The 283058-nt window shown below is 39.4% G+C and overlaps 25 protein-coding genes and 1 long non-coding RNA gene across 47 annotated transcripts in view; 13 read left to right on the top strand and 13 right to left on the bottom strand.

Annotated features, from left to right (window-relative positions):
• Window positions 1-5992, top strand: part of LOC115726097 (serine/threonine-protein kinase STY46-like) — a 9800-nt gene extending 3808 nt beyond the window's left edge. The window contains exons 6-16 of one of the 3 annotated variants that reach the window (XM_030655819.2): window positions 442-552; window positions 851-901; window positions 1633-1796; window positions 1916-2023; window positions 2401-2474; window positions 2655-2830; window positions 3465-3560; window positions 4303-4383; window positions 4468-4521; window positions 5191-5325; window positions 5813-5992. In XM_030655819.2, coding sequence (XP_030511679.2) covers window positions 442-552; window positions 851-901; window positions 1633-1796; window positions 1916-2023; window positions 2401-2474; window positions 2655-2830; window positions 3465-3560; window positions 4303-4383; window positions 4468-4521; window positions 5191-5325; window positions 5813-5890 — 1128 coding nt within the window. In that variant the 3' untranslated portion in view covers window positions 5891-5992. Of the gene's footprint in view, window positions 1-441; window positions 553-850; window positions 902-1620; window positions 1797-1915; window positions 2024-2400; window positions 2475-2654; window positions 2831-3464; window positions 3561-4302; window positions 4384-4467; window positions 4522-5190; window positions 5326-5812 lie in introns of all 3 variants that reach the window. The other 2 variants (XM_030655818.2, XM_030655817.2) reach the window with 2 other exon arrangements.
• Window positions 5993-12764: 6772 nt separating this feature from the next.
• LOC115726100 (mechanosensitive ion channel protein 6-like) lies at window positions 12765-16664 on the top strand. Its single transcript, XM_030655823.2, has 5 exons — window positions 12765-14797; window positions 14972-15095; window positions 15188-15481; window positions 15582-15784; window positions 16111-16664. Exons 1-5 carry the CDS (start codon window positions 13044-13046, stop codon window positions 16394-16396), a joined length of 2661 nt encoding a protein of 886 aa, XP_030511683.2. The 5' UTR covers window positions 12765-13043; the 3' UTR covers window positions 16397-16664.
• A 4212-nt stretch (window positions 16665-20876) lies between these two features.
• On the top strand, window positions 20877-24943 carry LOC115726101 (pentatricopeptide repeat-containing protein At1g62260, mitochondrial). The gene is given in 5 exon segments (XM_048279343.1): window positions 20877-21060; window positions 21062-23676; window positions 23891-23933; window positions 24102-24459; window positions 24714-24943. Coding segments are annotated over 2 exon segments (2073 nt in total). The 5' UTR covers window positions 20877-20895; the 3' UTR covers window positions 22970-23676; window positions 23891-23933; window positions 24102-24459; window positions 24714-24943.
• Window positions 24944-31248: 6305 nt separating this feature from the next.
• Window positions 31249-35466, top strand: LOC115726102 (DDB1- and CUL4-associated factor 8-like). Its single transcript, XM_030655826.2, has 5 exons — window positions 31249-31650; window positions 32387-32638; window positions 32896-33039; window positions 33640-34341; window positions 35062-35466. The coding sequence occupies exons 1-5, from the start codon at window positions 31510-31512 to the stop codon at window positions 35293-35295; spliced, it is 1473 nt and encodes a 490-aa protein (XP_030511686.1). The 5' UTR covers window positions 31249-31509; the 3' UTR covers window positions 35296-35466.
• A 10470-nt stretch (window positions 35467-45936) lies between these two features.
• LOC115726108 (pentatricopeptide repeat-containing protein At4g35130, chloroplastic) lies at window positions 45937-48732 on the top strand. Its single transcript, XM_030655834.2, has one exon. The coding sequence runs from the start codon at window positions 46128-46130 to the stop codon at window positions 48501-48503; it is 2376 nt and encodes a 791-aa protein (XP_030511694.2). The 5' UTR covers window positions 45937-46127; the 3' UTR covers window positions 48504-48732.
• A 135-nt stretch (window positions 48733-48867) lies between these two features.
• On the top strand, window positions 48868-50791 carry LOC115726109 (serine/threonine protein phosphatase 2A 57 kDa regulatory subunit B' beta isoform-like). The gene is made up of 2 exons (XM_030655835.2): window positions 48868-50333; window positions 50483-50791. The coding sequence occupies exons 1-2, from the start codon at window positions 49284-49286 to the stop codon at window positions 50789-50791; spliced, it is 1359 nt and encodes a 452-aa protein (XP_030511695.2). The 5' UTR covers window positions 48868-49283.
• Window positions 50792-52385: 1594 nt separating this feature from the next.
• On the bottom strand, window positions 52386-55665 carry LOC115726106 (dnaJ homolog subfamily C member 17). 4 transcript variants are annotated; one of them, XR_007198359.1, is made up of 5 exons: window positions 55509-55665; window positions 54394-55061; window positions 54128-54310; window positions 52916-53005; window positions 52386-52830 (listed from the first exon to the last, which is right to left on the bottom strand). XR_007198359.1 is itself a non-coding variant. In XM_048278787.1 (4 exons), the coding sequence occupies exons 2-4, from the start codon at window positions 55051-55053 to the stop codon at window positions 52985-52987; spliced, it is 864 nt and encodes a 287-aa protein (XP_048134744.1). In that variant the 5' UTR covers window positions 55054-55061; window positions 55509-55665; the 3' UTR covers window positions 52386-52984. The 4 variants fall into 4 exon arrangements, 1 of the variants encoding a protein (XP_048134744.1); XR_007198361.1 differs by having other exon boundaries at window positions 52386-52827; XR_007198360.1 differs by having other exon boundaries at window positions 52386-52824.
• A 3396-nt stretch (window positions 55666-59061) lies between these two features.
• On the top strand, window positions 59062-64261 carry LOC115728445 (probable hexosyltransferase MUCI70). The gene is made up of 8 exons (XM_030658776.2): window positions 59062-59441; window positions 59523-59603; window positions 59812-59991; window positions 61125-61196; window positions 61280-61479; window positions 61736-62151; window positions 62750-62934; window positions 63386-64261. Coding segments are annotated over exons 1-8 (1509 nt in total). The 5' UTR covers window positions 59062-59440; the 3' UTR covers window positions 63760-64261.
• A 1155-nt stretch (window positions 64262-65416) lies between these two features.
• LOC115726107 (V-type proton ATPase subunit B 2-like) lies at window positions 65417-71715 on the bottom strand. The gene is made up of 15 exons (XM_030655832.2): window positions 71589-71715; window positions 70876-70940; window positions 70673-70728; window positions 70497-70595; window positions 69700-69759; window positions 68780-68891; window positions 68431-68639; window positions 67758-67886; window positions 67497-67634; window positions 67169-67319; window positions 66997-67079; window positions 66455-66502; window positions 66307-66360; window positions 66134-66217; window positions 65417-66024 (listed from the first exon to the last, which is right to left on the bottom strand). Exons 2-15 carry the CDS (start codon window positions 70931-70933, stop codon window positions 65839-65841), a joined length of 1467 nt encoding a protein of 488 aa, XP_030511692.1. The 5' UTR covers window positions 70934-70940; window positions 71589-71715; the 3' UTR covers window positions 65417-65838.
• Window positions 71716-90639: 18924 nt separating this feature from the next.
• Window positions 90640-94384, top strand: LOC115728062 (protein CHAPERONE-LIKE PROTEIN OF POR1, chloroplastic). Its single transcript, XM_030658387.2, has 3 exons — window positions 90640-91036; window positions 93596-93956; window positions 94059-94384. Exons 1-3 carry the CDS (start codon window positions 90704-90706, stop codon window positions 94232-94234), a joined length of 870 nt encoding a protein of 289 aa, XP_030514247.1. The 5' UTR covers window positions 90640-90703; the 3' UTR covers window positions 94235-94384.
• Window positions 94385-96484: 2100 nt separating this feature from the next.
• LOC115728061 (probable protein phosphatase 2C 60) lies at window positions 96485-100753 on the bottom strand. Of its 3 annotated transcripts, none has more exons than XM_030658384.2 (5): window positions 100358-100753; window positions 99033-99470; window positions 98151-98518; window positions 97375-97611; window positions 96485-96958 (listed from the first exon to the last, which is right to left on the bottom strand). In XM_030658384.2, exons 2-5 carry the CDS (start codon window positions 99349-99351, stop codon window positions 96698-96700), a joined length of 1185 nt encoding a protein of 394 aa, XP_030514244.1. In that variant the 5' UTR covers window positions 99352-99470; window positions 100358-100753; the 3' UTR covers window positions 96485-96697. The 3 variants fall into 3 exon arrangements, with proteins under 3 accessions (XP_030514244.1, XP_030514246.1, XP_030514245.1); XM_030658386.2 differs by having other exon boundaries at window positions 100572-100751; XM_030658385.2 differs by lacking the exon at window positions 100358-100753 and adding an exon at window positions 99867-99999.
• A 15733-nt stretch (window positions 100754-116486) lies between these two features.
• LOC125315093 lies at window positions 116487-137437 on the bottom strand. Its single transcript, XR_007198456.1, has 3 exons — window positions 137425-137437; window positions 132387-132389; window positions 116487-116666 (listed from the first exon to the last, which is right to left on the bottom strand). It is a non-coding gene; the product is annotated as an uncharacterized LOC125315093 (long non-coding RNA).
• LOC115728068 lies at window positions 118401-119284 on the bottom strand. The gene has a single exon (XM_030658396.2). It carries the CDS (start codon window positions 119208-119210, stop codon window positions 118725-118727), a length of 486 nt encoding a protein of 161 aa, XP_030514256.2. The 5' UTR covers window positions 119211-119284; the 3' UTR covers window positions 118401-118724.
• Window positions 125735-129357, bottom strand: LOC115728060 (transcription factor ABORTED MICROSPORES). 6 transcript variants are annotated; one of them, XM_030658382.2, is made up of 9 exons: window positions 129248-129357; window positions 128608-128711; window positions 128330-128503; window positions 128163-128241; window positions 127978-128046; window positions 127263-127850; window positions 126773-127066; window positions 126524-126700; window positions 125735-126121 (listed from the first exon to the last, which is right to left on the bottom strand). In XM_030658382.2, exons 2-9 carry the CDS (start codon window positions 128703-128705, stop codon window positions 125948-125950), a joined length of 1653 nt encoding a protein of 550 aa, XP_030514242.2. In that variant the 5' UTR covers window positions 128706-128711; window positions 129248-129357; the 3' UTR covers window positions 125735-125947. The 6 variants fall into 6 exon arrangements, with proteins under 6 accessions (XP_030514242.2, XP_048135051.1, XP_048135052.1 ...); XM_048279094.1 differs by having other exon boundaries at window positions 129186-129332; XM_048279095.1 differs by having other exon boundaries at window positions 126524-126694; window positions 129186-129320.
• A 24-nt stretch (window positions 137438-137461) lies between the features above and the next one.
• Window positions 137462-140638, top strand: LOC115728063. 2 transcript variants are annotated; one of them, XM_030658389.2, is made up of 4 exons: window positions 137462-137769; window positions 138528-138675; window positions 139357-139670; window positions 139783-140638. In XM_030658389.2, exons 2-4 carry the CDS (start codon window positions 138552-138554, stop codon window positions 140599-140601), a joined length of 1257 nt encoding a protein of 418 aa, XP_030514249.2. In that variant the 5' UTR covers window positions 137462-137769; window positions 138528-138551; the 3' UTR covers window positions 140602-140638. The 2 variants fall into 2 exon arrangements, with proteins under 2 accessions (XP_030514249.2, XP_048135056.1); XM_048279099.1 differs by lacking the exon at window positions 137462-137769 and adding an exon at window positions 137793-137998.
• A 3408-nt stretch (window positions 140639-144046) lies between these two features.
• LOC115728066 lies at window positions 144047-146578 on the top strand. Its single transcript, XM_030658393.2, has 3 exons — window positions 144047-144301; window positions 144388-144573; window positions 144788-146578. The coding sequence occupies exons 1-3, from the start codon at window positions 144125-144127 to the stop codon at window positions 146324-146326; spliced, it is 1902 nt and encodes a 633-aa protein (XP_030514253.2). The 5' UTR covers window positions 144047-144124; the 3' UTR covers window positions 146327-146578.
• Window positions 146579-151890: 5312 nt separating this feature from the next.
• Window positions 151891-153961, bottom strand: LOC115728065 (probable BOI-related E3 ubiquitin-protein ligase 3). The gene is made up of 2 exons (XM_030658392.2): window positions 152930-153961; window positions 151891-152768 (listed from the first exon to the last, which is right to left on the bottom strand). The coding sequence occupies exons 1-2, from the start codon at window positions 153302-153304 to the stop codon at window positions 152214-152216; spliced, it is 930 nt and encodes a 309-aa protein (XP_030514252.1). The 5' UTR covers window positions 153305-153961; the 3' UTR covers window positions 151891-152213.
• A 19457-nt stretch (window positions 153962-173418) lies between these two features.
• Window positions 173419-198058, bottom strand: LOC115728067 (ubiquitin-conjugating enzyme E2 10-like). 2 transcript variants are annotated; one of them, XM_048278572.1, is made up of 6 exons: window positions 198054-198058; window positions 187976-187985; window positions 174261-174365; window positions 174021-174148; window positions 173824-173928; window positions 173419-173737 (listed from the first exon to the last, which is right to left on the bottom strand). In XM_048278572.1, the coding sequence occupies exons 3-6, from the start codon at window positions 174328-174330 to the stop codon at window positions 173594-173596; spliced, it is 447 nt and encodes a 148-aa protein (XP_048134529.1). In that variant the 5' UTR covers window positions 174331-174365; window positions 187976-187985; window positions 198054-198058; the 3' UTR covers window positions 173419-173593. The 2 variants fall into 2 exon arrangements, with proteins under 2 accessions (XP_048134529.1, XP_030514254.2); XM_030658394.2 differs by lacking the exons at window positions 187976-187985; window positions 198054-198058 and having other exon boundaries at window positions 174261-174556.
• Window positions 175570-180034, bottom strand: LOC125312496 (rac-like GTP-binding protein 5). 3 transcript variants are annotated; one of them, XM_048278569.1, is made up of 7 exons: window positions 179837-180034; window positions 178540-178627; window positions 178330-178439; window positions 178157-178220; window positions 176266-176330; window positions 176078-176143; window positions 175570-175980 (listed from the first exon to the last, which is right to left on the bottom strand). In XM_048278569.1, the coding sequence occupies exons 1-7, from the start codon at window positions 179933-179935 to the stop codon at window positions 175876-175878; spliced, it is 597 nt and encodes a 198-aa protein (XP_048134526.1). In that variant the 5' UTR covers window positions 179936-180034; the 3' UTR covers window positions 175570-175875. The 3 variants fall into 3 exon arrangements, 2 of the variants coding, with proteins under 2 accessions (XP_048134526.1, XP_048134527.1); XM_048278570.1 differs by lacking the exon at window positions 179837-180034 and adding an exon at window positions 179043-179830; XR_007198319.1 differs by lacking the exon at window positions 175570-175980 and having other exon boundaries at window positions 176092-176143; window positions 178093-178220; window positions 179837-180032.
• On the top strand, window positions 183989-186055 carry LOC125314972. 5 transcript variants are annotated; one of them, XR_007198317.1, is made up of 5 exons: window positions 183989-184344; window positions 184734-184812; window positions 184900-185176; window positions 185734-185817; window positions 185922-186055. XR_007198317.1 is itself a non-coding variant. In XM_048278567.1 (3 exons), the coding sequence occupies exons 1-3, from the start codon at window positions 183991-183993 to the stop codon at window positions 185079-185081; spliced, it is 615 nt and encodes a 204-aa protein (XP_048134524.1). In that variant the 5' UTR covers window positions 183989-183990; the 3' UTR covers window positions 185082-185249. The 5 variants fall into 5 exon arrangements, 2 of the variants coding, with proteins under 2 accessions (XP_048134524.1, XP_048134525.1); XR_007198318.1 differs by lacking the exons at window positions 185734-185817; window positions 185922-186055 and adding an exon at window positions 185265-185588; XR_007198316.1 differs by lacking the exons at window positions 185734-185817; window positions 185922-186055 and adding an exon at window positions 185257-185588.
• LOC115732949 (rac-like GTP-binding protein 5) lies at window positions 191350-195708 on the bottom strand. The gene is made up of 7 exons (XM_030663632.2): window positions 195525-195708; window positions 194240-194327; window positions 194030-194139; window positions 193857-193920; window positions 192046-192110; window positions 191858-191923; window positions 191350-191760 (listed from the first exon to the last, which is right to left on the bottom strand). Exons 1-7 carry the CDS (start codon window positions 195621-195623, stop codon window positions 191656-191658), a joined length of 597 nt encoding a protein of 198 aa, XP_030519492.2. The 5' UTR covers window positions 195624-195708; the 3' UTR covers window positions 191350-191655.
• Window positions 198059-215146: 17088 nt separating the features above from the next.
• On the bottom strand, window positions 215147-216434 carry LOC115728799 (myb-related protein 308-like). Its single transcript, XM_030659201.2, has 2 exons — window positions 215899-216434; window positions 215147-215730 (listed from the first exon to the last, which is right to left on the bottom strand). Exons 1-2 carry the CDS (start codon window positions 216159-216161, stop codon window positions 215235-215237), a joined length of 759 nt encoding a protein of 252 aa, XP_030515061.2. The 5' UTR covers window positions 216162-216434; the 3' UTR covers window positions 215147-215234.
• An 8539-nt stretch (window positions 216435-224973) lies between these two features.
• Window positions 224974-230136, bottom strand: LOC115728796 (beta-galactosidase 13-like). The gene is given in 20 exon segments (XM_030659196.2): window positions 224974-225463; window positions 225882-226227; window positions 226315-226460; window positions 226555-226659; window positions 226782-226889; window positions 226972-227081; window positions 227177-227286; window positions 227420-227598; window positions 227745-227912; window positions 227989-228107; window positions 228198-228282; window positions 228379-228484; window positions 228572-228666; window positions 228788-228847; window positions 228849-228932; window positions 229039-229131; window positions 229212-229278; window positions 229358-229470; window positions 229566-229661; window positions 229761-230136. Coding segments are annotated over 20 exon segments (2496 nt in total). The 5' UTR covers window positions 229950-230136; the 3' UTR covers window positions 224974-225346.
• An 8362-nt stretch (window positions 230137-238498) lies between these two features.
• On the top strand, window positions 238499-241535 carry LOC115728798 (dirigent protein 17-like). 2 transcript variants are annotated; one of them, XM_030659199.2, is made up of 2 exons: window positions 238499-238642; window positions 240737-241535. In XM_030659199.2, the coding sequence occupies exon 2, from the start codon at window positions 240758-240760 to the stop codon at window positions 241226-241228; it is 471 nt and encodes a 156-aa protein (XP_030515059.1). In that variant the 5' UTR covers window positions 238499-238642; window positions 240737-240757; the 3' UTR covers window positions 241229-241535. The 2 variants fall into 2 exon arrangements, with proteins under 2 accessions (XP_030515059.1, XP_030515058.1); XM_030659198.2 differs by having other exon boundaries at window positions 240729-241535.
• Window positions 241536-242636: 1101 nt separating this feature from the next.
• On the top strand, window positions 242637-245012 carry LOC115728797 (protein ALUMINUM SENSITIVE 3-like). The gene is made up of 3 exons (XM_030659197.2): window positions 242637-243189; window positions 244052-244297; window positions 244558-245012. The coding sequence occupies exons 1-3, from the start codon at window positions 242956-242958 to the stop codon at window positions 244870-244872; spliced, it is 795 nt and encodes a 264-aa protein (XP_030515057.2). The 5' UTR covers window positions 242637-242955; the 3' UTR covers window positions 244873-245012.
• A 14480-nt stretch (window positions 245013-259492) lies between these two features.
• On the bottom strand, window positions 259493-260841 carry LOC125315079. Its single transcript, XM_048279049.1, has 4 exons — window positions 260445-260841; window positions 259979-260057; window positions 259615-259891; window positions 259493-259534 (listed from the first exon to the last, which is right to left on the bottom strand). Exons 1-3 carry the CDS (start codon window positions 260688-260690, stop codon window positions 259710-259712), a joined length of 507 nt encoding a protein of 168 aa, XP_048135006.1. The 5' UTR covers window positions 260691-260841; the 3' UTR covers window positions 259493-259534; window positions 259615-259709.
• Between the last annotated feature and the right edge of the window lie 22217 nt (window positions 260842-283058).

Raw genomic sequence — 283058 nt, 5'->3', positions numbered from 1 at the left:
AAGAGTTCCCAGTTTACGTAACAAAACATCCACTAAGATGTGGCCACCTGTTACCATCACCCAATTGAATGACTGCAGTCTGTCTTTAGACCTGATAATCCTTCAAAGCATAAAACAATGCCCTGCAAAATTCTAATGTGTCTGCATATCTCTCTTACCGAAAAGTATTGGCATCACAGAGAGGAGGTTATACTATTGATACATTGCCAATGGGAACAAACAACGCTGTCCAATTGCAACTCTTTCCTCTTAGCATTCAACTCTTCTAATTTCTCAGTAGTTGAATCCTTGATTACTGGGTAAGAAGTGAAAATCTGAGTGAATTTTAACACAATAGCGCCTAGATTTGATTGGTGGTTGTGCATGGGCATGCTACATCTCTTTCCTAATTACTTAGAAGATCAACGATTTCCTCATGTCATTTTTTGTACAAATTTGCAGCTGACTTCATTGCTTGCTGATGTGGGTCTCAATATCCAAGAAGCACACGTGTTTTCTACAATAGACGGTTACTCTTTAGATGTCTTTGTGGTTGATGGCTGGCCTTATGAGGTATTCTTTCTTGCTTTAACTGAATCTGCTGGGATAACTCATCAAACATTGTATTACACTCATTATTCCTACTGATCGCATGGTTCTGTCAATGTATTACATTATTCCCCGACATTGAATCTTTTTCTTTCTTCTCTTAAATGCTTAAAAATAAATTAACAAGCTGTGAGAAGCTAAAATTAAGTTTTGCATGATGTCATGTCCTGGCTCTGGTTTCCTTCCATTTTTCTTCTTACTCTCAAGGATGTAGTAGTATAGGGGGCAGTTGCACTGAAGCCATTGCTTGTGAAAATTTCAGGAAACAGAGCAGCTCAGAATTGCTTTGGAGAAGGAGGCTTTGAAGTGTGAGGTACTTAGCCTGTAATATTCCACCGACATAAGTAAATGATTGTCAAATCTGTTAAGCACATTGCTCAATTTCCTTTTGGTGTTTTTACTTATTGATAACTGCTAGCAAAATCTGAAATAGTCAAAAGAAAAGTCAACCCAGTAGGCCAGGGTTTTAACTTTTAAGAATAAGAATTTGAATGTCCATAAGTTTCCTCAATTTGTCTTCTGCCCTTTGTACTTCACAGTGAATAGACCACTGGTATGAAATAAGAATGTCTCCCTGGTTGGATAGTCCTTGAATCTGACAGTTTTCTTTTCCCTTTTTCTAACGTGCAAACGTCAAGTGAAATGGACGGAAATTAGGCCTCAAATTACAATTCATTGTTTTTGCTATATCGGCATGTAATAGATCCATCCAGGCGCCAGGTAATAACTATGGCTTGAAGTAGTATCAAAAATCTTCTTCATTCTATGAAGATCTCTCTTTTCTATCCAAGGAAACGATCTCTAGAATCTGCACCGTGTTAAAACATTTGTGTGTGCATACTGTAAATATTGCGGCTCTGGTGGTCTCAAAGGTCTTTCTAATCTTTAAACCCCTAACTCTTTGTTCCATTGGAAGGGGCCATTTATTTTGTTATTTTCATTTCACCCTTTCCAAGGAAGGAACTTTATATAGTATTATTGTCAATGTTTCATGTTGTTGTGTCATTTGCTAAGCTGATGGTTCTTTGACAGAAGCATGCTCAGACAAAATCTCATGCATCATCTCATTCAAGCAATGTGGAGCAAACAGGAATAAAGACGGAGCACGATCACTTGTCAATTCCGAATGATGGAATCGACGTTTGGGAGATTGGTTTAAATAATTTGAAGTTTGAGAAAAAGGTTGCATCAGGATCTTATGGTGACTTGTAAGTCTTTTGTGCCTTTGAATTTTGCTATATATATCAATGCTGCTGGAGTTTCCTTTATTGGTTTTTATTTTTCAGTTACAAGTTCGCTGGAGTTTCCTTAATTATTTCTTTTGCAGGTACAAAGGCACGTACTGCAGCCAGGATGTGGCCATTAAGGTCCTCAAACCTGAGCGTCTAAATGAAGAGTTGCAAAGCGAGTTTGCACAGGAAGTTTTTATTATGAGGTCTGTCAAATTTTTTTTTGTTTTCCAAACTGCATTTGGATCACTAATGGAAGCTCCGCAGTGGATTAATCACACATCCATTCACATTTTGCAAAGCCAATAACTAAACCACAATTTCACTTCTATAACAACCCAATCTACATTGAAACTATTTAACGTGAAGGGATTCGATTTTTTTTATGTCCTTTGGTTTTCTGTAATTATCACACCTCCCCCCCTTCCTCCCCCCCCCAAAAAAAAGAAAAGAAAAGAAAAAAGACAGAAAACCAACAGTGGAAAGAGAAAAAGGTCATCGTCATGCATTTGGGCAGAGAGGAGGCATGGAGAGTGGACCACTGCCTCCTTTCCCTTTGTGACAAAGCTCTGATGAAATGCAGGAAAGTTCGACACAAGAATGTTGTACAATTTATTGGAGCATGTACCAAGCCGCCAAACTTATATATTGTGACAGGTAAATTTGTTGAATTGGTCATAGACATATGAACATACTTTTTTTGTGGTAGATTTATTACACGACACTTTGTTTTGTTACTCGTGAATTTGTAGTGATTTTGTTTTGTTTATTAAAAAAGAATTTGATGCCCAGTTGTCCTCCAGATTTTTACTTGCTCCTCTTTTGTTCTTTCACCAGAATTCATGTCAGGTGGAAGTGTGTATGACTATCTGCATAAGCAGAAAGGTGTCTTTAAGCTTCCTATGTTGCTTAAAGTAGCTATTGATGTCGCAAAAGGAATGCATTACTTGCATCAGAATAACATTATTCACAGAGATTTAAAGGCTGCCAATCTTTTGATGGATGAGAATGAAGTAAGTTTCTTTTTTCCCTAAAATTCTGAGGAGTACCTTCATCTATATATGTTTTGATGACTGGAATATCTACAACTAATTTAAACATAGGTGATATCAAACATCATGATAGACTTTCTTCATTTATTCTGTAAATTTCGCGTGGGGACTTTCAACAATTGTTTTAATTAGTTTTCTAATTTCACCTCAACTTCTTGTTTGGCTAGCATATTCAGTTGCATTATTCTGTGTTCCAATCTGCTTCATCGTAAGATAAGCACGGGCTTGCATTAGCAGTTTGAGAGACACTTCTGATTTCCTGACATGGTACTCTTGTATGAAATAAATTCCAGTGAGCACTTACTTCACTTACGTTAGATAATGTGTGAGGATAGCACTATGGAAAGCATGTTTTTAGATGAAAATTAGGAATTAAACTTCTGCCTTCTGACTAAAAAGTAGGACAGGAAATACTGCTCTCCTTTTGTTGAAGCCTTGTAGGTTGCCAGGATACTTGGTTTAGGGATAGGAGAGGCTTGACGGCACTTATTTAAGCTCTGTTATGTATCATTTACTTGCTCTTTGGAAAAATCACCTTCAATCTATGGGAATATATCTTTGCCATCATGAAACTTATATTGCCTTTGTCTTGCAGGTTGTTAAGGTAGCGGATTTTGGTGTTGCCAGAGTGAAAGCTCAATCAGGAGTTATGACTGCTGAAACTGGAACATATAGATGGATGGCCCCAGAGGTACTTCCATTCTGATAACTTAAGTTCTCTTCATCATTAATCTTTTTACATGAATGGGCGCAATATCTAGGTATTCTACCGAGGCTGATAGCTGCCACTACTTGGCCTCTTCCATACGTCAGAATCAATCCATGGCCCTTTTTATCTAGTAAACAACCTTGTGATTAATCGTCTTAACAAGCAGCATCACATTACCATGACATTATAATTACATTTAAATGGTGGAAATTCACTTAAATTTATATATGTTTTCTTGGAAGTCTTGACGTGTATTATTTGAGAGACATTTACGTTTGTCTGTGCCGTAAGCCCCACGGACCTGCCATCAAGAGATCTCTTGATTTCATCTAAGGGAAATCAAATTATGAACTAGAAAGAAGATAAGATCCTAGGATTTAATTATAGGTCACACCCAAATCTAGTTCTAGTCTTTCACTAGCTGGATTGTTGTATTACTGAGAATGGTTGATTTGTACACACAGTTTCTTGTTGGAATGTGCAGTGGATTGATCTTCCTTTCTTGTTCCTAATATTAGCGCCAGTCTCTACCAACCTAAATAGAGTTACAAGGCATACAAGAAGTACCCAACCATGAAAATCTGCTATTTTCCTCTGCCTCTTAAATCTCATTTTTCTGTGTTAATGTTACTGTATTTTCTCTTTATTCAGTGTCAACAATGCTGTCTTATAATTTGAGTTAACACCATCGCATTCTCCTCATACAATTTATTTTCCATTTAAGGTCATTGAACACAAGCCATATGATCACAAGGCCGATGTTTTTAGTTTTGCTATTGTATTATGGGAGTTACTAACTGGAAAGGTAAATTTCTGACACAAACAATTATTTACTGTACATTCTTCTTCTTTATTTCCTTAGTCATGCAGTTTATGTCTGGCTCCTCAGCTACCATACGAGTACTTGACTCCATTACAAGCAGCTGTTGGAGTGGTTCAGAAGGTATGTATAAAGTTTCTAGTATTGACAGTCCTATGGCCTATGCTTCTATTCAGCCGTATATCCAACAAGATTGGATAAAAAAAAACTTTGAACCTTAAATCTCGAATGTTAGATTTAGCCCTTCCACAAGAAATTTTCGTTTCTTGCTCTTTGCTGTAATTATCTGAATGGAATCCACTGGTGGCCGTCATACATATTTATCTCAAACCTTAGTAAGAAATGTCATGCATCTGGGAAAGTTGCAACTTTGCTGTCCTGTCGATCTTTTTGTTGTTGGAAACAACAAAAGTCCTGATCGTGTTTTCTTACTCTTTTCTAGTTGTCTTTAAGCCATGGTGTTTTTTTGTGAGAGAAAGGTCGTACATCAATGCAACTTCAAAAATAAAAAAGGGTGAACTAAATTTCTGCGTTTATCAACTAAACTTCAATTCATTGCAAAACTGATGGATCACCCTGACAAAATGAAAACCTATCAATTGAGACCGACTTGACGACTTTTTGTTCCTTAACCCCAAAAGAAAGCCGAAAGAAGACCTGTCGAGAATTTCATCAAATCCCGAACAAGTCAAATGGTGCTATCGACCTCGCTTTTTTAAATGAGCTTGTAGAAATGGGATATTGTAAAAATTCTAGAATACAAGAGATCGTGTTAATTCGGCATTGTTTCAGGGACTCCGGCCTACCATACCGAAACACACTCACCCAAAGCTTGGTGAGCTACTGCAGAGTTGCTGGCAGGTGGATGCACAGATGAGACCCGACTTTGTTGATATAATCACAATCCTGCAGCAAATGTCCAAGGAGGTGAGTCGTCATTGCGCGTGTGACTCCATTCCATGTCCTTGAAAGTCTTCTCATAGACTGAACTATTTGAAGTAACTCAGGTCGTTCCGTCCTTTTGAGTCTCATAGTGCGATTGGAATAAAAAAGACCCTTTTTAATAGGAAGTTCTGTTCGGTGAAGAATTTGACAATTTTGTTTCTCCTAGCCCTCTCTTTGTACTTACGCTGGTCATCCTCCTCCTCCCCTCTCCCCCCCGGGATAGGATTTCTCTGCCCTTATGGAAAATGAGGCAAAAGGGACTGTTTCTGGTGCCGTCTCTCGGACTGCCGATTAATATTCGGTTTCAATAGCAAAACTGGGTTCTTTACAGTGCTTTCCGCTGTCGAGTATTGTAGATTTGCCATTTTTCTTCTTTGGTTTTGATTTGCTTTCTTTACTAGACTCAGCTCCTTGAGTGCCGGTTCAACTTCACGTCAGCTTGATTTTTGAGATGTTGCATATGAAACAGGTTGCGGAAGAGGGGGACGATCGGCGCAAGGAGAAGCCCGGTAAATTCCTGTCTGTCCTCTGGAGAGGACATCATTGAATCGCAGGAGCAAATGCTCACCACTGTCAACTAGGCTTTTTATTTTCTTCTGCATATAAGATCTGTACAGTTCCAGTAAGCTGAAAGGAACACGCGGTACATCAATGCAAATTTTATTTATTCTTAATTTTTTTTTCTCTTTTTCTTTCTTTACTTTTTCTTTACTTTGGCTGACTGGCGAGGTCACCAGGCCATGTTAGCAAATTTCCGTAAGAAATTTAAGATTGAATTGCCAAAATTTCCCATTTTATGTCTTCCGTCGGACATGTGTTTGTAGGTGATTGTTGCGGAGTACCCCTTGTGTAGCGCACCATGAAACTCTTTCTTTCCCCGAATTCCTTGGACGACTGCTTAATTGCTTTTGGTCCTCCGCGAAATCTGTCACTTTTGCTCCTCCAAAGCTTGAAACTCGACGTTGATGGCAACTAACCAATCATGGAGAGAGTGTGACAGAGAAAGCTTTAACTCTTCTGCGGCTAGTAGATTTAAGAAACCAAACGAATCAAAATAAACTCCCCGTCTCTAGGACAGTCGTCTAGAAGAAGGTAAAACAAAAGACACTCGTCGGAAAAAAAAAAAAAAAGATTATTATAAGGTTTGGGGAAAATTTATGAAAATTATTAAGTTATGAAGAAGGATCCCCGCCAAAATGCGATGGATCATAGTACGTCTTGACATCATAAAGCAAATCGAAGCACTCTTTTAACCGCATAACCTTCAAAGCTCATGTTGGCTCTAAGGTGAATGAGAGAATTAACACATGTATGTCACTACAAAATAGACAAAATGGTAAAAAAAAAATTAATGATTTGTTTTTCTTTGTAAATCTCTCATAGATTGTAAACCTAAAGCTCCATTTATTCCACGAAAAATATTACAAAACTAGAAAATATTTTCTAAGAAAAAAGTAATATTTTTTCGGTATTTGACTGACATCTATAAAAGACCTAAACAATAGTTTTAGTCATTTGGAAAGAGAAATATAATTAGATCTTTCTAAATAGACATACAATATTCAAGCGCTAGTAACTTGGGCATAAACAATCTAGGTCCCTTGAAGCCAGGCCCAATGCCCAGGTGTTAGTACCCCCATGACCAAGGTCAGAATTGGGACTAGAACCTTGGTGCCCATGCTCAAGACCTTGTTGTCCGTGCCTGGGACCCTGATGCTCATGTGGGGCAGATCATCGAGGTGCCTAGGCATGGGTTTCAGGGTCTCAAGCCTAGGCATCCATGGACCTATAGGCTTGGGCATGAAAGATTCGGGCCACGAGCATTGGGATCTCAAGCCCAGTCCCCGAGGACCCAAGCACAAGCAATAGGGTCTCGAGCTTGGCCTCAATGGACTAGTATTAGGGTTCTGGGGTCTCAAGCCAAGGTGTGGGGATCCAAGGCACAAGCACTGAGATCTCGGGTCTAGCCTTTGTGGACCTGAGCTTGGTCTAAATGGATTAGGGCCTAGATGCTAGGGATCCTAGCACGGGCACTAGGGTCTTGGGCCCAGCCTCTTAGGCTAGGGCACCGGGGAGTTGAGCAAGGGTATTGAGGTCCTAAGCCTAGTCTCTATGTATTTGGGCTCTAGAGTTGAGGGCTCAGCCATGGGAGCCAATGTGCCGAGCCTAAACATTAGGGTTTTGGGCTCGGCCCTTTTTGGATTTGGGCTTGGCCTCGATGGACCTAGCGGGCTCGGGCCAAGCCTCTGACTCGAGTCTGCTGCCAAGGGTTCAAAAATAAGCATTGGGTTGTTGTGCCCAAATACAAAGTTTCCGGTCTAAGCATTAATATCTAATCATATTTTGAAAAACAATTTTTGACTTTTTCTAAAAGAAAAATAATTTTCCAGAATTTAAGTGCTAGGTTTCCCATTGACTGGAAAACCATGTTTTTTTTTATTTACTATTTTTTTTTAAGGGATTCAAATATAAAAAAAAATGTGAAGGATATTTTTTGTGAAATAAAGAAACGAAACCTAAATAAACATATTCTCTTTGCCCAGGTATCTACGTACACGTAATGTGCCTATTCTTCTGGTTATCATCCAACATAGCTCAGCTACGTGGACCTAACAACATTTCGACACTTACAACATCGAGGGCAGAGTTACTAACTACACCCGAAGGAGGAGGAGGAGGAGGAGCAAACACATGGGGGGAAAGGGAAAGTGAAGGAACGTCAAGTAGATAACAATGGTGTCCACAAACCAGTAGCGATAAGACAGTTGAAAGTGATGGAGCGATGGTCAAAGGGCACACGTGTCCAAACTAGGGTTTTGGTTGACCCCAGCATCTTACGCCACGAAACGCCAACATCGACCGTCTAATATAGTTATATTTACATCGAGCAGTCTATGTCCGAAAGCCACCAATTATAATACAGACAAATTGGGATAACAACTCATCGGACATTCCCCCTTTTGTCCTCGTCTGTCCCCCCCTCTCCCTCTGTGTCTTTCTATCGATTACCGACAAATGTCCATGCCTTCGTCAGCCTCCGGTGCTCCCAAGTCCACTGCGGCCGCCAACTTCAACGTAAGGATTTTTGTTGCGTACCCAAAGAGAAGATGCGAACCTAAGTAAGTTCAGGTCTCGTCCGGACTTCTCGATCTTTTCAAATCCAATAGAGGATATTTTCTGCCTATAGAAAAGAAGAAAAAACATGTTTGGTGATTAGAGGACTAGTGGTGATGAGTGCCGACATGGCGTCTCCTTCATCTGGCTACTGCTAGGCAGGCTCTTGTAACAGCAACTCACGTCCGAAATGAGTCAATAGAACTTCAGCTCCTACATTGGAAGTTTGTGCTTTGCACGTAAGGATTTTTGTTGCGTGCCTAAAAGAAGATGAACAAGCTATCAACATAAGAAGAGCGCGTGCGATCTATGTTTTGGTGAAATGAATTTGAATCGCTGCACAATATGAAAAAAAATAAATGTTTATTAGCGGTAGGTACGTATTACACTTTGTTTCTATGATATCAAGAGATTTATTGTGTAGGTAAGTCGGGTTAGACAACTGATACACACAAGTTTGAGCAACTATGATCATGCATAATACGATCTTGCGTAAAATACTTTTCGACGCGGTGTACCCGATAAAAGTATTTTGGATCGTGCATATTTTTATACTACTAAAAGGAAACATGGTCTCGTTTAAGGGTGGTATTCCCGAGTGAGCCGGTTCCTACCTTGAAACTAAGGATTGGATCCATAAAGTAGAAACTGAGAACCGGCCCACTGGTTCCTGGATCAACCCAGGACCTACCCGAAACGGCCGAGAGTGTTCCCTCTCTGCATTAACCTAAACCATTGTCTACTTCCAATTAACTAAGTATGCCCCCTAAACGCATGAAGCATATCACGGAAGGAATCAGAGGCGTCTATCCTATTGACCCCGAACATAAATCTTACTACAATATGATTTACCAACAATTCAACTCGTCCAAGAACGTAGGCGATATTGATCAGCTAAGCCTACATGGCTATGGCTTGTAGTTGGAAAAGTTGTCAAAACAGTCCTAAACCTTACACGCATTTACCTATTCAATGCTAAATCTTTTAAGTTTACCGATTCAGTCTCAAACCTTTTCACTTTTGGCCGATACAGTCCTATTGGCCGGAAATTGTTGACGTGGATGCCGGCCGTCCTACGTGGCACTAGCGATGCTAACATGGACAATATATTTTAATAATTTTATTGAAAAATTTTGGAGATTTTTATTTTTCTTCCTTTTCTTTTTTGTTCTTTCCTGGGTTAGAGGGTTGGAGGCCGGTGCCGGCGGATTAGGGCGGTTCGGGTGGGGGGGGGGGTTTGGGGGGGTTTGTGGCTTTCTAACCCATAAAAGAAAAGAAAAAAAAAAGGAAGAAAAATAAAAATAAAAATAGATTTTTTATCTTTTAAAATTTTTGAAATATTATTAAAAATACTAGCAAGCCGCGTGTCACATAGCGATTCGATCAATAGGAATGGCAAGATGAAGTTAGAATTGACAAATTAAAAGGTTTAGCAATGGCAAATGTGAAAGTTTATATTTGATAATTTTCCCATTGTTCAAATGGAGTCCTACAATTTGTACCATAGCTTTCCATAGGTTGGAGGTTTCTTTACGGCCAATGGAAAAATGAGAAGAGAATTAGGGAAGGGCACTCTAGTTAGGGTTTTGAAACATTCTCTCTTTATATATATATATAAAAGTTCGTTTCTAGGTGAAAGATATTTCGTCGCGCACTTTTCTGGCGAAATAAGTCCATACCTGAAATTAGACCAATACTCACAGGTTCTAAGTTTTAAGAATCGGGAACCGGACCGGTCGGGTCTAATTTTTTCGCTCACCTCTAGTCCTGTCGGTTGTGGGAATCATCTTTATCTTCTAGGACTTTCCTGCATTTCTTTTCCTTCAACATTAGCCTTCCATCTTTCTTCCTCTACTACAATTTCGAGTTAAGTATAGGAATGGAGGCGGGGAAGGGTTTTGGGATGGCGGGGACGGATTTTTAGGAAAATCTCTGGGAGTCAGTCGGTGTTCGGGATCGGGTAGGATGTCTAGGAAGAACCCTTTCGGGGTGGCAGTAGAAGTTCATGATCAGTGTACATTCAGAATGTATTTCAATGTCAAACTAAACGGCGTCGTTTAAGCAGATTGGTTTACGGTGATCTTTTCTTGGTTGTTCATCGAATTCGCAAAGAAAGAAGAAGTGATGTCGAGCTTTTTAACTGAGTGAGAGTAGCTTATTAAATCCCAACTAACTGTTCATTACACTAATAGAGTTTATAATGATGTACTTACTCAATAATATGAGGAATATAAAAAGAACATGTGATAGCTTAGTAGTTATATATATAGAAATCAAGGTATTGGGTTTTCAAACTGTGAATTTCCAAACTAAATACAACTTAGTTCCTCGAATCCGCAATCTTTTTGCGACCCATTAGAGTTTTGATGGAGTACGCAAGGGTGAGCATCGATCTAGGATTGGATTGGGAACCAACTGGCTCTGGTTGGTTCTTGCGGAAATTGATCCGGTTCTTGGTTTAAAAAAATGGCAATAACCAATCTGGTTTTCAATTCCTTGCATGAAACGTGACCAAACTGGACTAATTGTCGAAGCTATTGTTGCAAAGGAAGGTGCAAGAGGGGGGGGGGGAGGGGCTCAACTAGCTAGAGCCTTGAATGGCGAGGCTAGACCTAGAGAAACTCCTGGATATACCATGCACCTATTAAAATGGGTCATAAACCAATTTCTTAATCTATATTTGATTAGCCGAGTTATTATAAGTTTTGTTATGATTAGTAAATGAGTTTTGAATGGCAATGCCAAAAAATATATGAGTGTTATTGAGTTCACAGTTCACCCAAATACAACTTACCTTTGTGACTCTTTCTTCATGCTTTATGAAAAAATAATGGATTCTTCGGACTGTTCAAAGTTCGGATAAGTCTTGTTGGGCCTGCAAGATAGACCGACTTACTCTTATCGAAAATATCAAGACGGCTTCTTCTTTTTTCTGTATTTATTAATCTCGTAAATTTCATCGATTAGTAATTGGAATAAATCTTTCTTTGGTTGCACTTGGCATTGTTATTTTTTACGTAATTAATACTTTTCATGCAATCTGTGGTCAATATAAATCATCTTTTTCACTATATTACATTTCATTCAAGTGAAATCTTAATTCCTCCATTTTTTTTCCTTGCTGGTTCACTTTTAAGTTCTAACTTTCTCTTATTTTTCATTGTGAAGGTATAAAAAATTCTTTGCAATGTTGAAAGCCAATTCTTCTTCAAGCATCTTATAGTCTAAAAAGCGATTTTATCCAAATAACATACACACATAAAAAGCTTAAAATAGGTTACTTTTTTCGGTCAGATAAATAGATTACTTAAGTAGGTACGGATTTTCATAGGCTGGATTAAATATGAAAATATTTTAGTAAGCAGGTGGGGTCGGATATGAGATACTAAATTTGTAATGTATATAAATGGGTCAATTTGGGTCAAAACGGATTAAATTAATCGGTTTGGATCAGATTATTACGACCCAACTCCAATCCGACCCGACCCACTCATTTGACCGTCATAATTTGCCATCGCGTGCTCTCTCTCTCTCTCCTGCATGATCTCTGTCTCTAACGTTTGTGTTGTGTTCCCGAACGGTGATGGCAATGGCATTAAGCATTCGCACATCACATGGAGAAGAGAGAGCGCCCAGCCCTAGCAAGCAGCAGCCAGAGTTTATTTATTTATTTATTTTAATTTCTTTGTTAATTTTTCTCTCTTTGCATCCTTCTTTCATATTCTTTTGCCTGAGTAACGAAAGCTATTCATAACTCAAAAAGTACCGAGAGTCCAATAGGCTGCATAACTTATCCAAGCTTTTAGAAAAGCATACATCCATGATAAAATCCAAAACCAAAACGCCCTGCCGGTCCAGGTCCATAGCAATTGTGAACCGATCCGGACCAATCGGATCCGATCCGATTTGATTTCAAGATCAACATGATTGGTTCCTAATTCCACGAATTAAGAGCCGGCCTCGATTGATCGGGCTTCGGAGTTCTAGGATGGGAACCGACCAATTCGGAAATCGAACCTCGCCCTTAGGACAAGGTAGCCGACTATACCTTCCCCATCCCAAATTTTTTTTTTAATTTTTAAAACTCAACTCGCTCCAATACCAATAGGGCAAATAGAAAGATGACAGAAGTGAGCAGAGTGGCAGTCCTGTAATAATATGCAAGGAGGAGGGCATTTACGAAACCCCGCCATGCAAATAAAGGAAAGCGAATTTCAACACAATCCCCGTCTCCGCTTCTTCATCCTTCGTTGCCTTTTTTCCGGAGGCGTCCCTTCCTTAGTCCTCCTCCCCTCGGCTCTCGCCATAATCCCTGTTTCGGCGCCACATGGGCTTTCTCTCTCCCCAACCACTCTCTCTCTCTCTTCTTTCTCTCTCTCCCCCGCTATATTTAATGGTCTCCTCCTTCGAAGCTCAACCTACACTGTACACGCGTCTCCCAGAAACCCCATATTCTACCAATCTTTTCCCAGATACGACGCACCAAATCGCCGAATTCCTTTGTTTTCTTTCATGGGTCTCTCTGTTTTTTAGCTTTTCTTTAATGGGTGTCTTTGACTAATCAGCTGGAACCCACCTCACTGACCATGGAGTCGCTGCGCAAGTCCTTTAAATCCTACGGCTCCAACAAGCTCGCGCGAGGCCTCTCTTCTTCTCCTTCTTCCTCCTTCTCTCGCGGACCCGCTGATTCCCACGAAGACCGCGTGCCCATCCTCGGCGAACGAACGGCCGCCTCCGACCTCGAGCTCGGCCTCGGCGGTTCGAAGGGTGACGAGAGTGACTGTTCGAGAATGCTGAGGGAACCCAGCATTGAGTTCTGGAAGGGGAACGAGGCGGAGGGTCCCGGCCGCCGCTCGCCGCAGCAGCAGGGGTCGGAGGACCCGCCGTCGCGGCTGATCGGGCGGTTCCTCCACGAGCAGCGGGCCTCCGGCGACGTGCTGCTGGACATGGACCTGGAGATGGAGGAGCTGCGCCGCGGCGGCGGCAACCGGGGAGACTTGCCTCCGGTCGCCGACTCGCCGCAGCCCCCAAGGCAGAGCCAGGACGGCCCGAGAGTGTCCTTCCAGCAGCACGTCTCGACAGGGGCTGGGCCAGGTACGCCGCAGAGGCGGCACAGGGGCTCGCCGAGCCACGGCAACAGGGAAGACGAGGTTGTGAAATGCACGTCGAGCGCGTCTTTCGAGCGGAAATCAAGCCTGCTCCGCGCGAAAACCACCCGGTCAAGGCTGATGGACCCGCCGGAGGTGCCCGACCGCAGATCGGGCGGCCGGGTTCCACGGTCGGGCCAACTGCGGTCCGGAATGTTGGGGAGGGCAGGGGATGAGGAGGAGGACGACCTGTTCTTGGAAGAAGACCTGCCGGAGGAGTTCAAGAAGGCCCAGTTCGGTGTCCTGACTCTGTTACAGTGGGTGAGTTTGGTCTTGATCATTGGTGCGCTAGTTTGTACTCTTGCAATTCCTTTATTGAAGCGTAGAGATTTGTGGAAGCTCAAACTGTGGAAGTGGGATGCCATGGTCTTGGTCTTGATTTGTGGGAGGTTGGTCTCTGGATGGATGATTCGATTAGTCGTGTTCTTCATCGAGCAGAACTTTCTGCTGCGAAAACGGGTTTTGTATTTCGTCTACGGCCTTCGAAAGGCGGTACAGAACTGCCTGTGGTTGGGGCTGGTCTTGATTGCTTGGCATGCTCTGTTCGACAAGAAGGTCGAGAGGGAGACGAACAGCCACAACTTGAAGTATGTCACCAAGGTGCTGGTCTGCTTCTTGGTGGGGACTCTGCTGTGGTTGGTCAAGACGCTGATCATCAAGGTGCTGGCGTCGTCGTTCCACGTGAGCACCTATTTCGACCGGATCCAAGAGTCCCTGTTCAATCAGTACGTGATCGAGACATTGTCGGGTCTGCCGGTAATTGAAATTCAGAGGACGGAGGAAGAGGAGCAGAGCATTGTGGCCGAGCTTCAGACTTTACAGAAAGCGGGCGCGAAAGTGCCCCCGGATCTAAGGGCAGCGGCGCTTCCAACAAAAAGTGGGACGGCAGTCGGGAGCGGAGGGCTTCAGACTAGTCCCCAGGTGAAGAACATCAAGCTCTCTCGAGGACTGTCGGGAAAGAGCGAGGGAGGGATCACAATAGATCACTTGCACAAGCTGAATCCCAAGAACGTGTCCGCCTGGAATATGAAAAGATTGATTAATACCGTGCGGCACGGATTTCACTCGACTTTGGATGAACGGATACAGGATTCAACTCATGAGGATGAGTCGGCAACAATGATCAGGAGTGAAAACGAAGCCAAAGCTGCGGCTAGGAAGATCTTTCGCAATGTGGCGAAGCATAATTCAAAGTAAGAGCATAGTCCTTCACTTGGATCTTTTGAGTTTGTGACATAATCCTTGGATGAGGCAATTGCTTCCCCGTTGGATCTCTTTCCGATTAGCTGGCACACTACATTCGGTCAGTATTATCCGGTTTTATGATGGAGAGTGTCCAATTCAGGTTATGATTTTCTTGTTGCTAGGTTTATCTACTTGGAAGATCTGATGCGGTTCATGAGGGACGATGAAGCCTTGAAGACGATGAGTCTCTTTGAAGGAGCCGATGAATCCAAGAAAATCAGCAAGTCGTGCCTGAAGAACTGGCTGGTGAGTGGAATTCTGTCAAGTTGGGTCCTTGGACATGCTTGTTTAAACTTTTCCAGTCTGCAATGCCAATCAAATTGACCAAATTGTTTTAGGTCAATGCTTTCAGAGAGAGGAGAGCCCTCGCCTTGACCCTAAACGACACGAAAACTGCGGTCAACAAGCTGCATCGGGTGGTCAATGTCATAGTCGGAATCGTCATATTGATCATCTGGCTTCTCATCCTGGGGATAGCAACAACCAAGTTCCTGCTCTTTCTCAGTTCGCAGCTCGTCCTCGTTGCATTTGTTTTCGGGAACACCTGCAAGACTGTATTCGAGGCGATCATCTTCTTGTTCGTGATGCACCCCTATGATGTGGGCGATAGGTGTGAGATCGATGGAGTCCAGGTAGATACCGACATCACATGTCGGCCGTCTTTTCTCTGCTCTATCTGCTTTCGTTTGTACCTACTTCATGGCTCACTCATATGCTGCATCATCCTATTAGATGGTTGTGGAAGAGATGAACATCTTGACGACCGTGTTTCTGAGGTATGACAATCAAAAGATCATATACCCAAACAGCACTCTTTCTACGAAGGCCATCGGCAACTATTACCGGAGCCCTGACATGGGAGACGCGGTCGAATTCTGTGTGCACATATCTACTCCTGCAGAGAAGATTGCTGCCATGAAGCACAAGATAACCAGGCAAGTGAAAACATCTCGATACATTCTGCAGTTTCTCGAATTTTGTTAAGCTTTCTGTGTCTGTTGATGCATCTTTTCCAAGGAATGATTGCTGCCGTAGATGACTATCCGGCAAAGCAGAGAACTGTAATGTCTCTCTAATCAATCTGCGATAAGAACTAGGATTAATCGCAGGTTCGGGTTTTAGAGAATAGGTAGATAACCATGTTAAAATTCGGGGCTTGCTCCCTTGATTATCGCCAGTCTGTTTCTGTTCTCTCTGCATCGACAAATCGATAAAGCAAGAAATAATCTGGAATGCTTCTTTTTTGTTCTACCGATTGCAGTTACATCGACGGCAAGAAAGAGCACTGGTATTCCACGCCTATGATCATCATGAAGGATATCGAAGAGCTGAACAAGGTGAGGATCGCCGTGTGGCTGTGCCACAAGATGAACCACCAGAACATGGGGGAGAAGTTCGCGAGGCGAGCCCTCTTGATCGAGGAGATGGTCAAGATGTTCCGAGAGCTCGACATCCAATACCGCTTGCTACCGCTCGACATCAATGTCCGGGCAATGCCTGCTCAGAGCTCTGCGCGGGTTCCTCCTGGATGGGCAAATGGTGCCTGAGTCTCTCAAACCCTTCGGACAAAGAGCTGCATTCACCCACAGAAGATTGGCAGCTCGTGTTCCACGGCAGCAGTGCAATGCGGACCGTATAGCGGACTCTGGCAAACCACTACTCCTTCGACTCTGAGGTTTTCCTAGCTCATTGGACATATTAATTCCAGTACAGCGAAAATTTGGTTTCTCCGGTTTTTTCCCGGCACCCTTAGGCTCTCTTCCGGGGATTTCGGAACTCTTTTCTTATCTTAATCTGAGGCAAACTTGTCATTAGAGAATGGGTCCTGTCCTATAGAAGGTACTTACAACATGTTATACCCAAGAGAGAGTTCTCAGAACGTAGTTCATATATCTGTCGGTAGTCTTACTGTTACTTTTCAGCTATCCTAGTTTTAAACTGTGCCCCACTCTAGCACATTTATCCCGGCCTTCTCTCTCCTGCTCCCCACCACCGCCAACCTCGAATCCGGTCCAGATCGAGGTTGGACCGGTCGCACTTACGGGAGACCTACGTGGCTGCGGCCAGCCCCGTGAGATTGAGCCGGCGGCTCCCGCGAGGTCAAGATCGCTCCCGTGAGTCCGTGGTCATTGGCGGTGAGGGGAAGAGGAGATGCAAATTGTACGTCCTAAAACGAACTTTGTAATTTGCTGGCAACATCCTGATGGCCTACTTATTGTGGAAAAAGAAGCGAGAAAGGAAAAATGAATTATGAGTCGTTAGAAAGGAGGATAAAGCGAATTATCCAGTCAGTCCTCCATTTTTTTCAAATGAACAATTTGAAAATCTATTGATTCTAACAACTCGTTGCAGAATTGATCGTTCGGACCTTTCAATTCGTAGATATGAATCTCAAACATTCACGAAACTTACAAAGAAAAAAGGAAGTGCGTTAGACCAAAAAGGAAGAAACTTGAATAAAAAGAGAAGTAACATGAACAAAACGAAACGAAGTGACTTAGACAAAGTAGAAACTGCGGCAGTTAAGAAGTTGCATCTTTCCAAATAGGAACTGGCCAATCTATAAATATACCATGAAGTTACAAAAGTTGTACCTGTGAACCAATCACTTGAGGCGAAATAGGCACAAGGAAAGAGCAATAGACTAGACCAACCTACAAAAACGAAACGGTCTTCAGTCCTAATCTATTGTACGGTGTTAATTCAATTTTAAATTTTTAAATTTTGTCAATTTAACTCCAAATCTTTACGTCAAATTTCAATGTAGTCATTTTGATCAATTTATATTTGTGTAAATTGACTGTGGTTATATTGTATAGAGATCATTAATAGAATATCGATCATTGTAACAGAGGATGATACTTTAATTTCCTCGTAACTTAAAATAGCTCGCAACTAAAAAAGTATAACTTGGCCATGATACTTATAAACAAGTTGTTGTATATCGCACTAAGGGCCCGTTTGCTTCGCGAAAAATTCATATTTTGTAAATATTTTTCTAACAATTATTGTTTGTATCTCTTACAAATGAACGAAAAATATTATCATCGTTCGCGAACACAATTAGAGACAATCACGTATCACCTACATAAATTATTACTCAGTTCACAGACTAATTATTTGAAGTATTACATAGAGCAAACTAGGGTCGTTACTAATCAATATGATTAACAATAATTATCTCTCTTTCTTACCGATCATTTCAATTCAAGGGGAACGATCGAATGCCATAATTAGGCCTGTTTATTTTGCGAAAAAAATTCCAAAAAAAATCATTGCTTGTATAATCAGCCAATAAATAATGTTTTCATTATCGACAACAATTTATGTCTAAACAATTTCGTGAACAATGAAAATATTTTTCTTTTATTTATTTTCGTAAATAATTTAAGCTATCGTTTTCTTTTTGTAAATTATGTTTTAAATCATTTATTTTTTTGCAAAAAAAAAAACGCAACCTTAGCTCTTAATCCGCTAAGGGAATTGGCATCGGATGAAAAGATTTAATCTGTGTGCATTTTAGGTTTTGGTATGGATGACCATGGTTTATATGGTACATTTTATTTAGCCAAGTCAGAGCATTGCATGTGAGGTTCAGAGGATCTTATACATTATATGAAATCTGACGAGATAGATACCTCTAACAAATACATATTGGAAATCTTATTAAAACCGTGTGTAGAATTTCTAAGGATATAGATTTGATCTATATACAGAAAAAAAAATCTGATTGTTATTACGCCAAGGAAAAATTACCCAATTATTTCTGTACCTATACAGATGTCAATTTAATATTAAACTTTTTAAATTTTGCTAATTTGGACCTAACCCTTCATGCAAGATTTCAGTATGGTCCTTCTTGCCAATTTTTGGCGAAAATTGTTAACACATGACTAGATTTTCAACCAAAATTGGCCACTAAAACTATATTGGAATTTCACGCAAAGATTTAGGACTAAATTGGAGAAATTATAAAATTTATGATTAAATTAGCATCCATAAATTGAGGGCTGAATGGACAATTTCCCTATTACACTTATATTTTCGCTTCAATGAAGCCTTAGGGCCAATAATGAAAATTAAACATTTAGAGGGGTGGGTGGCCGAACTCGACTCTCATTAAGTAGTTCTTATAGATCAAAATTAGAAGTTTGTCTGATGTACTGTGGTGATCTACAAAGTGAGGATTTCAAGAATGGAATCGACCGGAGTGGAAGGTTGAGGAGATCATTCAAAGGAAATGAATGTGCCAAAGAGTGAGCCTACGTAGAACAAGGAAAACTATCTAATTAGTCCTAAACCTATTTTACATATCTCAAATTCAGTCATAAACATTTCAATTTTGTCAAATTAAGTTGTAGACATTTGTGCGAAATTCCAATGTAGTCATTATGATCAATTTTTTGCAGGAAATTGTTGACGGCAATGACAAGACCACCATCTCGACAATTTCAAGCAAAAATTGATTGGAATGACTATATTGAAATTTCGGGCAAAATGTCTAGAACTTAATTTGGCAAAATTGAGGTTTGTGACTAAGTTGGTTACAATAGGTTTGAGATTGATTCAACAAATTCTCCATCCTAATGTTAAAAAATGCAGGACATAATTTAGGACCACAAAGACAATTCAAAAGAAAGCTAACCACCACCAAATTGATCTCGTGCAATCGACCCATAACTCCTGATAAATTACCAAATAGGAATTTTGGAACTGTTAGAGATATCATTAGGTGTCATAATCTTTCTTGATTGATTCTAATTGATCGTATTTGATATTGTAATATTTTCACCTGGACGTTTTTAATTGCTCTATTTTTTTTTTTCGAGAACGGACGGATCTTTCATTAATACACATTCAAACAATTACGAATTAAAGCTTTGAATGCAATGACATATCTAACTATAAATTTGTTATATTACCTATTTCCTTTATAAACTTTTTCTTCACATTCGAAATTGTCCATGAAGAAGAAGAAAAACAAAGAAGAGAAAAAGCGAAGAATAAGAAGAAGCGTTCCGTCCGTCGTGTTAATTTCTTTCTTTTAGTCATTGTCTAATTCCCAAACCAATGTTTTATACGAAATTAGAATAAGGAGCTTTGATTTCGAATGGAATGAGCATTCCGTTAGATAATTATGTTATATTTTAATTACTACTCAATAAAATAGGTTACTATAGTCGGTATAGGATTATATTCAACAAGAACATTAGATTGAATAGTTGACATTTTTTAAATTCCTTATTCCTTATACTGTCATATATTTATGTTAGCACAGTGTCTTGTAACCAAAGGTATTAGGAGGACAAGTCGTTTACAAGACATTGTGCAAAGCACGTGTCCTAATAGGAAGCCAAAGCTTCTCCTCTATGACTGTAGGCGCCGGAGGCTACTGTCTACGGGAGGCTACTATACGCTACATTCCTTAGCTAGATACCCCTAAGTTCTCTCTTAATATTTTTTACCTTTCTACCCAGCGGTGGGCAGTCGAAGCCGACCTAAAGGCTACATTCCTTAGCCAGATACCCCTAAGTTCTCTCTTAATATTTTTTTTCCCCCTGGATAGAAGAAATACGAAGAGAACTTAGGGGGAGGTCCATCCACCGTACTAGAGAGTTATTTCCATTGTCTCCCCTTGACCCTTTTAAGGACCTGCTTAGGTCCATCGATCATACCTTGTGACTTTGATGATAATAACAAAATAATAATAACAAAAATAGCAACAATAATAACAATTAGGGGTGTGCAAAAGGAATCACCCGAATAAAGAATTGCTTGGACTTGATCGAATCGACAGGTTTTGGGCGGTTCCCATATGGTGCTGATTCGGTTCTCAATTCCCTGATTCCAAGGATGGAACTGCCCTCTGGACCCAACCGATTACTCTCTTTTTTTTTCTTTAATGTTTTTAATAATTGATTAATATTTTTTGATAAATTATAGAGACGAACAAAATAATAATCTAAGTTTTATATATATATATGACCAAAACGGAGAATATCTCCGTCACATTCCACTCGCCAGTTGAGCTGACTCTTGGTTGCAGATGACCAGCACAAGCTCGACTTTGTCGTCTTGCTTCGACAGCAGATATGAGAATCTGTTGGAGGAAGCTCAGCGTCTTGCACAGACCCACGTTCTCGCCGTGGAGACGGCCTCGGCATCGACTCCATCGTCTCCAGTTTGCGACCCACCAATTCCCAACCGGAGACTCGCGACAAGCTCGCGGCTTTGCCTCGGCGAGGGAAGGCAATGCTTCTCCTCGCACCCCGGATTTGTTCGCACTGAACAAGCAGATCTCGCATCTCGTCAGAGCGGGCCGTCTCGGCGAAGCCAGAGCGGTTTTCGACAGTGCCGAGTGCCGGAACACCGTGACGTGGAACGCCATGATCACGGGCTACGTGAAGAGTGGGGAGATGACGAAGGCGCGGGGGCTGTTCGACGGAATGCCCGAGAGAGACGTCACGTCGTGGAATTTGATGGTTTCGGGTTACGTCTCGTGTCGCGGGACTGGGTTCATTGAGGAAGGGAGAAAGCTGTTTGAGCAAATGCCCGAGAGAGATTGCATTTCGTGGAACACGATGATTAGTGGGTACGCGAAGGCTGGGAGGATGGATGAGGCGTTGTGGCTATTTAACTGTATGCCTGAGAGAAATGTTATTTCTTGGAATGCGATGGTAACTGGGTTTCTGAGGAACGGTAATGTGGAACGTGCAGTTGAGTTTTTCAAGGAGATGCCTGAGCGGGATTCAGCTTCTCTAAGTGGCCTTGTGGCGGGTCTTATTCATATTGATAAACTAGATGAAGCTGCTAGCATATTTCTTGAACTAGGGAATCCGTATGGTGGGGAAGATATAGTCAATGCTTATAACACGCTGATTGCTGGGTTCGGCCAAAGAGGACGCATTGAAGATGCTCGTTATCTTTTTGACCTGATCCCATTTAGTAATGATGGAAGGAAGGGTGGTGCTGGGGAGTTTGTGAGAAATGTGGTATCATGGAATACCATGATCATGTCCTACGTTAAAGTAGGAAATACTATTGCTGCTAGGGAACTCTTTGATCAAATGAAAGAACGTGATACGTTTTCTTGGAATACCATGATTAGTGGTTACGTACACATGTCTAACATGGAAGAGGCGTCCAAACTTTTTCAAGATATGCCTACCCGTGATACTTTTACATGGAATACGATGATCTCAGGATACGCCGAAACTGGAAACCTTGAACTTGCGAGGGATTTATTTGAGAAGATGCCTCAAAAGAACTTGGTCACTTGGAATTCTGTGATAGCAGGATATGAGAAAAATGAGGAATATAAAGGAGCGCTTGGACTCTTCATTCAGATGCTGACCAATGGGGAGAAACCAGATCGACATACTTTATCTTCCATTCTAGCCGTAGCCACTGGTCTTGTTGATCTTTCCCTAGGTTTGCAGATCCACCAGCTGCTCACCAAAATAGCTAACCCAGATGTGCCTCTAAACAATTCCCTCATCACTATGTACTCAAGATGTGGGGCAATTGCCGAGGCTCAGACTATCTTTGACGAGGTGAAGTTACGGAAGAATGTGATCACTTGGAATGCGATGATTGGAGGATACGCATCTCATGGGTTTGCTGCAGAGGCTCTTGAACTTTTTAAGTTGATGAAGAGATTTGAAGTTAGGCCTACTTATATAACCTTTATTTCTGTTATGAGTGCTTGTGCTCATGTTGGGTTAGTAGAAGAAGGCCGGAGGCATTTTCTGTCGATGGTTACGGAATATGGTATAGCACCAATGGTTGAACACTTTGCATCACTTGTGGACATATTGGGCCGGCATGGGCTGCTTAGCGAGGCCTTCAATATAATAAAGGGCATGCCAATGAAGCCAGATAAGGCTGTTTGGGGTGCTTTACTTGGTGCTTGTAGGGTGCATGACAATGTAGAGTTGGCTCAAGTCGCAGCTGAAGCATTGATGCTACTTGAGCCAGAAAGCTCAGCACCATACATCTTGCTATACAACATGTATGCAGATGCCGGACGCTGGGATGATGCAAACAAAGTGCGAATGATAATGGAGAGCAATGCTATTAAGAAGCATAAGGGGTATAGTCGAGTGGAATCCCCGCAATAGCTGTTGTTTTGTATACTGACCTTCGGTTTACTCCCTGCATCGACCTTCTTTTGCTTATGAAGTCAGGAGGAGTTAGATAGCTAATAGATCTACTTGTCCTATACAACAGGGTGAAAGAAACTAGAAAACTGGAGGATAGACCTCTCATCTAGTTGATTTAATTGTGATCCTGTAGAGAGGATGATGACTCTCGTTTGCATGGTGAAGCATTTGCTAACATCCCAAAAGAATGAGGGAATAAAAGTTTGGAAAGTGAGAACTAGATTTAGAGGAGTCACTTTCAACAGATTTTTCTATTGCCCAGATCTTGCGATTCTCGGCTCTGTCATAGTAAGATGGGGAAAACTCTATAGGTAGCTATAATACCTAAGTTTCTGGCCTATTACAAATGAAACTCGATGACTCCAACAATTTATCCGTATGATCGAATAGGAGCAGAATTCAATCTAGACTTTTAATTGGCATGCTCAACTTTCCTATGAAGCATACATGCTAATGCATTACCGCTTCGTCAAATTGAACGCATGAAGAGCAATGACATGTTCTGCGTGGGATGTTTACCTGCATGGTCCATGTACGTTGGCCAACATGGCCTTTACTCAAGATCCATTGACAAGAGGAGATGATACATGCTGGTGCCAGGAAAAGCCTTGGTATTCTGCAACTAGATAGCTTGGCAAGCGCACAGATATTTAACGCTTTAACAGGTAACCTGATTTTGGCTACTTTACTCTACATTACTGCATCATCTGGAAAGATGTGTCCTCTTATTGAGCTCTGGAAGGTCATCTATTGATTTCTTTGTATTGGCAGTAGAGATCGTATATTGGCTCTCTTTACCGTTCACTTTTTCCCACGGGCATTCTCTCTATTCTTGGGAACTTGTCTCTTGAAATTTACTCTGTGATGTTTCTCTTTCAGCAACTTCAGTGAAGAAAGGAGGAAGAGGAAGAACAAGAAAAAGGTTAGCAATTTTGTTAAGGCCGTAAGGCGACTTATATTGTTTTGAGGCCTAAAGCAGTTTATTCACTTATTCACTCAAGGATTCGAGGGGCTTCTACTTGCATGCTTGGGCTTTGACTTATAAACTGCGGTTGGACTATGGTTTGCTTTATAGCAATAACATCTTCAGGGTCTCTATTTATTTCCATAAATTCCAAATGAAATTTGATGAATCAACAGTAATGGCAATGGTCACTGGTAGGTTGACGGGTGACAATGAGTCGCTAATTACTACCATCGATTGAAACAGCAATGACGAGTGACTGACTACTGATTGTAGCAATCACAGACACCCGGGGCAACCAGTGACTAATGATGGGTGATGACAGTTACTGGGGACCAGAGGCGTTGGCGGCTAGCAATTGGCAGCATTGATTGGTGGCTTGCCAACCCGGACAACCAGTCAGTAATGGGGTGGTTGATGGAAGGTTTTGAGATGGAATGATAAGTTCGGCGAGGTTCAAGAAAGGACTTTTGCTTTTCAAATGGTAAGCCGTTTACCAGAATTTAACTATTCATCTTCCATTTTCCACTGACCATGATAAGAAATTGTCGTATCCTCTATTGAGAGGAACTTTCCGTTGTGTAGAAGGGTATTGTATTTCGTCTACGGTCTGAGGGAAGTGGTACAGAATTTTTTGTGGTCAAGGCTTGTTTGAATTGCTTGGCATGCTTGGTTTAATAAGGAAGTAGAGGTAAGAGCTTGAAGTATGTTACTGGAAGTTTGGGTGTTTTTTGGCAGGGACTTTGTTGTGGTTGATCAAGATGCTGATAATCAAGGTGCTAGCATTGTCATTCCACGAGGGCACCTATTTCTTCAGGATTCAGTAATCATTGTTTAACCAATATGTGATTGTGACGTTATCGGGTTGAACTTCCATGGAAATACTGAGGACAGAGGGAGGGGAGGATATAATTGTAGCTAAGCTTCAAAAATTGGAGGACGCAAGCGGAACCGTTCTGTCAAATCTTGGGGTACGTTTGCAAAGAGTGATGAGGGGGATAACAGTAGATCGCTTGCACAAGCTGAACACTAAGAATGTGGCAATGCCTGCCTGGAATATGAAAAGATTAATCAGCATTGTGCAAGCATGGATTTGATTCGATATTGGACAAGCGGAATCAAGATTCTAAGCAAGAATGAGTCGAACACCATGATCGGGAGTGAAACCCAAACCAGAACTGCAGTTTCCTGGAAATGAGGCTAAGCATGGTCCAAAGCAAGGTAGATTTCTTTTCATTTTCTTCGATGCATCTGTTGAGTTTCAGTGAATCTGCAATTGTTAAGTTTGGGCATGTTTGATAGCCCGATTTTGGAAATTCGGTACTTAATGAGATTAACCTTGTTTGATAGCATTGACTTAAAAGACCAATTAAGTCAACAATTCAATTGATCCGCTAAGAAAAGATGTACTTAATTCAATCAAACATAAAAAAAAATGTAAAAATTTCAGATAAGGGCCTGAAGTGCTATTATTTTCTCAAATAAGGACTTGAAGTGATATTATTTTAAATAAGAGTCCAAAATGTCCTTATTATCTCAAACAAGGGACTTAAGTAGCCATGACTATTTCAAATAAGAGCCTAATCTCGGACCAAATATTCCAACCGATCAAGGGCATTTTCGTCAAAATAAAAATTTAATCGAATTTTTAGTTAAATTAAATTTAAAAAAATAAAAATAAAAGACCCACATTGAGGACCTTGCCAGCCTTTGCTGTTGCCCCATTGGCGGTGGGGCGGCGACTGCAGCCCTCCCTCCTGCTTGTGTTTGCTATCATTTTTTTTTTTGTTCACTTTTAGTTTTTTATTTTTTTAAAAGGAAAAAATAAAGAAAAAATTAAAACCGATGAGTCGAGGCTTTTTTGAGACCGATAAGGCCATTTCGGGTTTTTATTTGAAATAATGTTTATTTCAAGTCATTATTTAAAATAGAGGATATTTTATGCCCTTATTTGAAATAAGGTCAACGTTAGACCCTTATTTGAAAAAAAGAAGCCACTTTGGGCCTTTTTTTCAAAATTTTCCCTAAAAATAATTTATAGCAATTAAAAGCTATCAGTCAAGATCGTTACCTTGTCTTGTATGAAACCTTGCCAACAATTCGGCAAATTTCAGTGGATTAGGAGGCTTACAAATATAGACTTAAGACTTTGGAAGAGTATTTGAAAGAGCAAAAACAGAGAGCTCATGCTTTTTATAGTTGACTAGTGATAAAACCAATGGAGAATTGCACGTGATTTTTTCAGCCTTTGTTTTTCCTAAGATTAATAAATTAGTATCATGAATAACCTTTCAATAAGTTTCCAAAATAATATAGATGAGCGCATGATTCGCATTTTTTTTCCTTCTGTTTTTGTCCAAAAAATATTTGGTATTTTGCAATAATCGATCATTTTTAAATATTGCCGAGATGAGTGGATATGCATTGAGCATATTGTCTTCTAATCTTTCGAAACAAAAAGTACGCAAATGCATAAGGCATCTTTAAAAAAAATTCGAGACATCACTTGTTTAAATTGATAATTAAGGGAACTGAATGTTGCTAATGACTCACTTTTCTTGAGATATATGACCATTATCTTGTATTATAATTTTGGAAATTTATAGATGACTTGACAGACATCGCCAGATTAAGATAGGATTGTTGAAAACAATTTGGGGCACGAATCCCAGTTACTATGAAACTCACTTTATTCATATCACATCAAGAAATCGACACTAAGTGCACATTAGATAAAAGTTAAACTAAATATAAGTAGATAAACATTTGTTCCACAAGCACGATTAATGCAAACTCAAATATGCTAATATCATGTCGAGGTCAAGTTGTATTCTCATATAGTGTACCTCAAATATAATTTCTCGGGTTAATGAATGTCATGTGCATGAAAATTTATAATCCTTGGACGTATCCGTACGATGAGGAAAGGAGTATGGAAAAAAGGATTGTTAAAAATAGTTTGATTGTTGAAATGAGAAAAAAATGGCACAAATGGTCAATGAACTTTGGCTGAACATGTAATGTGATCCATGAACTTTTAATTTATTCACTATGGTCATTGAACTTTTGGTACATACTCAATTTAGTCACTTCACTTTATGAAAGTGTACAATGTTGTCCCTCAACTTGAATTGATGAAAGGACAATATTGAACATTTTTATATAGTTCACGGTTTAAATTATATATGTACCAAAAGTCCAATGATTACATTAAATATATTATATATTCCGGGACTACATTGCACATTGGATTAAAATTTGGGGACTGTTTGTGTTTTTTTTTTTTTTTTGGTAAGTTAAGTATGTATAACTTTTCAAAGCACTAGGTAACAAGAGTAGCCGAACACAAAAACCTTGACCCAATTAGGACACAAGAATTGTCCTAGGGGGTCAAATGTTAGCGGCGCAAAAGACATGGGCAAGAGGGAAGATCCCGGAGGCCAACAAGCGGCCTAACCATGTGGTGCTAACAAGAAGACCGCTAACCAAAAGCACCGTCGAAGAGTCTACAAACTATACGGCAAACCCAAAAAGGGTAAATCGCTAAACGACCTAAGGCAGCCTCAAAGAGGCGGGGAGAGACCCCAACTACTTTGTAACCGACGATTCCAAGGGTATCGTTGATTTCCAAGAGAAAGGCTTTGTCCTTGACCACCTTAATGAGGTGTTTAATCATTTCCGGTACAAAAGGGCCTTCTCAAATAAGATGTCATTCCGCTTGGTCCATATAAGGTGACAAAGCGCACCATGGGAGAATCGGCAAGTCGGGAGAAAAGACCGGCCACCTATGTACGTCATGGCCCAACGGATGTGTTCTTGCCAAGGACGGTTCCTCCATGTTAACGACATTTGGCTGCCCAAAACAAGGCCAAGCTACGTAGAGCACCCAAAGAATAGATGATCCACGGAATCCGGTCTCCTTCGCGAAGGCACAAGTCCCATCGTGATCCCGCGGTTTTGGATTAGTAAAGTCGGTAGGTATGCGGTTGAGAGTGACTAACCACATGAGAAAGGCGTGACGCGAGTAATGTCCGGTCCCACACAAAGAGTGCCAAGGAGCCCTTTGGACTGATGAAGTCCCAGGACGCCACCAGAAAGTACCGACGGGTGGGCTTGCCGGTGAGTATGTCATCTCCATTGTCATTGAAAGAAGGTGCCGCTCCGCCCACCCCAAAATGGTATTCGTGAGTCCACGGTGGCCAATCCGAGTCATAAAAGGAGCGCCTGTGGCTTCATGCGGTATCCTGGAACGGTAGATATCCCTACTAGAAAAGAGCCTGAAGAGGGGGCCTTTGTCGTGCCACCAATCGTACCAGAAAGCCGTCGTACGTCCATTTCTTAACTTCCATCGGAATTGTGAAGAGAAATCCACGCGGAGGTCGAGTATCTTCTTCCATGTCCATGATGGGGACTGTTTGTGTTACTATCCATTGAAATAAAGAATGGGATTAGTGAAGATGAGTGTACCATTGAAATGTTATATCCTTCTTCATGTGAGGTTAAATTTTTGTCTACCTACCAATTTTAGTGTATTGAGATTTGCACGACAAAGTCTCGGAAAAAGTTCTGACTGAATGGCGATCGAAAGCTTGTTCGACGAAATTGTAGAACTCGATAGGGATGCGAAAAAGGAACTGCTCAGATTTGACGAACCAACTGATTCTAGACGGTTTTCGAGGGCACCAATCCAGTTCCCAATTCCATAAAATTGGAATGGGTGAATTTCGAGTATACATGGATGTTGAGTCAATCTGTTGACTTGTTGATCATGAAAAGTTGCATATCCTTTTAAGATAGTTTGTGGCCACCGGTTCCTTTGATCCACCCAAAACCGGATTGGACCGGTCGGTTTGGTCCAGTTCCAAGACTAGATAGGCCAATTTTGGGTTCTAAAACTTAAAAACTAGCCTCTCCGGTCCGATTCCTAGGGTGAGAATCGGCTCACCCAGGAGCCGCTCACTCTTGGAACTCGATGCATAAAGGAAACAAAGGCTCGAGTCTCCAAGGTCTACAGTGACCATGGTTCTCGAGTTCGATGCCCATGGTGAGCGAAATCATAAAAGAGAAAAGAGAAGCTTATAAACTAATCGAGAAGGTACAAATCACCAGGGATGACTTTGAACGAGTTCTTTTAACTTTATGACGATTTCGATATATGAATCTTTCGTTCGTTCATTTTCTAACTTCCATGTACTTTAAAAAACATTCAATAGATGTACCAGGCAACAAGGAAGAAAGAAAAATCAATCAGCGTCCTAAAATGTGGTTAATTACGCCTCGCATGACATAACTATCTATCCACAACATATAATTCGCCATTTGTCACCACTCAATTACATGCTTTGATAATTGGGATATCGACATGTTAGTTGATATATTTTTTTAATTTGGTCAATATTGTTTGTGTAATATACAAATGGAAATGTGGTTAATGTGATAATTTTTACCCTTGGGCCAAATACACAAATGAAAATGTTGACGTGGACTATCGCATTAGTACCATGTCACTACTAATGAGATAAATTAGATGCAACCGATTTTTTTTTTTTTTTTGGCTACGGTGGCACTAGGCTAAGTAGCATCGACACCAACATGCGTCATGCGACACGACACGCCGACACTTCATTTCTCAAAAAATAAATAATTTTGAGACATTAGGATATGTCATATATTAAATGTACATTTTTATATACAAAATAAATTATCATGTATATATAAAAATATGGAGTTATTCTTCTTCTTCGACCCCTAATTTATTGAAAGTATTTAAAATTGACCATAAACGTGTCGAAATGATATGTTGAGATGCTAGATTCGAGTGTCGCTGACGTGTCTAAAGCGTTGATCACATGTCGATTGTATGTCGATGAATGTCGGACATGACACAAAGGCTCCCTAAGAGTGTCGATGCTTTATAGGCAGTTGTCATTGACCACACGCTGAGGTGGAGCGCCTCTAGCTTGAGAATGCGCAACCGGATGGACCACTAACCTTTTTTTTTTTTTCCTTTTCGGATAACGACTCTAATTATACCAAAAAAGAAATTAAAATAAGGTCGACGTGATAGGTTTGTAAAGGTTATTTAAATGAGACATGTTCCAAAATTAACAAACGCGATTGCCTAGAGTTACCACGACCCCACCGCCCCACGCGGCCGCCGCAAGCAGTAAGGGCCGCTAGTATGGGTAAAAAAATCACATAAAAGCTACGCCAACATTTTACGAGGAAAAGAATTAATTTTTACTTTTAACGGAGAGACTAATTTGAATGAAACAAAAAAAAAAATTAATTGAGAAGTCACATGGATAAAAAAATAACGTCTCGAGAAAATTTATATGTGCCCTCCTCGTATTTTTTTTCACGTGTAATTAAAGAAAATGGGAAAATGGTTTAATCATGAAAATAAAGATCTCAATAGTTTAATTGAAGGAAAGAAAAAATCCAAGTCATTCTTTATTCATGAAATTTAGGGGTAAGCAAATTGAATCGAATCGGCTTCGGTCCTTGAGAGGGGCGGTCCGATCCGGTCCCAAAATATATATACACACACATAATTAGAAATTTCAATTAGAAATTTCTTAAGAATTAGTTAACCTAATTTTCCTATCTTCTGCTCGACACTCACTCCTCTCACGGTCCCACCTCTCGCTCGTTGGCATCATCGCTCTTCTCGCGTCTCGTAGCCACTAGTGAGACCCATTGCAACCACTAGTGTCGTTAACTTGCCGCTCCTCCGGCCGCTTTCTCTTCTTGTCTCCATTCTCGCTCGATCACTTCGATTTCGGGTAAAAACGCCAAGTGATCAATCCCTCTACTTTGATTATCCTTTCTTTCCCGCAATATCTATGTTCTGAGTTTTCAGTGATTACGTGTGGCGACTTCTGGATGCTTGATTCTTTCTAACTCGAGGAGAATGACACATGATCACAATCCTATTTCAGTTGTTTTAAGTGTTTTTCTTATTAATTTAGTCTTTTCTCATTATTTTAGAATTATGAGTACTCATGTGATGATTGTAGAATGATCATATATATGTTTCATTAGATGATTAAGATTGGAAGTTATTAATTTAGATTTAAGAGTTGTATTTCTATAAGCAGCTGATGTTAGCTGTCTCACATGATCGAACCGAGATCAAACTGGACCACCAACCTCGATTTAATCTGGTGCCGTCCGATCTTCGATCCTGAAAATTTGGAGACCGGGACGACCGGTCTAGTCTCCAGTGCCATGCACACCCCTTGTCGTGTACCGGTTACATCACTCCCCTCAGATCCCAGCAACTTCACATTCTCCGAAGATACCAGAAATTCCAGAGAGAGAGAGAGAGAGAAGGATGGTAGAAGGAGGACGAAGGTGCTCGAGACCCGGATCGAAGACCTGAAGGGCGACCCTCGATGCTTCCTGGAATCGGATGCTCTTGTCTTTTCCCGCAGGAATCGGCTCGCGGTGACCCTCCTCGCTTCTCCTGTGGAGTCGCGGAATCGCCATCGGTGCTTCAATCTGCTTTAGACCGAGTTCCTCTTTTTCCGAAATGGAATCGATCGGGGAGATGGATGTGAATAAGCGGCGAAGGGTGAGCCGTGGCCAGGACAGACCGGCGGCCGGTGTTTGGCTCCGCGAGATCGGCGAGCTCAGTAACAGGAACTTTTCGTACCGGCACAGGGCTTCGGAGGTCCGATCATTGATGATGCGATCTAGTTTTGCCTCTCTCTTTTCGTTCTTGTTCTTGCCAGTTCGATTGAGCCCTTTTTTGGGTTTTGTTGCTGTAGTTAGATTGCCTTTCTGAATGCTCTTGTTTTTTATTGTCGCGACGAGGGTTGGATTGACTCGTTTAATCGGATCGTTCTTTCAAGAGATTGGAGATGCTGCTGCTGGACAGTGTTGTTTTCAGAGTCAGTGTTGTCAGTTCCCTTTGACATGCTGTGTTAAGCGCTCGGAACGAGCTTGATTAAGCGCACAGACAAGATGTTCACTTCCTCCTGGTTGTCATTATAGGCTTCTTGTTGTGTGGCTGTGCGTGTGCTCTTGTTCTCTAAGAGCCTAAATTTTGAGAGTTAAACTGAAATCTGGGAAATTTATTCGTTAGTCCGTAGATTCTATAGGCAGATGGGCAAATAGGCGAAAGACCAGAACGAAAGCTGGTAAGATTTGATTAGGACGTTCAATTTTTACTAAGATATTCATTTCTTAGAGGATTCAGCTATAGTAAGGTTATTCATATTCCTCAAAGTTTGATGGAAGGGGAAGACTTTGTGCAATAGACGAGCATCTGCATAAGAGGGAGACTCCTGCTCTTTTAACCCTTCATCACCAACCCCACTCACGATAAGCTGAGCCTTTGCTGTTGTGTTAATTTTTATTACGGTGATGAAAAGTTGATTCACTTTTCTTGTTTCTTTATATTTCAGGATCTTGTGTTGCGGTTCCAGATCTACAGGAATCTAAAACATCATAGGGGTTGTGTGAATACCATCAGCTTTAACTCAAGTGGTGACATCCTGGTCTCTGGTTCTGATGACAGACTGGTTACATTGTGGGACTGGGAAACTGGAAATGTTGAGCTTGCATTTCATTCTGGTCATCAGAACAATGTTTTCAATGCAAAGATCATGCCTTACACAGATGATCGAAGTATTGTCACTTGTGCTGCAGATGGACAGGTATGGTTCTCTTGGGATGCAAAGCATCCTTTGCGACGACCAGTGCAATATCCCCTTCTAAATTCTTTTATGTTAGTGGTTGGTAAAAGCAGCGGTGTTTTTTGTGATTTGCACTAATCTTTTAGGCATAAGGTGCCGAGGTTTATTAATTTGCCTCGTGTTTGACACTCTTTTTACATGTTTTAGCAATATGAGTTGGGTTGGGGATAGTTGCGTTATGGGCAATTCTTCTGATTCAACACCTCAATTGAATTTAGGTGAGACATGCTCAACTTCCAGAGAGTGGACCTGTCAAGACGTCTTTGTTGGCCAAACATCAGGGTAGAGCCCATAGATTGGCTATTGAGCCGGGAAGTCCCCATGTATTTTACTCGTGTGGGGAAGATGGGTTGGTTCAACATGTAAGTTTCCTATCCAGAAATCACATTTTGTGGTGTGTTATTTTTCTAATTTCTGATGAGATAAAATCTACTCTCTTGAAGGAGCGGCGATGCATGTTGACAACTATACGTTTTGAAATATTCATGAAGAAAAAATCTTGATTATGCTTTATGAAATATGTGTTTTGGAGAAGGTAAAAATACAAATACAAAGCTGTTAACACGCATGAGGTGCCATCGAACCATTTAATGATCATTCTCAGGCATCTCAAAGATATCTCACCATATTTTCATGGATTTATTTGTTTCCATTTTTGTTGCACTTCACGACATTCAGACAAGTAGTAATGTCAAATTATAAATGGTGTCAATTACAATACTCAAATTGAACATAGGATGTTATTCATACCTTTCCAATGGTTATGCACAGATTTATTTGTTTCCATTTTTGTTGCACTTCACGAAATTCGGACATGTAGGCACGTGTCAAATTATAAATGTTCGCAATTACAATACTCAAATTGATCATAGGATGCTATTTATATCTTTCCAATGGTTATGCAGAAGCATAATCCAATTGACCTGTCAGTTATGTGACATTGCCATTTTCTTCTTTTCCAGTTTGATCTTAGGACTAAGAGTGTCACAGAACTTTTTACTTGCCATCCACTTGATAGGGGAAGTTACATGCCGGTCATTCAGTTAAATGCTATTGCAATTGATCCAAGGAATCCAAATCTCTTTGCAGTTGCTGGGTCAGATGAGTTAACCCGACTTTATGATATCCGTAAACATAAGTGGGATGGATCTACGGACTTTGGCCAACCTGCCAATTACTTCTGTCCTCCACATTTGGTTGGTGATGAACAAGTTGGAATAACCGGCTTAGCCTTCTCTGATCAGAGTGAGCTTCTGGTCTCTTACAATGATGAATTTATATACCTCTTCACTCAAGACATGGGATTAGGTCCTGATGCAGTTACAAGTGAGGCGGTAGCATCTTTATCCAATACAGATCTTAGGGAAAAAGTTAATCCCCAAGTTTATAAAGGGCACAGGAACTGTGAGACTGTTAAAGGTGTGAATTTCTTTGGTCCTAAATGTGAATATGTGGCAAGCGGGTCTGACTGTGGGAGGATATTCATTTGGAAGAAACAGGGTGGAGAGCTCATTCGTGTCATGGAAGCAGATGAGGATGTGGTAAACTGTGTAGAACCTCATCCTCATGAAGTAGTATTGGCGAGCAGTGGACTTGAAGATGATGTTAAGATATGGACGCCAAAGGCTATTGAAAAAGCTACACTACCCACCAATATCCAACGGGTATGGCTCATCCTCAGAAATTTTTTTCATAGCCTATCAGGGACGACATTGGTGATATTAATATCTTGCTGCCTTTTTTACTTTAGGGAACTTGAAGTCAATTTCAAAATGTAGTATGCTTGATGATATTCTCATAATACTTTGCTTCATTAATATAGACAATGGGGCCAGAAAATTGCAGATCATTTCTCACATGTTGGCACATGTGTACAAGAAACTCTGTGTCATGAAACCTCAAAGTGTTTGCAGTGTTTTTATTAGAGGACGGGGAATCATTATGTGTGATTTCCCGATCAGTTCAGATATCTGCAAGAAATGAGGCTTGGTTGCTTGACTGTGCACCTATTTCTTTTTCTCTTTGCTCTCCTTGCCTTTTCCTCTCCCTTTTCCACCTTCCCATTCCTCTTCTGATTTTTATTTTGAACATGGAAAATGTTATTGACTAAATTTTGCTGCTCCCTTGTGGGGATAGGAACCGTTATGTAATTGCTCCTGCTATCCTCCCTATGCATCCGTGGGTGTGTATGTGCAGGGTTTACCGCCCTTACAATTATTGTTCAAGGGGCAGATATTGTGAAGATATGTGTGGAGCTTGTTAGGACAAATTTTTGCAAATTGATATTTTATTGGCGATCATAGTGATCCTGGCTACTTAATTTATTTGGTCAGTACAATGGTTCTGAAGATTAATGTTAGGGTCTCGCTGCTTTGTTTCTTCAGACGAGGCCGAAGTCTAGGGGCTGGATGTACAGAATATCTTCTCCCCAGGACCTGCTTTTGCGATTGTTTTCCATGGAAAGGCGAAGAACAGATTCGGGAGATAATAGAGATGACTCCTCTAGCTCCGCAACTGGTCGGGATCTCATGGAGTTTATTTTTACATTTAATGGAAACAATCCCAGTTCTTCAGATGACGGGGGCGATGCATCTGGTCCTGAAGACTTCTTTAGTTGAGCTCCTTGGATCGGCTGTCTTGCCTGTTGGGTGAACTCCCTAGTAGCTGTACATACTTGTCCAAACGAAACTGCTTTGGCTTATCTCCTGTAAAAATTCACCATAGACCTGGTACTTGATGAGGGATGACTTTCTGTGATTGTGCAATGAATAATTTATTAAGTGTGGTTAGATTTGGATCTGATGCATGGATGATGGTATTAGAGATGATAAAGCCGTGTCCTTGTGAGGAACGGAATTGCGGGTAAATGTTGTTCTCAGTTGTCGGGGTCGGGGGCGAGAGGGATAACATATCAGTGGAAGACATTCTCTTGTTCAACAGGATAATACACTTCAAGGACACTTGGTCCTAAATCTGCGAGGTCTTTCCACAGCCAACAGAATGGTCCAATGGTCCTAATGTCATAGCATACCTGGATCGAAGTGTCGATCTTCAACCACTGTTGGGGTGGTCGGGACTGATACGACGGCTTCGGCAATGCGGGTCTTTTCCTGCGGGGCTGAGGGTGAGAGGCATGCTATGGACAAGTTTCTTGTGCCCCATGTCCAAGACATGGATGGAGTGGAAAGTATCTTCACCTGGACTATGTCAAAACGTTATAGATGGATACTGGAGCATGTTCTTTCTCAAAATAAACTGGACGGAGCGGGAAGGGCGCAGAGGTGCACGTGCTTTTTCAAATTGTTGACTTTCCCTGAACTTTTCTCCTTTTGTGCAATTGCGTCGCGAATCTATGCACTTTTTTTTTGTTTTTTGAATTGGTCCTCCCATGAAAATTATGAACGAAAGTGCCGATACAGCTATCAACTCCACGCAATTGGGTGAACCCGGCTCGCCTAACCTTGGCAGCAGTCGGCAAGGGCTTGTCAATGGCGAGAAAATTACCCAAAAAAGTGATAAACCTACGCTTGTGCCAATTCAGTGTTTTAGTTGAGCCAATTTTAATTTCAAATTTTTTGACAATTTACCAATTCGGTCATAAACTTTTCAATTGTACTTATTTAGTCCTATATCTTTTGAGAAATTGGCAATTCGGTCATAAAATTTTTAATGAATTATCAATGTAGTCCTTTTGACTAATTTTGGTCGGAAGTCGCTCACGTAGCGATTGTACGTGGATAATTTTTGTTTGACTTTTTTGGAGAAAAAAGAAAAGAAAAACGTACAAATTAGTAAAAATTAAATAAAAATTTCAAAATTTTTTAAAAAATTATGCATGTCATGACTAGCCATGCCATGGCGCCGATTGGACTCATATGTTAGCAATTTACTGCCAAAATTAGCCGAAAGAATTATATTGGTAATTCATTAACAAAGTTTAGGACTAAATTGACACAATTGAAATGTTTAGGATTGAATTGTCAAAATTTTTAATACTAAATTAGATAAATTAAACATTTATGACTGAATTGGTATAAATGCAATAAATTTAAGATTTTTTTTTGTTAATATTCTTCGGTAATGACATCCCTCACCGACTCATTGTGACAACACTACCGCCCCAAGCTACCTTGCCCTTCCTCTTTTTTTTTTAATTTTTTTTTCTATTTTGTAGTTTGGTTTTTTAAAGTTTTTCAATATCTTATCCGGTCAACACATTAATACTACATCTGAGAACCAATTTTCTTAGTCACCACTAACATGAATGTGTCTATCCCATCACCATTTTCAAGTTCAGGGACAATATTTTTCATATACCTTTTGTACTAAATGAAATAAGTATTAAAAGTTCATAAACCATATCGAGCAAATTAAAAGTTCATTGACGATATTACTCATAGTAAGACATGGTCACGGGCCGTGAATCGGCGGTTCCGGTTCGTGGCCATGCTTGAATCGAAACCGGCCTTTCAAGGGGTGGTCCCGATTCCGGTTTGGAACCTCCTATTTCGGACCGGTTCGACCCAATTTTGGGCCATTTGGGGGGGGGGAAAAGAGCCGTTGGCTCTTTTTCCCCTTTGTTTTTTTTTTTTGGCGAGCAATTTCGGGCTGGTTTCGAATTTTTTTAAACCGTAATCAACCGTTACGGTCAACAGGCCGATTCCTGTTATTCCACGGGCCGGTTCCGGGCCCAAACCAACCCATGGCCATGTCTACTCATAGTACTAAAGTTCATGTACCACATTAAATAAATTAAAACTTTTTGGATAGCATTTCACAAGGACAAATATGTAATTATCCCAACAGGATTCCATTGCACAAAAGAAATTCTAGGACATGATTGAATAGTTTGAAAATGTTTAGGGAGTTGTGCGCCTTAATTCGAAGAAGGGATATGTTCACTATAAGTAGTAAAACTTGCCATGAAAGTACAATAGAGTCCTAAAACTTGCAAAAGGTGCAATCAAGTCCTAAAACTTGTCAAATTAGTACAATCGAGTCATTCCATTAACTTCGTCAAATTTGGCTAACAAAAAATACTGACATTGTTTTTGTTTTAATATTTTATCTGTCATACATTGCGATGATGTTACTAAAACGATGTTGTTTTAGTCCAAATATGATATTTAATATAATTTTTATGTTGATTTTTCTCTTGGTTCCAATGTGAGCTAATAGGCCCTCATCTCTCGGTGGCGAGCTCATCGAAAACAGGCGGGAGGGTGTATTATTATTATTATTATTTCTTTTGACATTTAACTTTTTTAATTCGTGAAAAAATTGAAAAAGGAAGAAAAGACAAAAATAAAAATAAAAAAAAATGACAAAATTGCCATTAAGGCCCTAGTTTGAAATAAGTTATGCACTCCATGCCCTTATTTGAAATAAGATTCACTTCGGGCCCTTATTTGAGAAAACGAGAGCACTTTCGGGCCTTTATTTGAAAATTTCCCCATCTTTTTTATTATGAACGATGCATGTGAGTCTAAATATGATTTACTTTATTTCTTTTTATTTTTTTCTTGATGACTACTTACACAATTTAAATGGACCACACTTTTTTTTTTGGGTCGAAAAATGGACCATAATTCAGCACTTTGTTTTCGCATGAATATTGGATTTTGTGGTTGAGATTTTAATCCCCATGACTTTTTTTATGTATAGCTACATTTGTGTTTTTGAAATTGTTTGAATAGGAGCATTTGCGAACATTTGTCGAATTGGTGATTAAGGTTTTTCTGGCGACGGATTTGCTAAGGAAACTCGGATGACATATTAAAATATGAGTAATGTCGCATGTACCAAGAAATTTTTAAAACTTCCTATTAAATCATACGCAAATTTGATTAGCGGCGCTCGAGCATGCCAATCACTGAGTGCCACGTGCATGCTCCATGGGCTTGGCTGGGATAATTGGTGTTTGATTATTTAAGTGATGAGCTGTAATTAACCCTTAAGCCACGATTACGTTTTTGGCACGATTCTTTCTTCCTTTTTCGTTTCGCTTGATTGAATTGTCCCATTCATGCCTAGATTGAAGCATTTTAACATCAAAGTGTCAGAGGGGGCTTGTAAATTGTGAGGAAATTGCAACATCCAGCTATAAAACTTGCGGTGCGAAATTGAATTCAGTTCTAATTTTTTTTTTTTTTGGATGATGCTTTTTTCACTCCCATTGCGGCTAAAACGCTCCCCCCTAGCACAATGTTTTGACAATTTTGACCTTTGTGGTCCCACATTTTTTGGAAGCATTCTTCCTTTTCTTTTTTCGTTTCTCTTTTTTATGCCACTTTCTTCTTATAATTTATTTTTATGCTCTCTCTTTCTAAGAACACTTTGCTCATGTCAATAATAGACAAGCTTTTGGCACCCCAACATTCATCACTGAATTTGACAAAAGAAAAAGAAAAATGTCCGTCACCAGCACAAAAGAAAAGTCTGTCACCGGCACTAGCAATTGACGTAGTTGAAGCCCAAATTTGTATAAACCTATTCCTTACCCAATTAGTCCTCTTTTATATCCACTTCTTCAATTCAAAACTATTGTAAGTGAAAAAACCCATCTCATAGCTCTTCATTCTTCACCCTCATTTCATCACTTTCGCTCCTTGTTATTCATTTTCCCATTTTGCATTGAACACTTTGATTGATCAACTATGAAGATAAGAAGAACCCCCGTTGAAGATTCAAATCTAGAAGCTGAACCTCTCGCCCAAATCCTCATCAAGTTTATCAGCAATGTCTGCTTCTCCACCTTAATCTTCTTGGTCCTTATTGTCACTGTCATTTTTTATTCACCATCACCTACCTGCCTCCATATCCATGGCTGAAATTTGCCCCCTACTCTTACTAAGTTGTCTACACAAACCAAGAGTGCCACATTCAAGAACGACAATCCTCTAGATTGGTGAAGATTTGGCCCTCCTCGCTCTCGCGGTGTCTCTTTCTTCCGTGCCGATCTCGGTTGCCGAGATACCATCGCAAGCTATTGAGAGGGCTGAAGAGGTGATTGTGAACTCAACCCTCATGTCCAAGCCCTTAGGCAACGAGGAGGCTCCGTTGTTTGTTAATTGCTCAAATCTCTATGCCTTTGTCGCCATTAAGAAGTTCCATACAATAGCCTTTAGGTAAATTATGTTCTTGGGTATCGAATTTCAGTTAAGGATTCAAAATCAATGCCTGTGACGTGGCCTAGATGACAAGTGAGAGAGGTGACCACAAAGGAGAGTCTTCTTCCTCTTCTTCTTTTTTTCCACAGAACTAGTAAGGCTTGAATAATTGTCGGATTAAGAGAGATAGAGAGAAGTAAAAAGAAAGGAGGAAAATGGGATCCACGTGAAAAAAAAAAAAGTGAGATCATAACCAAACAAAATGGATGCATAAAAAAAGATGGGACCCACAAGGGTCAATATTGTCAAAATACTTTAAATGGGAGTGTTTTAGCTAAAGTAAGAGTGGAAAAAGCACCACCCTTTTCTTCAATTAAACTAGTATAATCCTAAAACCATGAGTGAAAATACAGTTAAGTCCCCCGCTCAAATCTTGCCGGAAATTGCCGACCATCCTATGTTGCGATCTAACGTGGACTATAATTTACCTGAGAGAGCGCTGTTTTCCTTAATTTTCTAAATTTTCTGATTTCTTTTCCGGTTGAATTTTTTTTTTTTTTTTTTTTGTCGAACGGTTGATTTTCATATAGTGGAAGGACAATGACAGATGAGGACGTTCGCTTCATCGCCAAGCAGCGGTGCGGGGAAGAGAAGCAACCTTCACCCCTTTTTTCTCAAACTAAAAACCATATCTCTCTCTCTCTCTTCATGGAATCGAAAAGCCAATCGTAGAAGCCAAAATTGCCGCAGAATTTCCCCATCGCCGGCCTTGACAATAGACAGGCCGGATATAGCCGAGACGGCTCGCTGGCCATCTATATCTAAGCTTGACGGTGAGCCGTTGAACCTCCAGGTATGGAGGCTCGGCGAGCTTCACAGCCATGGACGAGGAATGGCTGAGCTCGCTGAGATTTAAAAGCTCGACCCATGGCGGTCTAGCTTGCACTGTCGCCGTGGGCTGTCTTCCGGGAAGAGCCGTCAAATGTAGGAAACAAATCACTACGTTAAAAATTTCAGAAGAAACTGAGTGATAGGATTTAATTCCATTGTCGCTTAAAGGTTTTAAGACCACATTTGTTGAATCGAAAGGTTGAGTACTGAGTTTAAATCCGTATAATATAGGGAAAAACGACACAAATAGTCTTTGAACTTTGGTTCAATATGCAATATGGTCCATGAATTTTTAATTTATTCTATATAGTCTGAAACTTTAGCCCAATATGCAATATCGTCCATAAAATACCGGTCAATCTAGTCTTTGGACTTCGACCAAAAAAAAAAAATTCTAGTCTTTGGACTATATAAGTGTTCAATATTGTACTGAACTTGAATTAATGGAAGGATCACATTGAACATTTGCATATAGTTCAGGGACTAACTTGAAAAGTCTAAGAACCACATTGAATAAATTAAAAATTCATGAACCATATTGCACATTGGGTTAAAGTTGATGAACTACATTGAAATGGGATTCCTCAAAAAATGTGGAATTGATTTTACTTGAAAATTGCTAGTATTAAGATTCCAATTCCCCAAACCTAACAACACGAAACTATCAAAAACTCAACTCAATCACCGTCATCGCCACCAAAGCCGCCGATTGCCGCCGCCCATTATCGTCATTGGCCGATCGGCACACTAGTGAGAATTTTCCATTTTCCTAAGGTCAAAACTTTTCGCAATCTAAGTAACTAAAAGGAACTTTGGGGTGGAATCCTCGAAGCCAAATGATGCCTAAGTTCAATCATTTCCACCGCATGATGGTAAAAACTTTGCAGTGTATCAATTACGAGTACAGAACAAAGAGATTTTCAAGGCACAAATAAGTCGAGGAGGGGATTGGGCATGTATTGAAACTTCTAAGTGGCTAGGGTTTTCAAAAAGTTACCAAATCAATCTTGAACGTTTTGCATGATGGCCAATTCATTCCGAACTTCTTTTTAATTTATTTTATTAATGCAGCCCTAAACTTTTGTGTAAAATTTTGATGTAGTTCTTATCACCAATTGCCACCATGAATTGCTAATGCCACGTCTATTTGTCATCGGCCATCCGACTTAGCACGTTGACGTGGACAATTTTACTTGAAACGACGTGATAAGTGCGTCATCATGTGAGTGAATTCTAGCGACAATTGGCTGGAAGGACTATATTGAAATTTTGCTAAAATGTTTAAGACTACATTGAAAAAATCGGATAGTTCAAGATTGAATTGACGTTTGTACAATAAATATAGAACTAAATTAGTAATTTTATCCTCGGGTTTTCTTAAGAACTCTAGAATTTTCTTAAAAGACGATATGGAGATCATATTATTGTATTCTAGGGAACTCCTTTTGTTTTGTTTTGTTTTTTGTTTTGGTCGGATAGGGAACTCCTGTTATTGATGGGCATTGAAAGTAAATAGTAAAATGAGATTTCCGTTGTTAGATTAAGATGAGATATAATTAAAGGAGGTCCTAATTTATATTGTAAACAGAAAATTCCCATTCAGTTCTTATAATTTGAACCAATATGAAAATTTAATTAGCATAATGTGAAAATTTACATTGACAGTTACATACATCATTATATAATTACCTTTGGGCAGAAAACATGATATGCGATTGTATACTCTTCTACATTATAACGATCATGAGAACTTATTTTAATCTTCGTTAATCACCGCCTTTGGGTGCATGAAAAAACTTAGATTAGACAATTCTCAACCATATGCTATGCATGTAACCCTCTATGAAAGAATACGCAATTACCTCCTTTGGGAGTATGACTACGTAATTAAAACAAGAGACAAACCATTACTTTATAAACCATTATTATTAAATCCAATCAGGAGTGCCACTTTGGTGGCTACAACGTAATTGAATTTTTTGAAATTGGGATATAAACGTTATATTTCATATTTACCATATACATGTAATTTTGGAAATTAGGGGCAATTATCCACAAAAATTACATGCATTGTTAATTTACATTAATACACTCAACAATACATGTTAAACCATATTCATGTAATTGATAGTTATGCGTCACATATTTGTATGTGATACTTACATGTGAGCTTGTACCTATATTTCATGAAACCATAGAGAAATACACAGAAATATGCCAAAAAAATACCCCAAACAATCCACGTATTTGGGGTTTCGTTGGTATTTTTCATCCACAAATGCATCAAACATATAAAATAAATATACCACATTGTAGAGCATGAGCATACAAGCACATCAATACATGGAATTCCCCGATCGGACATCCCACGCTCCCTCATGCGCCACCTAAGTCCTCGGCACGTGAGGCATACGCATTGACATCCGCGGCGCACGTTTTCAGCCCTTAGCCGGTTCTTCAAATCGGTCCAACCGGTATTCTCCAGTCCAACCGCTCCCCTTGACCGAACCAGCCAACTAGGACATGCAATCCACTCTGACCGATCATTGGCTCGAGTCAATAGTCAACCCAGGTCGGGTCGGGTCGGGGTCACGGGTTAGGTCTGATCACTAGGTCGGGTCGGATCTACCCCGAACTAAGATAACGCCATGTTGATGTCAGCCCCGCACGTGCCGAGCACGTGTAGGCCCGAGTCTAGCTCATGGGGTGTTGTTGGCGCATGGCCTCCGCGCTCCCGATAGGCAGCGATGCGTGGCTGTGCGTAGCGGCGAGTCCGGTGTCCTCCAATGGTGATCTTCACATGGTTTTGCTCGTCTCGACAAGCACTTTCCGAATATATAATTATTTTTTTTCAATTTTGCCAAAAATAAATTTTTGAAAAACACTCAAAACATGATTCGAGATCTAATATGTATAGGCTATAATACGACATATAAGTTGCGATTAATATCCTTATGCAGCACCCTAAGATCATCACGTACGGATATGTGAATCATAGTTTCATAAAATAGAAGAATTGACGCACCTTGTTTAAGATCCATTTTTCTTAATGCGGAATTGCGACGGTCTGATGCTCAAGAGTTTCTCCTCTATGAACCCCTTAAACATTGGCTTCAATGAGAATGAGACAGCCTCTCACGTATTGCTTTTAACGACTCCTTGTATGAGATTATGTGAAATTAGGATTCGGAGGAGGGATTTGAGCTTTATTAATAGAGATTTTAACCTATCTACTCATTATGGATAAGGCTTATCTCAACCCATATTATCCATCTCCATATCCAACTAGGATTATGAAACCTTTTTATATTTCTTTGTTAGACCAATAATTAATTACAATAACAATTAATAAAGCCCACACAAAATGTATTCTAACAGACTCCCTAAAAAGAACTAAAAGGAGAGAATTACTAAACCCAATTGCGGTTTAAAACCCGACACAAAATCCTAACTCCTCTCATCGATTTTTTCCCGGGAGTGAGAAGTGAGAGAATTATTTTTGTTTTTGCCAATACCACCAGGTAAGTCCCCCAAGACGTGGTCGTTGGGACTCGAACTTGGGACCTTCATCAATTTAACCGTCTAAGGTCTAGACGTCTTACCAACTTGTCCGACGCCTCATTAACTACAAAGAAGTATTTGTAAGTCGTGTGAACCTACAATTATACATATACCTACTTCTTATTTTGAAAGGATTTTAGATGAAACCAACCAAAAGTCCTAATCCTATTCTCAAGTATAACATCAAAAGCAAAGATGGTTGTAGACCGTTAAGCGAAGGAAAAAAAAAATGCTAGTTCTTCGGGATAAACCAAATGGCTTTTTGGGGGAACAGCGGAGTCACGTGAGAGGGCCAAATTACGAAACTGCGAGAGTAACAGGCGAAAGGGCAGAGTGGGCATGACCATGACCATGAGTAGATGGTATGTTTAGTTTGTTTCTTGTTTTTTTTTTTTTTTCTTTTAAAGGTGTGTTAATTATGTACTTAGATTTTCAGTATAATTACTGGAATAATCAGGAAAAAAAACACAAAGGTTTCTAAATTGAGAATGTGCACAAGGAAAGGGGGAGAAATGAGCAAGTTGTGGTCTCCAAGGGTGAGGCGCGGTACTCGCCGCACAGTCGCGGGGAAACATCGAAACCCCATACGACGAGCCGTCGGGCGTGCTCTACCCCCCGGCAAGGAGGAGGAACCCGGAAGTCCCAGAGGAACATGTTCGCCATCGTCTCTTCGGAGCGGCTGGGAATCGATATAGTAGCCGATTGGAAATGGGAAGCACGGATCAGGTCGAGCTAGTGAGAGGAGTTTGAGAATTCCGAGGAGGCTAAACAAAAAGGCAAAGTACAAAAATGCCCTTGAAGCCAGATATTCTTTGAGATTACATAGCCACTTTAACGCCTCTATTTCTATTTTTGGCTAGTGTTCATCATATCATGCTTCTTGCACGATTGGTGTTCATGGACATTAATCCCTTTCAAGGAGCAGTATGACTGACGACTATAACATGACGGAGCGAGAATCTTCTGCAGCGCGTCCACCGCAAAAAGAGATGGTCCGTGGAAAGACGGAAAGAATCGAGCCGCCGACCAAAGCTCACAGTCTCACGTGGCGCAATCTCATCGATGCGTCACCAGCCAATCGGATCACCGGCGATGCCCCCACCATGGGCACGTTAGCAGACAGTTATTACCGCATTGCATTTGTATGGAAAAATTACAAATAATAATATGAAATACTTTTATTTTCTTAAATAAAAATATGAAATAAACATTATTTCAAATAAGATTTGAAAACCCGAAGCAAGTCTAAAGGGTGTATGGCTTCAAGAACATTTTTGTCATTTGATTTTTTTGTCTTTTTTTTTTCCTTTTTCTTTTTTAATTAAAAAAATACAGGCGAGAGGCCCTCTACCTAAGGCCGATGGGGTTGCCGTCGACCATGCGAACCAGAGGCTAAGGCTAGCAGGCCCTCGACACAATCGGGAAAAGACTACTACCTTTTATTACGCCATTGTTAGGTGGAAGGGAGAAGATATTTAAAGAATCTACGTCAGTATTTTTTGTTAGTCAAATTAGGCAAAATTAATGAGAAGGATTAGATCATATCAATTTAATAAATTTTACGATTCAATTATACTTTTTATAAATTTTAAGATTTAATTATATTTTCATAATAAATTTTAAGACTTTCGACCAAAACCAAAAGCAGCTATCGAGCGTACGGATAAATACCCCGACTGGTTCTGTGAATGTAAATCGAAAAGACGAGATTCGTTTCAAATTCTAGATGTAAGTGAAACTCGGCGGCTTACACGCATTCTCGCTCGCGCTAAGTCCGGAGTCTCACCGGCGAAGTGAGATCTGGACTGAGCTTCAGTTTGATTTCTCCGGCCGCCGCCCCGTCGTTGTCGGCGCATCCCATGAACGTTTGACGTTCTACAAGTCCGAGCATGGCTTCAGCGCTCGCTCACTACCCCCATTTCTGTAACTCCGCCGCACCCAGTGGCCACCCCATCGCCAAGCCGAGGATCTCCAAGCCCGCAAACCCGAACGGGAACAAACCCACCAAGTTGGTAAGGCAAAGTAAAGCTGATCATCTCACGCTCAACAGAGCTCTTTCTTCTTTTGTGGATTCTGGGAGGTTGGAACATGCGGTCCACCTGTTTGAGAATATGCCCCGCTCGGATGCTTACGCTTGGAATGTGCTCATTAGGGGCTTTGTCAATAACGGGTTGTTTCGAGAAGCGATTGAGCTTTACTATAGGATGGCGCGTGAAGGGATTGGAGCCGATAACTACACCTTCCCTTTCGTGGTCAAGGCGTGTGGAGGGTTGTTATCTTTGATGGAGGGGGAGAAAGTTCACGCAAAGTTGTTCAAAGTTGGACTGGATTTAGATTTGTATGTCGGTAATTCGCTCATATCCATGTATGCAGAGAATTTCCGTGCTGACTTAGCTGAAAAGGTGTTTGGAGAAATGCGTGCGAGGGATGTGGTTTCATGGAACTCCATGATTAGCGGGTTCCTTTTAGTGGGCGATGGCTGGAGCTCTTTGGCTCTTTTGCAAGAAATGCAAGTATTTGGCATGAGACCTGATAGATACAGCTTGATCAGCTCGCTTGGTGCCGCTTCTCTCACGTGTTATTTGCAAGGCGGGAGAGAGATTCATTGCTGGGCGATTCGGAGTGGACTTGAGTCAGACTTAATGGTTGAGACGTGTCTTGTTAATATGTACTGCAAATGTGGTAAAGTAGACTATGCTGAGAGATTGTTCAACAGTGTTTCTAAGGAGAACATTGTGACTTGGAATGCAATGATAGATGGCTATGCTTCGAATGCTCTTCCTTCAGAGTCATTGGCTTGCATGAAGAGTATGCAGGACGATTATAATTTGAATCCGGATTGTATCACTTTGATTAACATGCTACCAGCATGTGCACAATTAGGATCCCTCCAGGTATTGAAATCTGTCCATGGACACTCCATCAGAAAAGGTTTTTTGCCAAATATGGTCTTGGAAACTACTCTTATTAATATGTATGGAGCCAGCGGAGGGTTGAAGGGGGCTAAGTATTTGTTTGGTAAAATGGCTGAAAAGAGTCTGATCTCGTGGAATGCGATAATTGCTGCCCATGTGCAGAACGGGCAGAATGAAGCAGCCTTAGTACTCTTTCAAAAGCTTTGGTGTGAGCGTTTGGAACCGGATGCAATTACAATTGCAAGTATTTTGCCTGCCTTTGCTGAAGTAGCATTACTGAGAGAGGGAAGGCAGATTCATGGATATGTTTCAAAATTGGGTCTTGGTTCAAATACCTACATCTCAAACTCAATTATATATATGTATGCAAAATGTGGAGATCTGGGGACTGCTCAACAGATTTTTGACGAAATGTTGATTAAGGATGTGGTTTCATGGAATGTTATTATTATGGCTCATGCAATACATGGATGTGGAGGTAAATCCATTGCACTGTTTAAGGAGATGAAAAAATATGGTGTTGAACCCAATGCCAGCACATTCTTTTCCTTGTTAATGTCGTGCAGCATTTCTGGCTTGGTTGATGAGGGGTGGGGATACTTCAATCAAATGAGAGGGAGCTATAATATTGATCCTGGAATAGAACACTATGGATGTGTGCTCGATCTGATTGGTCGCACCGGCAACCTTGACCATGCCAAAGAGTTTGTCAAACAAATGCCTTTGGTCCCCAGTGCTAGAATATGGGGATCACTGCTGACTGCTAGTAGAAAGCACGGAAACATCGAAATGGCTGAATATGCTGCTAAGCACATCTTATCACTAGAACATGATAATACAGGGTGTTGTATATTACTGTCCAATATGTATGCAGAAGCCGGGCGCTGGGAAGATTTCGAAGGCATCAAATCACTCATGAGAAAAGAGGGGCTCACAAAGACAGTTGGTTATAGTATGATGGAGAGTGGAGGTAAAATCCACAGCTTCACCAATCAAGATAAATGCTGTCAACATGCAAGCACGATCTATGGTGTATTGGACATTATAAGCAAGCGGATTGGGGTAAATATTCATCTCACAAGAGTCACTAGATTCAGACCACTTGATCTGGCAAACGAAAGAGCAAAATCTGCCGCTGCTCACAGTGTAAGGCTGGCTATATCTTTTGGCTTGATTTCTACAGCGATAGGGAACCCGGTTCTTATCAGACAAAATACTAGAATTTGTGAAGATTGCCATTCTGCTGTGAAGAAAATATCAGATTTGAGTGATAGAGAGATAATAGTTGTGGATGCCAAGGTTGTTCACCACTTCAGAGACGGATGCTGCTCTTGCAGTGACTACTGGTGACAAAGTATTATGAAACACAAATAGGAGAAATTGCAGAAACAATTGCCTAGCATGGTTGTCTGAGGGAATAATACGAAAGCGATCATTCCGAAGCATATACACATCAATAGGTAAACAAGTACATACAAACTTTGTGGAATCTGTATACTATGTGTGTATCATATGACACAAAATCGATAATTTTGATACAACTGCTCAACATATTTATTCAGCAGACCAGATTCCGTCACCTTTGTTTTACAGTGTTTAATTAGTTCTCAAGCAAATACGGAAAAAGGGAAGGGAGCTTCAATTGAATCTTCAAAATCACCTCATAAACCTTCCAAAACTGTTGGATTGGAGAGGCACATGCGTGATGTACCAAAACGGATTTGGGGGAAGATTTGTCCTCTTGATAGCATCTTATCAAATACCAGCCAAACTCCTCATTATTATCAACTTTATAGTATCCAAGAATTCCACGTGGCATGCACCCACATGAGGGGCAACCAACATAGTTAGCATTGTTCATATCAAACCTCCCTTTCAGAGAACAAAGAATGAGAAAATGCCACCCTCAATCATCGGAAAACTCTCCTAGTCTATAGAAAATATCGCTGTCTCTCTGTCCTTTTGTTTCACATCCAAATGGGGAAAGATTAAATGGGAATGATCAAAACAGAGCAACCCCCTTCCGCCCATCGAAGCAAAACTGCAGTCCAATGCTCTCAAACTCCATAATCCCAAAGAGTAGATTCATTCACTGAAGAGAAGTAGGCATTGCGGGAGAGAGAGAGAGAGATGGGTGTTGATAGATACGTCACCCCAATAATCTCTCCAAGGAAGAGATCCCCGTCTCTGCAGTTTCTGTTCGATCACGACATACGGAGCCCGTCGAGCAGCAATAGCCCATCCGGGAGCATCAACTGGAGGCAGCACTCTGTGGAAGAAGAGATGCTCTCACTGATATCATATTGTTCCTTTATCTTCACTTTCTCTGACCCTGTAGAGTCTCCTAGACAGCAAGACCAGAAGAGGTTTAAGCTCAACCAACTCCTCTACCTGGTGAAGACCTCGAAGAAGCCATTGGACTGCGAAGTATTGGTGTCCCTGATGTCTATGATCTCGGCCAACCTCTTCCGACCGCTCCCTCCACCTTCCCACCTCTCGTTCACATCGGACTTGCCCGATGACGAGGGCTTCATGGCGACCGCTTCGCCAGTGTGGATTCACCTCCAGGTCGTGTACGACATTCTTCTCCGGCTCATCACAACCACGGAACCCAAGAGGCTGCAAGACCACGTTAGCCACCCTTTCCTTCTGAACCTTCTCGTGCTCTTTCAGTCCGAGGATCCCCGAGAGCGCGAGAGCCTCAAGAATGTGTACCACATGATATACAGGAGATTTACCTTCCACCGTTCTATCATGAGGAAATCGATGAACGACGTGCTGCTGAGCTATATTTTCGAGACAGAGAGGCACTGTGGCATCGGCGAGCTGCTCGAGATTTACGGGAGCATCATAAATGGGTTCACGGTCCCTCTCAAGGAAGAGCACAAGCTGTTCCTGATCAGAGTGCTAATTCCCATGCACAAGCCAAAGGGCATGCTGATGTACCACAGGCAACTGAGCTATTGCGTGTCTCAGTTTGTGCAGAAGGAGCCTGTGCTTGGAGGGATTGTTGTGAGGGGGATTCTGAGGTATTGGCCCGTCACTAACTCTCAGAAGGTGGTCTTGCTCATTGGAGAACTGGAGGAGCTTGTGGAGAATATTGACCCTGACCAGTACAGGAAGTTGGCTCTGCCCTTGTCCACACATATAACAAGGTGCTTGAATAGTTTAAACTCTCAGGTAAAATAAACAGCTTCAAATCTCGCACTTCTGTTTTAATCAGGAGTCAAATGATGAGCACCTCTCAATACGACATCATCCATTCTTTAAACACCACCGCTTTATCTGAGGTTCACTGACCTTAAATTTTGTCATTCATGTATGTTTAGGTTGCGGAGCGGGCACTTTACGTGTGGAACAATGAACAATTTGTGAAGATGATATTGCTGGCACTGGATGAAGTCTTCCCTGTTGTGGTAGAAGGCATGGAGAAGAATATGAAGAGGCATTGGAGCAGCAGCATACGACAACTCACGGAGAACGTCAAGGAAATGTTGGAAGAGATGGATCCGATACTGTACTACAAGTGCATCCTGGAGATGGAACGCCGAGAATCCACAGCCCGCAAGGAGGGAGTTAGGAGGAAGGAGAAATGGGAGAGAATAGAATCAATAGCAGCAAAGAATCACTTCCTGTGAACCCCCTTAACTTCGACTATGAACATTTATTTACACTGAAGACAAGACAGGACAATATCTGGCTTTAAGTTATTAAAGGATATCATTTAGCAACACTGTAAGCAACATGATCAGGCGTTTCGCTGAAGCTGCAGTTTGTTTGACTAGGCATCAAATTGCCCATCGACCAGTTAAGACCTCAATAGGAAAATCCATCTCTCCAGCTGCCACTCCCCATTATCGTAATTTTACTTCTTATTTTTTTGCATCGTTCTTCATCTCTTCACACCAACGAACTTCTGAGGATCCGTCTCTGCAGGCAATACCACCCCCTAGAAGTATCTTGCATCCCCCCAATACTCCAGTTTCCGCATCAAAAGTAACTACATCCAACCATGCGTGGAGATAAATCTAACAAATGCTCTTGCTGATACCCTTTCTTGAATTTGTCTACAACAAAGCATGTAAAACTACACAGCACACTACTTTCTTAGGCACCTTAGCTGATTGTGGCAATGAACCTTGACTCTACTAATTTGCTGTCATTGAGTGACTGATCAAGATTATAAAGAATGAAATTTAAAGGACAGGCAGAATGATCCAAAAATACAGTCTCGCGTGTGACAATTGAGAGGTAAATCCCCCGAAACAAACTAAGTTTTTACCTCGGCTAGTGAAGATGGTATTGCTGGCTTTGGATGAATTTTTCCACATAGAAGTTGAAGGCATGGAAAAGAATCTAAAGATGCAATGGAGCAACACCATGTGGCAACACAGAAAATGTTATGTCGGAACTGTACTAGAACTGTATTCTGGAGACGGCATGCAGAGAATCCACAGCTGACAAAGAGGAAGTCCACAGGAAGGAGATGTGGGAGACAATGGCATTAACAGCAACAAAGGATTAACTTTCATCGAGACTGTAACTTCAGGGATGTACATTTGTTTCATGACGAGAAGGCCAACAAACAATGTCAAAGTTATATCAGATACTATTTAGAAACAATAGAAGTAGAACACTTAGGTTCTGTTTGATAACCTGATCAAGTGTTGAGAACTGCGAATTCACTTAATGTGGTGAGGGAGGGATTACTTGATTCATTCACTAGCAAAAATAATTTATAGCAACTAAAGTATTGCCAACTATATTTCTAAAACCTACCAAGAAAGGTCATTCTTCTGTCTTTGGTAAGAAATTAATAACATCTGGCTATCACTGTTCAGTTATAGTCAAACAACTTTTCGATTCACATTTCAGTAAATAGGATTATCAGCACTAAAAGTTCACTATTTAATACCTTACCAAAAAAAAAAAAAGTTCACTATTTAATATTTCAGCACTAACTTTTCAGTTTTATTTGTATTAATTTGACCCTTAACATTTCACTATTCCAGTTTCCTTTACTAGCAAAGCAATTTATTCCTAGTAATTAACAATTGCAAAATCATCTTTTCTGTAGAGTTTTGGACATAATAGCCCATATATCTCCATGCTACAGAACTTCTGCCAAAGATCCCTCTGTGCTGCCAATACTACTACCAGTATCTTGCATCCTCCCATACTCCAAGACGTATCAGCATTGAATTTAATACAATGTAATAATGCGCATGGGGGTCAGTAAATGTGAAGTTTTCTTACATCACCATATTGTGAATTTGTCTTCTACAGAGTATGTGATCTCGCATATCACACTACTGGCTTAGAAAGCCAGCTGATTCCAGCACCAGTCCTCGACTCTACTAAATTACAATCACCAAGCAATTGCACAGTATGAGAAGAAGTTTCTAAAATTGCGGTCCAGTATGACAATTGCCAGGTATTATCCCTAATGAAAGTAACATATCGGGTTACCTCAGCACTTATGAGCAATGGGTTCTGACTGTTTTTTGGCAATAGAATAAACATTGTCCAGAAATGCCAATCGCAGCCTTGAGGTCCCACCAGTATCAAATGCACTATCAAGTATTGAAGATGGCACTCCATCAACATGAAATTTGATGTCAGTTGCTACAATCAAAGTATGCTCATCATATGCTCTAACCATCCCAAGCCACCGCTACTTTAACCGATCAGCAGAAAGAGAGAAAAATGAGAAATGATGAAGACTGATTGCTGATGTATCTACCTAAGAAGTGACACCTTACCCTTAGATGATAGACAGAGGATTCAGAAGCGACACTGTACATACTGTACTCCTCAGATGCTTTTCCCCATCACTTTTGCCTTGCTGCAGCCTGCACAGGATCTCAGAGTTAACACATGTAGAAATATGGAAAAGACAAGGAGACTAAAAGAAGAAAACAGCACTAGTGTAGTATCAGGTAAAACAATTCCATAACCACAGAGAAAAGGAAGACCAAAACGTTGACAACTAATGGCCAGATTGCTGCAGGGCAAACCGTGTAACCATCAAAGAATGCCTTCTCCCCACGCTATACATTGATGAGACTATGATCAGATCCATGATAGAATAGCAACTGTGAACGATAAATCATCCAGTGAGAGGAACTTCTTTTACCAGCTTACTGGTATACCCCCAGCCAAAGGGCAGGGAAATGAAAAGCTGTAGCAACATCTTATATAAGGCAAGTTAAGACTTTTCCAAACCTTGGATAGCTAAAACTTTGGATTGCACTTTTTGGTGGCTTTTCTGTCTCCAAAAGGAACATCAATTATTAATATGGAAATGGTTACTAAATGATGATTTTAGAGCTATAAAACCTGATAATGCCAATTTCTTCTCATTTTGCTGAGTTCGCATAGTTAGCAAAGGATTAGCTTTACTATTCCATGTCTATGGGCATTCCTTTCATTTTGTTGTCAACCTTCTCTCACCCATCATCTTTCTTTAAAGTCACAATTAACAATTTATAATAATATTTTCCCAATAGGTCTCCAAAATTTCCCTCACTCGAGTCTTTATGTACAGCAACTGAAAGCAATAAGCCAATTCCACACATGTTACCTAAAACATTCCCAAATCGGTGTTTTGTGTATTAATTCTCAAAGTTAGAGATTCCAAATCTATCCTTGCATTTGTCACTCCCTACTTAAGGCTGACTATGAATGTTGTGAAGTATGTTTGAAAATTTAGTAAATTGAGTAGTGAGAAAATCATACTGTGCCAATAGACACAGCTAGACATATTCGAAAAAAGACCAAGAAGAAAAAGCCCTTTTTGAATGGCTTAGACACTAAAAGTGAACATGCTTTTCTACAGACTCGTGCTAAGTCGACGCTATTTCTTTCCCCTCAAAATTTTTGTCTTCTTCATCATATTAAAGTCGAGTCTACATAGTGAAGAAGATAGAAAAGAATGCATTTCTCTGAAAAGCAAGAAAAGGTAAGGTCCTTGCCTTTTGGAGCTTCTTCATCACAGAGTCCTCAAAATCTTGATAGCCAGCCCCTACAAGATCATTGCGGAGATCTTTCTCCACAGGCTTGTTGACACTTGGGAAATCTGTCGCTACAACTGGCTGAAGGGGGACGACCAACAAAGGATTAGAAAGATCTCCACACACAGTTCTTGTGGCAGCAACCTAGAAAAATTGACATTCATGGTAAGGGTGTTGCCTAAATTGCCAAGTAGCATAAAATGAAGGTAGAGGGTAAAAAGACATACAGCAGCATCTTTAGATGCCATTACTACGAGTGCAGATCTTTTCTTCCTAGTGACGACATCTTCAACCACACCAAACACCGAAAACAACTCCTTCAACCTCTCTACAGTATAGTCAGGGCCACTCATCTCCCAGGAAACTTTGAGAACCTTCTCCTTGTCCAGACCAACCCCACCACTGCTCTTCCTATCCTTTCCCTCACTAGCAGCCTGTCCCTTCGAGGAAGCTGGAGGAGGCCCTTTATTCGCATGCATAGCCCGAATCCTTTCTATCTCTTCTCTAAGCTTCCTAAGGATCCTCTCCTCTTCATTTTTCGCTTTTGCAGCAGAGTCAGGAGCAAAAGCCGCTCGCTCTCTTTCTTCAAGATCCGAGACCATTCTCCTCCGCTTTGAATCTTGCTGTGACCGGCGAAGGAGCTGCTCGCGCTTGACCCTCAGAAGATCATCGAACAGCTTCCGGGCTTTCTCATCCTTCAGAATCTCGTAGGACGTTTTAAGCTTCTGGAAATTCGAGTGCGCATTCGGATCATCCAGCCTCTTGTCCGGATGCAGCTCCAAAGCTTTAGCCCTGTAGGCCTTCGAGATCTCCTTCTCGGAGAGCTGGGCGCCTTCTTCCCCAGAAGGCAACCCCAGAACACTGTAATGATCCACATCAACGTCCATATTTCTGCCTGCCATAGAATAAACAGCTCACTGAGGAGCCAACAAAAGAAAAAGCCAAAACTTCCGATACACAAACCCACGACACGCGAAACGAGCAGGCTGTGCTGGATCACTCAAAACCAGCAATAAGCAGAACAGATTGCAATCGGCAGTAGCAATATCCACATGCTCAACTAAAACCACTTGCTGCCCACCCAAGAAACATAAACCCTAAACGCACTGGGGGCAGCAATGGACTGATAATTCTTGAGAATACCGCGTCAACACACGAATTGAAGATCCTAAGACTGAGAGAAACTGAAAACAAGAAAGAAAATTCAAGCTCAATTGCGTACTCGACATCTAAACGAACCCTCGCTCAGGCGCTCGTGGTGGCTTAGGCGCCCCTATGGCCTCTACCTCATGGGCGCAAAGAGAGAGAGAGAGAGAGAGAGAGAGCCAGAGGAGAGCCTTACCTCGATGGCGCGAGACGGCGGCGGCGTCGCAGTGAAGAAGACGCAGCGCGGAGGCGACGACGCTGGCGGTGATACGCCTGTGACGTGCTAATAAATTTATGTGACGAACTCGATTTTCACTCTATTGTGGTCAAAAATCAATATGTATAATTCAAGATGGAAAACATATGTTATAACTAAAAATCAAACATTAAAATGGGGTTAATTGACCGCAAAAACTCCATCCCCTCTCCCAATTGAGCCTATTAACGACTTAGGAAAATGACTCGAGCACGATAATACCAAATTATCATACCTGATTAAAAAATATAATCACTCTAAACATTGCGTCGAAAATGGGCCATCATCTAATATCGATGTAAGTTTCAAGAGGGGTCAATCAAAACTTCGCACCCCACTAATTAATTAAGATGGATTGAGAAAGAACAAAAGAGAATATTTAAATTTTTTTGAAAATATTTGTATTGAAAAAATAGCAAAACGAACAACACCTCAATTTGAAAATTATCGAAATATGCAATAAATTATTTAGCTAAAAATAAATTAACTTAATTGACCCGGCATAATCCCGTGTGATTGCAAGTTCGCATAATGTGCAAAATCAAATGTTGTAGCAGAAGAAGAGAGGTTCCAAAGAATGTATATGATTCCGATTTTTAATTCCCTTGATATACACGTAGAATACAAGTCCGATTACAAAGAGTGTATATGGTCCCGGTCATTAATTTGTTGAATATGCCCATAGAATACAAATCCGATTCAATCATTTTCGAACAAATTAAAGAAAACGCTAGCATTTTGATATGAAAATCGAGAGCGTGTTGCTTTCTCCTTTTGGTGTAAAATTATTTTCTCTCAAATTGCGAAGAAAATTAAAATTAAAAATAAAAATGGCAGTCACATCTAACAATAAATTCTTCATTTCTTTTCTTTTCTTTTTTTCCTTTTCAATAAGAAGGTGTGATATTAGGATTTCAATTGTGCAAATTGTCTCTCCTCCACCTCTCATTTTCTTCTTTCCTCCTTCACTCCTCCAAAAATATCTTGCGAAATTTAGCTTTTCTTGCTTGCTTTTTTTTTCGATGATTTTTTTCTTTTCGTTATTTTAAAGTTACTCCGTCACATAAAGTAAATCGAGAAATGTGCTCGTTAGTTGATTCGTCTATGAGAGTGAAATCGAGAGCCTAATATGTTTTCAAAATGTACGATTGAAAATACATCGGTCGATTAAATGACGGTTTCCATTAAATACGAAAATCGAATATTTTGTTTCATTGTAAGTAGTAATAAAAAAAAAATCCGTCGATTAAAGCGTGAGTTGGAAATAAAATTAGTCGATAGAAAAATTTAACACAACCAAAATTAAAGAATCAATTTAATTATTCTTCATGAGTTAATTAATTTTAAAGAGTCTGATCGAATTTTAGCAATTTTCTTCTTCTCCAAATTCGTCTAGAATGGAGTCTAGTCGTAGAATTGCCTGAAAAAACCCGACAACTGGCTTGATTGAGCTGGTCTGTGGATAGAATTGGTCGTGCCAATTTAGAACGATAAATTGAGCTGAACAAAAGCTCATGTTGATTGGTTTTGACCTACGTATCATCGATACGACACGTGACACGACATAATACCCAAACATGTGATTTCTCAAAAAATAAAAAATTTCGATATATTGGGACACGTTACATATTAAATATATAAAAATATCAATGATGGGTTTTTTCTTTTTCTATTAGGGATTCATAATTAGTATTTTTTTTAAAGTTGTGTATATTAATTTTGGATTGGCTAGATATATGATCAAGTACATATATTTGATAAATTTTTATTTTGACCCTTAATTTATTCAAAATGCTCAACATTTACCTCGTGTGTTGAAATGGCGTGTCGGGATGATGGACTCATGTGTCGTTAGCGTGTCCGGAGCGTTGACCCCATGTCGAAGAGTATTTGACACGATACGTAAGCCTCTTTTGAGTGTCGATGCTACATAAGTTTTGACTCTTGAGTTCTCTTCGCGCGTAGCTAACTTGAAATCAGATTGGGCCGGACTAATTAACCCGATTTCCTTTCCCTAACCTGGACCGTTGCTCACCGGAGCCAAGCACCGTCGCTTAGGCTGCGTATGGTAACGCTCCCGAACAAGTATTTTCCGTTCCCAAAGTGTTCCCGGAGCACTTTGGGAATAAAAACATGTATAGTAAAAAAATGTTCCCAAAGTATTTCGAAACACTTTTGAGAAACAAAAACATTTTTGGAGCGAAAATAAGAAACAAAAATAAACTTGCTTATGTATTCCTAGAACACTTTTTAGAAGCACATTTGAAACATTTTTTTTAGAAATAATTAGGAACAATTTTGTTTTTGAACACACTATCTTCTCTTTTATTCTTGCAAGATGTTAATACCCGATTTTTAATCATTTTATTTTAAAAAATTAATAAAAAATGCCAAAAGGATTCATAAAATTATAAAATCAATCTTGGAAGCTTTGGTCAAGCCTTAAGAACCAATTTTGAACAAAAAATATTTTTCATAATTTTTGACATTTTTCGGATTTATTTTAATTATAAAAATAGCCGAAAATCAGGGAAAAATAGTATTCGTGGTCAGAAAATGCGCAAAAATAGTCCATATTTTTATTTTAATTCCCTTTTCATTTTGGCCTTTTTAAAGTTTTAAAAATTCAGTTTGGGACCACATGCCTTTTCATTGAATATAATCCTAAATTGACTAAAAAATTTCATTTTAAATCATTTTAGCCAAAATTTTGTACTTTTAGAGTCATGAAATGAGACTTTGATACCTTGCATCTCATTTTAGACTTCATGTTTGGAAAAATTGCACAATTGGACTAAAAGGACCTAAATACACAAATATTTTTCATTTTAATCCACGGTTTCACTCAAAGTGCAATTAATATTTTTTTAGGGGACCTTGTTTAAAGGTAATCATATTTTTAACTACTTGGGAACATTTACGTGTGACTCATAATTGTAATTTTTCGAATCTATAGAAAACATATTTGATGTTCTTGTTGTCTAATTCCAATTCGTCTTCTCTTTCAATTTTTTTTTTTTTTATAGTTGATCTTGTCCATTTTGTAATTTGATAAATGGTGCATAAATTACTTATACATATATTGGTCTAATTTGATTTAGTGAATTGAACAAATGAGATTTAATTTGATTTAATAAGTTAAAAAGTTAATGACATCTTAATTTTAATATATATATATATATATATATATATATATATATATATAGTCCCCTTAATTAAATGAAAATATTAGGAATTATTTTTTTGCATTTACCAAACGTGTTTCTTTGTTTATTCATTTTGGGAATAGAAACTTTATACAGTTTCTAAACGTATTTTTGTTCTTTTTTTTGTTCCAAGAATATAATTTTTTATAGTTACCAAACACATTTTTGTTCCAAATAATTATTGCTGAGCATAGATAAAGAAGAAGTGTTTCTGTTCTAAAAGTTATTTCGGGAACAGAAATGTTTCCATTCGCGGCCTTAAAGGAAAGTTTATCCTCCTCTACTCCACTGAGTTCGGATTCGCCAAACCTGAGTAGTGGACCGAGTTGATTCATTCTCAATTTCATTCGCAATCGCACTCCCGCAAGTTTGCTTCTTCTCCTCCGAGTTCACATTGTACTCCTTCCTATCTCTCTCTCTCTCTCTCTCTCTCTCTCTCTCGCCTTCTTCAGCAGATTCGCCACCGTGTTTGTCCTCAATCTCTGAGTATATCGCGCGGATCCGAACCTTCCCGGATCGCCCATCGCTGTTGCCTCACCACACCGATCGATTTCGCGCTTTTGTCTCCCCGGATCGAAACTCGGGGCGGAGCGAAGGTTCGGAGCCGTTCCTGGTTGTTCGCTTGGAAATGGCAGCTGTTTCTTGAGATATCTGAGTTCCATAACGAGTGAGTGGGGTTTTCCTCGTGATTTGTTCTGTTTAATTTGGAGTGTTCGAGTTAATGAGAAGTTCGAGTTTGTGAAATCAGTGGAGACAGAGAGTCTGCGATCCGTTTCCTTGCGAGCGAATCGTCGAGGCGACCGCGGGAATCAGAACTCCTCGGCTAAAGGTAAGCACGAATTGCTACCCTCTGTTTGGCACTTTTTTAGTTTAACGAATGTAGTGTCTCTGAAGAGATTATCGGATGAGATGAAGTTTATATTAGTTTCGAAGTGGAGAAAGTTTCTGGCAGTTTGAGAAATTTTATGCTTTTGCTTGATGAAGGGGCATGTTTAATGAGAAGAATTCGTACAAGTTGTGATTTTGTTGAATTGCAGATGCTGAAGGAGATTTTTATTCTCCGGGGAGATTGGCACACGAGTATCCAGTGAAGGTCATGTTCAGGATGGGCTTTGTTCGGCTAGTTCTCGTCGCGGGCATCATCTGGATGTTGCTCATTCTCAGTGTGTTGCTATTTCATGTATGGTCTTGTCAATCTTCAGTTACTTTCTTATCAGGTACTTCTGCAAGACCTCTTGTTGTTGTCATCGGATGCTTTTAGTATTCCTTTGTGTGCCACATTTTCGAATATGACATCGTACGCTGAGCAGGGAATTTGGAGATATCTCTCTTTTGTCATCCAAAATTACATTTTGGAAATACACATAGCTTATAGAAATTATTGGATTTCACAACTGAAGCTTGTTTATATCTGTCCTCTATTGGTTTTGGGCCTTCCTTTGATCTCTAGTTTGCTGTTGCTCTATGGAGGCAGAAAACTTACTTTTTTCCAATATTCCACTCATGCACTGACATTATGATGTAGGACGACGAGTCCCACAACAAAAAAGAAATGTTTACATGTCACACCTAAAGCTTCCTAATCATCATACCAAAGGGTTTTTTAAGCATCACCTGAGAGAAGAATTGCATTTCACAAAGCCAAAGCAAAGAACTGCCCAATTTAAATAATCATCAACTCTATTGAAAAGAAAGAATTACAATGACATTTATACTCTCTACATTATAATCCTAGTTGAAAAAGGATTCCTCTAAATGAGAAAAATAATATAGAATAGGGACACATAACATCCTACTTAACCTAAAAAGGGAACTTAATAAATCCTATTAAGAATCAAATCACAAAAGACATAAGACTGCTGATTTGTCTGTGATAGGAATCCTAATCCCCTAGGACTCTTATTTGATTTCTGAAGTCCATCTTCATCAAAACTTGGTAGAAACGTCAATATCCGAACAAATATCATCTGCAAGATTTTGTTGGCTGCATGACATCACCACTAAGAATTTGGGCTGTTTCCTCATAATTTGTCCTCGCTTTATCACAAATTGATTTTTCAAGCACCTGTTACTTCTTTTATGCTTTTAAGAAATAGGCACATCATTTGATTTATCTAATTAGGATAGTTAGACATTAGCTAAAGCCAATAGGTTTGCCTGTCTGATTGGTCTTGCTGATGGCAACATCAGGCTGCACAGTGTAATTGCATGAGTTCTAGTTGGATAAACTTGACATATTAGAGTTGTAATCAGATAACCATGCAGTTGATTTGTATACGTTGCTGTTCACCAGCATGAACACTTTTTTCATATGAGGTTTCTAATGACAAGTGAGCTGTTTGACATGCAGCTATTTGCAATCGAGAGAGCAGGGTATTTCTCATGTTAGACACGATGGGCCTGGTACCAAAACCACAGCATCGTAAGATAGCATAAATACTTTCAAATGGAAGAATTTGTCTCTACTTAGGCTCCAAGTTTAACATCATTGGGCTTATTAATCAGGATGTCCAATACCCGTTGCCAACGATCCCAATAAAGTTGCTATACCAAGTGGAAGAACGCCAGACAAAATTGTTGCGAATTTGCACTATGTTATGGACGATGAACAAATTAACAATGCATCAAAGTCACCTCCACTTTTTGGAGGACGTGAAACTTGGTCACAGAGAGAAGAAAGCTTTAAGCTCAATCCAACAATGAAGGTAAAATTTCTAAATCTTTTAATTAGTTTTAAGTGGCAGAAAGTGTTTATTCTTGCACATTCAACCCATTCGGGTTGAGAATGACATATTTGGTTGGGACATAATTTCTCTATTGCATAGTATCTTCCATTTGCATATTTCTTTATAAATTAGATGCTGTTTGGACTTTCTCCTCCCTCTTTCCACAGTCCGTTGTTGTCCTTTATGCAGTTTAGACCATGACCTTATTGTGGTCTCCACATTGTGTGCCCTTTAGGTGCATTGTGGATTTATCCGTAATGGTGGTGCTGAGATGGATCCTGTTGACATCAAATATGTGAAGAAGTGCAGATTTGTGGTTGCATCTGGCATTTTTGATGGATATGATACACCACACCAGCCGTCAAATATAAGTCACCGGTCGAAGAAGCTCTTTTGTTTTCTAATGGTGGTGGATAAGCAATCTCTTTCTTTCATCAAGAGCAATGTTACTGTAAGGAAGGATGATGAGGGGGGGCAATGGGTGGGAATTTGGCGTCTCGTGCTTTTGAAAAATTCACCCTATGATGAACCCAGAAGAAATGGAAAGGTTCCAAAGATTTTGACCCACAGATTGTTCCCTCAAACGCAGTACAGCATCTGGATTGATGGTAAAATGGAGCTGATAGTTGATCCGTTGCTAATGCTTGAAAGGTATTATTCTTATCTATGTGTTCTGATTTAAGTTGAGAAGAAAAATATGTTTGGATTATACATTAGGATCTGTTGATGAGGACAATAATGCTGACTAGTGCCCTGTTAAGCATACCTGATATGGAATAGTTCAATTTCCGAAGCATTGATTACAAAGTCAATGCATTAGAAATTGTAAAGTTCCCTGTTTAGCAAGTGCTTGTGGAGTTATCATTGACAATTTTTTTATGTGTTTACTCATAAGTGCTCATTTCATGGCCTTAATCAAGTACTCATGAACCCTCAGTTTAATTGCTTTCCATTTTGTCTTCAGCAACCGTACATTCTTTCTATTTTGCCATCTTCAAATCTTCCTTATTAAAGTGGTAATAATAGGCCTCTAATGAATTGTTTGATTGAGAGAAAGAACTCAAAAAAACGTGGTTCTCTACTGGGGAAGACTAGGTGGACATTTAGGATCATTAATGGGATGGACCTGAGTAACCATTACCTGAGCTATAATAACGCCTTACTGTAATAGTTTTTGGAAACAGATGTGCTTTTTTGGCCAATCTATGGGGTGTTGTTCTTGAGTGTTGGAACTGCATTTTATTTGCAGATATTTATGGAGGGGCAAGAATACCTTTGCAATTGCCCAGCACAAGCATTCTCGCAGCATATACGAGGAGGCTGATGCAAATAAGCGCAGGAAGCGATATGCTCGGCCTCTTATTGATCTTCATATGAAAATTTATAAATATGAGGGGATGCAACCATGGACTCCTGAAAAGGGGAACCCAAGTGGTAAGAAGTAAATTGGAGTCGTTATTTCACTACACAATTGTCTCTTGTTTCTTCATTAATTTGACATGTTAGATTTTGTGTTCCTGCAATAAAATGATTCCTGAAATAAAACTGATTTAGCTCATTCTTTGGGCAAGGTAAAATTGATGAATTGCGGTAGTGGTGGTGTCTTTTTATCTTTTTATTTGACAGATTATCATTTGTCAATACATAAACTTTGCTTTTACTTTACTGCAAAAAGGAGATGGCTGGGGTAATCCCTTTATTTTGGAAGAGTTTAGGAAGTGAAACTGTTGAAATGCTCTTCGAAGGGTATGTTATTAAAGAAACTGCCAAGAGTCAATAGGACAGATAGGACTTTATGAAAGAAATCCTTGTTCTTTTAATGAATGACACTCCATTTTATTCTCTCTTCTGCAATTACATCTTCATACTTGGTATTTTAATGCAGATGTTCCCGAGGGAGCCATTATCATCCGCGAGCATACTGCAATCAACAACTTGTTTTCCTGCTTGTGGTTCAATGAAGTCGATCTATTCACACCTAGAGACCAACTCAGTTTTGGGTATGTCGTCTACAGAATGGGAGGCGCTTTCAAGTTCTTCATGTTTCCAAATTGTGAGTACAACTCGATATTTGTGCTACATCCACACACTCGGGAACATTCTTCTAAGATTGAATGGGTGAAAAACATGAGCGAGTTTGAGGGAAAAGGTAGCATTTTGAAAGAGAGTCGGGGAGGCTTAGGCCTGTGGACGCCTTATCCAGGGAACTTGGATGAAGTTGTACTACCTCCCGTTGCCAGAACTTCAAAAGCAGGCTGACACTCTTAACGCATCCATTTGGCTTGTTTGCATACTTTTTGTTCCAAGTAAACCCTCTATGGATTACACTTTGGGTACACCACATCCTAATTTGGAGAAGACTTGGGGCCATGGGAAGGAATTGTAAATCATTTGAAGGAGATACAGGAGAATTGCTAGGCCTGCTGAGAGCAGAGCATTTTGAGGATGCCCAGATACTGGTATATCCACGCCCAACTAAATTGCGGAGAGGGACAAGCAAAACCTCGCGGCTAGTATGCACGTGAGATTTGGTTTTAGTTGAAGGGGCTATACATACTGCTTACACAAAATGCTCTTTTTCAGCTGGTGTTGATGTTTTTAATATTCGCCAAAGGCGAATCAATGGTAAAGTTTTGCCATTGCAAATGCGATGAATGTCCTTAGTGTCGGTAATGCTTAAATTTTTTTATGTAACTTTTCCATACATTGGAGAGTAATTGGGTCATTTTACTCCCATTATGCTTCTAAAGGAATTTCCTTTGACGGACACTTTTCTTCATGGGAATTTTCTGCACTGCTCTGCAACTTCATTTTGAGCTTCTGTAACTATTATGTCAAGGTGGTATCCTCGACCTTTTTTTTTTTTTTGGGTATCCTCGACTTCACCGGGCCCAAAGCACACTGTAGTGAAGCAAACCCAGAAAACCATGGGTGACTCCTTAATTTGAAACTGCGTGGACAGTTGCATCAAACTCTCATTCCTCCGTTTGGGTTCATGTAGGCCGGGAGAACCGATGAACATTTTCACCCAGATGACAAATCATGCCTTTGATAGTTGCGACGCTGGAGAACTAAGAGCTTTGCTAATAGAAAAGGATAGTCAATGATAACTCGTTCTCGGGACTGAAGTTGATATGGGAACCAAAGAAAATTGCTATTGTAACACCCTCTATTTTCGAAAAAGCGAGTTTACTTCCCGTCGAAATGACTAAAATTACTTTCCCTCGTGAAAAAGCTCCAAAAAAACCCTAATCTTGAATCGTCCCCACACAGCTCACCTAAAACCAGTGCTTTAAATACCAGGCGGCACTACCGATTTAATCGGTTATGAATATATCCACCTGATCCCTGGTACGATTCGATCAGGGACTGTTCTGGTCTCTGATCCGATTCAATTAGGATTCGAGAACCTGATACCCTCCAACCTTGACGAGGTAGAACTTGGTGTCCACAGCCTCACTCCGAGGTTACATGCCATAGGCTATATACCAGGTCAAGGCCATCAAAGCGCAGTGAGGCACTGTTGAGAGATCGAGAGAGAGAGAGTCTTGGAAAGTATGTTGGTGGATGGGAGAAAATGGATAGGTATATTTTTGGAACGAAAAATCAACTGTCATAAATAAAAGAACAATTTTGCTAAAGTGAAGGTGCTGCAAATTTGTAAATTCCAAAGTAAAGATACCTAAGTGATCATGAAGTGCAAACTCATATATGTATTTTGTATTTGCCTTGTACCCTAGTGTTCCGCAACAATCTCACAAACACATTCATGACGACATCATGACAATGTCACACAGGTATTGACGATTCACGCACTTCAAGTCCTGCAAACTTATTTGATGCCCTCAATAAATCTCATCAACAGATCGGTTGATACCAGAAACGGCTCTACTAAAAACATGCAACAAGAGCATTTCTACAAATGTAGACCAGGGTCTTCCCAGTTGGATAAGGAATAATCCATTTAAATAGACAAAAATAACACCCCAAGAAGTTCTGAATACAAAGATAAGCAATGGCATAAGAAAAAAGAATGTTACATGCAGAAAGCAACTTGAAGTTCCAGAAGCCCTCATTGTTCCTAAGAAATCTTGGCTCGAACCAGAAGCTGACCCAAACCACAGGAGTGACATAAGTTACCAGGAGCATTACGTTGTCTATGCAGCTATTGCGGAAAATTACAAGTCTGATTTGCGGATCAACTATTTTGAATAGAGCTTTTATTCTATCATAAAGGAGAGAAGCAACCTGGGAAGGAAGGCTCATCAATAAACAAATCCTCAAGCTCCAATACAGATAATAATGCTGGATATCTTCAACATGAGCTGTTTTCCATCATCAATGGGCTGCATCTCGGCTATAGAACTGATCAAGCGTCTTTGCTGGTATACGGTGAAGAAGTTCACGTGGAAATATGCGAAGCAGCGTCCACGCAAGATCTAAGGACTGGAAGATTGTACGGGTGTCATATGCTCCTTGAGCAACAAATTTCCTCTCAAATTTGTCAAGAAACTCCAAATATAACTGTTTCATTCAAAATAAATCCCAGTTAATCGTTCCAGCCACTAAAGTCAGGGATAATGAATTCATCAAAGAAGCTAGTACAATCGTAATAGACGAGTGAAATAGAGACCAAGTCCTCCGAAGAAAGTGCTTCCTCTCCCACAACAGCTTTCATTGCCTGGACATCCTTTCCAATAGCATAATTTGCATATAGCTGAAAAGGTTAAAGTCAACAGGTTAAGACAGCTTTATATTGAACAAAGAAAGAGCAAGGTGAACCAGTTATAACCACGTAACCAGTACCTGGTTGGACACATCAGCATGATCCCGGCGAGTCATCCCTTCACCTATGGCACTCTACGGTATAGTCAAGCAGCAATGAGCAAACTTCCGGAGAACTATAAAGCAATATAAATGATGGAGATCACTGCAAATTGGATCTATATCTTACCTTCATCAATCGTGATAGGGATGGAAGGACATTAATTGGCGGGTAAATCTGTTAAATTGAAACCAAATGAAACAATACTTAGTCTCAGAATAGAAACAGAATTTCTCTGGAGCAGAGAGTAGCAAGAAAGATGACATAGTTCACTAAAAGTATCTCTATCGCAGGTGATGCTCTCAAGCTGCATGACGACCCAATCAAAATTCATTAAGGGTGAAACTATCTCAACCACCAGATGCACTGAAGAAAGACGGCATTAAACCAGATATTTAACCTCACAAACACTAAAAATACTGTGTGATATTGGAGTATCATTGGGTCAATCATTTTGGTGCAGAAGTATTCATCAATAAGAAGTACAATGATCCTTCAGGGAAAAACCAGTCCCCTTTCTTTTGAATCCCTACCCGTGGCTTCACACTCCAGAGATCAACTAATCAAATGTTAATTTACGTGGGTTGTGTTATAGGCTAACTAGATTTAGTCTAATCCACAGAAACTAAAATGCTTATTGAGTCTCTTGATGAACCCGAAGCTCTTTTTACCTGCCGATTTTGCAGCTGCCTGTCAATGTATATCTGGCCCTCAGTAATATAACCCGTTAGATCTGGAGTAGGATGTGTAATATCTGTTCCAAACAATTCAAGTTCAGGCATAAATTTTCTATATGAGCAGAAGGGATTAGTAGACATGGACAGAGTCCTCAAAATGCATTACCATCATTAGGCATAGTCAAAATGGGAATTTGTGTAATTGAGCCTTTCCGTCCTTCAATTCGTCCAGCTCTCTCATAGATGGTAGCCAGATCTGTATACATATACCCAGGATAACCACGCCTTCCAGGCACTTCTTCACGGGCAGCAGATACCTGCAGAACAACAAGAAGTCTACCTTAATATTTCCGCTAGTACTAATAAAAAGAGTCAAGGTCCAATACGATCAAGCTTGGGTATCAAGAAAGAAAAAGAACTGATAGTGATGGTGAAAGACGTATCACAGATATTATTATTCCAAATTAATACTGGGCAAGGAGGCTCTGTATCACCTCACGAAGAGCATCAGCATACGAACTCATATCCGTAAGAATGACGAGGACATGTTTCCCACATTCATACGCCAGATATTCTGCCGTTGTAAGGGCAATCCGGGGAGTAATGATTCGTTCTATTGTTGGGTCATTGGCCTGAAAAGGTACAAATAAAAGTAGAGCAAGGACATTATGCCACGTAAATCTATCTAGATGACATTATCTGATAGCAACATAATACAGATCCATCATGTGTGCTTCTGTGACTGGATAATTTACCAGATTGAGAAACAAAATGACTCTCTCCATTGATCCATTTTCTTCAAAATCCCGTTTGAAGAATTGAGCTGTCTCCATGTTCACTCCCATTGCTGCAAAGACAATGGCAAAATTGTCTTCTTCCACATCCTGTAATGCCAGGAACACGTGCTCTGAAGAACCCCGTCAAAACACACTTTGACTCCCAAAAAAAAAACTTGTCGTGCCATTGTGAACAGTCCCTTTGAATTTCACATGTGCATGCTTGTAATGCCTCTATGTACCAGAAAAAAGTTCAGAAACACAACATGCAAAATGCGAGTTTGATTACCATATACAAGGGAAAAAATTCCTGAACTAAGACATAATATATCTAGCATTAAGAATTGAGCCCAACTCAACAACAAAGATTTTTGACCAGAAAAAAAAAAAAAACAAAAACCTCGCTAAAACTTTTCAACTTCTATGTGATCAACCATGCAATCCTTTTCTTTCAGTACCAAAGAACTCATGTGACTAAACACTTAATCAATTTCTCATTTTTGCCTAGTTAAGAACCATCAAACTTAGTGTTTTCCTTAAAGCATGTTTGATATAAACACAAAACTTTAGCTTTTGCTATTAAACCTGCTAACCCTTCGGAGGCATACTCATTTCAATTGCAAGTGAAAACAGACAAAAAAGCCTACCATACCTCCATGAGATTATTAGACTTCTCCAACAGCTTTACCAAACCAGCTTGACGGCAAATCTGAGCAGCTATTTCATTATGTGGAAGACCAGCAGCAGAAAAAAGAGGAATCTTTTGTCCTCTGGCAATTGAATTCATAACATCTATAGTAGAAATTCCTGTTTGTATCATCTCTTCAGGATAAGTTCTTTCACTAGGATTGATAGAACTACCTGAAATAACATACAAACAATTCATGAACAATATGATGGTTGGAACATGTAGCTTAATATGCTTTTCCCACTGCATGCCAAGAAATAGGATTTGAATTTCTATAGACTCAAATTACTCAAGAAACACAAACCCATCTTACCAGAGATGTCCAAGTAAGCTTCAGGCAAAATAGGAGGACCATTGTCTATAGGCTTGCCAGAGCCATTAAATATGCGCCCAAGCATATCCAGCGAAACAGGTGTTTTCAAGACCTAAAAGATCAGCAGGTCAGACGCTGAGGTAAATTAAGAAAACAGTGAATTCCATTGATGCTCCAATGGAAATGCTGGACAGGAAGTTTGAGAAATATTACAGCCACAATGCACATACGTCACATAACACTCTCCACAAACATCCATATACATAGATATGATAAGTAATGAAAAACTTGAACATACTCTGGCTGCTGGGCACTAACAATTCATTTCGTCTGTCTAATTCAAGTGAAAATGGCAGCTCAACTATAACATAGCAGTCTGTCTTCTTTCATGACACAGATTCATCAGAAAACAAAAGGTTCACAGATGACCAAAAGCAGTGGTGGTGTTCTATTAAGGACAAGAACATGCTCTGAGCTCTAGCTATACAATCAAGTGCAGAAAATGATACTAAAGAGGATGCTATTATCTTCTTCTTTTTTTCTGCTAAAGAGGATGCAACTATTCTCAAGAGAAATGTAAAATGAAAAACAGCTGTTTAAAGTGCTAGTAATTCCCCATGTTTGATTAGGTTCTCTTCTAGTTAAAATCACATACTTTATGACATGATGCTTTGCCTTAGCATCAGTGTGGCATTTCAACCCAGGACAAATGCTCTCATCAAAACAGTAACCATATTTATACCCCTAATCAAAGTCCTAATCCTGTTGTATAGCATAAACCTATGGAAATATTCACCAAGTAATTAATATAATGTTATCACAGAAAACAATCAACATAGGCTTGTCATATATTGAACTTTTTTTTGGTCCAGCATTTATTAAACTTAACTATCAACTAAATAACATCATATGACCATCACCTCTCCTGTAAATTGCACGGTTGTAAATTTGTTGTCGATGCCAGATGTACCTTCAAATACCTGACCATGCACACAAGAAACACAGTAGCACACCGCATTAATTTTTCCGCCCTAGAATACACCAGTACGAAAAGGAATTGGCCAAGTTTTATATTAAATTTATACACCAACAATCAACAAATAAGAATTAGATCCAGTGCAGCTTTTCATCAACAAACATACGCACAGATGTATAGGTGTATGGATATATTGACAAATATGTACATACATATACATGTATGTGTGCGCCTTTACAAGAGCCATTGTGGAAGGCGGTAATTAATGGGTGTCATTGGAAAGTTTACCTATGCTATATTTACAAATGTAAAGGCTCAAAGCAATCCATTCGATTAATTTCACAGCAGCAATACCATGGCACAGCCATCCTCAAGTTTCACAGTGATAACTGCTGCTTAACAAATATCTAAATGGCACTTAGGTTTATGGACCAAATATGATAAGCAAAAATAAAAAGTCGCCAGTTGCTTTATCAGTTTCTCAGATGCAAAATATGAAATATAGTGAAAAACTTGCAAGGTATTAGAAAATTAAACAGTAAAGTATAACCAGAAATGCAATTCTATCACAACTGTAACTGACAAAACATGATTGACAAGGATGTAAGTTACCAGTTGCTTCAACCATATCTTAGATACAAAAGGACTCTGTTGATACATATGTATACGAAAGAAGACAAGGCCTTGCAATGTAAACCAACTATCAAAACAAATATTGAAGCACTCAAGAACAAAAATTACCTGAACAACAGCTCTTTCACCATCAACTTCTAAGACTTGTCCTCGTCGCATTGATCCATTACCTAGCCGAATATTAACAATTTCTTGGTACTTGGGGCCCTACGCAGTTAATTAGCAAGGCTGAATACAACAAGTGCAAAGAGAGAGAAGGTGACAAAGAGGGAGCTATGACCAACCTTGACTTTCTCTAGGATAACAAGAGGCCCAGCTACTCCAGAAACTGTCCTATACTCTGCAATACATCAGAACAGATGCTAAACCATGTCAAGAAAAGAACACTCCAATTTCACTTAACTGAGCATTCCTATGAAAATATGAAGGCATTACATTTTGTATTTATAAACATTTAATTTCAGAATGAGAATTTTCAATAGCTTACCCATGCCAACCTCCAGGGTTCCCTCTTCCATATCATGGCTGTTTTCTGCCGTTACCATATTGAAACTTCAAATACACAACACATCAAACAATTCAGAATAGATAGATGGCAATACCAATGGCCAGCAACAAAGAAATGAAAGCAATCCCATCAAGCAGAAAACATCAAGATATATCCATTCAAATTATGCAAAAATCATTGTTCCCTCAAAATGAATGCTTCTCCGATACAAAGCTGAATTAAGTATGCCTGAATTGAACGCTACTAACACCAAATCGACGGACCTTTACAATGGCATTGGACCGATGGGTACTACAGAATTCCTCATACAAACACAACCCTTGAAAAATCAGTATCCTTCATCCATCTCTACCCTCCAATCAATACGCCGCAACAAAAAAAAAAACCCAAAAAGGGACCCTAAAAATCAGAAATTCATCGACGCAGGAACAAACAAAATCGGATGGGGCATCATCCGCTTCATTCCAGGGGCAAACGAAAACCCTCCTCGACCATTCAATTCCAAATCTCAAACCGTGACGAGAGACCCAGAAACGAAGATCACCACGAATCAGCGAAGATCACTCATGATCATCGCCCTCAATTGCGGCGGACCCCATCCTCATAGCTCAGCAAAACCGAGACGAAACGGAGATAGAAGCACACCCAATTGGCTAAGAAATCGAGGGCAGATCTCGTGGAGGAACGTTTACCTTGATTTGATCTTGGAGCGCAGAGCAGAGCGTCACAGAGGAAGAAGATGGGGGGCAACAGAGACAAGGAATGAGACTGAGATCTGCTGGACTTTTGAAAAATAAATAATTGCAAATTGAGGGTCGAGAGATATATATATAAATAAATATTTATATTTTACTTTTTTTTTTTCGATTGGAATGTAAGTAATAATAAGTGGTAATAATTGTAATAGTCCAAAAATCTTGGGGCCGCCTATGGCATCTTCTCACATGGCTATGGACCATGGTTACTTTATTTTTGTTTGTCATATTCTAAATTAACTTTTGAATTATCGTGAAAATATCAAGATTAATTTATGGAATTCAGATATTAAGTGATCTGTACATATTTATTCAATGTTGGCTCATTGAGTAATGTGTTAGAGATGCAGCTTTGCACGTCGTTAGGAAAGAATGAAGAAATTGGAAAAGTTGAGGGTAGATGAAAATGAAGATTAATAAATTTCCATCGTGTTCTCCCTCGATAACATTAATGAAGGAAATGAATGGAAATGAATCGAATGAAGGTGAGAAACGCGGTACAATCGGAAACCATAGAATCATGATAACTTTTTCAGAAGAGTGCATCTATTAAGGGTAATTTCTCCATCTCGAAATAATCGGGAAAAAGATTTGTCGGCCCAAAAGAAAATCTTCTCTCCATTTTTGTGTTTATGAATTGTAAGAAAAACATGTCCACGTTTTCAGTGTGATTAATTTCCTATCTCTATTCTTTTAAATGCGTTTTTCATACTCATAGAAGGCATCCCGTAATTAAAATGACCGAACTACCATTTTAAGCCTTCTCTTTTATTGTTGACGAGTTGAATGTTCAGTGCGGTGCATGACCGTGCGGGCACCATTTTGAAACTTCCCTCTAAGGACAGGATGGGTACATTGTCCTACCCTAATTCATCAAATACGCGGGTTGGATTGAGGTTGGATTTGGTCGAAAATGGTCCGATTCAAATTACTACATGTTACCATATTGACCATTTTGATGCAATTTTATTCTAGCAACATATACTCGATCCGATCTAAACTAAACCCATACCCGACCCGACATATATTATTACAACACATCTATAATTAATCCAATTTATGAAAATTTTGGTCCATCCATTTAACGCACTCTAAGCTTTTCATGTGAATGTGTTATCTGAATAAAATTTTTATAGCAAATTAAAAAATAAAAATACAGAAATTTAAAAATGCACATAAATAAAATAAAAATAAAAATAAAAAACCCCCATATTGAAAAAACTACAAAACAAATGTGTGAATGTATTGTAAATTATGGATGCACACTTTATTGATCAAACAAGATTTAGTCATTTTCCAATGATTTGCGTCAAATTTCACGGCCTAAATATCCCTTCAAAATCCCAACCACCATCACGAGGGCGCTCTCACTCTATAACACACACGCAGAAACAGCTCACAAGCTTAGCGAATCCCATGCAAGAAAAAACATGCTCTATTTCTGTTAAAACATCAAAACAAACACTTGGTGTGCACGCGTAGAGAGCCGAATGTATGCTAAGAAAGAACACGGAGCAGCCCTCGCGCATCGCCGTCGCAGACACCGAGTCTGGTGACCCGACGGGAGCAGAGCACAGCGAATATAGAAGCACAGGGTAAATGATCCGTCCTAGTACGTGATGGTGTCGAGCTCTTGACTAACGCCACAACAAGAGTCGAAACAAAACAAAAACCGGATCATCCGTACACAAAAGAAAATGGCTAGACAAGATGTGAGCAAAGCCTGGGATTTGGGGATGCCCTGTAACTGCTCGAGTTCCAGGCTTTGTGGAGGACGAAACGAAAGCCTCTCGCGAGCAAGACCGTCGTATTTAGCCTTGACAATTAAATTGTTTTGGTCAAACACACGATTAGGTTCAGGGTCCTCAACACCAAGATCGTACGGTGACAGGTTGAACATGCTTCTAAATCTATATCTAGATCAAGAGAGTTGAAAGACCAAAGAAACTGTCTCTAAGGAATTCCCATATCTTTATTTAGGTGGGAGATAAGAGCTCACATGTCTCGATCTAGATAGGGAGGTGAGAGCTTCCAAAATTCAAACAAGTCATATAATCGCTTCTAGTGCGGTTATGAACTCAATCGTATTCCTCCTTGATCTTGTCGAACTTCTTGGTTTGGATGATCTAAAGCAGTGGGTTGATTCCTACAATGGAAGAGGAAGACACGCCTAGTGAGCAAAGAAGAAAACACTTGTGAAAATTCATTTTGACCTAGCAGCCTATCTGAAACCATATTTGTTTCCGACCCACTTTCACATGGCCTTTCAAATGTTTAACAACTCACATATAACTCGATTTTAAAAATGTGAATAAAAAATTTAGTTAAAGACCTATATCGACATCTCTGTTTTGCCCCCACATAATACTTGGGGTTTTTGATAGATGGACTTATCAAAAAAGTGGATTGGGTTGGGCTTGAGTGATTAGAAAAGGGGTCCAGCTCAAATTGATCAATCTAATTTCTATTGAACCATTTTCATATAATACAATTGAACTGACTCATACCCGACCTTATACCAAACCTGAGCAGGGATTGGCATTCAGATTTGAGGTCGACCTTGAACCTGCAAGCAAATGTCAGTCTGGATGGTGTTGAGGTGGAGCTGCACGGCAAAGCTTCGCTTAGATTTGGGGTTTGATCTCGAAGCCGTAGCAGAGCTCGTGGTCATGGTTGCAAACTTCAAGCCCAAGTGGCATGGCTACTGTGAGCTTCAAGCTCAAACGGCCATGGCCGCGAGCCCCGACACCAAATCTACTGGAATTGTATGAGTTGGGTCATTTGAGCTTCGGTAGATTTTCGTTTACCGAGTTTAGTTTCAGACTAAGGCATTTGTATATTTTATTTATGATATCACGTATCACTTGCAAATAGTGCGTCTGTTTATTTAATCAAGAATTCATGCGGTTTGACTGTTGGCCATTTGCCGAGAAATTCATCCAAGTGAAGAAGAAGAAGAAGATGATACTATAGAAGAAGACGACGATGGGATGACAGGGAAGATGACGACGGGAAAGAGACGAGGATCAACGAGAAGAAACAGGGTTAATACCATAACAAAATCTTAAATTTGTTCAACAAAAAAAAAAAAAAAAAAACGGAGATAAAAACTTCAAACTGGTATACTCGTCAACTATCAAGTGCCGATAACTCTATATAAATAGAGTTATTTTATCTATTTTGGGCAACAAATAATGTGATATCTGTGAGAAAATATTTGGATTTTCTTTATTTATTCAATTTTTTTTTTTTTGGTTTGTGCAGGATAATGATACATGGAGAAGATAAGAAAAAAAAGAAGGAAAATCAAGATGCCACTAGCAGAATTGTTAGAAGATAAAAACCACAAATCATTAGATGATTGCCTTATTTTTAGAAGTTCTTAATGTTATCCTTAGAGATTTAGTTATGTTTAGGATATCTTAATGTTATCTTTAGGGATTTATTTTATTCTTGAGTCTTAAATGTTATTCTTAAAAGAGGATAACATAAAAAGCATGAGAGACGTTTAGATTTTTTACTTTTGCATTGTTCTTTCATTGTATTGAGAGTTTTTCAAGTATTTTGAAGAGAAGACAAAGTGGTGACAGAATTCTTGTTCTTTAATTTAAGATGTTTGATTTAATTTATATTTTTGTTTCTTTTTCTATTGTGTTCTAATTTTCTTTCGTTAGGGCTACAATCTAGCCCGACCATGATGATATGAATTTCACGATGTTTATATTTTGCAAGTGATTTCGTTCATGTGAGTTATCTATTATCGTGTTTAATGTTTTTAAATGACTGGCCATCATTTGAATGATCCGATGTGCATCTTTGAGACTAAAAAGTGATACTATGTAATTGCTCCTTATAATATATAACCATGAATTATAATGTGGATAAAAATATACCACGTTATTTGTGTAGCTTTCGATGATAAGGTGATCCAAAAGATTCATTGTAAATCGAAAATATTCATAGATTTTAATGTAATTATAGTTATTTAAATTCACATAGAGCTATGGTAGATTCATAAATTGAGTAGGTTTATTATACCTAGAGATAGGATAGTAAATAGTAGAGGAAATTTCGCTATCACATGTTAGATATCGTTCTTGTATGAATAAAGATATGAAATTCATGTTTAGTGGTTATGATGAAATCGGATGCTCTAATGTATTTATTTGATTGATTTACCGCATCTAGTTTTGAACTTTCGTCTTTAAGATTGTCAAGATCATTTTATTCTCAATTCTATTTTTACTTGTTAGATAAATTTTAGAATTAGTCCATTTTTAGTGTTTAATTAGTTTATTAATCATCAATCTCTATGGGACGATATCTTTTCTCATCATTGTATTACTTGTTGGACACGTTCATTGACATGTATACTTGCATTGAGAGCTATACGAACAAGTTTTTGGCGTCGTTGCCGGTGATTGATTGTTTAATACTAATCACTATTGATACTTGGATAATTCTAAGTTTAATCTAGCTTTTTTTTCTTTCTCTCTAGAGTGTAAATTGGTGTATGATAAGTAGCCAACAAGGGAAACTTGTTGAGTTTGATACAGAAACCGAATGCATATTCAAAAGGCGACTAAGAGAACAAAGAAATTACATTGAAAAGATGGGAGATGCTGAAGATCAACATAGACTTTTGAGATATTATGCTGTGCCAACAGTTCAGGGCATTACATCAAGTATCAAGAGACCTGCAATTCAAACAAACAAGTTTGAGATCAAGCCATCACTCATTTAGATGCTTCAATAATCAGTGCAATTTAGTGGGTTGTCAAGTGGTGATCCAAATGCTCATATCGGTATTTTTCTTGAAATCTATGACACAATTAAATATAATGGAGTTACAAATGCTATTAGATTAAGATTATTTCCATTTTCCCTTAGAGACAAAGTTAAGGGTTTGCTCTCTTCTCTTCTTGCGGGATGAGTCACTACATAGAATGATATGGCCCAAAAATTTCTTAGTAAGTTCTTTCTACTTGCAAAGTCTACAAAAATGCGTAACGATATTACTAATTTTATATAGATGGATAATGAATCATTATATGAGGGAAGATTCAAGGAGTTTCTTAGAAGATGCCCACATTATGGACTCCTCATATGAATGCAGCTACAAACTTTTAATAATGGGTCCAGCGCAAATATTCGTTTTGTGATTGATGCAATTGCGGGAGGAATTCTAAATAATAAAACACCGGAAGAAGCCTACAACCTGTTAGAGGAAATGGCATATGATGGTTATTAGTGGCCTACTGAGAGGCTACTTGTGCGAAAATCTAGAGAAGTTCATGAAGTGGATGCTCTCACTGCAATTGCTACATAACTTGAAGTACTTAACAAAAAGATATATAACATGATTGTTTCTCATGTAAATTTAGAATATGACATACGATTTTTGTGGTGGAGGACATGTTAGCACAAAGTGTCGGGTAAGTAACACTTTTACACAACCTATTGAAAATGATAACTTTGTTGGGAATTTTGACAGATTGCAGAATAATCCCTATTCCAACACACAATCCAGGATGGCGCAATCATCCAAATTTTTCATAGAGTAATCAAAATGTGACGAAACCGCCATTGAGATTTAAATAATCAGAAGAGACAAAGTCTAATTTGGAAGATATAGTCACTAAACTTGCTAGCACCACTCATGACTTCATTAGGAGGATAGATGTGAGATTTTAGAACCAAGAGGCTTCAATCAGAAATCTAGAGATGCAAGTGGGTCAAATTAGCAAACATGATGTTAAGAAGACGATAGGGCTCTTTGCCTAGCAACACAGAGAAAAATTCAATTGAAGATGCAAAAGCTATAATCCTAAGAAGTGATAAACAAGTGGGAGAAGAGGATGCCAACCAAGAGATTTACAAAAACAAAGAAGAGGAAGTCAATAAGAAACCAAAGGAGGCAAGCAAGAGTAAATTTTTTCCAAATAATTCAAAGCCATATGTGCCGTCAATTCCATTCCCTCAATGACTTCAGCATCACAAAATAGATAAGCAATTCTCTAAATTTTTTGATGTATTTAAAAAATTATATATTATTATTCCTTTTATAGATGCCTTAGCACAAATGCCTATATGCAAAATTTTTGAAGGAGATTTTGGCAAACAAAAAGAAGTTAGAGGATTATGAAACTGTGAAATTGAATGAAGAGTGCTCAGCCACACTACAAAATAAATTACTTCCGAAATTAAAAGATCCAAGGAGTATTATAATTCCTTGCACTATTGGTGATTCTTACTTTGAAAAGGTAGTGTGTGATTTAGGTGCAAGCATTAATTTGATGCCTTTTTAAGTTTTCAAGAAATTAGGATTGGGTGAAGTAAAAGCAACCAAAATGTTGCTTCAACTGGTTGATCAATTAAATATCCAAGAGGTATTGTGAAAGATGTATTGGTAAAGGTTGACAAGTTTATCTTTCCAACAGATTTCATAGTTCTTGACATGGAGCAAGATTTTGAGGTATCACTTATCTTAGGTCGATCTTTTCTAGTAACAGGAAGAGCTTGTATTGATGTACAACAAGGAAAGTCGATTGCTAGAGTTCAAGATGATGTTGCTACCTTTAATATTTTTAAAGCCATGAAATATCCCTTTGTTGATAATTTTTGTTTTAGAGTTGAGACCGTTGACAAGTTGGTGAATAATGTTTTTCAAGAAAATATTTTTAAAGGCCCACTTGAAGAGTGTCTGGTTCAACGAAGGGACAAAGAAATTGAGAATGAGGAGATAAAGGAGTACACAAATTTCATGGAGCCAAATTCACCATATTCAAGGCAAAAACCAACAAAATTGGAGGAGTTGGGACAACACACAACAAATCCTAAAAAATCAATTGAAGAACCTCCGATTCTTGAACTCAAATCCTTAATTTTTCATTTAAAATATGCTTATTTAGATGGAGTTTCTTCTTTATTGGTTATTATATCTTCTTCTTTGACATATTTGATGGAGGAGAAACCGCTTAGAGTACTAAGGAGCATAATGATGCAATTGGGTGAAAAATAGCCGACATTATGGGAATCAGCTCTTCTCTTTGCATGCACAAAATTTTGATGGAGGTACAATACAAACCTACTATACAACTTTAGAGTCATTTGAACCCAAAAATGCAAGTAGTGAAAACTAAGGTAATTAAGTTACTTGATGCTGGGATCATCTATCCTATCTCCCATAGTTCTAAGCCCATTGCAAGTGGTGCCAAAGAAAGGAGGTATGACTATTTAAAAAAAGGAAAAAAAAAAACTACAAATACCCAATTATTTTTACCACAAAAACCCCAACACAGACAAATTTATCCCAAACATTTTTACCACCAAAAACCCTAAACGATATTGACAATACCCAAACTAATCTTTGACCACAAATATCCCAAACGACACAGGACAAATTCACCCCCGTTAAATTGATTTAATATCAGAAACATCTCAAATATAAACCGATAAACAAAGGCAAAACCCCATATGGTATACCCCAACTATAACATGTCACTAAATCAATAATTGATAGTTAAATTTAATGAAAATAACAGGGTAAATTGCACGCGATTTTGTGGCAAAAAAATTTGGGAAATTTGTCACAAGTTACCTTGGGGTTTTCCATGGTATTAACCCTTAAAAAATGACAACAATGAATTGATTCCAACTAGGACAGTTATTGGGTGGCGTGTGTGTATGGATTATAGAAAATTAAATGATGTTATTAGAAAAGATCACTTTCCTTTACCATGTATTAATAAGATGTTAGGAAAGACTTGCGGGGCATGGGTTTTATTGTTTTCTTGATGGATATTCAAGGTATAATCAGATTTCTATTGAATCGGAAGATCAAGAGAAAACTACTTTCACTTGTCCTTATGGTACATTAGCTTTTAAAAGAATGCCCTTTGGTCTTTGTAATGCTACTTTTCAAAGATGCAAGATGGCCATTTTTTTTATATGGTTGAAAAATAAATTGAGATTTTCATGGATGATTTTTCTGTTTCTTGCTCATCATTGATTCTTGTTTAAATAATTTGTCTTTGGTCTAACAAAAATATGAGGAGACTAACCTTGTTTTGAATTGGAAATAGTGTCATTTTATGGCACAGGAATGAATAGTGCTTGGGCATAAAATCTTTACAAATGAAATAGAAGTTGACCATGCCAAAGTAGAGGTCATTGCAAAATTGCCTCCACCAACATTTGTGAAATTTGTTAGAGGGTCTTTGGGGCATGCGGGATTCCGTAGGCGATTTATAAAAGATTTTCCAAAAATTGCTAAACCCCTTTCTAATCTTTTGATAAAAGATGCTCCATTTAATTTTTCTGATGAATGTGTGAGGCTTTTAGAACGTTAAAGGAAAAGTTAGTGTTAGCACCAATCATGGCAGCACTAGAATGGGACTTACCTTTTGAGTTGATGTGTGATACTAGTTATTCTGTAGTGAGAGCTGTTTTGGGACAAAGGAAGAATGGAGTTTTTCCAACCATTTAGTATGCCAATTGAACCTTATCAAGTGCACAATTGAATTATTCAACAACAAAAAAGCAACTTTTGGTAGTAGTTTTTGCTTTTGATAAATTTTGTTCTTATTTAATTAGCTCAAAAGTTATGATTTATTTTGACCACTTTGCTCTTAAGTATTTTCTAGAAAAGAAAGAATCAAAACCTCAATTAATTAGGTGGATTCTATTATCGTAAGAATTTGATTTGAAAATCAAAGATAAGAAGGGGACCGAAAATCTAGTTGCAGATCACTTATCCAGAATCCCAAATTTAAAAGAAAAAGTAGGCACAATTCCGGAAGAGTTCCCTCATGAGAAATTTTTTTCTATCAAATCCACAAATATTCCTTGATACGCTGACTTTGTGAATTATTTGGTAAGTAATGTTCTTTCTCCCGAATTGTCATATCAACATAAAGGAAAAAAAATCTTTTCTGATGTTAAAAATTATTTTTGGAAAGAGCCTTTTTTGTTTAAATTATGTGCTGGCCATATCATAAGGATATGTGTTCCAAACAAAGAAAGGGCAAACATTTTACAACATTGTCTTCACGGAGAGATAGGTGGTCATTTTGGTGCCACAAAAACTATAGCTAAGTTTTCCAGATTGGATTTTATTTGCCTACACTTTTTAAAGATGCATACTCCTATGTTGCTCCATGTGATCGGTATCAGAGAACGAGAAATATTTTTGGGAAAAATGAGATGCCTTTAAACAACATTATTGTGCGTGAATTATTTGATGTTTAGGGTATTGATTTCATAGGACCTTTTGCACCTTCTTATGAAAATTTGTACATTTTAGTGGCTGTGGAGTATGTACCTAAGTGGGAAAAGATGTAGCATTGCCAACAAATGATGCTAAGGTTGTGATTAAATTCTTGAAGAAAAATATTTTTACTTGATTTGGTACACCTTGAGCAATCATAAGTGATAGGGGGATGCATCTTTGCAACAAATAGTTTGAAGCACTTTTAAGTAAGCATGTCGTCTCCCATAAGGTTGCAACATCTTATCATCCTCGGACTAGTGGTCAAGTAGAGGTTTCAAACAGGAAAATTAAGAGAATTCTAGAAAAAAACAGCGAATGCCTCTAGGAAAGATTAGTTAATGAAACTTGATGTTGCACTTTGGGCCTATAGGATAGCTTTCAAAACCCCAATTGTGATGTCTCCCTTTAGGCTAGTATTTGGGAAAGCTTGTCATTTATCAGTGGAATTAGAGTATAGAGCATATTGGGCTTTAAAATTTCTAAATTTTGACATGCAGTCCACAGGGGATAGGAAGATTGTTGCAACAAAATGAATTGGAGGAATTTCGCAATGAGGCTTAGGAAAATGCTAAGATGTACAAGGAGCGTACAAAAGATGGCATGATATTTAGAAGAGTGTTCAAATTGGACAAAAAGTTTTACTTTATAACTCTCGTCTTAAACTTTTTCTAGGAAAGTTATGATTCCGATGGTCCGGTCCTTTCACATTCACATAGGTATTTTCATATGGAACAGTTGAAGTTGCCGATGACACCAATGACACATTTAAGATAAGCGATCAACATTTGAAGCCCTACTTTGAATGTGGATAAAACAAGCAAAAAAGACCACCATTGAACTTCATCCTACAAAATAGTGACATTTGAGATAGTTTGGCTGAAAACTATAAAGCAAACGCTTCTTAGGAGGCAACCCAAACATTTTCATTATGTTTCTTTAAGATTAATTTTTCTCTTTTTTATCTTGGTCAGTTTTCTTTCTTGAGGGATCAACTTGTTGGAGTTTTCTTAATCAAGGCCATCCATGGACACACCCTAAAACAAGGAGAGTTTTATTGTTCATGTTCTTCTTTTGTTTTTCTACGATTGAGGACAATGCTCCATTCAAATTTGGGAGGAGACAAATTTTTTGTTAAATCAAATTTGAATTTTTTTTTTTGTCATGGTTGCATGCCTTGTGTGAATTTTGCGATTCTTAGGAAAATTTAAATTTTGTTCAAACTATGTGAGTTAATTTTGATTTTGATTATGTTGATCCACTTACTGAGCACTAAAAGTCCTTAACTTTTGAGTTGTATGTGCATTCAAAGAACATTCATGTGAAGTGTGTGATTTTATTAGATCTTACCCAAATCTTAGAATTTGTTTGATTTTCTTTTGAGATGAAATGCTAGGCTACATCTAACTGAGAAAATGATTTAGGCAATTTTTTGGACCGATTGAGCCTTTCAAGCTAACCCTATTTATTTATCTCTAGTCACCTTGTTGAGCCTTAATTCTTATCAAATTTTTCATTAACCCCGACATGATTTTAGCTCAGTTTTCACCAAATTATAACATCATCCCACGCCCATGAACATGTTGATTTTTAGGATAAAAGTTTATTTGAGCATAATTGCAAGATAGGAGGAAGGGTGGAGCATGAAAAAAAAATTTGATTGCTATGGTTGTTTTGGAATGCATCATTAAAAAAAATTGCTTTTATAGTTTCCTATCCAACTTTCAATTGAATGAGCCTTTTAATGCTCAATGGGTTGGGAATGTTCATGTTATAGCAAGAGAGGCTTAGGGAGGAACTCCGTCATAAAGCAATGAAAAAAAAAAAAGATGATGATAATTGGTAGTAGAAAGACTATGTTCAAGTAGTGAAATTGGGGATAGTGGCATGAGCTCTCATTATATCCTAGAAATCAATGTGTTGACGGGTGATTTGAGCTCAAATTTACCTTTATCTCACCGTTAGTCCAACCTTACATTACAACCTGAGAAAGTACTAGTGATTTTTGGTTGGATGATTAGTTTACATTAGTGGAGAGAGGAATCAAAAGAAAACTTATGAGATTTGGTCATACTATAGAGAGTTTTTGAGAAGTTGCATACCAATGTGAATTTATCTGGATTGCATATAATATGAAAAGATGGGGACACACACTTGGATCACATAATTATAATTAGTCTTAACTTATATTCAATATTTATATGAAATTGTGTTTTTTTTAATTGTGAATTTAAACAATTATGGAAAATGTCATGGAAGAATTTGATATGTGTTATCTATTGCTTTTGCTCGAGGACTAGCAAAATGTTAAGTTTTGGGGTTTGATAACTCTATTTAAATAGAGTTATTTTATCTCTTTTGGACAATAAATAATGTGATATTTGTGAGAAAATATTGAGATTTCCTTTTATTTATTCAAAATTTCCTTCTTTGTGCAAAATAATGATACATGGAGAAGATAAGGAAAAAAAAAAGGAAATCAATATGCCACCAGCAGAATCGTTAGAAGATAGAGACCAAATCATTAGAAGATTGCATTGGTTTTAGGAGCTCTTAATGTTATCATTAAATATTTAGTTGTGTTTAGGATATCTTAATGTTATATTTAGGGATTTATTTTATTCTTGATTCTTGAATGTTATTTTAAAAAGAGGAAAACATAAAGAGCTTGGGAGGTGTCTAAGTTTTTACTTTCACATCGTTCTTTCATTGTTCTGGGAGTTTTTCAAGTATTTTGAAGACCAGATAAAGTGGTGATAGAATTCTTATTCTTTGATTCAAAATGTTTGATTTAATTTATATTTTTGTTTCTTCTTCTATTATGTTCTAATTTTCTTTTATTAGGGCTACCATGTAGCCTAATTATGATGATATGAATTTAATGATGTTTATGTTTTGCAAGTAATTTCGTTCAAGTGAGTTATATATTATTGTGCTAAATGCTTTTAAGTGATCGACCACCATTTGAATGATCTAATGTGTATGTTTGAGATTGAGAAGTGATAATATGCAATTATTCCTTATAATATATTTGACACCTAAATTTTGACAATTAACATTTAAAAATTAGACTAATCTAAAAAAGATATTATCAGACCATAAATTTGGTTGACTTAACATGGGCAAATTTTTAGCAATTCATGGACATATGTGCCGAAAATTTAAAACTATTTAGCTTATATTTTAGAAAAAGCTTTATTTAAAATGCCAATTATTTGGAAAAGCCTAATTAACCACATGACATGAAAAATTCCCTATATGCTAGGCCAAAATTTTCAGCTCATTCAAGGATCAATTTTCAATTACACCCTTCGGACTAATTCAGCCGGGTTTATTTTCAAAATAAATACTTTTGCCCTTTATCTTAAATTAAAAAAGGTTACAAGAATGCAGATGGAGAGATTGACTTCTGCGGGGAAAAGTCCAAGAGGGAAGGGGTTGAATTTTTCTTTCTCTTAAACAAGAAGAATAATTACTATGCCTTCTCTCTTTTCTTCGGATCTATTTTTTTCCATTATAGAAACGAAATACCACCACGTTTGTTCAACTGGTGATGTAAATTCATGGAGGTGTTGCCGGGTCCAAATGTGTGTTTGGCAACCTTATGTCGGCATCTAGTCACATAAACAATAATTAAGTCAAGCCCATAAAAAACTACGGTTTTTTTTTTCCTTATCCAATATGTTGCAAGAAAGCCAACGAACACCAGGTGCGAGATGAAGAGACTGTCAAAATCCATACAATCTATTCCCGCACCGAGCCCGGCTTTCACGTGGATTCATGGGTGTTGTGAACACCCAAGTGCTCCCTTGTCCTCACCATATTTTTCAATATTCGTCCACCTCATCGCAATCATTAGGCGACCACCAAGACCTTGTGAGCGGCCCCCAACAGCACCACCAAATCAGCCCCGAGGTCTCAATCGGTCATCCAGCCCGCGCAACCTAGTAGTCTTGTTCGACCAAAATGACGCGGTTGCTGTTCAATTCGTTTATCTGCTGTCCAGCCTTTGTTTGAGGGTCAACCAGCCTTTGTTTTACTATTATTCAAGTTCTAATCTTGTGTCAACTTGTCTTAGATCATCAAGAGTGCATTCTGGGAGCAAAAGGTGCTAACTTTGGATTCTTGAGGCAGCGCAAGTGCAGAATTTTAGCTTGAAAAGGTAAGATTTTTAACTTTGATTGCAAGTCCATGCTTTTGATTGGAAATTTAAGTATGTTATTGCATCTCAATGAACATAAAGTTGCAATGAAAACAAAAATTTAAGCTTTCATCCAACTTTCTTAAGCTCAAAATGAGCTCTTATGCAAATTTGATTTGTTTAATAATCCACTTATTGATGAATTCAAGGAACCCTATGAGTGCTCTTGAGAATTATTGAATTTGCTTGGAAAATTAACTTTCTCAAAGTCATGATCAAATTGGATAGATTTGAAAGATGAGAATTTGGATCAATTTTCAATATACACCTCTCTTGGCCGAAATTTCATGTCATGGATGACATTGTTCTGATTTTATCTCAATTGGTTGAGTGATGTTATCCCATTGGTTGTTCAATCTTATCTCATGGATGGATAATGATCAAATAAACTTATCAATCTAAGAATTTAATGGATAACATTTTTCTCGATAGTTATCTCACATTCATTCTATTGGTTATATTGCCTATCTTTATGGGTGCTCATGACGCTTGTGTTTAATGGATGTATTTGTTTTTTTTTTTTCCAACATTACTATAATGTGATGGTTGAGATGTTATTTGATCTTATCCGTAAATTTTTGCATTGATTAGAATAATATTCGTTTAGGATAATTATCCCATTTTATGAAATTATCTGAAATTAAATTTCAAATCCCAAAGATAATTTCTCAAATTAAAAGTGGATCAATTTTTGATAGGATGTGGACCCAATGCCATATTTGGCCCCCTCGTATTTTCAAAATATAAAAAATTACTCATTTTATTTTATTTTATGCTTGTTTGTTTTGATTTGTTACAAAATTCTTTAAACAAACAGCCACCCTTAAAAAAAATCACAGCTTGTTATGAATGAGAAAATTTTTTTTTTTAATTTTTTTTTTTTTTATTTTTTTTTTTTTCGGGGGTGGGGGGAAAAATCTCTCTACCCAAATCTTTGGGAATGAGAGGATTTTCAAAAATAAAGGTATATTATGGGCATTTTTGTATTTTTGTTCAGATTTCTTTTTAATGTTTTCTTTTATCACATTACAAAAAAAAAATAATCCTCCGGGCACATAAATATGGCCTCAGTCACATTTTCCAATTAATCATCAAATCAAGCTAATTTTCAATACGTACCCCGACCCATTTTTTTTTATTTAAAATAAAATAGTTCTCCCTCTATTTTATTAAGGTTTCAATCAACCTTCCGTAAATGGTTAGTGGCGGCTCCATTGAATATTTTTATAAGGATTTGGTAGATGGAATTAGGTTGGTTGATTCAATGACAAACCGTTAGCCAATTAGGCAAATATGACCGTGAATTATAATGTAGATAGAAATGTACCATGTTATTTTTGTGAATTTTGGTGATAAGTGTTCCAAAAGAATTAGTGTAAACCGAGAATATCCGTAGATTTTAATGTACTTTTGTTTATTTAAATTCACATAGAGATATAGTGGATTGATAAACCGAGTACGTTTACTATATCTAGAGATAGGATAGTAAATAGCAAAGGAAATTCCGCTATCACATGTTTGATATCGTTTTTGTATGAATAAAGATATGAAATTCATGTTCGGTAGTTATGGTGAATCGGATGCTCTAACGTATTTATTTAATTGATTTACAACATCTAATTTCAAACTTTTGCCTTTAAGATTGTCAATTTTATTTTATTCTCAATTTCTATTTTAACTTGTTAGATAAATTTTAGAATTAGTCCATTTTTAGTATTTAATTAGTTTATTAATCATCGATCTCTGGGGGATGATATCTTTTCTCATTATTATATTATTTGTTCAATACATTCATTGACACGTATACTTGCGTTGAGAACTATACGAACACGTGCCATCCAACTCAACAATTCAATAGTAAAACTTAATGAAAAATAACGGAAGGTATATTTATCACACATGTCACCTGTTTGACATTTTTGGAGGTCAACAATTAGTTTTGGGTAAATTCGTCGTATGTGTTCCAGTTTAAAATTTGTCATGATATTAACCCGAAAAAATAAGAAGAAGTTTTATCCCATTTTCTTTTTTAGGAAAAAAAGAATCCAAGTGATGAAGATGGTGATGGGAAATGGGGGAGGATAATGGGGAGAAGAAATAGATTTTTTTTTTCCTTTTCTTTAAGATATTTTAAAGAGATGGAGATGATGCTGGGAAAGAAGCAACACGAATTTTTTTAAAGAAGATGATGATGGATTAAATATGAGCATGTCCTTAAAAGGCTCAAGGAAAGATAGGGGAAGGAAACTCCCCGGTCTGGTGGAAGGATCTTCCTCTAAATTTTCTCTGTGTTCCCTCTCTCCATGGAAGAAAAATAAATGGAGGGAACCTGAGGGCCTTTGGCTGAGGAAGGTAAAACCCAAGTCAACTTTAGTTGGTGACTGTAGGATAAGTAGGTATAATAGCCTACCGTGCCTTGAGTCAAAAGGGAAGCTTCGGCTTCATGCTAGGTGAACTTGTGCTTTGCACAGTGTTTGATAACGCGACTTGTTCATCTAATACCTCTAGTTATTAGACACCGTGCAAACGGAGGTAAAAACCTTAAACGTCAACTACCACGTATCATCCAATTCAATAATTTGATAATAAAATTTAATGAAAACTAATGGAAGGTAAATTTATCATAAATATATATGTTTGAGGTTTTTGGCGATCAACAATTAGTTTTGAATAAATTCATCATATTATACCAATTTAAAATTTTTTGTGGTATTAACTTAAAAAAATAAGAAGAAGTTTTATCCCATTTTCCTATTTTTATTTTTTATTTTAAAAAAAATACAAGTGATTAAGATGGTGATGGGAAAGGAAGGAGGATATTGCGGAGAATAAATAGATTTTTTTTTGTCCTTTTCTTTAAAATATTTTAAAGAGATGGAGATGATGATGGGAAAGAGGCAACGAAATATGGTAAAGAGATGAATGAAATAAGGCAAAGAAAAAGAAATTTTTTTTTCTTTTTGCTTTTCAAATATTTAAGATTTTTTATGTTGCACTTGGTGGGCACCACATCAATGCCACAAATTTTAAAAAAAAAAGCTATATCAAAATTTTTTGTTAGCCAAATTGACGGGGTTGAAGTTATGATTTGAATACATCAATTTGATAAATTGTTGGATTTAATTACACTTTTTAAAAGTTGTATGGCTTAATTTAACTTTCACGACAATTTTTGAAGTTGTTGATGTCCTTATAACAAAAATGAACTAGTAAGAAAGAGAAAGTTAGATAATTTTTCAGGAATAGGCAGACTTCATGTTTCGAAAAGACAAAAAAGGAAAGGAAAGATGATCAAATGCCAGTTAGTGACGGGTTTTTTTTTTTTCCCAAAACCGTGCAATCATGAAGTGCTCCCAAACAGCTATCGAACAGTGAACCTATTGAAGTTTAATGCTGTTCCGAAACACAAATTATATCAAAGTTACTTTGCAATGGACTTTGTAAACCCTGATCATCAAACACTCATCCTCAAGCACTTCCATATGGTTCTATGGATAAAATTCATTCAATTTGCGAAAAAAGAAGAAGATAAATTACATGTGATACGTAGTCATTGTTAGCGTGTGGTTCATACCTTCATCGACAGGAAAGCACGATGGTCGCAAGGTAGTACCCCCAAACCACCAGAGGGCATTTATAGTTTGAGCCCTTATTTTTTCATTAATAGTTTGGGTTTGGGCCCATAAATAGTTAATGCTATATGTTATTTATTTACTTTTTTGTAATTTAGGAATATAACGAGGGGTGCGAGGTATTAATTATAGTGGGATCATCTGCTGGACATAATCCTAATTTAAGAGTGAATAAGAAGAAACCTTATCTCTTAATTTTTTTTCCTCGCTTTTACGCTTTACTTCATTTGTGATTTGTGTGCCGCATTCTGACAGTCATCACTCCCCCCATTGACCAATTCCATCCACTGTTGGGGGAGCTAAGAGTCCAACTTAATTGTACTGAATTCACAAGAAATTGGAAAGACAAGCTTCTTAGCTAAGCATGTACAATCGAGCACAAGACACAAAATCTAAAATGTCATGAACTAATGGACCCATCCTCTCTGCAATTTCTCTGGTCAACGGTTGAAATCGAAACTCCATGTTCGATTACTCATATAATATTACCCTTTGTTGGGATTATGCTCCTTTTCCCTTTTTCATTTTTAAATGCATGTACTTCAAGTAGTATGGCTTAACTGCTTTTGAACGTGTAACATAAAAGTTATTTAATTGATGCATCAAGATAGTGCTTGGCATCAAGCTCGAGTCACTCTCATTTGCCATTAACATTATTATGTGCCGCAAGAATGTGTCAAAAGTGTCATTTGTCTCATTGATAACCATTGACTTTTTTTTTTTGGTCGTTTCTAATGTGTAACCCTCCTAATAATCTTTCTCTCACTTTGATTCTATACTACAAATAAATGCTCGATGTAAGTTTTTAAAAGAAGGGTGAATCATTTCTCTTTCTAGATTAGGATTCGCATAGTTATAAAATAATAATATTACATTAGAGTAAAGTTATTGATGCTATCATTAATTCATTACGATGTCACATACATCGCATGCATTAAAAACTAGTATACTAGGATTTATGGATTTATAGTTGATGTTGATTCATCCTATTTCTATTGTAAATTACGAATAAACATATATGTATTCACTAAGGAATTACAAGGATCATATGCTAGTCGTGCACAAACTCTAAGTTTGATGATTTGAAAGACTCGTCGTGAAGGGAAAGAATCCAATCTAGAACGTGGCCAACTCCGTCGAGATTGGCGTTGGCGTGGCACTCTTGGGGGAAACCGACGGTGCATGGTGTTGACCACCGAAGCTAACAAGGTGACTGAGAGTGCCACGACGGCGATTATGTCCAATGCCAACCTCGATGGCGCGATCTCCCACCTAAGCCACACCTCTTTCCCCTCTTTTCCCTTTTCGCATTGTAGATATCCTTTCGAATCGAAGCGTGTCCTTAAAAGGTGCAACGGAAAGCTGAAAGTTGGGCTTCGAAAGATTTTCTGGTATTTCCCTCCTACTGGGGAAAGAAAAATATAATTTGCTAGGAATTGAGGGGGGCTTGAAAGCCGGCCTATAAAATAAGGCTCGAGATTTGTAGTTCGCTCCGTTCGGAGACAAGAGGAACCGGCCTCAAGTTGCAATGAATCCTCTATGTCCTTTGTCCTTTTATCTCCAATATTTATTTCAAAAAACTGTAAACTAAGAGCAACCAAAATGATAAAAATAAAAAAAAATTGAAAAATGCAACCAATTGCCAAAATCAGCAAATCCCGACCACAAAAAAATCGAAACCGCCCCCATAAAAATCTGCCACGCCTCGCACCAGTCAATCTCTCTCTCTCTCTCTCTTCCAAATCCATATCCACCCTCGATCATGACTTCTGGTCCCAAAGTTTCCGCCAATCCGACGGTCCTCGCTCCGCGCCGCTCCGCACCGTACACCCCACCCTCACCCGATCACTCCCACCTCCCATTTCTATTACACACAACACAAAAACAAGACGACCCTTCCACTTCACTCGAACCAAAAGGCTCCAGACGCGAAGGAATCAAATCCAAGAAAATGGCTGCCACCACTCTCTCCGTCCGGCCGAACCGGCTCTCCCCCGGTTCGCCGCTCCCCAAGACTCCGGTCCACCTCCCCCACGCCCTGAGACCGGCCGGCGGCCGCGCCGAGGCGTGGAGGGGCGTCGGGTCCCCCCCGCCGCAGCGGAGGACCGGGGGCCTGCTGGCGCAGGCCGGCTCGCGGGCCGACGACTCGGCGCCGTTCGAGATGTCCGTGGAGAACGCGCTGAAGCTGCTCGGCGTGCCGGACACGGCTTCGTTCGACGAGATTCTCCGGGCCAAGAACTCGATCGTCGCCTCGTGTAAGGACGACAAGGAGGCCGTCGCGCAGGTGAGAGTGTTTGCTCGCGCTCGCGCTCTTTATGCTTCTTTCTGTTTCATTCGATGCGTGTTGAGGTAGAATACTGGAACTCTACGTAGGAATGTGTTATGACCGTGATTCTCTCTTTCTTTATCTTTTCTTGGAACTATTTGGTTCTGGAAATGGATTTTCTGCTAATCTCAAAGCTGGTAGGGCATGATTGTTGAGTTTGATGAACATGGAGGATGGAGCTTTTCATAAAATTACTGCCTGTTGGGGAAATGTCTCTTTGAATATGTTGAGTCCATAGTTCGGCGGAGGCAAGACTTGGCTCTTTAGTAATTTTTGTGGCGAAAATGCCCATTCGGTTGTTTTCGCTGCGAAGTATATGGATTGAGTGATTTGCACTCTCTAATTCATCAGAAAGGTTTTCCCTGTATGATTCAGTAGATGAATATGGTGTTTCTTGTGAGTTTTTTTCCAATTATGATGTGAATACCAGTGTTCAAACCTTTGATTTCGTGATAAATGAATTTGTCTGACAAGGTAGAAAACAGCAAAAGTGCTTGACTGAAGTGAGGGGTAACTACTCATCTGGGAGTGGGAGGTGCATAAAAATTGTATCACGAGCGGTATTTTTTCCTTTACAGGCAATTGTGAGGATTATTTTAGTGCGACTTCTTTCGCTCAAATGAACAAATAGAAACGAGTTTGGACAGGCGATATATGTGCTCTGTTGCCACATGTGATTGCTTCAGATGTTTGATGGGTGTGGGGTGAGATGATAGTCTATTCATTCCTACTTGTCTACTACTGTGAGGTCTTTTTTTTTTCCTTCTTTCTTTTAAGGTCGTTCTTTTTCAGACACAGACACTTTTGAGAAAGCATTGGGAGGCATAGTTTCTCTGTGGTTTCATTTTTAGTGCAGTGCCCTGATATAGGGCCTTCGTATGCACGTTTCTGGTGCTCGTTCTCTTTCCTTCACTTTCGAATTTGTTGCATTTGCTGCCACCTTTTTTTTTTATCCTCCTGGTCTATGGATGATTAGAGGAGAATGTGGATGTGAAGATTTTTATTCCTGTCCCAAATGGAGGGAAAAATGCAGTAGTCATTGTGTGCTTTACCACCTTATATATGGCCTTCTGCTTCTTTGTATGGGCCTTCATTGTGTGCTTACCACCTTGTATTATATAGAGCATTATATTAGTGATGCATGCATTTTGTCTAAGGTTTTCGCTTTCTCTATAGTATGGATGTATGATATCCATATATTTGGGTGTACACTGGTGTGCATGTTGTAATAGAGATTTTCATATTCCTGGATACACAATTCTTGCCTACATAAGCTGGGGATTTGCCTCAAAATTGGTTTGTCTAGTGGCATGCCCTGACAATCGCAAAAAATAGCTGGGATTGCCTTGTGATATTATATTTGGTAGAGCATTTGCTAGTAATACTTTTAAATTTGCGGTCAATGTTGTTCTTCAGTTTAATTTCTATGATAAAACTACTAAAAGATCTTTTACTTTTTCATGTTAGATGTTACCCCATGAGCGGCCCCAAGCAAATGCTTCATAGTGAAATTCAACCCTAATTATGAATTAAATAAGCTTGTCCCTTGCATACTAGTTTCTGAATAAGTGGTTTATGTCTTTCTGATCTCGTGACACAACCATGATGTCAGCGACTATGTTTATCACAACTGAAAATATTTGTATAATGCAAGAGGACTTCGGCTTGATTGTGTTGCTTGTCCAGTTGTCCTTTTTAATGATGTAAGAAAGCAGATATTGAATTTAATAAGTGACTTAAAAAGATAAAATCTATTTTCTAAGAATATTTCAGGAAACAAAAGGTTACAACTTTGAAGAAAAGAATGTAGTTCTGGATGAATATCATTCCCCAAGTGTTAAAATTTAGGAATGTATCTTAATCTATCTGTTTTTGTTGGGGTGCATTTGTTTTGCGGAAATTGAATGATTTGAAATATATTTTCAAAATAATTGCTTATATCGCTTTACAAAAAAGAACAAACGGAAATTTTTTTTTTACCAAAATATTTAGACAAATTGTTGTCAATAATGGAAATATTATTTATTGACTAATTATTTTAAGCGACATGAGTGATCATTTTTATGAAAACATTTCCAAATCATATATTTTCCGTTAAACAAATGGAGCCTTATTATTCAGAAATTTGCTTGGCCCTGTGATAAGTGATGATACATTATTTTCATATAATCGGTGATAACCCAAAGTCTCAACCTTTTGATGGATCTTAAACATGATGTTGAAACCACACATAGCTGTGTTTGGTTTGTTCTTTTGGAAATTGTGCTAACCCAGAAAAACTTATGCCTAGTTCAAGGTTTGCATGTTATGTTGTAGAGTATGGTCTGTTATTCTGATTGGCTTTCTCCGTGTTGGTTAATATTCAGATGATCTCATCAAATGTGTCCCAATCAACTGATTTCCTCTTCTAGCTAATGTACTTGTTGGATATTTCATCGTTGCAAGTATTGAAAAAGATTAGATGGTGGCTATAGGCAGGTAATTGATAGACATTTTCTGCGGATAAACTTTTTATAGGTAGAGGCTGCATATGATATGTTGCTCATGCGAAGTTTGACTCAGCGGAGAGCTGGAAAAGTTGTGAGCAGTAGCATTCGCTATGCTGATGTTAAACCAATCGGTACTCCTACCATGGGTTCAATGCCTCAATGGTTGCAAACTACTGTCAAGAATTCGATCTTGTCCGTTGAAGCACCGTCAACTCGAGACTTGGGCCTACAAGTTGGTGTATATGGTGCATTGATTGTTTTAACCTATGTCAATGGAGCTTCCACACTGTCTGTAGCACCTTATGCGGGGGCTGATGTTCCTGGTTTGATCCTTGCATCTAGCTTTGGAGCTTCCCTGTACTTTATGACCAAAAAGAATGTCAAGCTAGGTAGGATTTTCTCTTAGAGATATAGCCCCTCTGTTAATAGGATCCAACCCCATGTCATTCATGCCAAGCAAACGATTTCACTGGCCTTGTGTGCTTTTGCAGGTAAGGCCACTATAATAACCATAGGAGGGCTTGTGGCTGGAGCTGTCGTGGGTTCAGCAGTAGAGAGCTGGTTACAGGTGGACATTGTCCCTTTTCTTGGAATACATTCTCCTGCTGCTGTAATTAGCGAATTCATCCTGTTTTCTCAGCTCTTTGCTTCCTTGTATCTTAGGTAGGGTTGGGAGATGATTGCTGCATTAAGTCGAACCCGCAACCTGTAACTATTCATTGCATGATCATGCCTGAGCTCCTATAGGATGCATTTCATTGCACATTGTACAAAATCCACTATACAAAGAAGTGAAGCTTGAATTGCTTTTGCATTTTGTTCAGCAACGTAACAGACATCTACTACTAAAGACATTGTTACCTCTTAGCAATTTTACCCATTGTGTTTGAGAGCTTTTCCTTCATAAGCTTTAGCAAAGTTGTTCCTGTTTATTTTAAGCCTTGAGAAGTTCTTAGAACAGGAGCATCTTGAATTGTGTTGAATCGGAAACTTTCAGTAATGTTTTGCCACAAAGCTCATGCTATGATTTGACTATCTGCGCATTCATAACTCTCGCATGTTGTCTCACAGTAAAATCATACTGCGGGTATGATTATGTACTTTCTCCACACAAACTTGCTGCTTTGGAGGAAGTTGTTTGTCAATCTGTAATGAGAAATTGATAGAATGCTTTTGAGCGTTTCCTTCCAGGTTTAGGCCTTCTCTACCAAATTAAGACTTACGTCTAAATTCTTCAGTTGGATGCAGTCAAATGCATTTATCGGTCTTGCTCGGGAGTACTTTTGTTCCCTCTCCCTTGGGACCTAACTCCTCTCTCTGTGTCTATAAATATGAAACGCTTTTATGTACCAATAACCAAGGTGATTTTGGGCATCTTAGATACGTTCACTATTCAACAGCCTTTCTTCGGCGAGCATGGCGTCATCTTGAGTTTCAAGCGTTGGTCATGCTTGTTGATCTAGGTCTACTAGTTGCTTAGGCCGGACAACCGGCGTTTTGCTCATGATTACCGTTGTCTTCATGGTCATGCAAGGAGAAATCCATTTTTGGATCCATGTCAAACCGATGGACTGATGATTTTCATGACGAGTCTTGCCCGATTTAATAGATACGATGGTGTTTGAACCAATTAAATATTGGGTATCGAGGAATTGCTCTCGCAGAAAGTGAATCTTGCGTTGGACCTGCTACCAATTTGACGGCAACACCATTACGATTCTTGAGGCCACAGCGTGTTTAGCGATACCAAAAGATTTCTCGAGAAATATCTCCCTTTCGTGATAGAAGAGTCGAACTCTTACAAGATAATAACAAAGGCATACTGGAAGAGGCAGTTCACAGTGTGACTTTGATGCTCTGTACTGGCATAGAATAAGGAATGGGATGAGTACTGCGTTTCCTATGTTCCAGCATGTAAAAAAGAACATCAACGATGTTTGATTCAAGGCAATAGATACCGAAATTTCAAGCGTTTTTCTTGGTCCCAGGTTCGAGTCTCCATATGGCCCTTTGGTTTTAGAAAAATTCTTGGTTTGTCTGCAGTATCGATTGGGCTTGTGCCAGACGTAGGATCCAGCCAGCTCAATTCCCACTAGCATTACAATGGGAGCGATGGTGACGGCCTATCTCCAACGCGAGAATTAGCTATGTCTCAAATCAAATATTCCTATGGCGATTATGAAACTCCTGTTGTAATACAAAGAAGGCGGTCCCTGAAGCTTCTCACTCCATTAGACCATAATCCTATTTGTATCTCGACCCCTATTTCCCTCCACCCCAAAAGGAGGCCATAACACTACCCTCCATAAGTGTCTGAGTTGGAATTTTGGAATGATTTTATTGATCATTCGCGAGACCCACCAGATTCAAACTGTCCAAACCAACATAGAATACGTAGACCCTATACATGGAGGAACATACATCTGATCACCTCCACTAGCCAGCCGACACACTTCATTGTCCCATTAGCAAGCAAAAGTGCTGTGCTGCGTCTGAATCAAATCCGGCCAATTCAGTCCAGGGTGGCCTAAGCCATCATTGACCCATCAGTTGGCCTGATGCACCAGTGCCAGCTAGGCTCTGCACAAGCAGGCACTACCCAATGGCTGGCCACAATCAATGAGGGAGGCTATCTGATCTTTGTCTTTCACTCTAAAAGATAGACTGGTTTCAATCACTTCCCATCTTGGACATTGCTCTGCCCCAATAGCAAACTGATGGTGCAGACTTTCCCCACAAGAACCAGAAACTCCCTCCGTTGAAAATGTTAAAACCACCAAATGGGTACCACAAACTTAGACATTTCTTGCTTTACATAAGTAACTAGATATGGTAAATCATTTTCCCGGAGAAAAAAATTGCAAATGTACAAAGCTAAAAAGCGCACGAGAGCGAAAAAGAAAAAGGAAGTGCATAGAGAGCAACTGTCCTAATACTAAATTAACGTAGGAAACTTTTGGTCAACAGTTCCGTTCCTTTTTTTTTTTTTCCCATCAACCCAGAAGCTAAAAGCATCGGTTCTACGTTAAAAGACGTCGCTGTGTACACTAAAGAATTCGATGGCCCGCCCCCTCTTACTAAAGGAAGCTGCCCGGTATCCTATTCACATGTGTGAAAAATTGCAGCATCTTCAAGTGGCACCATTCGCGGAGTAAGGAGCCAATGTGTTGGGGCGCAAGTTGATTCCACCCGCTTTGATGGATATGTTGGGGGGTTTTGTCAAGCTTGCCCTGCTCACGAGGTTGGAGTCGAGAAACACAACGATCACCGTGATGTCATCATGGAAATGGCGACGGACACCACGGTCAATCTTTTTCAAGTCCGAGTACCTCATCTCTCTCTTCTTCGCCGCTTCTTGCAGAGCAGCTTTAACAAGCCTCCTAGCAATGCCCTGCCAAAGAGAGATCTGTTAGATTTTGTCTTTTTGAGTAAATGAGAGACACTACTTGTTAACTTGGTTTCCAATAGACTTAGGTAGCACTTAAGCAGCAAGGAGCAAGGACGGTCTTGGTTGAATAGTTTGTTCGTCTGTCAATTCTTTTCTTCTAATTCCTGGGAAAAAAACTTCCACAAGAAGCAATGAACTATTAAGTGCAAAATCTTCTCAGTGGCCACAACACAAGTGCAGATGGGCTTAAAGTGAAGGCAACTGAGAAAACTTCCATCATGTCAATTGTAAGATTAGCAGCATTCAGATAAACTTTCTTTGAACAGCAGGACCGAAATTAAACTTATGTCCCACAAAGTTCACGCGCAGCCTCCTCTGTGCATTCCCAAATGGTATTTATGATTATCAGATATACGTACATTGCGAGGATGATTCTGAACAATATCAACTGCTTCCTGGTTGCCAATGTGCTCCCATAGTCCATCAGATGCAAAAATAATGAATCGATCATGTGGTTGCAATTGGTGCACTGAAATTGATGGTTCTGCACTCAATATTGGTCTCCTGAAAGGTTCACGAAGGCGAAACTTTGCATATAAAGGCTCTCTGTTAAATTCAGCCTTCTTCAAGTACACATCACCAATAGATCGTGAGACCTGCAAAAACAAGCAGCAGGGCAGTTAAGTCAAAGTTTCAGATCCAGCACATTACTTATTTTTATGGCAGCAAACACAGCATAAAGAGGATTATAGTGAACATGTGTTTGTAGTAGATGTGCTTCATATTTATGGCCAGGATGGGTTTACCGAGGCACCTCACTTCTAAGCCTGTCAGGCTGGCAATTGTAATCCAAGATTGGACTTGGTGCCATCTCAATACTTATAGAAGTCCTTTAAAATTTGAGCAGGAACAATTAAATTAGAAAGTTCAAACCAGAAAACATCTACAACTAATTGAGCTAAAAAGCTAGACAATCAAGCAAAGCCCTTACACCATATACTTCATTTACTTTATAAAGCCATTTCAAAATGTGTACAATCAATTAAACTTTTGGAGAAGTGATGAAGAGCAAGATCCTGGCAACTTAAAGGAAAAAGGACATCATGCGATCGGTCAGGTCGAATGGCAAAGCAAGAAATCTCGAGGATCTAAGAAAATAATTGCATCCATTATGTTCCATGCCGTAAAAAGTTACCTGAATTATGCCCTTAACACGCCATACGTTATGCTTTAAAACAACGATCTGTGGGTCATCAGGGTGCATCGAACGGAGTTCCTGTCTTATGGACTCTATACTAGCATTATGCTCTGTTGACAGCTGGATGGCTAAAACCTCCGCGGTGGCCTTGACAGCTCTCCCGAGAACAGCTCGTGAATCACCAAGGTTTGCAATGTAAAGTGTTCCGGCAGAAATTATACCAGCAAGGCAGCAAGATCCAACTGCAGCAATCTGAGGTTTTGTTGGCCATAATTTGGTGACAATAGAAAGAAAACCCTCTTCAGTGGCTTGGTACGCCTTCCGTACCACGTCAACGGATAATGATTGATGCTCTGATATAGACACTGAAAATTGCATCAACAGACAAATCAGTGCCCAGTGCTGGAAGGTCAATATGAAACATGCAGGGAATCGCATGTTGCATTTACTCAGGCGGCCCTTAGGGACATATTAATTTATCAATGGGAACATAAAGATTGCATGAAACACTAATCTGAATTTTTTATGTTGAGTGAACTAGACCATTTTTTTTTTTTTTTTGCTGCCAGATTTACAAGTATGAAATTCGAAAGATTTTACTCAGCATGTGAATGCACCAACATGAGCCGAAGGGCAAAGAAGCTCTTGGCAGCAGATGCAAATGGCTGAACAAAGCATTTAACGAACTATGTCATGCCCGATTTCTGTCATTTAGGTCAGGCATAGGAATTCTCTACTCTTGACAGGCAACTGCTGGGTAAACAACAACAGAGAACGATCAAGCTATCGGCTTTTCTAAGCTCAGTAGTGTCCACATTGGAGAAATGAACTGCTAGACGAGACATCAAATGAAAAGTACAGTAGAGTTGAAGGACATACACTTGAGGTGTTGAAAGAGGTTATCAACAACATAGCGTGACGTCTCGGGGCCGCCGTGTCCATCATATATACCGACAAAAGTACCATAAGGTCCGGACTCATGCAAGTTCAGACACCCCGACTCAATCTGGCTATGATCCTCTATCAAAGCATTGGCCTGGACAACAGCCATTGAGAACTCACCAACTAGGTGTTGCCCCAAGTCCTTGTACCACAAGAGCCCATCTTGGCGGCCTCCAGAGTCTGAACCAGTATGAACATATCGGTCTGACCTCGGCCGGAAACAGGACCTCAGAAAGTTCATCAACCCAGATAACATCCCTCATCTCACCCAACAACCTCCCCAGATTCGGCACATCTAGCAAGACTAGTTTCTCACTCTTTAAGCATCAAAGGTTCCTCTTATTTCCAAGTTCTGATCACGTCAATGAATTCACGCTGCAAGAGTGACATATCAACCATGTCATCATAGTCATAAAACAAAACGGAAAATACCAACGACATACCTCAGCTTTCGTTGTACCTCTACTCTTGAAAATACCATATAAATACCTGACTTTTCAGTTGTAGAGAAAATAGTGATATGCTTAGAGGTATGTGAATGATATTTTGCATAAATAGGGGTAGGTCCTTGAATCAAAAGTGAGGAATGTCAATGATACTTCCCCCCAAGCAAAAGATTAGTGATTACCAAATGAGAAACAACCAAAGATAAACAGGTGAAATCAAATTGAACAGATTTATCACAGACCCTCTTTTGACTCGGTACTCTTAAAACTCACAAAGCCATAATCTACTGGAGCTCAAAGAAACTTAGAAGATTCCACAACCCACCTCAATACAGGGCATATAGACTGCAAGTACACAAAGAAGTCAGCAATGCAATCAAACTCCTAGGTCATTAAATTTCAGCTCGAGACGTCGAAGAAAGGTCCAAGATTGGACTTTTTGCTTCAGCTGCTGATTAAGCGAACATAGAACAGATCACTACCAGCAATACACGCCTCATTTTCTCTGTTAAAGATGAAAGCGTGACAACATAGGATGAAAACAAAAAAGAGATCAGATTTCGACAAAAAAAAGAAATGCAGAAGTCAAAGTCGCATTTTCTAACGGGGAAGAGTTTGGTCAGCCTCTGGGAAATCCAGAAGGTCATGACTCTTTACATAGAAAGAAGTAAAACAAGAACACCCACGGATTCAGAAATCTCCAAGATTGACTATTGATCATTATCACCCTTCCCAACTTCCCAGTTTTCCACGCAGAGCCAACAAAAGAAGGCAGAACGATGAAAACAAGAAAGAAAGGGCAAAAAGCACACCTACCCAGAATTCATCGGTCCATCAAAAGCCACTCGAGTGAACGAAAACGAAAGAGGAGATCATGGGGAGGCTAGATCTTGTAGATCCATCGAAACAAGAGAGAGGAAATGAATATGGTTTCTTGGTATTCGCTCCTCCAAAGAGAGAGAGAGAGACACAGACAGACAGAGAGTTTAGTGAGGAAAAGTATAAAAAGAAGGGAAAGAAGAGAACCCACTTTCTGTGCTCTGAGTCTGAGAATACGAGCAACGAAGCCCACAATAGAATTCAGGAAGACAGGAGAATGGAGAGGCAAGTAAGTAGAAAAGACAGCAAAGCAGAGGTCAAGCTATGGGATGGGCTCCACGCCAACTATGGTGGTGGAGGAGGAGGAGAGAGAAACTGCGGATAGATAGAGTCAATGATGTTATCCGGACTTCACTCAATACTGTAGAGATGGAGAAATGTTTTGGCCTCCCATTGATGTTACTAATGTCAAAAAGTTTGAAGGGGTATCGTATTCGTCTTCTTGGGGGAGATGTATATATAGGCAGAGTTCAAGAAAAGGACTTTAGAATTTATCATGAATTCCATGGTTTTCTAGTAAATCTATGTACATCGTCTCATCATATTAACGTGAGCCAATACGTAGGCGGATAACTAGAATCAACTAGAATATTAAAATTGTCTATAACGTAATAAAATAAATGATAAGATGTGATAGGAGATGATGAAATGAAAAATCTCTTTTTGCATTCTCATTTATCTATCATTTATTCGGTAAGCCACCGTATATGATATAGACAATTTTTTTTTTCAAATAAAAGAATCACAAGTATATAAAAAGTATTGGAAAAAGTTTTGGAAAAGAAAACTAAATCGGATCTTGTCATCGCTTTAGCATAATATTACGATTGTCGAAACAGTGATTACTCATAATTCGAGAAAAACCGTTTATTGATAGTTGCGAATGTTTCTTAATTACTTGCTTAATACGTGTCATGAGTAGGAGAGAATGATGAGGTGAAATTAATAATATCCTTCCAACGTTTTTACCTTCTTGTCATTTGTGTGGAAACTACCAAATATAAAATTGGACATAGACATAATTGATTAAATAGACAATTCAAAAATAAGAGAAATACAGTAGGATAGGAACAAAATTAAATAAAAGTAAATCCAAGAAACTTAGAACAGCTACGTAACCTTCATAACAAGCAAACAACATCCATTTTCTTACGACAACTATTGTGGTGGTAATCGACACAAATCTAAGTTAAGCCACCACAAATAAGAGAGGAGCGAGCGACAATGTTGATGGTCATTGCTTCTTAAAGCTCCGACCATCGTGAGGTGGTCGAGCCGCCCAGCCTAGCCTAGCCCAGCCTAGAGAGAGAGAGAGAGAGAGAGAGGGAGAGAGAGAGAGAGAGAGAGGGTGATGTTACATTGACCACTGTCGTGGAATGGCGGCCTGCCGATGCTCACGAAGGTGGCGAGCTACTGTGTTGCAGACCACTGGTGTGGAAGTAGGCTTACCTCTTGGTCACCAGATGGCCAGCACCTCTCTCTCTTCATTTCGACTCTACTATCCGATGAATCCTGCATATGGAAGTTGAATCTCCCTCATTAGAGAACTCATCATACTTCCAAAAAACTGCAATTCGAGCCTGAGCTTGCTTCAAATCGAGCTTCGGTCGAGCTTCGACCAAAACTAGTTTTCGAAAACCATGCCAAACTGAGCCTAGTCTCAGTTTGAACAGCTCGTAATCTCTTAGAGTTAGATGAATACTGCCTTCGATTGCATCTGACAAGGTTACAAACTATGTAAGATCTTGCTTATAGCCCACACTGTGAACCTACAAAAACTCTCCAACCAAAAAAAAAAAAAGCTGCAAAAACTCAACTTTTAGTAAACCTTGACCTAAAAATTCAACTATGTGGGACACCAGACAGGACATGAACTGATTCAATTGGTTTTAGAATGTCTTTGAACGTCAATCTCAAGGTGGTAGTATAAGAGGAAGTAGAGTTGTGGAATAAGATCAAATGAATCACCTGGGTTTACAAGAAATGCTGAGAAGCTTTGAGTAGGCAATGAACGGCAGAAGATCAAACTATATATTTAGTAGATTTGTGGGAAGGATACGTTAGAAGAGGGTGAGTATCACCAGATTTCAGAGGATCAAGATCAGGGTATAAGTCCTGAAGGATTAGCAAAGGATGGAAGTGTTTGGACAGACTAATAGAACAATTCTCGAATCATATGTTTCGAGTTAAATAAATTGAAGCGACACATAAATTACTAGCAAAGGAGGCAAAACCGCGGTGCATTGAGCAAAGCATGACTTCATTATGATGATGCCCGAGTGTTATGCAAGATATTCATTAAAAGCCAAACGATAATGTGTTGCATGCATGGTCTAAACATGATTTCTAAATATAGTCACGCAATGCTAACTAAATTCTCTTCTTCTTTTTCTGGATTTTTCTTGTCTAAAAAGTGACATGAATTAGTTTAAATAACATGATTATGCGAGTTCTAATCTAACATGCATGGATGAACGAACAAGAAATCTAAGTGATATGTAGACTATATTATGATGGAAGTAGATGCAACCTATATGCAATTCTAATGACATGAAACATGTTCAATTATGAACTAACCTTGTTGTTTGAACCATATGAGATTATTTTTGTGTTTTCTTTTTATAAATAAAAGAATAAATTAAGACACCTAATATCAACTAAGTGACTTTATTAAAAGATGATGACCTAATTTGAATTAAAAAACAGTTTATATTAAGTGCTTATCTAAATTAAGTAATTTCCTAATTACTTCCATGATTGCCAAAATATGAAGTTCTACATTACGAAACACATATGAAAATGACCTAAAATGTGCTATATACATGAATAGTCGATAAAAGCGCAAACTCATGTTGTATCAGCGAACAACTTCAAGAATTATTACTATGCTTCAATGCTCATGGAAATTGTGCAATGTCATTCAAGAATCATCAGTATCTATGAAATATATGCATTTCTAGTTTACCAAATTTAATATAGTATGCAACTATCTTAAATGCAATGCAATCTTTTTTTTTTTCGTACTTTCATAAAAGGAACATTTCCTAAATTAATGACGTAAGCCCACATAACTAAATATTCACCACATCCAGAATAGAAAACATATTTAGCATACGCCTCAAATCTCAAAACAAATCAAAGTTATATTCCGTAGTAATACCAATTAGGCAATTGAGTATTCGAACCGAATATAAAAGAAGTTACCTAAACTGATTATCGACTCGAACTAGATGGGCGCTGAGGGGTGCCACTGGCACCAAGTGATGTTGGTGGGACTGATCGCGGCTGCTTCTCGGTGATGGTCGCTTAGCGATGAGGACCTCAACGGGAGAACCTGCAAGGAAAGAAGTTCGAGCGTGGCGGCGAGGATCGGCAGGGGGCTGGACTGAAGCGCCGCAGGAGAGTTGCCGGTGGGAGCGCCGGAGTTGCCTGGGAGATTTGGACGTCCAGGAGCTTGGGGGATCTCGTTCGGTGCTCGCGAGTCCCAAGTGCTCTTGGAATTTGCTTGACCGAGCCTTTCTCTTTCTCAAGCTTTGACCACGCAAAGAAAGAGCAAAAATCACAGCTTCCACTTCCACGATTCTTTCACAACTTCCTTCGTACTCGAACGGTGAAGAACCTCAGTTGTGAGCAACCTCCTTTTGTATTGAAAGAACAATGTTTTTTTTTATAGGCAAATGGACTAGGGTTTCCTCTTGCAAGAATGAAATATCTCAGTTTCCTAAATTGAACTATGGAGATTATGTGATATATTCGAAACGGTATAAAAAGGGCATTTCTCTTTTTTACTTTCCCCATGACCAAAATTTTCATCGATGCTGACTTTATTAATTCGAAACTTGGTCAAGAATGCAATCTTCCTTAATTTAGCAACCCTCATGTGCTCCTCACATGTCCAATTCGGCTATGAGATATATTCAATGGATTGGCTGAATTTTGTGCTCTCGCGGGCTTAACCTAATTAAGCTCAGAGTCTCTCCACTTAAGTCAGTCCGATTATAATGCAACTTATGTGGGCTTATTACCACTAAATGCTCCTAATATCTAAATGCGATTAATGATAACTTTGTTGAGGGTCGAGGTCGAACCCTTAATTTCCTATGCAATAAAAGGCTATGTGGGCTGTCAAAATTTAGGTATCAACATAGCATTCATGATTCGTTTTGGACAAAGAGACCAATGATAAAGATGAGCATTGGTGATTCAAGTTGAGACATATTGATGCGAAAAGAAACCTGAATTAAGGGGAGCAGATTTAACATTGATTAGAGACAAAGACCATGGATGAGGATCGAGTTAGAGATTCAAGTTGAGAAGAATGTATGAGATGTGTTAAAAAAGTCCCACATCGAAGAATTGTTATGTTGTGAAGTAGCTAATATATCCAAATTGGCATACAACTCATTCACTTAAGCTTTTGAGTAAAGGCGAGTCCAACTAGATACTTTAGTGGGCCCGGGCTTGATCTCTCCAATATAATGACATGGTGAATTCAAATTCCTACATGATGGGAAAATGATATGGCAGGACAGTGACATAATGTAGAAATGACATGGTATGACAATAAGCACATGCAAATGACATGACAAATTCAAACTCAAAAGATGGCAAGAAAAATGACATGAAGACACGAGCAATATGACTTGGCGAGTTCAAATTCGAATATGACGGGTAAAATGAAATGGCATGACAATCACACATGCAACATGGTATGACAATAAGCACATGCAAATGACATGACAAACTCAAAAGATGGCAATGAAGACACGTGCAATATGACTAGATGAGTTCAAATTCAAACATGACGGGTAAAATGAAATGACGTGACAATCGGACATGCAACATGGTATGACAAATTGAAAAATAAAAACTTAACGAGAAAATACAAGAAAAAATGATGGGACAAATTCAAACTCAAAAGATGGCAATGAAGACACGTGCAATATGACTTGGTGAGTTCAAATTCGAACATGACGGGTAAAATGAAATGACATGACAATCGGACATGCAACATGGTATGACAAATTGAAAAATAAAAACTTAACGAGAAAATACAGGAAAAAATGATGGGTAACAGTTTCCAAACGGTAGTTTAAGTGCCAAAACTCCTAAAAAATATTCATTTAAGTGACACTAACCACTTGTGTTGCTTATTAAATAGGGTTAATACCACGAAAAATCTCAAATTGGTACACTTGTGATAAATTTGACTCAAACCATTTTTTTAACCACGAAAAAATACAAACCGATACACCTATGACAAATTTAACCTAAACTGGTATATCCGTGACAAATTTACCTTTCGTTAGTTTTCATTAAATCTAACCGTTAAAGTGCTAAGTTGTATGACACGTGGCAATTGACGGGTGTACCAGCTTGGGGTTTTTACTCTATGTTTGTTACAGATGTATTAGCTTAGAATTTCCATGGTATTAACCTAATTTAACCGAGGGTAAATTTGTCACAGGCGTACCAATTTGAAATTTTTTGTGGTAAAAAAAAATTAGTTTAGGCAAAATTTATCACAATATACCGATTTAGGATTTTTTATGGTCAAAAAAATAATTTGGGGTAAATTTATCACAATTATACCAGTTTGGGGTTTTTCGTGATTAAAAAAATAATTTAGGGGTAAATTGTTCATAGGTGTACCAGTTTGAGATTTTTCATGATATTAATCCTATTAAACTATTAAATAAGATGTTCGGCAACATGAATTTGCTCTGTTGCTTTATTGTAGGTCTTGGTAGGAAATTTTCGTATGTGTGGATATTCTGATGATGGTATCTCCGTTTCTACAGAGGAACAAATTTGCAAAATCACAGGATACATACATATGTATATGTATATGTATATGTATATGTATATGTATATGTACACACGACAAGATTTGCAATGTTAGTACTGACCATAATTGACTGTTTTATTAGATCTGTGAAGGAAATGAGCGAGGCGTGACAAGAACAACGTCTAGATTTTCTTGCTGTAAAGAGCAGAAGCCCGGTCTACTCTGTGAGTTTTATCAACTTCTGCCGCCAAATGGGACGAGGAGTACGATGAAGAAGCGATGTTGCAACTGAAGTCATCTGACAACGATAGCTCGTTGTCTTACGGGATAAGAAATATGAAGTTCTTTTAATTCTATTGATGCATATATTATTAGTATTGAATTAATATGTATTACGGGATCGTCATGTAAATTTTTTGTATGGGTACCACGATTGTAATTAATCACAATTAGGGTTAAGCCACCATAAATAATGTGTCACTAGTCTATCTCCGACTCAGAAAATTACTATGACATCAGAGTAGGTTGCCCTATTAAAAATTCTTTAAAGTCCAGTTATATACCTCCCTTATATATATATATATTTCCATGCTTAGTCTTAAGCTGGAGTCTTTGACCTATGCATGAAAGGGGGTGTCAGAATGTTTAAATATGAAACCACTCATTCATCTAATGATTTAATATATATATTTATAAAATAATTGATAGTGATCCGACAAAGTTTCGCACTCAATACAAGCAACATTAGGTCACATATATTGACCTCAAACTACGGTGGAAAGACACCCAACATCATGAATCTAGATAGAACGACAATTATACATTGGATATACAAAATTTCGAACATCCGTGAGATTCGATAAATCAAGTAAGTTAACCATCAAGTTGGCAACATATCTATCTACTCGAATATCGATTAGAAGATGCAACTTTTTCGCAGCGACTACGGTTAAGGAAAATAGTGGTTTAGATTTGGCGCGGGGTTTGTCATACACATAATCGCTACAACACCTCACATTTGTCTCGAGGAAGTTACCTCGTCTAGTTTTGACGGAACCATAGTTATACCTAAGGAACCCTAATGCCGCGCGTGTAGGGATTGAATGAACTGTTGTACTCAGCTTATACGAATGTCCACGCACGTTGTTTCATTTCACAAAAACCTTTTCATTAGCAAGAAGGAAAAGAAGCCGAGTACGTACTTGATGAAATTGTCGATCATTTCTAAATATACTATACGTATGTCAATTCAGTCTTGAACTTTTCAATTTTGCAAAATTTAGTCCGTAACCTTTATGTGAAATTCCAATGCAGTCATTCCGGCCAATTTTCACAAGAGTTTGCTAACATGGCGGTATGTCACATGGGACGACCAACAATAACTAGACTACCACATCAGCAATTTTCTAACAAAAACTATCCGAAAGGATAACATTTGAATTTCATGCAAAGATTTAGGTTTAAATTAACAAAATCGAAAAGTTTAGGATGGGATTGATGTCCGTACAATGATTTTACGATTGCTTTGGTGGTTTTTGCGCATATACGTAGATGGCATGAGCTCTCCTCGTTCTTATCATGTGCCCATCCTAGTGATCTACAAATCTAAGATTAGCCAAAAATAATGAGATCGTCCTCGTGTGTTTGGACCTTTTTGAGATGTTGCCGACCCTATTGTTTTACCTAATACACGCGCTCATAATTAGGTCAACTAGGACAAAAATGAAATGACCATGTCTTTCTCACATATGAAATTATGAACTGTCATTGTGATCTTATTTATTGATTTTTTAATGAAAAAAAAAAAGCATTTATGGAACTCACTTGTTTTGGAGACCGGCAAAGATGCCGAAAAGAATATTTAAAAAAATATATGATGCAATTAAACTCCTGTTAAATTTCGACCAAAAAAAAAAACATGCACGCCTGACCAGATCTTACTTGACGGGAACAAACCCTCAAATGTTATTATTGCAGCAACTTATTTTCTTTCACTCCAAGTTCCATGTTGTTTCGACCCACAAAAAAAAAAAAAAGTTCCATGTTAAATAGGCAAATACTTCACTAATCTCGTGGGAAGAAAAGAGTCAAAATTCGGATAGATTGCTCAAAATAGAGGACATCTATAATTAATATGATGTGTGAACCTGATCAGTGTGGTCAAACTAAATCAAACAACCCACGGGTAACAAAAGTCCCAAGTAACATGAGATTAAAGAGAAACCAAAAATTCCCTTCACTATAAGTAGCTATAGGGTCTGTTTGATAACGCTCATGTTTCTCTAATTCATGTTCTTTTGTTTTCGGGAACAGAAAAAGGACAGAAACCTTTTTGATAACGTTAGTTACATTTTCTTTTTCCAAGAACATATTGGTAATCGGGGAACATATTTGGAACAGAAAACAGGAAACAAAAAAGAATCTACTTCTTTGTTTTCGAGAACGAAAGTAGAAAAAGTCATTTCTACTCAGAAATTATTCTCAAAAATAGAATTGTTATCAATCAGGCCCTTATCTACCATACATCATGTAGAATTCTACTTCTTTGTTTTGGAGAACGGAAGTAGAAAAAATCATTCACGTTCAGCAATTATTCTTAAAAAAAGATTGTTACCAAACAGACCCTTGTTTGCCGTACGTTTCATGCTTTATATGTCCACGTGGGTCACTGGCCACATCCCATCGTTTTGGCTATTTCCTATTGAAAAGCTGCCAATGAACCCACTTTGTCCTCTCCAATCAATGGGTGGGATCCAAGCTCCGTCCAAGACGTACCTGAAGAACAAACTAAGTTTATGCATTTCACGACGGTCCGATCAATTATGGTTTCGAAACGCACGATTGGTTGAAGCTTGGCCCTTTGTATCCCTATCGATTTTCTCGTCAGACAGCCTCTCGAGCACATTCATTTTTCGAAACTTTCTATAAACTACAGTGTCGTATTATTTTATAGGATTCTATTATTTCGAAAGAGGCGATCGATAAGACATGGATGAATTCATGATTGAAATGTCCCTTTACCTAAGTATTTTCAAGAGATCTCTGAGTTCTAAGATTGGTATGCCCCACTTGTTAGTTGGGCTTTGGATGGACGTTCCCAAAGTGCCGTGCGAAACCCCACGTGAACAGAGAGAATATGGCTTGAAACCCACTGGCACTTGCACTGTGGAATGTGGATAATGGAACCCTACATTTAAATGAGAGAACAAGAACAGCTTGCAAGTGTTGAGGTTTGACTCAATCCTCGAACATCGTCAACTTGATCACCGCTCGACACCAACTTGTTATGCTTCAAGAAGCGCGATTGTTGATTCGGGTGGCGGCAAAGGCAGTCACTTTAGGGTCGGTTCTTGGATTATTGTCCAAATCATTATTAGGTTGCGAAGAGACACTGAGCTAACTCGATTTGATGAGACCGATTAGAATCTCAAGAGACTCGAATTCTTAATACTCTGCCAAAAAACACACACAAAAAAAATATTAATAATAACGTAAAGTCAGCTATCACATTCCATTCCATAATTGCATGGGAAAGCATGTGATCAAATCATTAGGACTCTCTCCTTTTCGAATACGCATTTTAGGGATGAGCAACACGTATCGATCCAATCGGGAACCGCTCGGACTGGTTCGGTCCAATTCCCCGGGGGCGCCGGTCCGGTTCTTGGTTCCACGAAGTGAAACCAGACCGCCCGGCTGGATCTCTCTTTTTTTTTTTTTAAATGTAAACCTAATAATCTAATTTGCTCAAGCCTCATGCATGCCTCCTCTTTCAGTCTTTCCTGTTCGTTCCATGAGTCACGCTCCCGCCTCCTCTTTCCGTCTCCTCTAATCAGCAAACCCTAATCACCTATCACCTCTCGCTCAAAGCTCTGCCTCGCGCCTCTCGCTCGACACTCCCGTGCTTGAGAGCTGGGTCCAAAGTGGCAACAAGGTCCGAGACCCTCTCTCTCTCTCTCTCTCTCTCGCAAGCATCACCATTGGCAGTGGAGGGAAAGAGCTCCAAGAGAAGCTAGAATCTTTCTAATCACCATTAGTTTTCTGTGCCCTTTTTGGTTTTGGGGCTTCCGGGCAGCTCAGAAACCAAGAGACGAAAAACCAACAAGGTCTCGGGGATGATTGTTGTGAAATATAATATGTTTAACATATACGAAGAACATGAATTATCGTGAATTCATTGGTTTTTGGTTCTTGAATAGGATTGGAAACCGATCACTCCTAATGCATTTGTAATTCTCAAATGAATGTATGAGGATACCCGCATTTCAATCTATTGCTTAAATGACTTGTGTAAGATATCAAAATTCTTTGGTAATATATCAAATATTCTTTTCCATGTTGTTGTAGTAAATGACAAACACTTTGACGACCTACTATTGACGTGCTGATGTGACAAAGCTAATGTTATTACTTCTACTGTACCGCGACCATGCCTTGAGACATGTCATGATTCAATGCTAGATAAATTTGCCTTGATTTGGATTGGGGGAGACTCCGAACGAGGACGACAACCTTTTGAAGGTAAATTACAAATATCGTGTCCTTATCAATCCGATATGCTTAATCTCTCTCAACCACCATGGCTTTGATAAGATAATGCTTTCAAATATCTTGGAATGGAACCCCAGGACCATCATCCCAGATTGTACCATGGAAACCATTGAACTTAGACTCGATTTAACATTTGGAGAAGCACAAGTCAGTTGTACGATCCCCACTGCATTCAATTCAGGACAACGAAATGGTAATGATCATGAATTATTTGTACCCGTCAAGTGCACGATCGTACACCAATAATTCTACAAAATGATTAGATAGAAAGAGAGGCCAAAAGGGTTTTCTTTGGCAAGGCCAAAAATCAAAGGTCTTGGGAATTTCTGCATAGTTAGTATCCTCGATTATAAACAAGTTAACCTATGTTATCCTCGAATCATGTAACAAATCAAGACATTGGTTGGACCCGATATGTGCTATTTAGATGAGAATGATTCAGGTTTATTTAATTTATGTAGTCAACTTGTTTGAAAGCCCACTTATGATTTGCCATATCACTTAGTAAATCGATTTTTCAAATCAATCTTAGGAAAAATTGTCCAAAAAGTCTTAAAGTTATTGTACGGTGATTAATTCAATCATAAACCCTTCGATTGCTCCAATTTAGTTGTAAAATTTTTGACGACTTACCAATTTAGTTATAAACCTTTCAAATTGTGTCAATTTAATTATAAACCTTTTGACGTTTATTCAATATAGTTTTAATCTTTTTTTTACAATTTGTAAATGTCGTCCTTTATAGGTTTATGACTAAATTAACAAAACCTTAAAAGGTTTTGCACTAAATTGGTATAATTGAAAAGTTTAGGACTAAATTGGTAAATCGTCAAAAGGTTTACGACTAAATTGACACAATTAAAAAGTAAAGTATAATAAATTTAAGAATTTTTAAATAATTATCTCCGATATCTAACGTCACGTGCTACAACATAGAGAATCCAACTTAATGTGAAAAACACAAAGACCCTCTTATGTTGAGAGGTGTGCCTTTGATGGAGAGAGTGCACATCATTTCGGGTGAGGTGAGCGGTCGAATTCTATTGACGTAAAGCATCGCAATGAATTTGAATCTCAGATTCGATAAGGACGTGCCACGATGCAATGAACCCAAGGGCGGGTCCTCTTCATATCACAGCTGTATTTGGCAAAAACAAAGGCATTAGGTTCCTCCTAAATTCATTTGTTTGGTAAATTAGGGAAGGAAGAAGGAAGAGGCAGTGAAAATGCATGTATGGGACGAATGGCTTAGAATCGTTAGATGCTGGTGAGGGAACTCGTGGAGACGTGGAGCTTTGAGAGGGACCACTATCAATTGATCTAAAAGTTTAAAGGCGGAGTTTAATATCTAAAAAGAGATATGTTCATTAGAGGTCCTAAAATTTATTACAAAAGTGTAATTCAGTCCTAACACTTGATAAAAATATAGTTGAGTCATAAAACTTGTTAGAATGGTGCAATCGAGTCCTTCGGTTAACTCCGTTCAATTTGGTTAACAAAAAAGGCCGACGTGTCTTTTTTAATATTTTCTCTCTCCTACGTGGCGATAACATGGCTAAAATGATGTCGTTTTGATCCAAATCTAATTTTTAATATAATTCTTATTTGAATTGATGCAAAAAATAAGTTAACTTATTTTTTTTTTTAAAAAAAAATAGAAGCAGAACTTGCCGCGGCCCCTCGTACTAAGTGTGAACATATCTAATAGGAGAGTCTAGTGAACATATTCCTATTTAAATATTTATATCACTCTCCATCGCCCTTATTATGATTTTTTTGCATAGTACTAAATGTTGACATATCTAATAGGAGAGACAAATAGACCTATGAAGATTTGAACTAAAGACCTGTTGCTTTGATTTCATGTAAGATTTTGTAGGGATCCACTTGCTAATTTGTCTGAAAATTTAAGCTTCTAGATGAAGGCATTGCTTAATATTCAAATACTCGCGCATGAACTCCAATACCCGTTTAGGACGATCTCCGGAGTGTAAATAGAAAGAATTCAGAGGTAGAAGACGCGCTCAAACTACGCCAAAACTCTGTCAAAATATGCCTCCGAAGCATATTCCCTTCGGAGAAATGTGTTCCAATTTTGGGTTTTTTTAGCTTTAGAGTTAAGCTTGTAATCCGTGACGAGTGTCGTGCATATCATTGAGTGTTCTGCTTAACGTTTCCATCCGGGTCGTCGATGTGTTTGTTGCTTTCCAACTATTTCAATTGCGGCATTGTTCATTTCCTAGGTACTTTCTTGCGGTGTGTACTTTGATACCCCTTCAATTTCGTCTTTCCTAGTTGAAGCAAACGCTAAATTATTTTACGAAACGAATTCAAATATAAATCACCAGCAAATCAGGAAGATCAGGTGGTAAAATTGTGACAAATAACCCTCAAACTTATGAAGGGCTCATCACAAATATTTTTACATAAGGAAAATGTCAAATTAAGGCTCCGTTTGTTTTGCGAAAAACAAATGGTTTTCCTAAAAAATATTTTTTGGACAAATGATAGCTCACATCACTTAGAATAAATAATCAATAAAAAATATCTATATTGTTTGTCAACAACAAATGCAAACATTTTGCGTTCATTCATTTTCATAAGCAATACAAACCATTATTTTTCTAGAAATATTTTTCAAATCATTAATTTTCCATAAAGCAAATCGAGCCTAAAAGAGGAAATAGAAAGAGGGTGAGCAACAAAAACCAGCAACGGCAATGCCAGCTGCCACATGTGAGATACTGGATCGTCGTCCCCCCAGTGTTGTTGCTTACTGCGGGAAGGAAGGAAAAACAGGATCACCAAACCTATCAATTGATTTACTTAACCCACATATGTATCCTAATTTTCCTTTATACAACGTGAAATTGAACCACCATTTTTCCATAGTACTTTCTTGACCGATGGTATTTATTAAGAGTCAATGAACCGGCCAATTAATAAGCTTACTCGTTCATAACCTTATGGTCTCATTTTTCTTAAAATAAGCCTTATTTTTCCATAAATATGGACTGGACGAGAATAAAGAGGCCAATCAGTACCTAACTAAAGTTTAAGCTGTCGCCAAAGGTCAGGGGGGTTAACCACTAACTTAAGAGAGAAAAAGTTAGGGGGGGTTAAAGCCTCCTCCTTTCGCTTACCTGTTGGAATGACATTGGACGTGATGTTTCGTGCAAGACCCTCAAGTCTAAAAGCCAATTTATTAAAATGGCATAATCCTCTGATTAGTACCTAATTAAAGTGAAACTGCCTTTTGAAAAAATCATTAAGAAAACAAAAAAAAAAAAAAAAGTTAGTGGTTAAGCCTTCCTCGCTTGCTTGCTTGTGGGAATGACGTTGGGCGAATGTTTCGTTCAAGACAATGGAGGCCTACAAGTCAAATTTTGTATAATAGCATGATGAAGTGAGGGTCCGTCCGTATTCTATGTGGAATCTCTTTGGATAGTTTTAGGTCAATTTCACATCAATTCGACCATTGGTTCTCCATACATTACATGTGTCAATTGCTCTTTCGTCCAAATTTTGTGTACTAATCCATTGTCTTTCATCTTTAATCTCTCCATTCTATTATCTTGTATTTTACTAGTAACAATTAACTTTATGTCTAGTATTTTTTTAGGTCATTGTAACAAAGGCAAATCTTAGATTATTAGTTCTTTTATTGAAACCGACTTTTAGTAAGGTAAATAAAGACAAATGAAGTACCGTGCTGATCTGACAAGTTGGATTAGACGTATGATATAAACTTAGGGAAGTGGTCCGAATGCGACATTTTTTGCTCTCAGTGATATAAGGGATAGAACCCGTGCGGACGAACTTTTGTAAATCTAACATACAATGACATCGCTTGTTGTTTTATTTCAATTTGACTCTGGGTTGTGTGGATCACTCTTACTAATCGACACAATTAGTGCTCCTATTTAGTCATCCTATTATTCTATTTGATCCCTGAATTTGCTTCGAGCTATGTCCAATTTGTTGTCCTTCAATTAAATCCGTCGATTTTGGCTTGATCTTCAATGTCATATGATGGAGAAGCTAACTCCTTACTCATTTCGAAAAGCATTTGGCGAATCTAATAAATTGCATGGCTCTTCAACTCGGAAGGAAAAAAAAAAAAAAAAACAACTGTCCTTTACAAAATGGATAAAGAGTTATATGCACCTTTAAATATAGCATGCATCCGATTTAGTTCAAAAAATTGACACCCACTCTCACAAAATGTTCTCGTGACAACATCTATTGGAATACTAGACATCTTGTGGGGGACCAAAGATATTAAAATCGCACGAACGTCCAAAGAACCTTTCACTTGTTAACAATAAGAATTGTTGAATACTATTGTCCCTACAAACATTTAATTACCTTTATATATAGGACTTACATATATTACATATAGTGGAATACAAGCACATTTGATTGGTCAGAATTAGCAGTGTCAAAATCGATGGAACATCGAACCGAACCGCTAACCGAACCGACCTGGAAATTTCGTGCATTTTAGTTCGGTTCGATTTTCAGTTCAACTAATTCAAAAATAACCGTTCTTTTTTTTTAGTTCGGTTGGGTTACCAAATCACAGTGAAAACCTCCAAAATAATCATCTGTTTTATTCTTTATTCTTCTTTTTCTTCCTTTTCTTTTTTGGGGCAAAGGGCCAGCGAGGCCACTGGCCACTGGTTAAGGGCGAGGTCATAAGTTCGGTCCTCAATTTAAAAAAAAAAAATTCAAAAAGAAAAAAAATCGAAACCGGATTTCGATTCATTGAACCTTGAAAAAACACAATGAACCTTTGACACTCTTAAATAGTTGTTCCCAGATCCCCATCTCTCCTCCTTAAAAAAAATAGAAGAAGGATAAATGCTTCTCTTTTTGTTAAATTAAATAATGCATCATCTCTAAGTTGAAGATAAGACCAACCAAAGTCATATAATCCCCTATCCATTAAAGAAAAATAAAGGTAGATAGGATATGCGACATATTAGGGTTCCCAGGATTCCCGTCCGTCGTCTTGACCACTTATGGAAGTGCTAAAGTAATTTTTTTTTTTTTGTAAAGTTTGGTGATGGACATTAGTGGATAAATTAGATGTCGGATCATTTGTTCAATCGGGACAAGATCACAAGAATCATGTATGTGTCTACACAAACTCAGGAGAATCGATGGAGATGAGTATCATCAAAGGCTTGTTTGATAAAACTGACTAATAAGATTCTAATTCAAGTACCGAATTTCAAGTGTTGATTATCTTAAATTCTTGAAACTAAAAGAACAGAAGGTCGTTTGATAACATCTGAACATTATTAATTTGTACGGAGCATAGAAAAATGATTGTCATTGGTGCGTTTTTAACAGGTACATTTAGCAATACTATAGTTGTCATCAATTGTTTTTATACAGAATCAAGTGAGCAAATCCTCCCATACTTACCGCATCGAGTGAATTCTTAACTTAAGTGAATCTTTTAAGTCAATGGCCATCAGGGTTTCCAAGCGACCTTACTTTCGGTTATCAAAGAAGCCCTAAGTTTGAGTGAGCGTAACGGAATTATCGCTTGCTGAATCTACTGGTTACCAATTATAGAAAGCTATGTAAACTAGTTCATAGGTGTCGTCACTCCAAGCACGAGCTCAAAACAAGTTTCATGTTCTTCTTTAATAAAAGGGCATTATCGTCGAGGTTTTAGACAGTGATGTTCAAAGATGGATGTAGACGCAAAAGCATCCTTGTTGGGAAACATATGGCCGCCTGCTGCGTACAAGAAGAGGAGTCCACAAAGTCCATACAGCTTATCAAAAGAGAGTTTGCTCCTTGTAAGGTCTCACGTCCAGCAAGAATCAGTTCATTCTTTGAACGTCTCCCTGTTGTAATTTATTCTGCTACATTCAAGTTGATGAACTGTTTCTTAGAAGAGAGAGACCAGGCTGCAGATATATAAGGCTGCGTAATCGTAGAACCAAGATGGCCGTTGCCTCGAGAATTGACCACATCCATCCACAGAGGTGGTTTATCCAGTTTCTGAATATCAACCGGTAGTTGGGCCCCGACCGCCAAAATATAGCCCTTAACCATGTACTTATCGAGGGTTGAGACTGATTAGTTAGCCAGGCTGAGCAGTAAAGAAGAACAGAGACAGCAGAAAATCAGCTGAGACAAAATTCCAACGACAGAGAAACCCAGTGTAGTTAGTTAGATATCCTACGGGACTGTCCCTTGGCCGAAGCAGGGTATGTAACTAGTGACTGTGTCTACAAGGAGGAGGTGGTTTGCCATATTATCTTACAAGATCCGGTAGAGCAGAGCAACGGTAAAAGAGAAACTTTTCCAAGAGAGAACTTTACCACCTGGTAAGTGAACCATTCGAAAAGGCTTATGTTGACTGAGGGATAGCTCGGCCAGAGCCAAACGGGAGATGATGGGATGTGCAGATATGCACAGCAAGGTATATACAAGATCAGAAGGATAGGCATACCCTAGAGATGTACTCTCCGGATGAATAAAAGCAGACTCCCAATTGTTTCGGCAAGGTTGCTACCATACAAGGAACAAAGGCAACAATGCACAAAGCACTGCCGTGTCAATTTGTTACGAGGAAAAGCAAATCAGAGGGAGAGGTCCATCGACCCTAACCCACCATTCTCAGAAGCAAAGAGAGGATGAACAACATATGGAGCAGAAAACGGCGGCAACAAAGGACTGTGGATTGAATGATGAGTAAATAGAAGCAAAATTCATCAAATAAATATGCTGGCAATAAATGCAAGCTGACGAGAGAATAACTGGACATGATGTCAACTCTGCATGAATCATGACCCCAAATATGAATTCAATCACCAGAAGAGATTCAATCTCACGGCACGAATTATTTTAATTGACTCTTTAGTAAGGGACCAAGGTACCCTTAAGGTCAAACTCAATGCTTGAAAAAAATTGTCCAGTCAAATGGTATGCCGGAAGGCAATCCCTCTCTGTTCTGACTGCCGTCAAAGGCTGAGATGAGATTTCTCCCAAAAATAGGGTTTCATGTCAACAAGTTAACATCAACAATTATCGATGACATCCTCAACTAAATTTATCTTAAGCTTTCTTTAATTTTTTACCATCACGAAGCACCAACAGCAACCATTTGCCCCAGCTTGGTAGTCTGACCCAAAATTCGCCGGGTTCCAAGGTGTAGAGCTTTGTTGAACCACAATTTAGCAGGGCCTAACCTAAAATGCGATTCTTGTATAGAAATGAACCTTTTGTCAAGCACACTTGGAGAGAGCGAGCTTCTCTTTCATATTCTCCTCTCTGCGTGCCGACCTTTCCAAGTCAAAACAGAACAAGAGCATATGACTCCAAAGGCACCTAGTGAGATGCAAATGACTAAGCTCAAAGTGTTCTATACCCTCAACATTCCATATCCAAAGCCACTTCTCCAACTCGTAGGGCTCTCCTTTCCCATTGTCTAGAGAATCTAAGATCGAATCGATTCGATTCATCTCTCTAAGCTTCAGTAACTTGTTAGATCCATTCAGAGCATGAAAGACTCAATCACCATCCAACAACACGCCATTCACCACAACTATATACAAAGCATCAGATATGGATTTCAGTGATTATGAACCTCAGAAATTTTTAACTGGGACTCAGTCAAAATGATAACGGCAAGAACAGAACCCGCCTTCCCGATCTATTCCAAAGACCCGGCACTTGAAAGCTACATTACTAGCTAGACTGATTAATAACATCCATTCAAACAATGGAGGCGTCCAATTCATCCCGAACACAAAAAGATTCAACTGTTTAACCGGGCACAACTCTTCCGGCTAGTAGTCTCCACAATATTGAGTTTTTATTATTCAGTCACGCGTCTCTTTTAATAACTCACAAATACATCTCTCCCTTCCCTCTCTTCTCCTAGCTGGCCAACACATTCCATCATCAACCATAAACTTAAAATGCCACAAGCATAAAACTCTATCTTACATTGCCCTTGATGATCTTCCTCCTGGCCAAAAACTTCGCCACCGGAGGCGTGAGCATGATGGTGACCGGAGCCCGGATGGGGAACAGCGCCTTGTTGCACAGAATGGCCAAGGTCAGGGCACCGCCGGTGGAGGCGGCGAGCTCGGCCGCCCGCTTACGCTTCGCCGCCGCCTCCTCCCCGACGTTCCCCGTCCGCTGCTGATCGTCGTACTTGGCCGAGCCCTCTTCAGCCGCATATTCATCGCCCGATGCCGAAGAAGACGACGACGGCGACGACGACGACGACGATGAAGGTTTCTCTTCGGTGGAGACGCCGGGCAAGTGGAGCTTGGCGAAGAGGGCATCGACGTCGGCGTTGTTCTTGATGGCGATGTAGAGGCCGGTGATGGAGACGGCGGAGACGGAGCAGTGGACGCCGAGCGCCACTTTGCCGTACTTCTTGAGGAGCTCCTTGAATCTGCCGCTCAACGAAGCCATCGATTGAGACGGACAGAGAAAGATACGGCTTGTCAGAGAGAGAGAGAGAGAGAGAGAGAGAGAGAGAGGGAGATGGGTTTTGGGTTTTTGGGGGTTAGGGTTTTGGACTTTTGATTTCTATGAGGAGGGATCGCACATGTGAGCTGCATACGTCGTCGTCTCAAGTAGATGAAACTCGTAGTTATTATTATTATTTTTTTTTTTGAAAAAATTCACAGTTTTGATAAGCTTCGCTTACGGCGCCAATCATAACTATTCTATTTTTGGGAATAATTTCGGGTAAGAAATAGATTTTTCTATTTTTATTTCCTGACGATTGAGCAAAGAGATACGTTTGATAACGGAAAAAAGCTTCTATTTCCCAAATAAAAATTCATTTGACAACAACATAAAATTTCTAAGGTAATTGACGGATGGCCGATAGGGCCCGACAATCGGCAATAGACAAACGGACGGATGGTGGTTAGGGATTGACGACGAGAAGAGTTTTTTTTATTTCTGTGTTTGTTCCAAATCTGTTTATGGGCTAAAGATTTGTCTTGGAACTAAAAAAAATGAAATTGCGTTACTAAACGTACTTCTATTCCAAACATGTTCCTAAGAATAGAAGAATGGGACAATAAAATGCTTATCATTCGCGCCCTTAAATGTCGAACATAATGAAGACTGATAATTCAATTGATGATTGGTTGATCTAAGGTATGAAAATAGAGATAAGAGGAAACACTAGGGAAAAGCATCCATAACAAGCATGGCACCCTTTTTACTTACCAATCTCTCTTGTCCTAATAAAAAAATGGCTTTAAGTCTTCACGATTCCACAGTCTTCTAAACAAGCACTATTTCAACCTCGCTCACCAGTAGTGTAAAAGCGTTCTGCGTAGAATTCTCAATAATTGGACATTCAATCAAAGCGCTTTGCTCAATCTAGCTTGATTGTTAGCAAATGATATCTTTCCGATACCGGATATTTAAATGGTTTTGAAATATTCGAAGCTATTGTTTTGTAACGGTTGGTAACGATTTTGACCCCATCAATTTTGTGATTTTTTTTTGATGACCCCATCAATTTTGTGATTTTTTTTTTTATGTGATGCAAGAACTCATGAAGGAAAAGCAGCTCTCTTTTATTTACCTTTTGTTACTCCAATCATAATTCGAAAACGTACCAAATCAAGAAAATTCTCTACTTCCATTCCATTACTTTGTCAGGTTATACATGTAATTTAGTTGTTTATGTTTTCTCTATTGCTATTTGGAGTAAAGAGGAAGATTTGTTGAATCCTGGGAGGATAGTCGCTAGAGGCTATTGCACCGAGTTTTATACTCCGAGAGAAAGAATGATCCTTAAAACGGTGCTTGCACGCCTCAGTTAGTTGGTCCTCTCTCTCTCTCTCTCTCTCTCTCCTTTCAAGAGGCACACTAGAGATTGGAAGGGTCCCTCTCATAAACTATGGCAAAGACGACGGCAACCTCGTCGTGATCGTCTATGCTGTCAATCAAAATCGGGTATGCACATCTCCTCTTCCTCATCGCAAGCTATAATAGAAAAACAAAAGAGACCTTTTTCCTGTGGCCATAAGGTGCTCCAATTTGCGGAAAACTACGTGGTCTTCTTTGAGAAAAAAATATAGTAAGAAAGTTAATGTACAGTCGGATTCGATGTAATCTGATTAGTTGATGATCGAGACGTACTTGTTTGGGGAAGTTCAAGTATAGTTCTTGTGCAAATTGTGTGGACGTGATGCTACGCTGGTAGATTGCTTACTAAGAAATTCCTGCTCTTGGCTTGTAAGAGTTTTTGTTGTCTAAGCTGGTTTTTAATCTCTTTTACATTACCTGTAGAGCGATACACATCCTGTGGGGTCGACTGATGAATACCACAATTGTCGTCATGAAATGCATTTTGTTTAATTGTATACTGTTCAAGATGCATGTTTTTAGCAAAGATCGAGCATTATAGTGGATTATGCTAGTATGACCATGTAAAGGTATCACGGTGGAATATCAAACATAAAATTTGAAGTGGGTCCCATCATGACTTCTATATATATATTTTTTTATCATTCATAACACTTGCGGTTGATATTCCACCATTATACTATTACACCATCGTTAGTTTCTCAAATTCATTATAGTTTATGTCCCTTATATGTGAGCCCCTGGTGACTAGCACATTGTACGTGGTGGGTTGCAGGCATCATTTTTTTTTTTTTTTTTTTTTAATGTCCATTCGGAACTTGTGTTCTGAACCCAACATTTTTCGTCTTTTGTTACTAGTTATATGGTGCAATAGGAAAACAATATCAATTTATCAATCGTGACAAATATCGTAGTGATTGAGCTGGCAATGGAATTATAGTAAATTATACGCATATTTTATGCGAATTAAAATTCATGAGAAACATTGAATCGGGAAAGGTGAAGCGAAAAGCAGATGAAAATTTCATCCGGAGGAATGTACATTCTGGTCGCGGTAAAATTTTTGGTGACTCCGGTTGGCTAGCTAATATAATTTGTTTTTACTTTTTCAAGATGATGGTGACTTTTCTATACTCCATTGGAATATCGATATCTTGTGTGGAGCGTTTGACCGCAATCCAAGATCGTGGAATTTCACATGCATTCTTTAGGGTTTTGTAGCATCGAGTTGTTTTTCACAAGTTGAAATAAGTCATGGGTATTGGTAACATGAGTTTCATTTGGTGGGAAAATTGCTGTTTGATCTATAATTTTTTCAAGAGAAAATTTAATATGGTACATTCTCATTGTGATACATGGTGGTGCATTAAACTGCATCCATTCAATGTCTCTGCAAATCTGTTACTTTGATAGCTTAAAAATTTTCTAGGGCGTGACAATGACTTAATGTTTACTCAAGAGCTCATGAAAAAATATGGACATTTTGATGTCACATCTATAAATTCTCTTTATGATGCTAGTATCGAATTAGCCCAAAATAAATGAGATGGTGTAGCTCGATTTAGTTTATTAGGATTCTGATGCATTTAATGAACTACACTCAACTTGATATAGCTTATGCTGTGGGTATACTAAGTATATATATACAAAATCTCAATCATGGTTATCGGACTACCTTGAGCAAAGTACTGGAATATCTTAAAGGAACCACAAAAATTGGCATCTTTATATGGTGGATTTCTCACTATATTAAAAAGTACGATGATGCTAATTAAATCTCAAATTTATATGAGATAAAATCCACTATTGGATATGTGTTCGCTCTTGGTGGAGGTGCTGTAACTTGAAAATCAGCCAAACAAGAATTATGAGGGAAATGACAAACCTACTAAACCAAAAGTCAACTTGGTTGAAGCAAATGACTCTGATGACGTAAGTCATATGGTCATTTCCCAAGTCAACATCATGGTCAAATGTGAAAGAATGGGTGGTAGACTCGGGTGCTTCTAGGATATATGTGCAAACAAAATGCCTTTTCCTCCTACATTCAAGTAAGGGAAAGAGGAGATAATTCATCTTGATAATTCTAAAACTACTTAAGTTCTTGGGAAAGAGAATGAAACCGACACATTATGTATCTATACATTATGATTGCCAAGCGGCTATAGCAATTGCAAATAATAAAATCTTCATCGGTAAAAACAAACTCATCCAGTTGAGATTTGATATGGTAAAGCAGCTGCTTACAAGTGGAACTATGTCCATTGATTGTGAGAAGTTTGACTTTGGCCGATCTTCTAATAAACCTTTAAAAGAAAATTAATTAATGCCACATCAAGGGGAATAGTTGAGAAAAACCAACAATGATGGCAACCTAACCTATGTGATTAGCGATCCCATGAACTAAATTCATATGGAAAATAGAATATGACTTGTTGATCTGGTGGTTAAGAAAAGCCCAGAGGATGCGGCTATGTCTAACTAGTACCCGGAATAGGCCAAGCATCATTAAATATTATTTTTCCACTTAAGGTGAGAGTAGTGCATGACTGCAATGAAAGAGAAGTTGAGGTAAGTGCTTAATGAATTCCATATCCATTATTGGTGGTGTATTAAACTACAATATATACTTGATGAAATGACCTATGTAAGTGCGAAATGTGGCTGCTTCTATGAGATTTTGGCAAAATCTCTAGAGCAATTATGAATAAACTAAGGAAGCACATGACCTATTTATGTGAAACCGTTTTGAACAACAAAACTTTATGGGGATGTAATGTGATAGGTGAAATCCTAATTCACAAAAGAAATTCTTGGTTTATAGAAGTTTCAAATTTCAGCAATGATTTTGTGAATTACATTTAATTTTTTTTCTATGTCTAATTCATAGCCCCAATCAGTTTCGATGCATTGCATTCAATTGAGTGTATCCCAGCATTTATCTTTCCTTTCTTTTCAAAACCTTTTGAAATCTGTGAGGATCATTAGATATTTCTGTGATTTTATGACTGCCATCAGTTTGTAATAGTCTTATAATTATTTGACCCCTATCAATTTTAACGGTTTTGACCGTCATCAATTTGTCTCGATTTTTTATTTGATGCAAGATTTGATGAAGGAAAAACGGCCCTCTTTTCCATTCACCTTTTGTTGCTCCGTACATAAATAAAGGACTATATATCAAAACAAGAAAATTCTTTCCTCCCCTGTCATTTCTTTCTTTGCTGGGTTGTACTTATAATTTGATTGTTTATGTCGCCTCTATTATTCTGTGTGGAGTAAAGAGGAACTGTTGTGTCCTTGGAGGATATCAGCTAGAGGCTATCGCGTCGAATTTTATACTTTGAAGGGTAGAATCATCCTTGAAGATGGTGCTTGCACGTCTCAGATAGTTAATCTTATTTGTTAGCATCCCCCAGGGATGATTGATTAGGTAAAGGAAAATATGAGGCGACCCCATCAAAGAGAACTTTCAAGGGTACATCCACAAAGCGTTGGTTCCGTTCCTTTACATTACTTTTATTGCCCGTCGAGCGTCAAGTTTTGTATTAGATCCAGAAGCATATGGGCTATCACCCCTGCAAGCATCAGAAACTACCGGGAAATCGGTATCATGATGGTGCTACAAGATGGCGGTTTATCGTATAGAAGAATAGATCCGCGGACCTATTGATTGACCATAGATGCGAACCGATCGACCGCTATCTAAAAGAAGAGTTGTAGTTCTTCTATCGAAAAAGGGCAAAGGGGTAGGTAGATCATTCGAGCGGAGGTACTACCTAGACATGTTGGAAGCATAGGCATTGATGCAGGAGCAAGCAGCATTCGAGTGAAGCAGAGTGGCTAGTTGTTAGTCGCCTCCACTATCGAGTAAGGTTTGGTTGGGACCAAGCTGTGGAAAGTGGACAAAAATCCCGTCTCCCGTAGATAAATAGGAAATTACTGACGGTCTTTGTTAATTTGTGGTGTTGATGTTTCACTAGACTCTATTTGGATTTAACTTCTGTCGTGAGACTAAGCAGACTTTTATTGTCCAATTTAGACCAAACAATATTTTGTGGAATGTTTTGATTAGTCAGCGTGCTCAACAGTAGTTATGGTCCATTAATTAGATTGCGGGGCAGAAAATTCTCAAAGAAAATCTTAACTACTTTTTGCTAGTTGCATTTTTTGATTTTGAAATAATATAAGCATGTTGTATTCTCTTGACGAATATATTGTTAATAATAATCAAGCTAGGACCAAAAAACGATGGATACAATTGAGTTATTTAAGACAAATATGCTAAAGATAGTTCTTTTTTTCTTTTTCAACATGACAATCTAGGGAATCCATCAATACCTTAATCGTTATGAAACGGATTATTCACATAAAATGTTTCCCTAAAGTAATACTTACCTTACTTAAAAGGTCTAGTTCTTTCAAAAACGGATTATTCACATAAAATGTTTCCCTAAAGTTCGTTGCTAATGTGCTATGGAGATATGTTCGTCGCAAAGTTATAATTTGCAACGGCCAAAGTCATCGCAACATTCGTCGCCACATTGTTTGTCGCTAATTTGCTAACGCCAAATTCGCGCTATATTAGTGACGAAAAATTATTTCGTCGCTAATGTGCCACGGAAATGTTCCGTGCAAAAATTTGTGCCGATTGCAGAACCTATTAAGCAAATTAGCACGATTTCGCAAATTAGCGAATGATAAAATTGTCGTCGCTAAATTTGCTTCGCGACGAATATTTTGTCGTCGCCAATTTAATCGCAAAATCGTTTAGCGATGAATTTTTCCGAAATATTCGTCGCAAATTTCGTGGCTAAATGCTTGTTTTTTTGTAGTGTTACCTATCCTGGATCCTGATCACCTCTAACAACGAGCACCGCCCTTTCACTTAAGTGGCTCCGTTTTCAGTAGGAGTTTGGAATAAAGAAGAAGGCTCTAATTGGCCGGCAATATCACTTCTTTGTGTCACTGTCGTGTTATGTAATCGGAAGCTATTCGTGTAGTAAGGATCCTCTTTAAAAGAGTAATTACGCGGAAAAGCTATACGCGTGAACGGTCATTTCTTGTGATGAAAACATAGTTAGCGCGTTAGCTGCTATGGATTCTGAAATTTTATCAAGTCTAAAATAAGATCAAACCCAAAATGAACCAAAGAGTGAAATATATTGCCATGAGACTAGTAGTACTATTATTTTTCACCAACAAGCCTGGTGAAAGCCAACAACTGTGAGGAGAGAAGCAGCTTTCTCACTTGAACAACCTGTAAAGTAGAGATTTTTTTTTCATCAGACGCTGGGAAGGCAGTGATAGCGGAATCAGAAGAGATGGTTGTGCAGGAGGTGGTAATGATGCTGATGACCATGGCAATTCCCAGCGCTGCCAGTCTCTGCCGCTTTGCTCGGCCATGGCCACCCGCCAGCAGGATTCCTAGTCAGCTCCAGCAGAGAGTCCTTCAGGAGATCGGCTTGCACCAGCTCGCTGTCCTTCTTCTGCAAATTCAATTCACAGAAAAGAGCCGATTTTTCAAGCTAAATCATACCGTAAAAGAATGATCTGTATGTGATAAACAAATCCGGGAACACTATAGTTGTCCTGTCTGGCGGAGTAATGCACTGCATTTATGAAATTCAACCTGCTACAAATGATGTGGTTCCTGAATGCTGTTAGATTAAGAAATACCCCGAAATGCATCACCGTGGTCTATACGGGAAATTCACTAATTGATCCACAAGTTTTTTTTTTTTTTTTGGTCGAAGATCCACAAGTTCAATGTAGAGTTTCTGAATAAAGAGGGTGTTAGTATAGTTCATCTGATGTTGTTACTTTTCCTCTCATTCTGTATGACAAGAGTTCCTAGTATTTACTATGCTAGACATGGCTTTAGACAGTACCTCAACTGTGAAAACGTTGGAGACAAGGCTTAGGAATCTGGTCACATTTGCATTGGTCACTTCGAGGCCTATGGAGTCCAAAGCCTCCATCAATCTCATAAAACCGCCAGGACGGTGCTCCCCAAACACCTTGATGAAGAACTCGTTCTCGTCCATCTGCCGAACTTCCACCTGCGGCTGTGTGTTTGCAGTTTTAGCATTTTGCTGAAGCAGTTGAAAAGGATCAGGAGGGACTATCTAATGGAGTACCTCCATGCGTTGTTGCTTGTCATATGCAGTCTCTGACTCGCGGTTTCTCTTCGTGGATCCATCTCCTTGAGTATTTCCCGGCAGCTGATAAGTAAATGCCGCTTTCTCTGATGCTGACAGGAGCCCAATGTCAAAAACCTCAGGTTGGCCAATGGGGAAGTTGCTGCTGCTGCCGGAATTCCTGGGGTCTTCCACATCCGATTGCTCTTCGAGCTCGTCTTGGAGTTCCTTAGCTTGCTTCTGCAGCTCCATTATGTATTCGATTGCATCCCCAAGAATCGAAGCTCTGTCAAGCTGTTTTGTCATGAGGAAGCGGCCAAATTGCGCAATTTAGAGGCAAAAATTCTGTGAAATCAGATCAAATAGAGTCTGATTGCAGTTTGGATATTCCTAATGTCTTGAACACTTTTAGCCCATCAATCATCTAGAGTCTCAACTAAAAAATTGTAAGTTCCCTGTATATAAGCATGCTGAGAAATTCAACTATTACCTTGGAAATTTTTGGGACTAATGAGCGAAGATTATAGAGGCGGTCATTGAGCTTCTTCCTCCTCCTCCTCTCTGCTTGAAGGTTCTTCGAGTGAGGCTGCTTTCCGTTCTTCTCATCATCATCCTCGTTCTGATCGCTGCAATCAGATGTTGACTTCGTCGCGCCATTCTCCGGTTTGAGGAGTTCCTCATCATTCCCTTGCCACTCCGTGTTCACTTGTTCTGTAGGGTCCACATTCAGTTGTTCCGCTCCATCCGTCTCTTGAAATCCGTCTCCTACTGACAGCTTGTTGGAAGGATCCATTTCCTCGTTAGCTACGAAAGTGTCATACGATCCTCCGATGGTCGCCTCATACAGGCGGATTCCATCACCGGAAACATCGTGCAGGTTCAGATTTTCAGGCAGTTGCGCCGGCGAATTGGTGTGGTCATTTGGGTCGAGTAGCTGTGGCCCGGAGTGCAGATCATTCAAAGCATTTGGTATTATCGAGAAATTTGTCTCCATACAGACTGAGGACAAGGAATCGGCCTCAAAAGGAATGGAGAACTGGGATGTGATAAAGCCTATGATTTGTTGATCTTCTGGTACCTAAAGCGACAGAAATGCATGAGGCGGCATTTCTGCGAGAGACAATAAAACTCTGACAAGTTGATCAAGCGAAAGATCTGTCGATCTTCCCACTAACAAGAACCGCTGTTACATTCGAATCACGTACTTGTTTAGTGACGAAAAGCTCGATCAAACCTCCAGGGAACGGTATCAGGACCTTGGTCCCGATTGTGTCCTGTGAAAGGACAGAAATTTCTTTCATCCCCTCCTCGACGAGGCATCAATGTTCAAAAAATAAGCGAGATAAATAGACACAATGCTGTCTGATGGACATATCAGTTGTTAACTCACTTCTTCTGCTTTCGAGTCGGAGCTGCTGGTGAAGTTAAGCCACCTTGGCTGGTATGACATGAAGGCATCCGCATAAATCCTGCTGACAAGAACTCTGTATTTTATCGCATGGGAAACAGAAACTCCAGTTCATCAAAAAACGGAAGGAAATGGTGAGTTGAAAGTACCCGGACTCCAGGGGCACGGAAGAGGGCATCTGAGCAAGGAGTTCACAAGCTTTGGTTCTTCTTGGATGCTGAAACACGACATCCCTACACAGATATACTGGAAAACCGAACTCTTCACCTCCGGTTTCACTGTGTTCAGCTCCGGCGCAGCAACAGTCAATCCACTCTATCAGTCTATAACAAGTACCAAGATCATATTTTCACCGGAAAAAGATGGAGAACATATGAGTGAGGAGAGAGAGAGAGAGAGAGAGAGAGAGATCTAGGAATTTCTAAACCTTTGATCTTCACTCAATTTCCAGAGAACACAGAAGTCCCATCCGGTCGAGCCCACGAGGGGCCGAAGTCTTTCCATCAGATTCTGGACAATAATCATATTCACCTGCAAATTTATCAGATCAGTTCGATTCAAGAGTTCACAAGAAAGTGATGAACTACAGACAATCCTAGTGCTCAAGGACTAGGAATTTAAACAGGGCAAGGTTCAAGTTTGTCAGACCACAATCTTTGACATCAGACACACTGATTAGAGCCAGAACTAGAGAGCTGCAATGAAAAACCATGACAGAATTGATGGGCACCTGCAAAATCTCAGCGACTACCTGTTTTGGCTAAGCGTTCTCAGTGAAGAGTCAGGACTAAAGAAATTGAAACAGAGCAGAACAGATAAAGAACAAAAGGGCAAGACATTGACATAAGAAATCTAGGTGATAGCAATGGCTAACTGCATCATTCCAACACACCCACCTCATTGCATCACCAAACAGATTGACCCGCGAAAAAAAAAAAAGAAAAGGGGAACCGCAAACATACAAGGAAGAAAGAAACTGAAGAATCTCTATGGCTAAATCTGTACTTCTTGATTCATGAAGAAAGATGAGGAGGAGGGACAGGAATCATCAACTCCTCATGCTTCACCTCTCAGATGTTCTTGAAGAGCTTGATGTCTGTTAGAAACACAGTAGGTGACATGCGATGCTTGCATGGGATTAAACAAGGGAAACCTCCAATTAAAGGGGAAGGGATAGCATCTTTCAGATATTAATTAATTATGTGAAACTGATGTGATGATGCAGGAGCATATCGCATGACCTAAGATGGCGTGCCCAAAAGAGCCTAACTACCTTGGCAAGTCTTTTGATCCGTCCTGCAAGATGATGATCGCAACTCGTGTCCCAACTACTCTACAACCATAACCCCAAGGATTCACATACATCAGCATTTTGCTTTCTTTTCTTTTTTTTTCTTTCGTGATTTCTGTCGATTAACTGCACAATTTGAGAGGACAAAAAAAAAAAAAGAAAATGCATGACCGGTTCGCCCACCAGTTCAACTGGTTGACCCATGAACCGCCTGCCTCTGCCGGTTCTTTGAGCGGACAGGGTTTAAAGACATATGTTTAACCACATGTCTCATACAACTCTTTTGACAGAAACACAAGATCTGAGCAGCCGAGATAACTTCATGGATAAAAATTGTTGCTTCTTGCGGGCTGATTATTTTCGTTCTGTCTGACTCTGGTGATCGACAGTTCAGTGCGCTTCAAAGTCGGAGGTGGTTCGACCATAGAGGCGACCGAAAGATAGAAGAACAGTTTTGAAGTGCCCCAATATGTTCTGACGATGAAGATTAGCACGGTTGATGGTTGGAAATCCGGTTGGGTTTTGGAGGAAACGAGGGACTAGATTGAAGAAAATAAATTTTTTGAGTGCTAAAACTAAAAAGGATATGAATAACGAGAAGCTAGTATTTGACGGCTTGCTTGGTTGCAAGAATGGAATAAGACTCCAAGGCAATGTCTATTACGTTTAATAATATTGTAATTACTATAACGTTTGTTAGGTTTAAGTAATGTAATACCTATTATACCATTTGTTTTCATGAATGGCATATGTAATAATGTGGGTATAGATTCAGGATTTCATAAAATACCCTCAAAAGCAGAATTAGAGTGAATATAACAATTATTACTTAAAGGGTTAATACCACATAAAACCCCAAACTAGTATATCTATAACAAGTTTACGTCAAACTAAATTTTTTTTTTTGGTAAGGTACATCAAACTAATTTTGTAACCACATAAAACCCTAAATTGATACACTTGTGATAAATTTATCCCAAACTAATTTTTTGATCATAAAAAACTCTAAATTGGTGTACCTATAACGAATTTATTCTCCGTTAGTATCTGTTAAATTGGATTAAAATAACGAAAAATCTCAAATCGATACACATGTGACAAACGAGGGGTAAAAAACCCAAGCCGGTACACCTATCAACCGTCATATATCATCTAACTCAACAATTTGATGGTAAAATTTAACGAAAACTAACGAGGGTAAGTTTATGTGTACCCGTTTGGAGTTTTTGATGGTAAAAAAAATTAATTTGGAGTAAATTTGTCACAAGTATATCAGCTTGAGATTTTTTGTGGTATTAACCCTTACGTAAATAGTGAACCATCAATTCATAAGCTTAATATCCCATCTTTAGTAGAAGATTATATCAAATCATTTTGCTTAAATTAGTTGCACCTAAACGTTGGCTATTCACTGAGTTCTGAACTAATAAGATCTTACGTGGCGTTTTCATATTTTTGAGGACTTGTTCCAATTTATTTTCTAGGAATTGTACTTGTTCAAGATGATTCCATATGATAGTGTAAATGTCTTAAGTACATGTATAACTTGCATTACTAGGAAAATGTTGTCAACATAGCTAAAGAACCACCATGTATTACTATTTCGCAATCAAATTATTTTAGGGATAATAGCACAAATGGTCCATAACTTTGATCTTAATGAGCAATATCGTCCCTAAACTTTTAATTTGTGCAATGTGGACACTGAATTTTCACCCAATGTGCAATGTCGTTCTTAGGCTTTTACATTGTTTAATGTGATCCTTTAACTATTGGTAAATGTTGAATATAGTCCATAGGTTATACGAAAATGTTCAAAAGTTTAGGACTACATTAAATATTAGATCAAAATTCATAAGCACATTGAACAAATTAAAAGTTCAGGGACGACAATTCAAAACAGATGATACGTCGACATTTCACCAAACGTTTCTGCATCTTGGGCCAATCTTTTTCTTCCGAAAGATACTTGAAACTGAAAAAAGGGATCAAGTCTGTGACATCCCTTGTCCCACATCGCTTAGGAGGGGAGTCCCGAGTTAGTTTATATGGCAATAGGTCCCCTTAGACTTGCAAGACGCGTTTTATGAGGACTGTATGGGTGGCTCTCGGAGAAACAAAACCGTGAGGACTTTGTGTACAAAGTGGACAATATCTTGCAAGTGGTGGGCCTAGGCCTTTACGGTTGGTATCAGAGCCGACTTCCGACAGCATGTGTGGGCTGCAGTGGGCACTCGCTAGTGCCGCAGAGGGCACACCGGGGACGTTGTGCCACTAAGAGGGGGATTATGTGACATCTCTTGTCCCACATCGCTTAGATGAGGGCTGTAGGGCGTCCTCTGGGCCTCGCTAGTTTCTGAGATGGCAATGGGTTCTCTTAGACTTGCAAGACTTGTTTTATGAGGGTCCTGGCACTCGCTATGGGCGAGGACATACGGGACGTTGAAAAGACAAAACCCAAGTTAGATGAGGGTGTATGGCGGTCTGAGAAACAAACGGACAATATCTTGCAAGTGGTGGGCCCAGACCGTTACAAAGTCCACTATGAAATGGGCTCATTTCCATAAAAGTGATAAAGGAAAAAAACCAAACTAAATGTCAATATAGAATTTACCTTGTCAATTGTGGAAAACAATTGCATAAGATAATGTTAGAGGATTATTCAAGGTATACCAGTTATAGAATGAGCGTTATTATTAGCACTTCTCATGTTACATGTATCAATCATGTCCGTTCATATGAAAGGTGAGAACTTACATGATTTCAACACGTAGCACAGCCGTGAAGGATACTCTACTAAGCTTTCTTATTATATAGGTTGATGGTCTGAAAAAAGAGCAACAAAAGCAAACGCGTCTCCTTGTTCAGCATGTTTGCGTACATAAAACACACACATATCATCAATATGTCATCACTTCCTCATCATACTCAATGTTGGGAGGTTCTGATGATTGGGAGAAGAGTGTCTAAAAAGCCTTAAACCTATTGCGTTAGTATCAATTTTGTCCTAAATTTTTTTGCATTGGTACCAAATGAGTCTATCTTGTCAATTTTAGCCCAAAATCGCCGATGTAGATGCCGACTGTCCTATGTGACTAGACCGAAGCTTATGTGGATAATTTTTAATTATATTTAAATTTATTAATAATTACTTTTGGTTCTTTTCTATTCTTTTTTTCCTTTTCTAGGCTTTACTTCTTCTTCTTCTTTTATTGGCCAAGCAAGGGCCACTAATTGACCCTCACCAGCCACATGTGAGGGGCCAGCGACCATTGCATGCCATGGGCAAGGCCGTTGTGGCCCTCGCCCTCTTTGGACGAGATCGCAACACCCTCGGCGACCACTAGGGTGAGGGCTCGCAAGGCCTCTCGCCCAAAACTAGCAAGGGTTGCAACGACCTAGCCTAGATCCGAGCCAAGTGAGGCATGGCGCTCGACTAGTCCGGATGAGGCCATGATGCCTAGATTGAGGGCGAGGGCTTTGCGGCCCTAGCCTCAATCAAGCGGGGACCGAGAAACCCTCGCCCGTGGCTAGCGAGGGAAGGTCGGTAGCCCTTGCCGGATAATACCAAAAAAAAAAAAAAAAATCTATAAAAGAAAAAATGTAAAAATAAAATAAAATAATATTAAAAATGTCAACGCTTGCACCAATGGTGCCACGTAGGACAACGGGAGTCCTCGTTAGTGATTTCTAGTCAAAATTGGCCGGATGGATTGCATTGGTCAAATTAAAAGATTTAAAACTGAATTACTATCAATATAATGGATTCATGACTTTTTTGGTATTTTTCCAGATGATTGGTTTATTGGAGTGTACAAAACAAAATTTAATTGGCTGAAACTATCAACGTCCATGTCCCAACCTTGTTAATTTTCCCATGCCTTGATCCTAGTTATGCTACTTCATACGAAGAAATGGGGCCCTTTAAAGCCTTTTCTATCAGTAGGAGTGGGCAACGGCAAGCAATTCAGTCAGTCTTTGGAGTTGAGAAACTTTGGCTTGTGATGGGAATCTGAGAACCATCAACCAAACTCTAAATCACCTTGCTTCTCAAAGTTGATTTGCCAGAAAGATTGGAGCATTTATGGCCAAATAGCCTCCTCAATGTACTACAACTAGCAGTATGCAACTCCTTATTGTCAAGGTCAAGAGGGAGTTCAAATCAAAACATGTCAATATATCCAATTGAATCCACATTCACTCAGAAGCTTAAGCCATTGAGTTATGAACTAACTAGGATATATTAACTGCTCAAGACCACATTAATTCTCCGATATGGAATTTCTCTAACACAACTCATATATATATCTCAATAATGTAGTTGGTCGATAAGGGTGACTAGAAGCCATTTTGAGTTCAACAACGGTAGTCCTGTCATAGCTCATCCGATGTTTGCATATGATCTCCTTCTGTTTGCTAAAGCATCCGTTGAGCAAATGCAAGTTATTACAAAGTGCCTATGATCATTCGGCGATGCTTCGAATGTAAGTGCCACCGAATCTAAAGTTTTTGGTTCTAAAAACGTCCCTCGCCACAAAATTCTCCATATTAGTTCTTCTAGACGTTTCCTCCTACAAGTAATCTTGGCAAGTATTTAGGAGTGCCTATGCTCCCTGACCGAGTTACTCTTAGAACTTACCAACCTATTGTTGATGAAGTGCTTGGTAAAATTAAGTAGATGGAAGGCTGAAAATTTGTCTCTTGCAGGGAGGCTAACTTTGGTTTAATCTGTTGCTATGAATTTTTCTTTATATGTGATGCAATGGGCGAAGTTGCCTGCTGTAACTTGTGAAGCAATTGAATGTGATTCTTCAAATTTTTTTTTTTTTTTTTTTGGGGGGTGATGTTCAATTGTTCATGGCAAAAAGAAAATTCACTTAGCAGGGATGGACCGCGAAGGATCAGAAGTTTCCTGTGGCTGGTTTCACACTATCAACAACTTACTAATCACTAAAGATTTTGCCTACAGGTTGAAGGGGTCATTTCTTTACTCTTGATTTGCCCAAGTGCTTCGTTAGCAAACCTGTCTGCTGCAATAGTCCTGGTAAAAGAATATGACTGTCCACTAGTATTTGGTGTAACCTGTTGGCATTTGTGGATCAAAGTAAATCCAGTAGAACTTTTCTTTTGCAGGTGCACCTGTGAATCTGATCTTAGGATATGGGGAATGATATTCTTCATGCTAAAAGAGTAGAAAATAGATTGTTTGCCGATAGGGAGAAAATAGATAAGTCTGTGGGTTGGACCGCCTCCTTCTAGTTTTGTCAAACTTAATTTCGACAGGGCCTCTAAAGGCAACTAGAGTCTAGCTTCAGTAAGTGGACTTACTCGTGATGACTCGGGTAATTGGCTTGTTGAATTCATGCAAATACTGGGAGTGTGTTCTTCTTGATCGAAAATACTGAGAGTGTGTTCTTCACTTAAAGTAGAATGTGAGGCATTTTATTGGGCCTTGAATTGGTAATCTCTTTGAGCATTACCAAATTTATTATGGAGGTGAGGCTCGAAAGCATCCATTTCTCTACTTCGAAAATCAACTCCATCGCTTCATTTTAATGACATACTCATTTCTCAAATTGAAAATATGCTCAAGTTTTTGTCAATAAGTCAAGATTCTCCATATTTTTAGGGAGGGAAGTGCATGTGTAGATTGGCTAGCAAATTGGGTTATGCAGCCCAACAGTATGCTCGTTATAATTTTTGTCATTAGACAAGCCACCAATAGATTTGCTTCCTTTGTTGTTAGGGGATCATATTGGATCTTGTTTTATTAGGAGATTAGCGATGTAATTTTCGAGATCTTCCCCTTTACATACTAAAAAACGAACGAACTATTTGGTGCAATTCACAAGTTTTCATAATTATGCTATTACCTAGATTTTATAATACCCTTTCATTTCAATCCTCTTCTTAAATTGACAAAAAAAAAATATATCATCTCTTTTAATTACTTGTTTACCGTTTTTATCTTTATAGTTGTTACAATAATTTCATTTAAGTAAATTTTGACTTTTGATCTCTATAATAATAAATGTAGAATCTATAAATTACCATAATTTCCAGATTTTCTTCTAAAAGCACTTATACATACAATAGAAATATCAACCCGCTACAACCCTAAATGAGATTCTATTTTACTATTATAGAGACTATAAGCTAAAATTTATTAAGTGGAGCTATCGTAATGTTAATAAAGAGCAAAAGGGAGATAGCCTATTTTTTGTCCTTGATTTGAGAACATGATTAAAATGAAAAGATATTCTAAAATATGGATAATAATGTAATTATAAAAATTTGTGAGTAGTATTAAAGGACTGATTTGACTTTGTTGGAAAGTCAAGGAATTATGTTGAATAAGTTAAAAGTTTAGGGACTATGTTAAATATTTAGAAATAGTTCAAATACCACATTGAATGAATTAAATGTTCGGGGATGACATTGCACATTTGATCAATGTTTTAGGGATAATTAGTGTCGTTTCCCAAAAAGAAGCACAAAGTTAAATGGAAAACTGAAAACATGCACTATGCCACATATGAACATCACAAAAAACGTTTCAATATTGAAAGTGGAATTTTAACACTACGAGTTGCACTACAATCCATGACTCATACTTAATTTGAAGCTAAATCTATGACATAAGCTAGGTATACCGTCAGTATTGAACTTCTCTTCTCGCGCATCCGGTGAGGTTGTGATGACAGACACATTCGATAGATAGTCGGCACCATAAAACGAACATTCGAGCGGCGATTGTGGTAGGTGGCCTCTTTGTCCAAACCCTCATCGACTAGCGATACAATCAAAGGTTTCTTAAATTTCTTTTCGTAAATATTGGTAATTTCTCAAACATGACTCTTTTTGAATGATAAACTGTTTATTGTGCAAAGTCCACCAGCTTCCAAATGCCTTTAAAGCACATTTAACTAATAGTAGGACCACCGACCACCCCCAATCGCATTTAAAACCGTTAAGTAAGATGATGGAGATTGCTTCCTCTCTTTCTCAGTTCATGGCATATTGAGACCCGTTCCCCCGATTCGGTAGCAACCGTAGCATCAACATCAATCCCCAGAAGCCGCATCACTTGCTAAGCGGGTCCAAATCAAACATCATCGAGATGGAATATTGGGGTCTCCAAAATCGATATTTATATGAGTTGACGATGAAATCCGATGATTTGCGATTAATAAAGCGGCACAAAACGGGAATTCATATTGAACACTAAACAAACAACATCGGTCACCTGGTGCCAACTAGTCCTAAATATGTTGCATGTATACCAATTAAACCTTAAACTTTTTCATTTTTTTTTTCAATTTAGTCCTACAAGTTTTCTTTCTTTCTTTTTTTTGGGTCGGAAAGTCCTACAAGTTTTTTGGCCGAAAGTCCTACAAGTTTTCACTTTTCTAATTTAGGCCTAAAATTTTTCTTGCTTGTTTCCATCGGCAATTGGTCCATAGGACGGTCATGGATATAGACGTCATAGGAAAGAAGAATTCCTAAAAAAAAGGACGAGGTTCCGAGACCCCCCATTTTAAAAAAAAAACAAACCCTTTTTGGGGGGCTTTTTACCCCCGATTTTATTTGGCCATGTTTACATGGATAACTAGATTGCTATGTTAGTGATCTTTAGTGAAAATCCATTAGAACAAAGATATTGAAATTTCACGTAAATGTTTGTGATCAAATCAATTAAAAAAAAATGAACTTCTAACCTCTTCACTTCAATGTTTTTTTTTTTTCCCCTCGTGTAATCAAAGCCAAAACTTGTGCGGGTCCCAAAGATTTTAGGGACAAATGATAAATTGAGATATTGATGTCACATCACAGTCGACCTACTTTTCTCATATTTGGATTCATATTAACAGAAAATTTATGACACGCGGCAGCGGATGGTCCCCACTTCCAAGCCGCCAGAGGCAAACCATACGTACTTCCAAAGAGCGAGACAAAGGGAGGGAGAGGCGGTCTTTTTCCGGTTCGTGTGAGAAACGCGAGAATCTGTGGTTTGCGAAATTTCCCTCGAAGTCAGAGGAAAAATTCTTCCGCCACTCCCTCGCGCGTTTACATGAAGATGACGACGGTGATAGTGATGACGGTGATGGGTTTGACGAACCGACGGTCTTTTAATTCCGGTCAAATCGTGGAACTCGCGACAGCGACGGGTGGAATTTAAACGCCCGGAGAAAAAAGGGGAAAACCATGTTCATACTAGTTCACGAACCCAGAAGAAGAACAGAGAGCTGGAGTCGGAGCTCTCCTCTCGTTCTCGTGCTTTTCCCTCTTCTCTTATCGGTAAGGGGTTTCCGTTCTTCAGGCGCCATCTTTGCTCCTTTTTCGTTACTTCGATGCTTATCGTCGATTAGTGTCCTTCCTTTCTTCTGGGTATGTCGTGGTTTTGTTGCTGTCTTGTCTGATGCTCTTGTTATTGGTTCTTTCCCCGTTTGTTCGTGAAGTTCGTGAACAGAACAGCGGGGGTCAGAATCCGGAGGGAGTGATTGTGTTGGTTTTGTTCGGAATTTCGGTTCGTACCATCGTTATCCACACTCTGGATGCTCTGTGCCCCCGTGTCATGACAGATAGCAGCAAAAGCTTTTTCAAAGGACTGTTCTGTACTTTTTGTGCACCGAAGGAACGGTTTTCACCTTAATTTCTGGAAAAGTTTTACGCCAATTTAGAGAGAGGGGAAAGAGAGAGAGAGAGCCCTTGATAGTTGATACTAGTCTTTCCACCATAGATGGGCATGAAGTTCAATTCTTGCAGTTTCTAAAATGAAAAACTGAGCTTCTCAACGGGCCAATTTGCAGAGGCCTATGGAAAATTTGATGATTAATATAGCCAGTGACGCCTTTTTTTTAGTTGTTGTTAATTTGTTGATTTTGGAAGCATTTTAAGCTGTTACTAAAACCCGTGGCCTGCTTTCGTCGATTGCTGGAAGGACCTGTTGTGCGAACTGTGAATTCCTAGATATGCTGCTGCTGAAGGCGCATCCGTTTCTTTTCGTTCCCGTGATTACGTCGCATCTGTTTGATCGAGTGTTTGTGTATGCGCAGCGGCAAAGTGCCATCTGAGAATAGATGGCTGAGAGGGAAAGAGTTCACCCAGATTGCGTAAACGCGGCAAATCCTTTCCATAGATGTGTGGAAGATTGCTACATAAAGATCGCAACATCAAAGGCCCACAAGAGCAAAAGTTTTTCAGGTGCTTTCTCAAACCATAGGTCCTCTTTTGATTCTCGATTGTTGTCGCGGTGTCATTCTCTTTGTTAGTATGTATTGTACTCTAAAGATGCAAAGACATGGTTGTTTCATTGCCCGTCCTGCCCCGAAACAGACGGAAGAAGGGGAGGTGGGCGGATCTTTTCTTTGGTCAGAGACGAGTGACCTTTCAGGTCGATTCGAGTTGTAAAACTTAGGTCCATTGGCCAAGTTTTAATCTAGGAAGAGAATTTTGATTTGCATCTGTTGCATTCTAACTAGTAGACTTTCGGACTGCAGACATGCTGCGTTATTTTGAAGCTCAGTGATTATCGATGTGCATACTTTGTATTCAATATTCGGAGTAAATTCACAATGTTACTCGGCTGCCGGTTTGTCGCTAGGATTTATCTTCCGCAGACGGAAATGGAGTACCGGAGTTGGAAGTCGCTATCAATTAACCATGCTGAACTTGCTATGTCTTTTGTTTTGCATTTGATGCTCTCAATGGATATCTAGAAAGTGCATTGCATATTAGTCATCATCAAAGGAGAGTGAAGCAACCTTCATTCTCAATAAAGTTGCAGGAAAAGTTCCCCCGCTTTGGCCGGTCTAGGAACTGCTGCAACTACAGAGCATCCGAGTGATTGATTGAACGAAAGATTTGGTCCTTAATCTGTTGCAGGATACAATACCGGAACTGATGGTTACAACCAGAGTCCGGGAAGGAGAACGACTAGGGGGTCAAGTTTTAACAAGAAGCCAGTGGATGCGCTCAAGAAAGCAACCATCCGTTCTGCCCCCGTAGCCGGTGCTCGGTCACCTCCTTCGAAATTAACTTCTCCAAAAACTGAATCGGAGAGCACAAATCCTGAATCGTTATCCTGGCCTTTCTCTGGAGAAATTCATTTCGAGGACTTCTCTTTCAACAAGGGGCAACTTGGGACCTCTCGTTTCACTACAACTTCAGGAAATGCCACACCAGCTCTTGGTCTCTCTGTAAGTAGTCAGTCTCTCTCTCTCCATCTCTCTCTCTGAAGGATTATAGGGTATATGTGGTATGTAGACGTTGATTGCACATGGAATAACGTACGCAATACGATACATACAGCCAGATCGTCCCGTTAAAGCTTCGAGTTCAAGTGTTACTCCAATTACATCATCGAAACTGCCAAAAGAGACGGAGAGCAATCAGGGTCACATGCCTCCTGAGGTAGTCTCATCCATTCCCGTCAATGGTGGGGAAGAAGGCACTCAACACGTAGGATTGCATGACCATTCTCTGAGCTCCGGCGTTTCTCACCTGGACCGTCCATCTGAAGCCAGCTGTGAGGAGGGGGAGGAGGTCCAGTCAGTTGCATTGGATTCCAGAGTTTCCGTCGGGAAGTACTACGTCAAAGAGAGCGTCTCCTCTACTTTGCGGGCCATTTTCGAAAAGTATGGGGATATAGCTGAGAGTTGCCGCATGGAATCAATCGCCATGCGTTCTTATTGCCTCGAGTGCGTCTGCCTGGTGGTTCACGATCTCCGGTCCTCCTCAACCACTCAGCTGACGGAGTCTAAACTCCAAGAAATGTCGGCAGTTCTCAAGGACTTGGAGTCCTCGCGAATTAAGGTCGATTGGCTGTGCCAGGTGCTCGAAAGGCTTTCGAAATCTGAGGAGCTCATCGCTCAGCGCGACGCCATCAAGGTAGAGAAGTCCAAATGCGATCGCGTTCTCGAGGCCACAAAGCTAAAACTAGAACACCATCTGGAGGATTTGGCGAAGAAAGAACGGGCGGTTGCGGACGCAAAGGCTCGGGTGGCCGAAACCGAAGATCGCCTACGTCAGATCGAGCTGGACTCTTCCAAGTTGGGGGAGTCCATCGCGTCCCTGCAGTCCCATATCGAAAGTCATCGCTTGAGCAGCTTGTTAGATGAACTGGTGTGATGGAAACAGAGCATGAGATTTGTGTGTGTCATTGTAGAAACAGAGATTTCAGTAAAAACAGGTGACCATAATATGCTCGGTTGGCCGAGAACACAATAAACACTCAGAGTTAGCGGTTCGGAATCGAGATCGAAACATGTTTTGCACTTGCAATTATAATGATGTCCAAAGTACAAAAAGCCACGACGCGGAAAGCAAAGCAGAGCTCTGCAAAAGGAGCAAACTTTGCAAGAAGCTGAGGAAGGACAGAGGTTTGTCCCACATAGAAGGTGGACGCGCTCTTTCCTCGTTTCTTAATCGGAGTTCGGGAAAGGCTGTGGTACGGGGGTGTGGGGAAGTGGTGTCGCACGTGCTCGTATTAAACCCTAAACCGCCCTCGTTCGGGTTGATCAGTGAGAGGGGTCTTTGTCCGGTGTTTCCCCCTTGTGGATCCTTGAAAAATAGAAACGATCGATGCACACGCACGTGCGATTTGCCCCTCGGGAGGTTCGCAGGTGGTGCTGCCGGCGACCTTTGACGGCGTTTGCGGCGCTTGTTCTCCTCGCCTCCCGGCCACCCCCTCCCTTTTTTTTTTTTTTTCCTTTTGTCTGCATTTTTCTAAAATTCCTAAAAGAAACTAGTCTGTGGAGTTTTCTAAATGGACATATGCAATGAGGAGTTTTAAATAAATGATTGTGTTGGTTAATTTGAGTTGATTTGCTATCTATTTAATGAACCTATTTTCTTATGTAGAAATCTAATCTGCTTGTGATTGATACATTATTTCGATAGCAAATTCTCTAGCTTTTTTTTTTTTTCTCAATGATGACTTTTAAACAATGATCGCGTTTGTAAATTTGAGGTGTTACATAATGTATTTAACGCACCCACTTTCTTATTTCGTAGAATTTTGATTTTTTGTGATTGTTGATCTTCAATTTCTTCGTAGTCAAAATTTTGGGCATATGCAGTGGTGAGTTTTAAATAAATGATATTAATGTATACTTAGAAATAATATATATATATACACACACACACTCTTATGTGTCATGCTGTTTCTAGATTTGTAAAGTACTTTCGTCATCGATTGATTTTACTTTCCGTTTTCGTCATCGATTGATTCTACTTTCCGTCGTATGTACCGTTTGCTTTCTAATCTTTAACCAATGGCCACCGATATCATTTATGATTTCTCGAACAATGTGATATCTCACATCGGGTAAATCCATTTAAATGGAACCAAATTAGTCTTTAAGGAGATTCGGGTGAGATCCATCCGTACATCCAACTTTCTATTCACTCGTGAGATCCGGACGGAGCCCCGGGATGTTCTTAATAACCAACGAATGGCAAGTGCTTTTCCTTGTGTGGATCATATGAGTCCTTTCTTTATTGTACTTCTACTTATTATACTGTATTGAATTCTATTTTATCTATATAAAAAAAAAGGAATTGGCTCGGTTGGTATTTGAAGTAACAATTTTGATTCGCCCATGGCAAAAGCATTGGAAGGTTGCGTGGATCAGAAATTGTACGCGAAATCTCACGATTTCCGAATGCAAATTTCATATCATTTTATCATCTAATCAACCCCGGACGATTTAGAAATTTTCAACACGTAAGGTTTCCCCTCTTGTCATCGACCTTGTTTGTCGAGAGACGACAACTTTGTTATGATAACTTATCTCCATAGGGCTTTTCTTGTTGAGTTAATGATACATTCATGAGCACTTTAAGGTATTTAGAAATGTAGAAACTGATCGTGTTAATGTCCAAACCAAAACTTTTTTTGTCTGAAAATCAAATTCATTGGGTTGGTTTCATATATTCCTGCGACTGCGTTTATGTTCTGGCGATTTGGTTTTTAATATATTATGCGGCCAATTAGATTACGGCGTATCGAAACTAAATCCAATGGATAAAGTTATCGTGGTAGATGAAGAGAGGCGATCAACGGAGAGAGAGAGAGAGATAGAGAAGAGAAAATATTTTTTGTTCTTCCCATTGTGTCCACGAAAAGATAAATAGTTTCTCCTTATGTTTTGCCGTTTATTTATGGAAGAATTACTAAAAAAAAAAGTTCTAAACCTATTGCAATTGTACCAATTCAGTCCTAAATTTTTTTTTGGTCAATTCAGTTCTAAATCTTTTGTATTTGTGCCAATTCGGTGCATTTTGCCAATTTTGGCAGGGAATTGCTAACGTATCGCGGCTAGTGCTAACGTGACGCGGCCAAAGCTAATGTGGCCAATTTATAATAATATTTTAATATTTTACCTATTTTTATGTATTTTTTTTCTTTTGGTTGAAGGAAGAAGGAATGAGAGAAAGAAAACGAAAAAAAGAGGAAAAATACACGAAAATTATACAATTATAGAAATATTGAAATATTATTAAAAACTATCAATACCAGAGTCCGCCACGTCACGTCGGTAATTTTCGATTAAAATTGACCGGATGAACTGAATTGGCACAAATGTATAAGATTTATGACTATAGATTTAGGATTTTTTTTGGCCTAAATAGACCGATCTTGAATTTTTAAGGGCCGCTTTGTGCCTTGGTCCTATATATGAAAATTGAAAAAAAAAAAAAAGGCTCGTACCAAACTTAATCATCTCGGTATGGGGCCGGTTGGAGATAAATCCCCCAATTTAAAACATACGTAATATTCTAAAACTTTAATTACGAATTATAAAGAAGTCATTTTCCCTTATTTTAAAGGTGTTTTTTTTACATTGAATGAAAAATATTTCTCTTGACTAACCTATTTTCCACGCACCAAACGTCAAAAAATTTGCAAGACATTTTCTTGAAAGTGATTTTTCGCTAAATAAATAGAGCTTGTACCACGTATTTTCCTGACTCCTCGTTGTACGATTAGTGATTCTTAGTTTTTATGGCTTACAGAGGCCCGCATATGATTCAAGATTTATCGTTAAATATTTTCTCTTTTTTAATATGCACTTCTTTCCCATGACTTTGAGCCAATGAATTTTAACCCTAGGCATCTCATGCCGGTAGGTCGGACCGGTCCATAATTGAGAACGCAACCGGAACAAAAAAATTCGATGGTCTGGCTGAGCCTAACTCGGGCCAAAAAATCGAGGCCGATCCGATCGAGCCGGTCCTGGCCTTCAAACTCATTAGGACTTCTTCTTCATCTCTACGACCATATCTACATACCGGTATATCGATTAAAGCCAAAGGAAACCCTAACAATCGGGTGAGTCCCGCTAGAGGCTCCCTCCCCCGGGTTCTCTCCCTTTTGATTTCAAGTAGTTTTAAAGCCCTAAGCAAACCGAAATCTTAGCGGAGGAAAGCGATCAGGTCCCCCTCAAAAGGAGGATACGACATCGTTTCAATTCGAAGAAAACAAACTTCGATCGAGTCCCAATCGTAATCCGAGGGCAATCTCTCTACTTCCCAAGGTAATCGCAACATCATACACGCGCGCGCGCGCGCGCTAATGTATATAATAAGCCCTTCCTCTTCAAACGTACCTTAAACCCTAGCTCAGCTCCTGCGAATCTTTTGATCAACCATGGCTCAAACCAGGGATTCGTTTCTTGAGCTACGGGTGCTCCTCCTCTGGCTGGAGAGGGCCGCGTTTCTCGAGGCCTACATGTTGTCGGCGATGTTCCCGATGTTGGGATTCATGCTCTCGCTCGCCTTCCAAGTCCTGTATTGGGTGCGCTCGGTCATCCAATCGGATAATCCGGTGAGCGGCAGTTCTAGGGTTCTTTGAATTATGCGCGGCCTCTGGTTTGCGACGCTAACGCGAGAGTGCGCGCCGCCTTGTTGCAGCGATCGGAGAGGGATTCGTGGGTTCTCTTTATCCCGGAGCACGTCGCGGCGGTCCTTCTCGAGGCCTACTCGATATTTGGCCGGCCGCCATGTCTCGCCACAATGGCCCTCCTCCTTTTCGGGGGTTCCAGCATGGTTCGCCTGTCGCTGGCGTGGTGGGCCAAGCATCCTGGAGAGGTTGCTAAAGTGAGCTCTCTCTCTCTCTCTTCAATATAGTCGATGGATCGCCAAGTTAGGTCTCCTTGCATGTACGATGTTGCCTTACATATCGTAAAAGAGCGAAACCCTAACACCTGAGCTTCCGAATTCTAGGATTTTGTTAATCGTTTATTGTCCAAAAGTCGTAGCCTGTTTATTTTGATTTGGCATAAACCTCACTTTTGATTGTTCGGGAGAAAAGGTTTGGGCGACAATATTTGATGAGGGAACCAAGAAGACTAGGGAAGGAAACAGCGTCGCTATGCCTCCTCCTGTGCAGTCTCCTTCTGGAGTTTCGACCAAAAACAAGAAAAAGCCAGTGGTGTCTAAAGTTGAGCAAGAGGCGGCTCGATGGGAGAGCCCCGAGAAGGAGACTGCGGTGGTAGCCGAGACAAACCCGACGCCAGCAAAAGCCGCCGCGGGCCTCGAAGAGAAGACTTCTGAGGTACGTGCTGTTGATAAGTTGGATGAGACTGCGAAGCCCGCCGCGGGTTGTTGTGAAGACATTGATGAGAATGCGCTGAATGCTCTGCAAGCGACCTGCGGAAGTGGGGAGCCGCCGCTTGGTCAGCCACAAGATATCACCCCGGGCGATGATTCGTGCCCTTCGCAGGAACCGACTTACAAGTGTGTGCCACCCGCAGCACCAGGGGCCGGAATGTACGGCTGTTTACAAGGTGGGATCGGAGAGTACTGGGGCGGCTGGGGAGGAGGATACTACGCGAGCCCTTGGGCAAGTGAAAGGGAGTATCTCCTCGAGGAGCTGGACAAGGCCAATGCCGCTGCCAATGACTATTACCAGGTCGCGGCTCAGTACAGCATCGACGTCCACCAGCTGACCATGGAGAACCACCAGCTTTTCTCGAAACTCGAGGACCTGACTGCCCGCCACGACATTGACCGGGAAGAGCAGGTGCTGCTTCGCGAGAGCTTCAAAGCCCTCTGTGACCGCGCTTCCTACCTGGATGAGAAGACGCGCGACGAGGTCTCATGCGCGGAGTACTACAAGGAGTGCTGCCTCGAGTACAGCGAGGGTAAGGGCCTCCTCCAGGAGGAGAATGCTTGGCTCCAGGCCGAGGTGGAGGATTTGAGGAAGTGGCTCGACAAGTCCAAGTGCGAGCTCCAGGCCCTGGAGAACGCTCAGCCTGGGCCCGAGACGGGGGAGCTGAGGAAGCAGCTAGACGAGTCCGAGTGCAAGCGCCAGGTCCTGGAGGAGGAGAACGCTCAGCTTGGGGCCGAGATGGAGGAGCTGAGGAAGCACCTAGATGAGTCCGAGTGCAAGCGCGAGGACCTGGAGGAGGAGAACGCCCAGTTTGTGGCCGAGTCAGAGAACCTGAGGAAGTATCTAGACAAGTGTGAGTGCAAGCGTGAGGCCCTAGAGGAGGTGAATGCTCAGCTTACGGCCGAGACAGAGGAGCTGTGGAAGCTCCTAGTTGAGTACGAGGGCGAGCACAAGGACCCGAAGGAGGAGAATGCTCAGCTTGTGGATAAGACGGAGGGGCTGAGGAATTACCTAGACAATTCCGAGCGGAAGCGTGTGGCCCTAGAGAAGGCGAAGGCTCAGCTTAGGGCCGAGACGGAGGAGCTGATGAAGCGGCTAGAAGAGTCCGAACGCAAGCGCCAGGCCCTGGAGGAAGAGAAGGCAGGCCTCGATACCAACCTGAGCGGCGCGATTGCCCTGTGCGAGGTCTATTGCTTTGTGCTCAAGTACCTTTCACTTTTCAATGGAGTCAATAGCTAGATTTCTCACTAAGTGACTCTGGATTATATTCAGGTTTTCTTTGGTCTTCCTCGAGAGATCTCTCCTAGTCCTTGTTTATGAATGCCTTGTCCTTAGTTATTTGATGAACTTGCTTCTTATCTTGGTTCTTGGCATTGCTTCTGCTAGCTTGGTGTGTATTTATGTCTTGCTCGCAATCTACTTGCCTAGGAACCCCCCTGGAAAAGCCAATGACAGATCAATGGCGTGACACTAGTCGTGGTCCTTAAAACATGTTCAAGTTAGAACTTAAGTCGCTCATTCTTAACATGCTGCAATCACAGTGGACACAGTCCGAGGTCGAGCAATTCTTATGGTTGGCTAATATCCTACTAATTGATGAGATCGAAAACTCGCTAGTGTTTCCCTTTCGACACTCTCATCTCTCCCATCCTTGGCTTCTGATGAAACTGCAACACCTACCTGACATGGAGGTAATCAAGACTAGTTTTCGGAGCATGGGATCGATCAGATTGCTTGGGCCTGGTCGCTGCTCGGTCTTACTCTACAAGCGCCACTGGCAGGGATAATAACTACCATGCATAGAGAAATCAGAAAAATCATTGGAAAGAATCAACAAGAAATAACGGACACTTTTGTGCCTAATCACCCAAGTCCATGCGCAACCCCTCTTTTGTGTACATAGAATTCGTTAGAGTCGAGCTTGTTGCATCGAACTTTTCAAGACTCTTATATCAACGTATGCAATCAGGCAATCTGCTGGATAATCATCTCTCATCTTGCTCTAATCCTATTCTTAATGACGTCCAATCGTCGAAAAACGAAAACGATCGCTGGGTTGCTGCTACTGATACCGGAAGAGTTGATACCAACCAAAATTAAGCGATCCACCAGAGGATAAGGCAATGGCTTCCACTCCCACACATAACCCAGAAGTGCTTGCTCCATGTTTGAAGCTCCATACAGCAGGACCTGTAAGTCTCAAATGCACCATCTTGTTCTGTGAAGACATTTGATAAAACTTACTAGGTGGCAACCCGCCCGCTGGCGGCGACAAACGAAACCAATAACGTTCTTTGTTGGAAAACATTTTTCCTAAAAATGATTGCTTGTATATGTTGAAATAATTAGTCGGTGGGAATTGTTTTCATTAACGACAATATTTTTAAACATTTTCGTGGGAGATAATGATATTAATCACTCATTCATTTTCGCAAGTAATACAAGCAATCGTTTTTATGAAAATAATTTTTAAATTATTTATTTTTTTATGAAACAAACGCCCTCGGAGCTCTTACGGGTTTTGGGCCTCGTGGCAATTGACCCAGAAGGCAAATGGACTCTTTGGGGTTGAAATTTGGGTTGGTATACGTTATTTTGGGCCGTTTGATTCCTCGGAATAGGATGAGGTATTCTACAAAATTGGGCCTCCAAAACTAGCGCAAGGGTTTTCTGATTTTACATTCATGTGTGAATATAATGAATTCACTCATCAATTATGCTTTTCATAAGATGAGTTTGAATTATTTTCTTACAACCAATGCAATTGCTAGCAAAAGTAAGTGGCATTTAAATTTTAATTACGGTACAACCAAAGGTAGAACTACTACCGATAAAGTATCGCCACAAATGACAAGGGAGTTTGCTTCTTTTAAGTCTTGGGTTCAAACCTTATTGAGAGCAAGTCGAGGCGCAACATTCTGTATGTATCAAAACTATGTGGGAGATGCATCCTTAAAATCGTCCAAAGTGAACCAGATTAGGTGCACAAAAGTTGGTTCGAGTACCACCCAACCCCTATTACAAAAAAACAAGTTCATTTTCCCCTTATTATAGTTTTTTACACATAAACATATTCTTCGTTTTTAGGTTGATTTATGATAGAAGATCAATGGAGAAACACTCGATCTTTTATTTGGCGAGCATATAAATATAAATTGGTACTATAAATACTTAAAATATAATACAAGAAAATTCAGAGTTCCTCCTTTTGTTTTGGGATATAGCACAAATGGCCTCCGAATTGTAGCCTAATGTGTGATACTATCTCTAAAATTCTAATTTGTGTAATGTGGTTCCTAAAATCTAGCCCTATGTGTAATGTCGTCTTTATATTTTAAATTTATTTAATGTGACCTATAAACTATTGGTAGATGTTTGATATAGTCATTAGCCTATAAGAAAATGTTTAGAAGTCCAATGACCATATTAAATATTAGACTAAACTTTAAAGACTACGTTGAACAAATTAAAAGTACAAAAAGTCATTGTACATTGGACCACATTGAGCAAATCAAAAGTTTAGAGATAATATTACATATTCGACTAAAGTTCAAGGACCTTGTGTGTTATTTTATCCATTACATCTTAATCTTTTTTTATTCCCAAACTTACCCTTCAATACAAAAGGTTGCAACCTTTGGTCGTACGGTCTTTGATGTCAATAACTCTTCAATCTTTCGATAAAAACCATTTTTTTGGTGTTTATTTGTGTGGAAAATAATTGTTCTTTGGTTGGAGTGTTGTAAATAAGTTTTCAATATGACCGTATTTTTGTTGGAAATGTAGAACAACGTGAGCGTTAATGGAGTATATTCTAGGGATGGTAGAAAAGATTTACGACGTAAAAAAAACATATAAGAAACATCCAAAAGTAAAAAAAAAAAAATTGATGAGAGATAGGAAACGGTTATAAATTGCAGAAGTAGTTTGTCATTAAATTAGACTAACCCTAATTCTCATAAGTCTTATATAACATGAGATGCACGTTTTCATTTATAGCTCTTAGCCTCCTTAAGTGTGATTCCTTCATGATATAAGTTAATCAAAACTTAAAACCTCCGTTAGGATTTTGTTACCTCTTGTCAAACTGGATGTGCATTCAATTGCAATAATTAGATGAGGCTGTTGAATCCCGACACCAATTTTTAACAAATACATGTCACGGATCCGATTAGATCTCCGTTGGGTCAAAGAGTTCTTCCTCACGTAGTCACACGTGATGCTAATTAGTCAAATTGAATCATGCGACCCTATCCCTTGTTTTAATTTTCCGCCTAGAGAACAGGTTCCTTGTCATTATAATCCACCATTCGAGCCCCAAAAATCGTATAACTTGACAAAATTGAGAAGTTGAGAAATGAAATCGAACATGTATCAAGTTCCATGGTCCCAAAGGGCGGTCGCCCGATTCCCATTCCGTGGAACTCACCCTTAGTGGACAGTTCCCGGTTCCAGGGTGGGGACCGCCTACTCCGAAATCGATCGTCCCTAATTTTCATTGTGTCCCTTCAAATGTCGATTGGATATTATCTCTTACCTCTTCTAGTGAGAGGGGGTCAAGTTGTGGATTGCCTTGCTCAAAATGGTAAAATATAAATCAAAATCATAACCATAAACGTGCATTATTTCCACTGACGCAGACAATAATTAAAGCTAGCTTGTTTCAATCGACTCACAGCCGATTCAACCCAGAACTGTGTTACTTCCCGTCATGTGAACATGCATGCAGGTTTGGCGGTATAAACAACGAAATTGATTAGATGCTTCTTGCTCGTAAAAACGGCGGCCGACTACAATAATTTAAACCCTAAATGGGTAGATAATTCTCTCAGAAACCTACCAAAGCATAGAATTATCCTTCCAAGAAAATTCGACTCGGACTATCAAGCACGCAACTAGTTATTCCAGACTTTTGCGTTATCGATTGAGCAACGGTTGCATGAACCGAGCATATATCGAGCCCGGCGGATCTCGATTGTTCAGACGACGCGCATGCCACGTGGGACCCACCTGATTCAACAGCCGAGACCCGTCGAGCTTTTTGCGCTCGCCCGGGGGTATGTAATAATGCGCTCTCTTTCCCATTGAGACACATTTCACGTGTGCGGCTCTTGGATTCGATGATTCATCTCTTATGGCACATTCCTTTTATTCCATTTCATTCCATTCCATTCCCGCGCACGCTATCAGAATAATTGAATAAAAAGAAAAGGCAAGCAAAACGCATAAAATAAAATGTCCAATTTCGAACTCTTTTTTCCTTTCGTCGCGTGCGAGATACCTTCAGAAAAATCAGGATCAGCTGGTGGAGCACATTCCCCACGAGGAACAGTGATCGTTATTCTCCCCAACACAACGAAGGGCGGTTTTCGTGGCTTTCTATGGTGTTTTCTTTGGAGCATTCGGACATTTGATTGAGTATTGAATATTGATGTCGCTGTACATGACAAGTTGACACATGAATGCATCTTTCTAGCACGATCGTAATGCCTATGATGGGGGGTATCTACTATCTACAGATATTTAAGTGCTTCGAATATGCGTCGCGAAAATATCTTATCAAGCTACCTAATAACTTTTTCGGATTCTCGGATTCTCGCAGTTTCGTGTATTATCTCTTCTCCAATCGCACACATCATGTATCCCTATCTACAAATTGGAGCTATCGAAACTTTCACAAATTTGAAGTTATTAATCGAAGGATTGGGATTCTCCAAATTGGTAAATTTGACAATCTATGAAATCCACCATTAAATACTTGTACATATCTCTTACTCTCTCGGATTCCGCCACCGCCACTGCCACTGCCACCATCCTCGTGTTGAGTCGCCAACACCATTACATTCCCACTAGCCATCTCAACAAGGGCTCCGTAGTCGGTCCAGGTTCCATAAGCAACTTAAAACTTACTCCCGAAACTAGTTCTCCAATTTTTGGAACTTAAAACCTATCGTCCATATTTTGAAACCTACCTAGTCACAGGTTCCAAGATTGGTTTCGGGTTTTACCCGGGTTCCACTTATATTCTTAATTGAACTATTGTAACAAAATATCGGTTCTAATGACCATCATTTGCTACTATAATCCATTGACCACAACTCATATTTAGACATAAGAAAATAATGAAGTAAAAATCTCAATCATGATTATTGCCGGAAATGGAAACTTAGACGCGATGGAGTACCATAGGATCGCGCGAAAACATAAAACAAGAAAAACACAAAAATTTATTCCAGGTTTTCGGAACGTACCTATCAGAACCGATTTTCTAATTTTTGGAATCTAAAACTTACCATGCACATCCTAAAACTTAGAATCGAGAACAGGACCGTTCTCGATTCTACCACGAAACCATGCTTAGCCCTAATCTCAACTTGGCTACCCTCCCCTCGAAGCCATCCTTGTGGTCTGCAGCTCTAACTTCATTGCCGATTTTGTTAACGAACTCAACAAGGCTCGCATAGGTTGCTGCCACCGTGAGCTGCGACCCAGCCTTTGGAAACCCCACGTCTCGGGTATCACCCGAGGCCGGCAACCACCGATATGGGCTAACGAACTTACATGGACGTCGCGACCCGAGGTTTCTGCCACACCTCCGCCACTCCGTCGTGCTATCAAAACCTTCACCTCTATGCGAGTCTTGGGACCTCTATGCGAAAAACAAACTAGGCATCGAAATTGCACAAACAACAACACTACTCAAACTCTTGCTACCGAAAGACACCGCAAACAATCACCTCCTATCGTAAAAGCCTTGCCCTTTAACTTGTCAAAAGAGGCAACGTCAACAAATAACCACTGGATTTTCAATAATCTGTCAGTGTTGTAATATTAATTTTATACTGTCAATCAGTTCAATAAAAGTCCTACGACCCCAATTCGAAAAAGACATTGCCTTGGAACTACCTAAGTAAAAATCAGACTCGTTTGAAAAGAACAAGGAAAAAATTTTAGATTGCCCAATGGAGAAAATGATCAATGTGTCACCATCCATCTTTCAAAAGAGCTCCGGCTCCACCATCTTCACAAATGTAAACTCAACCTAGCTCTCTAGAATTCACCAAGACATAAGATGAAAAGCTAAAATAAATTAACGAATAATATAGCCCAGAAAAATAAAGAAATCCTAGAAAAACAAAACCACCTCGCTAGCTTTCTTCACCATTCTGCAGACAGGACAGGAACCCAGAAGAGGCTCACACGCCGGGCAGCATCCGACGTGCCTGCAAGGCATGAACAACACCGACGACTCTCTCGCGTTACAGCACCGGCAAATTCCGGCGCCCTTCTCGCCAGTTCCCGATTTACCGCTCTCTCCGTTTGGATTCGCGTTTGCCATCGCCGCGCCTCGACGGCGTGACTCCACATCGTCTTCTCCTGCATTTCCATTGCTGTTGCAGGAGCTCGAGCTACTGCAACAGGGGCTGTCCTTCAGCTGCTCGAGCGTGTTGCTAAGCGATGCAACCATGGCCTCATTCTCTCGGGCCACCCTTTGCCACTCCCGGCCCTCCGCCTCCAGCTTCCTCAGGAGCTCCTCCAGCTCCGCGGTTTTTCTTGCCGCTTGGGCGATCTCTTCATCCTTTTGCATTAACAAGATCTGCACTCTCGATTCGATCTTCCTCATCATCGACTCGGCTTGCCGCTTGCTCTGTTCGTGCACCAGCCACCTCAACCTCTCGTTCTGTAATTGCCAAACATTAATAAAATTAAAATTGAACGGCATGAAATGCTTCATGAAATGCTCTGTCCACGTGCATAACAGTTAAACGACAAAAGCAGGTTCAGGGGCGCAAATCTATAAGAAATCTTATGGTGCCTTGTCGGGTTGCGTTTGTGGCTCACCTGTAGTCTAAGGAGGTGGTCGATTTCTTGGCCGTGCGGATCGAGTTGGAAAGGGAGGCTCTGGTAATAAGAATAAGAAGAAGCAGCAGCAGCAGCAATTGGGGCTGCACCGTCTTCAGCAGTAATCACAAGCGAGGCGTTGTCAAAACACCAGTTTCCATGGTTCCTCTGGTCATGATTCTGCAGCTGCTGCTGCTGCTGCAAGAACAGCTCCAATTGCAATTGCTGTTGCTCTCTCTGTTTCATCCCAGAAAAGCCATTGTCGTGTCCACAACCACTGCGGTCGGCGGCAACGGCATAACCTTGAGAAGAGCCCCACGTTGGCAACCCGACGCCAACGTTATTCCCAGGATACAACTGCGCTTGAATGGCCATTTCTCTCCCCTTCTGTAACACACAACCACACCAATCAAACCAATACCCACTTCCCCAAAAGCCTTTTTTCAGCCGATTTCGCTTCAAACCCAGAAGAGCTTTCGCCTCGGTCTCCTTCAACAGAGCTTTTCAAATTTCAAGAACTCTCTGTTTCTCCTCCTCCTCCTGCTCTGTTGGGTTTGTGCTGGGATTTGAGGGGGGCATATGAAGAAGCCAAGGATGTATGGAACGTTATATAAAGAGAGAGTAAAGGCTCGGAAGAGGAGGACTTGGGTTCCAATTAATCGACTCGGATCGAATTAATCAAAAGCAGGGGAGGGGTTCCCTAGTAACTGAAAAACTTGGGAAAAGGGTGCTCGGATCTCTCTCTCTCTCTCTCTCTCCCCCTCTATCTCTCTGGCACGATCTATTAATAACGATGGCTTGGCTTGAACGAGCGTTAAAGATAGATGGGAGGGAAGAGTCTTTGGGACGCGGTAAGCAGCAACGTACACATGCAGATTTTGTGACTGAACTATCGGGTCAGAGGTTTTCTGTTCACCAGAGAGAGAGAGAGAGAGACAGAGACTGACAGAGCTTTTCTTGATTAGGTTTGTTTATTCATATGACATGGCAGAGGAGAAAAGCAGGGGAATTCAATTCCAAGTGGGGGTGCGAGAGACGCTCGAAGGTTGAGATTTATCAGCCTGTGAATGAGTCAGATTTCATATTTTAAGCAAAGAGGGGAGATTTTGTCAGTTTCTTCTTTTAAGGGTAAGGCTGAAAATTAGGGCGGGCAACTTCTGAGCTTTCTTTTTCACGGATTCTCCCTGTTTTTTTGGCAGGACAAAATTAGGAGATTTTATTTCTTTCTTCTTAGATGGTGGTGAAGTACTAGGGCTGGGTCCGTGGCTATCCACTTGGTAGATTATTGAAGCTAATTTAGGTCAAGCAACTCCCCAATAGAGAGATATAAAATTGAGGTAATATAGTGTAAAATCTCGAGGCGATTCCAGGGTTTCCAGGGGAACCGTCTAGTTGAAAATGCAACATGTCTCGGCCGTTCCATAGATCTCGGACCGGACGGTTGCGGAGTTTTGCTTTTCGATCCAACGGTGAAAAGAATTCCTCGAAGGGATCATAAGCTCACCCAAAACGTAAATCGATATTTTGATAGTGTAGATCGTAATATTCTTGGACACCCTTGAAAAGGTAATTCTCTTTCGGAGACTTGGTCAAATGAGCAAAAGCTTTGTTACACTTATTACCCTACTAGAAAAATTTATATAGTTACGATCACACCCTTGATTTCGAAATTCTATGGCTTGTAGGTTGCAATTAATGTTACCATCCTACTATCGTTCTCGGCAGATACGCGTGCAATTTAGGTATATCTAGCAATAGTTAAGATCTATGTCTAATGGGTCTAAAATCCGGAGACTTTGATCGGAGCACAATCTCGAGTTTCCGAAAAAAAAAAAATTAAAGAAAGAAGAAGAATCGATATCTTTGATGCGAAGTAATTTCTAGGAAATAGGAAAGGGCATTTAATCACGAAAGATGACAATTATTCGGGGTTAAATAAAAGTCAAAGTACGAGTTCCGCAAAACAAAGGCGAAAGTCAAAAGTACCAGTAGGAATAATTCCAATTAAAAGCCAAAGTCAAAGCGGGAGTCCGGCGAAATTACGATTCAATATATTTTGAAACTAGAGATGTTCAAGAATGTAATTTGAAGGATGATTTTTTTATTTCTCGGTGAATTCTGCCAACTCTTCAGGATAAACTTATAATTGAAGAATCATGGATGGTGGCATTTCCTAAAAGGTAAAAAAATCATTTAGTTAAATAACTTTTAATGAGTCCTAAAATTCGTTTGGTAATGTAATTTTTGGAGCAAGCATCAATTTGGTTACGCAACTTCATTTTTCTACTTTTGAAGCATTTTTTTTTTAAATTCTAGAAGTAATTTTGGAGCCACTTGAAGAAGTAAAAAAAAATATTTCTCTTCAAAAGTGGAAAAATCAACTTCTGCTTAGAAGTAAGAGTAGAAAAATCAATTTCTGATTAGAAATTGATTTTCATAGCATAAATGTTGTTATGCGCGCCATAAATGATCGTGTTTCGGTATTTGGGAAAAGTATCCAATGCGCATCGAAATTTCCAAAGTTGCTTTCGAAACCCTAATGTTTCTATTAATCGTCGGGTGATTGAATTTAATAGATCACCGGAAAATCCACCATTATGGCAATCAATATATCACGTATAATAGAACGGATTAAGAATATATTCAATACATAACGATCCCGAAATTCTAAGTCAAGACCGTGAAAGTCTCTCCGAGGTTCTTTCTCTTCTTTTGACTCGTTTTTCTTGTTTAATTTCTGTGTTCTAGATTGCTGTAACGTCGCACGCAACCAATTTAGAGAGCCCTACTCGTCAAATACGATCTTCGGATCAATTTGGTCCTCCTAAAGACCCCTCGGTTTAAGGAATTTGATCCGGTCATTAAGGTTGAAGAGCATTATATATTTTAGACATGCATATTTGATTGAAATTTGATTGCATCCATCCTAAAAGAATTCATTCCCATTGAGGAAACGAAAAAAAACTCGTGTTGGACCGTCTCATTAATTCTAAAATAACAGTTCCTGTTAAACTATAGCTACGTTAATGTGTTCCGCTTTTCTAGTTTGAAATTGATTGGTGTCTGAGGCTCTTTGAGCATCCGATTGATCCCCATCAAGTTTGAAAGTCGTCCCGTCCTACATAAATTCAATCTTAAATCTTTTAATTGGATCAATTTAATCACAAACCTTTTGCATCAATACCAATTCATTCATCCGGCCAATTTTCATTGGAAATCGCTGATATGAACGCCGACCATTCTTTAGGGCATGATCGTCGTTGAAATGAAAAAAATTAATAATTTTTTAATTATTATTCAAATTATTTTATGATTTTTTTTTTCATTGTGGCGGGTAAGGGTCATAGCACTCGCCTAAGCCACAAGGCAACCCCTCGCCAGATGTGCCTGGCTACGCAGGTAGCCCTCACTAGGTAGAGAGGGTCGAGCCCTTGCTAGATTCGGTGAGGGTTCCACCCTCGCAGCATGGGCAACTGCCACAATGACAAAAGAAAAAAACAAAAGAAAGAAAAAATTATTTAAAGAATATAAAATTTATCCACATCAAATGCCGGTCATGCAATGTAAGACAATGAGCGTCAATGTTTATGATTTCTAATCAAAATTTGTCAAAATGAAATGAATTGGCACCAATGAAAAAAGTTTAAAACTAAATTGGTCTAATTAAAACGCTTAGGACTAAATTGGTACTGGTAAAATAGGTTTAGGGTTTTTTCGGTAATTTTCCCCTAGTTTGTACTTATATCACGACAATAACAACAACCAAATTAATAATCTAAAACGTTTGCATGAATAAATTAAATGAGAGTAAGCCACGTGGAGCAAGGAGTATCATATGATAAATCAAGTTCATGCGTGCCGTACCAAGTCCAAAATTGACAATTATTTAAAATTGGCCTTCAAATGTGGGTGCCTTAGCGTGATGAATTGACATATGATGACTCGACTGCTTCTAGCCATGTGATCCAATTAATAAATTCAAAGACGATATTTTCTTTTCTTTTCTTGTTTTTTTTTTTATGATGCTTGAGGCGGGATTTGTGGGTCCTTGAGAGATATTATTCGAAGCAGCTTTCTCATGCATGCAATCGAAGTCGTCAAGATTGAATTTTTCTTTCCTACGGCAACAATGCGTTAAATTTTGAAATCCTCGACAGTAGGGTCCGTCTTTCCGGGAGGGGAAGCCTTCCTTGACCTAATTTTCGTGGACAGAGATTAATTAGAGCAGCCATAGAAAGACTGAAGAGGCCATTAGGGTTCCTTTTCCATGGGGTCAGGAGGAAGGGGTAGGCATGCATGCTCGAGGGGAGCCTCTCTAGGGACGGATCATAAGATTCGGTTCGACCCCGGAGCTGACCGGAATTAAGCACAATCAGTTGATGGAGGAGAATTGGTTCTGGTTCCGACTTCTAGAAGCTGGGGATCGACCTAGAGCTAGTTTGATTCTAGGTTCCAACTTCGAGCGCCGGATTCGATTTTAAAGCTCCTTTCTCGAAGAAATGGTTTTGGATTGTTCCCAAAGTACATCTAATTGGAATTTTTGCCAAAGATATAGTCACATCATTTTGCCAATACCTAAAGGTGGCAAAGTCCGTTTCGGACGTAAAATTCAATGTTTTAGTCACATTTCTGATTTTTTTATGCATAAATTTAGTCGATTTAGACCCAATTTGCTTTTGATGATTTACTTCTTGTTCGTTTCTAAAGAATTAGGCCAGGTTTAATTACTTCAACAACTCAAACCTCCGAATCCAAATAACATAAAATAAAGGGTTGGCTCTTAGATAGAACCTAACATAAACCGATCCAGTTCTCGATCGTAAACTCTCTCCTAAGCAAATCTTTTCTAAGTTTTGCGCTCTAATTTTCAAACCCTAAAGTGATCCGTCTAGTGACCATGGACACACACATTCACTTCTTGTTAATTTCAAAACCTTTTTGTAGCAAGTCATTGCTAGACAACAAATTATAAAAGCGCATTCTTTCTCATTTTTACGTGAATACAAAACATGAATAGGGAATGCATGCGGCGGGACGAACGATAGGATTAGGCTCATCAGCACAGACGGGTCGTTTCTAAACTTTGCCTAACTTAAAAACTTGCCCTTCAAGAACGTAAGCCTCCCATTGTCTCCAATGTCTATCTTCTAACTTTGAATAATCATCCTAGTTAGTACAAGGTCACATCAGAAGTCATTACAAGGATCTACGTAAATCCCCAAATATGTCAAAACAAATCTCGGTGGGACAAGTGCACGTAGCTCCATGAGACGCATCAAACCTAAACTAAGAAAAGTGGGAAGCTGCCCACCAAAGACGACACCGAGAAAATGAAGAAAAACAAAGAAAGAAAGAAAAGATTGGAATTAGACATTAAATTCTGTGATTTTCAATGTGATGTGATGTGATGTGAATCTTGACACACCTTGGCTAAATGGTCGACAAATCCCGGTGCTAGGGTTTGAGGGCAGGACCCAATTTGGACGGTAAGCAATGGATGGATCTGGAATCACGGAGGAGAATTTGTCCAGTGTCGGCCGGATTCGGAGATCCACTTCCACAACAACTAAAGTCCACCCAAAAAGGATTAAGAAGGAAGAAAAAGGGGTTATTAATAAGGGGGAAAGAGGTGATGTTCTAATTTTTCACATTGAGAGCATGTGAAAAGGATCTTCACATGGTTGAAAGAGACAAATTTTGACCCTGTAGATGCCTAATTTGGTCATCTTTATGTTAATGCAAAGTAAGCACATTATTTCTTACTATAGGTTCTCAAGATTAATTACTAAGAAGTGTCATTACTTAGGGGTCGTGCTTGGTTCGGAAGTTAATCATGTCCGCGTAGGATGTCCCTGAGATCTTTTTGACTTGATGAGCTCGGATCGAGCTCGTTAGGAATGACTTGGCCTACCACTGACCTTTTCTATTCGGCTTTGTGTCTGTCTATGTCCTCCGGACTGTGGTAACTCGTCATTGGTGTCCTCATGACACGTCGTAAGCCATCATTGGCCCGCATCCTCTCAACACTGGACAACTTGGTCACTATTCATACCCCTAAACCAGGGTTGCCACATGGTATGATCCTATTCGTTAATCGTCCTAGTCCTCATACTATAAGTACCCCATTAGTTCATTCATTTGAAGTACTTTTGGGCACATGTGCTTCCACAATTCGGATCTTCGATGTGTTTTAATTTCGGGATTTTGGCCGTCAAACCATTAAAACTCTCCACGACTGAATCTCGACATTTGGGTTTAAAAGAATTGCCGCTCCTTCTCTCATAGCATTTGGGCTCCTTCTCGCTTCTAGTGTTGCTTCGGCACGAAGCCAACGTTTTTGCGAAGTAAAGAGACTTGGGAGAAAAAAAGCTACTCGCAATCTCTTGACTACAATCTCAATCTCTATCCATTTCCTCTATTATTGATGAATTGTCATCACATCCTTATCGAATCGGAGAAACAACTTAATGATCCACGTCTTTCCAAAAGCAAAGTCATCTCTCCAAATTCATGTAACCAACAATCTCAACCACTATCGTTCAGTTTCAAGCCAATTCCCTCGTCATCATCAATGCATTTACGCCTATTTCCACCAATGCTATCTCCACTACTGATGAATTGCCATCGCTTTCGCCACTTTGATAGCTACTTGGTTGCGACCTCCAACATTATTCCACAACGCAAAGTGAGCACAACCAATCCGCATCTTATGTAGTCCCTTCTATTTTCAAGTTAATAGTTTATCAACCTAGAAACATCTTTCTAAATATACCAGAAGCCATTGTTTTAAAAGTAGTTTTCTATGAAATTCACACAGCAAACGCATGTTAATAGCTACTTAATTGCCACCTCTTCCGACGACCAACAAAAAAAAAAAATTTGCCACCTCCGACATTGCTCCACATTGCAAAGTTAACACAACCATCCACCTCTTTGGTAGTCACTTTCATCCTAAGTTAACACTCTATCCATCTAGAAATTTCTTCGACAGAATCTTTTCAAAATATATGACTAGTGCAAGTTGATGTCAGATTATACCCTTCTTGAAATTAAGTGTCAATTGGTGTTTAACGCCACGATTTTCAACGGGTTGGGACTCTACAAATTTAGGGCCGTAAATTTCAAAAGGAGTATCATCACATACAATAGCGAGATGTACCCTCATAATTTCTAGTTTCTCTTTTGTCTCTTCCTTTCATTTTCATTACATCATGATCTTTTTCTTCGTCTTGGTCTCTATATTAATTGTGCAAACATCAATTTGTTGCCCTACCATAGTGCAACCTGGACAAACTACAGCCACCACTAATGTCCTTCTCTATCTGAGATTACAAGTCAAAGCCCACTGTCGCTAATATGCGCTAACGGACATCGGAGGTTTACCACTTCCGATTCGAGGTCGCCATTGATTTATGATCTCGAAATTAAATGAAAGAACATGCCCACGGGATTTGGACATAGGAGTGGGGAGTTAGGAAAATGTAAATTTTTTCCTTTTTTTTTATGTTGGGTAAATATGGAAAATTAATTATGTTGCGTGCTTATGTTTTTCTTTTCAAAAGTGGTAAACTTACACCTTAATTTATGAGTCTGCCAATCCTTTGTGGACATCCTATCATAAAAATGTTATTATACTTATTCATTGCCCACTGAATACAATTGGTGTTATAGAACAATCAATGCAGCGTTACCCTTAGCCTATTGATGAGATATAAAGTCAATAGAAATCCATTTTAATGACGCTGCTTGTTGTCGAAACTTTGTGAAACATACAATGCCGTCTCTCAACTTTTTAATAGCTATTTAAGTACCACCTTCAACATCGCTCTACAATGTACAGTTAGCACAACCATCCACCTTTTTAGAAGTCCCTTCCGTCCTAAGTTAACACTCTATCAATCTGGAAACTTCTCCGACAAGATCTTTGCAAAATATATATATGACTGTTGCGAGTTGACATCAGTTTGTACCCTTTTTTGAAATTAACGTTGTCAATTGGGGTATAACGCCATGATTTCCGATCAGTTGGTACTCTATAAATTTAGGGTCGTAATTTCAAAAGCAGGATCATTACATGCACAATAGTGAGATCTACCCTCATAATTTTTCATTTCTCTTTTTATCTCTTCCTTTCGTTTTCATTACGTCGTGATCTTTTTCTTCTTCTTGTTTCCCTATATTAATTGTGCGAAACATCATTTTGCCGCCCCCCCACCATAGTGCAACCCCCCGTCGTGGACAAACTACAGCCACCACTCATGCCCTTCTCTCTCTCTCTCTCTCTCTGAGATTACAAATCGAGGCCCACTACCGCTAATATGCGCTGACGGACATTGGAGGTTCACCACTTCCGATTTGAGGTTGCCATTGACTTATGATCTCGAAATTAAATGAAAGAAAATGCCCAACATTGAGGAGAAGGGACCGATGTGATAAAGTAGAGTGTTGAAGTTGTTGTCCCATATCGCTTGATAATAGCTCTGATATGCTCTTTATATTTATGTGGTCTTCCTCCACTCATCAGTTTAAGTTTTTGGGTTAGACTTTTTAACTTGGTATTAGAACTAGTGTTATCCCTTTCTCGATTGTGCCCCCATCCCTCATTAGTCAAATTCCACATGCTGCTCATAATTCGGCTTGCACGTGAGAGGGAATTTTGAAGTTATTATCCTATATCGCTTGATAATGGGTCCGATATGCTCTTTATATTTATGGGGTCTCCCTCCACCTATCGCCTTAAACCTTTGGGTGGGTGGAAGACGAGGTAATTGATAACAATTGTGGCGTGTGCTCGGGATTTGGATATAGGAGTGGGGGAGCTAGGAAAATGGACATTTTTCCTTTTTATGTTGATTAAATATGGATAATTCATTAAATTGCGTGCTTAAGTTTTTGTCATCAAAGGTGGTAAATTTACACCTTAATTTATGAGTCTACCAATCCTTTGCGGACATACTATTAGAAAAAAAGGTCGTTTATTGTGATTATTCAGTGCCCATTGGACACAATTTGTGCTATAGTACAACCAATACAGCCTTAGCCGATTGAGGAGACATAAATTCAGAGGAAATCAATTTTAACCACACTACTTGTTCTCGAAATTTTGTCGGACATGTAATTCCCTCAACTTTTTGTTGGTGCAATTACCATATGCAATTATCCATAACATGAGTTTAGATGCCTACTTGAACTAGTTGAAAGTTCCTGGACCATATTGCACATCCTACAAAAATTCTATGGGAAAAGTGTAAAAAAAGTCATAATATGTTGCATGAGTGCCAATTCAGTTTTAAAATTTTCAATTGTATCATTTTAGTCTTAAACTTTTTGCATTTGTGTCAATTGAGTCCATCCGGCCAATTTCTATCGAAAATTGTTAACGTGAATGCCGTTCATCCTATGTGGTATGGGCGGCGTTAACGTGGGCATTTTTTTTATTTTTATAATTTCTATTTTTTTTTTTTTTTTATTTTTTTTATTGAGGGCCGACGAGGCTTGCCGATGACTAGGTGAGGGCTCATGCGCCCTCGCTATGGTCTGCAAGGGTTGCGACGCCCTCGCTTGGGGCTGGCGAGGCCGCGATGACCCGATCCGGCAAGGGCATGTGGCCCTCAATATTGAAAAGAAAAGATTAAAAAAGTTCGCGTCGGCGATGACCGTGTCTTGTAGGGCGGTCGGCTTCTACATCAGTGATTTCAAGCTAAAATGGATTGGATGGACTCAATTGGCACAAATGCAAATAGTTTAAGACTAAATCGGCACAATTGAAAGGTTCATGACCGAAGTGGCACTAAAATGTAATAGGTTTATGACTTTACTTTTAAAACTTTTCTCGAAATTCGATCACTACTATTGTTGTCATCCCCTATTAAGTTGAAATGGGTTCCAGAGGACAATGTTTATGATAATGATACGTTGACGCAAAATAAAATAAAAAAAGTAACGATGACATGTATTTGAATAAAGGAAAAAAAAAGAAGAAAAAACAAAATTTTCTCGCATTGGCACTGGAAAAGAAGCAAAGGGAGGAAAGAGACTTTTGGGGGGGAGAGAGGTGGCCCATGTGATGCCCACACAGGCAAGGCATGAAGACCTCAAGACAAGAGTCTGTCCTTTTCCGCTTGGGACGGTTCTAACATCTGCCCGAGGAAGAGGAATGGGCGTGTCTGTGTTTGGTGCTTTCCATGTGAACACAACCCCATAACCCGCACAAAATCAACATCCAACATCCAACACCAACGCCAACGCCTCTCTGCTCTGTCCACATTGACTAGAAGCTAAAGAAGCCCTCTAGGTGGTGGGGCCTATTATTGAAGTCTTCGATGGACAGCACCAAGAATCCGATACACCATTTTCCCATATCCGATCTGATTCATATTCCTAAAGTACTTCCATGTTTAATCCAATTTAGGAAAACTCGTACTCAAACTGAGATAAGAGTGCGGACCGAGTGAGTGCGGGATCGAGAAAGGTCGAGAGAGAATAAAGAGAGAGTCACAGAGATGGGTTATGTCTAAGTAAGTTGTAAATTCAAATATTACTCATTTAACAATCATATTATGTTTTAACTCATTTATTGAATATAATTAATCCATTTAACATCCTATTTGATCAAAACAGAAAAAAAAAATATAGATTTATGACCTATTTTGACGGGCGTAATTTTAACCACCACTTGTTTTTGTTCTTTAGCTTCCTGGCTAGGAAAGTGGATGTGGACGCAGCTTCTGAGATCTCTCGCTTCCCAACAGTGCAGTTTAGTGTTGGGTTGTGCGGCATTTGCATGCACATGGCTTGCTCGGATTCTTCACCACCCTCGCCCTATGGGCTAGAGCTATTCGACCAATTGGGGTGTTACAGTTTTCAATACGTTTGTGCCCTGTGTTGCCCCAGTGCTTTTGGCCTCTTCAATCCAATTGAATAGTCTCGGTTGAGGGGAGTTGGCTGCTGCTCTGCTCGCGTCCCTCGAATCGAAGTTGAAGTTATGAGGCCCGGGATCAAATTATTGTGCTCCATCCCACGAGGACATAAGGGGTGCACTCCCCAACACACCCGTATCTGAATATCTGAGAAATGCCATGACTAATCATAATGTTGATAAATGATACAAATGGTCTCTGAATTTTGGCTATACGCACAACATGGTCCCTGAACTTCAAAATTTATTCTATGTGCCCTTGAGACCCGATGCGCAATATCGTCCCTGAACTTTTAATTTACTCAATATGGCTCCCTGGACTTTGGTAAATATCTAGTTTGGTCCCTAGACTGTATCAAGATATTCAATATTGTCTTTTCGTTAGTAGGGTAGGTACATATGCTGTGTCTTTATACCAGATATCATGGTAATGGCACAATCATCTTTCCAAGGGAAGTGAAAAAAAAAGTAGGGTTGTGCTCAAAGATTCTGCCGTGAGCAATGCTTCAGGGTCGGCTTGAAGATAGAGACGAGACGTGAATAATAATCTAATCCTCTCCAGAGTCCCACTGCTTCAAGATGTCTGACCTAGTGACCCACCAATAGATAGATAGGAGGAGGAGGAGGAGGAGGAGTCCTGGCGTTGTGATGTGCGTGACAGAGACTTCAATGGACCGTTTCAATGCCCTACATAATGGAGCCACAGCTGAAAAAAAAGAGAGAGAAAAGAATCCAGGAAAGATGCCCAAAAGAAAAGGCCAAAGAGAAGAAAGAAAGGGGGAAAGAAAGAGGACAGATCCCCCATTTTACATTCATCTCGGGGACTGTCTGATTGAGTTAATGAAAAGGAAAAGTCGTACGTGGGACTTCATGTTCGTTCACAAGACTTTCTGTTAGTTGCCTTCTCTTGTCCCTTGTTTTGTCCTTGCTTGGCGAAGCAAAGCCTCCTTATCTGCTCGTTCTGATTGATTGATCTGGACCTTGTTCGTCGTTGCAGAGTGATGAAAATACACCGAGATTCGTTGATCAACTGTTTCAAAAGCTTAAACTGATAAGCGAAAGTGTTGTTTAATATTTTAAGGGTTCTAACACTCCCTGTCATGAGTAGGCTAGACTCCGGTCTAAACCTAGCGTGAAAATATGCAATTAGGGAAGGTAAATAGGAGCCTGAAAATGTTCGAACTCTGGAGCTCCTACGTTGGTATCGTGCGAAATTTTGTGGGAACTACCATTAAATGTTCTAAAAGCTTAAATTGATAGACGAATGCGTGATTTGTATTTTAGAAATTCGAATGGTACAAAAGACATCACGATTCAATCTTTCATGGGAGAGACCGGTCACATGGCGATCGTGTAGACGTGCATGCGCGTTCGTGAAAATCCATAAAGTGGAAGGTTCATGGGATGGCGACCCACCTCCCACCGAACATTACTGGTTTGTCCCCTATACTATCAGTCCCTTCATAGTATTGAAGTTTTATAAACGGACCGTCAGCATGATTGGTGGCTGGATCGGATGTACGTGCCAAATCTGTGGATTAAATATGATTTTTTTGTCATCACATTGGCACATACATTTACTCAACATCTTTCTAAATCTGAGTATTTGGACTAGAATAAAAAAAAAAAAAAAAACAGAGACAATTTTAGGGCTTTGCTAGCACAGCGGTCTTTGGGCGACTATGAGAGTAACAATATGTTGCAGACCACAAATTTTTAAAAGATTATAAGATCCTACAATAATTTCTAATTATTTGCTTTCTTTTTTTTGTGATCCCAGAATATGAGGTTAATCTCAAAATAGATTAAGAACATTGACATAATCATTTTACGAAACTTTATTGTTGATCGGAATTAGTTTAGAGGTATGGCTTGATGTACTCAAGAGGTTAGGAAAATCTTTGTATGCATCCAAACCATGTGAGCTAATTCCATCTCAGCCATTGAACAGTGTGGGCGCATGTCGGATCCACGTGATTCGAAGGTTGAGATGAAGTGGGTTCACACGGGTCGGGTGTATGCAAAAAGGAAGAAGTAAAAATGGTAGTATTTCTGTTATATCTAGTTTAATAGTGTATGGGGTATTCTTTGTAATTAATTTAAACTTGTTCCTAATGTGATTCCGGCAAACCAAAAAAGGACATAGTCTCGCAATTACTTTGACCAAAGTCATGTGGAGCGTGTCGATGTTTGGTGTGATCTTCAACATTAATCTCCTCATAAATAACAACAAAAAACGAAAAAAAGAGAAAGATATAAGAAAAAATCTTTGGGGGGCTTCCGGGGCAATTACTTACTTTGACTTGGGTGCATGGCATGCGTGGTCTGCTTTTCCACCAGGAGTCCTACGTGGGTGAGTCATGTTATCTTCTTTACAGAAACGTCGCCGACGAGCGTTACCTTTTTTTTTTCTTTGTCTTGTCCGGATTATATTTCGAATAAAAAGATCCTTTTGACTTGCTCTTCCTGCCCCGAAGCTCACTCCCAAATGCAATAGCACAGGAAAAAATTTGTGTTCATTCAAGTTTTGAGCACGAGTGATGTCCATAACTTACCATGATCGAATACATTGCATGGTTGAAATAAGTTCCGTTAATCGCGGACGATCCCCGGTGGTTTTGTTTGCTTACCCCTCGAAAGGAACGTGATTAAGAAACTCTTGTCTAGATCTGATGTCCCAGGCCCAAATGCAATCATGATGGTCGCTCTCGTGGGACTAATAGGTCGCGTGGGACTAATAGGTAGTGCCAACGTAAGACTTGTATGACCAACTATCGTGACAGATTCCGTTCAGTACACCCAACCCTTATAAGAAATTCCCAAATAGCAAAGGAGAATTTCGTATTCGATTAGACTTGTTAAACATGTGGGTTGGATCATAAATGATCCGATTTAAATAGATCTATTTAACCCGTTTATAATCCATTTATTGTAATGCAAATCTAGGGCGCTCACGACAACACTTCTACTCTAAAAATTAACTTTTGGTCAGAATTTAATTTTTCTACTTTTGCTTATGAGCGAAGAAATTACCAAAAAAGTCCTAAACATATTACAATTGTGTCAATTCAATCATAAATTTTTTTTGCAATTATGCCATTTCAGTCCATCTAGCAAATTTTGACCTACCGACGCTACGTGGACGCCGATTGGCTTGCAACTGAATATTTTAATATATATTTATTTTATTTTTATAAATTTTTCATTTTTTCTTTTTTTTCTCTTTTTATTTTAATCCTCCACTTCCCTATCCTCCCATCCCCTCCCCACCTCCAGCCGGTTGCCATAGTCCGATGATCGGCCGGAGGGGCGGCAGGAGAGGCCGACTCGCCCTTGCCACGGTGGGGGTCGAGCCTCACCATCGTTGAGCGAGGCGGTGATGACGAGGTTGAGCCCCGCCACGGCCGGGCGAGGTTCGACCCTAGCCGGCGTCCACGTCAGCACCGGCCGGCTAAAATTCGTCGGATAAACTAAATTGACACAATTACAAAAGGTTTAGGACTAAATCGGCAAAAAAAAAAAAAAGATTTAGGACTGAATTGCCATAATTGCATAGGTTTGGGACTTTTTTGGTAATTTTCCCGTCTCTAAGTAGAAATTGATGTTTCTACTTCTTAAAAAAAAAAAAACTCCACAAATAGAAAAATGAAATTGTGTAATCAAACAGATTTCTGCTTTAAAAGTTGTATTATCAAACGGATTTCTGCTCGAGAAGCTCTCTTGGAGCAAAATTCTACTCCAAATTGTTGTTATGCATGCCCTTAGTTACTCATACTAGCCTGGCCCATACCCAAACCATTCCAAATCTGATTCTTATTCTTAAAACACTTCCAATCAATCAAATTTAGGAAAACTCATACTCAAACCGAGGTGAGTGAGTGTGAGATTGAGTGAATGGGAGAGAGAATGAAGAAATGGTCATAGAAGTGGATTGGGTCCAAATAAGATGTAAACGAATTTATAACCCATTTAACAGTAGCACTCACATTATATTTAAATTCATTTATGATCCATTTATTAAATATAAGTTACTCATGTAACAACTTAACCCGTCATATATAGATTAAGATATGGGTTTGTGACCCATTTTGATATGTCTATATTCGATAGACATGCAAAAGTAATTTTGACAAATAATATTCGGATGTGGTGATAAGCAATTCCCCTTTTCCCAAACCCCAGCTAAGACACGCCAGTCTCCCATTGCATTAAAAAACACGTCGTGGTTTGAATTTTCGTGGGAGACTCTCTGCAGACGTTCGTGCATGCGTCGATTCGATGCAGTGCATGTGTTCCGATGGTGTCTTTGTCTGGTGTTGGTGAGTGATTAAAGTTGACATGGACATGCATTGCTCAATATTTTCCGAGAAATTTAAGGCTTTTGAAAGCTGATCGTCCCAGGATTTTGCACGTGAATGCGTGACTGTACGTATGTAATTAAAGACAATCTAGATTGACAGAGGCGAGACATACCACGAAATTCATGCTGATGCCGACGAAGGAAAATGAAATTTTGCATTGCAGTCCCTAGACTTTGACCTAGTACATAATGTAGTCCTTCAATTTTTTTCCTTTTATTCAACGTGGTCTCTGAACTTTAGTTCAATGTGCAATGTCGTCCATGAACTCTTAAATTGTTCAATATGGTGTTGGATTTTTGGTAAATATTCAATTTAATCCATGGACTATACGAAAATGTTCAATGTCGTCCTTGAATTTGAATTGATGGAAAGACGACATTGAACATTTTCAAATAGTTCATGGATTAAACTAAACATGTATCAAAAGTTCAGGGAGGACCACATTGAACAAATTAAAAGTTTAGAGACCACGTTACATGTTGGGCCAAAGATCGGAGACCATTTATGTCATTGTTTCTTTTCTTTTCGCCAAGGGGATTTATATATGTTAAATAAGACCAAATTACATGGCAATGGATGAGACGAAGGGTTTCAAATCACTTCCATTTGCTTCCTCTGATCGGCTATTCTAAGTTCCAACTTAGACTTTTACCTTCCGAAATTCAAAAATAATGAACCCCAAAGAAATTTCTAAGTCTCGAAAAGTTAGGAAAAAGTTATACGCGATTCTATAAGTTAAATATTCGAATGTTTGAAGAAAATTTCAAGTGTCTCGGAGTAAGTAAAAGTCAAAGTGCGAGTTGCGCTAGGCACACGCTAAGTCTAAAGTTGAACGCGAAAGTCGACTCTTCGCGGTGACCCAAGTTCCAATTGGACTTAGCAGGGCTTAGGCCAAGAGTCAAGTCCCATAAATTTAATGCCAAAAGCGTAGAAGAATGAAAGGTAATGCCGCCAAAGTCTTGAAAGAATCGTGTGCTATGCCTACTATGAGCATTTTGCACGGCTACAAGAGAGGAGTAACCCCACCTACAAGGCAAGTCATGGACACTTGTGAACAGAGACCACTAATTCTACTCTTCATTGCCTCCCTCCTCCTCCTTCCTCCGCACGCATTCTCTAACTTAAGCATCAACTTAAGCATCAATAGGTTCCCTAGGGCTTACGCATCATGGGGATGCCTAGAGAACAAGACCAACTTCTTTGATTTTTGCCCTGCGGGTTTCCAAGAGTTTGACCGGCCGACGGCATCCGAACTATGAGTCCGACCTGCCTCGGATTTGTGCATCGCCAGTCTTTTCATGCCAATCAATCAAAATCAAGATCGTATTGAAAGTTAGTGCGATAAAAATTTTGTCAGGGAAATATCAAAAAAGTGCTAAACCTATTGCACTTGTGTTAATTCAAGTCCCAAGCCTTTCAATTTGGCTCATATAGTCCAAATCTTTTTGACGATTCGCCAATTTAGTTATTTCGATCAATTTTAGTTAGAAATCGCTGATCCGGTAATCTAATCAGCACCGATTTTTTTTATGCGACTCGACTGGCACCGACATGAACAATTTTTTATAATTTTTTGAAGTTTTTTTTATTTCTTTGATCTTTTCTTTACTTTTCTTTTCTTTTCTTTTCTTTTTTAATTTCTTCCTTTCTACAACCCTAGGCCGACAAGGTTGCGGGCCGACCCTTCTTGGCCACAAGCGAGAGCAATTGACCTCATCGACCCAAGGTTGTAAAAAAATAAAAATAAAAAAATATATAAACAAAATCTGGAAAATTAAAAAACTTAAAAAATTGCAAAAATTTTCCATGTCGGCGATGAGAATCCTATGTGCATTGCCACGAAAGACAATGAGAGCCGACTAGATCGCCACGTCGGCGATTTCCAGCTAAAATTTGCTAAAAAGATCAAATTAGCAAATCATCAAAAGATTTATAGTTGAATTGATACAAATGCAATAAATTTATGACTTTTTTGGTAATTGTCTTTAGCGACCAAACAAATTTCATGAGAAGGCAATATCTGGCCGCTAGTTTTGGCGACCAAAGTTTTTGTCGACAGATGTTGGTTGTAATAGTCTGGTCACGAAAACTTCTAGCGACTGTATATCGTCGTCAAAGCTGAGTTTGTCGTCATCATTGACTATGGGGCCAGATTGTGAAGATCCGTAATTGAATGATTTAGCTAAACATCATCTCAATCAAGCATCGTTACGTTAGGATAGGAAATATTTCGAGGCTACTAGTGACTAATATGTTGAGAAATTATATTAGATTTTGAAGTTTGACAAAAATGCTTTAATATCTTGAAAAGACTTTGTGTTGTACTTTAATAACATCTTCTTAATAAAACCCTTGATTATCTGCTAAGTGTTATATATTGACAGAAGCAGATCTTGTGGACATAAGCAGACTCTATTATTCATTCATAAATAGGATATATTCTAATCTTCATGCGATCCTCAAAGTTGTTATAATCTTAATCATCATCTCTCACTAATATCTCACGATCCGGTTGATATTCTTTTCCTAAGTTATATTGATTGACAAGGAATCTTTATTGATTGGGACCACCCTAAAGATAATTTCCTTTATTAGAGACTTGATTTATGGATTCAAGAATTTGATTGTATGAGCAAGCAAATCCTTTGAAATCTCTGATTTTTCAACCTCAACAGCTATGTAATCTTTTTCATCAATTTGCAAACGGCTAGTTTGGAGATTGATACTGTGGTGATTCTATCCAACGGGAAGCTTGGATATTGAGGAGTTTATAAGGAGCACAAGGTGCTGTAGAGTGAGAGAGATCAAGAGTTCATCATCCATATTTCGAGAAAAACACACGAAATTCTATATTATCTTCCTTGAACTGAACATTGTAATTCTTCGAAAGGTATTGTGCAATGTTAAAAAGTATGTAGAGTGAGAAAGCTTTAGGTAGAAGCAGCACTCACTTTTGTATTGAAGTGCTTGACTATAAGCTACCAAATTTTATTGTAATCTCTCATTTGATTACTTAGTGAAATTTAGCCAATAGGATATTAATGTCGGAGAGTGGACGTGGGCTTAGCAAAAGCCGAACCACTATAAACTATTGTGCATTGCTCTTTATTTTCTTATTCGCATTTGGTTACGATCTGATAGAAGCATTGCATAGTTTTGTTCTTTATATCTGCTCCTATCAAACTTGAAATTTTTATTCCGCATTATTTTACCAAGTTTGATCATAGTAACCTATTCATCCCCTCTAGGTAATAGTGTTAGCAAACAACATAATATTCATTGAGAAGATTTTCATAAATCAAATAAGCCACCCTAAATAATTTCCAACCATGAACAATGAAAATGCCCATAAGATCCGAAAATGAAATAAAATTGTAACCCAATAAAAAATTTTCGTACATCATTAGCAAGATGATCTTGCATTTCTTGTGTACTTCTTCTAGGGGTGATGGTTCGGTCCGGTTCCAGGGGCATCCGTTTTGTTCCCGATTCCATAAATTCGGAACCGGTAATTGTCGGTCCAATCCCCGATTACCCACCGGACCGGACCAATTTTTTTCTTTTTAATTTATTTCTTGAAATCTTTAAAGAAACCATTTAAACTCTTAATTATTAGGGGTTGTTTAAAATGTGAATGTGTTTTAAGCGCATGCAACCGATTCCATTGGACGGCCCTGAAACCGATCCCTCCAATCCTGTTCTTGGTTAGGTGGAACCGAATCGGATCGGGAACCGAACAACTCTAACTTGTTCTTTTGGTTCGAGGATGAAAATGGGGTTAATAGATAGATCCCATTTTACTTGCCTTTTTTAGCCAACTTAGTTGCCTATTTTCATTTAGTAAATTTTGATGTTTTTAGTAAATAGAGAGTGTATTTTAGCATTATTACGTGTGGCAATACAGACCAATTTTTTTTTTTTTTTTTTTTGTTATTTTATAAGAGTGGTTGTGCGGCTTGTGTCCATTGCCTCATTTTATTTTATTTATGGCAGAAAAAGAAAAACCAAAAACGCGTGTATAATATACGGAGGGGAAAAGTGTCAAAAGAGTCCTAAACCTATTACATTGGAGTGAATTCGATCATAAACTTTTTATTGATGCCGATTTAGTCATAAACATTTTGTATTTGTATTAATTGAGTCTATCCAGCCAATTTTGGTCGAAAATCGCAGACATGGATGCCAATCATTCTATGTGGCACGGCCGATGTTGACGTGGACTTTTTTTTTTTTTCATATTTTGAAATTTTTTTATTTCCTTTATGTTCTTTTTTTATTGAGTGCCGGCGAGGGTGGCGACGTCCTCGCCATCTTTCAATAATAAAAAATGTACAAAAAAGAAAAATAAGAAAAAGGGAAAAAAATTAAAAATATAAAAGAAAATAAAAAAATAATAAATTCACATCGGCGCTAGTGCCACGTAAGACAACCGGCATCCATGTCAGCGATTTCCTATCAAAATTGATCGGATGGACTCAATTGGTACAAATGCAAAAGGTTTAAAACGGAACCGACACTAATAAAAAGTTTAGGGTTGAATTGACACCAATGCAATATGTTTAGGACTTTGTTGACACTTTTTCCATATATGAGCGAATTGTCGAATTTGGTATCCACTCTTTGAATGACCAATATAGCCCTTCCCCCACTACGAAATTCCATGATTTACCCATGTAGTAAATGTTCAAGCAAATTGAGAGAAAGTATATTCCGCGCGAGAAAATTTTCATCTTTTTTTGTCTCAAACCTCCAGTTAATGATATCTTATTTTTATAGCTACTTTCTTGACCATGTGCAACTCCACTTAAGGCATTTCGGCTAAAAAGGAAACCAAAAACATAGAAATTAGACAATAGCATTATCTTTTCTTTTATCCTCATCGGATTTTTTTTTTTTTGTCTATTTTAGATGATGAGGGTATCTTAATTTTTACTTATACTTAAATCCCTTCCATTTTCGGAAAGGATCATGTAAAATTTGTGAGTTCATAATTAACCGCTCTAAAAGTTTAAGTGTGATTTCTTAGCTATAACGTAATTGATTCGAACAAGTCCTTTCTACATCTAGTTGTCGATGAAGACTTTTGCAAGCCAACAATGTTTTCGATGAATTTCACTTAGATGGTCATAATAATGTTTTGATAAGGTGATTAATAGCTCTTGAACATATAGTATAAGATAGTACACTGCATACAGAGAGTAGAGATAATGTGTTCGAAATTGAAAAGCCCCCGCACCAAATTTTATTTCAGAGATTTCACAAATGACAATCATACATTTCTGGACAACATAGTTTCTTTGGGTGAAGGGTGGGGATGAATTGAATCTGTTGCAGCATAACAAACGTGATGGGATTTTAGTTTAAATCTCGGAGTACGTTTTGGCTTCAACCCATGGCATATTTATGGGTCCAACTGCGAGCCGCCGAGTCGTACTTAAATTTATCGGTCTTGCACATGTGGGCGATCTCCGGGACGAGCGGGTCGTCGGGGTTTGGGTCCGTGAGCAACGAGCATATGGATAACAGTACCTGCGAGAATCACTTGTATATCGATCCGAATTGGCAAGGAATCAGATAGGTTGAGGACAAATTCTTCAACTGGGTATTGGATATACCTTGGAGATTGTAAGGGCAGGACTCCACTGTTCCTTAAGGATGTCCAAGCATATATTCCCATTGCTATTGATGTTTGGGTGGAACACCTTGGTCTTGAAAGCAACCTGCAAAGTTTCCCCCAAAAGTTAATTATAGAATTTCTTGGGCTTGAATTGAAAAGTACCCTACAAAAGAAGAATTGGCCTGATATTTGAACCTTTGGAGGTTTGAAAGGATAATCAGGTGGGAAATGGATGGTCACAAGGAAGACTCCACCAGCATAAGGGCTATCATTTGGGCCAATGATGGTTGCTTGCCAATGAAACATGTCCTCACCCAATGGACCTGAAATACACATCTCAAGCACTGACATAATTTTCCTCTTTTTGTGGAGAGAAATTAAATATGGTTTTGAGCATAGACCCCATTTTAATCAAGGCCCTGAATGTTCCAGTACCTGCACTGCAGGAAGATGGGGGGTCTCTTTGCAAGTCCTTGAGCTCCTTCAGAATCCTTTTGGATGCCATTGAAGCAAATATGTTACAAGGTGAAGAAGAAGAAGCGAACTGAAGGGGAACAGGTTGTGATGGGTCAATGATATGCAGCTCTATACAGTATACACAGCCAAATGGGAAGGTGGTGGTGGTGTTTATAATGAGGAATTTGAGGTGGTGGTGAGGAAGAAGAGGGGAAGCTTGGCTGAATGATTCCTTTTGAAAGGAAGATGGTGGGGAAAGAATCAAGTTCTTGCAGAAAAGAAGATGGGGGCAGGAATCATCTATTTAAAATCTGATGAACATGATAGACATGGCCTAATTTTATCAGCAATAAAATCAGGATTTAACGTTACCGCCAAACGAGAATGCAATCTTGTAATGACGCCATTCCGACATACACAAGCGTGTCCTTACGCACGTGCACGGACGGGGAGAGAGTGCCTAGCTATTACCACAAATTGAATCGGATCGATTCGTCACCTGATTGCATCCCTACTTCCCACATGGCCAAGGTAATTTGAACTTTGTTATTTATTTATTTTTATTTTTTTTTTGTGAAAAGAAGGAACCGAGGAAAAAGGTAGGATAGCTCCAGCCAAAACAAGAAAAGAACAAAGAAAAGAGGAGGAAATGCCTCGAGTAGTAAAATATTCATTGATTCCATTCACAAATGCAAGAGTTGCTTCTTTAGATAACCCCCGAGGCACAACCCACCAATTGTCACAAACTGATTGTGCAAGCCATCTTTATAGGGGGGCTCAAGACTTAATCCCTTGACCCTCAAGGAAAAGGCAATTCGCGTTAAGCTGAAGCTCTCGAGAATCTCGGGACTACTCTGATCTGTTGTTGAAGATTAAAAGGCAAATGTTGATTCTGACATCTCAAAGATAGACCTCACATTGTGCACCTTTATATCTGTCCCCATCACAATACATTCTCTTTGCACTTAATGGCCTTCCAATTCTGTGTGCCTCTTCTTTCTGTGCAATTCAAACACCTTATTTGAATGCCCCAAGTTTCATAATCACAGTCACCAAAGTATGTCTCACCCGGCAAGTTGCGTTTTAAAAAGGTAGGTCGGGATTGGCAACTCGACAGCATGAGACAGAAAAGGTCCAAGACACGGCCCCTTAGAGATGATGGAAAGGTAGGTCCTGATGTTATAGAGAGAGAGAGAGAGAGAGAGAGAGAGAGAGAGAGATCAACTTGGAAAACAGAATCAGAGGGGCATCCATGTCTACAACACTACAACTGCATCAACATGAACACCCAAGAAAAACACTTGGACAATGCATGGTAGTGGTAAAAATGCGACTTTTCAACCGAAAGAAAAATAATACAACTCTCTAGAGCTTTTATGAAATTTTCTGCTAGTTACCTGCATCTAAAGTAAGTCCTTCATGATGATATTAGACCACAGACGAGGTGCAGCAAGCAGAACTGCAATGCTCTGTCGACATCTCCTAGGCTGTCAGTTAGGACTATTAACATCACTTGTTTAATCCTTGTTTTGCAGTAGTTAATTACTTCTCCATACCAGAAAGGATTTCTTTCTTCTTGCTATTCTCGTCGTGCTCATACTATAGAGCATGCCTTTTGGGCCTTTCTCTTCTTCCTTCGCTTCTGTTTAGGCGGCTGCAGGACCACCTTAATGGCAGCATCGAAGACAGCTTTGACGTTCTGCGATCCCAAATTAACAAACTTCAAGTAAGGAAATGACAGATCATTCAATCCAACATGTAAATAGTAAATGTGAGTGGAATTGGATGATAAGAACCTGCTGCGTTTTTGAACTGCATTCTATGTAAGCAGCAGCCCCTATCAGTTTCTTTAGTTCCTCCCCCTGCAAAACAGAAAGAATTTAAATGTTTTAGGGAAGCTCATTCGAAAATAAGTCAAAAAGATGTCGATAACAACCAATAAATAATTAAAGCTGAAACTATCTAAAGGAAGCATAAGGGGTACCTGGGCTGTGGTAATGGGGACGGCGCCAGGGTGTTCTAAGAAGAACTGCTTATCATCTCGTAGATCTGTAAGGAATAATATATGTCATGAAAATGAACAAAAAATGGTTGCTTGGGATAGCATAACAAGACTGCAGTGTCATTTTATAGGGGATATCAGTGCTGATTAGTGAAATCAGGTACCGTCTCATAAAGGCTAACAAGATCACACAAAAAGTACTGTTGCTTCCCAGTTATCCACACAAAGTATTGTGCAGGAAGCTACGCATGGATGACAAACCACTTTACAAGTAAACCTTTCGTCAACAACAAATAGAAACCAGCAATCACGTTATTAAGATAGAGATCTGACATGAACCCATGCGCTAAATCACACTCAAAGCACACTGTGATTTCAATTACTACCCTGGGATTCCCATGAACATGTATGCCGACCAAGCAAGTTACTTGGACGGGATACTGTCCCTGAGTTTACCAAACAAGGTGGCTCTAACCTGGGAGCATTCTTGGTATATATTTGAGGAAAAAAAGAAAGAAAGGAAGGGGTGCAAGAGCAACTAAAATCAAAGTATAAAAAGCCACACTAAATAGAAACTTCGAAACAAATTATCTTTGATGAAATACCCAAAAAAATAGTGGCCAAAAATATAAAGAACTAGAAAGCTAGAGAATTGATTCGAAGGACCATAAATACTTTCAGATATAGGATATCCACAATGTATGGAAACACAAGCAGTTGTACTTAATTTCAACGTAGCTTCAGAAAGTAGATTTTCGCAGCTACATAAAAGACCTGCTGTAACTGATACCGTACCTGTTTTAATTTTTTTTTTTATTTAGAAGATAAAAGGTGTTTTGCTGGTAAGAAACCAAACATTAGGTTCAGTGCTATCACTATTTTCAAGTTCCAGGACTGCAATGTATTCTTCTTGCAACTATTCTGATTCTCTCCTGCAAACATCCCCTCCTTACATTTACATGTATTCATCTGATATAAGTTATTTTCTTTAGTTGCCCAACTTAATCAGTATCAACATGTCATACATAAACACACTCGTTAGCACTGCGCTATATGTAAGGAATAGGATCACAAGGGAAACTTACACCCGGAAAACTTTTGCTTCACAAATTTTCTATTACAAGCAAGGTTCTAAATTGATTTTAATCTCTAAACTGCCATGGCTATGAGAGAGAGAGAGAGAGAGAGAGAGAGAGTTGTTTTGAAACCCAAATGGTTTAAGAACCAAGCAAGTGTTGGTCTGCAGTTCAACTGATCCTACCAGTTAAGCTTTTTGGTCCAATTACAGTGACTAATTCAATTAAGTATGTTATGTATACAAAAGAATGCACCTTGAGACACAAGTTCAGAAATATCTCATAACTTTTCAAAATTTTAAAAGAAAAGACAAAGGAAATAAGCACATCATCGCTGCCCAGATCAGATGGCTAGGCAGCACCCCTTTGAACCTTGAGGTCGCTTATTCGAGACTCATCACCAGTGACTAAATCCTTTTCATAAACATATGAAGCCTACAGATGGAAGAAAATACATTTAACTGGTCCATACGGCCAAAATTGATTCTAAGAAAACAGGACCGAGTCCAGTTCGCCCTGGTTTAATCAGTTGAACGGGCAGAGTGGTCCACCAAAGACGTGCAGGCCATACTCATTTTAAGATCAATATCATGTTGCAAATCACATGAGAACAGATAATGCCATTCGATGATTAAATACATAACTAATGGGCAAGCAAAACTACCATCTCAAAAAATGTACCATATGGCATTGAGAAAGATGCCAAGAATTGAAGTAAATCATATTATTCTACCGACAAGGGTATGGTATCTGCTACTAAGTAATAGGAGAATGAAGGGAAAGCCATAGACTCTAACCAAGCTTCGTCCCGACAAGAATAACCGGAACACCAGGTGCAAAATGACGCAGCTCAGGAATCCACTGAACATTGAAGGGAAAAAAAACATAAGATCAACAAATGTTGTCTGATCATGCAGGCGAAGAGAGAATACAGAAGTCGAGAAAAGAACTTAAGATGCGCAAGACTTACCCTTTTGGCAACATTTTCATAGCTAGCCTTGCTTATGAGAGAGAACGCAAGCAGGAAGACATCTGCTCCGGGATAACTTAAAGGTCTCAACCTATTGTAATCTTCCTGGCCTGTGGCATTAGAAATTGGCATCCCGCTCAGAACAGGAAGAAACGGATCTCAGCAAAAACATAGTGAAGGAATTGTCATCATCAGAGACTGAGGACAAACCAGCAGTGTCCCACAACCCCAGATTAACAGTGCTTCCGTCAACAACCACGTTTGCACTAAAATTGTCAAATACAGTTGGCACATAATCCTGTTACAGAGTAAAATAACATGAGAATCCAAACATAGCTCTTAAATTCAACAAGGCGCAGATCAATAATCACCATACATATGATCAAATGGTGAATTCATAACTAAACTTAGTTTGGAGTACAACATCCAGCATTCAGTTCTTCAAGTGTATCGCATGCCCTAGCTAGAGAAAACACCCTATATACACGCAACAAAGCATGACGCATACAGCCCATAGTAAGTGCTCTAATGTAACTCGTTGAATTGTCCCCAGCAGAAACATAGCTTACCTTCACAATATAAATGCATCTTACAGTTTGACAACTTGGTTCATTAAGTCACTAGTGATTTGTGCGGACGAAGAGATTAATCTTTCTCCCACAGTAAACAATCCAGCAAATAATCTGCCTGATCCACCGTACAATGTCAGATACCTTCAAACCACCAGTATTCATCGAATAACACCTCCCACTACAGAGAACCAAGGACACTGATATCGCTTTGCAAAGTGGACAATTAGTGAGAGTATTTCAAATTTCACCCAAAAACAAACTCATCAAGAGCCAAACACTGAGAAGTTTTGCAGAAATCCTCATGTCTTCATAAAAAGATTTCCCAAATCAACTCCGATTTCAGAGTCCATCCTACAAACAGTAAGACTTAAAGAGTCATTACCATTTGATCTCCACATGAGGCTTTGTGTGAAAATGAACCCATTAGCTATGGCCATAGCAACCGTGTTACTTGCATAATTTAGTCCAAGAAGATAACTAAAAACAGAGACGTCACAAGCATAATTTCGAAAACAAAATTCCTATGTAACAAAAGCAGCAAACTCCTCCAATGCACACAGGTTAGCACAAACCTACAAAAACATTACCAAAATCCAATGCTCGCTTTCTTTCTTCTCATTTTGTCACCAAGAAATAGTAGAGATTGGAGGCAAGAAACAAACACTAATCCCTAAAATCAACAACCTAAAGAGACCCGACAAATTATCAGTTTCAAATCCCTCTTGTAAACCCAAAATTCGAACTACTTCACCCCCCTTCCGCAGCACCCGAATAAGAGAATTTCAAAGACGATGCAGCCACCAAATTACACTGATTGAACCCACAAAAGGAATTAAGTCCAATTGCTGCAAGCAAGGATAAAACCATTAATGCGATGAAAGGGAAAACCAAGAAGAAGCCAAAAAAGCTCAAGTCTTGAGTGAATTTTCGCTTACAGCAGGGAAGGTGTTGCTGGTGTAGGAGATGAGCATGCAAGTCTTGCCTACATCTCCGTCGCCGACCGTGACGCATTTTATGAACCTCGGCGCGCTCATTCTTACCCAAGTCGACCCACTTTCAGACAGGACAGGCTTGTTTCACTCCGAATTTTTCAGAGATTTTCTTTGGGAGGGGAGAGAGAGAGAGAGAGAGAGAGAGACGCACGCACACACACCGGGGAGTGAGGAGAGACTCCTGTTTGCCAAGCAATGTTAGGGAATCCGGTTCCGATATGGATAGCTCAATAATACTTTTCTCTCCCTTGACCCATTTTAATTTTAGTTTCAATTTTGCTTGTCGAATTTCGTTTTCCTGTCCAATTTGGGCAAAGAGGTTGGTTACGAATTAATTAAGAGTTTTAAAGAAACGTTAATCAAGATTCGTTGGAATGCCCCCACGAGTATTTGACTATCTATAAATTGTGAATATCATAACTAGATATGTCAATACGAATTACAAACTCATTTGTTTTAACTCGCTTTTAGTGGGCTAGATTGTAAATGGATCACTGATAATTTTATAGGCCCCTATTTACCTCCTCAATTGCATATTTCTACACTTTAGGCTAAGACCAAAGTCTCACCTACGCGGGAGGGGACAATTATATCAAAGCAGAAGGTCCCGAGTTCAAATATCCACGTCCCTATTTGCCTCCCAAATTGCATGTTTCAAAGCTCTAGGCTAAGGCCAAAGTCCAGCCTACGCATGAGGGGAGTGTCATAATATATAAATGATAATAAACCACGCCTTTCGTCTAATAATTTAACCTTTTAAAAAGGTTAAAAATGGTTCCACAAAATCTCACATGATATCGGAGTAGAATGTTCAAAGTTCAAATCTTCCGGGCCCCTATTTGCTTTCCCAATTGCTTAGCTACATGCTTTAGACGAAGGCCAGAGTCTAGTTTACGCGTAAGGGGAACGTTAAGAGTATGTAAATAGTAATAAATCATGTCTTCATTTAACATCTTAACCTTTTAGAACAGTCGGCGGTGGCCGTACAAAATTTCACAAGGTATGGACCCACATAATGGCACCTCATCAATGTGTCAAACTTGCAATACTATACCGTAAAGGCCGAAGAAGACGTCATGTTTTTACGGTGCTGATCTTATGCGTCATCACATGTTGGATAAGCAATAATAGCTTTTCCAATCATGCTAGCAGCTGCATCCATTTCACCCTACCGGAGAAAAGAAGAGGAGAAGGCGGAGAAGAAAGAAGAAGAAAGTCAGAAGTAGCTTGAGCAAACTTAGTCGTGCAATGATGGTTTTAGATTGAGAGAGAAGCGATGATTTAGAGGAATCAGGCAACTTTCGACGGACTTCGCTGTAAGCCTCGTGGACTGGGCTTATTCTTGAGCTTTGTATGGACTTCGGTTCTCGTAATTTCGCTGATTACTCTTCTTTTTTTTAAATTGATTCTTTATTTTTTATTTTTCACTTTTGGAAAAAAAAATCACAAAATATTTCAAACTATGTCCACTACGACGCATTTACCTTTAACTTTTTTTTTTGCGACATCAAAATCTCAAGTTATGCCCATTGTCATGCATTTACCATGAATTTTTTCTTGTGGCATAAAAAACTATGAACTTGTACCTATGTGACACGTTTACTCTCCATCAATATTCCTTCAAATGATTTTTCAACGTCGTTCTTATTTCACTTAAGTTATGTGAGTGCTATGTCAACATCATTTGCTTTTCGACGTACATGTAGGTAGGGTTTTAGCTATTTTCATTGACGAAATTTTGATAGTTTGAGATTTTTAATGTCATAAAAAAGTTTATAGTAAATATGTTACAATGAGAATAATTTCATGTTTTTAATGGCAATTGGCCATATAATGAGAAAAAGCCACGCAAAACCTAAGAAAATGCCGTTGTTGGCCCCTCGGTGAGAGCCGCGAAGCCCTTGCCAACTAGGGTGAGGGTTGGCCCTTACCAGATCAGGCAAGGTGAGGACTTCATGACGACCTTGCTTTTGGTCGGTGAGAAGAGCCAAGTGCACCCCAACCACTGGCAACTGCCGTAGAGGGAAATACAAGAAAGAACAAAGAAAAAGAAGGAAAAGGAATAGATAAATAAATAATTCAAAAATCTATACTAAAGCAAGAATTGTCTATATCAATGCTGGTCATGCATTCAAATTGATCGGCATCCATATCAGCAATTTTTTGTCAAAACTAGACGGAATGACTACATTAGCAAATCATTAAAAGTTTAGGGTTGAATTGATATCATGGAAAAATTTAAACCTGAATTAATAGCGTATAATAGCTTTGGGGTTTTCTAAACAATTTTTCCGTACAAATCTAACCAGACAAATAAGCTTTTTTTCTTGTCATTACCTGGTTTTCTTCCAATATTTCTACTATGCGATGCATGATATGTTTCATTTAATTATATCATCATTAGGTTATACCTTAATTAGTTATTAACTGTTGATTATGTTATTACCCGACTGAAATACATCACGACGAAATGACCTACAGTCAAGGAGTGAGTTGATCTCTTGATTTAGATTTGAGAAAAATCGCATCTTGTCTTTGCCCTGTTGCTCTTTTTTGTCCTCCTCCGTTATTCTTAGGAATGCTATTCGGGCTATAAGAAAAACAAATCATCGAAGAATGAGATAAACAGAACATGAAGAATAAATCGAACAGAACATTGACTTTTACGCTGTTCGGTTGGTAAGATCTACTTTACGGGCAAAAGAGCATGAGATACCACTTAAGAAGCACCAACACTTGACCGACATGTGATCAATAGGTATCAGACCTTGGAAACGTGGTTAGCGATCCGGACACGCCAGTGATACATGAGCTCAATATCCCAACATACCATTTCGACACGCATAGAGTCAATTTTAATCATTTACAATAAATTAGGGTCCAAATGTAAATCTATCCAAAGTTTGTATACTTAAGTTATATATCCTGCCACCCTAAAATTACTATGCCTAGCAAGCAAAAAAAAAAAAAAAACTAATGATTTCCTAATAGAAGAAGAAAAAGAAACTTATTGCGATATTTTTGAGAAACTCACATAATAATTTATCATGTATATAAAAAATGGCGAATGACACCTTAAGTGCCAAAATTTATGTAAAAGCGTCCACTTTAGTGCCAAAATTTGTTCCTAGCTCACTTAAGTGCCAATCAAAGAAAAAACGATTACTTAAGTGTCAACGGAGAGATCATGGCCAAAAATATACTTGGTATTTACATTTAGAACATTTTAGTGTCACATTATTTATAATTCAAAAATACGTCCATGTGGCAATTTTATTTGAACAATTAGTCCACGTGGCAATTTTATTGAAAAATTTAGTCGATACTTTAAAAAAGTTACCTACCTACGCATGGCGTAGTTGGTTGAGCTTGAACCCTTCTTTCCCATAAAATGTTGAGGTTCAAATCTCCTGGCGTTCCTCGATTTAAGTGGGGCCCGCGGTGGGTTCTGGGCAATCTCCCTTCGTATAGTCACTACTTCTATTGGCTCGGTAGAGGCCGATGGATCTTGGATATGAAAAAAAAAGTTTTAAAAGTTTTAAAAAAAATATCGCTGCCCACGAATTTTTATAATCATATAATTTTTTATATTTTCATATTTTTATATTTTATTTGCTTGAATTTTTTTGCTTATTTTTTTATTTTTTAACTTTTAGATTTTTTTATTTTTATTAACCGGAATCCTCCAATGAGCCATGTAAATGACACGTAAGATTTTCGACAAAGTTCACCGGAGTTGGCACTTCTAATGTCCTTCATCATATGAAAATATACATTAAACATACAACATGTCCCAATGTCCTTCCTATTTTTTGAGAAATAACGTGTCGACTTGTAGTATCATGCCCAAAGTCGGTATTAGTGATACTTACTATATCACTATAAATCGAGCTATACAACAATGATTACAATCTCATTCAAGTCACAAATAATATCTCAATTTTACAGCGAAAAAAGAAAACAGTTCACAAATTATACCACAAAATTTATTACCTTGAACACCAAAAGCTCTTCTTGGAAATTTGGCTCCAACATTGCATGTCTTTTTTCCAACAACCTACTTAAATTAGAAAATCAATCAAACTAAACCTATGTGGATGAGGTTTCGGGCCGACAAGGAGACCACATTGAATTCGATCCTCTTTCGTTTTTGCGACCCAAAAAAAAAAAAAAAAAAGGTCCTCTGGTTGAAAAACTTCGGCAATATGTCGACGTCGATGAATTTGTGCCTAGGCACGATCGACATGGCGGCTCGCCGGCCACAACGGAAAACCAAGACGGCGTCGAAGACCGAACAGAGCAGCAACAGTTCCAGTTTCGCTGGCTTCGGTCGCGAGAAGAAAGAGCCTCTGTGGCGGTGCGTGGAGAATTGCGGCGCGTGCTGCAAGTTGGACAAGGGTCCATCCTTCGCCACTCCCGAAGAGATCTTCGATAACCCTGGTGACGTCGAGGTCTGGTTTTCAAATCGTGATTGGTTTTGTTCTCTTTTGCATCACCCCATCCACACCAGCTGTTTGATGAAATGATTCAGAGGAGTAGTAACGTGAAGGTAGATTTATCAGGTGAAAATTTAAACCTCCTCCAGTGAGTTGGCTTGATACTCTGTGTGTTCTGTTCAACAGGGTGCAACTTTTTGCCCGAAAAATTTTAAGTAGTCAGATAAAAACGGGAACTTGTTCGATATTCTGGCATTACAAAGAAGAACCTCATTTGGTGCATGACGTTGTGTCTTCGCCTCTACAGCATCGCACAGCTTTTTTTATGTGCAACTGCGACATGCATCGTTAAGCTCACTATGACAATGTTTGCGCGACTTCTCATTTTATCATTGCAATTCCAGCTTTACAGAAGCATGATAGGTCCGGATGGATGGTGTGTACACTTTGAGAAAAGCACACGGAAATGCTCTATTTATCCAGGTAACTGCTCCTTTCACAACGGCAGTAAAATGGGACAGATAGTGGGTGGAGTGGTTCTGGTGTGAAACTCTTAACTTGATTTTGCAGACCGTCCCTATTTCTGTCGTGTCGAGGCGGATGTCTTCAAGTCATTATACGGAATTGATAAGAAGAAGTTCAATAAGGAGGCATGTGGTTGCTGTAGAGACACCATCAAAGCAATATATGGTTCGAACTCAAAAGAGTTGCACAATTTTAATCATGCCATTAGAAGCTCCGATCCCGACTAGGAAAATGAACCTGGATTGCTCGGCTTTGGATGCTTAAGGCCATCTGTTTCTAAAAGGAGCTGGTGTTCTAGTACAATCTAGAATTATTCCACCAGGTATTGAAGTGGTGCTAGCTTATTATGTTCATGATCGGCATTCTTTTCAAGCTGACAATAATTGAGAGGAAATTCATTAGTCTTGCAGGTGGGGGGAGTTTTGCCAGTATCCTATATGAATGATCAATTCTGCAAGGACTACGCGGGTTGGGGTGGGGGGCATCGTCGGGTAATCAGTCCAAGAATGCCTCTCTGTCTCTCTGTCTCTCTCTCATGAATCTTCATGCACAATTAAATCTGCACTGATTTGTCTTGGATTTGTTTCTAGTGTACTTTTTACCAATGCGTAGTTAAGATGGCGCTGTAGGTCCTACTATACTAGGTTTACCTTTGCAATGTTGCTCTGTTTGTGGAATATCATCTGTAATTCCCTACAAATTCGGGTGGCTAATCATCTAGTTCTCCTGGTGCATCCTGTGGCCATTCTTGTCCTCTGTAAATTCAGGGCAGATTATGAAGGAGATTGAATCATCTTTCATTAAGGTGGACTTGCAGATGCCTTTACATGTTGTCTTGTGATTCTCTGTGGACTTAATCCTCCCAAACCACAATGGCAGATAGAGGAGTTGGCACTGTCCTCATGGGAGTCGTTTGGCATAGTGCCGGTGGTCTCCATAGGTTTCACGCAGCTGCCTTACGAAGTGAGAGGTCCTAGGTTCAGCCCCACATTTTCCATTCTTTGGTGTCATATTTGAGAGCCAGATTAACTTGAGTGAATCTGTAATTATATGCTGTGGACAGACAGGGGACACCGGGAGAGTTCACAGTTGGTGACTGGTGCCAAACATTCTAATGATAACTCTTTTTTTGTAAAAGGAAAATGCAGAGGTCCCTGGAAGTGTAGACGTCTTGCCTCTGGAGTTTAATGAAGGTTTGAAGCATCACTTTCAGATGAAGTAGGCGCATAATCAAACTCTGATAAGTCTGCACCTACACCCTGTTTGACATTGCTTTTGTCAAGCCGGTGTGGTTTGAAGTGTGTAAGGCTAGGGCGGGCAAAGCATGATGAAGAGAGAAAGAGAGAGAGATAGGAGAGAGAATAATGTGACTATTTCTATGATGAGGTCAAAGTCAAATAGAATGAACACTTGTTAAAACCTTAATAGTGTGTTCATGGAAGTTGAGGAGGAGTGATCTTAAGCTTACATTACTTTTTACTATTAAAACGGGCAACGCGAGGATGCAATTTAGAAATTACGACATCCTAGCATGCATTTCTATACGAACTTCAAACCAATAGAGTCGAGACTTACATTGAAAGTGAGTTTCTCGATATCTACAGACAGAAGAACATGCAAAATAAGAGAAACGGGAGAAGCGCATTCAATTTCAGAAAATTTAAGAGCAAGAGATCAAGGAACAAACTCACCCCCTACTCATTGCTGCCAAGGTTCTATGTAGACATTTCGGGCCGCCCCAAGGTAACGTGACGCCCTTCGAGCCGAGACTTGGTCTTTTTAGGCCAGTATCTCCTCCGTCCGATGTCAATTCGCATGATTTTTGTAGATTGTTGTGCGTCGAAATCCTTCGACGGAGCTTTGCTGGTTATGGGTTCTAGACCCAAATTGACTATGGCCCAAAGAGGGTTACTTACGCGAGAATCTTTTATCGAACTTAATCCTTTCGTTTTTCGAAAAGGAGTTACGGGTCGATTTTGGACAGAGAGTGTCAAATGCGGTAGATTTACACGAAAGGGCGCGTTACAAATAGACTTTCGACAACTTCGACGGCCCAATAGGTGTAATAGTAGCAGTATAAAACAAGTCTCGACACGATCCTGGAATTAAATCGACGGGGTCGGGAGATGATATAGGACACAATGCTGGAATTCAATCAACAGCACTGGATGGGGGATTGTAGGACACAATACCGGAATTGAATCGACGATCTTGGACAAGATGGGTGAAGGGTGCAACACCGGAATTTAATCAACGGTGCTGAACCTAATGAGTAGACGCCGGAATCTAATCGACGACACCTAACTCTGGATATGATACTCGCCGGAATTGAATCGACGACGGGAATCTAAAAACTACTGCTAGGCTAGGCTAAAGGCTAAAGGCTAAGAGCTTAGTTGAAAATGCAAGTGTTTTGGATTTGTTGTGTGTGTATCTTGCTCTTGCGAGGTATTTATAGGCAAGCTCTTTGGTAACCGTTGAGCGGTTTCTTCCTTTGGCCCCACGCTCCGCTCTTTTCCATAAGCCACGTGGATGACGGTTTCCCAGTCTTCGCACATTTTCTTTTTTACCTCGTGGGGATTACCGCCAACCGCCTCGATCGTGGCCTCTCTCCGCGCGCTTTTTCTTGCTTTAGAAGGAAGTGGTGCCAGAGTATACCCCGACACGTGACACCTTTCTGATTGGTACGTACCTTGCTTCGGTGTTCCTTCCTGTAGCTGATTATCGCTTCCTCACGTGCTCGTCACGAGTCTTTCTTGGATTATTTTAAGTGTCAACAGCCTTGGGGATGCTCGCGCATAAGATTTCCAAACGAGCCCAATATTGTCCAAGTGAAATTGCGAAATACCGGATCCAAGGTGTCAATCCATATTGGAACCTAAAGCTTAGTCTATAAAGCGGGCATAGTTGCCGTGACTTACCAATTTTCAAAATCATTATATACCATACGTATATTTGTGGAAAGTGATTCCAAGACCTCTAGGTACAATTTTGGGTTCTGGGATCATCCTTTCGGATATTGGATGGTTTGTTGCATGGAGTAAACGAAAGGGGAAGAGCTGTTATTCTCATAATTATGGATTACATCAATGTATATAGTGAGTATTAGGACTCACTAATAATGAAGAAGACTAAACTACCCTTGCTAATAATAAGCCCAATTAATGTTTGAATACTCCCCCTCAAGTTGGAGTATAAATATCAAAGAGTCCCAACTTGTTACATAAAGTAGTCACTCTACTACCCCAAAATGATTTAGTGAAAAGATCAGCAAGTTGGTCTTCGGTCCACGTGTATTGAAGTGTTATTTCCTTGTTGTGAATTTTTTCTCACACAAAATGGCAATCTACTTCAATATGTTACCTGTGCTCATGTAAAATTGGATTTAAAGCAATATGCATAGTAGACTGGTTATAACAACATAGGACTGAGGGAGTTAAAGATGAGATGCTGAGTTCAAATAACGGCATTCCCAACCAAAACAACTCACTAATCACATGAGCTAGCAGCTTTTATGTGTATCGGTTACATGTGTATGTCTATAATAATTGGCATTGGATCTTGTACTCGATTGGGACACAACCCGTTGCTACTTACTTTTTCAACTCACGGGATTACCTCCCAAGAACACACAACAACTAAAAGTCGATCTCCTATCGATAGGACACCAAGCCCAATCAGCATCAGAGTAGCCGATGATACTAATATGTCCATGGTTCTTGAACAGAAGTCTTTTACCCAGTGCTCCCTTCAAGTACTTAATAATACATAGCGCTGCCTCCCAATGTATAGTGCGAGAAGCACTCATAAACTTACCAACCGTGCTAACGATAAAGGAAATATCCGGTCGATTAATAGTTAAATAGTTGAGATTACCCCACTAGCCTCTGGTACTTGCTCAGATAATGAAGTAAGTCGCCATGTTCAACATCAAGCTTCACATTAGGATCTATTGAACTCGTCGACGATTTCACTCCAATAAAACCAACCTCACTAAGAATATCCATAATATATTTTTGCTATGATAATGAGATACCATCACATGAATAGGCCACCTTAATACCTAAGAAATACCGCAAGCAACCCATATCTTTTGTGCTAAACTCTATTTGTAAAAATTATTTCAAATTTATGCCCACAGATAATATTGTCTACATATACAACCAGGAGCACACACTCTCCGGGAGAAGTGGAGCTAAACACGGAATAGTCAACGATATAACACCGCAAATCAAACCGAATAACCGCATCACCGAAATGCCAAACCAGGCACGAGGAGACTGTTTCAACCCATATAATGCCTCACTCATGCAACAAGCACCAATAGGCTCCCCCTGAGCAACAAACCCCGGGGGTTGCTCTATATATACCTCCTCCGCCAAGTCGCCATGAAAAAATGTATTCTTGATATCAAGCCGATGGAGTGTCCAACCATATCGAACAACAGGAGATATGAAAAAATGAACGAAAGGTATCTTTACGATAGGAGAGAATGTATCATCACAATCAACTCCATAGGTATGGGTTTAACCTTTGACAACTAGACGCTCAATAGAGCCATCTAGTTGACACTTCACAATGAAAACCTAATGGCACCCCACGCCTTATTTGCCATCGGTAACAAAGGTAAGTTGGCATGTCCCGTTATCCCGTAGTGCCCGCATTTCATCCTCTATAGCTCGCCACCAACTTGGATGGGCAAGAGCCGAAGCAACAAATGAGGAATATATAGGAGAAAGACAATCGTAGGATAAAACCCGAGAAAGAGGGTGACGAGTATGTGTATAATAAGACAAACCAGAATATGGTGCAAATCAAGAATTGGGTTGACCGACACAAGAACGCGTACCTTTGTGCAATGCAATGGGAATATCGATAGGAGGATCGAGCTTAGAGGAAACCGGCGAATCGTAGGCCTGGATATTAATTGGTGGAGAATCATACATGTCTAATGGGGGCGGCGACTATACTACCTCATGTTGAACAGAATGGCACCATTGATAGGTCCGGTCAAAGAACCGAAAATCGGGCAATGGCTCGAGCACACCCGTCAAAGGGACACGCGGTAGTAGAGCCATGGCCGAGGACAAAGTATCTTTGAAAGGAGTCGCCGGTTGGGCGGTAGAAGAGTAATATGACCGGTCCTTGAAAAAGGTCACATCCGTCGAGACATATCACCGTCAATTAACTGGACTATAACATTTATACCCTTTTTGAGTTCGAGAGTACCCAAGAAAACATACTTGTCGCCCCGTGAATCGAGCTTATAATTACAAGGAGAAAGACGACGCACAAAACAAACACATCCAAATACACAAAGTAGTAAAAAAAAAAAAAAAAGTGGACTCGTAGGATGGAGAATAGAGAAAGATATGCCCCCACAAAGCACAGAGGATGGGAGGCAATTTACGAGAGAGCATGCTATAATAATAGCATGTAGACATGGTAGGTTCGGCCAAACCGCCGGTTCCGATTCGGCCGAACCAAATGCTCCAGCTTCGATTCGGGCCTGGCGGTTCCGGGCCGGTTCCGTTTTCGGTTCGGAACCGCCGGTTCTGGGCCGGTTCCGTTTTCGGTTGGGAACCGCCGGTTCTCGAGTCGAACGATTCTTTTCCCCCAGGGCCTCCCCTTTTTTTTTAAATGGATTGGAACCTTGGGCCCGGTCTATGGGCCGATTTTGCGCCCGGTTCTAGGCCCACGGTTCCATTTGGCCATGTCTAATAGCATGCCCCTAGAACATTTTGGGAATGTTCATACGAGAAAGTAGATAATGAGCAATATCCAAGAGACGGCAATTTTTTCGTTTCGTCACCCATTCTGCTGGGGGTATTGGAGTAAGAGGTCTGATGCAGAATCTCATGAGATAGAAAGAATTAGGGGTGAGCATCGGTCAAGTGGGTAGGTCCAGACCTAGACCCTAAAATCGACCCTATTATAACCGGTGCTCTGTTTTTGGAACCTAGAACCGATCTTGTTTATCTTGGAACCTATTTTGAAACCGACTTTGTTATCAAGGAAAAGGCAATTCGCGTTAAGCTGAAGCTCTTGAGAATCTTGGGACCACTCTGATCTGTTGTTGAAGATTAAAAGGCAAATGTTGATTCTGACATCTCAAAGATAGACCTCACATTGTGCACCTTTATATCTGTCCCCATCACAATACATTCTCTTTGCACTTAATGGCCTTCCAATTCTGTGTGCCTCTTCTTTCTGTGCAATTCAAACACCTTATTTGAATGCCCCAAGTTTCATAATCACAGTCACCAAAGTATGTCTCACCCGGCAAGTTGCGTTTTAAAAAGGTAGGTCGGGATTGGCAACTCGACAGCATGAGACAGAAAAGGTCCAAGACACGGCCCCTTAGAGATGATGGAAAGGTAGGTCCTGATGTTATAGAGAGAGAGAGAGAGAGAGAGAGAGAGAGAGATCAACTTGGAAAACAGAATCAGAGGGGCATCCATGTCTACAACACTACAACTGCATCAACATGAACACCCAAGAAAAACACTTGGACAATGCATGGTAGTGGTAAAAATGCGACTTTTCAACCGAAAGAAAAATAATACAACTCTCTAGAGCTTTTATGAAATTTTCTGCTAGTTACCTGCATCTAAAGTAAGCCCTTCATGATGATATTAGACCACAGACGAGGTGCAGCAAGCAGAACTGCAATGCTCTGTCGACATCTCCTAGGCTGTCAGTTAGGACTATTAACATCACTTGTTTAATCCTTGTTTTGCAGTAGTTAATTACTTCTCCATACCAGAAAGGATTTCTTTCTTCTTGCTATTCTCGTCGTGCTCATAATATAGAGCATGCCTTTTGGGCCTTTCTCTTCTTCCTTCGCTTCTGTTTAGGCGGCTGCAGGACCACCTTAACGGCAGCATCGAAGACAGCTTTCACGTTCTGCGATCCCAAATTAACAAACTTCAAGTAAGGAAATGACAGATCATTCAATCCAACATGTAAATAGTAAATGTGAGTGGAATTGGATGATAAGAACCTGCTGCGTTTTTGAACTGCATTCTATGTAAGCAGCAGCCCCTATCAGTTTCTTTAGTTCCTCCCCCTGCAAAACAGAAAGAATTTAAATGTTTTAGGGAAGCTCATTCGAAAATAAGTCAAAAAGATGTCGATAACAACCAATAAATAATTAAAGCTGAAACTATCTAAAGGAAGCATAAGGGGTACCTGGGCTGTGGTAATGGGGACGGCGCCAGGGTGGTCTAAGAAGAACTGCTTATCATCTCGTAGATCTGTAAGGAATAATATATGTCATGAAAATGAACAAAAAATGGTTGCTTGGGATAGCATAACAAGACTGCAGTGTCATTTTATAGGGGATATCAGTGCTGATCAGTGAAATCAGGTACCGTCTCATAAAGGCTAACAAGATCACACAAAAAGTACTGTTGCTTCCCAGTTATCCACACAGTATTGTGCAGGAAGCTACGCATGGATGACAAACCACTTTACAAGTAAACCTTTCGTCAACAACAAATAGAAACCAGCAATCACGTTATTAAGATAGAGATCTGACATGAACCCATGTGCTAAATCACACTCAAAGCACACTGTGATTTCAATTACTACCCTGGGATTCCCATGAACATGTATGCCGACCAAGCAAGTTACTTGGACGGGATACTGTCCCTGAGTTTACCAAACAAGGTGGCTCTAACCTGGGAGCATTCTTGGTATATATTTGAGGAAAAAAAGAAAGAAAGGAAGGGGTGCAAGAGCAACTAAAATCAAAGTATAAAAAGCCACACTAAATAGAAACTTCGAAACAAATTATCTTTGATGATATACCCAAAAAAATAGTGGCCAAAAATATAAATAACTAGAAAGCTAGAGAATTGATTCGAAGGACCATAAATACTTTCAGATATAGGATATCCACAATGTATGGAAGCACAAGCAGTTGTACTTAATTTCAACGTAGCTTCAGAAAGTAGATTTTCGCAGCTACATAAAAGACCTGTTGTAACTGATACCGTACCTGTTTTAATTTTTTTTATTTATTTAGAAGATAAAAGGTGTTTTGCTGGTAAGAAACCAAACATTAGGTTCAGTGCTATCAATATTTTCAAGTTCCAGGACTGCAATGTATTCTTCTTGCAACTATTCTGATTCTCTCCTCCGAACATCCCCTCCTTACAATTACATGTATTCATCTGACATAAGTTATTTTCTTTAGTTGCCCAACTTAATCAGTATCGACATGTCATACATAAACACACTCGTTAGCACTGCGCTATATGTAAGGAATAGGATCACAAGGGAAACTTACACCCGGAAAACTTTTGCTTCACAAATTTTCTATTACAAGCAAGGTTCTAAATTGATTTTAATCTCTAAACTGCCATGGCTATGAGAGAGAGAGAGAGAGAGAGAGAGAGAGAGAGAGTTGTTTTGAAACCCAAATGGTTTAAGAACCAAGCAAGTGTTGGTCTGCAGTTCAACTGATCCTACCAGTTAAGCTTTTTGGTCCAATTACAGTGACTAATTCAATTAAGTATGTTATGTATACAAAAGAATGCACCTTGAGACACAAGTTCAGAAATATCTCATAACTTTTCAAAATTTTAAAAGAAAAGACAAAGGAAATAAGCACATCATCGCTGCCCAGATCGGATGGCTAGGCAGCACCCCTTTGAACCTTGAGGTCGCTTATTCGAGACTCATCACCAGTGACTAAATCCTTTTCACCAGTTCGCCCTGATTTAATCAGTTGAACGGGCAGAGTGGTCCACCAAAGACGTGCAGGCCATACTCATTTTAAGATCAATATCAAGTCGCAAATCACATGAGAACAGATAATGCCATTCGATGATTAAATACATAACTAATGGGCAAGCAAAACTACCATCTCAAAAAATGTACCATATGGCATTGAGAAAGATGCCAAGAATTGAAGTAAATCATATTATTCTACCGACAAGGGTATGGTATCTGCTACTAAGTAATAGGAGAATGAAGGGAAAGCCATAGGCTATAACCAAGCTTCGTCCCGACAAGAATAACTGGAACACCAGGTGCATAATGACGCAGCTCAGGAATCCACTGAACATTGAAGGGAAAAAAAACATAAGATCAACAAATGTTGTCTGATCATGCAGGCGAAGAGAGAATACAGAAGTCGAGAAAAGAACTTAAGATGCGCAAGACTTACCCTTTTGGCAACATTTTCATAGCTAGCCTTGCTTATGAGAGAGAACGCAAGCAGGAAGACATCTGCTCCGCAATAACTTAAAGGTCTCAACCTATTGTAATCTTCCTGGCCTGTGGCATTAGAAATTGGCATCCCGCTCAGAACAGGAAGAAACGGATCTCAGCAAAAACATAGTGAAGGAATTGTCATCATCAGAGACTGAGGACAAACCAGCAGTGTCCCACAACCCCAGATTAACAGTGCTTCCGTCAACAACCACGTTTGCACTAAAATTGTCAAATACAGTTGGCACATAATCCTGTTACAGAGTAAAATAACATGAGAATCCAAACATAGCTCTTAAATTCAACAAGGCGCAGATCAATAATCACCATACATATGATCAAATGGTGAATTCATAACTAAGCTTAGTTTGGAGTACAACATCCAGCATTCAGTTCTTCAAGTGTATCGCATGCCCTAGCTAGAGAAAACACCCTATATACACGCAACAAAGCATGACGCATACAGCCCATAGTAAGTGCTCTAATGTAACTCGTTGAATTGTCCCCAGCAGAAACATAGCTTACCTTCACAATATAAATGCATCTTACAGTTTGACAACTTGGTTCATTAAGTCACTAGTGATTTGTGCAGACGAAGAGATTAATCTTTCTCCCACAGTAAACAATCCAGCAAATAATCTGCCTGATCCACCGTACCTTCAAACCACCAGTATTCATCGAATAACACCTCCCACTACAGAGAACCAAGGACACTGATATCGCTTTGCAAAGTGGACAATTAGTGAGAGTATTTCAAATTTCACCCAAAAACAAACTCATCAAGAGCCAAACACTGAGAAGTTTTGCAGAAATCCTCATGTCTTCATAAAAAGATTTCCCAAATCAACTCTGATTTCAGAGTCCATCCTACAAACAGTAAGACTTAAAGAGTCATTACCATTTGATCTCCACATGAGGCTTTGTGTGAAAATGAACCCATTAGCTATGGCCATAGCAACCGTGTTACTTGCATAATTTAGTCCAAAAAGATAACTAAAAACAGAGACGTCACAAGCATAATTTCGAAAACAAAATTCCTATGTAACAAAAGCAGCAAACTCCTCCAATGCACACAGGTTAGCACAAACCTACAAAAACATTACCAAAATCCAATGCTCGCTTTCTTTCTTCTCATTTTGTCACCAAGAAATAGTAGAGATTGGAGGCAAGAAACAAACACTAATCCCTAAAATCAACAACCTAAAGAGACCCGACAAATTATCAGTTTCAAATCCCTCTTGTAAACCCAAAATTCGAACTACTTCACCCCCCTTCCGCAGCACCCGAATAAGAGAATTTCAAAGACGATGCAGCCACCAAATTACACTGATTGAACCCACAAAAGGAATTAAGTCCAATTGCTGCAAGCAAGGATAAAACCATTAATGCGATGAAAGGGAAAACCAAGAAGAAGCCAAAAAAGCTCAAGTCTTGAGTGAATTTTCGCTTACAGCAGGGAAGGTGTTGCTGGTGTAGGAGATGAGCATGCAAGTCTTGCCTACAGCTCCGTCGCCGACCGTGACGCATTTTATGAACCTCGGCGCGCTCATTCTTACCCAAGTCGACCCACTTTCAGACAGGACAGGCTTGTTTTACTCCGAATTTTTCAGAGATTTTCTTTGGGAGGGGAGAGAGAGAGAGGGAGAGAGACGCACGCGCACACACCGGGGAGTGAGGAGAGACTCCTGTTTGCCAGATATGGGTAGCTCAATAATACTTTTCTCTCCCTTGACCCATTTTAATTTTCGTTTCAATTTTGCTCGTCGAATTTCATTTTCCTGTCCAATTTGGGCAAAGAGGTTGGTTACGAATATCTGTTGACAAGTGAGTCCGTCTCAAATCGAAAATGATTGCTAATGGTGTGACCGAGTGTTGGAGTGAAGGAAATCGGTAAATAGAGGAAGCTGAATAAGTATAAAAGAATACAGAAACAAAATTGTCAAAGGAAGAGGACGCCATCTAACCGTCAAAGGAGCAAGGGTTGAAACTATCATCACTCGCTGGACAAAAGGATATCCGGAGTACCAATATTTATGTACGGCACTCACTTTGGTATCAATATTTTTTTGGATAATTTAAGTGTCAAATCAAAAGAAAAGCGATCACTTTTAGTGGTTCCAGCCAAAATATATACATGACATTTTTATTTAAAACGGTTTAGTGCCATGTCATTTATAAGTTCATGTGGCAATTATTTTCTTAAAAAATCAATCCACGTGGAAATTTTATTTTAAAATATCCATGTGGCAATTTTTATTAAAAATTCAGTCTTAAAATTAAAAATAAGTAAAAATAAAAAAAAAAAATTAAAAAAGGTAAAGGCTCAACATGATAGCGGCGAGGGCTTGCACAACCCTCGCCGCCGCCGCCCCATCGTTGTTGGTGATGGCCGGTGATGGGTGGGGGCCGGTTGGCCTGTAGGCCGGGGGTCGCCCGCCAACCGCCGGCGAGGCCTAGTAAACGCATGCCCGGGCATGGCCGCGAGGCCACCACTAGTGGGGTTCGGGTGAGGGTCGCCGGCCTGTGGCCAGGTGGGCGAGGGCCGTGACCCTCCTCCCGAATCTAGACGAGGGCCTATTGTCCCTTGCTAGCGGTCCGCGAGGCAAGCTCCAACCCGCCGGCCAACCAGCCCCCACCCATCGCTAGCCATTTCGGGCGGCGTCGATGGCTATGCGAGCCATTGCTGTTGCCGACTTTGCTTTATTTTTTTTTTTTTACTTTTTTTTTAGTTATTTAGCTTAATTTCTAATTTTCTTACTTTTTCAGAACAAATTAGTGAGTAAATTTTGATGTTTTTGCATATAAAAGTGATGGAGGTGGCATTATCATTTTTCATATACAAATGCTGAAGCCCTAATGCTTTTTTAGCCATTTTAAATTATTTGTATTTGTATTTTTTTAATTTTTTGACTTATTTTTAATTTTTTTAAATATTAGGTGCATTTTTTTTAAAATTTTTGGCCTTTTTATTGCTGATTGGGATCTTGCGATGAGTCAGTAAACGCCACGTAAGATATTCGGCTACGCTCACCGTAGTTGGCACTCAAATAATTGTTTTTCAAAAAATGGTACTTAAGTGATTAAAAAAAAGTATTGACACCAAATAAACATCGTACATAAATATTGACACTTCAAATGAACTTTTTCCATCACTTGTTGGGATAAACAAGACTCTTCGCTAGTGGAGTGGGTCTCGGATGCAGTTGTGGAAGATGGCAACCATCGAAGAAAAGAAGGCCGTGCGGTTGTAGCAGAGTCAATAATTTCGAAATTAACTGTTTGTAGATAAGTAGTGCCAGATCACGAAGGCCAGGCGTAGCTTGTGTAGCTTTCTTTATAACTACTTTTAACTTTTTAAATTGTAATATGTGCAAAGAACGGTCAATATGGGTCAATGACTCATTTTCTGAGTCATATTTTGTGAAAATGGATTGTAAGTTTTTAAAGGCCCCATGAAAATGAAAATGGGTCCAAAAAGTTCAAATTGAATCAGATGCATAAAAAATGAGTCATAGAATTAAACTCATTTTCAACCCATTTTCGATCCATTAAATCAACGGTTGGGTTGAACTTGGCTTGTGGATCTCAAGTGTATTAGTTCTTCCACTAGATTGATATTGAAAGAAAGTGTTTTAGTAGTATCATTTTTTTAACATATTATTATAAGCAAGTAGGTATCCTATGATTTAGTTAAATATAGAAGTGTTTAATTAAATATTGATCGGGACAGGTATGGATTGAGTCGGGTATGAATTGAGTCGGATATAGATAGTTAGATTTGTATTTCATGAAAATGGGTCAAAACGGATTAAATAGATTAATATGGGTTGGATAGATCCAATCCAAATCCGATCCGACCCACCCACTTTACATCTTTATCGCCAATCAATTGAAGAAGACCGATCAGTCGTTCGATTTTACTTTCAGTTTATTTCTTACGGTTTATTGCCGAGCTTACTGAATTTATGCTTGCGGAAAACAGAAGCTAACTCCTAAATCCAAAAAAATCAGATTTTGTGGGAAATTTTGGAGCAAATCAAGCCTTTAATTTTTCTCGTCATTTGCATTTCTTGTCTAAGAATCAGCAAAAAGATCCTTTGCGACCTTTCTCGGCTCGTATCCAAATCGATTTGTATCTCAAAAGGTATTTTGTCGTCCTTTTTCGACAAAGCACATTCGTTATAAGGAGATCCAAGCGAGAGTGCAAAACTTGAGCTTGTTGAGGAGATAACCCACCTTCGATCAAAAGCTTAAGTCGTTAATTTAGCCGGCCGGGGAGACGTCCGAGACAATAGTGGTAAATTATCGGTCTGGATGTCAATCTACACGTTTGTTGCGTGATGGTTTGGTTTATCATATATCTCTTTTGGTCCTTTTCGCTTTGGTAGTGGTACGGCGGTGTATGTGAGTTTCGAATGGACAGAGGCTGAAAAGGGTGGTTATGAACCTAGCGGTCGGCCGGCAGCGACCTCCAACGATGGTGCCGGTTCCGTGATGGCTGGACGCACTTGTGGTTATCCCCGGGCAGCGACCTACGAAAGAATGGATACAGGGTTTTAGGCTTAGTATATTCACAATGGAAGCTGGGCATGGGTTTGGTTGTGGCTTTAGTTGAAGTTAGGGGCGTTTTTAATTAAAGTGGGCTTGATGTAATGGTCCAGATTGTGTTCTTGGCCCGACCCGAAGACCTGATAGTCCACAGCAGTCCACATTCGGACTGGGCCCGGGTCTGGGTTTTCAGAATTATAAAATGTTACACATATTATTAAGGTACAAAATTATTAAAAATAACAATAAAAAAAAATGAAGAAGTTGCCCTTTTGGTTAACCAATTGTTTGGTTGGTTTCCTAAGGCAGCAGCCTAATTGCATAACTTAGTTAATCTTCCACGTGCTTGATTAGATGAATGTTAGGCCCGATTGCATGATTCGGTGAGTAGATTAGGAGGGTGATTAGGACTTAAATTAGAGGTTGTCGACGTTAGCCTACTGCTTTGTGGGGTTTACAATCATTAATCTTGATCGATAAACTCCTAATTTGATTAGGAGGTGGCTTGGGATGATCGTAATGCATGAATAATCAAAAACCAATCCCGAAGCTACAATTCTTAATAAACCTCGATTGCTTGATATTGATTGTTGCATGTGGTGAATGGAATTTAATGCTCGAGGAGGAGATGGCCGAGAGCTTGAAGACTGATGACCGGAGATCCCGACGTCCACGGCAATCCCCAGTTTAGTTATCTTAGTTAGGTTAGTTTGTAGTAACTCTAGGACCCAACTAGTTTGGGTTCTAAAATAATAAAATCAAGTAGATTTAGAGTCACCTTCTAATAAATGGTTAGATCATTCTAGAATAATTTCACCACCACAATTGGTAGATTTAGAATCACCTTAAACAGGTTTAGTCTCTAATCTCAAGCTTATGAGAATCATGCCCCATGGGCTCAATAACAAGGCCTCGTAATATTCTTTGCCCGACTTGTATCGGGTTTTTCGTTTCCATACTTAGATAGATGCTTTCAATCACTTTGTGTTACATCCCCACTTGGCATTGCAATACATCAAAGTGTTAAATTTTATTTTTTTAGATTAAGATCAGGACTAGTACCTTAATGAGACAAACCCACTAAAGTTTCCCTTGTCATTCAAAAAACATAGGAAATGTGGAGATAGTACAACCCCTCGGTTAGCACAAATTTCCTTAGCTCTATCCAAGTATGCCAAATAGTTCAAAACAAAACCCACGAAGAAGGCACTCCACATCGACGGTTTGAAGACAGATTTCACCTATTGGATAGAACCTTATAACTAATTTTGGCATATTCTAAGTCCAAGCCGAGCTTAAACATGGCCACATCCGTGGACCTCATCAGAGCGCCAACCCCATCTGCACCTTCAACCAGTCCACAAGGGTTCTCTATCATAGATAAAGCAAAATCACCCTTCCATCCAGATCTTTCAAGGGCCAACTTGCACCTCGTCTTAGTAGTTACGACAATTATTGGCTTTTTATGCTTTGCCTCGCCATAAGCGCACCGTCCACATTCGCATGGTCATTGCCATAACCACTCTTACCCAAAAAAAAATACGAGAGGCTTGTCAAATGTAATTTCTCTATTGACAACATGTGAATTTAATTTTGGGCGACATATCTGATACGACTACTTACGTTGTGCTATAATATATATATATATTCTTGTCATTCCATTGAGCTTATTATCACTCACTCTGAAGTAACATAGGCGACCAAATATTCTCAAACAAAATAGTCTGCAACATTATTTTATCACTCTCTTTTGGGAGTTTGACATCTGATCCTGATTGATGAAGATATATCTATCTAGTAACTTGTCATACCAAGCACATTCAACAAAAATCTCCTAATCATACCAGTACTATAGATCACTTTATGGATCCTAGGTGCCCAAACACAATGACCTTTTGGGGTCCATCACCTTCCCAAACAAAAGACCCGACCTAACTCCCTTACGCATCCATTCATGGTATTTAAGGCCACACAAATATTTTATCTTCCATTTATGTTATTTTCCTTAAGTACTCGAATTCATCACATTCGCAAATGAAAACTTCCATTTGCTATTGCTTTGTAAAAAGCATTTGACACTAGCGGCATACCTTCGATAGTATCTTTAACTCAGATAAATTCAATTTTGAGAGTATCGGTTGTGCATAACACGAGAAGAGTGGATCGCTTGGAAGTCGCGATATTTTCTTAAATGAAAGCTTCTAACAACATTTTTTTTTTCTTTTAAGTTTTTGGCATGCGCCTAATGTTCACGAAGCTTCTCGCTAAATACAGACCGTTCTGGATTTTTTTTTCTTTTGGGTCGAAAGATACTTATATTTTACTGATCATGGAGGACGAAAAGTACAAGATAGATGGGCCTCCGAAGAAAGCAAAACCCGAAGTAAAAAAGGAGGAGAGGAGGTCCAGCTACTGGGCAAGTGTTGCCGTCTATAGGCTTGACGTATCCATATCCAATGGGCTACTCGGTTTGTGTCTCTAGAACAGTAGTTGAACGAAGCCGTGAACCCGACTCGGTTCAGAATATATTGAACGAAGCTACGGACCGCTCTAGATTAATGTATGCATATATTGAAATTATTAGGTTTCTTTTATTTCACAAAAAAATAAACTATTTGGAAAATATTATCCGTTGATTCAGTGATCATTTCTAATTTTTTTATTTATAAAAATTACGTGATCATTAAAGAAGGAAGTCTTTTGCTTCCAAAGATGCCCTTACAATCATTCGTTCGGTTAATCTAGATAGAAAAAATGTTTGAATTAAATTGTGTGCAAACTGACAAACCCTTTTGGACCTCCATCTCTGAATTTCCCCATCCTCCCAATTTTTGTCATTTTCTTTTTGGTCATGCTTATCCTCCCTCCCTCGGCATTATTGAGCCAACAAATCTCACCAAACTCTCGTTTAGCTTTTCCCTACCATCCACGCTTTTGCTATCTTACGCACCAGGCGCATTGCCTGTCGACTAGGTAAGATAAGGAAGAAATGTCACTTTTTACCTAACCACTGCTCATGAGAGGCATCGGCCGCACTTTTGTTAGATTCCTAGTCAATTAGGGCCCGCATAATAACGATTTTAATTCTTTGATTATGTTCTCAAAAATAAGAAAAGGATGAGAATCGTGTTTAATAATATAAATTATTTTGATTTTAATTCTGTTCCCGAAAACAGTTTTGGAATAAAAACAAGAACATAAAAAAGTTGGTTCTGAAAAAAGAATCGTTTTTGAGAATCACAAAATAGAATGAAGTTTCACATCTCTCGCTTTTCCCTTTCAGTTCTTTCATCACTTTTCATTCGACCTAAAACATAATGAGATCTCATTTTCAAAGAAAAATATATAAGATAATAAAAAATAAATAAAAATTCTAAAAAATTCTAAAAAAATTCAAACAAATCAGAAATTTTTTAGAAAATCACTAAATATAGAAGAAGCTTAGATTATGCTAGTTTGAACTTATTTTCATTTATTTGGGTCTAGAATTCATAGATTTTATTATTTTTTAGGAAAATCATAAGCCCCTTTGAAATTAAACCCGAACCACATTTCTCTAAGTCCTTAGGGCTTCATTACGGTTCATCAATGTCATGATTTCTTGATTGCGTACTTGATTTCATTGGTTGTGATTTGCCTAGGTTTAAGTACTTTAGACTTATTTTAGTTTTAGAAAATTTGGAAAAAGACAAAACCAACCTGCATGAACACTTAATATTGACTTACCTCATAGGTTTAAAAATGAATTAAAAATTTGCATGAAAACACTCAATTTTGGTGTCAAAAGTACGTCGGTGGAAACACCGATGTAACACGATCATGGACCCTAGATTTCTTTGGTTGCGTAGAATCGAACGGTTTCTCCCGATCGTTTAATAAGGTTCATGATCTACGTTCCTCAAAAACCGGTGGCGACTCCATTTGCATTTATACATACACATGCCATCGATCACACTAAGATTGAATTTGATATTCCCTCGTTGCGAATTGGTATAGGCCTATGAGGGCCCGAGCTAATATGAAATCCTACACTAACCCAACCAAATCGCAACGAAGGAGTAGCACGAAAAAATATTATATGCAATATGTTATGTAAGAGAATCAATATGAATTAATGTTCAATTAATTCGAAATGTAGGATGAAATTTCACAAACTAACTACGTAATTATTATACTCAAATGACAAAAATTTGGAAGAGAAATTATTTTCGAGAACAAAATTTTGTATATTTACCAAATGCGTTTGCGTTCCAGGAATAAAAACTTTGTGCGCTTATTAAACACATTCCGATTCTCTAAAACTTATTCAAAAAACAAAATCAGAAAAAAAAAATTCTAATCAGAATCACTTTTTCAAATCAGAATCGTTGCCATGCGGGCACTTATAATTCAGGGAAATCTATGAAACTTGTGTTGAAAAATATTGTTGGGAGCGAGATGAAATGGAATCAAATTTTGAGGCGTAATAATATTTTCTTTAAGGATTTTTTTACTCCACAACATTGCTAATCATTATCGACTTATATCCTTTAGGATGCAATAAAGTCTCCGTAGGAATAGCAGATAGTAATTCCGATATCTCTTCAAGATCTTTCAAGGGAAATAATTGGAGAAAAAGATTGTGTTTCTTTAAGAAAAACAAAATTGAATGTTCCGAGAAATTCAAGTTATGGAAATGAGCAGAATTGCTCAATATATAATAGTCAAAAGAAGACAACTTTTCATGTCTCAAAAATTGTAGTTTGGACATAACTATTCGTTTCTAGAGGACAGTTAATTTCGGACACACTTCTTCGTGTCCGAATAATAGTTAATTCGAACACAATTATTCGTTGTCCAAATTTTCGGACACAAGTCTTCATTGTCCGAAAACTATCTCGTTTGAAAATTGCAACTCTTGGACATAAATAATTAGTTAAAATTCTAGAATAAAATTAATAAAAACATAACTGCAACTCCTACGTGAACAGTCACACTATTGCAGTGATATCAACCTTCGTCTTCTCTTGGTTGACACGATCTTGAGCCACTTCTCCATCTCCATTGCAAGTTTCAAATGGTAATTTTCCCTCAAGATTGTTGAACATGAGTTTAGGATTTGATGAAGAGACTCAATTTGTCCTCAATTCATTAATTTGGGCCGAATATGAGTCAGGCGAGGTCATTTCGGTCAAATAATGCTTAGCTAATTTTGCCGACGAGCCACATCAGATTATTAATACACATAATTATGGGTGACGCACCTAGTGGGCTCATTTTTCGGATAATATCCCTTGGGACCAAGTGAATCTATACATATAAATGTACGCCTTCGTATGTATATGCACATATGTGGAAAGAGACATTTGAATTTTAGAAAAATTTGGTGAGGACATTAAATGATGTTGGGAAGGTAGGGGGATTCTTGGATACAGTGAGGAGGATTGGAGGATAATGTAGGGAAGGCCCTAGTAGATTGAGTTCCTACCAAAGTTTTGGGGAAAGGGACATGATGTAGTTGTCATTGTCGCGACACAATGACCTTTAGGGATCCATCACCATCTCAAACAAACACCCCCCACCTAACTCTCTGGGGCATGCTTGCATGTTATTTATGGCCACACAAATATCTTATCTTCTGTTTTGTTATGTTTTATTTTTTTTTTCCTTTCCTTTCTTTTCAAAGTGCTATTAACGAGAGCCCACGAGTCACTTGATAAATATTATTTTACCAACATGATTATAATTCGGTGCACTGAGCGTGTGAAAAAAAATCATCATGCAAAAGGATTAAGGTGCCGCCATGATTGCTAGCATAAATATATTGTTTTGGCAAATGAATTCATCCCATTAATGCATGAAAAATTCCATTTCATGATTGCTAGCGTAAAATATATTTTAAATCGCATGGTATTCGATTTCCCTAATATGATTGTGCATAACAAGAGAAAAGTTTGTACTCTTGGAAGTTGCCAAAATTTCTTTATATTATTGTTTTTAACAAACTTCATAACTTTTTGTATGCTAATCCTACAAAAATTCATTCGGTTAATCTAAATAGACAAAATGTTTGATGTGAGTTGTGTGCAAAATAACAAACCCTTTTGGACCTCCATCTCTGAATTTGCCCATCCTCCCAATTTTTGTCATTTCCTTTTGGTCATGCTTATCCTCCCTCCCTCGGCATTATTGAGCCAACAAATCTCACCAAACTCTCTTTAGCTTTTTCCTACCATCCACACTTTTGCTATCTTGCGCACCGTGCGCATTGCGTGTCGAGTAGGGAAGATAAGGAAGAAATGTCACTTTTTACCTGACCAGTGCTCATGACAGTCATTGGCCACCCTTCCTTTCGATTCCTAGTCAATTACAGTTCACGGGTATCTACATTATTCGAATCCAAGATTGCCGGTTTCTAGAAGGATTACCAACAATATATAACCAATCAATCTTGATTTCTCTTTTTTGGTATAAACCTGTGATTTCAATGAAAAGAGATACAGCAATTTCGAAAGCTAAAGACTTGTAAAAGAGAACTGGAGTTCACATGTTCGAATCTCCTCACAAATTACGTCAAACTGTTTCGGGATTTGAGTATACATCTTGTATTCGAAAAGATGTAATCATCCTTTCTTTGACAAGTTTCGATGTATCTCATTAAACGCTCGAAAGCCCGTTGGTCAAACCTCTTCCGTCCATCAGTTTTGCCTCTGTGATTTTTGGATCATGAAATAGGAATTCTTCCACTCTTTGTTTGTTAGAGAATTGGGAATGAAAAGAAAAATTGGGGAAACGCTCATGAATGAACACCGTCCTTGAAACTTTAAGTTCCCTCTATAGTAAATTTTGCAATCACAAGAAGATAAAACAATAATTTTTCAACTTCTTCCAATGATCTTTCGAAGAAGAAAAGAATATAAAATAGTAAGATATTATTAAAAATTATTTACGTTAGTGCCGGCCGATAAAGTGAATTGAATTAGCACAATTGCAAAAATGTGTAGAACTTAAAGGTAAAAAAAAATTTAGGACTAAATTAACACAATTGCAATAAATTAAGGATTTTTTTGATAATTTTCTCGATACATGAGTATTATGAAACTTCAATTTCTGGCGGTTGATAAAATAGTGCACATCTTCGTAATAACATCATAATATTAAGCAATAGCATACTACTACTATGGTCTAGAGCACGAAAAAAAGGGGTATAGTTGTACTGAAAGAAAAAGTAGAAGGATTTATAAAACGCCGTGTAATAATAGAATATCGGATACTGCATGAGCAATTTAGCTTTTAACTAGTAACTAAAAGTCAACGTAAAACTATGAATAATATCAAAAAAGATGTACGATAATTGGCCTTAAGTAGGACACAAAGTTATACAATTTAGCAAGATATCATGTAACGTCAAAAAAATAAAAAGCATGGGAAAATTTTCCCTTATGTACGATCGAATGTCCTATGACTTGGTAAAACATCGTATAATATCGAGAAAAAAAAGCACAGGGTGAACGTCTTACGACTTGGGAAGCACCCTCGCCGACGGCCTTGGCACGATCCTAGGCTGCCGATCTTTGTCACAACCCTTATCGGAAAAAGTGGGGGGTGGCGGCCCTACCCTCCTTTCGGTATAGCTACCTCCTTAATTTTTTTTTTTAAAGAAAATTCATTTGTTTCATGAAAAATAAATAATTTAAAAAATATTTTCCTAAAAAAATAATTTCTTCAATCACTTACGAAAATAAATTTGAAGAATTTTTTTTTTGAACGTTCACGAAATTACTTAGACCTAAATTATTATTAACAATAACAATATATTTTATCAACTGATTATTTTAAAAGCTGTAAGCAATTATATATATTTTTAAAAATTGTTTATTTTATCGCGAAATCAACGGATCGTGAGTTTTTGTTTGTGGTTATTTTCAAAATAAAACGGTTCATGCGGCAAGAAAGGGGAAATCAATCAACGTGGAGATTCATGGGGGGTTGGTAGGTATGACTGACTGACTGAAGTGACTGATGCTTATTATTAACATATTCAAAGGCTGCAGCTTTTTTTTTTTTTTTTTTGTGGGCCCTTTTTTCTTGCACGAACCGGGACGATTGATTGATGACGTTGATGCGGGGCCCGCGGCCGCAATTGATCGCGTGGGGTGGGGCGGGGTGGGCCCGGTGGGGGCAACTATTTGCCGTGGGGTCCACTGACCTTTTTTTCCTCTTTTTGCTTCCCGACGTCGGCCCCGAATTCGCAATTACGAGCCGCTAATCGTATTTCTCCTAATCATCTCGTAACAAAAGAAAGTTATTTCACAAGTTAGTTAATATTATCTATGCTTTTGGACTCCGTTTATTTCGCGAAATAATATGATATTTCAGATGAATCTATTTCGAAAGGTCATTTCTCAAGAAAAGGATGATATTCCTTAATATTCGGATGAAATCTAAAAATGAGCTGGAAAATATCTTTTGCTGTTTGAAAAGGAAAATTAATTTCCACCGTGCATGCTTTTTTAATATTTTTTATATTTTTAAAACGTTTTTTAAATTATTTTTTCTTATTTTTTTTTATTTTTTTTTGTGTAGTTTATTTTCCTTTTCATTTATCCTTTGGCTCGCAACACACGGACATGGAAGATGAGGGATTGGACTACTTTTTCATAAATAAAAAAAAGTCTGAATTGTTAATGAATGTGTACTTAATATCCAAATATATTGTACTATAATCTCTATCATAAGTCAGGATTTATTCGGTAAGATTAAAGCATGTGAATAGTTAATAGCATGCAACTTCTTTTTTTTGTTTCGTTTAGTTCTATCATATGATATTCTATTATATAAGTCACACTATATGCATTATGTGCCATGTGCATGTTGCGAAATCCTGCTCACTTCTTGCGCATCTCCACCCTACTCTCCTAGAAAGTGCGGATTCAAACCTTCCCACATCTTCTTCCCAAATGGAAAGAGTGGCCTCTAAGACAATAGCATGCAAATATGAAGACCGAATCTCTAAAGGTAAAGTTTTATGAGATTACAATGAACGACTAAATGTTAATAAGATCCCCCATATCTCATGTCCATACTTGTGGGTATACATGGCCGGTTCCGGTTCAGGAACCGGCCGTTGAAAATTCTGGTTCCGGGCCGGTTCCCGGGCCGATTCATTCCGGTTCCTTTTTAATTTTAATTTTTAAAATAATAAATAATAAAATAAACATAATAAATTATAAATTATAAAATATAATCTAATTGTACATTGTAATAAAATGTGGGGAAAAAAAGAGAGAGGAGGAATGGGCTTGAATTTAATGAATTATCATTAAGCGCCTACATATTTTCTTGGGGATAGAAGAATCAAAACCCTTGTAGTTCTTTTACCTTTGATAACCCCAACTTACCTCATCGTCAATCGTCGCTACCCGTTGTGATACCCGTGGCGGTGGTATCTCCAATATTATCGCTAAAAAATTCGTGTTCTCAATCCAGCTCTTGGTGTCGAAATTTCGCCCTCGTCCAATCGTCGACACAAGCTTGAGCTTCCACGGACTCCGGGCTTAATCTTGAACGGCGAGAGTACAAAACTAATCCTCTAGCGCTAAATGCTTATTCAACTGTAACCGTTGAAGAAGAGATTGCTAATATCTGACGAGCGATGAGGGTGAGAACTGGGTAATCGATTTGGTGACTCTTCCACCACTTAAGGATTTCGAAATCTGTATTATGTTCTGCATCACGAAACTCAAATTGAGTGGTTAAATATTTTTCTAATTCAGAAATACTACATGTTACCTCTTTTTGTTTTTTTTTTTTGCCTACTCTTAAGCACATTATACCCTCTACTAAGTGAACTACCACATTCGCTACGTGAGGCAAAAGATTGTAAAGATCCGTAATCACTTAAACCATATCTACTACAAAATTCTCCATATAATACTACTATAGATTCTTTAACATCTCCTAATATATTTGAAATATCTATTGAATCTTCCAAATGTAAACAATCATGATAATACACATTCAAATAATCTAGTAAACCGTCTAATTTAATACGTGGATCAAAAACAATACCAACTAAATAGACAAGAGGAATTTGCAAATAATAATGCAACCATTTTTCTCGCATTACTAAAATAATTCAAGCTAATTCAGTATCATTTTCATATTCACTAAAAACACTACCAATATTAACACACTCTATTAAAAATAAATGCGTAGTAGGATAATAAATACCAGATAAAGTCTTAGTAGCATCATTAAAAATTTTCAAAAAATCTAAATTTTTTTTGTAAACGTCTCAATGTTGAGGAAGTAAAGTAATTTTAGGAATATTTTGTGAAATAAACATATATAATAAATCTTTATAATCAAAAGTTTACCGAAGCAACTCGTACGTAGAATTCCAATGAGTTGGAATATCTTTTGGAAATCTTTTTGCCCTTCTCCCATTTTGTTTACAAAATTTTCCCCATGATTTCATAAAATGGGGATAACTCCATAAAAATTTAATTGCACCTTTTATTGGGGCGAGAGAAGTGTCAAGAGTTTGTAAACCATCTTATACACATAAATTTAAAACATGACAAGTACATCTAATGTGAAAAAATTGTCCTCCAAAAGTGGGTTTGTAAATATTTTCTAATTCGGGAATAGAAGCGGTATTTGCGGCAGCATTATCAAAACCAATTGAAAATACTTTATTTATCAAATTATATTCTTCTAAAACTTGCATAATTATTCTATAAATATTATGAGCCGAATGTGTTTTATCAAAAACTCGGAATGCAATAAGTCTTTTTTGAATGGTCCAATCGTCACTTATCCAATGACACGTGATACCCATAAGAATGAATTTGCCAAGGGTCACTCAAAATTTCGCTACCTATATGCACACGTCCATTGAATTTCGCAAAAAATTTTGCTAAAGATTTTTTTCCTTTTTTATAAAGATGAAAAAGTTCACGTTTAAGAGTATTTTTTGGAATAGTTGGTGTTTGCGGAACCAATGCAGTATTTATCAAATATTTTATATTAAAATTTTCACCAAGATTAAACGGAGCATGATCAATGGCAACATATTCAGCTAATGTTTGTTTATAAAGTGCATCGTTGTAACGGAATATAGGATGAGGATTAGAAGTGGCGTACCCGGAAATTTGTTGTTGCGTATTGTCGATCCCCGCTTGAGTTGGATGTTTTTTCGTCAAATGCCGACGGAATGTTCCATAGCCGTCTCCTTTCGTAAATTTATACATTTGCGAACAATATTTACATTTTATATTATACTTACCTTCGCCTTCATCACGTACCTTGTCGAAGTGAAGCCACAAGTCGGATGTATTATCTCAGCCCTTCCGTTTCGGCTCATTTGCCGTTGACATTTCTTCGACACCGGTGGGAGGATGGAGACTTTCTTGTATTGGGATGTACTCGACGTTTGGAATCGGGACATAGTTGATATTATCGTCGTTGTCTTCCCAACATGCACACTCACGAGGATCATATTCATGAATGGGATACTCGGAATCTCCCATAGTATTCTTGCCATTGTCAGCATTTCCGCTTCCACTTGCCATTTTTGAGAGAATTGATCGGAAATCTGATTGAGAGAATTGAGTCGGGATTGAGAGAATTTGAGCGATTTGAGAGAATTTGAGAGAATTTGAGAGAATTGTTCAGAAAATTTGTGAGAAAAATGAAAGGGGGAGCATATGTATTTATAGACAATAATTAAAAACAATTCCTACTTTTTTTTTTTTACCAATGACCAAATTGGCCGTTGGTTGTGCAACGGCTCTTTAAGTCGTTGCCAACAACGGCCAAATTTTTTTTTTTTTTTAAATTTACGGGTCGGAACCGTGGGCCCGGTCAACAGACCGGTTCCGGGCCCACGGGCCCAAATGGCTATGTCTACTTGTGGGTATATCAAATTAATCAAAACGAAGAAGATAGTTTTAATGGGTAGAAATACCTCTCACATTATCCAATTCTAGCATTTTTTTTTTCTTTTCGTTAGCTTTCTTGGTCGACTTCTCTTCAACTTAGGGGAAATGTAATTACATTTCCAAAAACCTAAGGCCTTTAGCCCAAAGTAGCTTTGAAGGTTTTTTGAAAAGTTGCATTTTCGAAATGTGACTACAATTTTTTTTCTTTCAATTTTGCCCTTGCTCAACTTTCATAATTCCGAAAATATCCTCAAAAACCCCAACTTTGTAGGCAAAGGACTCGACCGCCGGCAAAGGCTCCGTGAGTGGCCGCCAGCCTCGCTTGGGGTCGCCCAACCTTGGGCAAGGTTGGCTGGCGTCTAGATCCGGCCGCCGGCGGTTGGCCGGAGGCTAGATCGAGCCGCCGACGGCCAAACCCGGCAATTGGCCTACGCAAATAGTTTAATTTTTAAAAAAAAGGAAAATTGGTAATAGTCCTTTACAAAATGTAGTTTTATCGAATGATATTTGTATCAAAGTTGCTTTCCAATGTGTTTTTAAAAATACACTTTGGCAAACACTATTCGCATTTTGAAAATTTCTTTTAACCTAAAGGTATTTGCAATTTTCCAAATTCATTTTCCCAAAGCTGAATTAAACAAGCCCGTGCTGCAATTTTACTTCACGATTTTGTTATGTTACAATCGGAACACCACTTTTATCTCACTTTATTAGAGCGAATATTGGTCCTAACACTTTCTCATCACAGCGAACAAAAAAAAAAAAAAAAAAAGATAGGGACATTAACATAATTTGATGGGCTTAACCTATACTTCTGATAGTTTCGTATTTTTATGGTGACCCCTTTTTAGTTACCCAATTCTTTCTTCGACTCTATTAAATAGACTTTAAGCAGGGTTATCGAGTAATCATTGGCGCAAAATTTTAACTTGTCACTGCTTTCCACTTATGGTAGTGCTTTCCAAAAGGGGGCCAATTTCTTAACCTGGACTTGGCTAAAACTTACCACATCTTCCCTAAATTACCAGCTTTTCTACTGTGAGAAAGTTACTGTCAATGTCATGCCCACACAAGAAAACATGATTGACTTGTATACTTACATGAGATCCTTCAACAAGAGCTGTGCATTATAATAAATGCAAAAATCCTACAAAACCTTCATCTTAGTGTTGTAAATAAACTTCAACAACCATCTGACCCCATGTGTTGTGTTTTCTCTCTAAATATAATGCGGTAATGATAACTAATAATATAGTTAACTGTCGGGAGAAATTTCCATCTTAAAAAGATATTTTTTTTCCTTCACACGTCATGCATTGATTTGTGGCAAGAATTGCAATACGTGCCTTTTACGCACCGTCACTCCAAAGAACCGGTTCTTAAACAATACGATTTCTCCTTAAATGAATTTCTTTGTTTAAAGTGTTATCTTATTGTATAATTGTAGAAGAACTCAGTCAACTCATATATATATTAAGCCGATCGATTATCATTGAATAACTAGTGAAAAATATCTTGTGTTGTATACGAATTTATAATTCTACATATTGCTCACAAGATCAAGACAAAGGTGATTTTATTAGGAAGAAAGGATCCAAAGGAGTGAAGTAGATGGGACCCAAACGTCAAGGTCACATGGTGGGAATCAATCTCCTACATATATTGATGTTCATGCAATAATTAAACCATTGATAGTGAGACAATCAATAATGTACGATAAAACCAAACCTAATCTCGACCAAAATATTGTAAAGAAGAGAGAGATTGGGGATGGTTAACCCTAGATAAGCTTCCAAAAATGTCTCTACCTAACCCCACATTCCCACCCCCCCACGAAAAAAAAAAAAAGGACAACGAATGGCTGGAAATGTTGAAAAGCGACGCCCTTTTTCCACGTGGCAAAGGGTCATATTTATTTTCTTATATCTGGATAATATCGACAAAAAGGGAAAATGTGAAAGTATAGCCACCAACCATTTGTCCTCTTGCTCTTTTTGTTATCTCTTCCTTTGATTGCTTTTAATATACTGTTGGAATTCATGTGTTTCTTCTTTTGGCCCGAGGTGGTTTTTTGACAACGCAGATAGGTGCCTCTCCCTTGTCATTTTGCTTTCTCTAAACACTAAATTTGCCCTTTAATAAGAGGTTGGTAATACGTCCTTATTGAGATTATGGGGATAATCGCATCAACATTTTGTAAGGTAGTGGTTCGAGGTATCAATCTAGAAGTTCAAACGAGAAAGCTAAGCAATCAGATGAGTCAATATAGTCGGACCGTAGTAGCATTAATCGCGATGTAGATGGTGGACCTAGGCCCCTTGACCTAGATTTGGTACCTAACTTTTGAGGGCTTCGTATGTTACAAAATTCACATCTAGAAGATGTTTAAGCCATTCACTTAAGGGTTTTTTTTTTTTTTGGGGGGGTTGTCAGATTTCACTAAGGTTGCAAAAGGGCAAAAGGGGGTATAATTAGGGATTCTATCGTGCAAATGATTTGTTTTATTAACGGTGTTTATTAGAACAAATGGAGCTCTCAAGATAGGCGGAAAAGATCTGACCTAATTTAACTACCTAGGATGCTGCTCCTCACATGGATTTAGAGGTCTAGAATCCTTCCCACTTTACCGACTTCTAACACCTATGTTCCTCATTTGAGTGTTTTTCAAGGACGCGCCCATCCTAGTCTTTGGTTAAAGGGGTTGTCTACATGTACTAGAAAAGAGATCCGCCCTTAAAAGAAAATGGAAATAATCGTTTTGATGAATAGCATGATCCAAGCACGTAATTTTTCTTTTATGAAGAAATTAGTAATTGAAATGTTACGTGATGCCAAAATACCCACCAAACTTCTACATCATAACTCGAGATAAGTGCAAATTCAACCCTTGACGCTTTGGAAGAGTGGTCAACTGGATGCTTGACGTTCATTTTGGTCAATTAAATTCTTAACATTTGACAAACACGCAATCAAGTCCCAAACTCGATGTCTTATCCGTAAGGACGGCAATGGGGTACGGCGAGGCCACGATTGCCTCTCCACCCGGTGATCCGAATGGGGCTAGGAGGACAACCTAATCTCCGACTAGGCCTTGTGTTCCCGCCTTGTTTGCGCCTGTCTGGATTAGAGAAAGAATGTATCACTTGACGTTACTAAAAAAAAAATTACGATAATAATATTCTTGTTGAGCACATTAATTCACATATAAACACATTTACAAAAAGAAACATGTGTTCCATCTACCAACACATTCACATTTTGCTGTCTACGAGTTCTGTACCAAAAAAAGAATGATATACAATCTTTGTAGTTCGAGTTCTGCTGCACTACCCATTGTTTGTGAGAATGTGAGTTCAAAGCATTGTACAAAGCAGTGAAAAAAAAAATCACAAAGGGAAGGCAAGTGGATAAGATAAAATTTTTATGGTATCCTTGTTCACGCAAAGTCCTATGTCTCTCTCGATATCTTTTTCTAGTGCTACGTGGTCGCGAAGCCAAGAGCCACATAAGATTTCCGGCATCGAAAGCCTACTAATGATGAGCCTAGAACTTGATTGCCCCTTTCTCAAAACGGTAAGGATTCAATTGGCTAACTGCCAAAACGCTAAGAATTGATTGTGTGCTTGTCTAAATCAAAATTCTTTCGAAACTACAATTTGCAAATTCAAGATTAGAGTAAGGGGCCAAAAAAAAAAAAAAAAGGTAGAGAAGGGAAAAAAACAATCAAGCTAGGGTTTGTTGGGGTTGGCTCATGGAATGAATTGGTAAATATTAGGTTGGTCGAGTTATGGTAATCCGGATAGTTGTTAGTTCCTTCACTTTTGTGCTTTTATTGCAATTGTGCAGGAGATAGGCTACCAACCACTCCATCCCAATCCTATTATCTCCTCCTCTCACATCTTATCCAATTCCTTCAAAAGGAAAACGAAAATGGTTTTCGTTTTTTTTTTCTTCCCATTTTCGAGCCCAGAAAAGACAATGCCTGTAATGTTTTTTTTGTCGCATGGTGAATCACTGACCTTAAATCAGATGAAAGGTTACCATGTTGTAATAATTATCCTCTGTTCTATGGAATCCTTAACTAACCCTAAAGCCCTAAAGAATGATGATCTCCAAAGTGGGTAATAAATCTTTCAGATTTTGGTCTTATTTGTCGTTCAATGTCTTTTTAATAAATATTTTCATGTTTTATTTATGGGAAATTCGTCGTTTTCATTTAAAAAAAAAAAACCATGCTTGTCCCTGGCAGATATCTGGTGGTCGCTGGTAGCTAGCAACAACCACCATATTAATTTTGTGTCACCCCTTTTGGGCCATTGAAAAAGTCTCAAATATTATTGTGAAAAGGCCCTGATTTTTTTTCTTTTTGTTCAAATAGGAAAAGCTAGACATGATATCAAGGAAGTAAAATTAAATGCAGTTAATCGTATAGTGAAGATGAAAATCTCATTCATTCATTTGGTTACATATATTTAGATTATGTTAGATGCAATATGAGTATCCCTAATATTCTGAATATCATTCTGATTGATTATAATTGATTCAATCTGACTTGATAATCTTTTTAATTTACCTGTGATTTGAGAGAAAAGGTTAAGAGAGATAACAAAATTAATAAAGAGATTTAACTAATAACAGTCTCTTGCTCATCTCTTCACTGCACAATTATCCATCTTCTTCACCAAAAACTCAGCTCCTATAACCCAAAGCACCTGCCTTTAAGCCCAAGAAGTCATACCCGACACTAGTTTCACTCTCGATCGCTCCAACGCCGCAGCCGCAATTTCGGCCGTCTTTCAACCCCAGACTGCACTCGAGACACGAATCACTTTTCCCGCCGGCGAATCTCGAGATCGGCTCGGCCCGTTGCTGTTGATGAGAAGGAGGGCTGATCCTGAGCTCGAGATTCAAGTCGGGACACCTTTCTTGGGCCGACGATGCCGCCGCGTCCGCCGAATCTTCCAAGTTGCCCGCAAAGCTGAGCTCGGCGCTGCTCTTCGTCTCTTTGATCTCCTTAGAATTAGAGGCGAAAGAAATGGTGGGCTCGTCGCGGCGGTCTTTGATCGGACTGTGGGTGGCCGGATCGACGCCGCGGTTCAGAAGCTTCCTCCTTATGTGCGTGTTCCAGTAGTTCTTGATCTCGTTATCCGTCCTCCCCGGCAGCCGCCCGGCAATGAGCGACCATCTGTAAGGAAAAACCCGAAACGACCCATGTGGACAATAAGTGCAAATAAAGCTAAGGTGAAGCCGATTCATAAGGAGATGATGAAGAAGTAATTTTCTTATGATCAAACTCAGGTATATGCCATTTGGGTAGCAGAAAATAATTGAGTATTGCTACACCGGAGCTTACTTGTTACCAAGATGGCTGTGCAGCTTGATGATGATCTCGTCCTCTTCCTCGGTGAAGTTGCCCCGCTTGAGGTCGGGCCGGAGGTAATTGATCCAGCGGAGGCGGCAGCTCTTGCCGCAGCGGAGGAGGCCGGCGGCCTTGGGGAGCGACCGCCAGCAGCCCTCGCCGTGCGCCCTTATGTAGGCGACGAGCTTGTCGTCCTCCTCCTTGGTCCACGCGCCTTTGTTGGTGTGAGCCTTCTCGCAGCAAGGAGACCTTCCCATGTTGTTGTTGTTGTTGTTGCTGTTGATGTTGTTGTAATGACGATGACGGTGCTGATGATGATGATGATGGTGGTGGTTTTGAAGAGGAGAGTGTGGAAGAAGAATTTCCCTAAGTCGGACTTAGAGAGAGTTTGCAACAAGCGGAGGTGTTTTTAACTGTTGTTCTATTAGTAGAAGAGACTTAGAATGGTGGTGGGGAAGGGGAAATGAAAATAGAGCTGGAAATTAGATATCTCTCTTTATTTTTTTTGCCCTAATTTACCTTTTTGGTGTTGTGCCAAAGGGAGAGAAGCCGGCCCCGGTTCGAGGGCTCAACTTGAGATTCTATATAATCTTGACTCTCTTGAGAGGGAAAGAGTGAGTCACCGGCCACTCCTTCTACCTGTCTCACCAACTATCATCTAGAAGCTCTCTCTCTCTCTCTCTCCTCCTCTCACACACACACACACACACACACATTGAATGAGCTGAGAGACTTGTTATTGCTTTTTTATCATTATTATTTTGGGGATAAGTGCGTCGAAAGTCCTAAACTTATCGCGAAAGTGTAATTGAATCTTAAAAATTTTCAGAAAGTGTAATCGAGTCCTATAATTTGTTAGAAAGTGCAATTGGCGCGTCCCGAGACTTTCAAAAACGCAATCAAGTTTTAAAACTTGTCAAGTTAGTGAAATCAAGTCTTTCCGTTGATTGTATTTTTTTTTAAAGATTTAGAACTCGATTGCACTTTCGTTTACAAATTTTAGGACTTGATTATGCATTTTTTTGAAAGTTTTGGGTCTCGATAGCACTTTCATTACAAGATTCATGATTTGATTGCACGTTTTAAAAGTTTTAAAAATTGATTACATTTGTAATAAATTTTAAGACTTTTAATACACTTTTCTCATTTTTCTTTCCATGAGAAAGAGACTATTCATTAGTAATCACTGGAGGGTAACCTTTCGGGTAGGTGTAAAGCAAAGGTGTTTAAAGTAAGGGACCAGGGGTGTAGTAATTATGAGATATCTCTCTCTCTCTCTCTCCTCACTTGCCTAAACTTTGAACAACCTCCATAAATAATTCAGTTAGCTCTCAAGATCTCCCCCTAACTCACTGGGACAAAATGTACCAGACTACATGACCCAACTCGAATAATTATGTCATGTTGGTGGAACTAACACTTTTTTTGGTGGGTTTCTTCAGAGGGTGTACCATGTATTGTCCTTTATTGAGGCCAAATTAGCCCTAGTCCACCATGTTCATTTCTTGAACTAGAGCAACTGGAAACAAACGTGGGATTTATGGGGTCACCTCCACTCATCGGCTGCTTGCCAAAACCTTAATCAGCCAAGTTGTTTGGTGGTGCATTCCTCAAAAGACCTACGAAGGATGAGTGCGATTGATGTGCAAAATCGATTTACCAAATCATTTGGGTAACTGTATTTTGATATCATAACAAGCGAATCAACCACGCCACTTTGCACATCGATTTTGTATATTGATCTTGCAACTTGTAATGTTATTTTTGGATGTCATAGCTCCTGTGTTGTACGTTTGTTGCCCTTCCTAAACCATTTCACTTTTTTTCAATTAAGTCCGTCCGATCAATTTTGAAATCACTAATTTTAATGTCGATCATCTTATGTGGCACTACGTGGATAAATTCTAATAATATTTTAAATAATTCTCTTATAATTCTTTTCTTTTTAATTTTGTCTTTTTTTTTCTTTACTTTTTCTATTTTTCCGTGCCCTTGCTCGTGGCCGGTGAGGGCATGGGAAGAAAAAATAAAATAAAGAAAATAAAAAATAAAAAATTCAAAATAATATTAAAATATTATTAAATTTTTGTCCACGTCGCCTTCCGCCCGTCCTACGTGGCATGTCCGGCATACACCTTAGTGATTTCCATTCAAAATTGATTAAATTGAACCGAATTGACACAAATGCAAAATGTTTAAGATTGAATGGGCATAATTTCAACAGGTTTATGACCCTTTTTTTTTTTTTTTATACAATTTCCCCCTTAGATATGTATTTCCTAATATCATAAATAAAGTGACGGACGAAACATGATTATCTTCTCCCACCTTTAAAATCAAAAACCTTTTGCCATTGTATAAGTTTCAACAAGACTTTTCCCCTAGATTGGGTATTGACCCCGTAAGCCCCATGGCGGCTTCGTCTGCTCAATGGATCGAACCATTCCTCGTCTTGTGCTAAAAGACATGTGAACGTTCGTTCGTTTAGCGACCATGCAAGGCTATATGATATGATTAATAAAGCGGTCCACAAGGGAAATCGATACTTTAGGACAATGAATATGGTATTTTAGTTCGTTAGTTGTGGTGGCTCTTGGGAAAGAAACAAGTTGTTTTGGCCGCACTTTCGTGCGTACATGTGTTTTAGATTTTAATTAGAGAGAGAAAGAGAGAGAGATTCTAGAAGATGGAAAGCAGGGGGTTGATAAAAGTTAGTAAAAATAATATGGTTGTGGTTGTGGCTCACCTTCCACTTTTTTGGTTTTTTACTTTTCCCCAACTCCTTTTGGTTCAAGTTTAGGCCCCAGCACCCAAATTTTTTTTTTTTCTTTTTCAAAAAGAGGCACAACCGCAAACGAATTTGTATTTGTGCACAAAACAATTTTAAAAGCAAAACCCATCTCTAAAAGTAAGGTAGGTAAAAGACCAGGGCCTTATCTAATGTGATTAAGGTACAAAAAAATGGGGCCTCGTATAATGTTTTGCTTTTCGTCTAAATTTGAAAAGAGAAAAGATACAAGGTTTGAGATAGGGATTTGAGAAATTAGGTCATACCCTCCTATTAGTGCTACAATCGCTCAATCGGAACAAAAGTCTGTTATCCGACGAGTATCTCTCTCTATGACATAAAACTCCCGCTTGTCCTGTTAGAACGTCCCAACGCAAAATCCTAAATCGGTGGGAAAAATTACCAAAAACATCTTAAACATATTGTAATCGTTCAAATTAAGTCATAAATCTTTTTTTTTTTGGTCAATTCAGTTCTAAATATTTTGCATTTGTGTCAATTCAATTTATCTAGTCAACTTTGGCCGGAAACGTTGGCCGGCATTGACGTGACAATTTTTAATTATATTTCATGCTTTTTTCAAATTTTTATTTATTTTCCCTTTTTCTCTTTTTTTTTTCCTCCAGCCGATCGTTGGATTAGCGACCGCCAAGAGTCGAGGGCTAGAGAGGTTGACCTCCCCGGCCCTTGCCTTTGGCCGGTAGCAGATTGGAGGAAAAAGAAGAAGAAAAAAACAGAAAAAAAGAAAAAAGAAGAAAAAGAAAAGTAAATAAATAAAAAAAATAACTAGAAAAACATGATAAAATACTATTAAAAATTCTCCACGTTTGCGTTGGCCAGTCAAAATTGGTCGAATGCACTGAATTGACACAAATGTAAAATATTTAGAACTGAATTGACACGGTTACAATAGGTTTAAGATTTTTTTTTTTTGTGATAATTTCCCCCTCTATCGGTGGAAGGAAATCGGATGCACATAAAGAGCATACGAATCACATAAATAAGCGAGCGAGATGTCCTAACATCCTCTCTCTCAGGTGCGAATCAAATTAAGAACGGCACGTTGAGTTCGACCAACCGAGGAAATTTCAGCGTACGGTGGGTGGGTCAAGTGGATGGTAAGAGTTAAGGATGATGGGAGTAGCTGTTTTCGAATGAAAGGAGAGATGGATAGATACTGTTCATCTGTTGAGTTATGATGAGCCTGAATTTTTCACCAACCTTCTCAGAGTGTGTCCATTTCTCGCCTCAACTTGTCTCGCTGTTTATGATGTTAAATTCCTCTGTGACAGGTCCCTCCCTCTTCTTTTGCATCTCCTTCTTTCCATTCCCGCCAGTCCTCGAAGCGAGGATATGGATATCCGAGCTAAATTCACATGTACGCGACCGAGAGAAGTTGATAAGTTTTAGAAGGTTTTTTCGGGAGGAAAAGTACTAAAAAAAAGTTCTAAATCTATTATATTGGTATCCATTCAAGCCAAAATATTTTAATTAAAATTTAGTCATAAATCTATTGCATTGGTATCAATTGAGTATGTCCTGCCGTTTTTCATCGAAAATTGCTAATGTAGTGTTGTTGCACGTGGCACGACTAACGCTTTTTTTTTCTTTTCTTGTTTGCTCTTTACTTTTTTTTTGGTCGGGATACACTCGATATGGCCAATTAGGGCATTGGGCATTGGGCTACCTCACCCAGTGCCGGTGAGGGTCGGCTCAAAGATAAGTAAAGAACAGAAAAAGAAAAAGAAACAAAAGCAACAAAAAAAAGCAAGAAGTATAAAATTTCAAAAAAATTAGTTAACAAAGTTTAAATCTTGCCAACCATGCCATGTAGGATAGTTGGAGCCATGTTAGCGATTTTTGACCAAATTGGCTGATGGATTCAATTGCTTCCAATGCAAAAAAATTTAGGACTAAAAGGATACAATTAAAAAGTTTAGAAGTGAATTAGTACTAATGCAATAGATTTAGAACTTTTTTGATACTTTTTTGATACTTTTTCGGCTTTACGGTCAACTGATCTAAGAGTTCGAGATGAGATGAAGTTTCGCAAATAGAGATTAAACCTTTCGTTGTGTATAGCTACAAAAGCAATATCCTTGCTAAAACCTTGTGCGATATTCACGGACGATGAGTGATTCATTTGTCAGGCGACGCTTGAATTAACTCGGTGGGGATGAACTCACAAGATTGCTAGATTTGAGGATCCCCGTGTGAGGATCTCACGGTCTTCTTAGTTAGAAACGAGTTGCGCATACACGAACCGCGTTTGCGTGATTGAACACTTTCCGGCACCTTCATAACACAGTTTAGCATTACCGGTCTGTGTCATCAAGCGAAGGATTCTAAGGCATTTGGTTCATAACGAATCGAGGTATGGTAGTAGTATCCCTATCTCTTGACTAAGACTAGGCGATATCTTCATCTTCAATCGAACAGTTTCAACTATCTTAGGTAGATTTAAGCTCTTATTTTGCAAATGTCTCTGGCGTTACCATCCCTATGGGTCTCCATGAAAAACCAAAAGTGATGCTTTTAATGGTTCACGTACAAGGGTTTGGGTAATTTGGTATGCATGTGCCATTTAGGTGGGGGACAAGACCATGGAACTGTCCCATGAACCCATACCTACCGACTTCTTTCCCTGTCCTTCCCATGCTGCAGTCCTGTCGGCTTCAATTATGAGAGAGAAAGAGAGTAATGTTCACAAAGTGATTTGACTCCTTAGTTGCATCTTCTCCCATAAATTGGTGAAGTTTAAAGGAGACGTTATCGGCTCATTACTCCTTACTCCTTAGCCTTTTAGATTATGTAAGCCCTACGTAGAACTCGTTAAATACCGAACGCTCGGATACATTAGACTCGTACGCACTCTGTTGACACAAAAATATAATCGACTTTATGTTATTATCGACAAGTGACAAACTAAGTGGACAAACATTTCCTCTGAACAATCAACAATTCTATGATAAACTCATCAAAACAGACTCTTATGTATTTTCTCATTTTTCGTTTATTAATTCGCAGTACTTGTATTTATCTTTTCCTTTAGATTTAATTGTTCTTGATTCTTGTTACGTAATTTGCTTCCCGTTCGAATTGCCACTAAACTCAATTAAATGAAAATAAAAAATCAGCTTTTGGAGAAATGTATTTCACTATAAAGAAAATGTATACCAAAAATTAAAATATATTTGAGGCACAAACCGGTTGTTCCATGTCTCCAACGGATCGGAAGATTCGTGTTCCCATCTCCTCTCATACTCGTATAACCTTGAAGTGGAGCTTATTGGTGTCATCATGGTGAAGGAGCGATGAAGAGAGGAAGAAGCAATTCGGTCCGTGGAAGTGGTGTTAAGGACAAGTTGTGCTAGGAGTTTTACGTTAGATAGAATATACCTTTAGAAGCTCTAAAGGCGGGGTTGACCTCTTGTGTATAAACCGGTTGAGAGCTGATACTGCTCTCCTAATGAGGCCATGACACGCCGAAATCAATTGAGGTACCTAAAGTAATATGCTCTCACTTGATATAACGGATGCTCGAGTTAAGTTGGGCACGGTATGATCCAATACACGAAAATCATTTGCCTAAGTGTTCTATGAGACAACACCAGAAACAAGGCTGTTTTGGAGAGAACGACTTGCCACGTCCCACACTAGCTATTCTGCGGCCAAGGAAAGTGCTGGTCCATGACAAGTGGTATTAGAGCAAAGGTCCCTCCAGTAGGTGTGTGAGTCGGAGAGAATCTATGGTCTTCTTAGTTCTACAAGTGCGGAGAGTGAATTGCTGGAGCAAAAGTGGCACGTACAAAGTGCGGCTCTCGACTTGCTTCTAGAATGCCAATGAGGGCACAACAAGAAACCGATTCATCACTGAAATGATATAACGTTCCTTGATTAATTTGGCGAATCTCAAGATGGGTCGTCTATCATGTTTTCAACAAGGAAAAACCTCAATTGGTTAGCTATTACTAAGAAGTGCTTATTATTAAAAAGAGGGTGCTGTGAGAAAATCGCAGTTGGCCAATAGTGCTACACTTGAAAAAGTGCAAGTGACCTGAAAGGGTGCTGCCAGAAAAGCGTAGTTGACCAAAAGTGCAACACCTGAAAAACTGCAGGTGACCAAAGAAAACTCGAAAGGCCTTTGACTAAAAAGAAGCTATTGATGAGGAGAAGTTGTTCTATAGTGCAAGCGGGCGCCTACCGTTGATGGTAGGAAAAGGCGCAAGGAAGCGACAGAACAGCTTGTAATAGTTCTATTGGGTGAGCATGTGCTTGCCATCCATGTAAGACCCAAGCGGTGTTGGTGGTAAGAAAGGTCATAAGGAAGCGATAGAATAGCCCACAACAAGAGTGTTGCGGAATTAAGTGGGGGGTGAATGACATGGACTGGTTGTTCCGTGTTTCCAACGGAACGGATCGTGTCCTTATGTCCTCCCACACTCGTATAACCTTGAAGTGGAGCTTGTTGGTGTCATCAACCTAAGTGAGCGATGCAGAGAGGAAGAAACAATTGGGTCCTTAAGAGTGATGTCAAGACGGTTTGTGCTATGAGTTCTAAGTTAGAATATACCATTAAGAGCTCTGGAGGCGGGGTTGGCATCCCTTGTACAAACTAGTCGGGAGCTAATGCTTGGCAGGTCGAAACTAGTTGTGGTGCCCAAAGTAATTTATTCTTATTCGAAATAATGGATACCCGAGCTAAGCTAGGCGTGGTATGATCCAACACGAGAAAACAAGGCCGGCCTGCGGTGAACGACTCACCTAGCGCCGCACGGGCTATTCGGTGGCCAAGGAAAGTGCCGGCCCATGACACTTGCATATCATTTGGATAGCAATCTGTGGAAATTATAAGGAATTCACTCGCGCTTTACACGAAAGGAGCAATCGATGGCAAAGGCAGAGGCGATGTTTCAAGTTACTTGAACAAACAAAGTAATAGTCTTGCCTTTGAGATGAACGCAAGCGAATCACCAATAGGCCCGTCAAATGACTGGATGAGGTCGAAAATCATCCCACCTAAACTAATCCATCTTTATGCAATATAATTTTGTCAATCCATAAGAAACCTGACCCGTACCCTATACAATCCGTGCTCCTGCTTTCTGGAGATTTTCTCCTAAAATTGTGGCATTAGGAGACTGGGCGCCGTATACCGTCTAGCTGAGTTGGTGAGGAAGCTTTGGTGCTCAGGTAGGGTAGTCATCCAGGACTTTCGCGTGGCAGACGAGTGACGTGGAGACATGGGTGATTGCTGCGCTGGCGAATAATTGTACCTGCGTGGACGGTTCAGGCTGAAAACAGGTCCCCTCGTCTTAGCCCAATATTGACCTAGGTATATTTGTACTGAGCAGTATTTAATCTACCTAACTCATTAAAGACCCTTACCAACTCAATAATTTTTCCCTCAACTCCTTCATTGAAATCAGTTGGCGTGCGTTTATGTTAAGTTTGTAAGACTAAATTCAATGATGGTTTTTTTCAATGGGAAAATTGTCCAAAAAATCTTAAACCTATTTCGATTGTGCCAATTTAGTCCTAAATCTTTCAATTGTGCCAATTCAAATCTAAACCTTTCAATTATACCAATTTGATACTAAACATTTTAATGATTTACCAAACTAGTCCTAAACTTTTTCACGAATAATCAATTTTGTTCTTTCACAAATTACTCAAATAATAGGCTTAGGACTAAAAATGACAAAATTTCAAAAAATTTAGGACTAAATTGGTAAAATTTCAAAAGATTTAGGACTAAATTGGTATGATTGAAATGTTTAGGATTAAATTGGCAAGTTGTCAAAAGGTTTAAGACTGAATTGACATAATTGAAAGATTTAGGACTAAATTAGCAAAAGTGCAATAAGTTTAGGGCCTTTTTTGATAATTTCCACTTTTTTCAATTGATGAATTGGCATTTGCTTAGTATTTTCTAAATATCAGAAAACAAAGTCCTAACATTGTAAGAAAGAAATTGTCTGATGGTGTCTCTTCATAGTTTAATAAAAATTGGTTTTCCATGATGTTGTCTTCTTAAAATATGTTAAGTAACACCACTTAAAATATTTCTAAGAAAGAAACTTAAAATGTTTTTAAACCAATGTCTTAAAGTACATTAGAAAATCAGGGTATTAACTATGAAGAAGTATCTCAGCAAATCTGCCTCATAAACTTAAAATATTTAGCAAAATATTTTATTTGGTCCTTGTATTTTCGTTTTTGATTGGGCTAACTTGTCGATTCTGGGTGAAGCATTACAGTTTCAAGGCATCATAAACTTAAAGAAAGACATATGTTTGGCCAAGATCAAGACGAGAGCATTAGTGTTCTTAAGAAATGACAGGAAAATAATAGAGAGGAAGGTAGGACAAGAAGAAATGGAAAATTTATGATGATGATGAGAAGCAAAATTAAGGCAACAAAAACGCGGTCTAATGCAGCTATGTGAGAAGTATTCAAACTTCTGGTCTTGAATGATCAAAGATGATTCTTGTGTCTAAGTTGAGTGGAAGAATGGCGAATGGCTACGGCATCCCGATTTCGAGAACACAATGCCCTTCTTCAGGTAGCCACTAGAATCAAGGCTTTGAAACCGATTGTTAAGCTGATCTCGACCCATTTTTCCTCGCTGATCTTCTCTCGTGCTTCGAAGGGTTAGCTGCATCTTGCCTGGATGGCTAACGTCTTCATGATGTCGGGACACCCGTCGTTGTTCTTGTCGAAGAGCGATCTGTCAACGGGAACTTGGCAACTGGTTTTTCCCAAGCATTTCTGTGCAAAGAAAACCAAAGCACCCCGTCAGATCTGTGAAGATTTATGCTGTCTCCATGTGAAACTTATATTTTTTCCTCATTGATCCACAGTTTGCAGCCTTAAAACACACCAAGGCTTTAAGCTAGATGTGCTATGATGATTATGTTTCCGGCTAAGTACTGTTACAAACGATAGCGATTTCTTCCAACAGAACAGTTTAGAGTTTGATCTATGCATCATCTGCTAAATGAGTAGACCAGTTACACCACTAAATTTATTGGCTGTTAGGTATCAGATGTTGTAATTTTCCACCAAAACTTGATTCCAATGAACCAGACAATGTATTCCCAGATTAATGGAAGGAAACTTCAACTTCAATGAGAAAGTTCGTAGCATTGTTCTTGATATTTCGAAGGATTTTGGGAGCGAGTTATACCTGTTCAACCACCTTCTTGGAAAAGGAAGAAGTGCATTTTCCAAGTGCAAAGCTTCCGCAGCCACCGTACGGATCGCCAAAGCTTGCAAACTCGATAGCGACGATCTTCTTCTGGTTTGCGCACTTCAAGTTAGCCGTCGGCTTCGCGTCACCCACAATGGGCCTGATGTGGCTATTCTTTCTTTCCCATGACTTCACGTTGGGTGGATGGTTCTCGGAAATGAAGCTACAGATAGTATCTCTGTCCACGGTGAGGATCTCAATTGACTGAGGATTGCCGCCTTCTTCATCCAACACGACCAAGAGATTGTCACTTGGTTTAATGAAGGACCTTGGAATATGGTACCTGATAACAAGCAAATCTAGGAAGCTCATGTATCTCTTCGCCTGCGAGTTAGCTAAGGAGGTGGTGCACCAGTAAATGAATGCTTACTCTGATTGAGATGGCTGCAGAAGAGGAGTAAGGTAAGAATTCCAGAAGCGGCCGATGCTTTTGCCGTTGACCCAAATCATTCCCTTGCCCAAGCCAGGAAGTCGGATAGCAACAGGACCGTCTCCTTCGGGAGCATCGAAATATGCCTGCAATCAAGATGATGCGGTTATACACGTTGTTCTAACACTAATTGTGTTAGAGATTCAGGCGATGGCTCTGAAATAAGCTCTCTCCAGATACCTTGTACCAAGTAAGAGCAGGGCCGACTCCGTTTGCCTTTTTCCATTGTACCCGGTGAGATCCTCCTTGTGTGTATGCCTTGACCTTTTCCCCATCCAAGCCAACCTTCAAATTTTTCCAATTTAACTACAATGATCATCTATGTCTTGATACCTTTTTCCTCCCTATCTCATCCAAAAGACAATTCTTTCATTGTAAGATCGGTTTTTATAAAGTTTCTTCAGTACCTGATGCCCCCAGCCATTCATGGTTAAATCAAGTGTGCCGGTGTTCAAACCGAGGATTGTCACCATACGAGGCCCAGCAAATCTGTGCTCCATGTATGCTCCGCTGTCCTGTGTCGACCAAAGAAGATATATTGATGCCCATTCTCAGATGTTTTAAACTATGATGCTACATAATATGCTAGGTTCTCACAGGTAATCCAACTGTCATGCCCAGCAAAGATATATGGTTAGTCCCCGGCCTCAAGTTTATAGGTTTCTGAAAGACGAAGCTCTTCTCGACGTGGCTTCCATGGGACTTTCCTGATAACCATTACAGTGTTTCACAACAAGTTAATAAAGATCAAGACAAACCTAGCCACTAAGAGTTTAACTACTCATCTTTCTGATTTACTTACCGATGAATTCGCCATTTACAAATGCGAGCATAGCATGGCCAAGACTTGCTACCCTTAGAACTGGAAGGATATCTTTACGCATCGGTAGATCACGAGGGCTTACCTCAATGCTGAGGTCACAATTACATGAACGTGTGAAATTTCTAGCTTGTAATAGAGTCGGAGATGCATTTATAGTAAAGGAGTATCTGCTTTCTCGGACATCCATCGTGCGATCTTCTAGGATGCTCAAGAACAACATACCTTGTCGTAAACCATGCGTAGTCCGTGGTGTCTTTCGTCAATCCGTAGAGTTCAGCCGGTACCTTGGAATCAACTGGGACTTTGGCAGCGTCTGGGATGACTTCTTTGGACATCTCCCACTTAAGGTTGTCTGTAACATTTGATCTGCGGTGGTTCCTCGCATTATGCTGTGATACAATCTGTTTTTTGCAGCAGAAAATTTTTCCTTTAAGCATTCTTGGATTACAAATGTAACCTAGAAGATCAGAACAAACTAACTGGAGAGCTTTATTCGAATATAGTGATACACTGATGACTAGTCATGTGAAGGAAGAGCCGACATTACCGTTTGCGTATTGTAAACCACAGTCTTGCAATCAGGGAGGATGCTAATGGAATGAGGAGGCAAATAGTAACTTTCACCCCTGAACTTGGTGACGTGTGCCGATTTGGTGTCGTTATTAGTCAAGAAAGCGGCGCAAACTTTGGTCCCTGGCATCTCAAAAGTTATGGCCTGCATAGGATCGTTGTCCAAGTTAGAAGGCATGTTCTTCCTTCTTCGTCGTCTAAAACTCGAGTTTCATAATTACCTCAACATCTGCTGCAATGCGTTGTACGCTTGGGTTACCCCACAACAATGGCTTCCTACATAATGCCAAAGCCTTGTGCAAGTCCCTGAGATGGCCCCATTTGGGTTCCCTCTGCAAACCTAAATGAAATTAAGGGTTATTATGAAAGAAGCTTAGTCTATGACCATAAGGAAAGAGATTTTCTTTTCCTTTTGCTTGGATGCTCCTACCATATTCATCAAGAGGAGCTTCATCATAGTAGCGGGTAGTTGTGAAAACAGCGCTAGTTCTGCCGAAATTTGTTCCACCGTGATACTGCAAATAAAGTTCATGAGTAACATGTTGCAGGCATGAATGCGATGCGATTGACTTCTGACAATATCTTTTAAGGACGTTCAAACATCCCCATACCATGTAATAGTTAGTTAAACTCCCATTCTTAGCAAAGAAGCGTGCGACGGAGAAAGCAATGTCTTCTGCTGATCTTTGGGATGGCGGATCTCCAAATACTCGGTACCTGCAATCATTCATAACATAGTTGACAAAGGAGGGGGGGAATGTCATCATCAGCACAAAGTAAAATCCTCGAAACATCGACCCTTACTGAGCGGTCCAGTTCTCCGTCCAGAGAGTTGGCTTGTCCGGCCTGTTCGGGCCAGTGAAAGTATCACCACAGTGCCTTCCATTGCATGTATTAATCTGATAAACACGTCCACTTTATGAACAACATAGAAGCGTAGGATACAACTGGAATTTCTAGGGTTGATTCTTTCTTGAAAGAATGTTTTTGTCATAATAAAGGAATACATCATATTCATACCACTGGACCGGGTGCGTCCTTTTGCTTGCACATGATCCATGGAACTCCAATGTCAAGATCAAGGAGCCAAGTTTCCTGCCCACTGGATATACCGGGTTCCTAGCTCTCTATAAGCGAGTTGAACATGATTGTACTCGTTTTCGATCTGTATCGCCAAACTTGCGTATCAGATGGATTAAGGAAACAAGAAAGAACAGAAAATTCATATGGAGCTCTAGGCAGGACAGTTGATGATATTGTCCGAAATATACCTGGGCCAGAATGATGGGACCTCCTTGGGAAGCAAACAATTTCTCTTCCTTCATCATGTCTATGATTTTCCTAACATACCTTTCCATGTGGTACTGATAAACACAAGAGCCGATCAGATGAGAACCAGTAGAATTCACAACAAGGTGTATTCAGGTCCGGAGCAATGTATTACCTTGAATGGTTCGTTGTCTGAACGGAATGTGATGTTCGGAACCTCCCTCAACCAATATGGAAGTCCTCTGAATAAGATTTGAAACATCGATGAGATTCATGCTCGTGTGAGGGCGAGGGAAATAGAGAGAGGAAGCAGAATTGTACCCGTGATTCCATTCGGCCTGAATGAATGGCCCGACTCTCAGGGTGACGTACATGCCTTGCTCCCCGATCATCTTAACGAATTTCACCAGATCATTGTTTCCCTGGAAATTGAACTGCAGAAGAAATATGGATAGGGCTGCTTCAAATTCGATAGGCCGGCGACATGATTTCATGGAATTAAGTTAGTGTAACTTCCGGTCCAAATCACCTGGCCTTGAACAGGCTCGTGAACGTTCCAGAACACGTATGTCTGGATCACATTCAATCCTCCATGCTTTGCCTTGCTGATAAGGTCCGGCCACATCTGCACCCGGATTAAACAAGAACGAAAAAGAAAATCCATTTAAACTCCACAAGGCATGTGCTTCAAACAAAAGACAAGCTCGATGTCGAAACTGGTTACATCGGGGGTGCTCCGTGGGTAATGGATCGAGCCCGAGAAGAGCAACTCTCTCTTGCCATTGATGATCAGTGACCTTGCGTCATATGTCACTCCCCGCAACTTGTTCCCGCTGTGTCCAGCGGTTGCCAACAACAACGATGCGGACAGAAGCGCGACCGCGAGCAATTGGCCCGCCGTTGTCGCCGACATTGTTCCGACAAGAACCCGCTAACCGAAAATTTTCCTCTCGGTCGGGAAGTTACGTGGAAACTCGGAGAAGAAGATCAGCGATTCGGAGCCTATTTGGAACCTCTTCCTTGCAAGGACGAGGTTGCCAAGAGCTGCTTTTCGGCAAACACCTGAGGGAAATTATATAAGAGGATGGGACTCAGGGGAGTGCTGACGGTTGAGAGGAAAGAGCGGAGGCTACATTGGTCGTCGTTGATCTCTGCACAGATGTTCTCTCTCTCTCTCTCTCTCTCTCCTCTCTTCTCTCTCTCTTGCTGGCTTTTAACTCATATTCCTTTGAATTATTTTTTCTTTTTCTTTTTTTTTTTTGGACAGATCTTCAATGAACGATTACAAGTCTGAAAAAGCAAGACAACAGAAATTCGAAAATGGCGGGTACTAAAGGTTTGACAAAGATCCTCGTACTCTGGATGGTCAAGCCAATAGCAGGGCTCCACGTCATCCAGCACATTGTGGGGCCAGTCTAGTCAATACGCTGGACTTTTCTGATGCAATGAATGTATGCTTCTTTATCGTTTAGATCATCAAAGCTTACGAGGGTTCATAGCACACAGGTTCGACGAGCAGAGGCTTCGTAGGCATGATCACACATGCTCATCAATTATAATCCTACTGTGAGTTTTGATGGGATTGTTGCCTAACTATTCTAAAAACTAAAGTGATTAGATGAAAGGCATGGTAATAGGCGTGGAAATATATCATTGGAGAGGCAAATGGAGCATGTAAATGATTTTAACTTAAGACCTCATGCTCTGATGTTACGTGAGATTTTCTCGGGCACCGTCAACTGCTGTAAAAGTTTTAAGGTGTGAGATTCTGTTACCAAATCTCAACGAGGCTCAACCTCACTTGTAGAAGGTGAGGCCGGCCTAACTAGGGCTGGGCAAGGCTCAGCCCTTGCTCGTGGCTGGCCGGGGCAAGCTTTGCCGGCCCTCGCCTCTGGCCAGCCAGAGAAGGAAGAAAAAGATGACAAAAAAAGAAAGAAAAAGAAAAAAACATAAAATAAAATATAAAAAAATCAAAAAGTGGTAAATTTATTCTTAAAAAGTGGTTCCTAGTCCGGCAAAGGATCCCAACATTTTATTATTCTTAAAAAGGGGTAAATTTATTGCTTTTGCTAATACATTGCTAACAATTGCAGTTAATAATCTCCTACTGAACGGGTGACCTCTTGTTCCTCCGTCGCAAATCCCCCAAGGCTGCGATCAATTGCACCAGCCTTAAAGTTATGACAAATCATTATTCCGTTAGTCATTTCACCTCTACCTTGAACTTATTCTGTTAATAATTCCACCCATATGATTCTAATTTTCTCCTATCCAATACCATACAAAACAATTGTAATTAGATAACTTCATATGTTTGGCTACATTTGATGTCTTGACCATTTGATGGAGTCATGTAAGGAATGACTCGAAACTTTTAATCATCTTCAGGTGGCCAGTTTTCTTAATAATGACTTTACTCACCTGACAGAAATTTTTTTACTAGGATACTCTTCCTAAGTGAATTTGATTCTAATCGAATGAATTTATATTGCTCTAGGTCTTGTTAAGGAAAATCCCTTATGATGTTTTGAAGATTACAAAATAATTTAAAACTATTAATGTGTTTATTCGTTGAGTAAAACTAGGTGAAAGATGCATAATCTATTATGTGTAGAAGTTGTCATAATGAAACGTCTGAAAGTTATGATCAATGGTGAACAAGATATTGAATATAGAGGTGTCTATAAGTAGGAGGTACCTGAATAGAAGGTGAACAAGCCTAATGGTAAAGCTTGAAGGGACCTTGGATATGTGAACAACGAGATAAAGCCACGGTTGCTAATATGTTTGGAGGGACCGAAAAATGAAAGCTCAAGTGAAGTTCTGGATATTGCATCGGTATTTTATATGTGCTCAGACTCTATGAAAAGTCTCCTCAAATGCTAAGGAGCTCAATGTTCAGATTCAAATGCGAATCATTTTTACTACGGGAAGTGATTTGGCTTGGATTTCTTTTTTATGTTAGACAAGTTGTCTTTCAAAAATGAAGAACTCTACTTATGAAAACCTAGATTTAGATTGTAAGAGCAACTAAATCCATGGACATTCTGATTTTATCTCTCAACGGCTACACAATCTTCTTTATGCAATCTCGTCCAACGAGTAGATCAAAGAGTGATCCTCTAAAGATTTTCCAACAGGTAGATTGAAAGTGGAGGAGTATAAAAAGAGATCAAAGTGTTGAAGAGCAAAGAGAGATCGAGAGTAAAAAAATTTCAAAGTTCAAAGAGAGTTTCTCTTGAGCGTTCAATTATATATCCTCAAGATGTTGATAGTATTTAGCTTGTGTTTAGGTGTGAGATAGAGAGTTCTATTTGCTTGAGTATTAGCAACACCTACTTCGAAATGAAGTGCTTGGGTGTAAGCAACACTTGCTATTACAATCTTTGATCGATTGATTAGTGAAATCTAGCCGGTTGACTATTAGCATGGAGAGTAGACGTAGGCTTGATCTAAGCCGAACCACTATAAAGATCGTGTGCAAATCTCTATATCCTTTAACTTTTACTTACTTGCATCTAAGAGTTTATTGCACACAAATGAATCTGAATATAATGTTGTTCATGCTCAGATTTTGATTTGATTCCGAACTCATTTGTTTTAATTCCGCACTGTTTTAACAACTTCTTTGAAATAACCTATTCACTCCAAGTAGGGGATACCGCTAGCCCCAACAATTGGTTTCAGAGTTTGGTACTAAATATAAAGTGTTTTTACTTCTAAGCTAACGATCTATTATGGCTAGCAATCTTGCATAAGTTTTTATTGAAGGAGAAAGCAACACCAAACCACCTTATTTTGATGGAAAAGAATGCAATGATTGGAAAAACAAAATGAAGGCACTCATTAGATCCCAAGATACTCAGATGTGGGATGTTGTGCAAAGAGGAGTTGAGCCTACAACAAACAATTCTGCCGGTGGAAACTCAAATACAGGAGACAACAACGATCATACTCCTACTGCCACTCTCTCTACGACTTAATTAGCCAAAAGAGACACATTAGATGCTAAAACTACTTATTTATTTTATTGTGTTTTATCTTCTATTGAATATAAACGTGTCTCCGATTGTCCAATAGTAAAGGCAATATGTGATAAGCTGCATGTGACTTATGAAGGAACAAATAGAGTCAAAGAAATCAAGATCAATATTCTTCTTTGGTCAATAAGAATCCTTCAAGATGAAGCAAATGAATAAGTGAAGGACATGTTTGATAGATTCATTGAAATGGTGAATGGTTTTACTTATCAAGAACAATCAGTATCTAGACATATAAAAGTAGTAAGCTTCCAAGAGGACTCTCAAATGAATGGAACCATATCAAAACATCTATTGGAAAAACTCAAAAGATCATACCATTAACTGTTGATGAGCTTATTGGTACTCTTTAATCTAATGAAGAATCAATGAAGAAGATCCCCAAGGTAAGAAATCAATTGCTTTGAAATCTAACATTGATTATGATGATTCATATTATGAAGATGATAAAAAGGACGATGACAAGATTGCTCGCATGGTAAAGAAGTTCAAGAAAATGGCTAAGAAAGAAAGAAACGTTAGGGAAAGAAAACAGAGCAAGGAACAAGAACAAGTGAGGTTTTACAAGAACAAAAAAGACAATAAATATATTTATATACATGTACATAAATATTTTGAGTACATAAAACAGGTCATATAAAACCCGACTATCCCTTATTCAAGAAATGAAAGGGAATACTTGAAAAGAAGAAGAAAGCTTTAAAAACTGAGACGTAGAGCGACACAAAATGAGAATCCAACGATAATGAGATCAATGAACAAGAAAATGTATGTATAATGGCTGAATTAGACTTTGAAGATGAGGTTGAGGGAAGTCATCCTGAAATTCCCAATGAGGTATGTGATTACATCGATGAATTATGCCCGGATTACAAAGATACTCTTAAGAAGATCTTCGAATTGAAGAAGAAAAACTCAAAGTTGAGGCAACATGAATTTTCCAACAATGAAAAGATTGAGTTGTTACAAAGGGAATTTTCGCAAATCAAAGAAAGTCGAGATTTGCTTGAAAAGGAAAATACTTCTCTCAAAGAAGAAATTTCAAAAGTTTCCAAAAAGTTTTCTTTTGGTCCAAAATCTTTGGAACATATTCTTTATGTACAAGTTTCATATTTTAAAGAATCTGGACTTGGTTTATAAAAGAATAGTTTCATAAAAAATTATTTTCCAAATGTCAATGAAATACTAAAATAGAAGCTTTCAAACAAAATTTACAGTTAAAGATACCACAAATGACACGATTTGTGTATCACGCTCATTTTAATACCAAAACTTTCAAATCGATCATTTCGGTGCTAAGTTTTTTGAAAATCATTCACTTCAGTGTCAAGTTCGGAGAAAATCGTGCACTTTAGTGCCAATTCGGAAAAAAATCGGCCAAAAATCGGCGAAATGAATTATGTGGATTTTACAATTTATTTTATTATCTTATGTGGCAAATTTTTATAAGCGGCTGCCACGGTGAAAATGTGACGTGACTAGTGCAAGGGTAGAAATGAAAAAAAAAACGTCATTTGTGTTATGATTCACATACAACGTTGCTCGGCGTCTCTTACTCTTAGTTGACTAGTCTTCTCTCGTGCGAAGTAGGGTTTGTTTCGTGTGAAGGTGGAAATCTAGTCGCTTAATCGCTCGTGGAGTCGCCGCCGTTGCTCGCTCACCATCGTTGGTCTCGGGTTGGTCGTTACCGTCACCCGCTTGCCCTCGTGAGGTATGCATCTTCCGTCTCAATTTCAAAGTTAGACCTCGAGGCGAAATTAAGGCTCCGAATGGAAAATTAGGTTTTAGAGGGAAAATTTAGGGGTGATATGGTAAAATTAAGGCTCTGAAGGGAAAATTAGGGTTCAGAGGGCAAAATTAGGGGTGATATGGTAAAATTAAGGCTCCAAGTTAATGCGTTGGAGATGTCTACTTGTTTAATCACAACCTTTAGCTTCGGTTTCTTGATAAAGGAAGAGAGTGCACCCCCATAAACACAGGTTTCTTCAGTCCCTTTCGAAGTTGAATTGTTTGGATCCATTTTGATCTACTTGTTTAATCACGACCTTGGATGTCTTTGCAGACTGAAAATGTTTTTTATTTGCTAGAAACTAGTGAAGTTAATGCCGTGTGGACCTCAAATTCTTTAATTTGAAACACTATGCATTAGTTTTCCCATTGCTTTGTTGATACTACACAACAAATAATGACTCTTTAACCAAAAGTAGGCTTGTGGGGACCTTTACGTGAATTTATTTTACTTTTGTATTGTGGTCCCAAAAGTTGACATTTATTGACTTTTTTTTTTCCTTTGGTGCATGCATGGATAAAAATCTTGTTGTTGTCATTATTTGCTTTAGCGGGAATTTTGTGATTGGTACCGACAAGTGGGATTACAAAGGTGGAAATGAAGGAACCATTTTCTTTGATGTAAGGACGTCATTGTATGTTTCTTTCGTGAGGGATATAGTGCACATATGTGGCTGCAAAATAGGTAAATTTCTTTATTGTGCTCCCGAGAAGGGCTTGAGGGATAGGCTAAGACATCCGTGGGATGAGAATGGGTTTAAGGATCTAATTTATCGCTATTTTCATGGCAATGAAGCGAAAGTATATGTTGACAGAGATAGTGATGATGAAGATGATAATGATGCTCAACATCAAGACATAACTGAAACAAGAGAAGTAATCCTTGATTTCACTTCTCATGGTGGGGATGATACTATTGTAGAAGGACACCAGAAGTGGGCGGACATGGAGGATTGTGGTGATAGACAAGATTGTGGGGAGAGGGAGGATAGGGAGGAGAGGATGTAAGCTATATAGTTGATAAGGCAATCAATGGATTAGATTGAAATGTTGCAGAATCCAGTGATGATAACGATGATGATGAAGCTTTGGAAAATTTCAGTTTCCTAAGGGATGACAATGATGAGGATGAGCTTGCACGGTCAAGGTAAAATCGCGGGGACTTTGTGAGGAAAAAAAATGCAGCATTTAGAGAATTAGAGGGAGCTAGACTAGTAAATAGGGAAGAGCCTACACCTGCTACATCTACGGGTAACGATGGCGAAATTGGGAGTGATGATTGGATTGGTACTTTCGATGATGAGCTTCAAGAAAAAGAAGTAGTTGCACCCGTGCATAGAAGGACAAGTAAGTACCTTTCCTATGATCCAACCGTAGCATTTCCTGTTTTGTGTGTTGATATGAAATTTGAGGATGTAAAACAATTTAAGAATGCTATTGTGAAGAACTCTATTACTGAGCAAAGGACTATGAGTTTCTTAAAAATACGAAGGAGTTTGTGAGAGCTAGATATTCACAACGTAATTGTGCATTGAAGATCTATACCTCACTAAGCAAGAGGAGCGGGTCATTCTAAATTAGATTCTTCCGGAAGGAACATACGTGTACAATTGTTTTTGACAATAAAAGGGTACCAAGTAAGTGGTTGTCAAAGCATTTCTTCAACACGATCAAGGCGATGCCCGAGAAGAGTTATCACTTAAAGTAGTTGGTCAAGGAGCAGGTAGGGATTAACGTAGAGGAGAATCGGTGTAAGAGAGGCAAGTATAAGGTCATGACAATACTTTTATATCAATACAAGCAAGAATATGCCTAGGTTTGAGATTATGCTCACGAATATAGGCTTCAAAACTCACCAAGGAGAGTGTATGTGGAGGTTGGGGAGAGGCTACTACCTAATCAAGAGAACATCTTTGATAGATTTTATGTGTGCTTTGATGTATGCAAGCGAAGATTTTTATCCGGTTGTAGAAGAGTTGTATGATTGGATTGGTGCTTGCCAAAGGGTTTGTGTAAGGGTTGTCTGCAATTTGTGCACTTGCTCTTTGCTTCTTGGTTACTTTTGACATAATTTATAGATCTCCCAACCATCAAACGTGATTTTCAAAAGATCATCAACTCGCATTGCCATCCCCTGAGAATCATTTTGTTTTCGTAAGCACTATCAAAATGAATACTCACCGTATGCGAAAGACCTTGATTTAAAGCCTATCATTTGCGAGAGAGCTCAAAACACCTACACCGTAGTAAACCCCCCCCAGCCGGCCTGGGGGATGGTCCGGCCTGGGTTTCGTATGGGACCGACCGCCCGCCAACCGCCAATAATATATAATTATTTATATATAAATATATACAATTGCAAAAGAAAATTTAAAACAAAACAAAATAATAAAAGTCTACATTTTTTCCCAACCTGCACACCCCTCCTCAAGACTCTCTTTTTTCTTTTTCCATCTTGTTTTTGGTCATCTTTCTCTCAGGCTTTTTGAGTGCGGTGGTGATTTTTTTATCATGTAACGGCCGGATTTGGTATTGAATCAACATTTTGGTCAAGTTCGATCATAAAAGTCATAGGGCTATGTTTTTACCATGGCATAGTTTATTAAGTTGACTAGATTTTAATAGTAGCGGTCCCTCGAGTGGACGAGACCGCCCCCCCCCCCGCCCCCCCCCAAAAAGACTATGGTCGGCCCTTCCAGGACCGGACCGGCCATCACATCCCTACTTTCGAGTATCGAGTCTACTGTAAGGTTTGCCTGATTTAATGCGACTCAAATAGGCAAGTCGAGTGGAAGAAATTAATGCACCAACCTACTTACAATCACATCCGATTTGAGTGGAATTACATGATTGACGAATCGTGACACTATTTGCTAGAAAGCTTGTTTGGCCTTCCATATGTTCTCATGAATTGAGATAAAAAGAATGCGTTATAACAATGAAAAAGAATGAAACCATTATCCCAAAATCCTATGAAAGTCAAAAATAATCACGAAAATAATATCCGAAATGAAAAAAAAATTAAACAAAAATCATTGAATTCTAGTCAACTCTTCCAAAAATCCACTAATAATGGGGATGTTGTCATCAGCTAGAAAACGGAGGAAAACGGTGCATGCAAAGACAGACCACCCTATACATATATAGTTTTGCTAGATCCAACATAAAAGAAATTCCGAAAAAAAATGAAAAACAAATTGTATCAAAAATAAAAAAAGTTCAAGGTCACAAATTGGAGCTATTAGCCATTCTATGCTTCTCAAATTCGCATGCATGCAGGCCTTCAACCATAACAAAAATTAAAAAAAAAAAAAAAAAAGAAAAAAGGGTTTTAGTGCATGAATGGGGGGGGACAAGTGCTGGGCCGGGCCAGTCGGGCCTTTTGGACAGCCCTAGATTTTCCATCCGGGCCGGGCCGGGCCGGGTCGGGCCGGCGGGGGCCTTTTTGAGAGCCCTAATCCTCTCGCATAATGTGGTCTATCTCGAAAAATTGCTCCATTTATTATTATTTGTTTTTTGGCCTCCGCCCACCCAAAACAGTAGAGTTACGAAAAAACCCTTTTCCTCCTCTTCCTCCTCCCTTCATCTCTTTCATTTTTTCTACCTCCCTCACCTGGCATCTGGCAAGGCAAGTACTCATGACTCTCTCTCTCTCTCTCTGTCCTGTTTCTTGGACGATCTCTGCTGCGAATTTCCGGCGACCAATCATCGTTCGATTGGTGCACGTTCTTGGATGATCTGTGCTGCGAGTTTATAGGCGACCAATCGTCGTTCGAAGGTACATGTCGTTCCGCGTCAAGCTTTCCATCGTTTTGTTTAGCCTTTGTTCCATTTCCCTCGCTGATTTGGGCATCTTCAGTTGCGTTCCTGAGCACCCATTTGAATGCCGGATGAGGTTTGTGATTCGAGTATATTGTTATGCGCGTAGGAGAGTACTTTGAAGGAGCCTGGGCTTTTTAGTCTCTGTTCAATTTGTGGATTCTTATGCAATCTGATTTGGCTTCCGGAAAACATCTCGTAAGATCAATAGTTTCTTTATGATAGAAGCGTTGGAAGCACCCCTTTCTTTGCTTGGTCTTTTATGTCCTTTTCTTCTTGTTTGTGTGATTCTTGATTTTGAGCGGCATTGGGGTTGATCTGGGATTGATCTGGAATTGCATTTGCGTGGTGTTTAAGGAACAAGTTTCCTGGAAGACTTCTCCTGAAACTAAATTCTCTAACCAAATCGCTACTTTTGACTTCACTTCAGTACTGGCCCGACTGGGGAAATGCTGGGTCAAATCGTATAAAGATGCGCAATCCAATCCTTGGTTTTTTTTATAAGTTTTTCCTTTCTATACGAGATCGTGAAGTGCTGTTTGTGCTAGTGAATAAACTAGAATGTTAGGGACGAGAAAGGTTTTATTGGACGCTGAAAGAGGTTAGGTCAGGGGGCTTATTCTTTGCATCTGCAACAAATGAGACTGACGAAACGAAGATGTGAAGGAAGGTGGTGGCAACAACATGAGACAAACCCGAAACCCAGAAATTCGGCCCACTGTTTTCCATGTTGTTATTGCTACGCTCATGCTTTTGTCTTCCGATGCTGACCAGGAAGAATTCACAATACTAGAGATTGTTATTTTCTCCTGAGGATTCAGCATTGATCAAGATGTTGGTGTAAATACTATATTAAAAAGGCAGGCACCTATCTGGTTTAGACACCAAATTGTGGTCAACTGCCGGTAATTATATTTCCTTGTTCTCAGAGTTACTTTGTGGATAAACTCTGAAGATGATGGCTGACAGAAAATATGTAATAGACTTGAGTTTTACTGAAAGAAATCATTGTTGGAGTTCTGGTCGTTACTCCGGTCATTACCTTTTGTAACAGTAGCTAAGGCATATATATGGATGTATCGAATGCTTGGATGCTAGCTCTGCACATACAAAGATTGTGACATATTTGCTACTGGGAAAATGATTTAACAATCTCAAAGTTAATTAAATGTTTAGGGCCTGGAGGAAAACTCTTACTTGAAAGTGTCCCTTTCTACTAAAATGGTTTATGCAGATACGGGGAATTTCAGTGGAGCACGTTGATTTTCAGATTAACTTCAGTTACTAGTCCAAAGAGTTTTGGTCTTCAGTTTATCATCTGAGGGAGATACTCTATTTGTTGTTGGGCGATCAAGCTAGTACATCTATGAGAGCTACTTCCTAATTATTGGGGCTTTTGCCCTCTGTTATGCCCAAAAGGGACAAAAGGAAAAATCAGTGAGATAGAGAACTATTAACTATGAACTTAATTTTGCTCGAGACTGAGAGGTTTTTGTCACTTGAAGCTGACCTAAATTATCCTCATCATTTCAGCTACTTATACTTTACAGTTTTTCACTCTGACTGATAATTATGAAATTCATACCTGAAGCTCAAGGAGACCTTTGGCTTTCCTCTTTCCTATGCATGACTTGTGGTGTTGCTTTCTGCTTAGAAGATTGGCACTCTTGTTTCTTCAACCAATGATTTCAGGGTGGTTGTTATGCATTTTTGGTCTGCCTAATGATGTTGGACTACATAAACTTTGTATCACGCGCCTATCAAGCGTCTTTTTTTGAATACATCTTTTGACTCTCTGACACACTTGTTTTGGTTATATCTCGGTGAATAGATTGGTTCTCTGCTGTCATATATTTGCTTCGAGTTGTATTTTCAGCAGAACTTTTTTTGTCTACCGCTTCTCAGTCAAATGTTTATTAGTGTGGTTTCTGTTACTTTAGAAATACTCACTATGGCATGGGTTTGATTAAATAAACTGGATTCAAAAGGAAGAATATACAAAACCCTGCAGTGTGATCTGCATCTGAATAGATTGCTCTATTCAGTGTCCCAGGATATATAAAGACAACCATAGATGGAAGAAACGTGCAAAGAACTAGATTTAAACTCATCGTCGGCAGGGGTGTATGTCTTGCCAGGAGAACCAGCTATAGTAATTAATGGGGTGCCAAAGTTGAACTCTAGCAATGGCCCTCCTGCTTTTTCTGATTTCAAGCATGAGGCGAAGTTTCCTGGCTTCCAAGGTTTTGGTGAATGGATAGAAGGGAGAGAAGTTTGGAAACTGTTTGAAGGGAGATATTTTTCTGGTACTGTTGTGCAGTTTGATAAGGAAACCGGCTGGTACAGGGTGGTCTACGAAGACGGTGACTCTGAAGATCTTGAGTGGCATGAGCTGGAAGATATTCTACTTCCTTTGGACATCACGGTTCCTCTGAAATTGCTGGCACTGAAGGTTATCAGGAAAGGCCAGAAACCCACTAACAAAAGTCGAAGGAGCTTATTGCCGTATCAAAAAGGTAAGGCCTATAATATGGGAACAGGGTGAAGGTAAGTGAGGGCGGTCGAGGAAGCTGGTCGCTGGAATCATACCTTCTGAGTGCAGACGCTGAGCATCGCGGATTGCCCAAAGGATGGTAAAATTACCATAGGAATATGAATGAACTGTAAATGGTTTTGTGCCTCAATTATTTTGCTCCCTATCTTAGGTGTCATTTTGCTTCAAATCTCGTCTTTGTTAAATTGAGATGAACAGATATTATTACACTTGATCTCAACCAGAAGGCCGAGAAAGGTACCTGTTTGTCTTTCTTCTCTTTGCTTGGAATCATCCAAGAAAAGAGGTGCCTAAAAAAATTTACAAACACTTCGATATTTGTCGTCTCCTTATTTAGTTATACTTTCCTATGGTATTCTTGCGGACTCATCTTTAGGTGCATCTATCATTCAAATCATTGGATTATGCACTGAGAGGCAGGTCATATCATGACTCTATTTCCTTGACTAATCTAATGTCGACCGAGCTTAATATCATCCATTCTGAGTGATGAATGCACGTAAAAGCAAGTCATCTCAACACTATGTTTCTTATGAGGCACTTTATCATATTTGCAGCTGCTAACATATTGTAATTGACGTTATTTGGTGTAGGTGCCACCTAATTATCTGCATTCGGAGTTAGTAAATTCCAGTTTCATGACTGTGATCCCCTCCGAACTTTTTTTTTTCCAGTTTACTTTTCTTAGTTGCTGCTAAGGGAATAACATCAACCACCCATATCACTTCAAAAAGGAAAGGTATGTGTAAGGGTAGCGTTAGAGAATTTATTTCACAAGTCATTCCAAGTGGGAATGCGTGGTCGGGCCATTGAGATTCGATTCGCTTATTGATCGATTGATGGATGGATTGATTTGATGTACTTCAAGCAAAATGTTCAGGGAATCAGACGATGGCTCGCGCAACTTGAAGTACCCATACTAGGTTAATGAACGCATGCATTACATACGAAATTGGCATCTTATACTAATTGGTGGGAACGCTGGGACCCCCGCACCACTTCATACAGTCATCCGCTAATTCGAGTAAGGCAGAATCTGGGATTTAACCAAGATTTTGTCCTTTCGTCTCCTCCAAGTGGGCTATATGCCCTTTCAGTTGTGCCCAGTACTCACCGATTGAAACCATTGAATTGATTGATTTAGTGATAGTTGGGAGCTATCTTCTATGAGATCGTGAATTGAATTCGCATCGTGAAAGAGCATTGTTTAAACGGCATGTGCCGCGTTGCCTAAGTTGTACGGCACATCTTGCCTTTGTCACCTTTGGCATCTCAGTGATGTTGCAGTGACGGGGCTCGCTAATTCAAGATTTTCGATTCGTGGGTGTGATGCAGAGCGACTATCGCCTAGTCTAGATATTGAAAAAAAAAAAAAAAGAAGCTCAAATAGGGATGGCATGGACTAAACTTGTTCGACTGAACCGATCTCACCTCAGATCGCAAATCCCACGTTATCAAATTCTGTCCCAAGGAACAGTGAGATAAAACGTGCTGTATCTATGTTTAGCAAAATCTGTAGAAGATGGCCTTTCCTTACTGGGAGCTTCCTCTTTGCAACTGTCGTACTCCACCATTTCCACATGAAAAGACTCAAGGCCCCTTATCAGATTCCACATGCCAAAGACTTTCAAACCGACCAGCGTTATCTTCACAATCACTCACTCTTTTCTCTGGTAACACAGTCCAAATCGGCCTGTCTTTCTTTCTCTGACTGAGCTATGATGATGGCTGCTGAGTATCACTTTGTGAAGGGCATGATCAAGCCGGTGGCCGCGCTTGCCGTGGTGGCGATGGCAGTGGGGCTGTCGTACTTGCAGAAGCTGGGATTGGAGAGGGAGATGGTTTACTCCATCTTCAGAGCTTTTCTTCAGCTCTCCGTGATCGGCTTCGTTCTGCAGCTCATTTTCAACAGCGAAAGCGTTGCTTGGATCTTCTTGGCTTACATTTTCATGGTTTGCACATCTCCTCCTCCTCTGATCAGCTCTTTCTTCCTTTTTCTTTTCTTTCGATTTTGCAAACGCTTGGTCGGTTTTGTTTTAGTTGGTTGATTGACGGTGGGAGTTTGTTCAAACGTTCGACACTCGAAAGCAAGGCTCTTTCTTTTCCCCAAGTTATACAAACTTCTCTGTATGTCTGAGACTCTAGCCTCTGTTGTCCTGTGCCTGGCAAAACGCTACAGGAAAATCCTCTTGTCTATGAGTGTCGGTCCAGCCAATTCTATGCAGTCTCGACGGACTGATGTCAACCAGGATATGCAACAATATTTGTTTTCGGTCAGTGTATTCTTCACGGAACTCTGAACCCGGTCGGGGGTGCAGATATTACCATTCCTAGCGGGTGGAAATTTGAGACAGATATCACATTTAACTCGAGCACAAGCATGGATAATTCCAGTCCATTCATGTACCTGAAGATTTCGAGAGCTTGGATCGCATCGAACATAGGTGGAAAATCTCATCGGAATCATAATCACAGAATCTCCCTCCTGCTTTTCTTTCTGAGTCGATGAAAATTAAGGCGACAAGTTGGAGAACTTTAGTTGAGCCATACATGCTCATTCTACATTCTGCTTTTTATATGGACCTTACATTCGAAGGCACTTTATCGAAAGATTTCAGTGGCAGCTTTTAATGGCAATGGCGTGATTTGTATCAAGTTTTGATTATCTCGTTTGCAAGTACAAACCTGAAGGAGTTTATGTATGACGTTGTCCTTGCCGAGTAAATTTTTTCGGAATTGATAAGGTGAACCACGCCTAGGAAGTGAAAACGGGACTTCTGTTGATCTTTTCCTTCCCTCTTCCATTGAGTGCAGGTTTGTGTTGCCGGTCATACAGCAGGACAACGAGCCAAGCACGTGCCCAAAGGCAAGTACATCGCCGGAGCCTCGATTTTGGCCGGAACTTCAGTGACGATGTTGGTGTTGGTGCTGTTGCGCGTATTTCCTTTCACTCCTCGGTATATTATACCGATTGCAGGGATGATGATTGGAAATTCGATGACAGTAACTGGAGTCACCATGAAGCGACTTCGAGACGACGTCAAGTCACAAATCAATCAGGTACACCACCATAAATCATGTTAACTAATAATTTTTTTTCCTCCTGGGAAATGTTTGCTAAAACTTGTTCAGAAGATGATGAAGAAAATTCTCATTGATGAATTTGATAAGGGCAACTACTTTGTCTAGGACCCAGCTCTTCCAAATAAACTTTATCAAACCACCTTTATATGGATTTTCAACTTAATACAAGCAAAAATTGCAGGTTACTTTCCCTGGCACTTTGCTCTTTAACTAATAATTCATGAACTTTTTGATAGGTGGAGACAGCACTGGCTCTCGGTGCGACCCCTGACCAGGCCATAATGCAACCGGTGAAGAGAGCGCTGGTGGTTGGACTCTCGCCGGTGTTGGACAATGCCAAAACGTTGGGCCTGATCACACTTCCAGGAGCAATGACTGGTCTCATAATGGGAGGCGCTTCGCCCCTTGAGGCCATTCAGCTTCAGATCGTGGTGGTGAACATGCTCGTCGGCGCTTCCACAATTAGCAGCATCACGTCGACTTACCTCGCCTGGCCGGGTTTCTTCTCCTATGCTCACCAATTACGAGTCTCTGTCTTCTCTTCAGACTGAGATGTTATCAGTTATGTTGAGAATATGATTGTCGACGCAAAAACCAAATTGGAAGATGGATTGGTTGTTTTCTCCCTGATCCAACTTGTAAATGCTTTACGTATTATTCTTGACAAGAGGAGGCTGAGATTCATATGAAACTAAGAACTGTCGATGCAGATCTAGACTAAATGAAAACCAAAAACTCACACAAGGATATCAGTCAATCAAGAACTTAGAAGATCTGACCCAAAAAAAAAGGAACCTCGAAGATGCCCATGATTTGATTGAACTTAAGTGGAACTTAATCTTTCATACGGCAAAATATTTTCATTATATACAAGAACTCAATGAAATCTGTATAAGATACAATATGTTGGGGAAAAGGAAGCTTTTATCCGTACTAATTGCGAACAAACAATTCTAATGTGAGCTAATCATTGACGGCTTGCTGACACCGCCCCTAACCTTGTTATGGGCACCCAAGAATTCGTGTGCCTCGGACGGGATTGGCCTGGCTTTGCATTGCCTTGGCTGGGGGACGGTGGGTTTGAAGTGGCAGCAGCTCGGACGGGCTTCAGTTTTAGGGCACTGCAGATGTTTGTGACACCCTTTATATCTACGCTGCTTCTTGGAGCAATAGGATCGAAAGTACTCCGACCCCTTGCAATGTTTGTGAAGTCGGCAAAAGCCAGGAATGGTATGGAGATTGATTATTGCGGCTAGGCACGGAGTTGTGCACTGGAACATCATTAGAGGTTGTGGGACTAGGTCGAGCTGGTTAATGCTCTCATCATCCTAAAGCATCTGAAAACAAGAAGATGAAGGATGTTGAATGTTCCCATTTGGTTCAGTTCCCAAACCTTCGTGATCTGGTTTACCAAACATGTTCACCAGTCTTTTGTAGAGATGTTCTAACTTCGGCTATTGCAATTGGTAATACAAAGTGTTCATTCCTTAGTTTTAGAAACGGAAAAGTCCGAATATATTGGATTTCCAAGCAATTATTTCAACAAGTAAATGGTTACGGGCTTTGTCCGACGCCTGCATTTAGATTGAATTCGTTGCTTTGTAGTTGATTGCTAGCATGAAGAATATAAGAAGCTAGGAATTCTACATTTGATTGAATTCAGTTCGACGACAACAAGAAGAGAGCATACGAAGAACTCACATGAGAAGTGTTCTAAATTAGATGGAGGGCATTTGGAATGTCAGTCTCGAACCAACTAAACTGTAATATTTAAAACTCAACTGCACTTTTGCTAAGCCAAACTGTTGCTTGGCAGATAGTGTATAATGAAGTATGGAATTAACAGCTCCTTACATGTTAAGCACTATCTGCCGGGAAACGGTTTGGCTCTGCGGAAGATCCACTATTCGTCGGCCATGGGCAAGGTGCCCAGAAACTGCACTTTAGGCTCGCCTGGCGGTCGTCCTTCTTTCGACAGAACACTTTCGAATCTCATTGACTTAGGATTTGAGGACAAGCCAAATGAACTACGCTCGCTGTTGTATCACCAGACACTGGATCAGGCCAATCTAAAAGTTAGGAACTCCAAAATCTCACATTTAAGAGACTGCTATATCCACGTAATTCACAAGCTGAGGCCTGTTTGCAGTGGCATTTTCTTCCCTGTATGCTGCGCGTGGCTGCGAAATCAATCCCTCCGAAGAGAAGATGAGAGCTTCACAATTCTGCACAGTTGGATACATCTGGTGCATCCGATACATTAGGTCCCAGCACCTCAAAGAAACAAGATGTGGAGTTGCTCTGCAGCATGAAAGAGAACAAGGTGGAATTGAACTTGCTTGGGGTTGAAGAAGGCATGTGACCAGAAGATGGAGATGCTCACATTGGTTTCCACCCGCCATGGCGCAACAGCCACTGCCAGGTTACGGCTATTAACCCAACAAGATCGGAGGGTTTGGGAACTTTTTAGGAAAAATGACACAAATGATGTCTAAATTTTGATCCATCAGTGTAATATGGTGCTCGCACTTTTAATTTGCTTGATGTGAACTTTTAGTGCATGTTTAATTTATTCCCTGGCACTATATGAAAATGTTTAATGATATCCATGATCTTAAATAAATGGAAGGACTATACTGAATATGTGAATATATGCAGATGACATCTGGCCATATATTTGGCCTTGTGACGCCATGTGGCCTGTTGACCATTTGACTGCTTAAAACAAAATTAATTAATTAATTAAAGAATAGTCACCGCCTCAAATAGCAGAGCTCGGCCAAGATTATAAAAGAAGAGAGACCATTCATCGAAAACAGGAGAAAAAAAGAGAAGAAAAAAAGAAGAAATAAATTCGTTTGGTCAAGAATCAACATAATTTTCAGCATCTAGTAAGTATTCGCCTTGTTAAAAATAGTTTAGTTACGCCATATAGTTGAAGTTTTACGCGTTACGGATAGATTAGATTATACGATTCGATAAGCATTTTATTAACACGTAGGAATAGTTTGATTAGCGAATGAGCTTAACTTAGCGATCTAGTTACGGTAGCATTTTGCTTACCGTGATACTAGTTTTTGCTAAATTGATAGGATTCGAGTTCGGGGCCCGAATTAGCTTTCAAGGTTTGAATTAGGCTATATCAGTGGTGCTTATCTCTTTATAATTTATAAAGTCATAACTTGAAGGCGGTAGATTTGATATATATTATGAACACTAAAGGCATAGTTGTCGCATAAAAATTGATCGAGCATTTACGCATTTTGATACTTACAAACCACTTCGAAATGAATTGTAAATATGTGTTTCGATTTGGAACCCGGTTTATCCGAAATGGTTGTGAGATATATTCCGGTTTATGAAATGGATTTGGTTTCGATTATAGTAAATCGTTTGATGCTCATTATGGCCAGAACCCGATAAGGGTTTTGGGTATGCATACTAGTTTCAGATATCCTTTGGGGCCGAACCACCGGCGATAATGGGAGACCTACCAAGGAGGGAATCTGGTCGCCTTGTCACTAGGCGTATGTTGGATCGTGGTTTCATATGAGCAAGAGATTGGCAATGAATGACCATTGATCTTGGATGATGGAGATGATCAATGGACTGACCATTATTTTATATTGGTACTAAGAATATTTCGTATATATATATATCGTTAAGCCAAAGTGACATTATTCATTTATGAATTAGAGTTTTGATATTATTATATGTGCATAGTGAGTGCTCGATCTAGAAGAGATGTGACTACTCATTGAACGTGGTGCTCATTCCATTCCTTTAAATGTTTCGACTCTTCGGTCAACGGCAAGAACGCGCAAACGTCGGGGCTTTATTTTGGGATGACCCAAGAGAAGTTGTATACATATATGTTGTTAGTCGTTGGGTTTAGTTGAGTGGTGATATGTAAATATCTTTGAGGATTGTAGAATCTCTAATGGAGAAGCCAACTTTATGTTTAGACAAATGTCTATATGTATATATATAGTTGGAATATATATATATATATATATATATATTTGATATCAAGCTTATGTTGGTTTTTTTATCTGAGGCCGCGTCCTTTAGTACGAGGACGGCCGTGTCATTTTCCTGTTCATTTAAACCTAGGGGTGTGACAATATGTATCACAAGTCCAAGGACAAATCAAACAAATTCAAAATTCAGAGACCATATTAAACATTAGGTTAAAGTTCGGGGACCATATTGAATAAATTAAAAGTTAAAGGAACATGTTGCATATTGGGCCAAAGTTAAAAAATTATTTATGTCATTATCCCAACTTTTTAAGGTGCTCAAGGATGCAATGGAGCCCATGTCCACAAGTGATTATCCATCGAGCAACCAAGCTTTGTCATTCACGTTCTTTATTTCAATAGAATTAGTTGGCAAGGAGGGTGATGATTTTTCCGGTCCAATTGTTAAGGCCATGAAGTTTAATTTTTTTTTTTTATTTTGGTCGAATGGGAAATTTTCATTTCATTCGAGAGAGAAGTACATAAGTTCAAGATAAAAATGTAAATCAAACAAAGCAAGTAAATATAAAAGATAAATCAACTTGGTACAGCTTGCAATTCCACATAGATGCATTAAAGCACAAACGGCGGCCGATAACCGAATCTCGTATCAACATAAGTTATAAGCATACGCCAAAATTTCTATTTCCAGTAAGTATGGTTTTACCAAAAGGCAATGCACACTTAGATTCGGTGTCCCCAGCACTATTATTGTATAGAGAAGACAACAACAACAACAACATCAACATGTTGAAAACACATAGATAAGATATATTTCTAGGTTGAAATAGAAAAGCACACAAATTTATATTTAACTCTAGATTGAGAGCAAAACAGAAATTAATTGATCAAAAAAAAAACTTTTAGATAAGCCTATTGCAAAAGCGGTAGTAGAGCTGCGCTCAACTATATGGAGCAAGCACGAGAGCTAGAGTGAGTGAGCAAATCTGAAATAGCAGATGCTTTCGAGATACTTGCATATCAAACTTTTGAGCTCACCAAACAAAACTCTCCACTTTAAGAAAGTCGATGAATCCCCCACAAAATCAACGTAAAATTTAATAAAAAAGATGAGGATATGAAGAAATATGAAAACAGAGAGGGAGAATGAGAGAGAGGGGGGGGAGGGGGAGAGGAGAGAGAAGGTCCCTCTCTCCCCCCCTCCAAAAAAGACCCTACAGAAGAGGGAGGGGTGGAGCTTTTTTGGGGAGGAGAGAAACCCTATCTGAATATCTACAGAATTATGGATATTCATCCTAGGCAAATTGATTGATGTATGACAAATCTCATTGACGGTGAGGATCCGATCGCAACAATTTGTTTAGTACACACAAGGCTCGACACGGTTTTAAGTATTGGGATGTGGTTCATACTCTTCATTGATAGAAAAGCACGATGGTTGCACTCCTCAATATGAGGGCAAAGGTCCAGGGGAGCCTCCTTAATGGGTGTCGAAGGGAGGAACGCTTTTTGGACACTAGAGGACTATCATAATTTGAGCCTATATTTTTCCATTAGTAGTTTAGGCTTAGGCACATGAATAGTTACTACTATATAATATTTATTTCTTTTATAATTAAGAGATGTAATGAGAGTTGCAAGCTACTAATTATAGTGAAATTCTATAATGCATGTAGCCCTATTTTAAGAATGAAAAAAAAATAAAAATATTTTGTTTTGATTTCTCTTTCTTGCTTTTACGTTTTACCTTGTTGTAATTGTGCATCAAATTTTGCCCTATTGCTGGAGATATCATCCTCACCGATTGACGTGGACATTTTGTAGTACCGGAAGGCTAGAGCTTTGCATTTTTCCATTCTTTCCACCATGGCCCGCTACATGCTCACCCCTTAGCACAATTGTACCAGTGGATGGAGCATTGAAGACAATAGGAAAAAGCTTGCTGTGATCTTGAATTTCGCCCTCAATTTCACAGATCCATTTTACCTGGATTCGACTGAGATTGGACCAAAGGTTGACCGACAAGATATGAGACCTAAAATATGTTTTAATTATAAAAAAATGTGTTCTACATGTTGCCTCTATCTAGGTAATCAACTTTGGACCCTTGGTGGACTGGTTGCCTTTCATCGAATTTAGGAAAGTTGATGATTTTCCGATTTAGATTGCACACCCTAAAATCAAGAGGTGCTAAGCATCCCATGTGTTGAATCATTAATTATTAGGCTTAATTGTTAGCAATGGTAGTTTAGTCTTCTTCATTATTTAGTGACTCCTAATACTCATTGTATACATTAATGTAACTCATAATTATGAGAATAACAATTTTTTTCCTTTTGTTTACATGGTATCAAAGCCTAAACCCTAGAATAACCGTAGAGCCACTCACCACCATCAACCACTTACCATCGCCATCATCAACAACTTGTCGGAATCTCGTTGAAACCTCCAAATCCAGCGTCGCCTAGGCCGTCTAGGCTTGTTCTAGCGCTAGTGAGGCCTGTGCTCGCGCCGTTCGACGTCGCCGAGGCCGGCGACCTCGGATCCGACATCGCCCACCCTTGTGGAGGTGTCGACCAGCCTTGCTTGGCTCTAGCGAGGCCTATTTTGGCATCATCCGGTGTTCCCTAGGCCGGCAAACCTTGTTTTGATATTGTCTAGAGTGGTTCCTCATTTTTTTTTTTTCTCCATAGAGCGTAAGTGATTACATATAGTGACTCTTCATGGGGAAATTAGCAGACCCTGCACGTTGATATGGAGTCCTTTTTTTTTTTTTTTGGGCCAAGGTGCTTCCCCTCGAAAATTTGGCGCTCAATCCCCGATTCTCTTTGGCTGCATATTGCTGGCCTCATAAATCGTGGTACTTTAGATGGAGGAGATTCTCTAACTTCTTTGGCTTTTTTGCTTGTTGGTGTCTCGGGTTCTTTAGCAATTGAGTGATCATTTTCATAGGAAGAACGGTTTGCATTTCAATTTCCTTATTTGCACTTTCTATAGAGTCTTGAGCTTCCTTATTTGTTTGCTGATTCAAGTGGTTGATTGATGATGTTTGTGGGTCGTGAGTCTTTATTATGTGGTGATATATTTTCAACCGCATTGGATTATTGAATTGCAGAGATTAAGTTTGCTGTTTATTATTGAATCTATTGTGAGCATATATAATGGTATTACTAATATGAAGTTGAGTTTTGTCAAGCTAGATGGGACCAATTATCTATCTTGGTCTATAGCAGTTGAGACATATCTTTTGGCCATCAAATAGCAAAGTTATCTTACTTCACTTCCACCTTTGGATAAAACGAATGTAGATGATTGGCGTTTTGGCGATGCTACCATTCGAACATTGTTGTGAAATACAATGGATTCAAAGATTGGTCCTTGGTTTATGTGGTGTACATCAGCTAAAGCCATTCGGGATAAGTGTGCTCTTATGTTTTCGGATCGAGATAACATGACTCATGTTTGTGATGTTTGGGAGGAGTTATTTGATCTATATGCGGGAGACAAATTTGTCCGATTACTATTCTAAGTTCACCACTCTTTATGAGAGATTGGACATTTATTTGCTTGCCACTGATGACATTAAAGAGTTGGTCAAGTGTCAAGAGGATATGAGAATTAACATGACCCATGTTTGTGATGTTTGGGAGGAGCTATTTGGTATACGTGCAAGAGACATATCTATATCCGATTACTATTTTAGGTTCACCACTTTTTATGAAAGACTGGACACTTTTGCCTACCACTAATGATATTAGAGAGTTGACGAAGCGTCACGAGGATATGAGAGTTATATCATTTCTCCGTGAGCTTAGTCCAACTAATTCTTCTCTCCTACAGTAGATTACTTCTCAGAATACTCTTCCATCGGTTGATGAGGTCTTCTCTCGGGTCCTTTAGTACATGCTTGACTCATCATCTGCACTCTCTTCCGCACTTGTAGCTAGTACTATGGTTTCTCAGCCTTTTGGTGGTCGCTGGATTACTTCTCGAGAATACTCTTCCATTAGTTGATGAGGTTTTCTCTCGGGGTTCTTCAGTACATGCCTAACTCATCATCTGCACTCTCTTCCGCACCCGTAGCTAGTGCTATGGTTTTCGATCGTTTGGTGGTTGCTGGAGGCCGGGGCGTAATCACCGTGGTCCTAGTGGGGTTAGTTTAACTTAATTGTGATTAGTTTAGAATAATGGTGATTGGGTTAGTTTAACTACGGTTAGGTTAAATTAATTAGCCATGGTTAAATTAAGTTAATCTTCATTGGATTAAGTAAACATAGTTACTTTTAATTAATCATGGTTATTTTAAGTTACTTTTAATTAACTGTAGTTACTTTATTATTAACTATAGTTACTTTGGTTTAACCATAGTTGCTTTATTTAACCTTGGTTACTTTAATTAATCGTGATCGGAATAATCAACTAAGGTCAAGTTAGCTAATTATTGTGGTGCTAATTAACTACGGTTGGGTAAATTAATTGAGATGAGTTGACTAATCATAGTCGGGTTAATTAATTAAGATGGACTTAATAATTAGTTGACATTTACCTCTACTCATTTTGTCTTTCAGGATTTGAAGATCGGATGAATGATTGGTGGAGGGCATAAGTCCAACGGGTTGTAATACATGAACAATGATCTTATTGTTGCTATTGCTCGGAAGAGCACCGCCCTCAACTTTTTTGAGATGCACCGACATATGGGTCATTCGTCGCCCGACACACTTCATCATTTATCTTGATTTTCAAAGTCTATGAGCCTTATCAAGTGCGATGCTTGTCAATTTAGCAAACATCATCAGGTATTTTTTTCCTCTCATGTCTAGAGTCGCGTGTCAAGTCCTTTTGAGCTGGTCCATTATGATATTTGGAGACCATGTTGTGTCAAAGATATGTTTAGTTACAAGTATTTTGTTACATTTAGGGATGACTATTCCCGCATAATGTGGTTATATTTAATAAAAGATAGAGCTATAAGTTTTTTTTTCTTGTTTTCGTATGTTTTACTTTAAGATTCTCAATCGGTATCATGCTTCCGTTAAATATCTACGCTCCGATATTGCAAAAGAAAAAATAACTATTTAAATATCATGCTTCTCAATCATTCTTTCTAGGGGTGTGCAATCGGATCGGGTTCACTTGGAACCCGGATCGGATCACCGAAAAAAATAAGGCTGGGAATCGGTTCCTATTTAAGCTGGTCCAAGAATAGGTTCCACGTTTTGGGAATAGGTTGAAACCGGTGCGGTCCCTAGTTCTAGGAGGAGACCCACCCGAACCAGTTTTAGAATCGGTTTATAGCTACTCTGTTAAAAAAAAAAAACCCTAGCCTCGCTTGCTAGCCTTGTCTTCCCTCCTCTGTTTCATGTTTCCCATCTCGTCATGCTCTCTCTCTCTCTCTCTCTCTCTCTCTCTCTCTCTCTCTCGTTGTTGCCACCATCAGCTTGCCTCTCATTGTTGCCATCATCGGTGCCGCAAAGATGCAACACAGCTCGTTGTCACCTTTTGTCTCATTGTTGCCGGACTAGCCACCATATCCTCTCGCTGTCACCTCTCTTTTGCATCTCATCGACACCGACACAACTATCTAGAGCGAGGTGAGTTCATCAATACTCATATTATTTTGATGGAAAACATACAATCATAAAAAGAAACAAGAGGAAAACAAGTTCTCGGGTAGACCATGGAACCAAACCAAAAAACAAAGTCGGTTTCAAAATAGGTTCCAAGATAAACGGGGTCGGTTCTAGGTTCCAAAAATAGAGCACCGGTTATAATAGGGTCGATTTTAGGGTCTAGGTCTGGACATACCCACTTGACCCATGCTCACCTCTAATTCTTTCTATCTCATGGGATTCCGCATCGGACCTTTTACTCCAATACCCCTAGCAGAATGGGTGACGAAACGAAAAAATCGCCATCTCTCGGATATTGCTCGTTGTCTACTTTCTCGTATGAACATTCCCAAAATGTTATGGGGGCATGCTATTAGACATGGCCAAATGGAACCGTGGGTTCGGAACCGGCCCATTAACCGGGCCCAAGGTTCCGACCCATTTTTAATAAAAGGGGAGGCCCGGGGGAAAAGAACCGTTCGGCTCGAGAACCGGTGGTTCCCAACGGAAAATGGAACCGGGCCATAACCGGCGGTTCCGAACCGAAAACGGAACTAGCTCGGAACCCGTCGGTTCCGAACCGAAACGGAACAACCGGTTCGGCCGAACCGGAACCGGCGATTTGGCCGAACCAACCATGTCTACATGCTATTATTACATCATGCTCTCTCGTAAATTGCCTCCCATCCTCTGTGCTTTGTGGGGGCAGATCTTTCTCTATTCTCCATCCTACGAGTCCACTTTTTTTTTTTTACCACTTCGTGTATTTGGATGTGTTTGTTTTGTGCATCGTCTTTCTCCTTGTAATTATAAGCTCGATTCACGGGTTGACAAGTATGTTTTCTTGGGTACTCTTGAACTCAGAAAGGGTATAAATGTTATAGTTCGAGTTAATCGACGTTGATATGTCTCGACGGATGTGACCTTTTTCAAGGACCGATCATATTACTCCTCTACCGCTCAACCGGTGACTCCTTTCGAAGATACTTTGTCCTCGGCCATGGCTCTCTCGCCGCGTGTCCCTTTGACGGGTGTGCTCGGGCCATCGCCCGATTTTCAGTTCTTTGATCGGCTATCAATGGGCATCATCAACATGAGTGATAGTCCCCACATGGACATGTATGATTCTCCACCAAAATATCCGGCCCGATCCGCGCCTCGAGCCCGATCCTCCTATCGATATTCTCATTGCATTGCACAAAGGTCGCGTTCTTGTGTCGGTCAACTCAATCCGATTTGCACCATATTGTTTGTCTTATTATACACATACTCCTTTTCTCGGGTTTTATCCTACGATTATCTTTCTCCTATATATTCCTCATTTGTTGCTTCGGCTCTGCCCATCCAAGTTGGTGGTGAGCTATGGAGGATGAAATCATACTACAGATAACGGACAGCCAACTAACGATGGCAAATAAGGGGGCCATTAGGTTTCATGGAAGGCAACTAGAGGCCTTGATACGCGTCTAGTTGCCAAAGGTTAAACCCAGACTTATGGAGTTGATTATGATGATACATTCTCTCCTGTCGTAAAGATACCTCGTTCATTTTTCATATCTCTCTTCGATATGGTTGGACACTCCATCAGCTTGATATCAAGAATACATTTCTTCATGGCGACTTGCCGGAGGAGGTATATATGGAGCAACCCCTAGGGTTTGTTGCCCAGGGGGAGCCTATTGGTGCTTGTCGCATGAGCGAGGCATTATATGGGTTGAAACAATCTCCCCGTGCCTAGTTTGGCCGTTTTAGTGATGCAGTTATTCAGTTTGATTTGCGGCGTTATATCGTTGGATGTTCTGTGTTTAGCTCCACTTCTCCTAGAGAGTGTGTGCTCCTGGTTGTATATGTAGACAATATTATCTATGGGCATAAATTTGAAATAATTTTTACAAATAGAGTTTAGCACAAAAGATATGGGTTGCTGGGTATTTCTTAGGTATTAAGGTAGCCTATTCATGTGATGGTATCTCATTATCATAGCAAAAATATATTCTGGATATTCTTAGTGAGGTTGGTTTTATTGGAGCAAACAGCCGATTCAATAGATTCTAATGTGAAGCTTGATGTTGAACATGGCGACTTACTTCATGATCTGAGCAAGTACCAGAGGCTAGTGGGGTAATCTCAACTATTTAACTATTACTCGACCAGATATTTCCTTTACTATTAGCACGGTCGGTAAGTTTATGAGTGCTTCTCGCACTATACATTGGGAGGCAGCGCTATGTATTATTAAGTACTTGAAGGGAGCATTGGGTAAAAGACTTATGTTCAAGAATCATGGACATATTAGATATCACTGGCTACTCTGATGTTGATTGGGCTTAGTGTCCTATCGATAGGAGATCGACTTTTAGTTATTGTGTGTTCTTGGGAGGTAATCCCATGAGTTGAAAAAGTAAGAAGCAATAGGTTGTGTCTCAATCGAGTACAGTATCCAATGCCAATTATTATAGACATACACATGTAACCGATACACATAAAAGCTGCTAGCTCATGTGATTAGTGAGTTGTTTTGGTTGGGAATGTCGTTATTTGAACTCAGCATCTCATCTTTAACTCCCTCAGTCCTATGTTGTTATAACCAGTCTACTATGTATATTGCTTTAAATCCAGTTTTACATGAGCACAGGTAACATATTGAAGTAGATTGCCATTTTGTGCGAGAAAAAAATTCACAACAAGGAAATAACACTTCAATACACGTGGACCAAAGACCAACTTGCTGATCTTTTTACTAAATCATTTTGGGGTAGTAGAGTGACTACTTTATGTAACAAGTTGGGACTCTTTGATATTTATACTCCAACTTGAGGGGGAGTATTCAAACATTAATTGGGCTTATTATTAGCAAGGGTAGTTTAGGGAGACATTCCAATTAATAAAGATGAGATCACGTTGACCAAAAAATGATCATATGTTCAGAACGTTTGAATCGAACGTTTAAAGCAAAACCAACAAAAAAGTGGTCAAAAGAACACTTGAGAATACAAAAAAAAAGCCACATCACTTCCCTCAATTCTCCGCACTTTTTCTCAACCTAATAAAAATAAAATAAAAATTTCAAAAAAATGGAAATTTTTAAAAATCACCAAAATTAGAAAACCCAAAATGGAATAGCTATATAGGCAGTTTGACCCATTTCAAAATTGGGCCTAAATTTCCTAGATTCATGGATTCACTCTTCCAAAAAGCACAAGATGATGGCATCCAACATGTGATAATAACATATATTCATCGTCACAAAAGTAAACATTTGCAGAAAAAACTAAACACCCACTTGGATTTAGATAGAAGCCAAATGATGTGAAGAACTGTACTCGATCCGAGATGTTTTTTTTGTGTCAGAATAATTTGATTATATGGCTGCTATGTTTGTATGTATTTTGGATAACGTAACATTTAAAAAAAATGAGTCTAATAGGGAACTTTCTTATGCTTTAACGAACTCAAACGTAATGTATTAAAATTTGTGTTTCATTTATGACATGCTAAAAAATAATGTATTTTAAATTATTTTAGTGTGCATTGAAAATAGTCTTCAATTTAGAAGAAATTTTACAAAGTAATTACATAGTTATTTGACTTAAATAAAAAATAGGAAGAAAACAGTTTTTGAAATAGAAATTTGTTCGGTTATCAAATGCGTTTCATTCAGAACAAAAATTTGGCTACAAACACGTTCTCTAAAATTCATCCAGAAATCGAAAAAATCATTTTAATCGAATTAGTTTCCCGAAACAGAATGGTTACCATGCGCAGCCTTAGTCTTCTTCATTATTAGTGAGTCCTAATACTCACTATATACATTGATGTAATCCATCTAATTATGAGAATAACAGTTCTTCCCCTTTCGTTTACTCCATGCAACAAACCATCCAATATCCGAAAGGATGATCCCAGAACCCAAAACTGTACCTAGAGGTCTTGGAATCACTTTCCACAAATATACGTATGGTATATAATGATTTTGAAAATTGTTAAGTCACGGCAACTATGCCCGCTTTATAGACTAAGCTTTAGGTTCCAATATGGATTGACACCTTGGATCCGGTATTTCACAATTTCACTTGGACAATATTGGGCTCGTTTGGAAATCTTATGCGCGAGCATCCCCAAGGCACAAAAATCATGCGAATTGACGTCAGACGGAGGAGATACTGGCCTAAAAAGACCAAGTCTCGGCTCGAAGGGCGTCACGTTACCTTGGGGCGGCCCGAAATGTCTACATAGAACCTTGGCAGCAATGAGTAGGGGGTGAGTTTGTTCCTTGATCTCTTGCTCTTAAATTTCTCTGAAATTGAATGCGCTCCTCCCGTTTCTCTTATTTTGCATGTTCTTCTGTCTGCGTAGATATCGTGAAACGCACACTTTCAATGTAAGTCTCGACTCTATTGGTTTTAAGTTCGTATAGAAATGCATGCTAGGATGTCGTAATTTCTAAATTGCATCCTCGTGTTGCCCGTTTTAATAGTAAAAAGTAATGTAAGCTTAAGATCACTCCTCAACTTCCATGAACACACTATTAAGGTTTTAACAAGTGTTCATTCTATTTGACTTTGACCTCATCATAGAAATAGTCACATTATTCTCTCTCCTATCTCTCTCTCTTTCTCTCTTCATCATGCTTTGCTCGCCCTAGCCTTACACACTTCAAACCACACCGGCTTGACAAAAGCAATGTCAAACAGGGTGTAGGTGGCAGACTTATCAGAGTTCGATTATGCGCCTACTTCATCTCAGAGTGATGCTTCAAACCTTCATTAAACTCCATAGGCAAAACGTCTACACTTCCAGGGACCTCTGCATTTTCCTTTTACAAATAAAGAGTTATCATTAGAATGTTTGGCACCAGTCACCAACTGTGAACTCTCCCGGTGTCCCCTGTCTGTCCACAGCATATAATTACCGATTCACTCAAGTCAATCTGGCTCTCAAATATGACACCAAAGAATGGACAACGTGGGGCTGAACCTAGGACCTCTCACTTCATAAGGCAGCTGCGTGAAACCTATGGAGACCACCGGCACTATGCCAAACGACTCCCATGAGGACAGTGCCGACTCCTGTATCTGCCATTGTGGTTTGGGAGGATTAAGTCCACAGAGAATCACAAGATAACATGTAAAAGTATCTGCAAGTCCACCTTAATGAAAGATGATTCAATCTCCTTCATAATCTGCCCTGAATTTACAGAGGACAAGAATAGCCATGGGATGCACCAAGAGAACTAGATGATTAGCCACCCGAATTTGTAGGGAATTACAGATGATATTCCACAAACAGAGCAACATTGCAAAGGTAAACCTAGTATAGTAGGTATAGTAGGTCCTACAGTGCCATCTTAACTACGCATTGGTAAAAAGTACACTAGAAACAAATCCAAGACAAATCAGTGCAGATTTAATTGTGCATGAAGATTCATGAGAGAGAGAGAGAGAGAGAGAGAGAGGCATTCTTGGACTGATTACCCGACGATGCCCCCCCCAAACCCGCGTAGTCCTTGCAGAATTGGTCATTCATATAGGATACTGGCTTGCCCCCCCCAAACCCGCGTAGTCCTTGCAGAATTGGTCATTCATATAGGATACTGGCAAAACTCCCCCCCACCTGCAAGACTAATGAATTTCCTCTCAATTATAGTCAGCTTGAAAAGAATGCCGATCATGAACATAATAAGCTAGCACCACTTCAATACCTGGTGGAATAATTCTAGATTGTCCTAGACCACCAGCTCCTTTTAGAAACAGATGGCCTTAAGCATCCAAAGCCGAGCAATCCAGGTTCATTTTCCTAGTCGGGATCGGAGCTTCTAACAGCATGATTAAAATTGTGCAACTCTTTTGAGTTCGAACCGTATATTGCTTTGATGGTGTCTCTACAGCAACCACATGCCTCCTTATTGAACTTCTTCTTATCAATTCCGTATAATGACTTGAAGACATCCGCCTCGACACGACAGAAATAGGGACGGTCTGCAAAATCAAGTTAAGAGTTTCACACCAGAACCACTCCACCCACTATCTGTCCCATTTTACTGACGTTGTGAAAGGAGCAGTTACCTGGATAAATAGAGCATTTCCGTGTGCTTTTCTCAAAGTGTACACACCATCCATCCGGACCTATCATGCTTCTGTAAAGCTGGAATTGCAATGATAAAATGAGAAGTCGCGCAAACATTGTCATAGTGAGCTTAACGATGCATGTCGCAGTTGCACAAAAAAAGCTGTGCGATGCGGTAGAGGCGAAGACACAACGTCATGCACCAAATGAGGTTCTTCTTTGTAATGCTAGAATATCAAACAAGTTCCCGTTTTTATCTGACTACTTAAAATTTTTTGGGCAAAAAGTTGCACCCTGTTGAACAGAACACACACAGTATCAAGCGAACTCACTGGAGGAGGTTTAAATTTTCACCTGATAAATCTACCTTCACGTTACTACTCCTCTGAATCATTTCATCAAACAGCTGGTGTGGATGGGGTGATGCAAACGAGAAGGAAACCAATCACAATTTGAAAACCAGACCTCGACGTCACCAGGGTTATCGAAGATCTCTTCGGGAGTGACGAAGGATGGACCCTTGTCCAACTTGCAGCACGCGCCGCAATTCTCCACGCACCGCCACAGAGGCTCTTTCTTCTCGCGACCGAAGCCAGCGAAACTGGAACTGTTGCTGCTCTGTTCGGTCTTCGACGCCGTCTTGGTCTTCGGTCGTGGCCGGCGAGCCGCCATTTCGATCGTGCCTAGGCACAAATTCATCGACGTCGACATATTGCCGAAGTTTTTCAACCAGAGGACCCTTTTTTTTTTTTTTTTGGGTCGCAAAAACGAAAGAGGATCGAATTCAATGTGGTCTCCTTGTCGGCCCGAAACCTCATCCACATAGGTTTAGTTTGATTGATTTTCTAATTTAAGTAGGTTGTTGGAAAAAAGACATGCAATGTTGGAGCCAAATTTCCAAGAAGAGCTTTTGGTGTTCCAAGGTAATAAATTTTGTGGTATAATTTGTGAACTGTTTTCTTTTTTCGCTGTAAAATTGAGATATTATTTGTGACTTGAATGAGATTGTAATCATTGTTGTATTGCTTGATTTATAGTGATATAATAAGTATCACTAATACCGACACTAGGCATGATATGACAAGTCGACATGTCATTTTTAAAAAATAGAGAGCTCCGACACACCGGGACATGTTGTATGTTTAATGTATATTTTCATATGATAGAAGGACATTAGAAGTGCCAACTCCGGTGAACTTTGTCGAAAATCTTACGTGTCATTTACATGGCTCATTGGAGGATTCCAGTTAATAAAAATAAAAAAATCTAAAAGTTAAAAAATAAAAAAAATAAGCAAAAAAATTCAAGGAAATAAAATATAAAAATATGAAAATATAAAAAATTATATGATTATAAAAATTCGTGGCAGCAGTGATATTTTTTTTTAAAACTTTTTAAAACTTTTTTTTTTCATATCCAAGATCCACCGGCCCTACCGAGCTTCGCCCGGCGTCCGGCACAAGGGCGAACCCGTGACTATACCTGAAGGGAGATTGGCCCAGCAACCCATCGCCGGGGCCCCCCACTTAAATCGAGGAACGCGGCCAAGAGATTTGAACCCTTAACATTTTATGAGAGAAAGAAGGGCTCAAGCTCAACCAACTACGCCATGCGTAGGTAGGTAACTTTTTTAAAGTATCAGACTAAATTTTTCAATAAAATTGCCACGTGGACTAATTGTTCAAATAAAATTGCCACATGGACGTATTTTTGAATTATAAATAATGTGACACTAAAATGTTCTAAATGTAAATACCAAGTATATTTTTGGCCATGATCTCTCGCCGTTGACACTTAAGTAATCGTTTTTTCTTTGATTGGCACTTAAGTGAGCTAGGAAAAAATTTTGGCACTAAAGTGGACGCTTGTACATAAATTTTGGCACTTAAGGTGTCATTCTGCCATTTTTTATATACATGATAAATTATTATGTGAGTTTCTAAAAAAATATCAGCAATAAGTTTCTTTTTCTTCTTCTATTAGGAAATCACGATTAGTTTTTTTTTTTTTTTTTGCTAGGCATAGTAATTTTAGGGTGGCAGGATATATAACTTAAGTATACAAACTTTGGATAGATTTACATTTGGACCCTAATTTATTGTAAATGATTAAAATTGACTCTATGCGTGTTGAAATGGTATGTTGGGATATTGAGCTCATGTATCACTGGCGTGTTTGGACTGCTAACCACGTTTCCAAGGTCTGATACCTATTGATCACATGTCGGTCAAGTGTTGGTGCTTCTTAAGTGGTATCTCATGCTCTTTTGCCCGTAAAGTAGATCTTACCAACCGAACAGCGTAAAAGTCGATGTTCTGTTCGATTTATTCTTCATGTTCTGTTTATCTCATTCTTCGATGATTTGTTTTTCTTATAGCCCGAATAGCATTCCTAAGAACAACGGAGGAGGACAAAAAAGAGCAACAGGGCAAAGACAAGATGCGATTTTTCTCAAATCTAAATCAAGAGATCAACTCACTCCTTGACTGTAGGTCATTTCGTCGTGATGTATTTCAGTCGGGTAATAACATAATCAACAGTTAATAACTAATTAAGGTATAACCTAATGATGATATAATTAAATGAAACATATCATGCATCGCATAGTAGAAATATTGGAAGAAAACCAGGTAATGACAAGAAAAAAAGCTTATTTGTCTGGTTAGATTTGTACGGAAAAATTGTTTAGAAAACCCCAAAACTATTATACGCTATTAATTCAGGTTTAAATTTTTCCATGATGTCAATTCAACCCTAAACTTTTAATGATTTGCTAATGTAGTCATTCTGTCTAGTTTTGACAGAAAATTGCTGATATGGATGCCGATCAATTTGAATGCATGACCGGTCTTGATATAGACAATTCTTGCTTTAGTATAGATTTTTGAATTATTTATTTATCTATTCCTTTTCCTTCTTTTTCTTTGTTCTTTCTTGTATTTCCCTCTACGGCAATTGCCAGTGGTTGGGGTGCACTTGGCTCTTCTCACCGACCAAAAGCAAGGTCGTCATGAAGTCCTCACCTTGCCGGATCCGGTAAGGGCCAACCCTCACCCTAGTTGGCGAGGGCTTCGCGGCTCTCGCCGAGGGGCCAACAGGGGCATTTTCTTAGGTTTTGTGTGGCTTTTTCTCATTATATGGCCAATTGCCATTAAAAACATGAAATCATTCTCATTGTAACATATTTACTTTAAACTTTTTTATGACATTAAAAATCTCAAACTATCAAAATTTCATCAATGAAAATAGCTAAAACCCTACCTATATGGATGTCGAAAAGCAAATGATGTTGAGATAGCACTCACACAACTTAAGTGAAATAAGAAAGACGTTGAAAAATCATTTGACGGAATATTGATGGAGAGTAAACGTGTCACATAGGTACAAGTTCATAGTTTTTTATGTCACAAGAAAAAATTCATGGTAAATGCATGACAATGGGCATAACTTGAGATTTTGATGTCGCAAAAAAAAAAAGGGTTAAAGGTAAATGCGTCGCAGTGGACATAGTTTGAAATATTTTGTGATTTTTTTCCAAAAGTGAAAAATAAAAAATAAAGAATCAATTTAAAAAAAAAAGAATAATCAGCGAAATTATGAGAACCGAAGTGCATACAAAGCTCAAGAATAAGCCCAGTCCACGAGGCTTACAGCGAAGTCCGTCGAAAGTTGCCTGATTCCTCTAAATCATCGCTTCTCTCTCAATCTAAAACCATCATTGCACGACTAAGTTTGCTCAAGCTACTTCTGACTTTCTTCTTCTTTCTTCTCCGCCTTCTCCTCTTCTTTTCTCCGGTAGGGTGAAATGGATGCAGCTGCTAGCATGATTGGAAAAGCTATTATTGCTTATCCAACATATGATGACCCATAAGATCAGCACCGTAAAAACATGACGTCTTCTTCGGCCTTTACGGTATAGTATTGCAAGTTTGACACATTGATGAGGTGTCATTATGTGGGTCCATACCTTGTGAAATTTTTTAGGGCCACTGCTACCTGTTCTAAAATGTTAAGATGTTAAATGAAGACATGATTTATTACTATTTACATACTCTAACATTCCCCTTATGCGTAAACTAGACTCTGGCCTCGCTCTAAAGCATGTAACTAAGCAATTGGGAAAGCAAATAGGGGCCTAGAAGATTTGAATTTTGAACCTTCTACTCTGATATCATGTGAGATTTTGTGAAACCATTTTCAACCTTTTTAAAAGGTTAAATTATTAGACGAAAGGTGTGGTTTATTATCATTTATATATTCTGACACTCCCCTCATGTGTAGGCTGGACTTTGGCCTTAGCCTAGAGCTTTGAAACATGCAATTTGGGAGGCAAATAGGGACGTGGATATTTGAACTCGGGACCTTCTGCTTTGATATAATTGTCCCCTCCTGTGTAGGCGAGACATGCAATTGAGGAGGTAAATAGGGGCCTAAAGTGTAGAAATATGTAATTGGGGAGGTAAATAATGGCCTAAAATATATGAACTTAGGACCGGCTCTGATACCAAGTGAGATTTCGTGATACCATTGTCAACTGTTCTAAAAGTTTAAGCTGTTTGATGAAGGCGTGCTCTATTATTGTTGTCATTTATATATTCTAACATAGCTATCATATAGCATCTGTTGCTCTTACTTTTACGAAAAGGAAAAGTCCACCTGATGGTGTTGTCCTATTTATTTTTCTTTTTCTTTGCTAAGCTGGCAATATCGAGCTTTTCATTTTGGACAAGGGAAAAATATGGGGAAAAGTACACTAGAAGTGCAATAACTTTTGTACGGTGTTCACTTAAGTGCCATAACTTTCAAAACATTCACTTAAGTGTCATAACTTTCAAAAATCGTTCACTTGAGTGCCATGTTGGCGTGGCGGTCGGAAAAGCTGACGTGACATGCCGGAAAAGTTACTGTAGCTCGCTGAAAAGTTGACATGGCATGTCGGAAAGTTACTGTAGCACGCCGGAAAGCCGACGTGGCACGCTGGAAAAGTTATTGTAGCACTCAAGTGAACGATTTTACTCCGACGTGGTACTCAAGTGAACGATTTTACTCCGACATGGTACTCAAGTGAACGATTTTTGAAAGTTATGGCACTTAAGTGAACATTTTGAAAGTTATGGTACTCAAGTGAATGCCGTACACAAGTTATGGCACTTCTAGTGTCATTTTCCCGAAAAATATGTTTAATCTCGAAAGGCTGGATTGAGTGTTGGTTTTTTTTTTTTTTTGGAAGGACTGAATGGTCGAGTTGAGTTGCTATGAAAAGGATAATATATTGATAGAAATCACATGGATTGTCGAAAGTATCCTAGAGGTAGCAGCTGCAAAGTTGCAAACCACGAGAGTTTTTGTATTTGCTTGGCGCAAATCATTAGAATTATTTGGTAGCACTTGCATGAAAATGATATTGATTGCTCATTCTGAGGTCTTGCTTTTTTTCCTTTGTTGCTCTAAGTAAATTAGCCTTTGTGGAGAGATTCTACACCTTCTAGGGCTGTTGTAATAATTGTTGAAGTTTGTTAGTAAAACAAATAGAAGTGCCTTTTTTTGTGTCCCACATAAGAGAAACGGAAGAGTGCAAGTCAATTTATAAGTTAGAAGGCTATTGTAGTATTTTAAAAAGAAAAAAAAAAGAATTGGGCAAATGAGTTAGACCCTACTATATTTATGTGTGATTGCGCAATTTTGAAACTATAATGATAATAAATTATTAGCACTAATCAACAATCTTTTTAATTTTTATTTTTTAAAATTATAATAATAATAAACTATTGATTTCTAATGAACGGTGAGACTATTTACTTAGGAGTTGCAGCTCTCTTTAATCAATTTATTTTGAGTTTTAATTAATTTTTTATGACCAAGAGTTGCAATTTTTCAGACGAGACAGTTTTCGGACAATGAAGAGTTGTGTCCGAATAAACTATTTTTCCAAACAATGAAAAGTTGTGTCCGAATTAACTGTTCCTTATACACGAAGAGGTGTGTTCAAAACTGAGTGTTCTTTGGATACGAATAGTTGTGTTCAAATAATAGTTTTTGAGACATGAAAAGTTATCTTTCTTCAACTATTATATATTGAGAGATTCGGTTCATTTTCTTTTTGTAACTTTTGAAATTTTCGTTTTCTCAAAATGATACACAGCCATTGTTCCAATTGTTTCTCTTGAGAGATCTTGGAGAATTATCAGAATTGCTATCTATTATTCCCATCGAGACTTTGTTGTACCCTTGAAAATATTTGCCAGAAACCATTAGTAACATTATGGGGCAAATAAATCCTTAAAGAGAGTATTTTCACGCCTCAAAGCCTAATTTTATTGTTCATCCCATTCAGCCATATTTTTTCAACAATTTTAAGGATTTATTTGCGTAACAATGGAGTCAGAATCCATCAAAGTCATGAACTATAATTTAAGAAATCATCGGTAGGAGTATCAACATATAATTTATATTCAAGAAGGTTGGCCTACACATCAAGTTTCTTCGCGAATTCAATATAAATGATGAAATGCGTAGAACCGGAGTCAAATAATGCATAAGCACACCGCAAAGCAATTGAAATATTACTTGCGACGATTGTGTTAAACACCGATGCATCTTCTTTCGTCATAGCAAAAACTTTCTTGGTCATCTTCTGAGTTTGTTGATTTTCTTGGGGCATACCAGCTGAAGAGGCTAGTTTTCTCATAGAATAAATAGGTGCTACATACCCAGGTTGTCTATGTATGAAGCATCCTCTACCACCTGCAAGTACAATCCTCTATGTGGGACAATCGCACCATATGCCCCATATTTGTGGAAATAAACCATGTTCTTGTTTTGCGGTAACAAGAACTACCTTGATGTCTCCCACATGTAATGCAAAGGCCTTAAGTAGCTTGACGCTTCATCTTTTCAAGCCTGCTAATGCTTCTCTGCTTTCTGCTGTCACTTACATGACTTTCTTGAAAATGAATGAACTCGACCTTTTATGCTTGAGGAGCACCCTATGTGCTGCTTTTAGAAATCTCTTGTTCAATCTTGACTACTCATTCCAAGACATCTTTATAAGTTGTTATTAAAAGAAACGCAAGTGTAAAATGAATCTCAGGCCGAAGTCCTCCAAGGAATGTTTAGCTTTTTCCTTCTCATCGGCCACCAAACACCTCGCAAATCTACTCATCCGATTAAAGCAACCTACATACTCTAGAACAATAAAATCACCTAGTGATATATGTTGAAAATCGCGTTTCTCTGTGCTTGAAATGACTGTGGAAAGCATTAAGCGTTGAAAGCTTCCTTAAAGCCCTTCCAAGAAATAATAATGTCCTTGTCTCCAAGAGCGAACCTCATTCCCTCCCACCAATACTCGGCTTTACCTTCTAAATATTGGGTAGCGAAGTCAACTTTCTTCTCCTCGGGAACCCATTCAACTCTCAAGCAAGAGGATTAGTCTTCCCATCATTATTTTGGGTCCTTGGTTGCTGGCTCTCCTCTATTGATTCATGAGAGTCTGCTCATGTATCCTCTAGTCTTCTTGTCGATGCCCTACCTCTAGAACCTCAAAGCACATCCCTAGAATCGAAAGTAATAGCTCCCTTACCCTTATTGCTCTTGTGATAATTAGCCAGCGGCTTTAAGCCAAAACCTATGATTACCTGGATCCAAGAATGAAGCAAAACTACACTTTAGTATCTAATAGACTAGTGCATTAAAATCTATTACACTGTCTCACAATGTCTCATGTCTATATCCATAAAGATAATAACCTATGCTCTGATTTAGACAAATGCTACGCCCCAAATCTACTATAACAAGGGCCATAACACGGCCATTGTTTCACCCAAAGGAAGCAACCTCAATGTAACCAAAACTCAGTTTGATATCAAAATATACATCCATATGCATATATTCTATAAAAGGTCATTTGGTTACAATAACAGAGCTTACTATAAACCATCAAAAGATTTATGTACAAATACAACAAAAAGAACTATCTCAAAAGCTCAACACGACTATGTACATTTCATACCATAAAATCCCACTCCCTAAAATTCCTCATGCTAACGCTATACTCATGTCCTACTTGCGGGTCGCTGAACCCGAAAGGCAAGTAAGATGAAAGGAGTGAGCTAACACAACTTAATGAGTAATATATTTCTTCCGAGTGGATCAAACAATCACTATGCATATTTAATACTCTAAATATAACTTATTTACACCAAATTCGGAACATAACAAACCCTTAAGATCAAAACGAGTTACACATTACTTCAACATAACATATTCATAGCAACAGTATCCATTTTAAACCATAAGATCAAAAAACTATCAATGGTATAACCCATTGATCAATCTCGTTAAAAATATACGTATGTGGTCCATCCATTGACCAATCTCGTGCTTAAGGATCTAACCATAGTCACGCATAATGCCCCGTGAAAAAAGGCGATGAAGATTCCCCCTTAGCAAGGTCTCCATCCATGATGCCGGTGGCTTGACCTACAAGAATATCCTAAACTAGTATGCTCATACCCACAAACCCCCCAACTGGTTTCACAATGATCTTGAGCATCATATAAACTCACAACAACATCATTCTCATATCACAAGCCAACTTAGAATCAATATCACAAAATGATCACAAGCCATTTCATATAATCTTCATCATAAACTACAATATATGTCACAAATCGATTTTATAAACAAAAAACATGTAATTTTCAAGATTCAAAGTATCAAGCACATTTCATGAATCGAAATCACATACCGATAACCTCCATAATTCTTTTCATAAAATGCTTCACAAACCATTTATACAAATCAGTCTAAGTTATGTTCAAAAGTTATTATAGCTTTTTCAATGACAAACGGTAGTAAATGCTAGAACCAGTTTTATGCATCCAATATGCTCTAAGCACCAATTTTTCTTTCATTTCAAAGGAATATCAAACTACATGATACTTAATCACATTCTTATCATTTTTCCAAAATATGAGTTTTACAAAAACCAAAAAAGAAATAGTATCACTCACCCGATAAAGACAACACCAACCTACAAGAATTTTTTTTTTTTTGGTAAGGTAAGAGTATATTGAACTTTTCAAAAAGACTAGGTACAAGTAGAAAAACCGAGCACAAAACCCCTGAACCATAAGTGGCACCTATAGTGCCAGAGAGGGGTCAGCGGTGAGTCGGTTGCAAAATACATGGAAGCTTAGCAAGCACATAAAACAAGCCGAAACCAACCAACGGGAGGAAACGGCCACACAAAGCCCAAAGAGACGAAAGAAACAAAGCAAAGAGAAAGCATAAAATGCCGAAAGAAACAAAGGGATTCGAGCAAAATGAAAGCTTCCGATCGGAGTTGCAAGAAGAACAAATAAGAGTAGGAGCACTCTTTTGGTAAGGACAGCAGGATTGAGGTGAAACATCGCTGATGAACAGACATAACGCAACGCCAAAAGGATAAGTTGGGAGAAGCACGCAGAAGGCAGCCTTGAGCAATGATCCGGTATGATGCGAAGATGAACCTCGAAGTAGCAGAAAAGTGGGATATGGTCATTCTTGTAGAGAACTGTCCCTAAGCTAATGAGGAGCTAGACAACATACCCAAAGTGATACACCCAAACACCATTTGCGCACTGGAATGAACAGAAAAGGGCCATGGGTGATCTACTAAAAATTTCCCGGGGTTTTTAAAAATGGTGGTGGATAGTCCCCAATTCGCCCGAATGCTTCTATTATGCGGGTGGTCTCGAATGGGCGCTAGAAAACGACTTTGTCTCTAAACATTTTGGTGAGATGCACTAAGATAGCCGGTGGAAAAGGTGTTTGTTTTTGAATATAATGTTGTTCCTCCCATCCAATGATATGGCATAAGGCTCCAAAGGCAAATCTACAATGCGGTGCAAAAGGATGGGCTACCTAAGTGGTCCTAACCCACCGAATGTGATCAATCCATGCCCATTCTTTCCCCAAACCGCTGCGAAGCCGTGAGTAATATGCATGTAAAGACATGGTTTACCAGCCGTCCACACATAATGCACAAACACCAACATCAATCCTACGGTATTGGATCAAAAGTACACAGGTAGTCGACAGGGAGGCAGCCACATAAGAAAAGCTGCAGGCGCAAATGCTTGTCCCATACAAAGGAGTGCCAATGGGCATGTTGTCCATGGATTCTTAGGAAATCCCATAAACAAACCAAGAATGCGGCGTCCGAGACTCGTCTTCCTTTTCCGTATAAAGGTAGGAGAGGCCCCTAACCACCGTAACATCTGTCAAGGATAGTAGAAAGACCAAACCGTCGTAGAAGTCCCGAACCGTTACTCGCGACGATTCTAGATCGGCATATGTCACCTGGGAAATGTTTATAGAGAGGTCCATTTTGATGCCAATGATCAAACCAAAACGATGTGGTATGACCATCACCGATTCTCCATCCGAATCAGTAAAAACCGACCGGAGGTCTAATACTTTCTTCCAAGCCCAAGAACATATCCCGGTCTAGTTGCTATCCAAAAGTTAGACTTCTTCAGGAGTTGGAGTGTATCCATTTACACCAAAGCGATTCTTTGTCGAAGAGGATCCATATATGCTTGAGAGAGAGTCGATCACCTAGTAGCCAACGTATCCCCAGCCCCCCTCATCCTTTGGGAAGCAAATATCTCTCCATGAGACCTTGGCCCCTCCGACCCCTAAGTCCGGCCTTTCCATAAGAACAATTTCAACCCATGCAAGATTGATTTGGGAGAGTAAAAACCAGGCCCAAACACATGCAAGAATGCAAGACGATTTACCAATTGCAATCTCCAGCATAAGATAAGTATCTTTGGGTCCACGATCGCGCTCTGACGTCAAGCATTTATCAATGCAGCACAATCAGATTTTGATATCCTTGAGGCAATAACGGAACTCCTAGGTACCGAAACGGTAACGTACATTCTTGGAAATGAAGGCATAGTTGAATCCTTTCTTTAATGCCCATCCATCGAGAGGAAGAATTCACTCTTCATATGATTCGTTGCAGCCCCGACCATTGGAGAAGAGATGAAATCCTTCCTTTAACAAGTTGATGGTGTGGAGGTTTCCTTCGGCAAACAAGAGAACATCGTCGGCAAAAAATAAATGTGTAAGCCGAGGAGATTTACAACGCCAATAGTATTTGAATGCACCTACAAGAATTACTTGAGCACAATGTCCTAAATCCTATCAAATATTCGAAAAAATAGATCAAAATCAAGTAACACGCCACTTTAGTGCACAATTCGACTAAACTACACCTTTTTAACAATAGAGCGAAACCTACATGCCAACGAGAGCTCGCCCATTGCAAAAACCTATCGTTGTCCGCTATGGACAGCTTGTGTACTAAATTCGTTAATGCCATAACTCCCTCTACCGAGCTCCATTTTAAGTGATCTTATAGTCAAAATGAAGCTCATTCAATGTACTACAAAATCCCAAATATGGCCAACCTAAAAGACAATTGAAAACTGAAGATATCGGCCCCCAACTTATATTGTTCGAAATAGTACAGCGGTATGCCGAACTTCAAAACTCATTCCGGGAAAATTGTAGCTTCAAATCAAGATCCATCATATCCAACGGCTTTACAACACGCTAAAATTTCATTTTTATATATAAATGCTGCCGGACAACTACACAATCAAATGCAATAACTCAGATTCGACAAAACTTCGAATTTTGCCCTAAATTCAAAATTTTTTCCTATTTAGATTAATAAAGGCTTTGATTCTTACCTAGCATTGCAAAACGGCATTGTTTCAGCTTATATGGAGTCCGGATCGAAGAGGCGTGAAGATTTCTCTCTCTTTCTCTCTCTTGGTCGAGCCTCTCTTCTTTTCTCTCATTGTCTCTACGGAAGACGTCGTCATCCGAAGAAGAGCAGAAAAAAGTTGGGGCTAGGTTGAGGCTAAAGAAAACATGGACTCGGGCTTGATTTTAAGAAAAAAACAAGCTCACTTAGATCTATTTCGTGGCCCATATATTACTTTTTGTGCATGTTTTTTCCTAGTTTCTTGACTGCAATTTTTTATTTCCTTTTTTGGTTGCTAATGTTGTGCTATTTGTGTTGTAGTCGATCTTTTAGTAACGGAACATTCTTTCACACTCTAGAACTCATGCTCCAAGGAGTGTTTGCATCAACAAGATAGAACTAGTGGAAGCGGAAGAGGATGATCTCGAATTGCGAGTTGGCCCATCTATGACATCCTAGATTTTAGGGCCAATTCAAGCGTAAGTAACGGGCGAGATGCGGCTTGAACCCCGCAGACAATCGGGGAAAGAGATAATCCACTAACCGTGGAAATCGGCCTAAGAGCGAATCATGGTTGAGTTTGGTGTTCGAACATGCATGGTCCGAAAGTGACCGTGCCACGGTGTCGCCCGACTATGCATTCAATGAGGGCACCGATTGTGCGAAAAACCCTAAACCGAGCATGGTTCGATCACTAACTTAACCCGGATCAATCTTGTTCAACCACACGTTGACTATGAATTGACGTTGGAGGATATGTTACGGGCATGCATCCTAGATTTCAAAGGAAACTAGGACAACTATCTTCATTTGGCGGAATTTGCCTATAATAATAGTTACCAGCAAAGCATAGGAATGGCTCCATTTGAGGCGTTATATGAAAAGGCTTGTAGGACTCTAGTCTGTTGGGACAAAGTCGGGGAAAAGAAACTTGTAGGTCCAGAAGTAGTGTAGATTGCTATATAAGCGATATAGACTATTAGAAATTGCCTACGAACAGCTCAAAGATGCTAGTAGAGTTATGCTAATAAGCGGCATAAACCATTAGAATTTCAAGTAGGTGACCATGAGTTTCCCGAAGGTGTCAGCCATGAAAGGTTTGTCACACTTCGGGAAGAAGGGTAAGTTGAGTCCGAGGTACGTGTGACCATTTGAAATCCTAGAAAGGATTGGGAAATTGGCATACCGATTGGCCTTACCGCCATGACTTGCAAATATTCATGACGTGTTTCATGTCTCAATGTTAAGAAAATATGAGCCCGATCTAGCACATGTGCTTGATTTTGAAATGATTGAAATAGATGATAGAACAACATGTGTTGAAAAGCCGGTGCGGATTGTGGATAGGAAGGAGCAAGTCTTACGAAAATGGACCATTCCCCTTGTAAAAGTCATATGGCAGTACCACGGTATAGAATAGGCAACATGGGAGAACAAGGATACGATGAGGCTCGAATACTCACACTTGTTCCAATAACCAGGTGTCGTCGTAAATTTCGAGGACGAAATTTTATTAGGGGGAGAGTTGTGACACCCTACATTTTAGGGCCAATTCAAGCTTAAGTAACGGGAGAGATGCGGCTTGAACCCGTGGATGATCGGAGAATGAGATAATCCACCCGGCCTAAGAGCAAATCATGGTTGAGTTCGATGTTCGGATATGCATGGTCCGCAAGTGACCATGCCACGGTGTCGCCCGATTATGCATTTAATTAGGGCACCAATTATGTAGCAACCCTAAACGGAGTATGGTTCAATAGTGAACCTAACCCGGATCGATCTTGTTCAGCCACGCATCGACTATAAATAGATCTCTTGGCCAAGGATTGATTTCAGAAGCGATTGCGAACTAGCAGAGTGCCGATATACGAGCTAACCATGGATTGGTCAAAGGAATGAGTTTCACTAGGACCCCGTGCCGAACATACGTCGATCATGGATTGATCATCCTAAGCTGTGCATTATTTCGTGAAAGGATTATGGATCGAGATAAGCCAATCTTGCATCAATTGCAAATTGGTCATGAAAGGCTAACTCGGTTGTGTTCGATTGTACGCTCGGTTTGGATCGGGTGATTTTGACCTTAAAATAAACAAGACGTGGAAGAACTTGACCCCGATGGTCACGTAACATATCCTAGATGTTCCAAATAGTGCGTTTGGCCGTGCCACTTAGTGCGCCCGGCCGTGTCCGATGGCGAGCTAATCGCACATCTATCATGGATCGGTTATACGCTAGCCATGATGGGCAGTCAAGGACTCGAATTGATCTCAATCAAAACGGTACCTATGATTATGGCAAGACTATACTAGCTCCCTTGTATGACGACAAGTAGTTCCTATGTATCCTTGTCACCTTATTGGCATGAGTTGCAACCAATGATTAGAGAGCAAATGATTACCAAATCTTCGGTCATCATTACCAAATTTTTTATTGAGTCAAAGAGAATCTTCTGTCATTAGTAGTAAATCTTTGATTGGGTCAAACGTAATCTTCTACAATCATTACAGAATCTTTGAAAAGTCAAATAAAATCTTTTGTAATGATTAGGCAAATCTTTGAATAGTCAAATAGAATCTTCCGTAATGATTACCAAATCTTTGACTAGTCAAACAAGATCTTATATAATGATTAGTATATCTTTGACTAAGTCAAACACATTTTTCTAAAAAGATTACGGGATCTTTGGGTAATCATAACTCATGTCATTAGAATGCCCAAATTACTATTAGTAGTGATCTTAAGTTGACCAATGTCATTAGAGGACCTTAGTTGTGATTAGAGAATAATCATGGAATAATTAGATTTCATTAAAAAGTGGACACCTCATGGGGGAATGTGGCACAAGAGAATAACACCTCATAGGGGCATGTGGCATAAGAAGAAGGTTCCATAGTGTTTATTAGACAAATGTCCAAGCTAATTTCTTAGGCCCATTAGATTAGCTAAGTGGCTAAATTATTAATAAGCCATATGGACCTATAATCATTACATCTTCAATCATTAGAGCTTAGGTGGCAAATGATTAGAATAAGACGATGCCACATGGAAAGTATAAAAGATAAATCTGGCTTAGAGAACAAGTCAAGAAGGGGCATAAATTACCCAAGAGCTTTCTTGAGCCTACCCCATTTTCATGCCACTCTCTCTCTCTCTCTCTCTCTCTCTCTCTCTCTCTCTCTCTCTCTCTCTCTCTCTCTCTCCTCCATCTCTCGGCTTATCTCTTCACCGCTACCACTAAAACCACCGCTACCTTCACACGCCGAACCACCGTCGCACGAACATCATCCGCCACCGCTAATTTCGGGCCTTGTTTCTTTTTAATAGTTCTTGCTAACAAGATATGTAAGTAAATTTCTAAACCTTAGTTAAGATATGAGGCTAGTGTTGAACTTGCGTGCTTGCAAGAGAAAATTGTGATCTTGCATGCTTTCGCTCATGACTCGCCGCCTATGGTGGTTGAGGTTACTGATATAATATGACATGATATGAATGACCTCATTCGTGGGCGAGCGAGCGTGTCCCAACCGTGAGGTTTGGTATGGGACGAATCGAACGGAACGACGAAAATGTTCTCTTGAGCCACGGATGGGTTGCCCTACGGGATGCCTCGGAATATGGAAATGTGAACATCGAGATGCCTCGTCAAGAGTGGACGGGTGGGCCCGTGAAAAGCATGGGATGAACATGAAATGATGAGGATTGCATACTAGTTTACAATTGCTCACAAAGTCAAGCCAATAATGTGTTCTTGATAATTTATGATTGATTGCTTGTTTCATGAGTTTAGTGTTAGCCAACTTCTTAACTCAGGCTTAGACGTTTACTTACCGAGAAGTTGTTCTCATTCCTTTAATTTTCAGACTTGTAGGTATGGTTGTTGTCCCACCTCCACGCTTTGGCCTCGTTATGTCAATCGAGATCACGCATGTTGACATAGTAGATGTAGAGAGTGATACCACTTTCCGACGCTACCTTACGACCTTGTATGTAGAGGAGGGTATAGGCCATTAGGCCCCTTTCAGCTATGTGGCATGGTACATTGTGTTTGGCAAATATTTGCTAGGTCCGATACGTGACTTCAATGGACCGTCGGGCTTCAACGGCGATGGGTGGCCGCAAGACATATGAATCGGCTAAGGAAGGCCATTAGCTTTTGATAAGGGAGGAAGGATAACTTTTTGGGATGATAACTTTTTGGACTACCATTGCTGCTAGAGGAGATAGGCGTAGCCTTGCGTAGATCAATAATATGTGTACATAGAAGCATATACAAAGATAAGTAATGTAAATGAAATGGGTGATATGTTAACAAAATGGTAGGCTTGTTTATGTATATTTGTTATGTGTAGTTTTCCTTCTTGCTGTGATCATTGGATAGTTGACAATCAAATTTACGCTTATGCATCAATTAAAGTATTAAATAAAAATTTAGGATTGAATTGAGGTTGACGTGCCTGGAATGTCATCAAACCTCCTCCGCGACACCAAGACCTCACTATCTAAGCCGATTGCTGCTCTAATCGATATCAGGTCAAGAGAGTACCAAGCCGAGAGCGCAACAAAAGCATCATGCCTCTCACGTGGTGTTCGGGCTGGGTTAGGGTGTCACACCCTTATTTGGTATTAGAGCGGGGCTTATACTTGGAGTAATAAGGTGTGTTGGAGTCATGAGCTAGATGGTTAGGAAATACCAAGTGCATGTGATTGTTGAGTAAACTTCATTATTATGTGTTTTGTATTGTTACTAATGTCGGCAATGGTTGTGTTGAAACTTTCCCTCTCTTAACTATTTGGCCATACGACATCATGAGTTACCAAGGTAGATCCAATCGAAGTAGGACTGAACAAGACCTTTGACTAGATGGAATTCCGCAAGACCATGTAGTACCATTGAATCTTCGAGATTATAATGAGTTATATGCTCGAGCTCAAATGATAGAGAGACACATGGTGGAACACGTGGCCTCTACGTTAAACTATGATCGAGCTCTCCCTCGAATTGTGAATCATGACAAGAGGTTTAAGGGGAAGCAATCCTTTACGTCAAATAAGAAGAGGAGAGAACCAAGTGGTGTTCAAAGTGAAACTTGCCATTACTATGGGAGACAACATGGTAGCGCTCCAACATGGTAGCGCTCCTTGTAGGGTGCAAACCGAAGCATCTTTCAATGTAGACAACATGGTCATTTAATAAAAGATTGTCCGCAACAGCAAGCAATAGTAACGGCCACAATAAGTAACACATCAAGGAAATGCTCAACGGCCACCAACTCAAGGACGAGTTTATGATGTTACCTAAGAGGATGCTGAAAATTCTAAGACCATTGTAATAGGTATGATCTTTATTAATAATTGTGCCGCCCATGCATTATTTGACACTAGTGCCACTCACTCCTTTATATCCAAATAATTTGTGAATTTAGTTGGATTAGAAGCTAGACCTCTTGAAGCATTCTAAAGAGTCTCTACACCATTAAATGAAGAGATGCCGATAACATCGGTATGTAAGGAATGTAGAATTGACGTAGGTGGTCAAGAAGGAAAGATAGATTTGATCATCTTAGACATATATGACTTTGATCCCATAATTGGAATGGATTGACTCCAACGACAACAAGCCAAAGTAGACTGCTATCAGAAGGAGATCCATTTTAATTCCTCTAAGTTCCCTCATTATGAGTTTGTCGAAAATAGAGGTAGATATTCGACACTCATAATTTTTGCAACCGAAGCAACCGAACTCCTTAGTGACAGTTGTCAAGGATATATAGCAACAATGAAGGACAAGTCACAACGAGAACATAAGTTGGAAGATATTCCGTTTATATGAGAATTCTCAAATGTCTTTCCAAAAGAATTACCGGGATTGCCTCCAGAGAGAGAGGTTAAATTTACTATTAAGCTAGCTCCGGGTATGGAACCAATTTCTAAGGCCCCTTATAGGATGGCTCCCTCGGGATTAAAGGAGTTATAAGTACATTTGCAAGAATTTCTTGATAAAGTCTTTATTCGGCCAAGTACATCATTGTGGGGTACGCCGGTTTTGTTTGTGAAAAAGAAAGACGAGTCGTTACGCCTTTGCATCGACTATCGACAATTGAACCAAGTGATTGTCAAGAACAAATATCCTTTACAAAGGATTGATGATTTATTCAATCGGCTTCAAGGAGCATCAGTATTTTCTAAGATCAATTTAAGGTCCGGATATCATTAGTTGAGGATTAAGCGAGAAGATATTTCGAAAATGGCCTTTAGAACTCGTTACGGCCATTATGAACCCACAATGATGTCATTTGGGTTGACAAATGGGCTAGCAGCTTTCATGGATTTAATGAATCGGGTATTTAAGGCATTCCTTAATCGTTTTATTATTGTGTTCACGGACCATATACCAGTATACTCGAAGAACGAGGAGGAACACAAGTAGCATTTGAGAACGGCCTTACAAGTGCTTTGGGGAAAACAATCTTTATGCCAAGTTTAATAAATGTGAATTTTCGTTAAACCGTGTAATATTCTTAGGCCATGTAGTATCGGGTGAAGGCATATCGGTAGATCCGGCTAAAGTGGAAGTAGTGATAAATTGGCCAAGACCAACGACGGTTATGGAGGTCTGCAATTTCTTGGGATTAGCAGGATATTACCGAAGATTTGTAGAACGGTTCTCTATGATTGCCGCCTCCTTAACAGGATTAACAAAGAAAGATGTTAAGTTTGAGTGGACGAAGAAGTGTGAATAGAGCTTTCAAGAACTCAAGCGAAAGTTGACAACCGTGCCTCTTCTAACAATACCATCAGCAATAGGTGGGTTAGTTATTTATAGAGATGCTTCGCATAAGGGGCTAGGCTGTATGTTAATGCAACGCGGCAAGGTAGTAGCTTACACATCAAGGCAACTTAAGCCATATGAACTTAACTAGCCAGTTCATGATTTGGAGTTAGTTGCCATCATTTTTGCTTTGAAGATTTGGAAACATTTTCCATATGGAGAGAAATTTGAAATATACACCCATCATTAAAGCCTTAAATACTTATTCTCCCGAAAAGAATTGAACATGTAGCAACGGCGATGGATGGAGTTACTCGAGAACTATTATTATAATATTATCTATCGTCCCGGAAAAGCTAATAAAGTTGCCGATGCTCTCGGTCGCAAGTTTGCTATTGTGACATTGGTAATTAAAGAATGGACATTACATGCTGAAGTTTGAGACTCGAAATTCAAGTTTGATGAAGAGGAAAATTTATGTAGACTATTCACTACATTACGGATCCAAGTCGGATATACGGCAGAGAATTAAATCTCTACAACTGATGGATGCAGAGTTGATGAAGACTTGGAAAAGAGTTGAGAAAGGAAAAGAACCCGAGTTCCAAGTAACTGAAGATGGCACTCTTATGTTCCATGGGCGATTGTGCGTACCTAACAATGACAAGCTTAAAGAGGAGATTTTATCAGAAGCACATCGTAGCCATTATAGTATCCATCCGAGAAGCACCAAAATGTATTAAAATCTCCGCTAACATTATTAGTGGAGTGGTATGAAGGCAAATATTGCAAGGTACGTTGCTAAATGTTTAACACGCCAACAAGTAAAAAGCTCATCATTGCAAATTGGAAGGATTACTACAACCGCTTGAAATACCGAAATGGAAGTAAGAACATGTCATGATGGACTTTATTTTGGGATTGCCAAATGCGAAAGGGAAATGATTCAATTGGGTAATAGTTGATTGATTGACAAAGTCTGCTCACTTCTCACCAATAAGGAAAAACTATTCACCGAAAAAATTACGTGGATTTATACATCAAGCCGATAATATGTTTGCACCGAATTCCAGTAACAATCACGTCGGACCATGATCTTATATTTACTGCTACTTTATGGTGAGGTCTTTAGGCAGCATTGGGAACCAAACTCCAATTTAGTATAGCATGCCATTTACGGAGCGATGGCTAGTCAGAAAGGACTATTCAAATGCTGGAGGATATGTTACGGGCATGCGTCCTAGATTTCAAAGGAAACCGGGATGACCATCTTCATTTGGCGGAATTTGCCTATAATAATAGTTACCAACAAAGCATAGGAATGACTTCCTTTGAGGCATTATATGGAAAAGCTTACAGAACTCTAGTATGTTGGGACGAAGTCGGGGAAAAGAAACTTGTAGTCCAAAATTAGTGCAAATTGCTATATAAGCTATATAGACTATTAGAAATCACATACGAACAGCTCAACGCCGCCAAAAGAGTTATGCTGATAAGCGGCGGAAACCATTAGAATTTCAAGTAGGCGACCATGTTTTCCTGAAGGTGGTACCCATGAAAGGCGTGTCACGCTTCGGGAAGAAGGGTAAGTTGAGTCCAAGGTACGTAGAACCATTTGAAATCCTACAAAGGATTGGGAAATTGGCATACCGATTGGCCTTACCGCTACGACTTGCAAATATTCATGACTTATTGAGATGATGACTTTTTGGACTACCATCGCCACTAGAGGAGATAGGCGTAGCCTTGCCCAGATTGATAATATATGTAGATAGAAGCATATACAAAGATAAGTAATCTAAATGAAATGCGTGATATGTTAACAAAATGGTAGGCTTGTTCATGTATGTATGTTATGTGTAGTTTTCCTTCTTACCGTGATCATTGGATAGTTGACAATTGAATTTACGCTTCCGCATGAATTAAAGTGTTAAATAAAAATTTAGGGTCGAATTGAGGTTGACGTGCCTGGGACATCATCAAACATCCCCCATGACACCAAAACCTCATGATCTAAGCCGATTTCGGCTCTAATCGATATCAGGTCGAGAGAGCACTAAGTCGAGAGCGCAGTAGAAGCATCATGCCTCTCACGAGGTGTTCGGGTTTGGTCGAGGTATCATTTCGGCGCTTACGAATGCGGAAGCAAAAGCACATGGACAACCCAATCGTTACCTCGACACGGCTATTAGCAGAGATCCTATCCAGACAAGGGTTATCCGAAACAAGCCTTCATAATGAGCCTCAATAATTAAACATCGATAATCTGTCCATTTACTCTTCAGCACCAAAATATAAGAAACTTGAATCTCACTATTCTCTTCGAGAGCCGAACCGATTTCTTATTCCTTATAATGGTCCCAATTTGGAGGCAGATTCAATTTTCGTTGCAATTGCATTTTCTTGGGCTTGCCAAGTAGCTTGAAGTTCCCAATGGACCTTAATTTCGAATTTGGATAACTCTTCTTACTTGTAGTCCGAGAATAAAAAAAACCAATGGGTGTAGACCAAAACCGCCTAGTTAGTAGTGTGCATGGAGGTCTCGGAGAAAAGACATGAAGAAGCGACGATGAAACTATTCCAACACATGAGCAGAGCAAGAAGGAAAGTCAAAGAAGGAGAAGAAACAAAAAAAAAAAAAAAGAGGGACAACAAATAGGCCCACATTTGAGTCGGTATAGCACAAGCATGTGAAAGATTAAAAAAAAAGTAAGGGATAAAATGATCGAAATACCATATAACGGAGTGCGGAAGCCAAACGAGGAGTGGAAAAAGCACGACCGGTTCAAAATACCATATAAATCGATCTGGTCCGGGTGGTCGATTCCAAACCGGAGTCGGGAACTAATTGATTCGGTTTGGTCTAGGCGATTCTCAATTCTTTTGAACATCCTAGTTGTTGGGCCTTGAAGACGGCCGGTAACTAGCCATAAGCGCGGATTGGTGACTTGACCTCACCTAATACCGATGAACTCGAGCCTCGCCAATCCACTTCTGTGGTAAGCTCGAACCTCAACCACTCGCTCATCCAATGAGCCTCGAGCCTCGCCATGGCCCGGTGTGAAGACCCGATTTACGTTGGGTTAAGTTTATGAGTGGAATAGTAAGTATCGTACATGAATTATGGCAATAGTGGAATTGAGTGATTATTGGTATTTTGAGCGGTATAATATTCAAGACTATGATATAGTCGGCCACAATAATTTTAGGTGGACCGTTGGTTTTTGACTGAGTGATAGTTTTAGGTAAAACCGGTCCCAACACAAAGCCGACTCGCAATTAATTTACGAAGCCTAGAATAGCCCCCAAGCCACCACCTCACCCCTTCATATAAGGCCTCCATTCTCTCTCCTCCCTCATTTTTATCACCCCAAACTAGGGACAACCTCCCTTCCCTCATTTCTCTCTCGGTGTTCTCTCATGCTCGCACATCGCCTAGATGATGCTTTTCTTGGTGACTCTCTAGCGACGCCAATAATCCCTTGAGCTCACTCCGATGACCTCAACCCCTCAAGCCCGCTCGCTTACTCTCTCGCTCACCTGTCCGCCCGCCTTAGCCACACAATGCCCAAAGAGGGAAGAGGTGGCCCAGGCTCATTCTTGTATCAATTCAGCTCCCATTTTCTTCATGTACGATCTCAAGGTAAGTATACACCTAACTACCACTAGACGGCTCAATCAAATTTTCAAATCATCGACTTTGGAAATAGGTATGTTGAGGGAAAAACTAGTTTGCATGTCGGGGAAAACAGTTTTACATGCACGATCCGTCGCTTGTTCTAGCATCCTTAGGTCTTGGGTGACTAGAAACTATGGTATAATCGTTTCGTTTGCCACCATTTTGAAGTGAATTGAAGTTGGATAACAAGTGGTGCTCGGCGTGGCGATTATTCAAGATTCTCTTCTCTTAGGACCCTAGGCAAATAGAACCTCTAATCCTTTCCACTAGATTACCTATTAGATTCCTAATTGGATGCGATGACGCCAATAGTGTTTAGGGCATGCTAAGCGGGTCTTGTTTGTCGTTGAAATAGCAAGAATTGAAGTTGTTTTACGTGTGGGTGTTCGACCGTGTAGGAGTGGGATGCTTGTTGTGTGTTTGGGTTTGTCTGTTGGAATTGATTGAGAATTTAGTGCTTCGTGGTGCGGGATTGTCAAGTTGTTGTAGGGGAATGCATTACATGTAAGTATCCTAACATGAATCGTGTGTTTGGATGATTTGTAGTTTTGCCTGTCGAGTCTCAAGTTGGTAGTGCGTGTGCAAGGTTGTGTGGTTGGTGATTCGTTTGCATATGAATATGACTAAATGAATTGAATAGCTCGTCGGTATGTATCCCGATAAGGATGATTGATATCTACTTGTGTTCGGATGATATCCCATGGGAGCCAAAGGGAAATCAAAAAGTTCACGGCCTATGTCCCATTGGAAGCCCGAGGCTTGTGTCCCTCGGAAGCCCCGGAGAAAGGGAATACCCATGGCCGGTGTCCCATGGATGATAAGCTGAGGTGTTTATCCCTCAAAATCGAGGCATGTGTCCCTCGG

The sequence above is a fragment of the Rhodamnia argentea genome, chromosome 5 (genome assembly GCF_020921035.1).
Source record: "Rhodamnia argentea isolate NSW1041297 chromosome 5, ASM2092103v1, whole genome shotgun sequence".
In the NCBI taxonomy this organism is placed as follows: domain Eukaryota; kingdom Viridiplantae; phylum Streptophyta; class Magnoliopsida; order Myrtales; family Myrtaceae; genus Rhodamnia; species Rhodamnia argentea.
Note: the sequence above shows the minus strand (reverse complement) of the source record. Positions and strands in the feature narration are given on the sequence as shown.

Coding starts and splice junctions, on each gene's coding strand:
- LOC115726100 (XM_030655823.2), top strand. CDS start 13,044: ATGGAGTCGCTGCGCAAGTCCTTTAAATCCTACGGCTCCAACAAGCTC. Junction 14,798..14,971: donor GTGGCGAAGCATAATTCAAA/GTAAGAGCATAG, acceptor TCTTGTTGCTAG/GTTTATCTACTTGGAAGATC. Junction 15,785..16,110: donor ATGAAGCACAAGATAACCAG/GCAAGTGAAAAC, acceptor TACCGATTGCAG/TTACATCGACGGCAAGAAAG.
- LOC115726102 (XM_030655826.2), top strand. CDS start 31,510: ATGGAATCGATCGGGGAGATGGATGTGAATAAGCGGCGAAGGGTGAGC. Junction 31,651..32,386: donor ACCGGCACAGGGCTTCGGAG/GTCCGATCATTG, acceptor TTTATATTTCAG/GATCTTGTGTTGCGGTTCCA. Junction 32,639..32,895: donor CTTGTGCTGCAGATGGACAG/GTATGGTTCTCT, acceptor AATTGAATTTAG/GTGAGACATGCTCAACTTCC.
- LOC115726108 (XM_030655834.2), top strand. CDS start 46,128: ATGGCTTCAGCGCTCGCTCACTACCCCCATTTCTGTAACTCCGCCGCA.
- LOC115726109 (XM_030655835.2), top strand. CDS start 49,284: ATGGGTGTTGATAGATACGTCACCCCAATAATCTCTCCAAGGAAGAGA. Junction 50,334..50,482: donor TGAATAGTTTAAACTCTCAG/GTAAAATAAACA, acceptor ATGTATGTTTAG/GTTGCGGAGCGGGCACTTTA.
- LOC115726106 (XM_048278787.1), bottom strand. CDS start 55,053: ATGGACGTTGATGTGGATCATTACAGTGTTCTGGGGTTGCCTTCTGGG. Junction 54,311..54,393: donor TGGCATCTAAAGATGCTGCT/GTATGTCTTTTT, acceptor CAATTTTTCTAG/GTTGCTGCCACAAGAACTGT. Junction 53,006..54,127: donor TGATGAAGAAGCTCCAAAAG/GCAAGGACCTTA, acceptor GATCCTGTGCAG/GCTGCAGCAAGGCAAAAGTG.
- LOC115728445 (XM_030658776.2), top strand. Junction 61,197..61,279: donor GGTACCAAAACCACAGCATC/GTAAGATAGCAT, acceptor CTTATTAATCAG/GATGTCCAATACCCGTTGCC. Junction 61,480..61,735: donor AGCTCAATCCAACAATGAAG/GTAAAATTTCTA, acceptor TGTGCCCTTTAG/GTGCATTGTGGATTTATCCG.
- LOC115726107 (XM_030655832.2), bottom strand. CDS start 70,933: ATGGTAACGGCAGAAAACAGCCATGATATGGAAGAGGGAACCCTGGAG. Junction 69,760..70,496: donor GTGAAAGAGCTGTTGTTCAG/GTAATTTTTGTT, acceptor GTGCATGGTCAG/GTATTTGAAGGTACATCTGG. Junction 68,892..69,699: donor CCGTGCAATTTACAGGAGAG/GTGATGGTCATA, acceptor CTGATCTTTTAG/GTCTTGAAAACACCTGTTTC.
- LOC115728062 (XM_030658387.2), top strand. CDS start 90,704: ATGGCTGCCACCACTCTCTCCGTCCGGCCGAACCGGCTCTCCCCCGGT. Junction 91,037..93,595: donor ACAAGGAGGCCGTCGCGCAG/GTGAGAGTGTTT, acceptor AACTTTTTATAG/GTAGAGGCTGCATATGATAT. Junction 93,957..94,058: donor CAAAAAGAATGTCAAGCTAG/GTAGGATTTTCT, acceptor GTGCTTTTGCAG/GTAAGGCCACTATAATAACC.
- LOC115728061 (XM_030658384.2), bottom strand. CDS start 99,351: ATGTTATCTGGGTTGATGAACTTTCTGAGGTCCTGTTTCCGGCCGAGG. Junction 98,519..99,032: donor CCTCTTTCAACACCTCAAGT/GTATGTCCTTCA, acceptor TGCAATTTTCAG/TGTCTATATCAGAGCATCAA. Junction 97,612..98,150: donor GTGTTAAGGGCATAATTCAG/GTAACTTTTTAC, acceptor TTGTTTTTGCAG/GTCTCACGATCTATTGGTGA.
- LOC115728068 (XM_030658396.2), bottom strand. CDS start 119,210: ATGGCTTCGTTGAGCGGCAGATTCAAGGAGCTCCTCAAGAAGTACGGC.
- LOC115728060 (XM_048279094.1), bottom strand. Junction 128,047..128,162: donor CCGACTCGAAAGCAGAAGAA/GTGAGTTAACAA, acceptor GTCCTTTCACAG/GACACAATCGGGACCAAGGT. Junction 126,122..126,523: donor CCAACGTTTTCACAGTTGAG/GTACTGTCTAAA, acceptor TTGAATTTGCAG/AAGAAGGACAGCGAGCTGGT.
- LOC115728063 (XM_030658389.2), top strand. CDS start 138,552: ATGGCTGAGAGGGAAAGAGTTCACCCAGATTGCGTAAACGCGGCAAAT. Junction 138,676..139,356: donor CAAGAGCAAAAGTTTTTCAG/GTGCTTTCTCAA, acceptor AATCTGTTGCAG/GATACAATACCGGAACTGAT. Junction 139,671..139,782: donor CACCAGCTCTTGGTCTCTCT/GTAAGTAGTCAG, acceptor CGATACATACAG/CCAGATCGTCCCGTTAAAGC.
- LOC115728066 (XM_030658393.2), top strand. CDS start 144,125: ATGGCTCAAACCAGGGATTCGTTTCTTGAGCTACGGGTGCTCCTCCTC. Junction 144,302..144,387: donor TCATCCAATCGGATAATCCG/GTGAGCGGCAGT, acceptor GCCTTGTTGCAG/CGATCGGAGAGGGATTCGTG. Junction 144,574..144,787: donor ATCCTGGAGAGGTTGCTAAA/GTGAGCTCTCTC, acceptor TCGGGAGAAAAG/GTTTGGGCGACAATATTTGA.
- LOC115728065 (XM_030658392.2), bottom strand. CDS start 153,304: ATGGCCATTCAAGCGCAGTTGTATCCTGGGAATAACGTTGGCGTCGGG. Junction 152,769..152,929: donor ACCACCTCCTTAGACTACAG/GTGAGCCACAAA, acceptor TGGCAATTACAG/AACGAGAGGTTGAGGTGGCT.
- LOC115728067 (XM_048278572.1), bottom strand. CDS start 174,330: ATGGCATCCAAAAGGATTCTGAAGGAGCTCAAGGACTTGCAAAGAGAC. Junction 174,149..174,260: donor CCCATCTTCCTGCAGTGCAG/GTACTGGAACAT, acceptor TGTGTATTTCAG/GTCCATTGGGTGAGGACATG. Junction 173,738..173,823: donor CTGCCCTTACAATCTCCAAG/GTATATCCAATA, acceptor TGATTCTCGCAG/GTACTGTTATCCATATGCTC.
- LOC125312496 (XM_048278569.1), bottom strand. CDS start 179,935: ATGAGCGCGCCGAGGTTCATAAAATGCGTCACGGTCGGCGACGGAGAT. Junction 176,331..178,156: donor TCTTGTCGGGACGAAGCTTG/GTTAGAGTCTAT, acceptor TATTCCTTACAG/ATCTACGAGATGATAAGCAG. Junction 175,981..176,077: donor GCAGTTCAAAAACGCAGCAG/GTTCTTATCATC, acceptor TTGGGATCGCAG/AACGTCAAAGCTGTCTTCGA.
- LOC125314972 (XM_048278567.1), top strand. CDS start 183,991: ATGAGGTTTCGGGCCGACAAGGAGACCACATTGAATTCGATCCTCTTT. Junction 184,345..184,733: donor ATAACCCTGGTGACGTCGAG/GTCTGGTTTTCA, acceptor TTGCAATTCCAG/CTTTACAGAAGCATGATAGG. Junction 184,813..184,899: donor GAAATGCTCTATTTATCCAG/GTAACTGCTCCT, acceptor TTGATTTTGCAG/ACCGTCCCTATTTCTGTCGT.
- LOC115732949 (XM_030663632.2), bottom strand. CDS start 195,623: ATGAGCGCGCCGAGGTTCATAAAATGCGTCACGGTCGGCGACGGAGCT. Junction 194,140..194,239: donor GGGGTTGTGGGACACTGCTG/GTTTGTCCTCAG, acceptor CTAATGCCACAG/GCCAGGAAGATTACAATAGG. Junction 193,921..194,029: donor ATGAAAATGTTGCCAAAAGG/GTAAGTCTTGCG, acceptor TTCAATGTTCAG/TGGATTCCTGAGCTGCGTCA.
- LOC115728799 (XM_030659201.2), bottom strand. CDS start 216,161: ATGGGAAGGTCTCCTTGCTGCGAGAAGGCTCACACCAACAAAGGCGCG. Junction 215,731..215,898: donor CACAGCCATCTTGGTAACAA/GTAAGCTCCGGT, acceptor TTTTCCTTACAG/ATGGTCGCTCATTGCCGGGC.
- LOC115728798 (XM_030659199.2), top strand. CDS start 240,758: ATGGAAGAAACGTGCAAAGAACTAGATTTAAACTCATCGTCGGCAGGG.
- LOC115728797 (XM_030659197.2), top strand. CDS start 242,956: ATGATGATGGCTGCTGAGTATCACTTTGTGAAGGGCATGATCAAGCCG. Junction 243,190..244,051: donor TCTTGGCTTACATTTTCATG/GTTTGCACATCT, acceptor CATTGAGTGCAG/GTTTGTGTTGCCGGTCATAC. Junction 244,298..244,557: donor TCAAGTCACAAATCAATCAG/GTACACCACCAT, acceptor ACTTTTTGATAG/GTGGAGACAGCACTGGCTCT.
- LOC125315079 (XM_048279049.1), bottom strand. CDS start 260,690: ATGTCGACGTCGATGAATTTGTGCCTAGGCACGATCGAAATGGCGGCT. Junction 260,058..260,444: donor ATAACCCTGGTGACGTCGAG/GTCTGGTTTTCA, acceptor TTGCAATTCCAG/CTTTACAGAAGCATGATAGG. Junction 259,892..259,978: donor GAAATGCTCTATTTATCCAG/GTAACTGCTCCT, acceptor TTGATTTTGCAG/ACCGTCCCTATTTCTGTCGT.